The sequence below is a fragment of the Lutra lutra genome, unplaced genomic scaffold, assembly GCF_902655055.1.
Source record: "Lutra lutra unplaced genomic scaffold, mLutLut1.2, whole genome shotgun sequence".
Lineage (NCBI taxonomy): Eukaryota > Metazoa > Chordata > Mammalia > Carnivora > Mustelidae > Lutra > Lutra lutra.
This window is the reverse complement of record NW_025923840.1, coordinates 78798-367155: the sequence shown is the minus strand read 5'-3', so window position 1 is coordinate 367155 and position 288358 is coordinate 78798. Positions and strand designations below refer to the sequence as shown.

The window sequence follows — 288358 nt, the reverse complement described above, 5'->3', positions numbered from 1 at the left end:
GGGAACATCTGGGGAAGACATAATCTGCGGCACCTCTTGTACACATTCCTTCCAAATGGGGCCTGGAACCGAGAAATTAAGACTCCCGGGACAAGGTAAATACCCCTGGGGCCGCATACCTAATCCACTCAAGGTAGGGTTTTCCTCTCCAACAATTTCATAAATATTCCATTCCTCCATTCTCCTAGCAATGGCCCCCATATGAGGAATTACTTTGAGAGAGAACACTAGATGGGGAACTTGTTCAATCATCACGCAGCCATTCATTAAAATTTGCTCATGAGAGGGGGCTTGAAAACAAATAGGGACTTGGGCTGAAATTCCATACCAATTCATATAATGTTCAGCATGCTCTATTCCCTCCGTGGCAATACCTCCAAAATGTTCTGGGATATTAGTATGAATTCGGGGCGTGGGATCATCCCAAGTAATTGGGTGCACCTATGGAGGGTCAGGCAGGTAAGCCCTGTAATGAGTGGCTTGAAACTTAGGCATATTAACTAAACCCAATAAAGCATATAAGACAGCCAGAATGGCCTCATTGGGCCGGGCCTGGTTGACCAGGTTCATGGCTTGAATTATATGATTTCTCATCTGTCCCACTCAAAAGAGGGGTAGACGTCTCCTTTGTCTTCGTCTTCTCTGACTCCTTCGATCCAGAGCCATCGTTGCTCTTCTCTGGCATAGCGGCGAGAAGTTGGAACCGTCTTTCTGGGAGCCATCGCGGGGTGTCCTCATTCTGTGGGAAAATACAAACAAACCCTTGCCCTTTTCGAAGCACTGGGTCTGGACCTTTCCATACTCCAGTCAAAGGATCTTTCCACCGGGCAAATGGAAGTGGAGAAAAATCAGGATGCCAGAAGTGCTCAGCCGCTGTCTGACCAATTTCATCCACATTTAAAAAATTTAAAACATATAGGGTTAAAGTTAAAGGCATATGTGGGGAATATTTTACTTTTCCCTGTAGTATATCCCCCTTTTTAAAAAATATTTTAAGATAGGATTTAAGAGTACTATTTGTGCATTCAACAATGGCTTGACCCTGAGAATTATATGAGATGCCTGTAGAGTGTGCTATGTCGAAAATGGCACAAAAGGTTTGAAAAGCTTGAGATATATAGGCAGTCCCATTACCCGTCTTTATTGCTTTTGGGGTGCCCAGATGGCAAATGCTGAAAGCAAATGATTTTGAACATCAGTAAAGGATTCCCCAGAGTGTGCCATAGCATGTAAAAATCCAGAAAAGGTATCAATAGAAATATGGAGATACTTAAGTCTTCCAAAAGGGGGAAAATAGTTGCATCCATTTGCCACAAATGATTAGGCATTAAGCCTCGAGGATTAATGCCTAATCTTAAATCTAAACTTAACAGCATAAGTTGGTTGGGGATGATGAATAGGCAAGTGGAGCAGCTCTTAACTGTTCATCGAGCTTCTTCTCTAGTTACCCAAAATTGTTTACGTAAAGCCGCTGCATTTTGATGAAAACGAGTATGACTTTCAGTGGCTTGCTCAAACTTAGTGGTTAACACCACTTGTATGTGAGTTAATGCATCTGCAATAGCATTGCTCTCAGTTAAAGGTCCAGGTAAGCTAGTATGTGCTCGAATATGTGTGATATAAATAGGATTAGCTCTTTTTTGCAGCAAACATTGAATACTTGTAAAAAGATGAAAAAGTTCCTCATCATTAGTAAGAATATAAGCAGTTGGTAACAACAACGGAATGGCATTTGCCACGTAATGACTATCACTGTATAAATTACATGGTTCAGAAAATTTCTCCAGGGCTAAATGTAGTGCTTTTAATTCAGCTCTCTGTACAGACTTAGTGGCATAAACTGCTTGAAAAGACTCATGACCTGAATGAGAAGATTCATAAATGCCAATATATCCTCTTTTATCAGCATCTACAAAAACATTAATAGCAGAAGCAAGGAGACTTGTCTGAATAGGATCATTTATTACAATAGAAATGGTAGAAAAGAAATGCAATAACTTATCTGCCGGTAAATGATATCGAAGTTGTCCTGGATAATTAGAAACAGTTATCTTCCAATCAAGGTTAAATTTGAATAATGTCTGCACATGATCAATAGATCACGTTGGTAAAATTTAAAAAATCAGGTTCTTTACCCGTGATATGAACAATTCGCTGGCGACCTCTAGTGATCAGTTGCGTTAACAATTCTATTTGCCCGGTAATAATATGCAATTGATGTAGTGCTAAACGGATCCATTCCAAGGGGTCCTTGAATTTGCCATATCACTGCCAAGGGTAATTTTGATGGCATTAACAATATTAGGTATATCGGTGTGGTAGGATCATATTGACAAAGTTGTGCTTGTGACAATTTATCAATGACTAATTGCAATGCTGCCTTAGCGCTTTCAGTTAAAATTCGAGGAGAGGAAGGAGAACCGTCTCCCTTTAGGATATTGAATAAAGGTTTCATATCATCAGGTGATAAATGTAGAAAGGGCCTAATCCAGTTAATATCTCCTAATAATTTTTGAAAATCATTTAAAATGCGTAAAGATTGCGTTCTCAAAGTGATTTTTTTTTAATTTATTTATTTGACAGAGAGAAATCACAAGTAGGCAGAGAGGCAGGCAGAGAGAGAGAGGAGGAAGCAGGCTTCCTGCCGAGCAGAGAGCCCGATGTGGGGCTCGAACCCAGGACCTGGGATCATGACCTGAGCCGAAGGCAGCGGCTTAACCCACTGAGCCACCCAGGCGCCCCTCAAAGTGATTTTTTGAGGGTGAATTCTTTTATTCTCAATGATGTGACCCAAATATTCAAACGGTTCCATTTTTTGTACCTTTTCAGGAGCTATAATTAAATTATATTGTTGTAGTTGATTAATTGAAAAGACAAAATTACTTTGTAAAATGTCTTCTGTTTCAGCTGCCAACAAAATATCATCCAATAAAACATTAGTTTATTGCATTATCATGCAATAAACCATTGGTTCGAATTGTACTCGAAACAGGGCAATTGCACCAGATACAAACTCTTGACACAAGGTGGGGCTATTAGCCATACCTTGGGGCAAAACTTGCCACTGATATCGCTTAGCAGGCTCCTTATGATTAGTACTAGGAATAGTAAAAGCAAACCGTTCACAATCCTGAGGGGCTAGAGGAATAGTTAAAAAAGCAATCTTTTAAATCTAACATTATCAATTTATATTGAAGAGGAATAGCTGATGGTGTAGGTAAACCAGGCTGAAGGGTCCCCATAGGTTTCATGGTAGCATTTATGGCTCTCAGATCCTGTATTAACCTCCAGTTTCCTGATTTTTTCTTTATCACAAATATAGGAGTATTCCAAGGGCTACAGGACTCCTTTATGACACAAAAGCAGCTGCTCTTCTGTCAGGGTAGCTACTGCTGCCAGCTTTTCTGAAGGCAGGGGTCACTGATCCACCCATACAGGGTCATTAGATAGTCAGCGCATGGGGGGAGTTCAGTGGCCGTGAAGAAAACCTGACTCTGCTTCTGAAGCTTGTGATTGTAAATGAAGCAGATGGGGTTTTCCCTGTAAATCTTCTCTTAAGCCTTACCTGAAATATATCCCATTTTTTCCATAAGGGCCATTGCAACTGAATGCTGCTTAGATCTGGGGATAGGAGCTGTTGTCAAAGATACACCCAGATCTGTTAAGACATCACGTCCCCATAAATTAAGATCAATTTGTTGCACAAATTGTTGGAAAACTCCTTGATGACCCTCATCAGTGGACCAATTTAAAAAATTAGCACTTAACTTAGGAGCATAGGCTTGTCCTACACCTCTAATAGAAGTATCTAAATCTACAAGAGGCCAGTTTTTAGGCCAGTGCTGGGAGGTGATTACTGAAACATCTGCTCCAGTGTCCACCAATCCTGAAAAGGCTCGAACCTCAATGAATAAGGTCAAATAAGGTTTGTCTGCGGAAATTAAATGAGCCCAACAAACATCAGTAGAGCCAAAGCCTTCGGTTCCTCATTTTCCCTTTACCACTGGATTATTGGTTTCCAGCCGTGATATAATACTTAATTGTACAATAGGAATCTGAGATTGCAGTGAGAGCACTCCTTCTCTTAAAGTGGCCATAATTTTAATTTCTCCTGTATAATCCTCATCTATCACCCCAGGATGGACAGATAGTCATTTCATTGTCCAACTAGGTCTCCCTAATAATAAACCCCAAGTCCCCTTAGGTAATGATCCCCAGATTACTGTTGTAATAGCCTTGGGAGGTTCCCCAGCTTCCATGTAAACAGGTTTATCCAGGGCCAAGTCTAATCCTGGACTAGAGGGGTACCTTGATATAATTTGTCGATGCCTGGGAGGTCAGCGGTATTGGCCCTGACAGGGGTGACTGAGGAACCATTGCTGCTATTGTTTGTTGGGGTTGCAGCGAGCCCCAATACCAGTTTCCCTGAATAGGGTTCCCAAGTTTGTCCCTTTGGGAACGACAGTCTTTTGTCCAATGAAATCCTCGGTGACAATGAGGACGTAAGGAACTGGGAGCAAAATTTCTCCCAATATTAAAGGAGGAAGAAGTTTCTGAAGAAATTACTCTCAATTGTGGGCATTCAGCCTTAAAATGCCCAGGTTGTCCACATTGAAAACAAAGTCGTTTTTGTAATTGCTCCTTTGTAATCATATGTCTTTGCATTTCTGTTGGAGAAATACCCTTCAATGCAGCCACTAAAGTTACCCCTTGGATATAGGATGATCTGATCTCCACACATAAGTGAATATAATCCTCTAAAGTACATGTTTTCTTCCATGGGCGCATAGCAGCTTGACAGGCAGAATTAGCATTCTCAAAGGCCAATTGTTTGACAATAATAGTTCTAGGTTCTCCATCTACCACAATTCTACCAACAGCCTTTAAGAGCCAGGCTACAAAATCCTGATAGGGTTCATCTGGGCCCTGCCGAATTTTTGACAAATCCTCAGTTCTCACTCCTGATGAAGGAAGATGCTTCCATGCCTTTAAGGCACATTGCAAAATTTGTTGATAGGCAATTTCGGGATAATCAATTTGTGTTTGTACCTCAGCATAAGACCCATCTCCTGTTAACATTTTGTAGGATATAAGAATATTAGTTCTCCTGTTATATATAGCCATTTCATTAGCCCTTTCAAAGAACTCTGTTTTCCATAAAAATAATCTCCCCCTGACAGACATGCCTGTGCTAAGACTTTCCAATCTCCAGGGCACAAGGCTTCTAAACCTACGCTATCCAGTAGAGACAAAGTGTATGGAGCTGTAGGCCCATGTTGTGAGGTGGCCGCTTTAATTTCTTTTAGCATTTTAAAAATACAGTATTATAAGCCCTTCGGCCATCAGGCAGTTGTGTCACAGGGTAAGCAGGAAAGGCAGAAGTATCCTCTCCCGCTTGTTGCGATTGATAAAGTGACCGCTGTAGCGGCATAGTTTTTAGCGATTCAGCTCTTTCAGGAAGTTGTTTTGGATAAACAATTGAATGTGGACTCACGGGAAACATACTTTTAGGCATAGGCTCCCATTCTCTGTAGGGCACGCCAGATTGAGGATGCTGTGTTACTGGAAATCCTACACTCGAGTCCTTAGGGTTAGAAATCTTAAGGGATTCAGTCTGAGTTCGTCTATGTGTCATAAAGGTTGTTTGAACCCCAATAGCCTCAAAATTTTTTCCAAAGTGGGGATACTCTGGCTGACAAACAGAATGGCTGGGGTCTACAGGGGCAGAGGCAAGAAATACTTCTTTATCCTCATTCAGAGGCACTCCATCTCCAGGAGTAACAGAAGGATCGGAATGAGAATCAGTGAGGCCAGCAACTAACTCAGAAGAAATACCTGCACCGAGATGTTCATAATCATTCTCCAATTCATCTATGGCCAAATTACAAAGAGAATCATGAGAAGCTATAGAGGTTAATTCTATAGAATGTTGCAGATCTAAAGTCTCCCGAATATCTTCACAAACTTTCATGGTTACTTCAGGGCAAGCACATGGTCCTCTAATTTTCAACTGATTTTTAATCTCTTGCCCTACTTTCTGCCAAATTTGTAATTTACTGTTCCTCCTTTAGGGAACTAAGGACAAAGATCAGACACCACACCAAAAAATTGCTGTAAGGCCTTCTTTGAGTGCTTAGACCCCTTCTGCTTTAAAAGGGCCTCCAATGCTGTAACAAAAAGATCCTCCTGTTCCATAGAATGAGACTGCTCCATATTATTTTACTCCTGCTCTCACCTGCCAACCTGGGCTCCTACTACCGAAATCTTGATAACCACTCACCTGTACTCACGCGCTCCCTTGTAACATGCTCACGGTCCCTGTTTGGGTGCCACTTGTTGTGGCCGGCATGACAAATAGACCAGGAAATGTGAGGACAAAGGGATGGTGAAAAGAAATTAAGAGACGAAGAGATGGAGGCAGAAGGAGCACTGAGGATGATGTCCAACAGTACCAATTTTATTCCACATCTTATAATAATTTATAAGGCAGACCACAATAGGAGGAGTAATACATAAGTATCTAATCAGATGACCGCAAGTTTCTATAACAAGTTTACATTAACTACAAGCAAACCTCGTGATGCCAGGTAGTCTTGGCTAAAGCCATTAGCAAGACAATCAACCAGGGAGTGGGTTACGGGAGGTACAGGAAAGACAAGGACCAACTAAGAACTAATGACCCTGACCACATTGTTCCCTTCTGAAGGGAGAGCATGTGGGAAGTCTCATAGGCGAGCGCATGACACATAGCACAGACCCTTTATCAGGGTTACTCAATTTTCCTATCCTTAACCCCTTTTCAAGGTGTCCAGACTTTAAAGGAGACACAAGTCAGGGCCTGGTTTGATCCACGACTCCAACCATGATGTAGCCCCCAACAACTCACCTTAAATTCAGATTCCTGAAATCAATGGGTTCCCAATTCAGTCTTTTTTGAAAATTTCTATCCAAAGAACCAGCCCCAGCTGTTGGAAATAAAATGCCTATTTTGGGGGTGCTTGAGTGGCTCAGTGGGTTAAAGCCTCTGCCTTCAGCACAGGTCATGATCCCAGGGTCTTGGGATGAAGCCCCACGTTGGGCTCTCTGCTCTGCAGTGACCCTGCTTCTTCCTCTCTCTCTGCCTGCCTCTGCCTACTTGTGATTTTCGTCTGTCAAATAAATAAGTAAAATTTTTTTTAAAAAAGTCTATTTTGACAGAACATCAGAAATCCATCTAAATCCTCCATCGTAGTCTCTAAGGTACTCTAAATAGCTATACTTGTCTTCACACCACCACCACCAAGGAAACCCTCGCCAAGTAGTAAACTCCAATTAATTGTTATCTGACATTTGCCAAAATGACAGAGATTACTTGTTATTATTCAAAACTTAACTTCTTTAAAAGTACACATGTTCATAACATCATTAAGAAAGTTTTCCAAAACTGCCAGAAAAATGTTCTATCTAGATATCAATTGGATAAAAGGGTATAATGTTGTTACCTGAAGCAGCATGACGATTGTATTGTCCTGTGTAAATATATGCTGTTACTAGTTTGGTTTTGTTCCCCCTCCCGTTGTATTATGTTGCAGAACTCATAAAATATCTTCATTTACGTCTCATTTTTATTAACTTGTTTATTTTGTAACGATTTTACTCACTTCTTTGGCAGAGAGACAGAGCTCCCAAGCAGGCAGAGTGACAGGCTGGGGCAGAGGGAGAAGCAGGAGCTTCTCCCCTGAGCAGGGAGCTCCACACAGGCTGGTTCCCAGGACGTGAGTCAAAGGCAACTGCTTAAGCGACTGAGAAACCCAGGTGGCCCAGGTAGAAATTATTTTAAAGAAATCACGTTATATTTGCTGCCTGTAAATGCCTATATCCCCCGGGTTGTTTCCAAGGAGTTCTGAATTGTCACTTTCCAAGAGACCACACGGCAGTGGCCAGGCCCGCAGGGACTTACAACGGATGTGCCCCCTGCATGCCAAGCTCCAGGGAGTACAAGGATAAGGGGTGAAACCAGCAGAGAGGTTTTGGGTCCAAATGCTCCAGAGTGCACAGACTAACCTCGGCTGCCAAGAGCGTCCTATCCAGCTGTCATCTGACTCATCCTCTTTGTCCATGTAGGGACACCACATATGCATGCCATGTATGCAGGCCCCTGAGGTGTCATCCAGTGGTGGAGACGACCCTCGTCCACAAAGGGAGACCCTCCCTGCAGACCGGAAATGGAGAATGGGTGGCAGGCAAGAGGGAGGTCAGTGCAGTAAGGGCCTTTGAAATCGGACACGCAGGGAGAATCCAGTGTTTTCAAAGAGTATCTCTCTGACTCCTGCAGAAAGGGCACCTTGCGATCCAAATTAATACAACTCACTGAAAAATGACAGACATATGTTTGTATCCTTAGCTCATGGCTCAGGCAGTCTGCCCCACAGACAATATTAGTAACTGTCACCCTTGGCTCCAAGGGGTTCATGGAAAGAACAGAGGGCATTCCTGGGGAGGAGAGCCCCATATTAAGCACATTTTTTTTTTACATATTTTCCTTATTGGACACAGCAGGCATGACTTGGGTGAGGGGCAGAGGGAGAAGCACTCCCCCTGAGCAGGGACTCTGATGTTAGGTTTGATCCCAGACTCCAAGAGCAGGACCTGAGCCGATGGCTAATACTTAACCCACTGAGCCACTAGAACTCCTAGAGAGACTTTGTGAAACAATCTCATATAGATAGGAGTTTTCCAGAGTAGCAGATAGTAAAATGAACATTTAAGTCTCTTATGTGCCCTCAGGAGTATCATTTTTTTAATGTCAAAAAATGTAGTTAGTTAACTTACAGTGCATTATTGCATTCTGCAGTAGAATTCAGGGACTCATCACGTCTCTCCACCACTCAGAACTGGTCACAACAAGGGCCTTCTTCATGCCCATCATCCATCGATCCCTCTCTAACCCACTTCCCTCCATGACCCCACAGTGTGCAGGGATGCCTTCACCCTGAGAATTCTGTCATGAACCACTGCCATGGTGACCTGATGACACGCACCCATCCTTCTGTTTCAACTGTCACTCTGTTAGCCGAGACCCTTGCAGTTTGGTGAACAGGTGTAAATGTCCCCACGATGGGAAATCTCAACTGCTGTGATATGGGTATGTGCCTATCTATTTTCTCAATTCTCTTCTCTCAACCTGGCTGCCTCCATTTTACAGAGACCAGCTTCTTCTCTTTGGCTTTTCCTTTTCACCCTCTGATTTCCCCTCCTGGTTTGATGCCTGTGTTTGTTATTTTTTTCTGGGTTATTTCATTGGGATTTCTCGGGGAAGCTGCCTTCCTTAAATCACTTCTATGTTCAGAAAACCATACTCTTTCTGAATGCCAATTTTGGACACAGTCATACAGGGAACACACCAAGGTCGAACACCACACTGCTGTCCCTGGATCAGGAGAATCTTGGTGCGACCCAGGCAACACATTTGAGGGGAACGAATTGCTGGTAACCTCTTCCCGATGGAGATGACAAAATCGGAGAGGAACAGTCAACAGTCAAAATGCAGCTGTTTTTAGGAGAGACACTGGATGATATCAGGGTGTTTTCATGGGTCGAGGTGGAGGGTTTCACAGGCCATCTGCTTGATACCTGGGAGTGGACGGGAATGGGCTGTACCACCGGGTGGGTGGAAAGAACACACCGCAGCTGCGCAGTGGACTCTCTGCTGGTCTCAAAGATACTGCTGGGTTGGGTTCTCAAAGCCCGGCCTATGGAGGGAGACAGGAGACGGTCCCCTAAACCTACAGTCTCCAGAGGGTATCAAGAGATGTGAAAATAGACAGGGGATGTTGGGGAAAAATGAGAGAGTAGGGGGGAACTCACTCCAGCCAGGGTAGCCTCACTTCCATCCAGGCTCCTCAGAACAGTCCTCACATCAAGAGTAGGCCATTCAGCATCATACATCTCCTTCCTGAAACCAACCATCCCCAGCCCACATGGCCACCTCCATGTTCGTTCGTACCATGAACTGCTCCTCCGGATTGGCCAGCTCAAGGCAAGCGAGTTCTCAGCGGGGTCAAAGTGTGACCATTGGGAATGGAAGGCAAGCGAATTCTCGGTGGGGTCCTATGTGACCATTGGGAGTTTGAATCACCTTGGGAGCCAAGCAGAACACCAATAGCTGTGGTGTTCAACTGGCCTTCAGGATCGCCATGGGCAACTGTGCTGACCTTGCAGAGAGGTGAGGGAAGATGGCCAATGCTACACGTTCCTGGTCCTTCACTCGGGCTCCATTTGGAAAAACCACCATATATTTTATGCTAGGGCCACAAACACAGAGGTGAGTGAGGACTGAGTCTTGTCTCGTGGCACTCGCTCTCCCTTACAGAAACACTGGCACAAGAGGTTTTGAGATTGTGAGGATAGCTCTTGGTTCAGGGCTTCAGGACGTTTTCTCAGGGGCACTGTGTGGCTGTCAGGGGCTCAGGGATCTCCATCCACAGGGAAACGACAACATTCCTCTCCCAGATCCATCCCTCATCAGGGTGGCAACTAGGGACAGTCCCTTCACCACCCTACATTTCAGGGCCCTCCACTGTCCAATGGGGTTTCCAGCCCGTTGCCACTCCCATCGGTCCTGCTGTGTGGAGGACAGGAGGAAGGGTCACAAATTCTCTGTTGGCTGTCAAGCATCTTTCTCATGGGAAGGATAAAGAGGGGGTTTCCATCCTCCCATGTCTGGATTCACCCACAGCCAGATGTCTAGCTGAGTCCATAGGCAGTCTGTTCCTCAACACGTGCCAAGTGACTGGGAAGCATCCTGTCCCTCCCTAGGTCCGAGGCACTCCTTGGACTCAATCACTTGGGACACCATGACGGCACCCTAATGTCTAGGCTGGGGGGCAGGGAAACGGGGCCCAGAGGGTTCTGGGGAACATTCTCGGGTAGGCGTGGCTGCTCAATTGGATGTGAATCCAGGCCATCAGGAGTACTCACAGTGTTCTGCTGTGTTTCTGTCATGTCTCTGCTCAACACAAGCCATTACCCACAGAATCTGTGGGTTTGGGAGGGGGCGGAATTCAGAGCATGGCACACGGCGACCTCTTCCTAAGTCCCAACTGGAGGGAAGAATGCCTGCTGGGCAGCTGGTGAGTAGGGGCAGGTGATGGTTGGACTAGAAGTGAAGAAATCCAAATCCCCCTATGGTCTTCTGACAACAAGATGCTGACACTGCTCTCTATTTCTATGCATCTCCCAGCAATCTGTGTGGAGGTTCCCCCTGAGGATGTGCAGCCACCCACAACCACACCGGCCGCTCCACGACCACCCAAGAAAACAGTGTGGTTCTCCCTCCACGATCAGGTCTACCCCATTTGGGACACTGAGCAAGGTACCTTGGAGATTGACTCATTACGTTGATTGGAGATGCATTCTTTCGTTCAGCAGCACAGACATAACCAAAGCTTTTAAAACTGCTGAGACACATTTTCCTCTGATTTCACTGATAGCCATTTCCCTCTATGCAGTCCGTCCCCATTAAATCCACAAATCATAATGAAATTCTCATTCAAACTGGATCCAAGGGGCACAGGAAAGAAGTGTCTACTAGCTGAAAGGATGGATCTTAGGTCTTTATGGAACACACAGGTCCCTATAGGTCTCTCCAGGAAATATTTTTCTTAGATGTGTAGGAAGGAAGAGACTATGTTTTCCACCAGTAATGCTGAAAGAAAAATGGAACAGAATATGACAGGAGGTTTCATGATCTCCCCTCTCCACTTCCACCCATTAGCCACATCTTACATGAGTGTGCTTCGTACCTTCAAAGGAACAAAACGACCTCACCACATTTGGGGAACTCAAGTACCCAGTACATTCCATGTGTTTACCATTCTACAAATTGGGTCAATGCATTCAGTGACGTCTTCTCATTCTGGAAACAGTCAGAAATCTGTGCAAAAATGTCACAGCTGGGTTCCCAATAGCCACATACAGGCACAGCCCCCAAATCCATTATGGGAGGAAAAGACACATTAAATGGCATCCATACACATCATGGTGTGCAATTCAGGCATAAGAAGAAACATAGGTTTACAATATTTTAGGAAATAGATGGACCCTGGAAACCTAAAACACATTTTGTGAGCAAGCACACAAGGAAAGAGGTACATTACATGATCCCAGGCTTTGAGGACACTAGAGTAGGGGCATTCATAGACCCAGAAAGTGGAAGGGATGGTGCAGGGAGGAAAGGGGGAGGGCCGGTCATGTCATCTCAGGTACAGAGTTTCCATGAGATAGGATGGCAATGTTTCCCCCATAGATGGCAGCGCTGTCTACAAAGTATCAGGAATGTGAACAGTGTCACTGAACGCACACGTACTAAAGAATACAACCATCCACAGTACTTAGATTCCATCACGGAAAAACTCACTACTCCAAGGCAATAGAGGACTGATAGGGTCACAGCAGAGGTGCAGGGAAGACAGCTGAACATGCCCTACGACCAGGTGAAGTAGTGACAAGCTGGCTTAGCTTCACAGTGGGTAGGAGGGCTCAGGGGACTGCACCCTGAAACCCAGTGTGCCTTGAGTGTTTCCCAGGCAGACGCTGATGAGTTCCCACTGATGATATCCCCTCTGTTTGAAAGTCAAGGCCCTGTTTCCCTTCTCCATCCTGCTCCCCTCCTCTGTGTTTCTATGTACACCAAGGACATTGGCCCAGCAGCACGTCAGGCCTTGCTTGATCATTCTTCACATCCATTCATTCTGGCCCCCCATCCACACCCAGCAGACTTAACTCCCCTAGTCATTTCTGAGTAGTGCAGCCAATGTCCTGACAGCTCCTCTCCGTTCTCCTAGACCCTGTGGAGGGCCAGTCCAAGGGCCTACCCAGGGGCTGGACAGAGGAAGGCGCCCCAACTCTCTTTAAGGTAAGCTCACCTCTCTTTCAGAGATATTAATGGTGCTTTCTTGATTTTTTCCATCAATGGAGTTTGATGAAAAGTGGCACTCCCAGAGGAAGAGGGCAGCAGTCTCCCCTCGTGGAGGAATGCTGGGTCCGACCACTTATGCACAGTGGACACAAAAAGGGTGATGACACAGGACAGCCTCAGTTACAAACTCGATGGGATCAAACACCTTCTTCAGCAGAAAAGGTTTCTCCTTAAAAAAGAACATTCTGTCTTTTGATCAGAATGGACTTCGGAGATCTGCCATGAACAGCTCCAGCACCATTCAAACTGTCCTCTTCAACTCGGGTGGGGGGACATGGACTCAACCATGGGACATCATCCAATTAACTGCCTGAAGTCGTCCCCAAACCCAAGAACTGGCCCAACAGTGGACAGGATGCTGGGATCCTCACTGTGTTTCCTTTTCTCCAATCTCAGGTAGACGCTGGGAGGAATGACAGCTGTACGTATTTAACAACATCGGGCACTGGGAGGAAATCTAGATGAAAAAGCAGCCTCCCCCCTGATTCTGGGTTCCAACAAGGATTGGGGTTGAAGGATCCTGATGGAGACTGTCCAGTGAGGCACGGTGACCACGTTGAACAGGACCTGGACAAACTCGAACATAGGGAAGTGTTGATTTGTGTGAACGTGGGATGAAAGCCCTGTGTGCATGGGGGTATGGGTGCGTTTGTCTGTGTGTGTGTGTGTGTGTCTGTATGCATGCTTGTGTGTTCATGCATTATGCTTGTGAACACGAATGTGTGCCTTTCTCAGAAGATATTTCTCACACTTCCATCACAATCAAAGTGTCACCCTTCCAATACACTCTCATCACCCTGGCACATTTTACATACTCCTTCCTCTGCTCACCACAGCTATACCTGGAGGACGTTTCCGTTTGCTTTCCTGAGACGGGCATGGTGCGGAGATGAATGATCCAAACTCTTGGTCTCCTACTTGGAAAGCCAAGATTTGAGCTCAGGTTTCAATCTGAAAGTTGCTCTGGCCTATGCACCTGTGTTAGTCCCTCAGCCAGGGGGTCATGATGTACGATAGGTGCTAGCTAGCAAAGGGCCACCAGCATCTGTGCACACAGACAAAAACCTAGAATCTATGATGGTCCCCAACAGGACCCAACATGACACAGTGACTTCCAAGGTCACAGAAACCAGGGCAAGTATAGAAGCCCATGTTAAAGATTACAGTCTGGTCCCTGAACTCAAGTGCACAGAGAAAAGCCACATCCTCGTGCTCAAGCCCACATTGCTGGAAAGGGTGTGGACCCATGGAGGACAGAACAGGGCAACATCGGTCAAAGCCAGTCTCCATGTGTACACACGACCAATGGCAGAAAAGCATCATGGAGGGAATTTACTGTCCTTGATAAGATTTCCGTAAGCCCCAGGAAGGTTCAAATTCTCTAAGCACACACTCACACACCACTGGAAAATAGGAAATCAAGGTCAAGCTTGGTTGGAAGCATTGGACTAACACCCCTGAGGCAAATCTCCTGCAAAGCTGGCCTACAGCATGACAGCACAGACTCCAAGACTCCTAGGTGTAAGAAACATCCCACTGGACAGAATACCTGGGAGGGTTCAGACAGCCACTGTCTTCATGGGAAACACCCACACACACAGGGAAAATCTCAAGAATAGTGGAAGGAATCTATCAAACTCATCGACAGTGCCAGCTGTTTACGTAAACTATGATGTCAGTGTCCTCAAGCGTTGTACATGGGATTTTCTGAAGACAAATGATGAGTGAAGCAAACTGCTAGGCTTCTTTTCTGAGTGTTGAATTCAGCCTGGCAAGCAAGGCTGCTTTTTATGCCGTGCAAAATCTTACAGAGACATGACGCATATAGTCACAGCATATTGGGATCTTGTGCCCAGAACTAATTTCCAAAGAAGCATGGGACACCTTAGTGGCACATCAGTCAGGAGAGGTTATGGGACTCGGTCCTCACACAGAAGCCAGGTTAGGGTTCACATGTATTGGACTGAATATTTGGCTTTGATCAGGCTCGCTTTAGCTAGAAAGACAAAAACCCTCTTTACGTTTCCTCCCTGCTCCTCTCCCGTCCCTTCCTCTCTGCACCAAGGAGAAGGCCTAGCAGCAGTGAGGCCAGTACCTCCTATGCACCCACATGCACACACTCGCCTCCTGTCCTCATGCATCCAAACTTCCTGCCTACTTCCTGAGCAGCCGCACCTGTGTCCTCACAGTGGCTCCGTATCCTCCTAGCTCCCCCCAAGTGCCTGATGGAAGAGCTACCCATTTTGAGGGCAGAGGAAGAAACTCCGACTCTTCCTCAGGTAAACTCACTTTTCCTCAACATTTTATTTATTTGGAAGACAGAAAGAGAAAGAAGGAGAGAGATAGAGAGCACACGAGAGTGCAAGCATGGGGAGTAGCAGAGGGCAAGGAAGAAGCAGGCTCCCCTTTTGAGAGGGGTGCCCAATGTGGAGATCCATCCCAGGACCCTAAGATCAGGTCCTGAGCTGAAGGCAGAAGCTTCAATGTCTGAGCCGCTCGGTCACCTCGGTGAAGTCATTTTGTGCTTCTGAGGGACAACCAGTGTTTGATTTCTCTTTCCATGAACATCTGAGCATGGACATGCCAGAGGGGAGAGACAATGTCCTTGGTGCTGAGAGCCTGCCGTGAGTTTATACCGTTAACGGACACCGGCGGATTGAGACGGGCACTGAGAAAACGTCACCACCGTTGCTTAGGCAATGGGTGGTCGTGAGCATTTTCCACCAGGTCATTCTGTCTATGGGAAATGGCTTTGGAATGAGTTGCCGAAGAACATGGACGGGGCAGTTGTGACATTCTAAGCCGGAGCCTTTTCTGGAGGTCATTTTCTCCTTCTCCGGATCATAGTCGCAAGGACTGCATCCCATCTAGCTTGCTTACGACACCAAGGGCACAGAGATGTGTGCACACGGTGTGCACAGGGGCGCTGGGATCCTCACTGGGTTTCCCTTTCTCCAACTGCAGGAGCAGCAACCGGATATGTCCCATATACATGTGTTCCCATCACTCACTTTAGGGGGACAGATCTAGCTGAAGAACAAGGTAGGGCTTTCTCTCCTCCTCTGGTCTGAAGAGCTTCCCCAATTCTGAGTTCCTCCTGGGAACGGAGGCTGGGGTGACTGAACAAATGGCGTGTCCTGTAGAAAACCAGACCCTGTACTATAGTCCCTGCAAACCAGTAGGTCATTCAGGTGGTGTGCCTAGTGCATCTGAGGGTTGGGTCTTGTTCTTGTATGGGTCTATGTGACGGGACTGGACATGTGGGTGTGTTGACTGGGTGCCTTTCATCAGAAGACATCTCCCACTTAATGAACTTCAGTGCAGGGGTCAAAGTTTCAAAGCCAAACCTCCTTCATCACCGCTGTGCACACCCCCCTAGGACACAACATTCCATGCTAACCACAGTTCTACCTGGAGGGTTGCTTAGGATTCCCTTTCCTCAGACAGGGATGGGGAGAAAGAAAGGGGCCAACATCTGTACTAGCTGGGGATATTTCGAAGACAGGGTCAAAATACAAAAGAATCAGAAGCTATTTTAGTCTACTGAAACATCAACACCAACCTTACAAAAACACATCTTCAATGCACAGAGGGAAGGCTCACTGGCAAATGGCAACTGCCAGGAAAGCTTCATCATTAGCTTGGGGCCTGATCAAACTTCCTGACAATCTGCTACATGGCCAGATAAGAGAGTGCCCTTCTCTCGCCTGGCCCCCGCTCTCTCATGAACTTGCCGGTTCCTGTTTGGGGGGGGGGGGTCCTGGGAAACTGGGTCCCGCTAACTTGAAGGACACACCCACATGCCACAGGAAAGGAAGACTGGGAAGAATTAGCACTTTGTGGATGGGGACTCTGTTGGAATGCATAGATGTCAATATGTAGAAATCCTGTGTCTTGGTTTTTCTGACTGTGCATGACTCGGAACAAATGTAAACCTCTAGGGTACTTGTGCTTGCATTGAATGCAACCCTGTCACACAGTGTTCTTCTGAAGAAATACAGTCTCTTAGAAGAGGTGAGAGATAGGTAGGAGAAGCAAAGAAACGGTCTTAACAATGACCATGGCAGTTGCTGGTTGGAGGAACTTGCCGGTCAGTACAACGGAATGTGCATATTAGTGTTTACCCTTTTACGGGTTGAAGAGGTCACACTGGTTCAATTCCCTGTAGGTAAAGTTCAGAGTCAATGTTTCTCTCTCCATTCCTGTTCCTTGTCCTGACCTCTGTTGATGCAGCAGCAGCTTGCTCAGTCTATACCCATGTAACCCAATGTCGCCATACACTCCCATGCATGCCCACCCCAAGCTAAACTCCCTGAGCAATTCCTGCTGAGCCCCACCAGTGGACTGACCATTCTGTGTATCTCTCCCTAGCTTTGCTGATGGATAGGTTGGTGAACGTTCCACAGGAACGACTTAGGAAGACGTCCCATTTTTCACCAGGGTGGTACGTTACCCATTCTTTGTGGGAGACACAAAAGTCTTCTGGCTTTTTAAATCAAGGTCACATACAAAAATCTCAGCATGCATAATTGACAGGGTAGGGAGAAGTCTGAGTTACAATCTGTTACCAAATGATATCTAATCCCAAAGACAGTGCAGGGAGGTGGGGACAGCCACAACAGGATCACCTACCATCTGGAGGGCAGGAAGCTTTGGTACAGGCAGCAGTTATTCCTCCTTGCCACCTATTTTGTCCAGGGGGACCTGGAACATGGGACCTGTAGGAAGAATGGGCACATTTGGGCAGGATTCATTTTGCTCTCTTCATACTTTGGGGCTCACAGGCCGCTAGCACACTTCCCCATCTGTTTTTCTCCCATCCCCCAGGGAACAAATGAGCCATGCAAACAGGACAAAGCCTGATTTGATGTTCCTACTGTTTTCCTTTCTGAAATCACAGGTGTCCCTGCTGGAAGGGGAGGGCGGTAAGTATTCTGGATGCTAGAGTCACTCACTTGTTTGCAACAACCTAGAAAACGGGAATGGTGGGGCTTCCTCGCAGGCTCCATGATGAGAATCATCCTGATTCTAGGTCCTGTGGGACTGAGAATAAGGGTCGCAATAACAGAAAGGGATTTTCTGGGGGAAAGACCCGTGGCCTCATGGCCTTGTCCCTGGAAACTACTCCGCTGCTCTTAGATGGTGCAGGTTTGGGTGCAGGGAGTAGGTGTGCCTTGGAGATGGACTATTTCACAGCTACTCCAGGCCCTGTAGCTCAAACAGGAGGCAGAGTTTCTATACATGTCCCTGCTCCACTCCAGGACCTTTCATCCTCCATCCAGGAAGGGCCAACTGCAGCTCAGTCCAGACTGATTAGCTCCCCACCTCCACACACTTGTCTGCACGTACATGCCAAGTAAAGCTCCCTGAGCGATTCCCGAAGAGCTCTCCTGGGGTCCCGCCACTCTCTGTGTGTATCTACCTAGATCCCCTGGCAAGCCTGTGTGATGGCCTTGACCTGAACAGCACAGAGGAAGAGGCTCCATTTTTCACCAAGTTGGTAAGTTAACCTTTCTTCATGTGAGGTACAGTATCCCTGGTTTCACTTATTCTCGAAATCAGATCCAAACAACTCAGCATGTACAAAATTTGTGGTGAGGAGATTATTGAGGGAACGTCTGTTAGCCATGGAGATCCCATTCCAAAGACCCTGCAGGAAACAGCAGGTTCAGTTAATGTCCACAGGGTAGTGAGGTTTTTCACGGGTGCTACTGACAGCCTTGCCACCCAATGGAGCCAGGGCATGCAACCTCTAGGTGGATTCCATATCACTACCCATGACCCTGCCCATCACCAAGAGAACAAAAGTGCTGCGCACACAGGACGAGACATGACTTGATGTTCATCATGTTTTCTTTTCTGAAATTGCAGGTGGCCCTGATGGAAAGAAAGAGTGGTAAGTATGCTGTGCTTTAAAGTCAATCATTGCTTTGGAGCAACCTGGACAATGGGCAAGGTGGGGCTTCCTTGCAGGCTCCATCTTGAGAACCACCGAGAATCCTGATCCTGTTGCAACGAGGCTAAGGGTCATGTTCCGGACCGAGACCTGAGGCCTCGTGACCCTGCCCCCGGAAGCTACCGTGCTGTTCATGGGTGCTGTAGGATTGCTTGCTGGGCAGGAGGTGTGTTTACATGGGAATCCATGCTCTGTGGTTCTCAGGGTTGGTGTGTCTGTCAGGTGGGTGAATGGTATGTTCTCAAAGGTGTCTGGTCCCCTCAACATGGCGATTAATGGTGTCCACGTTCTCAGGGAAGTTTCCCATCTACGTCATGTCATGAACGTCAATTCATGTGAAAACTCTTCAACACCTACAATTGAAATAGGTGTTATTTCCTTGCAAATACACATAAATTCTCCTAGAAAACAAATCCTGTCGCTTATTAGGAAGGGCTAGACTATGCCCCAAAGACATAAGTGTGTCTTTTCCAATCCCTGTTCCTGAGTCAGTGTCCATGGGTCTCTCCCATCAAGGTAGGTCTCAGGCATGAATGGTCACAGTACCTCCCTCTTGACACTACACTCACATATATGTCTCTGCATCAGAGGCCCCACGTTACATCTTCCCACCCTCATTGGAAGCACTGAGTTCTGAGACACACTCCTCCCTTTTGTAGGTGGCTTCCAGGGCAGCTTCCTGCAACAGCCCATTCAGGGAGGACCTGACAAAGGAGCAGTGGCCAGGAACAGATGGGGCCAATTCACTCTATGTTTCTCCATGGAGATCTACCATTTCCCTGCAGATACCGTGTCTAAGAATGCAACTGGCCTTTTCCCAGGGGAAATTACCCACCCACCACTGGTCCTAGCTGGGGCTCTCAGAGTTGGGCCCAAAAGGTGTCCTATCAAAGGGGGAATGAGGTTGTCTTCAGGCACTGAGCATCACTGGGGGGACCTGGGCCCACTCCATGCAGGAACGAAGGGTGCTCTCTGCATTGCAATGTGGCAAAAGAGTATCTCAAACCTCCACAGGTGTGACAGGACAATCACCACACATTCCGCTCGCCATCTGTCCTTGCAAGTGGGGCTTGTTTTATTCGGAAGGTTTGGGCCAGTAGACAAGTCAAGGGAGTTCAGTGCCTGGGAATGGAAACAGAGCAAAACCAGGGTTTCAGGGTTCTTTGGCAGCAAACAAGACTTTCTCTCATGAGAAACACGTATTTGAACAGAATCTGATTTTCTACCATCTCTTTTCCTCACTGTCATCTGCGGGATCCATGGGAGTACGTTTCGCTGCTCTCTGAGGACACTCAAGAGACTGTTTCCAGGTAGTTGCACCATTCTGCATTCCATTAATTGCATACAAAGTCTCAAATTTTCTGCATCCTTCCGACATGGGTTTTGGGCTTGAATTTCTGGTTTGGGTCTTCGCTATCCTAGCAGACACTGCCACAGCTCAGTGTCCTTTGGATTCACATTGCCCTCATGATGCCTTATGTTGAGCATCCTTTCATATGTCTGTTTGGCCAGTCATTTGTTCGCTTTGCAGAACAGTCAAGTCAAGTCTTTTTCTCGATTCTTTCATTTGGTGAAATCCCGTTCTTCTTTCTTTGTTTTTGTTTTGTTTGTTGTTTTTCTATTTTGTCAGTGAACACACCTTTTCTGAAATAAGGATTGCAAATGGCGTCTCCAATCTGTGGGCTGCCTTTTCATTCTGTTCACTGTTTTAGAAGAGGATACTTTTTCTAGGCAGTCCTCTTGTCAAGCATCGTGATGTCAACATGAGTACATTTGGGCATTTCTATTTCATTCCCACGTGCTCCTGCCTATTTAAATGCCAGCACCATCCTGTTGGCTCAAGGGAGTGATCCAAGGTATTGGAAGTTCAGCTTCTAGGAAACCACCACCTACTTCTTCATATTCAGAAAAGTTTTGACTCCTTGTGTTCTCTGTGGTTCCATTGTCTATTCTAGCAGCTTCTCTGTTCCGAGAGCATCACATTGTGCTTTTGGTCAGTGCTGCACGGAATCTGTTCCCATTTATTCTAGGAACTGGGGCTTCCCCTTAATCCCTTCAGATCCAAAGTCCCCCAGCAGCGCCTGGTGGGCGTGCGTGAGCCCGGGAACGTCTTCCCTATCAACGTCCCTGTCAGACCAGCCACTGATGCCCGAGAAATACGCGGGAGAGCAGGCCCTGTCTCTCGCTCCTGGTTGGCTTCTAGTGCTGAGCGATCCAGGAAAGAGTCTGTCTAGTATCCATGGTACACAGTCGTTTATTATCTCAGTGCAGGATACGGAAATCATCAAGGGAACGAAAACGTCCAGTTGCTCACTCCCACTAGCCACACGTCAAGAGTCCCATAGCGACTGGCGTTTCCGATGGTTGCGCTGGGAGGGGACAGCGGTCATGGGCATGCAGAACTGACACTGAGGTGACTGCTGCAGCATCCTGGTCTCATTAGAAGGGATGAAACTCCAATCCCTGTCTCCTCCGAGGGCTCCGGCTCCACACCAGCCCCGTGAATATTTGACAGCAGATCAAAAGGGTCAGACAGATGCTGCATGGCCCATAGACATCTCAACAGAACTGGGATGAATGGGTGAGGCACTGTCTTGCATAACAACATTGCTCCTGTTTCAGTTCCTACATATTTGCATGTAGAGAGCATCGAAGACTCCAGCAGTGAGGACGAAGTCTCTTCAGGTAGGGAATGGCACAGAGGAAGGGAACAGTGGGACAGGGCTCCTGGGAACAGGGAACTGCACCTGCCGGTCTGGAGGAAGAAGGTGGATAAAAAACCACCACGGAAAGGGATGCATTAGCAACAGATATTATTTGCTCATTTCATAGTTTCTCAATGAAAAGAATAGGCATTGTGTCCACGGGCTTTTGGGGTAGGCTGGGTTTGTCATCACCACTCAACTCCTTGAGTGGTTAGTTTAAGGATCTTTCCCATCAAAACTGCTCTTGCCTCCCTTTCCCGCTGCCACATGTCAAAGCTTGGTCTCTTTGCTCAAGACCTCTCAGGAATGTTGCACAAGAGATTCTGGGTATTTCTTGGCACGGGCCCAGACCTGGTCATGGTCGTGACCAGGCAGCCCCAACCACCCTCTCCTGTGAAAAAGAACCAGGGCACTATATTCTATTGGGAGCCAGGACATGGAAGACAGGTAAGGTCGCTCCCTCCTAACGTCCACTACCAAACCTTCCTGGTTCTGTCCAAGCTGCTGTACCTTCAAGGGGACTCTCAGAGCTGGAGAAGGTAAGGCAAACTTCCTCTAGGTTCACTACACAGGCTCCCATGTCCCTTAGCTTCTGTCAGCCTTCACACCCCAGCCGAGTCTGACCTGTGGACATGTTCCCAAGGGAAGAACTTCCCATTCAGCTGCCCTGGAGATCCCCTGTCACGGGCTAGGGTCCTCCAAGCCTGTGTGAAGGGGCTTCTGGAGCTGCTTCACATACTTGCTGTCCCAGGTCCACTCTACCTCTCACCAGCTGTCGTCTAGCATAGCACAGAACTTCTTGGGAGCAGGGCCAGGGAGTCACGGCTCCTCTCAGAAACCCAACTCTCCTGAACACAGCCCTGGCCAAGATTCCCACTCCCCAGCCATGAACAAAATGCAAACGTTCCTCAGGCCTGCCCAGGGCCCTACACACACCTCTGCCCCATCCATTCCCTGCCAGCCTCAGCAGGAGCTCTGGCAGGAATCCTGTGATTCAGTGACAAAACTGGTGGACCTTTTCCAGGGCTGCCCTGAACAGCTGAGGGCACCTGCTCCCATCTCCATTCAACCTCTGTAACACTTATGGAAACAGAGGGCGCTGTATTAGCTTGAAACATGTCCCTGGGAAGGTAATCCCAGTCACTGGGCAGACATGGCTATGGGGAGGTGGTGGGCCATCTACCCCTGCAATTCCCCAGCAATCCCAGACCCAGGACAGCTGCTCCCAGCACAGAAGGATCAAGGGGTTGATTCGTGGACCCAGGATATCTCCTCTCTTTCCTTGGTTGCCCCCTCTTGGACAACATTATGACTGGTGGACCTTGGCATTAGGAAGGACATGTCACATCACTAGGGGAGGAGGAGGAGGAAGGGGAGCAGGGAGGGAGAGGAATAAGGATGGAGAAAGGGAAAATCCTGCAGAGGCAGTCTTAGGGACAGTGATGGCCTCCAGGAGGGAAAAGATCATACAGCTGTGGTTCCAGGTCTTGGAGAGAATCGGAGGTTGGAATAGCACGTGGGCAACAAGAGACCCACCTGCACTCTGTGGAGATCAAGCAACCATGGCCATGGAGGACTCAGATCTGAAGCTCCATCCAACTGAGGGCAGAGGCCATCATCCCCAGAGCAGCAGGCCAGAGGTCGTCAGATCCACTAACTCCCCTTTGTCCACTCTCACGGCCACACCAGGATCCTCGCTGCTCTCTGACCTGGAGGAGGACTCCACAGAAGAAAATGATTCTGATAGAAGGAGTCACACTGTGCCTGTAATTCATCTCCACCTCCATCTCTTGGGCTTCCTCTCTCATCTGTCTGTAAGCACCTCTTCTCAGCTCTTCTCCTTTCCCTGCTTTGACGACGCCCAGCCTGGAGGCCTTAATCTCTGGTGGGCTCTCAGGATTTGCATCTGAACTGCTCCATGATAATCCCAGGGAATCCCTCCTCAGCCCTTTCCTAGCATCACCCTGACCCCTCATCACTGAGTCTGGGAAGCAGCCCTGGATAGCAAAGCAGGCAGTAGGCCTGGGAGTCGGCAGGGCACAGATCACCCTGCTGGAGCGGCCTCAGGAAGGGAGGCTAGGCATGGGTGTCCCCACTTGGTTCTCTGCTGCCTGGGAGTCTGTCCTCATCCCCTGTTCTGCTCTTGCTCTCAGCTCTCAAGAAGCTTCCCTTCTATGGACTTTACAGAAACTACAAGGGAAGCAGAAGACGAGAAGGATGTGAGAATGGTGTGAGTTAGGCAGGAAAAGGGGCAGGCAAACATGGATACAATTCTCCCTCGTTGCCCTGACTTTGTTGTGGGCACCTCAGGAAACCACACAAAACCCGGGGTGCTGCCCTAGCCTCTGACCACAAAGAGGAGAGGAGAGTAAGGTCACAGTCCCTAGAGGCACCTGGAAGCCTGAGAACATCCCTTGGGGATCCTCCACCTGATCCGTGCAACTCCCTGTGGTGGCTGGGCACTGTCATTCAGGAGCTGCTCATCTTGGAGGGAGGGCACTGGTTGCCTGGAGGGACTGGAGGCAGCCCATACACTGTGCTCCTCTGGAAAAGGGCCCCATGCCCCATTGACCCCTCACTCTGTGTGACCCTAGCCTTTCCCTCCCACCCTGCAAAAATCAACAGAACTGCTTGTTCCTGAACAAAACTAGTCAGGAAGAGACAGTGGTGGGGTGGCCCCATCTCCCACTTCAGGCACCTGAGAAATGAGCAAATAAGACTGGCCCCCAGGCTCATAGGAACAGGACAGCTCACTCCTCCCAGTGCTGCATCTTTGTTGGCATGGAGTAGGCACCGTTCTAAGCTGAGTCATGTACGCTGGCCACTCCTGTAGGAACCAACCAAAATTTCCATTCCCCCAAGCCTCCAAGATGCCTTGAGGGAGGTAGCAGGTCCCCTCATGGCACAACTTCTCTTTGTGCGTTTGATATTCTATAGACTCTCCTCAATCCCTCAATCCGCAGGGAAGACCCATCACGGAAAGGCCACCCTGCCTGCTTCCACTTTTCCCACCACCTGGCCACAGTGTGGGGCCAATGCAAACTTACTTCTCATGGGAGTTGGGAGCACGCCTTCCCTGTCACGCCACCTGCAACACTCAGGTGGGCAAAGGCTCCCCCCACAGAGAAGGGCATGTCGAGGTCTCTGAGAGAGGATGGGGAAGGGACAGCCCATCAAGAGGAGGACCAGACAGTAATGGAGGAAGATGGTCAGGGAAGGGGCCTGAGTGGCCCTGAGAGTGTAGCCTTCATTCAGCCCCAGGGGGCCCATGGGAAACTTCCCTTTCTTCATGTCACACATGGGTCCTGCAGGGAAACATCTACCTCAACACCTCAGAAGACACATCCCACAAAACCACACAGGCCTCTGGTAAGACCTGCCCCAAGCCACATGCCACTCGCTATCTCATACCACTCCGTCTGCTCTCTCCACAGCTGCACCACAGGACAGTCTGCCCACGACCCCAAGGAACCAGAGTCCCCAGAGGTGCTCAGACAAAGGGAGCCAGGAGGGCACTGGGGCGCCTCTTGTGGCTTCAATTTGGGGACGGAAGAAGACTCAGCATGAAAACACAAGGAAACACACCTGCAAGAATGGCTCTCTTTCCCCTGAGCTCCGCAGGCAAACAAAGAGAACAGTTCTGTGCAGCCCACCAGAAGAAGGCACTGTAAGTCCAAGGACGAGACAAGAGGACCCTCTGAGTTGGCCACAACACCCAGAGTTGGCTGCCCAAGCCCTGCTGATGACTGACACTTGGATCATGAGGCAACAATCTGGGCCTACAATAGTTCATTGTCTGGTGAGACTGGGCCCCCCTGGGACTGGGGTCACAGCAGCCTTCCGGTCTTTCCCCTGTCTGCTTCAAGGGCTGCTCCTCCTCCAGATGTCCCTCCAGTCCCCAGAAACCATGGAGAGCATGACAGAGGAAGGAAGAAGCAGGACGGCCAGGGCCCCTTGACCACCCTGGAATCAACTCGAGGGACAGCAGCCACCCCAGTTCTATTCCCCCAGGGTGCCACCCCTGAACCGCCCCTGTCATTTCCACGCACCTGACCATGACCAATGCTGGGCTCAACACTGGCAGTGGTCCCACAAAACAGGCCCCGCTCAGTCCGTGTGTTTTGCAGCAGCAACAGGTATAGGGAGGAGAGACTGTCCATAATCTGAGCTTGACTTCTGGAGAACCCATACACCATGGCAGAGGAACTAGGGCCCCAATCACCACGCTGCACCTTGGGGAAAACATGGGCCACAAGGATGGCAATGCTAGACACCTAGGGCTTACAGAAATGGGATCCAACATTCCTTTCGTGGGAATGCTAGTTCGTGCAGCCAATTTGGAGAACAGTGTGGAGATTCCTTAAGAAATTAAAAATAGAGCTTCCCTATGACCATACAATTGCACTACAAGGTATTTACCCCAAAGATACAGAGGTAGTGAAAAGAACGGCCATCTGTACCCCTATGTTCATCACAGCAATGGCCAACATTCCTTAGGAAGCATGTTCAAGCATTGCACATTTTGCTCTACCTGAGTCCTCCAAGTTCAAAGGACTCAGGAAGCATTTCTTCTCCCAAGGCAACCCTAATCTATCTCCCTATGTTCAAGAAGAATCTCTTCTCCTTGTAACAGGGCATCATTGGAAACATGGGTGATTTGACCAAGGCTTGGATGGGACTGTCCTATGGAGAGAGCTAGGCAGAGACTCAGATGGGACAAAAGGGCTATAAGGAACTAAGGCTGACTTTTGAAAAACCTGCAGCCATCAAGCCCTTTGGGAATGTTGGCCTGACCCCTTGCTTCCAGACTGCCCCACTGCCTCACCAGGAGCTTAAAGAATGTCACTCTCTGGCAGGTGTAGGAACCTCAGATATATCGGGCACCTCAGGAAGAGGAATGTGCCCAAATCCACAGGTATTGCAGGCATGTCTGATGGAAAGCCCTTCCCTTGGCTTCTGGCCTAGAGAGACAACGATTAGAGATTCCTCAAAAAAGACCCAGTGATGCAGATTCTAAGCGAACACCATGATTGATCACTACACTTGCTAAGCTTAAGTTGATAATTGCACCGGGTGGGTTAAAGCGGGACTTGCTTTCCAAGGACATGAGCCCTGAGCTGGCTGTCTCTGGAAAGGAACATTCTTTGGAAGATGAAAAGTAGGCTTCAAAAACCCACCTTTGTGGACGTTCAAGTCTAACTCTAGTGGCCTTTCCATATGTGTTGCTTACCTAAGCTAGACAACTTGATATCATCTTCCTAAACATTTCCACATTAGCTCATGGACAGGCAATCCCCTTGCTTCTTATTCTGTGGGGATACCAGGACCCCATGGGCTCAGGTCTAATTCAACAACTGGAACATGCGAATGATTCCCCCACGACTGTGGAACTCAACAAACACTCTGACCAATTGGATGGGGCTGGGATGAGGAACCAATTCCCTTAAAGTCAGAGAACATACGCCACTCCACAGGGTTCTCTGGGGACTTATGGAGACAATGAGTGACCCAGCTGTCCCTGTAACTGGAGTGGAAGGTGCACTTGGGAAGGCCCTTTTCTGCCAGACAAGTTTTCTCCCACTTACCGGCAACTCCTACTAATGAGGATATTCAGGCGAGACCTCAAAATAAAAAGGGCTTCTTGGAATAATTTCTTCCCTCCCAGTCCTACAGATCCAAGAAGCCACCCCATTCTGGTACAATGGCAAACAAAGTCTTTAGCTAAGCATCCATCTGCCCTGCTGGGAAAAGGAACTTCCTGATTCATACAGGGATGGCCCCTGACTCTAAGGACTTGGCATCAGCTCCAGAGCATCACAGAGAACAAAGGCCACCAAACAATGATAAGAGACTGATTTATCAAATACCAGCTTACATTTTGAGATATGCCGGAACTAACACCAGAGAACAGCCCAACTTTAAACCCAGTGACCCTTAGGCCTGGACCCGAACACTGAATGCCCATGGCTCATATCTCTTGAAAGGTTCTTAAATCGACCAGTCTTAAGATGTCCCTAAGAAAATGCAGACAGGTGCTTTAGCAATGGCAATAGTTTCATGGAAAGGGGGTAAGAAAAACCAGGTTTGCTGTCATCAGTCGAACTCAGACTGCTAAGACCAAAGCCTGTCAGCAAACATGTCTGCCCCCAAAGCAGAGATCCTAGTGCCCACCTGATAGTTCTAATTGGCAAAAATCTTACAAGTATTTATCCTGACTCCAACAAGCGTTCCTCGTCCTCTACACCCATGAAGCAATTTATAGAAAAGGCTCATTTTCCAAGCCATAACCCGCCAACCCAACAAGGGCCTGCAATAATTGCACATTACAAGAATGGCCCTCCAAACCCGAGGAGTCCTTGAAAGCCTGACTGCAGTTCAAGGAGATTCAGGATTAGATAAGGGCCCCAATGGCCATGAAGCTCTAACCTGTGCCCATGGCTTCCCCAAGCTCCAGATGTCACCGGACACTTGGAGTGGGCCTAGATGCCTGGGTGCATTGAGAAAAGCTTCACCGACACAGCCAACCTTCCCCATTTCAAGCAAAGGTGCACGTGTGCTCCGTTTCATGGACATGGCCACCTACCATCCATCTTTGTCCCTCTTTGGGACAGGAGGATGTCGTGTGGCATGGGGAAGTCCTTACAGAGTACACAGGAAAGGCCCTACTTATCAGCCCAAACAGGATTTCTCAATGAAATAAGGTAATGATCCCAATGCATGAAGCAGTTCTACAAAACACAAAGACTTTAGATGCTATAACTGCTGCACAAGGTGGAGCTTGTGCCAATCTAAAGACAGAATGATGTGGGTACATTCCCCACTATCACAAAGAGATTTCTGGATTCCTAACAGATACCACTGCTCAAATCTGCACTTCCAAGGATCCCTCTCTTTAAGGATTGCCTCAACTCTTGGCCTGGGGGAAGGTTCTCACCCACTATCAAAGGACTCTTCATGGGGATTTTCCTTCTCTTTCTTCTAACCCTGCAGTGTTGTTCCCCACCCATCCCCTCTGTCTCTGCAGGTGGTGCCAGGAACCCTTCACTGCAGTAACTTCCAGAGGACAGATGGTCTTTTCCACTCAACAAGATCCAGTCACAACTTCCCCCCTGCACTCAGCGATCTCTTCATTTCACAACTCTGACACAAAGAGGCCCCCTAACTGACCAGGAATGACCCACAGGTAGGGACAGCACTACGCCCCTATTTAGCAGGAAGAAGTTACAGAAGGTGAGACCATCCTCCTTCAACAACCTTAAGGACAGAAGGGTCAAAACTGTTCAGGGGCACACGAGGAGGGATGAGGAAGCCAGCTGAGAACTAAGCAGGAGCTGGCACGCAACACAGCCCCCACCCCCAATATATGATATGAGTGATATGCCCTAGGTGCTCTGAGTGCCCTAAAATAAGGAAAGGAAAAAACATATTCTCCACAAATAATAAATCAAAACCCTGCAAGACCAGAGTCTCCCTCAGTTTATAAAAAGTGCTCGTGATTCTCAAGGAAGAGGTTTTCTTAACAAGAGGCTAGTAATCATCCAGAGACCTGTAACTCCATTTCTTGAAGCCCTAACATCCCCCCTCCCTTCCATCACACTGAGGGAGGCTGAGGCAGAAGGAAATGTCAATAAAATGGAATTTCTATTCAAACCTGCAGTCCCTTGAGAAGGACTTGTGAGAGGAGGAAAGTAACATTCCTGAGGAAGCTCCCAACTATCATTCTATTAATGCCTTCCTAGAAGGAAAAACCACCTTCATTTGACAAGAGCAAAGCCTTCTGTATCCTGTGTCCTCTGTCCTATTGCAAAGTTCTTGCAAAACCTCCCTTTTGCCTGACCACCCCCAACCCCATCCTAGATGGAGTCAGCCTCCCATCATGACCCCAGCATAGCACAGAAATCTGAATAGTTTTATTTCTGGGCTGAAATGCTCCTCAAGTCAAACCATTGCCTGAGTGTCTGTAAACGTCACTGGCTTGAGCACGACTCACTGATATAGTCTTTGAAATTAAAACATCTAAAATTTAATCAGCAGTTGACATGGGTGTGAGGCTACCATTTAGAAAGATCTATCTGAATTCCATAAAGTAAAACGCACCCGACTACAAGTGGCATGTAGAGGTTGATGCAGAGACAATTCCTGAAGGAAGGGGTTGGAATTCGTATGTTGAGTCAGGAAGGGAGGAACATGAGTGAGCAATCCTTCCACAGCCCCTCCTGTTTTGGCCATTAGCAGAGGGTTCACCCTGCACAGGAACCCGGCCAATGCTGGGGCCCAGGAGGGATATTTCTCATGTACCTCACCTCATTCCATGTGTGTTATGTCCAGGGAAGAGAAACCTTGTATTTACAGATGATGTGGAAGAACCTTCAGCCATGTGTCCCCAGTTCAAATGACATAAGAATTCATTCATCCTGGATTGCACCACACACATCTCCCACGTGGACGAGCCTTTGGTCAGGGCTCTAACCTCGGGTGACAAGAGAGAACTCAACATTCTGAGGAAAGTAGACATGATATGCATGGGGGAAACAATTCTAGGGTAGGGCTCACCTCTGCACACAGCAAAATCATGGGAGAGGCACCTTAGGGATGTAACAAGAGTGGGAGACCCTTCATTCAGAGAGCTCTGTTCTTATTCTTCCCCATGACCTCACATGGGTTAGAAGCCATGTGGTTGGATTGCTGTACCAGAGCTCACAGCAACATGCATCCCTTCGAGGCCATGGGCACATTGCCACAGACAGAAACTGATTTAATCCATCTTTTTGGGAAAGCATTTAGTACGGCCACACCCTTATCCAGCATCTGAGGATCCACACCGGTGGGAAACCCAACAAATGTGTTCAAAGTGGAAGAGCTGTTAGATACAGCTCTCACATTTGGAGACACCAGAAAACTCAGACCAGGGAAACCTGTGTCTGTATTACTGGGGTCCTCCTGGACCCAGAGTGGCCACCTTTCTCACCACCACAGAAATCACAAAGTTTGTACTGTGGTTTGTACAAACCCTGTGTCTTTGATCACTGAGGCAGATTCTTCTGCCAGAAGTGGTCCCTTTCGCAACACCAGAGAATTCACACGGGGAGAACCACTAGGGCTGTATCTTGGTGGAAGAAGCTTAAACTGGGGCTCTGGCCAAAGCTCCTGCTACCGTCTCAGAGACCAGGTCATCCTCATACAGGAGCGAAGGTGCAGGGACATCCTGGGACAACCTGCATCATCACTGCTGCTGAATGCTGACGAAATCCATGTGGGAATCCGATTCCTCATGGAGCCAACACGTGAAGGACCTGGGACGTTTCACACAGAAGAAAACCCTCCCAGAGTGATGAGGAAAGGAATGTTTTCAGGTATCCCTTCTTCGTTAGCCAGCAACGACACCCTTACACCGAGGAAACACTGATCCCAATGCAACAAGGGGAAATTCTTCCCTGGACACTCACATCAGAGAATCACTGGGCAAATACCTCCCAAGGAATTTCTTAGGGTGAAATTGAGATACAAACTCAGATACTGACGATTTTTCACTGCAAACACATAAAACTGTGTCACATTCTGAGGGATGCTGAATGCAGTATTTCAAAAATCAATAGCTAGAAATAAGGCAAATCTGCTCCCATCCATCAGTACTTGCATAAAGGCTAGTATCACTGAAAAGGAGGGGTCTCACAACCATGCACACTGTGCCAATTAAGATCAGGGGACTTTCAATTATCATATGGTTTCACTTATTTGTGGAGCATAACAAATAGCATGGAGGACAAGGGGAGATGGAGAGGAGAAGGGAGTTGAGGGAAATTGGAAGGGGAGGTGAACCATGAGAGACTATGGACTCTGAAAAACGATCTGAGAATTTTGAAGGGGTGGGGGGTGGGAGGTTGGGGGCACCAGGTGGTGGGTATTGTAGAGGGCACAGATTGCATGGAGCACTGGGTGTGGTGCAAAAATAATGAATACTGTTATGCTGAAAAAAATAAAAATTAAAAAAAAAAAAGATCAGGGGACTTTTCCTTTACTAGCTCTCACAACTGACACTGGTACTGTCTTTGGTAAGAAGTTTGACACATATATACACTGCCTGGGATCCATGAGAACATCAGTTGAAGAGTTAACTTAGAATTTTAGAACAAAAGGTGATTGACGTATGTTCACAAAAACATTAATCTATCGATGTATGTAGATCACAAGGATGAATGTCAACAAGACTCAACAAACACATGGTTTGTGATCTACCTCTCATGTGGCCTAAATTCTACTAATATTGTCCTCATAAATTGAAAAAGATTTATAAATTAATTACATGCTTAGAAATATTTATGTTTTCTTTACTTATTTGAGTGTGAGAGAGCTAGAGAGGGAGGAAGAACAGTCCGGGTTGGGCAGCAGAGAAGAGGGAGAGAAAGCAGGCTTCACATTGAGAAGGGTGCCCAATGCAGGGCCTGATCCCCCAGGATACAGGGATACTGACCTCAGCCAAAGGCAGATGCTTAACCAACTGTGCCACCCAGGGACTTGCAAATTAATTTCATCTTTTACAATGGTGCTATTTTTGAAGAACTGTGTGTATCAGGATAGGAATCAAACTGTACTGTTCAGATTCAGGCAGTGAGGGCTTCCTCCCCCTCTATGAGAATTTGGTAGCCAACTGCTTTTCTCCACCACCAATAATAGATCCTTATCTCTTGGCCTGAAAAGGTGTAAGACCACTGCCTATATGGAAACAGTTCCCGATTTAGAAGATTTAGAACAGGAGGGTATATGTAGGCTCCCTTCCATAAAAACAAAGAACATCCAGGAATGCCTGTATGGTTCTTTTATTTAAGGGACAAACTCTTGATTTTGGCTCAGGTCCTGATAACATGGTTGACACATCGAGCCCCTGATATGTGTCATGCTCTGCACCGCAGGTGGAGCCTGTGTAAAGGTCTCTCTCTCCCTCCATACCTCCTCTTCCAAACTTGGATACCAGAAGTTCCACCAAGTTTATGCCAACTAAAGGAGGAGCGTGTATGAAAAGAGGTGACCCAGACATCAATCACCAACAAGTGACAAGAGACTAAATAAAATTCCTGCTGCTCTCAGAACCAAAGAGAAGACTTGCAGAAACCCTATTACAACTGCATTTCACATGGCCATCTTAGCAATGCTTACTACTCCTAGAATCTTCATATTAGAAATATGCTCTCATTCATCTACCCTGAATCTTCAGGGATATGGAATTCCTACAGGAGATGTGCAAATACTCTACCTCCTCATGTCTTCTTTACTCTATGTGAGTGATCTTCTTACTGACCCTCTTGATTTTGGCTGAGATGATTATCCCAGCGTTGTGAGATCGAGTCCTATGTCATGATCTGCAATGCGTGTAGCGCCTGCCCAGTGTCTCACTCTCTCTCTTGCACCTCCCCCTCAAAAAAAAAAAAAGATGCCTGATATTCTTTTTTTTTTTTTTTTTTTTGGCTTTGTAAACATATATTTTTATCCCCAGGGGTACAGGTCTGTGAATCGCCAGGTTTACACAATTCACAGCACTCACCATAGCACATAACCTCCCCAATATCCATAACCCCAACCCCTCTCCCAACCCCCCTCACCCCATCAACCCTCAGTTTGTTTTGTGAGATTAGGGGTCACTTATGGTTTGTCTCCCTCCCAATCCCATCTTGTTTCATTTACTCTTCTCCTACCCCCTCAACCCCCCATGTTGCATCTCCTCTCCCTCATATCAGGGAGATCATATGATAGTTGTCTTTCTCCGATTGACTTATTTCGCTAAGCATGATACGCGCTAGTTCCATCCACATCATCGGAAATGGCAAGATTTCATTTCTTTTGATGGCTGCATAGTATTCTATTGTGTATATACCCCATCTTCTTTATCCATTCGTCTGTTGATGGACATCTAGGTTCTTTCCATAGTTTGGCTATTGTCGACATTGCTGCTATTATCATTCGGGTACACGTGCCCCTTCAGATCACTATATTTGTATCTTTAGGTTAAATACCCAGCAGTGTAATTGCTGGGTCATAGGGTAGTTCTATTTTCAACATTTTGAGGAACCTCCATGCTGTTTTCCAGAGTGGTTGCACCAGCTTGCATTCCCACCAAAAGTGTAGGAGGGTTCCCCTTTCTCTGCATCCTCCCCAGCACCTGCCATTTCCTGACTTGTTAATTTGAGCCATTCTGACTGGTGTGAGGTGATATCTCATGGTGGTTTTGATTTGTATTTCCCTGATGCCGAGTGATATGGACCACTTTTTCATGTGTCTGTTGGCCATCTGGATGTCTTCTTTGCAGAAATGTCTGTTCATGTCCTCTGCCCATTTCTTGATTGGATTATTTGTTCTTTGGGTGTTGAGTTTGCTAAGTTCTTTATAGATTTTGGACACTAGCCATTTATCTGATAAGTCCTTTGCAAATATCTTCTCCCATTCTGTAAGTTGTCTTTTGGTTTTGTTCACTGTTTTCTTTGCTGTGCAAAAGCTTTTGATCTTGATAAAATCCCAATAGTTCATTATTGCCCTTGCTTCCCGTGCCTTTGGTGATGTTCCTAGGAAGATGTTGCTGCAGCTGAGGTTGAAGAGGTTGATGCCTGTGTTCTCCTCAAGGATTTTGATGGATTCCTTTCTCACATTGAGATCCTTCATCCATTTTGAGTCTATTTTCGTGTGTGGTGTAAGGAAATGATCCAATTTCATTTTTCTGCATGTGGCTGTCCAATTTTCCCAACACCATTTATTGAAGAGGCTCTTTTTTCCATTGGACATTCTTTCCTGCTTTGGCGAAGATGAGTTGACCATAGAGTTGATAGTCTATTTCTGGGTTCTCTATTCTGTTCCATTGATCTATGTGTCTGTTTTTGTGCCAGAACCATGCTGTCTTGATGATGACAGCTTTGTAATAGAGCTTGAAGTCCGGAATTGTGATGCCACCAACTTTGGCTTTCTTTTTCAGTATTCCTTTGGATATTCGAGGAATTTTCTGGTTCCATATAAATTTTAGGATTATTTGTTCCATTTCTTTGAAAAAAAATGGATGGTACTTTGATCGGAATTGCATTAAATGTGTAGATTGCTTTAGGTAGCATAGACATTTTCACAATATTTATTCTTCCAATCCAGGAGCATGGAACATTTTTCCATTTCCTTGTGTCTTCCTCAATTTCTTTCATGAGTACTTTATGCTTTTTTGTGTATAGATTCTTAGTCTCTTTGGTTAGGTATATTCCCAGGTATCTTATAGTTTTGGGTGCAATTGTAAATGAGATGGACTCCTTAATTTCTCTTTCTTCTGTCTTGTTGTTGGTGTAGAGAAATGCAACTGATTTCTGTGCATTGATTTTATATCCTGACACTTTATTGGATTCCTGTACAAGTTCTAGCAGTTTTGGAGTGGAGTCTTTTGGGTTTTCCACATATAGTTTCATATCATCTGCAAAGAGTGATAGTTTGACTTCTTCTTTGCCGATTTGGATGCCTTTAATTTCCTTTTGTTGTCTGATTGCTGAGGCTAGGACTTCTAGTACTATGTTGAATAGCAGTGGTGATAACGGACATCCCTGCATGTTACTGACCTTAGCGGAAAAGCTGTCAGTTTTTCTCCATTGAGAATGATATTTGAGGTGGGATTTTCATAGATGGCTTTGATAATATTGAGGTATGTGCCTTCTATCCCTACACTTTGAAGAGTTTTGATCAGGAAGGGATGCTGTACTTTGTCAAATGCTTTTTCAGCATCTATGGAGAGGATCATATGGTTCTTGTTATTTCTTTTATTAATGTGTTGTATCACATTGATTCATTTGCGGATGTTGAACCAACCTTGCAGCCCTGGAATAAATCCCACTTGGTTGTGGTGAATAATCCTTTTTTTTTTTTAAGATTTTATTTATTTGTCAGAGAGAGAGAGGAGAGCGAGTGAGCACAGGCAAACAGAATGGCAGGTAGAGGCAGAGGGAGAAGCAGGCTCCCCGCCAAGTAAGGAGCCCGATGTGGACTTGATCCCAGGACGCTGGGATCATGACCTGAGTCGAAGGCAGCTGCTTAACCAACTGAGCCACCCAGGCGTCCCTGAATAATCCTTTTAATGTACTGTGAATACTATTGGCTAATATTTTGGCGAGAATTTTTACATCTGTATTCATCAAGGATATTGGTCTGTAGTTCTCTTTTTTGATGGGATCCTTGTCTGGTTTTGGGATCAAGGTGATGCTGGCCTCATAAAATGAGTTTGGAAGTTTTCCTTCTATTTCTATTTTTTGGAACATTTTCAGAAGAATAGGAATTAGTTCTTCTTTAAATGTTTGGTAGAATTCCCCCGGGAAGCCATCTGGCCCTGGGCTTTTGTTTGTTTGGAGATTTTTGATGACTGTTTCAATCTCCTTACTGGTTATGGGTCTGTTCAGGCTTTCTATTTCTTCCTGGTTCAGTTGTGGTAGTTTATATGTCTCCAGGAATGCATCCATTTCTTCCAGATTGTCAAATTTGTTGGCGTAGAGTTGCTCATAGTATGTTCTTATAATTGTCTGTATTTCTTTGGTGTTCGTTGTGATCTCTCCTCTTTCATTCATGATTTTATTTATTTGGGTCCTTTCTCTTTTCTTTTTGATAAGTCTGGCCAGGGGTTTATCTATCTTATTAATTCTTTCAAAGAAGCAGCTCCTAGTTTCGTTGATTTGTTCTATTGTTTTTTTTTTTTGGTTTCTATTTCATTGATTTCTGCTCTGATCTTTATGATTTCTCTTCTCCTGCTGGGTTTAGGGTTTCTTTCTTGTTCTTTCTCCAGCTCTTTTAGGTGTAGGGTTAGGTTGTGTACCTGAGACCTTTCTAGTTTCTTGAGAAAGGCTTGTACCGCCATATATTTTCTTCTCCGGACTGCCTTTGTTGTATCCCACAGATTCTGAACCGTTGTGTTTTCATTATCATTTGTTTCCATAAATTTTTTCGATTGTTCTTTAATTTCCTGGTTGACCCATTCATTCTTTAGAAGGATGCTGTTTAGTCTCCATGTATTTGGTTTCTTTCCAAATTTCCTCTTGTTATTGAGTTCTAGCTTCAGAGCATTGTGGTCTGACAATATGCAGGGAATGATCCCAATCTTTTTATACCGGTTGAGACTTGATTTAGGACCAAGAATGTGATCTATTCTGGAGAATGTTCCATGTGCACTAGAGAAGAATTTTGTATTCTGTTGCTTTGGGATGAAATGTTCTGAATATATCTGTGATGTCTATCTTGTCCAGTGTGTCATTTAAGGCCTTTATTTCCTTGTTGATCTTTTGCTTGGATTATCTGTCCATTTCAGTGCGGGGAGTGTTAAAATCCCCTACTATTATTGTATTATTGTCGATGTGTTTCTTTGATTTTGTTATTAACTGGTTTATATAGTTGGCTGCTCCCACGTTAGGGGCTAGATATTTAAAATTGTTAGAACTTCTTGTTGGACAGTTCCTTTGAGTATGTTATAGTGTCCTTCCTCATCTCTTATTGTAGTCTTTGGCTTAAAATCTAATTGATCTAATATAAGGATTGCCCCTCCTGCTTTCTTCTGATGTCCATTAGCATGGTAAATTCTTTACCACCCCCTCACTTTAAACCTGGAGGTGTCTTCGGGTTTAAGATGAGTTTCTTGTACGCAACATATAGATGGGGTTTTTTTTAAAGATTTTTTTTTATTTATTTGACAGAGAGAGAGAGAGAGAGAGAGAGAGATCACAAGTAGGCAGACAGGCAGGCAGAGAGAGAGAGGCGTGGAAGCAGGCTCCCTGCTGAGCAGAGAGCCCGATGCGGGGCTCGATCCCAGGACCTGGGATCATGACCTGAGCTGAAGGCAGAGGCCTTAACCCACTGAGCCACCCAGGCGCCCCAAGATGTTTTTGCTTTTTTTTTTTTTTATCCATTCTGATACCCTGTGGCTTTTGATTGGGGCATTTAGTCCATTAACATTCAGGGTAAGTATTGAGAGATATGAATTTAGTGCCATTGTGTTGCTTGTAAGGTGACTGTTATTGTATATTGTCTCTGTTTCTTTCTGATCTACTACTTTTAGGGTCTCTCTTTGCTTAGGGGACCCCTTTCAATATTTCCTATAGAGCTGGTTTGGTATTTGCAAATTCTTTCAATTTTTGTTTGTCCTGGAAGCTTTTAATCTCTCCTTCTGTTTTCAATGATCGCCTAGCTGGATACAGTATTCTTGGCTGCATGTTTTTCTCATTTAGTACTCTGAATATATCATGACAGCTCTTTCTGGCCTGCCAGGTCTCTGTGGATAAGTCTGCTGCCAATCTAATATTTTTACCATTGTACGTTACAGACTTCTTTTCCCGGGCTGCTTTCAGGATCTTTTCTTTGTCACTAAGACTTGTCAATTTTACTATTAGGTGACGGGGTGTGGACCTATTCTTACTGATTTTGACGGGGGTTCTCTGAACCTCCTGGATTTTGATGCTTGTTCCCTTTGCCATATTGGGGAAATTCTCTCCAATAATTCTCTCCAACATACCTTCTGCTCCCCTGTCTGTTTCCTCTTCTTCTGGAATCCCAATTATTCTAATGTTGTTTCGTCTTATGGTGTCACTTATCTCTCGAATTCTCCCCTCGTGGTCCAGTAGCTGTTTGTCCCTCTTTTGCTCAGCTTCTTTATTTGTGTCATTTGGTCTTCCTTATCGCTAATTCTTTCTTCTGCCTCATTTATCCTAGCAGTGAGAGCCTCCATTTTTGATTGCACCACATTAATAGCTTTTTTGACTTCAACTTTGTTAGATTTTAGTTCTTTTATTTCTCCAGAAAGGGCTTTTATATCTCCCGAGAGGTTTGCTTTAATATCTTCCATGCCTTTTTCAAGCCCGGCTAGAACCTTGAGAATCGTCATTCTGAACTCTAGATCTGACATATTACCAGTGTCTCTATTGATTAGGTCCCTAACCTTTGGTACTGTTTCTTGTTCTTTTTTTTTGTTGTTGTGAATTTTTCCGCCTTGTCATTTTGTCCAGATAAGAGTATATGAAGGAGCAAGTAAAATACTAATAGGGTGGCAACAACACCAGAAAAATATGCTTTAGCCAAATTAGAGGAGATCCCAAAACGTGAGTGGGGAGAAAGGGGATAAAAAGGGGTTCAGAAAGAAAAAAAAAAAGGAACTATTAAATAAAGAAAGCCGATAAAGAAAAAATATAAAAAGGAAAAAAAAAAAAAAAATATATATATATATATATATATATATATATATTAGATAAACTATTTAAAAAACGTTAAAAAAGAAAACGGTAAAAGTTAAAAAAAATTAGCAGAAGAAGAGAAAAAAATATTGAAAAAGAAAAAAAAATTAAATTAACTGCAAGGCTAGAGAATCATGGGGAGAAAGCCATGAGTTCCGTGCTTTGTTTTCTCCTCCTCTGGAATTCCGCTGCTCTCCTTGGTATTGAAACTGCACTCCTTGGTAGGTGAACTTGGTCCTGGCTGGGTTTCTCGTTGATCTTCTGGGGGAGGGGCCTGTTGTAGTGATTCTCAAGTGTCTTTGCCCCAGGCGGAGTTGCACCGCCCTTACTCGGGGCCAGGCTGAGTAATCCGCACGTGTTTGCTGGGTTTGCTTTCAGGAGCTTTTGTTCCCTGAGAGCATTCCGTAGAGTTCTGGAAGACGGGAATGAAGATGGAGGCCTCCCGGTCTCCGGCCCAGAGGAGCCGAGAGCCCAGGGCCCCACTCCTCAGTGTGTCCTCAGAGAACAGCGCCCAATTACTTCCGTCACCCTGGCCTCCAGCTGCACTCCCAGCTGACCGAGCCTGCGACCAGTTTAAGGTAACCCCGAGCTGAGAGTCACTCTTTGGCTCTGTCTCTGTAGCCGGCTTCCCTGTTCTAATACCGGTAAGCTCTGCGACACTCAGACACCCCCAATCCTTCTGTGACCCTGTGGGACCTGAAGCCGCGCTGACCCCGCCTGGGCTTCACCCCAGTTAAGCCTCTGGAGCGATGTCCCTCTGCGGAACAGACTTTTAAAAGTCCTGATTTTGTGCTCCGTTGCTCCGCCACTCGCCGGGAGCCGGCTCCTCCCTCCGCGGTCTATCTTCCCGTCCCTTTGGATTCACTTCTTCGCTAGTCGTACCTTTCAGATAGTGGTTGATTTTCTGTTTCCAGAATTGCTGTTCTTCTTAGCTTCAATTTCCCGTTGGATTTGTAGGTGTTTGCAATCTTTAGATAAGCTATTTAGCTGATCTCCCACTACCTGAAGTAGTCTCAGCCTGCTACTTCTCCACCTTCTTGACTCCTCCCCCGGTGCCTGATATTCTTTACTCTAGTTTACTAGCCCTAAAAATAATGCGTTGACAGAAAACACTATTTTGGGGCACCTGGGTGGCTCAGTGGGTTAAGCTGCTGCCTCGGCTCAGGTCATGATCTCAGGGTCCTGGCATCGAGTCCCGCATCGGGCTCTGTGCTCAGCAGGGAGCCTACTTCCCTCTCTCTCTCTGCCTGCCTCTCTGTATACTTGAAATCTCTCTCTGTCAAATAAATAAATAAAATCTTTAAAAAAAAAAAAGGAAAACACTATTCTGTAGAGAATGTCTATTTATAAGATAACCCTGCAATAACTCAGGATTCCGCTAACAGAAGCAATCAGTAGTTCAGATGTTTTGTTTGGAGTAGGGTCTTGCAGGACCTTCTCCATATGTGCCACTAAGTAATTTTCCCCAAACTCTCTAGATATTCTGGTTAAGGGTACATATTGAATATAATCGAAAAGAAGAGGGTATCTTTCCCTCCAGAAGAAAGACAGAAGCCAGCAAAAGAGGCACCCAAGTCAAGCCCTGAACCTCAACCCAGGTGGGGTTTGAGAACCAGAACAACTTACTGCTGTGATGCACATCCACCAGGGAGACGACAGGGGTCACACTCCTGCATGTGTTGCACTTGAATCTGCACTGAAGAGACAGAGGCCAGATACATTGGATGCTGCCAAGGAGGCCAGGTCACCTGAGCCTTGAAGCACCTCCTGTAAAAACAGAGAGAGCATTTAGCTGAGGTCTCAGGACCCATACTCCAGAAGACACAATGTCATACAAAACTGAAAGCATGTTCCTCCCTTCCAGCAGAGAGCACAAGCTCAAAGAGGCCAAAACCACAGTAACCCGAAATTTGTGAAAGATTTAGCATTGCTGCTGGTAGACCTTCAAATAATACATGCACATTAAACTGGCTACCAGGAGTTCCATGATATCTATGCCAGTCCCAAGCAAGAGGATGTGGGCCAGGAGATGGCCCAGAGGTCAATCACCATTTGCAACTAGTGATGAGAGTCTATGTAAAGTTCCTGCTGCTCCGAGAACCTGAACAGAAGATCTGCAGAAACCCTATTTCTTTCTTTTTTTTATGATTTTATTTATTTATTTGACAGAGAGAGATCACAAGTAGACGGAGAGGCAGGCAGAGGGAGAGGGTGGGAATCAGGCTTCTCGCCGAGCAGAGAGCCCGATGCGGGACTCGATCCCAGGACCCTGGGATCATGACCTGAGCCGAAGGCAGCGGCTTAACCAACTGAGCCACCCAGGCGTCCCCAGAAACCCTATTTCAACTGCATTTTGCATGACCGTCCTAGGGTTGCTTCCTTCTCCTTGAATCTTCTTTCACCTTTGACAAGCATTCTCATTAATCTACCACGTAACTTCAATGACGCAGAACTCCCATAGGAGATGTGCATATACTCTACCTTCTCAATGTCTATTCTACTCTACATGAGTGACTCTGTTAGTCTTTCTTTCTTTCTTTTTTCACAACTCTATTTGGCTGAAATGAGCCTCTAGTCTCCTTTCTAAGACATGCCTCTCTTGGTCCCTGGAACTCAAAAAAAGAAATTAAAAAACAACAACAACAACAACAACAACAACAACTAACCACCACCCAAAATGAATGTAAATTATACCTTGGAGATTGAAGATTGTTTCACCCCTAACCAGTGACTATGCTATTGACCCGAAGGGCAAACCCTCCACTAACCAGCTTCTAGAGGATTCTGGGTCAATTTGGGGTATAGTTCTGATAGGATTTTCCCAATCAGAAAACACTGCCAGCCTCCAAACCTGATTGCAAACTAAATAGATTCAAAGCTTCACGGGACCCACTGTGAGGCACAGAAGTGCCTGGGTGTTGTGGCAGTGGGTGCCAGTCCACATGGGTGATGGATTTCTGTTGAACGGATTTGGGATGGTTTCTTAGATGCAAGCAGGCAGCCAGAAGCATGCTTGGTTTCTTAGCATCTATTCTAACTAAGCCTGGCATGCATAGTGACAGACCGTTCCATACAGGTTTTGAAACCCTGCTGTGCTGGAACTTCTCATGAGGAATCTCTAGAGTGAACTTTCAGTAGTGTGTCCAAGCCAAAGCCAAGCACGATACTTCCATCAGACTTGACTGCAATCCCTGTTGATCTGGGTTGATTCCTCTTCTCGAGGTCCCCCAAATATCATGAGGTTCCTCTACCTGCCACCTAGTAACTTTCCCTACTCATCTGGCAAGGCTCCTGGGCACTGTGTCATCAAGGTGTGAAGCTGCTATTGCCATGGGGCTCCACAAAGCCACCCTTAATTCCTGAAAATTGTCTGGCCATAATCCGAGTCTATACATGTTACTCTCAAATTGGACATTTCACTCAATCCCTTAGTAAAATGACCAATGTTTCCAGCGGCGTCCTGTTACAATAAAAAGGCACTTGTGCTGAAATTGCACCAAAAATCCTATGTACCTTGGAAGAAAGAATTCTCCCTGAGAGTTTCTGAATGATGGAGGGTTCAGGGAGGGAGAGAAGTTAAATGTTCCCATTTGTTCACACAGAAATTTATCATCACATTTCTGTAGATCATGGATACTTTCAGATACAGTTTCCCTCAATCTGGAAGAAGAAACATTAAAGAACCAGCAATGTTTCAAACAAGAGTCACAAAGGTATACTCATCTTCTTCAACTCACTCAGCCCCCCCCTTATTAATTCTTGTTCAGCTTGAATGCAGCTTTTCCACGAGTTCTGCAAATCTGTACCCAGTTGAGTTTGAGGATTTTCACGATCAGACACGAAGACCCCATGAGACACATCACCGTGTACAGTCACAGGCATTTAGTGGTAAGGTAGGGTTGGGATGAAAGGCCTGTGGACTTATACTTAATGAGATATATTTTCAACAAACACTGAAGGCAAGACATCAGCATGGAAGCAGAGAGGCCACAAGACCTGCATCCCAGTCCCTAATGCATGACGTGTCCTTGAGTTTCCATATTTCCAAGCCAAACACACTCATGTCTTCTGAGCTAAGGGTTCTGCTTCTAGAATTTTCTCCCAAGGAGAAAACCAAAGGGGTTGCAAAGGATTTGCAACAGTGTTCTTGGAGGCTTCCTGGATGATGGTTAAACCCTGCAGCCCACTGCCTTGCCCGAGGCCCACAAAACTGTTCAGTGCCCACTTCGCATCCATCATGGTCAGGCAGGTCTAGCCCTTTCTCCCCCGGTTGCACAGCACACCCTCTCCTGGTATCCACTAGGCCACTCAGCCTCTGTGTTCCATGTCCTTGATGGATCTCTTTGGAAGATGGTAACCTGCATAGGGGTGGAAGGAGCAAATATACTCCTTCCCACCCTTTCTCCCTCCTTGCACCCATCCAAGGTTTGTGCAGGGGGAGCAGAGCTGCAGGGACATGCAGATGGGGTTCTCCTTCTGTGGCACTTCCAAGAATCCCCTTGCACAGAGCCTGAACCTTAGCGCTTAGCAGGATATTTTGGTTTCTAACCCCACCGCCCACCCCAGCCACAGGGCAGCATTCCACCTCCCAGCCTCCTCAGAAAGAACTACTTTACCCTAGCTAGCTTCCCTCCATCCAACGCCCACGTGCCTACCTAGGCATTCAAAAGGATACTGGATTAGGAGACACACACACTGTACCCAGGTGCCTGACTGCAGTCCACTCCACACCTTCTACTTCAGGGTTGTGGTGATGGCAGTCTTCCCACTGTGTGCTCTTTGCCCTGAGACATGACCACCCTCCAATGTGTAACAGAGTACAGAGCCAGGCTTCAGCCCCCCTGCGATCTGGCTGTCTGATGCGGCTGTCTGGGCCTGCTCACCTCCCTCCCTGCCTCCAGTCCTTTCCTATGAACATATGCCTGGGTTCTGGGACTCTGGCTCTGCTCCGGTGCCCCGGGCCCTGTTTGCAGGCCGTCAACAGGCAGTTGAGGAGCCACAGACTCTGGCTTGCTGGCCCTGTGCTCCCCTCAACCCAACCATCATGGTGACCAATGTGGACCCAAGTGCTAGATAGGACTGCAGCCCCTGGCTTCCTGCTCAACCTCAGAGGGTACTTCTGAAGCAAGGCACGTCAGACCCAAATACCTGCTCCCATCCCCCTCCCCACCAGCCGAATAACCCCTAGGGATAGATGTATGGGGAAGCCAACACAATCTACACTCCAGGTATTGCGTATCACTCAGCCTCTCATGGTACACAGGTGAATCAGAGAAGGATTCAGCAGAACAGCACAAACAACACTTGAGTAGTGAGCAAATGTGTTTCTCCCAGGGTTGGAAACATTTCAAGATACCCTGTAGTAGGCCTGTTTGTCAGCCTACCTGTGCTCCAGTAAGAGCCCTGGTCTGACATTGATGAGCAAGCCACAGACCAAGAGTACCTCTGCAGGTAAATGGGCCCAAATGTATCCTGGATCCTTTCATTTTGTTGTTTGATTTTGCTCCAAAGTCCAGGGAGATACCTCTGGGGCATTGATGGGGCTCTCATTTCAAGAGCACAGGAGGTAAATGAGCCATATGTTCCCCTCAACACCAGTCCTGGGATAAGCTGGCTCAAGCTACTACCCATGGGCTACCCTGTCACCTCAGCAGAGCCAAAGCACAGCCTGCTCCCTGGATGTGGAGAGAACAGGGATGCAGTCACTGAACCACACAGTCTGAAGCCAGAACTCTAAGGGAACTATGCATGTGGGCTGGTTGTAACATAGAAACTGGCAGGCACCACGCTGCCCTGAAAGCCACCCAGGCTCCTGGAAGCCTCAGAATTGGGGTTCAGTGGCTGCTCTGCATTCCAGATCATCCCTTCTCTGTCTTGACTCATACCTATGCTTGAACCCCTGTGGTCCCTCCAATGTCAGGTGGCATAAAAAGGGCCTAGAGTGGTTGGGATGGCCCTGGGAAGGGAACCCACTGAGGCATATCCCAGAATGAGGCTGGAGGACATATCAGGGGCTCACTGATAAGGAAACCCACAGCAGATTACTGTGGGAACAGGGACCCCAGGGTCTGTGGAGGGTGTTCACATCACTGCCTCAACAGCTGTGTCCCTGCTGAATGACTGAATCTGTCTGTGCCTCACATCTTTGATAGAACTGGGCCTCACAGCACTTTGTCCCCCGGGATTTGGTGAGGAGAAACCAAGACAATGAACAATAAGCACCTCACAGGTGCTTGGAACAGAAGGGGCACCCATGAAGACACATCTCCCTAGAATTGCTTCATAGAAAACGTGTTTTGGAATCTCTGGCTCAGCTGGTCATGTCGTTTTGAACATCAACGAAAAAGCACCTGGCTTCAGGGAGCCTCCCTCCAACATGGTGACTCAGAACCACCCTGATCCAGTTACACAATCTCCACTCCAGGGAGTGGAGTCTGGTAAATTCCTGCCAGTCTAGTAAATGTCGCACTGTGTAGACACAGTACCCTGCAAGCTCTGCCCCAGGAAGCTGTGGATCCAGCAAGTTTGTGGCTCCCAGTTGGGCCCAGCTGTCTTCCCTGTGTCACCAGGACAGTGGACCTGGGCCTCTGGCCTTACCTCGCTTCTCATTGGTGATGATGGTGGCCTCTAGGGGCTTCCCCAGCCCTGCCTCATTTTGGTCATCAGTCTGAAGATGTACACTGACTCTGGAGTCAGCTCAGTTGCCATGAAATGCCTCACCATGGCACCCGTCTCCACTGTGGTGAACATGCTGGAGTTGCTGTTGGCCAGGCAGTAGATAATCTGATATCCTGTGGGTGGGACAAGAGGGCCATGCATCAGTCTCATCACTCCCTCTGACCCCACATTCCCACAACCCCACCACCACCACTCTGCTGTGTTTTCGCCATGTCCTTCCTCCTCTGTCAGCATCTGAGAGGAATGGCACATCCACAGAGGCAGATGGAGCCTCTGTGTGCTGGGCCCCCATGACTCTCATTCCCCTTCATCCAACCCACCACCAAGAGGTGGAAAGAGTTTCATCTTTAGTGATTCCATACTTACATAAAACACCAGTACTCATCATATCAGTAATTTAAAACCTCCCAAAAAACCAACTTCTAGAACCAGATGCATTTTGTGGTAAATTCTACCATTCAGGGAAGGATTCATAGCAGTCATTTGCCACTTTTCCAAAACCAGAAGAGAAAGCTTCTAAACTCATTTGCTGAGGCCAATATAACCCTAAAGCAAAAATAAACGAGAACCCCCCCAAGAAAAGAGTCTAAGAGTCCAATATCCCTGATGACCATAGATGCAAAAATGTACAACAAAATACTCGCAACTCAAGTTCAACAATATGCTGAGAAAATCATATACTATGATCAAGTGGGAGATTGCAGGAATGCAAAGATGGTTTAAGGGTGCACATTGATCAAAGTGATACAGCACATTAAGAAAATAAAGAATAAAAATGATGTGATCATCTTGAGATGCAGGGAAACATTTGACATACTTTAATATCCGTTTGCAATCAAAATTCTCAACAGTGTGTGTAGACCAGGAACATACCTCAACACCGAAAAGGCCATATATGGGGTGCCTGGGTGGCTCAGTGAGTTAAAGCCTCTGCCTTAAGCTCAGGTCATTATCCCAGGGTCCTGGGGTCGAGCCCCACATCAGCCTCTCTGCTCAGCAGGGAGCCTGCTTCTTCCTCTCTCTGCCTCTCTGCCCACTTGTGATCTCCCTCTCTCTCTCTCTCTCTCTCTATCAAATAAATAAATAAAATCTTTTTATTTTATTTTATTTTTTATAAACATATATTTTTATCCCCAGGGGTACAGGTCTGCGAATCGCCAGGTTTACACACTTCACAGCACTCACCATAGCACATACCCTCCCCAATATCCATAACCCCACCCCCCTCTCCCAACCCCCCTCCCCCCATCAACCCTCAGTTTGTTTTGTGAGATTAAGAGTCACTTATGGTTTGTCTCCTTCCCAATCCCATCTTGCCATTTGCGACGACGTGGATGGAACTAGAGGGTATCATGCTTAGCGAAATAAGTCAACCGGAGAAAGACAACTATCATATGATCTCCCTGATATGAGGGAGAGGAGATGCAACATGGGGGGTTAAGGGGGTAAGAGAAGAGTAAAATCTTTTTTAAAAAAGGCCATATATGACAACCACACAGTTTACATCACATCTAATAATGAAAAGTTTTAGCTGTTTCTATTTCCTCTAAGATTGCATAAGTTAGGAACAATGCCGATCTTTCCTTGCACTTTTGCTGAACACAATATTGAAAATCCAAGGCAGAACAGTTATGCAAGAAGATAATCAAAAGGAAGGCATCAAAACTGGAAAGAAAGAAGTAAAATGGTCACTACTTGCAGATGATATAGAATATAATGAAAACCTCAAAGAAGCCAGTGAAAAATTGTTCAAACTATGACTAAATTCAGTAAAGGGACAGGATGCAATATCACTTCCCCCAAATCTGCTGTGTTTCTATATGCTAATAACAAATCATCAGAAAATAAATTAGGAAGATCATCCCACCTGAAGTTACATGAAAAATAATAAAATACCCAGGAATATACTTCACCATTATAAATCATACTTTGGAGGTTCATTTTGGCTGGGCCTTCTCTTTTTTCTCTCTCCCTCTCTTTCTCTCTCCCTTTTTTTTTTCTTTCTTTTTGGTGGTGACTTCCAATACTTTGCAATGTTACAGATTGCAACTTGCCTGGATCGTGGTGGATATATTCAGCTGTACATCCCCTCATCCACCTCTCAGCAAAATTACTAGGAGTAGGAACACCTAACAGAGAAGAAATTCAGAGACTGTGACCTCTCGTACAGAACTATTGGATATCAATATAAACAAGGTGTTGGAAATGGAAATCAGAGTAACAATTATACAGGCACTACATAGATTTTCGAGACCATTAGTGACAACATAGAATCTCTAAGGGCTGAAGTGAGAGCAAATCTGGAAGAAGTTAAAATTGCTATCAATGAGATCCAATCTAATCTAAGTACTCTAACAGCTAGGGTAAAAAAGGCAGAAGATTAACTTTCTGATCTAAATAATAATGGATAGAAAAGAAGAATAATGAGGAGGCCTGGAACAAATAGTTTAGAACCCATGACAACAGACTTAGGCTAATAAATGACACTATGAAATGTTCCAGTGTCAAAATTATTGGGAAGAATGTGGGGGGGGGGGAAGAGAGAACAGTATAAGATATAGTTGAATAAATCCTGGATGAAAAGTTTCCTAATCTGGAGAATGGAGAAAGTGTTCATGTCCTAGAAGCACAAAGGACACCACCCAAAGAACAATGAGACTAGAAAGACCTCCAGACTCTTTTTTTAAGATTTTATTTATTTACAGACAGAGATCACAAGTAGGCAGAGAGGCAGGCAGAGAGAGAGGAGGAAGCAGGCTCCCGATTGAGAAGAGAACCCCATGCGGGGCTCGATCCCAGGACCCAGGGATCATGACCTGATGCAAAGGCAGAGGCTTTAACCCACTGAGCCACCTAGGCGCCCCAAGACCTCCAGACTCTTAAATGTGAAATTCCTGATTTATAAAATTAGAATATGTCTTGAGGGCAGCTAGGGGAAAGAGACCCCTTCATACAGAGGGAGGACCATCAGAATAACATCACACCTGTCCACAGGAACCTGGCAATCCAGAAAGGCTGGCAAGACATATTCAGGGCAATAGATGAGAAGAGCATTCAGCCAAAAATATTTTATCCAGTCAGGCTGACATTCAAAATGGATGGGGAGATAAAGAGCTTCCAAGACTGGCAAGGTTTAAAAGTGTACATGATTACCAAGCTGGCACTACAAGAAATATTAAGGGGGGAGGGTCTATAAAAGAACAAAGAACCACAGAGTGACAAAGAACAGAAATTTACAGTGACAATCTATGGAAACAACAACTTCATAGGCAACATGATATCAATAAAAATATATATTTCAATAATAGCTCTGAATGTGAAAAGCCTAAATGCTCCCATAAAATGGCACAGGGTTGCAGATTGAATAAATTGACAGGACCTGTACATATGCTGTCTAAAAGAGACCCTTTTAAAACCTAAAGATAAATCCAGACTAAAAGTGAAGGGATGGAGAACCATCTTTCATGGCCACGGACCTCAAAAGAAAGCTAATGTAGCAATTCTCATATCAGATAAATTAGATTTTAAATTAAGGGCATTATTCAGAGATACAGAAGGTCACTACATCATTATTTTTTAAAAATATTTTATATATTTATTTGCCAGAGAGAGAGAGTGAGCATAGGCAGGCAGAGTGGCAGCAGAGGCAGAGGGAGAAGCAGGCTCCCCACTGAGCAAGGAGCCCAATGTGGGACTCGATCCCAGGATGCTGAGAGCATGATCTGAGCTGAAGTCAGCCACTTAACCAACTGAGCCATCCAGGCATCCCACACTAAATTATTCTAATGGGTGTATCTACCAAGATGATCTAACAATTGTAAATATTTATGCCCCCAGTATGGGAGCAGCCAACTACATAAGCCAACTGTTAATCAAAATAATCAGATTGATATAAATAATTAATAGTATGGGATCTTAACATGCCATGCCACATGTAAGAGAAAGATCAACCAAGCAGATACTCAATAAAGTAATAAGAGCTTTGAATGACACATTGGACCAGATGGACCTCATAGATATATACAGAACATTCCACTCAAGTGTACATGGAACTTTCTTCAGAATAGACCACATACTGAGTCACAAATAAGGGCTCAATCACTACCAAAAGATTGATATTATTGCCTGCCCATTCTCAGACCACAATGCTTTAAAAATGGAGCTCAACAACAGGAAAAAATTTGGAAGGAATTCAAACAATTGGAGCTAAAGACAACCATGTTTAAGAATGTTTGGATCAACTAGGAAGTCAAATAAGAACTTAAACAATTCATGGAACCAATGAGAATGAGACATATTGGTCCAAAACCTATGGGATATGGCAAAGGTGTTCCAAAGGGGGAAATAGGTAGCCATTAAAGCCACACTAATATATATATATATATATATATATATATATATATATATATATATAAATCCCAAATACACTAGCTCTTTATACCTTAAAGAACTGGAAAATCAACAACAACTAAGACAACCCCATGCACAAGAAGGGAAATAATCAAGATTAGAGCAGTGGTCAATGAGATAGAATCTAGAGATACAGTGCAACACATCAAAAAATCAAGAAGATGGGAGGGAGGAGTCAAGATGGCGGAGAAGTAGCAGGCTGAGACTACTTCGGGTAGCGGGAGATCAGCTAAATAGCTTATCTAAAGATTGCAAACACCTACAAATCCAACGGGAGATTGAAGCGAAGAAGAACAGCAATTCTGGAAACAGAAAATCCACCACTATATGAAAGGTAGGACTGGCGGAGAAGTGAATCCAAAGCGTCGGGAAGATAGACCGCGGGGGGAGGGGCCTGCTCCTGGCAAACAGCGGAGCAATGGAGCACAAAATCAGGACTTTTAAAAGTCTGTTCCGCTGAGGGACATCGCTCCAGAGGCTTAACGGGGGTGAAGCCAAGGCGGGGTCAGCGCGGCCCCAGGTCCCACAGGGTCACAGAAGGATCGGGGGTGTCTGAGTGTCGCAGAGTTTACTGGTATTAGAACGGAGAAGCCGGCTACAGAGACAAGGCCGAGGAGTGAGCTCTCAACGCGGGGTTACCTTGAACCGGTCGCAGGCTCGGTCAGCTCGGAGCGCGGTGCAGGCAGGGTGATGGGAATCATTGGGCACTGTTCTCTGAGGGCGCACTGAGGAGTGGGGCCCTGGGCTCTTGGCTCCTCCGGGTCAGAGACCAGGAGGCCGCCATCTTCATTCCCGCCCTCTGGAACTCTACGGAAAGAGCTAAGGGAACAAAAGCTCCCAAAAGCAAACCCAGCAAACCCGAGCGGATTACACAGCCCGGGCCCGGGTAAGGGCGGTGCAAATCCGCCTGGGGCAAAGATGCTTGAGAATCACTACAACAGGCCCCTCCCCAAGAAGATCAATGAGAAACCCAGCCAGGACCAAGTTCACCTACCAAGGAGTGCAGTTTCAATACCAAGGAGAGCAGCGGAATTCCAGAGGAGGAGAAAGCAAAGCACGGAACTCATGGCTTTCTCCCCATGATTCTTTAGCCTTGCAGTAAATTTAATTTTTTTTCTTTTTCAATTTTTTTTTCTCTTTTTCTGCAAATTTTTTTAACTTTTACCGTTTTATTTTTAACGTTTTTTTAAATACTTTATCATATATATATATATATATATATATATATATATATATTTCTTTTTATATTTTTTCTTTATCGGCTTTCTTTTTTAATAGTATTTTTTTTTTCTTCCTGAACCCCTTTTTATCCAATTTCACCCCTCTCACGATTTGGGATATCTTCTGATTTGGCTAAAGCATATTTTCCTGGGGTTGTTGCCACACTTTTAGTATTTTACTTGCTCGTTCATATACTCTTATCTGGACAAAATGACAGGCGGAAAAATTCACAACAACAACAACAAAAAGAACAAGAAGCAGTACCAAAGGCTAAGGACCTAATCAATAGAGACACTGGTAATATGTCAGATATAGAGTTCAGAATGACGATTCTCAAGGTTCTAGCTGGGCTTGAAAAAGGCATGGAAGATATTAAAGCAACCCTCTCGGGAGATATAAAAGCCCTTTCTGGAGAAATAAAAGAACTAAAATCTAACAAAGTTGAAATCAAAAAAGCTATTAATGAGGTGCAATCAAAAATGGAGGCTCTCACTGCTAGGATAAATGAGGCAGAAGAAAGAATTAGCGATAAGGAAGACCAAATGACACAAATAAAGAAGCTGAGCAAAAGAGGGACAAACAGCTACTGGACCACGAGGGGAGAATTCGAGAGATAAGTGACACCATAAGACGAAACGACATTAGAATAATTGGGATTCCAGAAGAAGAGGAAACAGAGAGAGGAGCAGAAGGTATGTTGGAGAGAATTATTGGAGAGAATTTCCCCAATATGGCAAAGGGAACAAGCATCAAAATCCAGGAGGTTCAGAGAACCCCCGTCAAAATCAATAGAATAGGTCCACACCCCGTCAACTAATAGTAAAATTTACAAGTCTTAGTGACAAAGAAAAGATCCTGAAAGTAGCCCCGGAAAAGAAGTCTGTAAGGTACAATGGTAAAAATATTAGATTGGCAGCAGACTTATCCACAGAGACCTGGCAGGCCAGAAAGAGCTGGCATGATATATTCAGAGTACTAAATGAGAAAACATGCAGCCAAGAATACTATATCCAGCTAGGCTATCATTGAAAATAGAAGGAGAGATTAAAAGCTTCCAAGACAGGGGCGCCTGGGTGGCTCAGTGGGTTGAACCGCTGCCTTCAGCTCAGGTCATGATCCCAGGTCCTGGGTTCGAGCCCCGCATCGGGCTTTCTGCTCGGCGGGGGGCCTGCTTCCTCCTCTCTCTCTGCCTGCTTCTCTGCCTAGTTGTGATTTCTCTCTGTCAAATAAATAAATAAAATGTTTAAAAATAAAATAAAATAAAATAAAAAATAAAAGCTTCCAGGACACACAAAAACTGAAAGAATTTGCAAATACCAAACCAGCTCTACAGGAAATATTGAAAGGGGTCCTCTAAGCAAAGAGAGACCCTAAAAGTAATAGATCAGAAAGAAACAGAGATAATAAAAAATAACAGTCATCTTACAGGCAATACAATGGCACTAAATCCATATCTCTCAATACTTACCCTGAATGTTAATGGACTAAATGCCCCAATCAAAAGACACATTGTATCAGAATGGATAAAAAAATAAATCTATATGTTGCCTACAAGAAACTCATATTAAACCCGAAGACACCTCCAGGTTTAAAGTGAGGGGGTGGAAAAAAATTTACCATGCTAATGGACATCAGAAGAAAGCAGGAGTGTCAATCCTTATATCAGATCAATTAGATTTTAAGCCAAAGACTATAATAAGAGATGAGGAAGGACACTATATCATACTCAAAGGAACTGTCCAACAAGAATATCTAACAATTTTAAATATCTATGCCCCTTACGTGGGACCAGTCAACTATATAAACCAATTAATAACAAAATCAAAGAAACACATCGACAATAATACAATAATAGTAGGGGATTAAACACTCCCCTCACTGAAATGGACAGATCATCCAAGAAAAGATCAAGAAGGAAATAAAGGCCTTAAATGACACACTGGACCAGATGGACATCACAGATATATTCAGAACATTTCATCCCAAAGCAACAGAATACACATTCTTCTCTAGTGCACATGGAACATTCTCCAGAATAGATCACATTCTTGGTCCTAAATCAAGTCTCAACCGGTATCAAAAGATTGGGATCATTCCCTGCATATTTTCAGACCACAATGCTCTAAAGCTAGAACTCAATCACAAGAGGAAATTTGGAAAGAACCCAAAAACATGGAGACTAAACAGCATCCTTCTAAAGAATGAATGGGTCAACCAGGAAATTAAAAATAATTGAAAAAAATTTATGGAAACAAATGATAATGAAAACACAATGGTTCAGAATCTGTGGGACACAACAAAGGCAGTCCGGAGAGGAACATATATAGCGGTACAAGCCTTTCTCAAGAAACAAGAAAGGTCTCAGGTACACAACCTAACCCTACACCTAAGGGAGAGGAGAAAGAACAAGAAAGAAACCCTAAACCCAGCAGGAGAAGAGAAATCATAAAGATCAGAGCAGAAATCAATGAAATAGAAACCAAAAAAACAATAGAACAAATCAACGAAACTAGGAGCTGGTTCTTTGAAAGAATTAATAAGATGGATAAACCCCTGGCCAGACTTATCAAAAAGAAAAGAGAAAGGACCCAAATAAATAAAATCATGAATGAAAGAGGAGAGAATACAACGAACACCAAAGAAATACAGACAATTATAAGAACACACTATGAGCAACTCTACGCCAACAAATTTGACAATCTGGAAGAAATGGATGCATTCCTAGAGACATATAAACTACCACAACTGAAACAGGAAGAAATAGAAAGCCTGAACAGACCCAAACCAGTAAGGAGATTGAAACAGTCATCAAAAATCTCCAAACAAACAAAAGCCCAGGGCCAGACAGCTTCCTGGGGGAATTCTACCAAACATTTAAAGAAGAACTAATTCCTATTCTCCTGAAACTGTTCCAAAAAATAGAAATAGAAGGAAAACTTCCAAACTCATTTTATGAGGCCAGCATCACCTTGATCCCAAAAACAGACAAGGATCCCAACAAAAAAGAGAACTACAGACCCATATCCTTGATGAACACAGATGCAAAAATTCTCGCCAAAATACTAGCCAATAGGATTCAACAGTACATTAAAAGGATTATTCACCACGACCAAGTGGGATTTATTCCAGGGCTGCAAGGCTGGTTCAACATCCGCAAATGAATCAATGTGATACAACACATTAATAAAAGAAAGAACAAGAACCATATGATCCTCTCCATAGATGCTGAAAAAGCATTTGACAAAGTACAGCATCCCTTCCTGATCAAAACTCTTCAAAGTGTAGGGATAGACGGCACATACCTCAATATTATCAAAGCCATCTATGAAAAACCCACCGCAAATATCATTCTCCATGGAGAAAAACTGAAAGCTTTTCCGCTAAGGTCAGGAACACGGCAGGGATGTCCGTTATCACCACTGCTATTCAACATAGTACTAGAAGTCCTAGCCTCAGCAATCAGACAACAAAAGAAATTAAAGGCATCCAAATCGGCAAAGAAGAAGTCAAACTATCACTCTTTGCAGATGATATGATACTCTATGTGGAAAACCCAAAAGACTCCACTCCCAACTGCTAGAACTTGTACAGGAATTCAGTAAAGTGTCAGGATATAAAAATCAACGCACAGAAATCAGTTGCATTTCTCTACACCAACAACAAGACAGAAGAAAGAGAAATTAAGGAGTCCATCCCATTTACAATTGCACCCAAAACTATAAGATACCTAAGAATAAACCTAACCAAAGAGACTAAGAATCTATACACAGAAAACTATAAAGTACTCATGAAAGAAATTGAGGAAGACACAAAGAAATGGAAAAGTGCTCCATGCTCCTGGATTGGAAGAATAAATATTTTGAAAATGTCTATGCTACCTAAAGTAATCTACACATTTAATGCAATTCCGATCAAAGTACCATCCATTTTTTTCAAAGAAATGGAACAAATAATCCTAAAATTTATATGGAACCAGAAAAGACCTCGAATAGCCAAAGGAATATTGAAAAAGAAAGCCAAAGTTGGTGGCATCACAATTCCGGACTTCAAGCTCTATTACAAAGCTGTCATCATCAAGACAGCATGGTTCTGGCACAAAAACAGACACATAGATCAATGGAACAGAATAGAGAGCCCAGAAATAGACCCACGACTCTATGGTCAACTCATCTTCGAAAAGGAGGAAAGAACATCCAATGCAAAAAAGACAGCCTCTTCAATAAATGGTGTTGGGAAAATTGGACAGCCACATGCAGAAAAATGAAATTGGATCATTTCCTTACACCACACACGAAAATAGACTCAAAATGGATCGAGAATCTCAATGTGAGAAAGGAATCCATCAAAATCCTTGAGGAGAACACAGGCAGCAACCTCTTCGACCTCAGACGCAGCAAATCTTCCTAGGAACATCACCAAAGGCACGGGAATCAAGGACAAAAATGAACTACTGGGATTTTATCAAGATCAAAAGCTTTTGCACAGCAAAGGAAACAGTGAACAAAACCAAAAGACAACTGACAGAATGGGAGAAGATATTTGCAAAGTACATATCAGATAAAGGGCTAGTGTCCAAAATCTATAAAGAACTTAGCAAACTCAACACCCAAAGAACAAACAATCCAATCAAGAAATGGGCAGAGGACATGAACAGACATTTCTGCAAAGAAGACATCCAGATGGCCAACAGACACATGAAAAAGTGCTCCATATCACTCAGCATCAGGGAAATACAAATCAAAACCACAATGAGATATCACCTCACACCAGTCAGAATGGCTAAAATGAACATGTCAGGAAATGGAAGGTGCTGGGGAGGATGCGGAGAAAGGGGAACCCTCCTACACTGTTGGTGGGAATGCAAGCTGGTGCAACCACTCTGGAAAACAGCATGGAGGTTCCTCAAAATGTTGAAAATAGAACTAACCTATGACCCAGCAATTGCACTGCTGGGTATTTACCCTAAAGATACAAATATAGTGATCTGAAGGGGCACGTGTACCCGAATGATAATAGCCGCAATGTCTACAATAGCCAAACTATGGAAAGAACCTAGATGTCCATCAACAGACGAATGGATAAAGAAGATGTGTTATTTATACACAATGGAATACTATGCAGCCATCAAAAAATGAAATCTTGCCATTTGCGACAACATGGATGGAACTAGATGGTATCATGCTTAGCGAAATAAGTCAATCAGAGAAAGACAACTATCATATGATCTCCCTGATATGAGGGTGAGGAGATGCAATATGGGGGTTAAGGGGGTAGGAGAAGAGTAAATGAATCAAGATGGGATTGGGAGGGAGAGAAACCATAAGTGACTCTTAATCTCACAAAACAAACTGAGGGTTGATCGGGGGAGGGGAGTTGGGAGGGGGGGTAGGGTTATGGATATTGGGGAGGGTATGTGCTATGATGAGTGCTGTGAAGTGTGTTAACATGGCGATTTGCAGACCTGTACCCCTGGGGATAAAAATATATATTTGTAAAAAATAAAATAAATAAAATCACACACACACACACACACAAATCCTGAAAAAAAAAAAAAAAAAAAAAAAAACAAGACAAAAAAATCAAGATGGTTCTTTGAAAGAATCAATAAGATCAATAAAGCAAAGGCCAAACTAATCCAAAAGAAAAGAGAAAGGATCCAAATTAATAAAATTATGAATGAACGGGGAGATATCATGACTAAAACAAAGGAAATAGAAACAATTATCAGAAATTATCAACAGGTTTACGCTAATAAGTTAAGCAATCTAGGAGTACTGGATATATTCCTGGAAACAAATAAACTTTCAAGACTGAAATAGGATGAAACTGACAACCTGAATATACTAATATCTAGAAACAAGACTGAAGCAGTGATCAAAAACCTCACAAAAAAAAATAATAATAAGAGCACAAGACCTAGTGGATTCTACCAAACATTCACAGAAGATATATTACCTATTTTCTTGAATATTATTTTTTCAGATTCTCTTGAAAATTCATTAAAGAAACAGAAGGAAAACTTCCAGACTCATTCTAGAAGCCAGCATTACCATTATCCCCCAAAACACGCAAAAACCCCATCAAAATGAGAATTTCAGACTAATATCCCTGATGAATATTGATGCCAAGGTTCTCAACAAGTTCCCAGCTATTATGATCAAACAGTACATTAAAAAGTTTATCTGCCATGACCAGGTGGGGTTTATCCCTGGGATACAGGGGAGGTTCAGCAATTGCAAATGACTGTGATACAACAAATCAATTAAGAGAAGAGAGAAAAAACACATGGTCCTCTCAATTGATGCAGAAATAGCATTTGACAAAGTACAGCATCTGTTTCTAATTAAAACCATTCAGAGTATAGGGATAGAGGGAACATTCCTCAACTTCCTCAAATCTATCTATGAAAAACCCACAGCAAATATCATTCTCAATGGGGAGAAGCTGGCAGACTTCCCTGTGAGATCAGGAACATGAAAAGGATGCTCACTCTCACCACTATTGTTCAACACAGTGTTAAAAGTCCTAGCAACATCAATCAGACTACAAAGAGAAATAAAAAAAATATTCAAATTGGCAATGAAGAAGTCGAACACTCTTTCTTCACAGACGACATGATATTTTATATATGGAAAACCCAAAAGACTCCACCTGCAAACTACTAGAACTTATACAGCAATTCAGCAATGTGCAGGATACAAAACCAATGTAAAGAAATTGGTTGGTTTCCTATACATTAACAATGAAAATATAGCAAGGGAAATTGGAGAATCAATTACATTTACCATGGCACCAAAAGCCATAAGATACCTGGGAATAAACCTAACCAAAGAGGTAAATGATGTGCACTGGAGGATCTCCCTGATGAAATCTCCCTGATGGCTAATAAAAATGAGCAGTTTTTTTCTCATGTTTGTTAGCATTTGTATGTCTGCTTTGGAGAAGCATCTATTAATGTCTTCTGCCCATTTTTTTTAAATGTGATTATCTGTTTTTTGAGTTTTGAGGTTGAAGTGATCTTTATAAATCTTTGACATCAGCCCCTTGTCTGTCGTGCCATTTGCGAATATATTTTCCCATCCTGTAGGTTGCCTCTTTGTTTTGTTGAGTGTTCCCTTTGCTGTGCAGAATCTTTTGATCTCAATGAAGTCCCAAAATTTCATTTTCGCTTTTTTTTTTTCTTTGCCTTTGGAGACATGTCTTGAAAGAAGTTGCTGTGGCCCATATCGAAGTGGTTACTATCTATGTTCTCCTCTGGGATTTTGATGAATTGCTGCCACACGTTGAGTTTTTTTTTTTTTTTTTTTTTTACCCATTTTCAGTTTATCTTTGTGTATGGTGTGAGAGCATGGTCGAGTGCCTTCTTCTACACATAGCTGTCCAATTTTCTCAGCAGCATTTATTGAAGACGCTGTCTTTTTTCCACTGGATATTTTTTCCTGTTTTGTCAAAGATTATTTGACCATATAGCTGTGGGTCCATTTCTGGACTCTCTACTCTGTTCCACTGGTCTATATGTCTGTTTTTGTGTAGTACCATGCTGTCTTGATGATCACAGTTTTGTAGTAAAGCCTGAAATCAGGTAACGTGATACCCCCAGGTTTGTTTTTCTTTTTCAACATTCCTTAGCAGTATGGTGTCTCTTATGTCTCCCTACAAATTTTAGGATTGCTTATTTCAGCACTTTGAAAAATGCTGGTGGAGTTTTGATCGGGATGGTATTGGAAGTAGAGATTGCTCTAGGCAATATAAGCATTTTACAATGTTTTTTTCTTCGGATCCGTGAGCATAGAATGCTTTTCCATCTTTTTGTGTCTTCTTCAGTTTCTTTCATGAGTGTTCTGTAGTTACTTGAGTACAGATCCTTTACCTCTTTGGCTAGGTTTATTCCAAGGTATCTTATGGTTTTTGGTGTTATAGTAAATGGAATCAATTCTCTAATTTCCCCTTCTATATTTTCAGTTAGTGTATAAGAAACCAAATGATTTCTGTACGTTTTTTAAGATATTATTCATTTATTTGACAGACAGAGATCACAAGTAGGCAGAGAAGCAGGCTGAGAAAGAGGAGGAAGCAGGCTCCCTGCTGAGCAGAGAGCCCATTGCGGGACTCGATCCCAGGACCCTGGGATGATGACATGAGCTGAAAGCAAAGGCTTTAACCCACTGAGCCACCCAGGCAAACCTGTACATTGGTTTTGTATCCTGCACATTGCAGATTTGCTGTATGAGTTCTAATAGTCTTGGTTTTTCATATAAAGTATCATGTCATCTGCAAAAAGAGAGAGTTTGACTTATTCTTTGCCAATTTGAATACATTTTATTTCTCTTTGTTGTCTGATTGCTGTTGCTAGGACATTTAATACTATGTTGAACAGTAGTGGTGAGAGTAGGCATCCTTTCATGTTCCTGATCTCAAAGGGAAGGCTGTCAACTTTTCCCCATTGAGAATGATATTTGTTGTGGGTTTTTCATAGATAGATTTGATGACGTTTAGGAATGTTCCCTCTATCTCTATACTTTGAATGGTTTTAATCAGAAACAGATGCTGGATTTTGTCAAATGCTATTTCTGCATCAATTGAGAGGACCAGGTGGTTTTCCTCTCTTCTCTTATTGATTTGTTCTATCACAATGATTTATTTGCAAATGTTGAACAACCCCTGCATCCCAGGGATAAATCCCACCTGTTTGTGGTGCATACTCCTCTCAATGTACTGTCAGATCCTATGAATTGTGATCTTGTTGCGAATCATGGCACCTATACTCATCAGGGGTATTGGTCTGAAATTCTCTTTGTTGGGGTTTTTACCTGGTTTGGGGATCAGGGTAATTCTGGCTTCATAAAAAGCAGTTTCCCTGTACAAACGTTGCTTGCTGTTTTAGTAGCACCTTGGTGCAGAGACAAGCTGGAGCTCCTAGGACCCTTGAGACAGTGACTGGGGCTGTGCTCTGCCAGTGGAAGTTGGCAGAGGGGGAGACTATGTGCTCTGGGCCACCCAGTGGGGAATAGACTGAGGCCTCTCTCTGACGTAGAAGTCTAGGTACTGTTTGCTTTCCTCCAAACTTTCAAAGAACTGTCTTTCGTCTTGATAGCCATTATATTTGGAGAAGCAATCTAGTTGTTCCCATACAGAGATCAAAACACTAAATTCAATGTGTCTGGTTTGGGTCTCACCTCAGTAATCCCCTCCAGGAAATAAACCTGAACAGAGGGAAGCCCAGCTCAGGCAGCTCCTGGTTCTGATAAATGCTGCATGACTATCCCTTCTCATAGTATAAACACTTCATCTCTGTCTTCCACAGATGAGTGTTTCCTTCTCTCGAAAACACCCGCTGAGATGTTAGAGGAAAGAACCATACATTCTGCAGGCCAATGGTTGCAAAGGAAAATGGACACTTGAAATAATTAGCAACATATTTCAAGTCCCCCCAAAAGATATTCAGGGACCAGCATGGCAGGAATACTCTCTACCATGGTTGCTGTTCTTAGATTGCATTGCTTGGAGAATTCTTGACACAACTGTGAGTGGGCAGGAAATAGACTACAATTTAATCTCTGAAGGACACCGGTTCAGGAAAATAATTAGCTTTGTGTATTTAGCATCCACTTAACACTACTGGAAGATGTTTATTCTCCTCAGTAAGATCAGGCTGTATTCGATTTCTTCATATCCCATTTGGTCCATTGGCAGCCCTACCACCATTCAGGGAGGGAGGAAGGATGGAGATCTAGGTCTCAGATGGCTTTGAAGTTACTGTAAACCAATTATCACACATCTACCCAGACATTAAAGAATGCAGTTTTAAAATGAGCATGAATTTAGGATATTTTCAGTATTTCGTGGTCATTTATTAAAAGCCAAGCATGGCATCAAATTTAACCCTAAAAGTTAGCCTGTAAATTTGCTTTGGACCAACAATGTAAATGATTCCACTAGAGTACCACTCTGTTTCCACTGATGTGTTGTTTCTAAATCCAACTAGACTGGAGAAAATGTCTCATTCACATTTCTATTCTCAGAAATTGGCACAGCCGTCCATCAATATGCAGGTTCTATGGAACGTTTAGTGGATGAATGCTGGCATAAAACTTTGCAGGCCTACTGTGCATTGCCTTCTGTGATCTTGCCAATGTCTCTTTTCTGGAGAAATCATTCTGCTTCTGAAATTTCTAAGAAAAAATTTGGAATGAGTTGTCCCCATTTTAATATTTGTGTTTTATATGCATGGTCAATGAGCTTCTTTTAAAACAAAATGGAAAATACTCTTTTTTTTTTTTTTTTAATCTAAACCTTGGTTATCCATAGAGAATGTTGCTGAGGTTATGAATGCCTCAGTAATCAGTGTTTTGTAGATGTCTGCTTTTAATTATTTTTAATAGGCCCCACAGCTCTGATGTGAGCTGTGTGAAGCTCAGCCTTTGCATAAATCTGGGAACCGACTCTTTGCCACCAACCAAGGTGTTGCATGATGGCGTCAGTGCAGAGGATAGTGTTCCACAAAGCACCTCACCAACAGACTGATAATGCACAATTAACCTCCATTACTCCATTGTTTTGTTTTTGTTTTTTGAATGTAAAATATGTAGCAAAGGGAAGGTTCACAGTTGGGAGCCATTTTCTCAAGCCATGAAGCCACCATCATGAAGAACTTGATCATATCATCACTACCACATCCTTTATTGATGCCAGGATTTGCAAGCATGAGCTGTTTTTGTTTTGAACACTTGCTCTACCAAACAACACAAGCAAAATAACCCTGCAGTAAAATAAACTCACATTATGGTGGCTTCAAACAACATAGCCACTATGATTCCCTGCATTCTTCTCATTAAGGACCTGAGCCTGCACAGTGTCCAGCCTTTGAAGAATTGCTGCTACCTGTGGCAGTAGGAGGAGAGTCTTCAAGTGCCCCTAGGAATGAACATGACACTGCCATTCACATTTTATTGGACAAAGAAAAGAACAAGGGGATTGCCATTTTCACTTGTTCCTAGAATACAAAAATTTGGGAATACTTTAACAAACAGCACTAAGGTATGTCACAATTGCAGCTGACAAATAAAAATTTATCTTTTTTTTAAGATTTTATTTATTTATTTCACAGAGAGAGATCACAAGTAGGCAGAGAGGCAGTCAGAGAGAGAGAGGAGGAGGAGGCAGGCTTCCTGCTGAGTGGAGAGCCCAATGCGGGGCTCGATCCCAGGACCCTGAGATCACGACCTGAGCCGAAGGCAGCGGCCCAATCCACTGAGCCACCCAGGCGCCCAAATAAAAATTTATCTTAAAAAGACTTCATTCCGATATAGTCTAGATGTATTAACCATCTCTCAAACACATTTCTAAATAATATTCTGTACAAAATACAAGGAAAAGATTTGAATTAGCATTTTGTTTCTATTACTTTTGCTTGTATTTGCCATAATTTGTCTTGTTCACTGTCTGACATTTAAACCACTTGCCATAGGAAATTTGACCAAAGATCCTGTATTAGGGTCCCCCATTATGGTAAGTGGTGGTTTTTCTTTACAAGAAATGTGTAAAATTTTTGATAGGCACTGCGAGTTCAATAAAAATGAATAGATAATTATTATCATAGGAAATATGATAAGATATTTCATTTTTTAAAAATATGTGAAATCTGGATGGATCCTGGCTATTGGCAGAACATAAAGCTTCCCAGTCATCCAAACTAGTTCTTATCCTGTAAACTAGTCTAACCCTTATACAGGAATCCAGTCATAAAAAATTAATTAATTAATTTAAAAAGGAGAGTTACTCATTCACAAGTTGCATTATAACGGTGGGCTGGAAAACCCTTTGGAGTTATTTTGCTGATCATCCTCGTTCTAAATTAATCTCTGTTCATGCTTGCCTTGACCTTCACACACTAAGGCTATAGCCTTGTTCTGCATAACCAAGGCAACTATAATAGATGTCCAGAGGTGAGGGTTAGCCCACGTGAACACTGGCAGAATATGCATAGTCTGGAGGAAGCTTCAGGTTTTCTCCTTCTTACTCCTGGTTGTAGCTCCGGAGTGAGAGCAATTGCAATGTTCCTCCACACTGTAGAATACCAAGAGGCACTACTTCCTCCTCAGATTATCTCCTTGCTTTTTTGTCCCCAGGGGATGCAGTGGCTTCCAAGAATAGCTCATCTCTGGGTTCTCAGACTCATGCTTGCTCCCGTTCAATAAATTCTACTCATTGGAATGATTCAAGGGAATCAAGTTCTTTACTGGACCCTGATGGATACCACTGTGCAAATCGAGGGATCATCACTTTCTCCGTGTGTATACTCATTTACTGAAAAATGGGTCAAATCAGGAATACAGTCTCCAAAAGATCAAACTGCTTCTGCTTTAAACAGAAAATATCTGAGATCTAAAAATGTAAAATCAGTTTCTGAATTCAACTCTCTTTCTCAACTTCTGGAAGCCAATCCTCAAACTTTATATCTCACAATAATTTCCCAAGATTTCCTACTCTTGTGAGGTCTATTGAGCTGTTGTTGTAGTTCTTATTTTTATAAATTTGGCATAGTGTGAGGAGATTTTATATCACATTTTGCTAGTTCCAATTAACTTGTTAATGGCCAAGTAAATCTGGACTTCCATCAATGATCTTCTACTGTGTATAGACTCCAATCTAGGCACTAAATGGTCTGTTGACTTTAATAAAACATGGGGGTTGCCTTTTTTTTCCCCATTGAAGTGATATATTCTCTGCCAAGTATTATGCTGTTGTCCTAAGCTTCAACCCATACTTCTCTTTTTGGGGTTTGTGGGTCATCTCAGACAACAGACAACCACATTCCCCATGAGTTTCCAACTCCATCCTTGGGGCAGCTCAAAGTGAGCCCCAGACGGGTATGTCTTGGTTAGAGGAGTGGTACAGGATGGCTTCTGCCCATTTCTGTACTCCCTGCAGTTACACCAAAATGACTGCATGATCTGAGGTCAAGATGGCAGCACTGTAATCCCTCTGAGCCGCAGAAGGACTTACACTAAGTGCACAGCACTTTCTATGCCAAGCTCAGCTCTAGCCACATAGGCCAGTCATCAGCCCCTCTGCAAGCATCCATGGTTTAAAAATTATAATCTTTTTCTTTTGTTCCCGACCTCTGAGGGTAGCAACTGCTTTGTACCGTTCCTATTCGATTATGTCTTTGTGCTTTCTTTTTGCTACCCCAATTCTGAAATATGTGGCTAACATTTCCATACAGCAAATGCATCTGTTTAAATAATTGGTATGTTCTCTTTTTCTCTGGACTGGTCTCTGACTAATATGTATGCCAAATACATAACATTTATGTAATTTATTTTGAAAAACTATAGCTCAATGTACCACCCAAGAACACCTCTTATTAACATTGTTACATCTTTCTCCCAGCATTTTCTATTAATTCAATTAATAATTTCAATTAATTAAATTATCTTAATAAGTGTTATTTGAGACTGACATTTGTTGCTAGTACTGCAAAAATAAGACTACATATTTTTTCTGTTATATCATAAAATCGTTGGCACATATTGACGAAATTAGAGTGGTATATATAGGGTATATATTAATATATTTGCTTATGTGCTTTACTCAAGATTTTTTTTTATTTTTTTTAAATTTTTTTTTGAAAGATTTTATTTATTCATTTTACAGACAGAGATCACAAGTAGGCAGAGAGGCAGGCAGAGAGAGAGGAGGAAGCAGGCTCCCTGGTGAGCAGAGAGCCCGATGTGGGGCTCGATCCCAGGACCCTGGGACCATGACCTGAGCCGAAGGCAGCGGCTTTAACCCACTGAGCCACCCAGGCGCCCCTTTACTCAAGATTTTAATGGAAATCCCAAGAAGGCCACCCACAGGTACAGGCAACTGTACTTCAAGGCACCCAATACTAAGGTTTCTGGAGAATCAGTGAGATTCTAGTTGGGATGCCATGCTGGGAGCTGGGGAGCAAAGAGAACCAAAAGCAAAAACTACCATGGCAAATTAATTCTCGGAGTTCTTGGCTATTTCTGTTCACCATCGAGATGCTACTCACTTGATTCCTACTAAGCAGTATTTTCTGGCTTGAGTATCAGGCAGGACTGAATCACTGATTGACGTTTCATGACGTGGGCAAGATGTGTGTCAAATGCTCAGACTTGGAAGCTATTTGTCACCAGCAATATCACTTAGGGCCTCTGGGTGCAAATGGCAGACAGGACGAGATCTGTGTGGCTACTCTCTCTAAAGGATGTATTACTAGGTAGTGGGAGGAGGTGGATACACCTTTATGCTGTGATGCTGGGTGACATGTGGGTGAAGAGAAAGGAAGGACAAAGGGCTTTGTAAGGAGCACCTTGAACTTATGCAGTTCCAAGGAAACCCCGGGCAGGCTGATGGGTGTTATGAGCAAGTAAAATGTTAAAGGTCAAGAAACACATGACAACGGGCATATGATCTACACCCAATCAGTATGGATGAAACTCTAAACAAGCCACCGGATGAGCTTAGCTCTTTTAATGAAACCAATATTTTTCCTACCTATCAGCACATGTTTGTTATGAAAGATTAGGCTATCAGACAAATGAAAAAATGTTCATCATCACTAGCCATCAGGGAGATTAAAATTAAAACTACATTGAGATATAACCTTACACCAGTTAGAATGGCCAAAATTAGCAAGACAGGAAACAACATGTGTTTGAGGGGATGTGGAGAAAGGGGAACCCTCTTCCACTGTTGGTGGGAATGCAAGTTGGTGCAGCCTCTTTGGAGAACAGTGTAGAGATTCCTCAAGAAATTAAAATTAGAACTTCCCTATGTCCCTGCCATTGCACTACTGGGTATTTACCCCCAAAGATACAGATGTAGTGAAAAGAAGGACCATCTGTATCCCAATGTTTATAGCAGCAATGGCCATGGTTGCCAAAGTGTGGAAAGAACCAAGATGCCCTTCTACAGACGAATGGATAAGGAAGATGCGGTCCATATACACGATGGAGTATTATGCCTCCATCAGAAAGGATGAATACCCAACTTTTGTAGCAACATGGACGGGACTGGAAGATATTATGCTGAGTGAAATAAGTCAAGCAGAGAGAGTCAATTATCATATGGTTTCACTTATTTGTGGAGCATAACATATAGCATGGAGGACATGGGGAGTTAGGAGAAGGGAGCTTGGGGAAATTGGAAGGGGAGGTGAACAATGAGAGACTATGGACTCTGAAAAACAATCTGAAGGGTTTGAAGAGGTGGGGGGTGGGAGGTTGGGGAACCAGGTGGTGGGTATTAGAGAGGGCACGGACTGCATGGAGCACTGGGTGTGGTACAAAAACAATGAATACTGTTATGCTGAAAATAATTTAAAAAATGATTTAAAAAGATTAGGCTACATGTAAATTGAAATGAAGGAACAGAAAGCAAAAATGGCAGTTTGTTGTGTTGTATGCACTTTGGTGCATTGTATGGAGAGCTCTGGCACTTGTCCCTTTTGACTTTTGCACAAGGTACAAACACATCACTGGTCTATGTACCTCTCACTTCAGCATCTCCGTGGCTGTGTCTGTGCTGGATACATAATTCAGCATATTCTCTCATTTATACTTTGGAAACATACACTCTTATTTATGGTGAGCTATGCAAAACTTACTGTGGATTTTACTGAAGAGATGAATGCCATTGTTTATATCACACATCCCACAATTTAAAAAAAAAAAAAAAAAAACATAAAAATCCCCATGACAATTTGTTTTCTCCCACAAGTACAGTATCAACCCTGATCACACAGCTATCTACATTTTCTTCCCCTACTTCCTACTTACTCCACCAATATCTGGCCCCTTCTTCTTCTTCTTCTTCTTTTTTTTTTTTTCAATATCTGGCCTCTTCTTAACAGATAACAGATATACTCAGATATCTATTTTGTTACACACAATGATTTGGTTGGTTCTTCCTGAGCTGACACCCCATCAACAATATATCCCAACCTGTCTTGGTGAAATAAATGCCTATGTTCATAATCTCTGCCCTCTTTTGAAGACAAGCACCTGCTACATGAGTATGGCCCTCATGGCTCCACACCACACTAAACCATTTTTTTCTCAAATATAAATGAAGCTCTGTCCCAGGGGACTATCAATAGATAAAATTTCCTCATCTTATAAAAACATCCACTTTTGCATTATAATGTTCATAATATTTTCACTCCCTTTTCCACATAAAATATACTGTGGATATTATTCCAAGTCAGTTAATGGATAATGATGGATGATCTCTTTTTGGTAGTGCTAGATAATTCCTTTAAAGTGTCTAGTAGGAAAAAGCATGATACACACACACACACACACACACACACACAATGGGATTAGAGGCACCAACACTCCCCACAGTCAGACATCCGTGTATGACGGTTGGCCTCCATAAACACTGACTACTCATAACTTCCTGTTGACTGGAAGTCTTACTGACATCATAAATAGTCAATAGCACAAATTTTTGTATGGTATATGTATTATATACTATAGTTGTACAATAAAACCTGTTTAATTTTTTCAGTAAGCCATATGGTTTGTCTGTGAGTTTTTTAAAATTTCACAAATGTGTAAAAACATTTCCAATATACTTATTGAAAAATCCATGTCATAAATGGACTCAGGTAGTTCCAAACTGTGTTGGTCAAGGGTCACCTGTAGAGACGATTACATATTTATGTCTTAAATAATTGTCTTAAATAATATGTTGGCTTAAAATATATTATTGTCTTAAAATAATATGTCATATATATAATATAAACTTTATATGTGTAATAATATATTATATTATATATATATGTATATATACGTATATATATATACATATATATACATATATATGTATATATATATATTTGCCTTGAAATCTGTATAGAACTGTTTTTATGAATTGGTATGTATATGTGTTAGTAGGATGCTCTATTTGCAAACATAGTTTTTTGTTAGGCTAAATGTTTGGATTTAGAATTTCTAGATATGTTTCCTCAATTTATACTCTCACCAACACAATGAAAGTAAACTATCCCTTTTCACTCTCAAATCAAAGTGGCTAGTCTTCATACACTAAACTCTCACGTAAATATTAAAATGTTATTTTCAAGAGCCAAAAATAATGTGCTCATATATTTGTTTATTTTTATCATCTTTTAAAATAAACATATAACGCATTATTAGCCCCAGGACTACAGGTGTGTGAATCAGTCTTACACACTTCACAGCGCTCACCATAGCACATACCCTTCCCAATGTCCTTAACCTAACCACCTTCTCCCTAGCCGCCTTCCCAGACAACCCTCAGTTTGTTTTGTGAGATTAAGAGTCTCTTATGGTTTGTCTCCCTCCCAATCCCATTTTGTTTCACTTTTTCCTTCCCTACCTCCCATACCCACCACTTTGCCTCTCAAATGCCTCATATCAGGGAGATCATATGATAACTGTCTTTCTCTGATTGACTTATTTTACTAAGCATAATACCCTCTAGTTCCATCCATGTCATTGCAAAGGGCAAGATTTCATTTCTTTTGATGGCTGCATAGTATTCCTGTGTGTGTGTGTGTGTGTGTGTGTGTGTGTGTGTGTGTGTACATATCACATCTCCTTTATTCATTCATCTGTTGATGGACATCTAGGCTCTTTCCATAGTTTGGCTATTGTGGACACTGTTGCTATAAACATTCGGGTGCATGTGCCCCTTCAGATCACTACATTTAGATTAGGGTAAATACCTAGTAGTGTGATTGATGGGTCATAGGGTAGTTCTATTTTCAACTTTTTGAGGAAAATTTATGCTGTTTTCCAGAGTGACTGCAACAGGTTGCTTTCCCACCAACAGTGTAGGAGGGTTCCCCTTTCTCTGCAACCTCGCCAGCACCTGTCATTTCCTGATTTAATAATTTTAGCTATTCTGACTGGTGTGAAGTGATTTCTCATTGTGGTTTTGATTTGTATTTCACTGATGCCAAGTGATGTGGAGCACTTTTCATGTGTTTGTTGGCCGTCTAGATGTCTTCTTTGCATAAATGTCTGTTCATGTCCTCTGCCCATTTCTTGACTGGATTATTTGTTCTTTGGGTGTTGAGTTTGATAAATTCTTTTTAGATTTTGAATACTAGCCCTTTATCTGATATGTCATTTTCAAATATCTTCTCCCATTCTGTCAATTGTCTTTGGGTTTTGTTGACTGTTTCCTTTGCTGTGCAAAAGTTTTGGATCTTGATGAAGTCCCAATAGTTCACTTTTTCATTTGCTTCCTTTGCCTTTGGAGATGTTTCTAGGAAGGAGTTGCTGCAGCTGAATTCAAAGAGGTTGCTTCCTGTGTTGTCTTCAATGATTTTGATGTATTCCTTTCTCACATTGAGTTCTTTCATCCATTTTGAGTCTATTTTTGTGTGTGGTGTAAGAAAATGGTTCAGTTTCATTTTTCTGGAAGTGGCTGTCCAATTTTCCCAAAACCATTTGTTGAAGAGACTGTCTTTTTTCCATTGGACATTCTTTCCTGCTTTGTCAAAATTAGTTGACCATAGAGTTGAAGGTCTATTTCTGGGCTCTCTATTCTGTTCCATTGATCTATATGTCTGTTTTTATGCCTGTACCATACTGACATCAAGCTGTCTTGATGATGACAGCTTTGTAATAGAGCTTGAAGTCTGGAATTGTGATGCCTCCAACTTTGGCTTGCTTTTTCAATATTCCTTTGGCTATTCAGGTATTTTCTGGTTCCATATAAATTTTTAGATTATTTGTTTCATTTCCTTGAAAAAAAATATGGTATTTTACTAGGGATCACATTAAATATTCAGATTGCTTTTGGTAGCATAGACATTTTCAAAATATTTGCTCTTCCAATCCATGAGCATGAAATATTTTTCCATTTTGTTGTGTCTTCCTCAATTTCTTTCATGAGTACTTTATACTTTTCCAAGTACAGATTCTTTGATCTTTGGTTAGGTTTATTCCTAGGTATATTATGGTTTGGTGTGCAATTATAAATGGGATTGACTCCTTATTTTCTCTTTCTTCTGTGTTGTTGGTGTATAGAAATGCAACTGATTTCTGTACATTGATTTTATATCCTGACACTTTACTGAATTCCTGTAAAAGATCTAGCAGATTTGGAATGGAATCTTTTGGGTTTTCCACATAGAGTATTACATCATCTGCAAAGAGTGATGGTTTTATTTCTTCTTTGCTGATTTGGATGATTTAATTTCTTTTTGTTTTCTCATTGCTGAGGGTAGGACTTCTAGTACTATGTTGAATAACAGTGATAACAGTGGTGATAATGGACATCCTTGCCATGTTCCTGACCTTAGCAGAAAAGCTCTCAGTTTTTCTCCATTGAGAGTGATAATCGCTGTAGGTTTTTCATAGATGGCTTTGATGATACTGAGGTATATACCCTCTACCATTCCCCACACTTTGAAGAATTTTGACCAAGAAAAGATGTTGTATGTTGTCAAATGCTTTTTCAGCATCTATTGAAAGTATCATATGGTTCATGTTCTTTCCTTTATTTATGTATTGAAACGCATTGATTGATTTGTGGATGTTGAGCCATTCTGGCAGCAATAGAATAAATCCCACTTGGTTGTGGTGACTACTCCTTTTAATGTACTCTTGGATCCTATTGGCTAGTATTTTGGTTAGAATTTTCACATCTGTGTTCATCAAGGATATTCGTCTGTAATTCTGTTTTTTGATGGGGTCTTTGCCTGGTTTTGGGATCAAGGTAATGCTGGCCTCATTAAATGGGTTTGGAAGTTTTCTTTCCATTTTTGGGGGTGGAACATTTTCAGGAGTATAGGTATTATTTCTTCTTTAAATGTTTCATAGAGGGGCGCCTGGGTGGCTCAGTGGGTTAAGCCGCTGCCTTCAGCTCGGGTCATGATCCCAGGTCCTGGGTTCGAGCCCCACATCGGGCTTTCTGCTCAGCGGGGAGCCTGCTTCCTCCTCTCTCTCTCCCTGCCTCTCTGCTTACTTGTGATTTCTCTCTGTCAAATAAATAAATAAAATCTTAAAAAAAAAAATGTTTCATAGAATTTCCCTGGGAAGCCATCTGGCCCTGGACTCTTTTTTTTTGGGAGATTTTTGAAGACTACTTCAATCTCCTTACTGGTTATGGGTCTGTTCAGGTTTTTTATTTCATCCTGGTTCAGTTGTTGTTGGTAGTCTATACGTCCCTAGGAATGCATCCATTTCTTCCAAATATGTATATTTGCTTCCAGGATGTATATTTGCTCATAATATGTTCTTATAATTGTTTGCATTTCTTTGGTGTTGCTTGTGATCTCTCCTCTTTCATTGATGATTTTATTTACTTGGGTCCTTTCTCTTTCTTTTTGATAAGTGTGTCCAGGGATTTATCAATCATATTAATTCTTTCAAAAAACTAGCTCTTAGTTTTCTTAATACCTTCTACTTTTTTTTTCTTGGATTTGTTGTTGTTGTTGTTGTTTTGTTTTGTTTTTGTTTGTTTGTTTCTATTTCATTGATTTCTGCTCCGATCTGTATTATTTCTCTTCTCTGGCTGGGTTTAGGTTTTCTTTGCTCTTCTTTCTCCAGCTCCTTTAAGTGTAGGGTTAGGTTGTGTATTTGAGACCTTTCTTGTTTCTTGAAAAAGGCTTGAATCGCTATATACTTTCCTCTCAGGATGGCCTTTTCTGTGTCTCACAGATTTTGAACCATTGTGTTTTCATTATCCTTTGTTTCCATGAATTTTTTCAATTCTTTAATTTCCTGGATGAGCCATTCATCCTTAAATAGGATGCTCTTTAGCCTGCATGTGTTTGGGTTCTTTCCAACTTTCCTCTTGTTTTTAAGTTCTAGCTTCAGAGCATTGTGGTCTTAAAATATGCAGGGAATGACCCCAAACCTTTGGTACAGGTTGAGAGCTGACTTGTGACCCAGAATGTGATCTATTCTGGAGAATGTTCCATGTGCACTAGAGAAGAATGTCTATTCTGTTACATTGGGATGGAATGTTCCAAATATATCTGTGATGTCCATCTAGTCCAGTGTGTCATTTAAGGCCTTTATTTCCTTGTTGAACTTTTGCATGGATGATCTGTTCATTTCAGCGAGGGGAGTGTTAAAGTCCCCTACTATTATTGTATTATTGTTGATATGTTTCTTTGATTGTGTTGTTAATTGGTTTATATAGTTGGCTGCTCCCATGTTAGGGGTATAGATATTTAACATTGTTAGATCTTCTTCTTTGACAGACCTGTTGAGTATGATATAGTGTCCTTCCTCATCTTATAGTCTTTGGCTTAAAAACTAAATGATCTGATATACAGATTGCCTCCCCAGCTTTCTTTTGATGTCTATTAGCATGGTAAGTTGTTTTCTACTCCCTCACTTTAAATCTGGAGGTGTTTGTGGTTCTAAAATGAGTTTCTTGTAGATCACACACTGATGGGTTTTGTTTTTGTATCCATTCTGATATCCTGTGTCTTTTGATTGGGGCGTTTAGCCCATTTACATTCAGGGTAATAATCGAAAGGGGACATTCAGCTTAAGATTGAAAGATATGAAATTAGTGCCATCGTATTGCCTTTAAGGTGACTGTTACTGTATATTGTCTCTGTTCCTTTCTGGTCTACTACTTCTAGGCTCTCTTTGCTTAGAGGACCCCTTTCAATATTTCCTGTAAACCTGGTTTAGTGTTTACAAATTCTTTTAGTGTTTGTTTGTCCTGGAAGCTTTTGTCTCTCCTTCTGTTTTCAATAATAGCCTAGCGGGATATAGTATTCTTGGCTGCATGTTTTCCTCATTTAGTGCTCTGAATATACCATGTCATTTCTCTCTTGCCTGCCATGCTTGTGGGTGAGTCTTCTGCCAAAATAATATTTATACCATTGTATGTTACAAACTTTTTGTCCCAAGCTGCTTTCAGGATTTTCTCTTTTTTGATAAGACTTGTAAGTTCTACTACTAGATGACAGGGTGTGGTCCTATTTTTATTGACTTTGACGGGGGTTCTCTGTGTCTCTTGGATTTGATGCTTGTTCTCTTTGCCATATTAAGGAAATTCTCTATAATAATTCTTTCCAATATGCTTTCTGTCCCCCCTTTCTCTTCGTCTTCTGGAATCCCAATTAATCTAAATTTTATTTCTCTTCTGGTATCACTTATCTCCTGAATTCTCCCCTCATAATCCAGCACTTGTTTGATTCTCTTTTGCTCAGCTTCTTTATTCTCCATCACTTGGTCTTATATACCACTAATTCTCTCTTCTGTCTCATTTATACCAGCAGTAAGAGCCTCCATTTTTTATTGCACCTCCTTAATACCTTTTTAAAATTTCAGTTTCATTAGATTTTAATTCTTTTATTTCTCCAGAAAGGGCTTTTATTTCTCCAGACAGTGTTTCCGTAATAGCTTCTATGCTTTTTTTGAGCCCAGCTAGCACTTTGAGAATCTTCATTCTGAACTCTAGTCTGACATATTACCTATGTCTATATTGATTAGGTTCCTAGTTCCTTAAGTAATTCTTCTTCTTCCCTTTCTTCCTCTTCTTCCTCTTCTTCCTCTTCTTCCTCTTCTTCTTCTTCTTCTTCTTCTTCTTTTTGGTGAGTTTTTCCACCTTGTCATTTTATCTAGATTAGAACATGTGAATGAGAGAATAAAATAATAAATGGGTGGCAAAGACCCCATAGAAAGCATGCTAACCAAATCAGAAGGGACCCAAAGTCTGTGGGAGAAGAAATGGGGTTAAAAAAAAAAGTTTAAAAAATGTATATATAGGGGCGCCTGGGTGGCTCAGTGGGTTAAAGCCTCGGCCTTCAGCTCAGGTCATGATCTCAGGGTCCTGGGATCGAGCCCCGCATCAGGCTCTCTGCTCAGTGAGGAGCCTGCTTCCTCCTCCTCTCTCTCTCTCTGCCTGCCTCTCTGCCTACTTGTGATCTCTCTCTCTCTGTCAAATAAATAAATAAAATCTTTAAAAAAATAAAATAAAAAATGTATATATATATTCCCAAAGTAGTCATCATACAGTTTGTGACATTTAAAACTCTTCTTGCTATGTATGTTCTACAACCATTTTATTATCATTAGTCAACATTGTTTTTAAAATTTTGCTTGATTTGATAACGAAAATGGTATTTTTTTAACAGTTTACATTTCTTAACTAGTAAGGTTGAATTTCTTTTCATGTTTGTTATTGATCTCTTGAATTTCCTTTTTCAGTTTGTAGGTCTGTGAACTTGTGTCACATATTGATTCCATCTGAACCTTGGTTTCTTTTTCTATAAAACCGAGCCAATAATAAGAACTTTGCAAATAATTTGAGACCTACATTAGACAATAAGTGTAAAGTATTTAGACAGTGTAGAGGCCACAATTCAGAATATCACATATCATGACTCTCTTTCCCTCCTTGGAGCTTGTATTACCTACTATATTGAAAATTAATGATCTTTATCTGATTACATTAACTATAATATGCTGCTTATTTTTTATATTTTTTATTTACTATATGTTTAATAACAAGCAATTGATAGGATCTGTTACTCAGGTTCTTCATTTATGAAGTGGAAATACACATAGTACTTATGGGCTTTTTGTGAAAACTAAGTGGGTTTATGTATGTAAAATTCTTGGAACAAGACTTGGCAGACAGGTAGGACTAAATAAATGTTATTTTTTTACTAGAATTTTTATCCCTATTATCATTTATTAGTAGTATATGGAAAACACCAAAATGTTAACATTACAAAAGAAAATACACTTCCTGGGCACCTGGGTGGCTCAGTGGTTTAAGCCCCTGCCTTCAGCTCAGGTCATGATCTCAGGTCATGATCTCGAGCCTCACATTGGGCTCTCTACTCTGTGTGGAGTCTGCTTCTCCCTCACCTTTTGCCTGCCTGTCTGCCTACTTGTGATCTTTCCATCAAATGAATAAATAAAATCTTAAAAAAAATACACTTCTTTAAAAGACCTATGGCTTATACCTTCCTTATACCACCTTGAAAGATTTGATTGGAGATCAAGCCGAAGAATGCAATATTCATTGCATTCAATGCAATATTCATTGCATTGCACAAGTGGATTGTGGAAAGGACACCTGGGAGGCTCAACTGGTTAAGCATCTGACTCTAGATTTTGTCTCAGGTCATGATCTCAGGATTGTGAGATGAGCCCCATACCAGCTCCACACTCAGCATGGAATCTGCTTGAGTTTCTCTCCTTCTCCCTCTGCCCTTCCCATGTTCATGTGCACTTCCCACTCTCTCCCCTTCTTTCTAAAATAAATAAGTCAATCTTATTTTTAATAGTGGACTGTGGAAAATTCAGATTTGGATACATTTTTCTTTAGGTCTTTTATTAAACAAGCATTGATTTAGCACTATTCTATGGCAAATATTGTGCTACATATCCTGGTAATATGTCTGTGACTAATAATAATAATATACAATTATAGAGTAATACATAGCATATACAATAAACTATAATATGATTATATAAGAACTGCTTTTATAGTAAGATTTATAGCCAGCTTTACAGAGTACTCACTATGAGTCAAGCTGGGAATTTTTCTAAGCATTTGATTATCAGAAACACAAAATAATGAGACAAGAATAACACCCCTGATGCATACATGAGTAAATGAGGGTCTGAGGTGGGTCACTCTCCTAAGACTGTAAGCCAGTAAAAGTAATAGGTAGCAAGATTGTACCTCCAGGCATCATGATGAAGATGCCTCTGAGATGAGCATGTGTTCTCAGAAAACTTAAAGACTGGCACAAGGAACCAAATAGTTATAATAAAGCATGACAAAAGCTACACTGGGTTGTATTTAAGGTGTTAATGAGAACGCATATGAGAACTCTCTAACCCAAGGAATGAGAACAGGAAAGACCCATCTATACTGAAGCCTGATGCATCAAGTGTGATGACTGCATGCTGAGATGAGAGTTCAAAATGTTGCATGGAGAGAAAAGAACATGAAGGACCTTAGGTGACAGAGAGTAAGGTTTGAGCAATGACATAAAGTTCACTTCACCTGAAGGGGAGGATGATGAGGATGAGCCCAAACATTTAAGATAACAAAGTCCAGATGCTAGAGCAGTAGACCCGCTTGTTCTCTTACAGGTCGGTCAAAAAATGTAATGTCCGACCCACCTTCCAAAGTCCCACTTAAAGTAAAAAGTGTCTGAGTATCTGAATGGGCCACAATCTTGCAGGCAGAACAATTCCAGGGAGAATTCATGGGAAACCTGCCTCTCTAATTCCATCCTTTCTTTTTCTTTTGATAATCCATAGCATACTATATTTCCTTTCAACAAAGCCTATAAAGGTTTTTGTAGGATAGTTTTAGAGAAAAAAAAAACACATATAATGATACACAGAGGATGAGTTGTGAGAACAGGACAGACTTCCTAGGAGTTTGGATTAAGAGAGTGAATGGTGGATGGCCCTTTTAAGATGTCAGAGAGTGAGTGAAAAAGTTAAAAGTGATATGAAGAATGGTTTTGAAAGGGGCTGAGTAGGGGCAAGTCTTTCAAGGAGAAAGTCAATATTATATAAGACTGCAGAAACTTTTGATGGAGAATGTAAGAACAGAACAGCAAAGGAGAGAAAATAAGTTAAGGCTAACAGCAAAAATCTGAGTACAGGTATGAAAATCTCTCTATACCATCAAGGTAGAAAGTATAAAGAAAAATTCAGACAAGAACAAAATGTCACAAAGGAAAAATGGAATGTACAAAGAAAAGAAAATTAGGATTGATTTTTCACATATTAAAAATAAACAGAAAGGGTACAAAAAAGAATTCTTAGAAAAAGAAAATGATATGTTACATAAAACAGAAATTATGTGTGCCAATGCCAAGGAATAAATCCAGAAGTAAAAATTTATTTTTTAATCTTTTATTTTCATTAACATACAATGTATTATTAGCGCCTGGGGTACAAGTCTGTGAATCGCCAGGTTTACACACTTCACAGCACTCACCATAGCACATACCTTCCCCAAGAGAAGTTAAAAATTATTTTATGGCAAACATATCAACTCAAAAATCGCATAGAATGATTAAGGTAAACTGTGATATTTCTCTTGGGCTTGGCATTTGATGGTTCCTCGCTGAGTCTTTCAGCTCTTTAAGCAAAAGGAATTCTAAAAATCTTTTGCATTAAAGGTATATGAATAAAAGGGCAAAAGGTCAGCACAAGGAAAACTACCAATAATAATTACAAAGGAGAGAAGAAGGGCATTAGAACGCAGAAACCAGGAGCATAACTGAGTACTGATCGGACGACTTACATAGACATGTTGCTGCAAAGGTTGGCAAGCTTAGAAGGAATGACACACAGGACAAATGATGTGTCAGACATCTAAATGGCTGATTGTGAATTTCAGAGAAGATCTGAAACAGGACAAAATAGGTGTGAAAATTATTAGTTTATTCAAAAATATGGCTTTGCTGTTGAACTACAATGATTCCTTCTGTAAATGTGGACCCAAAATAGTGTTTGGCAGATAAGCTGCAAAAATAAGTGAGGATGTTATATATCAGTTATATATATATAAATTCTAATGCTCAATGGGTGGGGGAAGAAATAAAAATTTATGTGTCAAGGAGCAGGAGGCAAGTCTACCCACACAGTCCTTTATTTTCGTGTGTGCTCTGTAAACCCTCTCAACAGAAAATAAATAACAAACCAGAGAAAAGACAAATGGAAATGATGTGAAAAAGATGCTATCAGAGGTTAGTTAAGCCTAGTTAAGCCTAGGTACCTTCTGCAGGTAACTCATTTTGACAGTAGCAGACAAACCAAAGAGGAGAATATTTAATATCTATAAAGGCTTCTCCAGGAACGCTTTGGCAAGAGGAACAGTGCCATAAAATGAGACAGACGGAGATGATATTGAAAATATCAAAGTGCAGGCCAAGCTACTGGCAATGCTTGACTTGCTTTGGAGAGGAAGAAGATGCAGAATGGCATTAGTGCAGTGAAAATAAGAGAGCAGAAGATGGAAATAACCAGAGGGGATTTGAACAATATCGGGAAGCAAGACACGTATATTTATGCATTGCCAAGTGCCAATCCATGTTTGCACATGACAGTTCCCACCACTGCATGCAGCTCCTTCATTAAGGAGACATTTGAAAGTCCTCATGGCACAACAAGGGCAAGGAAACTTAAAGGGATTGTTCGTTCTTCTTATGAGAGAGTGATCTATGTCAAGGTGTTTCGTCAGTCAGTGTTTTTGCCTTTCAAATTCCCGAAGGCAGAAGGTGGCCAAAACTGGGCCAAGTGGTGATGCACAGCAGGGTGGAAAAGCATCCACTTTGGCAGAAACAGACCCCTCTGAAATCAGGTTCAACCATCTCAGCTGCAGGTCCAAGCCACTGACCATCCCACTGGAATCTATTTTGTTATGTGTGCACCCTAAAGTGATACTGAGAATTAGACAGGGTGATAGATGCAAAGTACTCAAAGACTTCTGTAGACTTTAGGGGGGGTACAATTTCAAAATCTAAAGACTCAGAAGCGGAATGGGAAGACAACACTGAAATAGTAAAACAAAATTGAAGAATTTAAACGAAAGGTTTAGACATATTTCTAGGCATCTACTAGAAGTCACTGTGATATGGAGTGTTCCACAGAACACAAAATCACAGAAAGCACCAAGCATGAGAAATGTGAGGAGACAACAGAAAACAGACAGCTTCTGGAGAACTCCTCTACAGGTTGGGGGTTGAGAGGATGAGTCAACTGCAATCGTAGGTTGGGGGACGATTGAAATAAAAAAACACAGAGAGCAAACACAGTTGGGAAATGCTCTGCAGGGGATGGCAGAAGGGTAAAGCATTATTCATTCATTCATTCATTCACTCACTCATTCATTCCCTCACAGATTTCAAAAGTATTTACTGTGCTAGTCATAGTGAAATAGTGAAGAGAACTGATGAAAAAAGAAATTACAAAGAAAAAGAGATGAAAAGCACCACACACACATTTGATTATGATATGCCGGATGGTGATCATAGGAGAGTTAGAATCTATATCCCATAATTTAGGTTTACCCTGGCTGGTTCAGTCAGTAGAGCATGTGATTCTTTTTTTTTTATAAACATATAATATATTTGTATCCCCAGGGATATAGGCCAGTGAATCGCCAGGTTTACACACTTCACAGCACTCACCATAGCACATACCCACCCCAATGTCCATAACCCCACACCCCTCTCCCAACTCCCCTCCCACCATCAACCCTCAGTTTGTTTTGTGAGATTAGGAGTCACTTATGGATATCAAGGAGATCATATGATAGTTGTCTTTCTCTGATTGACTTATTTCGCTAAGCATGATACCCTCTAGTTCCATCCACGTCGTCGCAAATGAGAAGATTCCATTTCTTTTGATGGCTGCATAGTATTCCATTGTGTATACATACCACATCTTCTTTATCCATTCGTCTGTTGATGGACATCTAGGTTCTTTCCATAGTTTGGCTATTGTAGACATTGCTGCTATTATCATTCGGGTACATGTGCCCCTTCAGATCACTATATTTGTATATTTAGGGTAAATACCCAGCAGTGCAATTGCTGGGTCATAGGGTAGTTCTATTTTCAACATTTTGAGGAACCTCCATGCTGTTTTCCAGAGTGGTTGCACCAGCTTGCATTCCCACCAACAGTGTAGGAGGGTTCCCTTTTCTCTGCATCCTCGCCAGCATCTGTCATTTCCTGACTTGTTAATTTGAGCCATTCTGACTGGTGTGAGGTGATATCTCATTGTGGTTTTGATTTGTATTTCCCTGATACCGAGTGATATGAAGCACTTTTTCATGTGCCTGTTGGCCATCTGGGTGTCTTTTGGGCAGAAATGTCTGTTCATTTCTTCTGCCCATTTCTTGATTGGATTATTTGTGCTTTGAGTGTTGAGTTTGCTAAGTTCTTTATAGATTTTGGACACTACCCTTTATCTGATATGTCGTTTGCAAATATCTTCTCCCGTTCTGTCAGTTGTCTTTTGGTTTTGTTAACTGTTTCCTTTGCTGTGCAAAAATTTTGGATCTTGATGAAGTCCCAAAAGTTCATTTTTGCCCTTGCTTCCCTTGCCTTTGGCGATGTTCCTAAGAAGATGTTGCTGTGGCTGAAGTCGAAGAGGTTGCTGCCTGTGTTCTCCTCAAGGATTTTGATGGATTCCTTTCTCACATTGAGATCCTTCATCCATTTTGAGTCTAATTTCGTGTGTGGTGTAAGGAAATGATCCAATTTCATTTTTCTGCATGTGGCTGTCCAATTTTCTCAACACCATTTATTGAAGAGGCTGTCTTTTTTCCATTGGACATTCCTTCCTGCTTTGTAAAAGATTAGTTGACCATAGAGTTGAGGGTCTATTTCTGGGCTCTCTATTCTGTTCCATTGATCTATGTTTCTGTTTTTGTGCCAGTACCATACTGTCTTGATGATGACAGCTTTGTAATAGAGCTTGGAGTCTGCAATTGTGCTGCCACCAACTTTGGCTTTCTTTTTCAATATTCCTTTGGCTATTCGAGGTCTTTTCTGGTTCCATATAAATTTTAGGATTGTTTGTACCATTTCTTTGAAAAAATTGATGATACTTTGATAGGAATTGCATTAAATGTTTAGGTTGCGTTAGGTAGCATAGACATTTTCACAATATTTATTCTTCCAATCCAGGAGCAAGGAGCATTTTTCCATTTCTTTGTTTTTCCTCAATTTCTTTCATGAGTACTTTATAGTTTTCTGGGTACAGATTCTTAGCCTCTTTGGTTAGGTTTATTCCTTGGTATCTTAGAGTTTTGGGTGCAATTGTAAATGGGATTGACTCCTTAATTTCTCTTTCTTCTGTCTTGTTGTTGGTGTAGAGAATTGCAACTGATTTCTGTGCATTGATTTTATATCCTGACACTTTACTGAATTCCTGTACAAGTTCTAGCAGTTTTGGAGTGGAGTCTTTTGGGTTTTCCACATATAGTATCATATCATCTGCAAAGAGTGATAGTTTGACTACTTCTTTGCCGATTTGGATGCCTTTAATTTCCTTTTGTTGTCTGATTGCTGAGGCTAGGACTTCTAGTACTTTGTTGAAGAGCAGTGGTGATAATGGACATCCCTGCCGTGTTCCTGACCTTAGCAGAAAAGCTTTCAGTTTTTCTCCATTGAGAATGATAATTGCAATGGGTTTTTCATAGATGGCTTTGATAATATAGAAGTATGTGCACTCTATCCCTACACTTTGAAGAGTTTTGATCAGGAAGGGATGCTGTACTTTGTCAAATGCTTTTCAGCATCTATGGAGAGTATCATATGGTTCTTGTTCTTTCTTTTATTAATGTGTTGTATCACATTGATTGATTTGCGGATGTTGAAACAGCCTTGCAGCCCTGGAATAAATCCCACTTGGTCGTGGTGAATAATCCTTTTAATGTACTGTTGAATCCTATTGGCTAGTATTTTGGCGAGAATTTTTGCATCTGTGTTCATCAAGGATATTGGTCTGTAGTTCTCTTTTTTGATGGGATCCTTGTCTGGTTTTGGGATAAAGGTGATGCTGGCCTCATAAAATGAGTTTGGAAGTTTTCCTTCTATTGCTATTTTTTGGAACAGTTTCAGGAGAATAGGAATTATTTCTTCTTTAAATGTTTGGTAGCATTCCCCTGGGAAGCCGTCTGGCCCTGGGCTTTTGTTTGTTTGGAGATTTTTGATGACTGTTTCAATCTCCTTACTGGTTATGGGTCTGTTCAGGCTTTCTATTTCTTCCTGGTTCAGTTGTGGTAGTTTATATGTCTCTAGGAATGCATCTATTTCTTCTGGATTGTCAAATTTGTTGGCGTAGAGTTGCTCATAGTATGTTCTTATAATTGTCTATTTCTTTGGTGTTCGTTGTAATCTCTCCTCTTTCATTCATGATTTTATTACTTTGGGTCCTTTCTCTTTTCTTTTTGATAAGTCTGGCCAGGGGTTTACCAATCTTATTAATTCCTTCAAAGAACCAGCTCCTAGTTTCGTTGATTTGTTCTATTGGTTTTTTGTTTGTTTGTTTGTTTGTTTTTTGGTTTCTATTTCATTGATTTCTGCTCTGATCTTTATGATTACTCTTCTCCTGCTGGTTTTAAGGTTTCTTTCTTGTTCTTTCTCCAGCTCCTTTAGGTGTAGGGTTAGGTTGTGTACCTGAGACCTTTCTTGTTTCTTGAGAAAAGCTTGTACAGCTATATATTTTCCTCTCAGGACTGCAATTGTTGTGTCCCACAGATTTTGAACCGTTGTGTTTTCATTATCATTTGTTTCCATGAATTTTTTCAATTCTTCTTTAATTTCCTGATTGACCCAGTCATTCTTTAGAAGGATGCTGTTTAGTCTCCATGTATTTGGGTTCTTTCCAAATTTCCTCTTGTGATTGAGTTCTAGCTTCAGAGCGTTGTGGTCTGAAAATATGCAGGGAATGATCCCAATCTTTTGTTATTTGTTGAGACCTGATTTAGGACTGAGGATGTGATCTTTTCTGGAGAATGTTCCTTGTGCACTAGAGAAGAATGTGTATTCTGTTGCTTTGGGATGGAATGTTCTGAATATATCTGTGATGTCCATCTGGTCCAGTGTGTCATTTAAGGCCTTGATTTCCTTGTTGATCTTTTGCTTGGATGATCTGTCCATTTCAGTGAGAAGAGTGTTAAAGTCCCCTACTATTATTGTATTATTGTTGATGTGTTTCTTTGATTTTTTTATTAATTGGTTTATATAGTTGGCTGGTCCCACGTTAGGGGCATAGATATTTAATATTGTTAGATCTTCTTGTTGGACAGTTCCTTTGAGTATTATATAGTGTCCTTCCTCATCTCTTATTATAGTCTTTGGCTTAAAATCTAATTGATTTGATATAAGGATTGCCACTCTTTCTTCTGATGTCCATTAGCATGGTAAATTCTTTTACACTGCCTCACTTTAAATCTGCAAGTGTCTTCGGGTTTAAAATGAGTTTCTTGTAGGCAACACAAAGATGAGTTTTGTTTTTTTATCCATTCTGATACCCTGTGTTTTTTGATTGGGGCATTTAGCCCATTAACATTCAGGGTAACTATTGAGAGATATGAATTTAGTGACTTTGTATTGCCTGGAAGGTGACTGTTACCGTATATTCTCTCTGTTCCTTTCTCATCTACTACTTTTAGGCTCCCTCTTTGCTTAGAGGACCCCTTTCAATACTTCCTGTAGAGCTGGTTTGGTATTTGCAAATTCAGTTTTTGTTTGTCCTGGAAGCTTTTAATCTCTCCTTCTATTTTCAATGATAGCCTAGCTGGATATAGTATTCTTGGCTGCATGTTTTTCTCGTTTCGTGCTCTGAATATATCATGCCAGCTCTTTCTGGCCTGCCAGGTCTCTGTGGATAAGTCTGCTGCCAATCTAATATTTTTGCCATTGTATATTACAGACTTCTTTTCCGGGGCTGCTTTCAGGATTTTCTCTTTGTCACTAAGACTTGTAAATTTTACTATTAGTTGATGGGGTGTGGACTTATTCTTATTGATTTTGAGGGGGATTCTCTGAACCTCCTGGATTTTGATGCTTGTTCCCTTTGCCATATTGGGTCAAATTCTCTCCCATAATTCTCTCCAATATACCTTCTGCTCCCCTCTCTCTTTCTTCTTCTTCTGGAATCCCAATTATTCTAATGTTGTTTCGTCTTATGGTGTCACTTATCTCTCAAATTCTCCCCTCGTGGTTCAGTAGCTGTTTGTCCCTCTTTTGCTCAGCTTCTCTATTTTCTGTCATTTGGTCTTCTATATCGCTAATTCTTTCTTCTGCCTCATTTATGCTAGCAGTGAGAGCCTCCATTTTTGATTGAACCTCATTAATAACTTTTTTTAATTTCAACTTGCTTAGATTTTTGTTCTTTTATTTCTCCAGAAAGGGCTTTTATATCTCCTGAGAGCGTTTCTCCAATATCTTCCATGCCTTTTTCGAGCCCGGCTAGAGCCTTGAGAATCGTCATTCTGAACTCTAGATCTGACATATTACCAATGTCTGTATTGATTAGGTCCCTAGCCTTTGGTACTGTTTCTTGTTCTTTTTTTTTTTTGTGGTGAATTTTTCTGCCTTGTCATTTTGTCCAGATAAGAGTATATGAAGGATCAAGCAAAATACTAAAAGGGTGGTAACAACCCCAGGAAAATATGCTTTAACCAAATCAGAAGAGATCCCATATCTTGAGGGGGGAGAAAGGGGATAAAAAGAGGTTCAGAAAGAAAAAAAAAAGAAAGAAAGAAACAATTAAAAAAAGAAAACGAATAAAGAAAAAGATTTTAGCATATGAATTTTTGAGAGGCACAAATATTCAGTCCATAACAGATGACTAAAAATAGGTATCTCAAGAACTTCACTTTAGAATTATTGATCATTAAGGCATACCTCTGGAACCATAAGCTTCTAGTTGTTTGAGGAAAATCCTACTTTATACATCTGAGCTTGTAGTACTCAGTGTGTATAGGGAATATGCTATATTGAGTAGAAAATAATCCCTTTTTGCAAATGGTCTTACCATAAAGTAGAAAAAAGGTGAGGAGGAAAATAAATCAGAAATCAATCATGGAATGGTATGTACAAATTGAAAGTTTAGCTAAATGTTTTCATCACTTACAGTTTCTGAGGGGCAGAGATTCATTCATCCCAGCTTTCCTTCTAGAACTGTTGGCACTCTTGTGTCCCTCTTATTCTGCTAATAATATTCTCGCTGAGGCTCAATTCTTGCCTCTCTGAGACCCATTATTGCCTCCATCCCCTTCATACATTCTTAGATTAATACCGTACTTTCCTGAGTGCTGCCTTTACATGACATTTGAATCTTATCTAGCACATACCTTTATTCTCCTGCCTCAGTCTCTTTTTCTGCATTATTAATTTTTTTTCATTCCTTTTCCTTTTGCAGCCCTGTTGTAAAATGTAAAGTTCAATACCACATGAAACTTTAGAAACCACCTTTCTAGAACTATTACTCATGACATGACAGTTGGCTTTTAGCTGTGGATCATATGCAGAGACTAATATACATAGGAAGAAATCAATAAGCTTCAATTTATACAAAATAAATGAAATAGAACAATATTTGAAAGAAAGATACACAGTATCACAAGAATGTGCCTGGTGCCTGATATCATTTGCAAATGATTGATTCTGGTAGTAACTAGAAATGCCATAGGTTTAGACAAGAAAGACTTGTCTCTGGATTAGTATAGAACAGTCTCATGGATTATCAATGACCAATGTTAGATTATGAAGATAGATGGGATTTAGAAATTGAAAATAATTGGGAAGGTTGTTCATGAGGAAGGCAATCTGTTGTTAACGATGTGTACATAAATGTATTATAAGTGGAGCTCCACTAAAAATAGTAGTTCATATGTAGCTGAGGTCTAATTCCACCCAAATCTGGGTCTGGATCTCATTACTCCCCTCCATGTTTTTTGTATGAATGCCTAGGCAGTGTATAGAAAATATGTACGTGTGTGTGTGTGTGTGTGTGTGTGTGTGTGCACGTGTGTGTGCGCGTGTATCTATACACTAATAAGTTTCTCCACATATATAGTGAGATACTGTTTCATTGTGTGTCTCTGCCTCAACTACAGAGACTGGATTCAAGTGCAAAGTAATAAAAGTCTAGAGAATGGAATATTACTATATTAAAGGACATGCTTTCATATATACTCCAAATAAGACTGATAGGGGTTTAGAAGAAATCTCATTTATTTGTTAACTTTTCTTTTTTTTTAAGATTTTATTTATTTATTTCACAGAGAGAGATCACAAGTAGGCAGAGAGGCAGGCAGAGAGAGAGAGAGAGAGAGAGAGAGAGAGAGAGGAGGAAGCAGGTTCTCTGATGAGCAGAGAGCCCGATGCGGGACTCGATCCCAGGACCCTGAGATCATGACCTGAGCCGAAGGCAGCGGCTTAACCCACTGAGACACCCAGGCGCCCCTATTTGTTAACTTTTCTAATGCAGATCAGGTGTATAACCTTTCTCCTAAGAAGAAAATATGCTGAATAAGACTGAGTGAGAATAGCCAACACAGGGAGGAAATAATCACCCTTCTCTTCACTTTTTGTGTTTAACAATGATGTGAAGGCTAAGCGTTTAGCCTAAGTAAGGTGTTAATTGAAGTCACTGGCATGGCAATATAAACATGAAATGGTATGTTTGCCTACATTGTCATTTCTAGTTATGTGTGTGTGTGTGTGTGTGTGTGTGTATATATATATACATATATATATATATGTATATATATATAATGAGGCATGCTGGTGTTATTATTTTTCATGGGGACTTTCTGTACTTTGCATTGAACTATCTGATTTACAACTTATATGTGTACAGAGTTCCATTCTTCCAAATACCTAGGATTCCAGCTCCATTTCTAGGATAACTTTATTTCCCACTTGCTTTCTCCCTATTCCATTCTGTAGTCTCATTTATTCATTGGCTTGTTCATTATTCATTCAGTGAAGAAAGTGAGAGAAGACCTTATTGAGAGACAAAGGAGAATAGATCCAGGAGAAAGAAGGAGGGAAAGAAAGATAAATCTTCCTCTAAACCCTTTCTTCTGGGTTCTAGAAATTTTCATAGACTCATGCCTTCTGCAGAAGACTTGCAGAAAATAAGTTTAATGAAAGAAGTAACTACTAATCATAACCCAAGAAAAATGTCATTATTATACTTTTACAAAAATAAACAAAAAGTTTGTAGAGGTCAAGCTTCAAACTGGCAAGAGAAATAGTATCAATATCATCAGCGATAATAAGTCCTTTTCAAGAGGACCTTACTCTCTCACAAACGGACGTAACTTTCCTGTCTCTATTGCTACTGGTGTAGTGCTATGGGAAATACAGATTCCATATCTGGAACTTCTTCTTTTCACATGAAGAATTGAAAACCCACATCATTCTTTTATCTTGTTTTCAATGATCCTAGAGATAATGAGTGAACATTATAGTTTTCTGCAATAACCATAATGTGAGTTCCTCCTTGCCTCTGGCTTAGAGGAAGCCCATGTCATGAAGTAAGTGCTAACCTAGAAGCCATAACAGTCTAGGTTCAAGCCTTATGCTCTTTCTTAAGTCTATGACCCTGGAGAGCCACTCATCACCTTTAACTTTAGTTTCCATCCCTGAGAAAGAGAATGATAATACTTATGTTCTAGAAGGATGAGAGCTAAAGTGAATTGATGTGTATGGACACACTTTTTCAAAGTTTTATGTGTTGTTATTATAATATCAATACATTAATCATATTTTAAAAATTAAAGTTGATATATTTCACAATTTTTAGAATTGGTGACTCCTTAAAAATAATTTTTGAATAACAAATGCTGTAATTGCAGATCATTTCAATCATTTTAATAAGTTTGAGTATGTATCCTGAAACCCAGTAAAGTGATTTTAATTATCAGTCAATGAGATGAGCCAAAACACATGATAAAATAATCACATTGATAATTCTGCCTCTCAAATAAAAATATGCCAGTGGCCTCAGAGAGCTCTATTACACGAAATTATGTAATCTTAGCAAGGCTTTTCTTGAGATATAAATAGATACATTGAATTTCATACTTGAAATATAATCTCATTACCACAGTAATGACAACTAATAATTCTAGTAAGTCTACCAGACTGAGTTGTGAAGTTACAAAAATAGCATATCACTGTGAAAACAGCAGGAATCTTAGAACCAGACATCCGTGGTTTCCATATGAGTTATTTAACATCAGGGATGTTATTGACCTTTCTGTCTGGAGGGGAATGCCATTTCCCATTCCAGACTTCCAAGAGGAGGTTATCTTCCCTTTGCATATTCTGGTCTTTCTCTAATTCATCATTCATTCCACCCTAGTAAAAGGGAAGTTTACATAACCAATTGATTACTTGGGGAAGAATAACTACATACTTGAACTAATTTCACTCTTTTCTCTCTTGCTACTAATCTTGTCCTTTTTTTTTTTTTTAAAGATTTTATTTATTTATTTGACAGAGAGAAATCACAAGTAAGCAGAGAGGCAGGCAGAGAGAGAGGAGGAAGCAGGCTCCCTGCTGAGCAGAAAGCCCGATGTGGGGCTCAAACCCAGGACCTGGGATCATGACCTGAGCCGAAGGCAGTGGCTTAACCCACTGAGCCACCCAGGAGCCCCGCTACTAATCTTGTCCTTAAAAAGCACACGTTTTCCTCCAGTCCTCTGTATTGCCCATAACCAGGAGGGTAAAACTGCTTAGGTCTGATGTTCAGGATTAGCAGGAGCATTTGACTCACCTATTGAGAGCCATTCTTGTCAACTAGGTATCTATTATTATTTTGACCCCTATTTTGAGGCCTTGACTATTTTTTTTTCCCCTCAGGTCCTTCAGGTTACACCAGGGTAAGGGAGGGACAGTAGTAATTTTGTGATGGCTTTGTTAAAACCCCAACATCAAATGTATCAGCCAGAAATACTGAAAAACAAAACCAAATAATGGAATTTGGGAGAGCAAAGTATGCACATGGAAAGCCTTGGTGGTTTAAGGATAAGTAATTTGGGCCTTGGTGCTTTGACTGTGGTGATTTGTAGAGGTAGCATTAGGTTCATATGTGTTTTTAAATTCTATGATTGACTAAATTGAAATATTTTAGCCCAGCCACATGGCATTTTGGTTGTGGTAGATGATTGTAGCTTCCAGGGTTTTTGCTTGTTTGTTTGTTTTCTGTTTGTTTGTTTGCTTGTTTTGTCCATAATTAAATGGCTTTATTTTCCTGCATACAGAAATTTAGACAAAGGTCCCTGGGCCTCAGGAATGATATTCAAGAAGGGATATCAATGAGAACGGTCCATGAGAGATGAAATCAGAGATAGAAAGTGGGCATCTCAGCAAACTGGAATGGGGCCTCTCAGTTCTCAATAGAGGTGCGGAGTCTGGTAAAGACTCAAAGCTCCAGGGCTTAGAAAGGGCAGACTTACACAATCAGGAAGCTGCAGCCTCTTCCTCTTTTTTCTTATTCTGGCTGAAGCAAATGTTCCACTGCAAGGAAGAGTACAGGCATTTTAGGTGTTAGTGGAAAATACAGTGTTTGCTTCTTCTAAATTGCCAGGTAGTGAAGTTCTGCATGTGTCTGAAAGCACTACTGGGTTTTTAGCTTAACCCACTGAGCTACCCAGGTGCCATGAATACATCTACGCTGACACCTCTGAGCTCCTTAGTGTTTTTTAATTTAATTTTATTTTTATGTTTTTTTAAAATTTTATTTATCTTTTTAATTTCTTTTCAGTGTTCCATAATTTATTATTTATGCACCACACCCCATGCTCCATGTAATACCTGCCCTCCATAGTACCCACCACCCGCCTCACCCAACCTCCCACTCCCACCCCTCCAAAACTCTCAGATTGTTTCCTCAGAGTCCATAGTCTCTCATGCTTCACCTCCTCTCCAATTTCCCCCAACTCCCTTCTCTCCATCTCCCCATGTCCTCCATGTTATTTGTTATGCTCCACAAATAAGTGAAACTATATGATAATTGACTCTCTCTGCTTGACTTATTTCACTCATCACAATCCCTTCCAGTCCCGTCCATGTTAATACAAAATTTGGGTATTCATCCTTTCTAATGGAGGCATAATACTCCATAGTATATATGGACCCCATCTTCCTTATCCATTCATCTGTTGAAGGACATCTTGGTTCTTTCCACAATTTGGCAACTGTGGACATTGCTGCTATGAACACTAGGGTACAGATGGCCCTTCATTTCACTACATGTGTATCTTTTGGGTAAATACCCAGTAGTGCAATTGCATGATCATAGGAAAGCTCTATTTTTAATTTCTTATGGAATCTCCACACTGTTTTCGAAAGCAGCTGCAATGACTTGCATTCCCACCAACAGTGTAAGAGGGTTCCTCTTTCTCCACATACTCTGCAACACACGTTGTTTCCTGTCTTGCTAATTCTGACCATTCTAACTGGTGTAAGGTGGTATCTCAATGTGGTTTTGATTTAAATCTTCCTGATGACTAGTGATGATGAACAATTTTTTATGTGTCTGTTAGCCATTTGTATGTCTTCATTGGAGAACTGTCTGTTTTTGTCTTCTGCCCATTTTTTGACATGATTATCTGTTTTGTGTGTGTTGAGTTTGAGTTTTTTATAGATCCTGGATATTAGCCCTTTGTATTGTCATTTACAAATACTTTCTCCCATTCAGTGGGTTGCCTCATAGTTTTGTTGACTGTTTCTTTTGCTGTGAAGAAGGTTTTGATCTTGATGAAGACCACAAAATACATTTTTGCTTTTGTTTCCTTTGCCTGTGGAGACATATCTTGAAAGAAGTTGCTATGGCCGATGTCAAACGCGTTACTGCCTATGTTCCCCTCCTAGATTCTGATGGATTCCTGACTCATGTTGAAGTCTTTTATCCATTTCGAGTTTATCTTCATATATGGTGTAAGAGAATGGTTGACTTTAATTTTTCTACACATAGCTGTCCAACTTTCCCAGCACCATTTATTGAAGAGACTCTTTTTCCACTGGATATTTTTTCAGGATTTGTTGAAGAATTTTTGACCGTAGATTTCGGGGTCCATATCTGGGCTCTATACTCTGTTTCACTGGTCTATGTGTCTGATTTTATGCCAGTACCATGCTGTCTTGGTGATCACCACTTTGTAGTAAAGCTTGAAATCAGGCAGTGTGATGCCCCCAGTTTTGTTTTTCAACATATCCTTAGCAATTCATGGTTTCTTCTGATTCCATACAAATTTTAGGATTATTTGCTCCAGCTTTTTGAAAATTACTGGTGGAATTTTGATCGGAATGGCATTAAAAGTATAGATTGTTCTAGGCAGTATAGATATTTTAACAATGTTTATTTTTCAGATCCATGAGCATGGAATGGTCTTCCATCTTTTCACGTCTTCTTCAATTTCTTTCATGAGTGTTCTGTAGTTCCTCGAGTACAGATCCTTAACCTCTTCGGCTCAGTTTATTCCCAGGTATGTTATGGTTCTCGGTGCTATAGTGAATGGAATCGATTCTCTAATTTCCCTTTCTGTATTTTCATTGTTAGTGTATAAGAAAGCAACTATTTTCTGTACTTTGATTTTCGTATCCTGCCACATTATTGAATTGCTGAATGAGTTCTAATAGTTTGGAGGTTGGGTCTTTTGGGTTTTCCATATAAAGTATCATGCTGTCTGTGAAGAAAGAGAGTTTGACTTCTTCATTGCAATCTGAGCTCCATAGTTTTAAATCGTTCTTGACTGAGTCAGTCAGCAGCACAGCATCTGTCTCTTGATCTCAGAATCTTGAATTCAAAATTTTGTCATGGAGATTATTTTTTTAAAAAAAGGTGGGGGTGTTAATGACATTCTGTTCAATTTTCGTCTAGGTATTTTACAGGTGTAGGTGTTTTGTTGAAATCTGTCACGTGTTGACTCTGTTGTTGTGGACAGGTTGGGTATACATTCAATTGCATTGTTTTACTTGAGGTTGCCCAGTGTTTTCAAAATCACTTAATATGGGGTCTGCTGCTTCGCTATTTTTTATTCTTGGAGCTTTGGTTGGAAATTAATTGACTACATATGTGTCAGTTTCTTCCTGGGCTTTGTACTATGTTCCATTCATCTGTGTGTCTGTCTGTATATCAATATTATACTGTTCTGTTCTCTACAGATTTGTGATACACTTTGAATTCAGAAAGCATGACACCTCCAGTTTTGTTCTTTCTCCAGATGGCTTTGGCTATTCAAGGCCTTCCATGGTATTATTCACTTTGTATCATTGCTGTTCTTACTTCTGGAAATGCTATTAAATGTTGAGGGGGTTTGAATTGAATGTTTAGATTGCTTGTTGCAGTGTGTATTTTTGGATTACATATGTTCTTGGGATCCATTAGTATGAATGTCTTTGGACTTCATCTGTCTTCTCAAAATTCTCTCATTAATGATTTATGCTTTTCAGTATACAGGTCTTTCCTTCTTGATGAGAATAATTCGTAAGTGTTTTATTCTTTTTGAGTGATTATGAATTAAAATTATTTTATTAATTTCTCTCAGCAATAACTTGTTATTCATGTATAGAGATAAAACTCATTTTTTGTGTATTGAATCTGTGTCCTTAAGCTTGACTTAATCCATCTGTTGGTTCTATGAGGATTTTTGTAGAATCATTTTGGGTTCCATATATCTTGTCATGTTCTCCTAATAAATAAAAAATTAACTGGGAATATAGGTTGATGTTCTCTAACTGGGAGAAAAATGATACAAGTATGCTGAGAGACCATTTATGAATTGTCTAAAATGTTTTGTGGTTAATGTAAGCAAAGGAATCCATAAATGTGGCTTGTTTCCTGTACTGTTTTCTTTCAACCGAATATAAAGAGCTGTGACTTGGACGAGTTATCCCCCCACACTTTCCCACCCTTCAAGCTGTGCCTCTTTGGAGGCTTCCACCGTTCTCTCTGCTTTCTATCCTTGGACCCAGGGCCTGATTCAGCTGCTCATAAAATACTTCTCAAAATAGTTCGCTTGGTAAGAAGCCTATTTTTTTTCATAGATTTCCTAAAAGATATCCTCCAAAACATTGAATTTTACAGAATTGTTTTTGATCTCTCTGGGATCCTTGAAGATGTCCAAGGTTGAATGCGGTTTGTTTTGCAGACAGGTCAGGGAGCCCTATGGTAATCCTGCAATGTATTCTGTGGCCACCTGAGGGGTGGGTGTGCTCTTATCAAAGACATGGCTCCACCTCTGCAGAATGTAGAAGTTAACCTCCTTTAGGACATCCCTCACAATATTAGGCAACTGCTTCAAGGATTATTTACTGTAATGTATTATTTGGGATCTATTGACAGATCCTTACAAGTGACAACCTAAGGTATTACAGTGAAAAAACCGTGTTCCTTCTTGCACACGCAGATACATAAAATTATAAATGACTGAATGAAGGTGGACCTTCCCCTCACATGAGACACAAAATGAACCCCAAATGGGTCACAGACCTAAATTTAAGAGCTAAAACTATAAACCTCAGAGAAGAAAGCCTGAGAAGAAATATTCCTGACCTTAGATTAAGCATCTGTTTCTTAAAGATGATGCCGGAATCAACAAATGGAAGAATTGATACATGGGTAAATTTATCACCAACACAAATGCCTTTCCTATGGGCTCTGGACATAATCCCAGGCAGCAGGTAGGAACTGTACGAGTCATTTATTTCTACATACTACTTAGCTGTACTCATTACTATCTCTAATTTAGGGATGGAGTCTGTAATTTCAGAGCCCTGCCTGGGGTCACCCAGCTTCAAAGAGGCTGAGTAGGGGCTAGAACTCCTGTATATCTGCCACTAGACTCTGTTCACACAGCCCCAGCACGGAATTCAGAGTTGTGCAAAGCTCCACATACAAACATCCAGGACTGGAGACCTCACTGAACTCGGGGGGCAATGGTACCACTCTGGAGCTTGGCCTGGGTCTGTTGTCTGACAATAGCAGGTCTTGGCACTGAGAACTGTCCCAGTTCCATCCAGCCCTTGTCTGGGCAGGATAAGGTTTCTCCCTGGGTACCAGGCACAAAGGTTTGTGTAAACTCAGAGTCTAGAATTCCCTTGTGAAGCATCTGGAATGCAGCCTTCCTCTCAGGTGGGACCAACAAGGGTAGACAAGGCCTGGGTTCAAATCCTGCCTCTGCCTCACTGTGGAGTATGGAAAGGGGCAGTTTCATAAAGACTTGGTTTCCTTATTCATAAATCGAGACAGCATTTCTACCTTCCTCATAGAATTGTTATAGAGATTGACTGACATCATTTATGTTCTCAAAAGACACGCAGTCATCCCTAGCTCTACCGGCTTAGATTACCCACGGTGAGCCCACTGCTGCCATGGGCTCTGGGCCTCTACCTTACTCTGTCCCATTTGCCTGCCAAGCCTGATCCCTCCGACTCAATTGTCTTTCCAGAATGCCTTCATCCCCTCCAGTATGGGTGTCCTGTCCCTCAGCTGTGATCTCCCAACACTGGTCCCCTTCCATTAGACCCAGGAAAGTCCTGAATAAGGATCTCACCCAGAGATTGTGTCCTGGATATGGACAATACTCGGTTTGGAGACTGTCAGTCTGGAGCTTCCTAAATTGTCACCTGTTCTTGGAACAAATGCTGGGGTGCCTTGTGATGGGGATCTTTCCCTCCAAAGCAGGCAAATGAGCTGCCCTCAATTCCATCATGACTGTCTCCTAACACACCCTATCATATAATCATTGGTACATAGCATCTTAGGCCTCCTTGCTTGCCAGGATACCAGAACCTTTTGATCGTCAGAGTTGAAAGTATTTTCTGAGGTGAAATCAATTTTTGATGGACCTGTTGGTAAAATGAAGCCTGTCCAATCCCTACAAATCTATACCGAGCTTGTGCCCCTGACCAATAGTGCAGTGCCTCAGCCCATGGCAGCCCTTCCCCTAGAGCTCAGAGCTCTTCTTTCTCACTGAGTCTGCATTCACTGGTGTTTCTCTCTCTTCCTGCAGGGAGAGGCCCAGATTTCAGCTCTCTGAAGATGTACCTTCTGTGCCTAGTGAGCTCCATTGTGTGGCAGAGAAGAGAGGGATTAATACCATGGCTTCTCCAGCAGCTTCAGATTACATGGACACCCCTTACCCAACATTGTGGGAAGAGACGGATATCCTCCTTCTTATCACATGGTGTCTTAAGCTGGAAGCACAGCTTCCTCTCTCACACAAGCTGAATTGGAGGGATACCAAGGTTGAGGAAGGCAGGGGTACGGGGTCATGGCTAGGGGAGCCTTAGGGCTGTGGACAAACTATATATAGTGCCAAAACCCTTGGAAAAGCCTCTCTCCATTCTGCAGCTTCCATGAGCAGACAATGTGTTTTTAATGGCCTCTCTTTTTCACACAGGTTCAAGTGGCTTTTGCTGTTGCCACTAAAACTACATCTGGATGAACACAAGTCTGTAACACACTGACCTGCGCTGTCCTTAGAGGTTATTCCCTCAGAGGATGTGGTCCAGCCAGGAAATACAGGGAGCAATCTGATAGGAGTGGCCTGGTCTGCACTCCTCTACTGCCTTGGAGCAGGGCGTGGTTGCTCAGGTTAGAATCTGAGTCATAGAGTAAAAGGGGTTGGAGTGGCTGGAGCATATCACTGGACAGGGCCTGGATGATGTGTATTCCAGGATATGGGGCAAGGATGCTTGTGGGGGATGAAACATGAGGAGGGTGTGGGAAAGCTCTTCCCTGCTCTATTGTCACTCCCACTACCGATGGACTCACTGTTGGCTTCTCCTCCTTATGGTTTCAGATCTCATCAATAGACTCCAAATTCCTCCTTTCCCAAGGAAGGCTGCCACTGGATAAAGAGAGCGTAGATAGAGGAGCCTGCAGCATATCCTCCAAAAATGTGGTTAAAGTGTGTTCCAGAAATGGTGCTTATAGGAATCACATATAAAGAACAGAGATTTGTGACACAGATGTACTTATTACTTTAATGATGAGAGTCAAATAATTGGAAATGGCTCAGTTGTTCAACAGATGGTGTTTTGCGTGCTGTCACTGAGAATGTTCAAGGGGACAGCAGTGATCATGCTTATCCACTGTAGGGACATCAGGTACAACAAGAGCCCAACCCTAAAACTCTCTGCACCATACCCCCTATATTTGCACACACACATACGTGCAAGCAAGCACATACTAAATCCAGAGTGAGAAGCATGGAAACAGGACACCATCCATTATGAGTGATTATTTCATGAAGAAGGAATGTGTCTTCATTTATTCATATTTAAATCATTATTTTACTACATAAATATAGTCTGCCTAAACCTAAATAACTATTTACTTTATTTCCTGACTCGTTATTAAAAAATGGGAAGATTTAAGATGTAATGTTAATATTTTTACAATATGCTCATTAAAATAGTTTAAACATGGCCTCTGCAGGAAAATGAAAGAATTTAAAAGTGTCTCATGGACCCAGACATTTCACCGGTTTCTGCATTTCAAGGTATCCTTATGAAAGGGAACACAATTCCAGATAATGAAAGTAGTTCATTTTGGGGCTTCCCATGATCATTGCTGTTTCAGAAACATTCGGTGTAATAAAATGCTATTTGTATAAAAATTTTTTTAAAAAGGTTGTTTTTACTTTCTTATGTTCTATAGCCAGACAGAGAAAACCATAATGTAGGATACCAGGCACATGAAAATCCCAGATGAAATAAAGTACCAAAGACAGAGAGAAAAGGAACGGTTGCTGGGACTGGGTTGAGGGAATGAGCAGTGAGTGATACATAGCCCAGGTTTCTCTGTCATGGAAGTATTCTTCAAGTAAATGGTTTACAACACTCTTAAAGTACTTAATGGCACCTCCATATACCATTGCAAAGGATCAAAGTAAAATTTCATGTAAACTCAAATTCTACTTTATTTAATGAACAAATTCCATTAAGCCATTACACAAGTGTATACAAAACACAAGAACTGCAAAGAGAGCAATGACAGAGGAGCGGAAACGATCCTTAGTGTTCCAGCCAGAAAGAGCTGTGGCTTCAGGGCTGAGGGTGGTTGTTCCACTGAGACAGGTGCTGGCTCAAGTCTTTCTCGACCTCAGTAGTAGTGGTTAGACCCTGATGGACCTCCAGGTCAGGCGAAAGAACTGGTGGCTCCTTCTTCATCTAAGAGTGAATCAGAGCCCTGACTACCACCTGCACTGGTCCAACAGGGCAGGTGGTGTCACCACTCTTCTTAATGAGTGAGCTCCACCACCAGGGAGGGTTGGGGCCACATTTGTCTCCAAAGATACAGCAGATGCCACAGTCGGAGCTGGGCCGAGCTTCTGATGTTGTTTAGGCTGTTGCTCTGGGCCTGGGGCTGTAGCTCCATGAAGAGAAAATACCATCAGCATGATTGAATTCCCATGTCCCTTCTAAATAAAGGAAACTTTCCCTACCACTCAATGTTGCTTGCATGCAAGAGCCAATCCCTGTGAAGTCTCCATGGCTGAAGTCCAACAGGACCGGGATCTGAGACTATTAACTGCTCTCCACCCAACTGCACTCTATTGAGGCTTGCTCAGTGTGGCCCACCCTGTCCCCTCCTCAGGCCCACATCAGTCACCACCAGTCCTTCTCACCCACAGCTTCTGGCTCCGTGGGCCAAACGTGTTGCAGCTGTGTGAGCAGAAGCTAGGCACGGTGCTGCAGGTCTGAGGCTGGCATATTGAGCCTCATGTATTTCAGCAGCATATTCAGGCTGGGAAATTCTGGGGGCTGTAAAAATGGTCAGGACATTTTTCTAGCCATGTGCTCAAGATGGAGGAGATGGCCTCGGGGATAGACAGTTAGGAAGAGGAATCAGAAGACAAAGCACCCTCCAAAATGAATATCCCAGGGAACCCTGTGGGAACCTGGGCCATTGGGCATCCAGCTTCCATCAGAGAACAGTCCTTCCTTGTCCACATGTGATCTGGCAATCCTGCCTGAGACAGGCCTGGTTACAGACAACAGGCTGGCAAGTGCCTCAGTGAGTGGGAGATCTTGATGAATGGTGGGACAATTTCTGTCCTTCATGGCAGATCTGGACACACTCCTCAGTCTGTCTCCTTGTGCACTTGCCACTTGAATTCAACTGCATGTGCCCAGAGAGGGGTGGTTTCTGGCCTCTTAATTACCCTGATTGCACATGCCACTGCTCTCTGAAGATCAAACCAAGGAGGGAGCAAATGGATTCTGTCTCCAGCCAGGCCTTCCCAGGACCCTCCCTATACTTCAAAAGTTACCCCCTGTGCCCATGTGCTTCCTTATTCACTAGTTGCCATGAGTGGGTCTCCTTCCACTGACACTCATCTCCCACAGGGTTTGGAATATCTGGTCCCTATCCTCTCACTCTGTCTCCTGAGCACCCTCTGAGCATCCAGTGGCCAGGTTCCAACATATTGCTGAGTGTGCTGGTTTCCACAAATTCTCTCCTAGGTCCCAGGATTGGGACAGAGTCATGGGTGGGAGGGCACGGTGATGGGGAATGACTCTCTTAGGGGATAAAGCTGTCCTCCCTTCCCCTCTGCTCTCCCACAGTACCCACACTCACAGCTCCCCCAGTCCCCTTCCTTTCTCCAGAAGAAGCTCTCAGAACTTCACGCTTATGGAGGATCCAAGAGTCCCTCCAACTCACAGTCCCCTTGCTGCTCTGGTGCAGAGGGTAGGCCCTCCTGCATCAGTCAAAGCTCACTCATGTTTCACTGCTCCTGGGCTATGCCAACTTCATCACAGCTGGAGGTAATGCACTCGTATCTAGAGGATGCCAGGGGGCATCACATTAAATGTCCTATGGATGCTACCTCTCATTGTGTCCAATATCACTGTCTGACTCCTGACTACTCTGGAGACCAGGGCTGCTGTCTGCTCTGTGCAGGGATCACAGTCAAGTCCTAGAGAAGCAAGTGCACCTAGTGGGGCTTCTTGAATACTTGCTGAATGAAAGGGCCCCAACCAGCCCATCACAGGTATCTGAGTGGGCCTTGGTACACCTCTGCACCCCAGGGATCCCTGCTCTGTATTCACCCAGACATAGACCCCAAAGGGAGTCTCAGATCTCTCTTTCAAATGGCAAAAGAGCCCAACTCAAGATCATAGTGATAGTGAGGGATGAGGCAGAGGCTTCATCATGGCAAGCAGGACGATAATAAATGAGTACAACCACAGGCTCTCTAGCAGACCTTTGCATAGGCCCAGCCACCAAGATGACCTTTCCTTTCAAGACTTCATGAGTCCCTAACGTAACTCTGGCCCAGTCAGAGGAGCAACCTGAGGCTCAGGAAGTTTGGGGACATTTCCAGGACTCACAGCAAGTAGTGGCCAAATCCAACTGGGCCATTAGGTACATAGTGCTCACCTTGCGAAGAGGAAGTCCAACACCTCCTGGGTGGTGGCAATGGCTCAATATGTGCCCAGTAACATGTAGGCATAGCTGAGATCTCTTCCTAGGAAATTAGGCACAGATGTTGTCATTTGATTTTTAGCAGGTTAGCCTGGTTTGTCCATAGCACACAGGTCTCACTCCTCTTCATCAGTGATCCATATTTTGCCTGATGTGAAACAGAGGGGACATGAGTCAGTTCTGTAGCCACCAGGAGGGTTATGGATTGGAACACAGATTGAAACCCCAAGATGCCAGTGGCTTATGGCAAGAGGTGGGACAAGAGATCCCACAGTTATAAAAACAATCAGGTGACTGGGTTGTTCCTTGGCTTAATCATAGGAGTCATGGTTTTGGCTCAGGTCATCATCTCAATTTCTTGAGATGGAGCACCTTGTACGGCTGCATACTTAGGGCAGAGTTGGCTTGAGTTGTCTCCCCTCTGCTTCTCCCCACTCTCCCCCTGCCTCTCTCAAATAAGTCAATCAACCAATCAATTAACAAATCTTTAAGGAAAAAGAAAAAACCTTTCTTGGTAGACATACAAAGAATTGAAGTCAGTGAAGTCTGACCTTGATAGTATCTCAGGTCAGATTGGGAACTGAGTATTGATAGCAATCCCCTGCATGAATGCCATCGATCCTGTGGTTTCTGATAACAGATTCCATTCTTGAGATAAGGACACAGAGACATTTTCTTATGTGAGACATCTCAGGATATTATGGCATGTAGGATGTTTAGTGTAGCACTATGATTTAGCAACAAAAGAGAATCACATCAAAGTCCTGCATCATTGAAGGGCTCAGTGGCTGTGACAAATGACTGGCCTTCTGGAATGTTGTGCAGCAGAATGAAGTCCCTGATCCTGACCCTGGAGGGGCCTCAGGGATGTGTTTCCTCAAAACCAAAGACAGAGCAAGAGACATATTACCATTGGCAACATGACCCTTGGGTAAAAGTCTCCCAACTCACCATGATAATGTGCAAGACTTGCAGAACTTGGGGAGGACTGTCAGATCAGTGGGGACACCTGGGAGCACAAGGATTCTAGATGAATGGCATGAGACATAGTGTAAAGTCTCTTTTCTGATATTATTACAAATATGTGGACAATGACACTACATCTGGGCAAGGTAGGGGCAGGGCAATGAGGGCAAGCTTGAAAAGGAGATGGTGATGCAAATTCATGTGGGTTCAAGACTGTAGGAGGGAGTCCATGGCAGTACTAGGGTGGCTTCTGGGACATGGGTCCCTTTTTTCTCCACTGGGATCCTGGGGATGGATCTCCCCAGCACCTGCACTCACCCTGAGCCAGCGCTGGATTCCTTTGTTATTTGGGGGCTCCTTTTGTCCTTCAAAGAGGTAGAGCAGAGGATCTCAACATTCAGCTCCTGCCCGATCTCCTGTGTGGAGCTCTGTAAAGACAGTGCCCAGCAATCAGGAAGGAGGTCTTAGAGCCCTATCTAGCTGCCTTTGCTGGTCCTCATACTCAGGGCACTCCATCCCAGACACACCACACCCCAGTATGCACACACATCCACCAAGGAGAGAAATGTGACACAGCTTCAGGGCCTTGGATGAGCACTGAGAGAGGTATGATGAACCTCAGTAATCCTTTCCACCTTGCCCACCATGACATTGGTGTGAACATAAAGGGATCACCAGGGTATCCACTATCTGGAAACCCCCTCCATCACAGTGGCAGGTACTCCACATATCCCTCTTTGCCAGAAATTCCAGAGGAGAGGACGAGGCTGCCCTGGAATGGCTCAGAGGGGTAACTTCGCCTGGCATAAGCTGTTCTGTATTACCTTATCGAACCTCCTGCCAAATGCCCTGAGGCTTTGTGCATGAGGTCTGAGCCAATATCTGCAGCATATGAAAAAAAATCATTCCCCTGGGTTTTCTGGGAGCCAGAATCCTGGGAAGTAGGCAAAGAGCAGGAGAAAATCTTTCAATATTGGATGTCTCTACCCAAGTAACCGTGGTGCTAGACTACACTAGAATGTGAAAGCCTGTTTGCAGGGGTTCCCAATTCTGTTGGGGTCTGCAGTCAAGGAAGTAACTTCACTGCCTGAGATCACCTACCCAAGTCCACTCCTGGATTGACAACAAACAAACAGTGCTCAGGGTTGCCATCTGCTCATCCCCATTCTGCGTGTAGGGCACATATGTACACAGTGACACCAACACACCCCTCTCCACAGTCCCCTAAGGAAGGTCTGGGTTCAGCTGGGGCCCCAGCTTGTAAATACACGTGTCTTCAGGAACAGCTCTCCAATCTTACCCGCTTCTGTCCCTGGATAAGTCATTATCCCTGTGAGGGGTAGTCTGCATCTTGACTTTACAATACAGATGATTCTAGCATGGACTTCCTCCAGATGTCCATAGGCATTTGTGGGATAATATCTGTGATAATGGAGGAATGGTGTCACATGTAAGAAATAGCTCCAAACATATTTTGTTCCTCTTCTATCTTTTCTGGGTCTGCTATTGGTCAGATCTCACTCTACCGTCCCTACTGGTGTGTGTGTGTGTGTGTGTGTGTGTGTGTGTGTGTGTGTGTGTGTTTGTGAGTGTCTGTGTACATGTGCGTGCACACATGCACACTCTCTCATGTGTGTACACATATATTTTCATCAGGGCTCAAATTCAAGAGTCCCAGAAGTTGGCAGCCTCACCTACAGAGGGGTGGATAATAGCTTCCCAAGATCATATGCTTCCTAATTTTAATAGTAAGAAGGCATTGGAGCCTTGGCCTCTGAAGTTCAGAATTTACCCCTATGCCTAGAGACTGAATACCCTGTATTGAGAGCCATTAACATCTTTCCACTGGATGTGATGTGGATAGGGTTCCACTCAGTGTGTTGCCATGAGCTGGGCTGCCCCTCAGACAAGAATTTACTGGAATGCCTCCTCTCTCGTACATCAAGGCTCACACTCACCCTTATACCATCTTCATGTCTGTAGCCACTTCTTTCAACACAACTTTTCCCAGAGCCTTCTGGTGAATGGCTACATGCATCCAGTGTCCCTACTTTGAGGACACTCAAAGAGCTGGGTTCATGCCTGTTTCAGCCTTCTAACCATTCTGGGCAATGCCCTAACCCTGTTGAGGTCTTCACCTTCTCCTCTCAGTGGTTCCTGGAAATCCCATATCCTGTGTATACAACTTTGTGTAACCCTGTCACCTAGAGTGTGGTCTGGACTTAGTGATTCCTACCATTCCACAGAACATAGCAACATGACCCACAAACCCCTTCTGAGATTTAGTTATAAGAGCTCATTGCCCAGTCCCATGATGACTCTGACCCATATTCTCTCACAGATCTTCACCAGGAGTACAAGCCCCTATGTTGAACCATGACCCAGACATGTGCATGTTACATCCCAATGAGGGCTGACAACAGACAGAAGAACTCAGGCCTTTGAGATGGGCTGAATCCTGCCAACCACCCTAAGTGAGCTCAGGTTCTCAGTGAATCAGGTCGTGCCTTAGTGTTTTCAACAGTCCCAAAGTACTGAGAAGCTCTGGAAGGATCCTCTAGCTGGGCACTCATGGATTCCTGATCCTCTAAGACCGTGTGAAATTGTTTGTTGGTTAAGCCACTGAGTTTAGGGTAATGTGGCCACACAGAACTAGGAGAGGGGTGCTGATACTGTCCACCTGCCCCAGGCCTTGGCCCTCCTCCCCTTCCTCCCTGCTCCTCTCTTCAGCATCTGCCAATCCCCTGGGCCTTATTTCTAACTCCACTGCAGGAAGGTCATACTGTTTCCAATCCTCTGCACCATGGTGCTCTCTGCCAGGCTAAATACACTCTGATTTGTGCAGGGCTCTCTCATTCTTTTCCTGCCACAGGAATTCTCAATTTCCTTTCAGAACTGCCTTCTCACACCCTCTCACCTGGTGGAGCTCAGGACCCAGTTATAGTCCCTTCCTCTTTTCTTATGGAGCAAGTGCTCTTTTCATTCACCTTTTTGGTTCATATTTTTCCATCTTCCCCTCTAGACCCTAAGCTCCTAGAGAGAGAAACTGGTTGCCTGATAAACACTGGCACCAAATGAGTGCTCAGAACCCAGTAGCTGAATAACCAGTCAAGGGGATCCAGTCCACCATTGACCATCTCTATTGCTGAAGTCTATTTGATTCTCGCCATGTGTAAGACCTCCCCCGCCCACCAAGGAAACTCTATATTCCATGTTGGGCTCAAACTCCTGACCCTGAGATTAAGTACCATATGCCCTACTGGCTGAGGAAGCCGGGTGCTTATGTTGTCATATTTAATAAGTTCTAGGCTGTTAACGATTGAAGTTTATTTGTTGATTTCAACATGTTGTAGGTATATTATGTTATGCTAAATTACCAAATAACTCCCCAAACTTTGGTAGCATATCACCATAAATTTCCCCACATGAGAGTGCTGAGTGAATCTTCAATTTGGAGACAAAGATCTTTCATGTGGTTTTTCAGGAACCAAGAGTTCCTCCACCATGGGCCTTCTCACTCCATGGGTTGTCTTGCACCTCTGACACCATCAGCATTAGGGGAAAGATGAAAAATACACATAGGAGGTTGTTTCCATTCGGGATTTGAAGGCCTAAATATACACCTTTATGCTCAATATTTTATTTATATTTTTATAATTTTATTTATTAGAGAGAAAAGAACACAAGAAACAAGGAGTTGCAGAGGGAGGATAACCAGAGAGTTGCTTAGGTGAAGAGGACAAGGGGTGCCTTATAAGGACTGGAACAGCTTGGGCCAAACAGAGCGAGTCCCCACCAACTGTGTTAGGCCGCGAGTAATGTGTGAACTCAGATCCCTTTGCCCATGACCAGCCATCAGGAGAGATCTCCCAGGGATTCCTTCATGGGCCCAGACAACATTGAGTGATGGGAAAATTTTGCTTTATTTAGAAGGACACAAAAAGTCAGTCATGGTGTGGATACTTTCTCTTCATGATGCTACAGCACCAGCCCCAGAACAAGATCCTGATCCACTTCAAGAGCTACCTCCATCTCCTACTGAGATGCATGCTGCAGCTTCAGAGTTTAAGTGGCATGGGTGGGAATAATTTGTGTGGGTGATATAGCTGCAGATATAGCAGAGAGGAGGAACCTGAGCTAAGGAGGCCACCACAAAATTTTATCAGCAAAGAAGTACACAACTGAAACTTTTAAGAGTTTACTACTGTGGGGGATGTCCCTAGATTAAAGGTGTTCATGTGGTGAAGCAGGGTAGAATCCCAGGTATGGCAGCATGAGGATCCTGGGAGTCAAAAGGACAGTTGGGGCCTGAATGCTTCAGAGTCCTCAGATATCAGTTAGGGAAAGCTGTCTGAAAACTGTGAGGCTAGGTGCTGACTTTTTGCTCTATGTAGTCCTAAACATTTAAATCACAGCACAGTGGGGCGACTGCATTCCTGGGAGGAGTCCACTAAAAAAAAAAAAAAAAGCAGAAGCATGGCAAGACATCTAAATTCCTGGAGGTACAGCATGACTCTGTGCCACAGAAACCCATAGAAATTGGAGTTGGAACTCAGTCGCATGCCTGAGACAAAAATGCTTTGTCTCTGGCTGGGTGAACACAGAATTCTGACAGAAACCAAGGAGATAAGATTGATGGTATGCTTTCCTGTGAGAAATCATTGAAGAGTTGAGGTGCAAATTTTCAGCTTCTGGGTAGAGAGCAGGGTGAAGCCATATTCATCCCCCCCCACTAGTGCTGTAAGCCTTCAGGGAGTAATACAGGGCCACATACTGGAATCCAGGGTGGATTACCTGCAGGTCTACCTCTGCTTAGGAAAAGTGCATTTGCTCCAGCTGAAGCACACCTGAGAATCAGTGCCACAGAACCCTCTCCAGAACCATCACACACAACTTACTTCTGTCAAGTTTACTGATCATAGAGGGCTGCAAAGCTTCAACTTTTAGGGAAAACACTAGGTAACAAACATTGTATTTTTATTTTTTAGCCTTTTATTTGTTTTTTTTTTCACTTTTTTCTTTTATTTTTCATTTGTTTTTAATAATTTTTATTCCTTTTAAAATTTATTTTATTTAGACTTATTAATCTCATTATATTTTATTTTTATTTCATCTTTTCTTTTCTGGACACAATAATGAGATGGAGAAATTCACCTGAAATTAAAGAACTGGAGGTAGTACTAACTACCAGGGATTGTATCACTCTGGATATAATTCAAATATCTGAACTAGAACTCAAAACAGTGATTCAAAAGTTACTAGACAGGCTAATAAAAGCATAGAAGACAATAGAGAATCTCTCACTGTAAAATAAAAGTAACACAAATCTAGACAGACCCAAATTAAAAATGATATTACAGAGATTCACTCCCAAATGAAGATTATGGGAAGGACTGCGAATGAGGCAGAAGAGGAAGTCAGTGATATAGAAGATAAAATAATGGAAGGAAGCTGAAAAAGAGAGAATGAAAACTATTGGATCACTAAGGGAGATTTTGAGAACTCAGCACTTCCATAAAGTGAAATAATATCCAGATAATAGAGGTACCAGAAGACGACAAGAGGGACAAAAGGGGGAAAGGTTTATTTCAACAAATTGGAGCTAAGGAATTTCCCATCCAGCAGAAGGAAACATGTACTCAACTCCAGGAGGTACAGAGAACTCTTCTCAGAATCAATAAAAATATGTCAACATCTTGACATAAGAGAGTCAATATTTCAAAGTGGACTGATAAAGGGAAAATCCTGAAAGCAATCAGGACAAGAGAAACTTAACCACTAAGGGTAGATCCATAAGGGTGGCAGCACATCTGTCCAAAGACATCGGGAAGGCCAGAAAGGAATCATGATATATTCAATGTGCAAAATGGGTAAATTGTGCAGCCAAGAACACTTAGTCCAGGAAGCCTGTCATTCAGAGTAGAAGGAGAGATAAAGAGTTTTCCAGGGCAAACAAAACTTAAGGATTGTGAACACTAAACCAACCCTGAAAGAAACATTTTTGAGGGTTCTCAGAGTGCATAGAGAGCCCAAAGTTAATAAAAATCCAGAGAGGACAGAGACAATCTACAGAAACAGCAACTTTACAGGTAATACAATGGCACTGAATTCATACCTTTTGATATCACTTGAATATCATTGAGTGCAAATGGACTCAATGCCCTGATCAATAGATATAGTGTATAAACATGGATTAAAAGAAAAACAAGAGGAGGAGTCAAGATGGCGGAGAAGTAGCAGCTGAGACTACTTCGAGTAGCGGGAGATCAGCTAAATAGCTTATCTAAAGATTGCAAACACCTACAAATCCAACGGGAGATTGAAGAGAAGAAGAACAGCAATTCTAGAAACAGAAAATCAACCACTATCTGAAAGGTAGGACTGGCGGAAAAGTGAATCCAAAGCAACAGGAAGATAGACCGCGGGGGGAGGGGCCGGCTCCCGGCGAGCGGCAGAGCAACGGAGCAAAATCAGGACTTTTAAAAGTCTGTTCCGCTGAGGGACATCGCTCCAGAGGCTTAACTGGGGTGAAGCCCAGGCGGGGTCAGCGTGGCCTCAGGTCCCACAGGGTCGCAGAAGGATCGGGGGTGTCTGAGTGTCGCAGAGCCGGAGACCGGGAGGCCGCCATGTTCATTCCCGCCCTCCGGAACTCTACGGAAAGCGCTCAGGGAACAAAAGCCCCCGAAAGCAAACCCGAGCAGATTACTCAGCAACTCAGCGAGGCCTGGGTAAGGGCGGTGCAACTCCGCCTGGGGCAAAGACGCTTGAGAATCACTACAACAGGCCCCTCCCCCAGAAGATCAACGGGAAACCCAGCGAGGACCAAGTTCAACTACCCAGGAGTGCTGTTTCAATACCAAGAAGAGCGGCAGAATTCCAGAGGAGAAGAAAGCAAAGCACGGAACTCATGGCTTTCTCCCCATGATTTTTCAGCCTTGCAGTTAATTTAATTTTTTTTTCTTTTTTTCTTTTTCAATTTTTTTTTCTTTTTCTCTTCTTCTGCTAAATTTTTTTAACTTTTACCGTTTTCTTTTTAACGTTTTTTTAAATAGTTTATATAATATATATATATTTTTTCCTCTTTTTATATTTTTTCTTTATCGGCTTTCTTTTTTTAAATAGTTTCTTTTTTTTTTTCTTTTTGAACCCCTTTTTATCCCCTTTATCCTCCCTCACGATTTGGGATATCTTCTGATTTGGCTTAAGCATATTTTCCTGGGGTTGTTGCCACCCTTTTAGTATTTTACTTGCTCCTTCATAAACTCTTATCTGGACAAAATGACAAGGCGGAAAAATTCACAACAAAAAAAAGAACAAGAGGCAGTACCAAAGGCTAGGGACCTAATCAATACAGACATTGGTAATATGTCAGATATAGAGTTCAGAATGACGATTCTCAAGGTACTAGCCGGGCTTGAAAAAGGCATGGAAGATATTAAAGCAACCCTCTCGGGAGATATAAAAGCCCTTTCTGGAGAAATAAAAGAACTAAAATCGAACCAAGTTGAAATCAAAAAAGCTATTAATGATGTGCAATTAAAAATGGAGATTCTCACTGCTAGGATAAATGAGGCAGAAGAAAGAATTAGTGATATAGAAGACCAAATGACAGACAATAAAGAAGCTGAGCAAAAGAGGGACAAACAGCTACTGGACCACGAGGGGAGAATTCGAGAGATAAGTGACACCATAAGACGAAACAACATTAGAATAATTGGGATTCCAGAAGACGAGGAAACAGAGAGGGGAGCAGAAGGTATATTGGAGAGAATTATTGGAGAGAATTTCCCCAATATGGCAAAGGGAACAAGTATCAAAATTCAAGAGGTTCAGAGAAGACCCCTCAAAATCAATAAGAATAGGTCCACACCCCGTCACCTAATAGTAAAATTGACAAGTCTTAGTGACAAAGAAAAGATCCTGAAAGCAGCCCGGGAAAAGAAGTCTGTAACGTACAATGGTACAAATATTAGATTGGCAGCAGACTCATCTACAGAGACCTGGCAGACCAGAAAGAGCTGTCATGATATATTCAGAGTACTAAATGAGAAAAACATGCAGCCAAGAATACTGTATCCAGCGAGGCTATCATTGAAAATAGAAGGAGAGATTAAAAGCTTCCAGGACACACAAAAACTGAAAGAATTTGCAAATACCAAACCAGCTCTACAGGAAATATTGAAAGGGGTCCTCTAAGCAAAGAGAGACCCTAAAAGTAGTAGATGAGAAAGAAACAGAGACAATATACAATAACAGTCACCTTACAGGCAATACAATGGCACTAAATTCATATCTCTCAATACTTACCCTGAATGTTAATGGGCTAAATGCCCCAATCAAAAGACACAGGGTATCAGAATGGATAAAAAAACAAAACCCATCTATATGTTGCCTACAAGAAACTCATCTTAAACGCGAAGACACCTCCAGGTTTAAAGTGAGGGGGTGGAAAAGAATTTACCATGCTAATGGACATCAGAAGAAAGCAGGAGTGGCAATCCTTATATCAGATCAATTAGATTTTAAGCCAAATATTATAATAAGAGATGAGGAAGGACACTATATCATACTCAAAGGAACTGTCCAACAAGAAGATCTAACAATTTTAAATATCTATGCCCCTAACGTGGGAGCAGCCAACTATATAAACCAATTAATAACAAAATCAAAGAAACACATCGACAAGAATACAATAATAGTAGGGGATTTTAACACTCCCCTCACTGAAATGGACAGATCATCCAAGCAAAAGATCAACAAGGAAATCAAGGCCTTAAATGACACACTGGACCAGATGGACATCACAGATATATTCAGAACATTTCATCCCAAAGCAACAGAATACACATTCTTCTCTAGTGCACATGGAACATTCTCCAGAATAGATCACATTCTTGGTCCTAAATCAAGTCTCAACCGGTATCAAAAGATTGGGATCATTCCCTGCATATTGTCAGACCACAATGCTCTGAAGCTAGAACTCAATCACAAGAGGAAATTTGGAAAGAACCCAAATACATGGAGACTAAACAGCATCCTTCTAAAGAATGAATGGGTCAACCAGGAAATTAAAGAAGAATTGAAAAAATTTATAGAAACAAATGATAATGAAAACACAACGGTTCAGAATCTGTGGGACACAACAAAGGCAGTCCTGAGAGGAAAATATATAGCGGTACAAGCCTTTCTCAAGAAACAAGAAAGGTCTCAGGTACACAACCTAACCCTACACCTAAAGGAGCTGGAGAAAGAACAAGAAAGAAACCCTAAACCCAGCAGGAGAAGAGAAATCATAAAGATTAGAGCAGAAATCAATGAAATAGAAACCAAAAAAACAATAGAACAAATCAACGAAACTAGGAGCTGGTTCTTTGAAAGAATTAATAAGATTGATAAACCCCTGGGCAGACTTATCAAAAAGAAAAGAGAAAGGACCCAAATAAATAAAATCATGAATGAAAGAGGAGAGATCACAACGAACACCAAAGAAATACAGACAATTATAAGAACATACTATGAGCAACTCTACGCCAACAAATTTGACAATCTGGAAGAAATGGATGCATTCCTAGAGACATATAAACTACCACAACTGAACCAGGAAGAAATAGAAAGCCTGAACAGACCCATAACCAGTAAGGAGATTGAAACAGTCATCAAAAATCTCCAAATAAACAAAAGCCCAGGGCCAGATGGCTTCCCAGCGGAATTCTACCAAACATTTAAAGAACTAATTCCTATTCTCCTGAAACTGTTCCAAAAAATAGAAATGGAAGGAAAACTTCCAAACTCATTTTATGAGGCCAGCATCACCTTGATCCCAAAACCAGACAAGGATCCCAACAAAAAAGAGAACTACAGACCAATATCCTTGATGAACACAGATGCAAAAATTCTCGCCAAAATACTAGCCAATAGGATTCAACAGTACATTAAAAGGATTATTCACCACGACCAAGTGGGATTTATTCCAGGGCTGCAAGGTTGGTTCAACATCCGCAAATCAATCAATGTGATACAACACATTAATAAAAGAAAGAACAAGAACCATATGATACTCTCCATAGATGCTGAAAAAGCATTTGACAAAGTACAGCATCCCTTCCTGATCAAAACTCTTCAAAGTGTAGGGATAGACGGCACATACCTCAATATTATCAAAGCCATCTATGAAAAACCCACCACAAATATCATTCTCAATGGAGAAAAACAGAAAGCTTTTCCGCTAAGGTCAGGAACACGGCAGGGATGGCCGTTATCACCACTGCTATTCAACATAGTACTAGAAGTCCTAGCCTCAGCAATCAGACAACAAAAGGAAATTAAAGGCATCCAAATCGGCAAAGAAGAAGTCAAACTATCACTCTTTGCAGATGATATGAAACTATATGTGGAAAACCCAAAAGTCTCCACTCCAAAACTGCTAGAACTTGTACAGGAATCCAATAAAGTGTCAGGATATAAAATCAACGCACAGAAATCAGTTGCATTTCTCTACACCAACAACAAGACAGAAGAAAGAGAAATTAAGGAGTCCATCCCATTTACAATTGCACCCAAAACTATAAGGTACCTAGGAATAAACCTAACCAAAGAGACTAAGAATCTATACTCAGAAAACTATAAAGTACTCATGAAAGAAATTGAGGAAGACACAAGGAAATGGAAACATGTTCCATGCTCCTGGATTGGAAGAATAAATATTGTGAAAATGTCTATGCTACCTAAAGCAATCTACACATTTAATGCAATTCCTATCAAAGTACCATCCATTTTTTTTCAAAGAAATGGAACAAATAATCCTAAAATTCATATGGAACCAGAAAAGACCTCGAATAGCCAAAGGAATATTGAAAAAGAAAGCCAAAGTTGGTGGCATCACAATTCCGGACTTCAAGCTCTATTACAAAGCTGTCATCATCAAGACAGCATGGTACTGGCACAAAAACAGACACATAGATCAATGGAACAGAATAGAGAGCCCAGAAATGGACCCTCAACTCTATGGTCAACTCATCTTCAACAAAGCAGGAAAGAATGTCCAATGGAACAAAGACAGCCTCTTCAATAAATGGTGTTGGGAAAATTGGACAGCCACATGCAAAAAAATGAAATTGGATCATTTCCTTACACCACACATGAAAATAGACTCAAAATGGATGAAGGATCTCAATGTGAGAAAGGAATCCATCAAAATCCTCGAGGAGAACACAGGCAGCAACCTCTTCGACCTCAGCCGCAGCAACATCTTCCTAGGAACATCACAAAGGGCAAGGGAAGCAAGGGCAAAAATGAACTATTGGGATTTTATCAAGATCAAAAGCTTTTGCACAGCAAAGGAAACAGTTAACAAAACCAAAAGACAACTGACAGAATGGAAGAAGATACTTGCAAATGACATATCAGAAAAAGGACTAGTGTCCAAAATCTATAAAGAACTTAGCAAACTCAACACCCAAAGAACAAATAATCCAATCAAGAAATGGGGAGAGGACATGAACAGACATTTCTGCAAAGAAGACATCCAGATGGCCAACAGACACATGAAAAAGTGCTCCATATCACTCGGCATCAGGGAAATACAAATCAAAACCACCATGAGATATCACCTCACACCAGTCAGAATGGCTAAAATGAACATGTCAGGAAATGGAAGGTGCTGGGGAGGATGCGGAGAAAGGGGAACCCTCCTACACTGTTGGTGGGAATGCAAGCTGGTGCAACCACTCTGGAAAACAGCATGGAGGTTCCTCAAAATGTTGAAAATAGAACTACCCTATGACCCTGCAATTGCACTGCTGGGTATTTACCCTAAAGATACAAATGTAGTGATCCGAAGGGGCACGTGCACCCGAATGTTTATAGCAGCAATGTCTACGATAGCCAAACTATGGAAAGAACCTAGATGTCCATCTACAGACGAATGGATAAAGAAGATGTGGTATATATACACAATGGAATACTATGCAGCCATCAAAAGAAATGAAATCTTGCCATTTGCGACGACGTGGATGGAACTAGAGGGTATCATGCTTAGCGAAATAAGTCAATCGGAGAAAGACAACTATCATATGATCTCCCTGATATGAGGGAGAGGAGATGCAACATGGGGGGTTGAGGGGGTAGGAGAAGAGTAAATGAAACAAGATGGGATTGGGAGGGAGACAAACCATAAGTGACTCTTAATCTCACAAAACAAACTGAGGGTTGATGGGGGGAGGAGGTTGGGAGAGGGGGGTGGGGTTATGGATATTGGGGAGGGTATGTGCTATGGTGAGTGCTGTGAAATGTGTAAACCTGGCGATTCGCAGACCTGTACCCCTGGGGATAAAAATATATGTTTATAAAGCTGTAAAAAAATAAAAAAGAAAAAGAAAAAAGAAAGGATGAATACCCAAGTTTTGTAGCAACATGGTCGGGACTGGAAGAGATTATGCTGAGTGAAATAATTCAAGCAGAGAGAGTCAATTATCATATGGTTTCACTTATTTGTGGAGCATAACAAATAGCATGGAGGACAAGGGGAGATGGAGAGGAGAAGGGAGTTGAGGGAAATTGGAAGGGGAGGTGAACCATGAGAGACTATGGACTCTGAAAAACGATCTGAGAATTTTGAAGGGGTGGGGTGTGAGAGGTTGGGGGCACCAGGTGGTGGGTATTGTAGAGGGCACGGATTGCATGGAGCACTGGGTGTGGTGCAAAAATAATGAATACTGTTATGCTGAAAAAATAAAAAAATAATTAAAAAAGAAAAGAAAAACAAGAACCATCAATATCCTGCTTACAAGAGACTCACTACAGAGGCAAGGACATGTTGAGATTGAAATTGAAGGCATGGAGAATCATTTATTATGCTAATGGGTATGTAAGGAATGCTGGAGGATACAACCTCTACATTAGACGCATTAGATTTTAAACTGAAGGCTATTTTAAGTGATGAAGTAGGACACTATAACATAATAAAAAGGATGTACCCAATGAAAAGATCTAATGATTGTAAATATGTATGCCCCTAACTTGGGAGGCGCCAAATATACCCACCAATGAATTACAAAATTAAAGAAACTCCATGATAAGAATACAGTAATACAAGAGGACTTTAAGAACCCACTCAAAGCAATAGACAGATCATGTACGCAGAAGATGAACAAGGAAACATGAGCTTTGAATGACACACTTGACCATATGGACTTCATGGAGATATGCAGAGCGTTGTCTCTGAAAACATCAGAAAAAACATACTTTTGGAGGTTACATGGAACATACTCCAGAAGAGATCACATACTAGCTGAGAAATTAGATCTCAGAAGTACCAAATTATTGATATTATAACATGAATATTTTTAGACCACAGTACAATTAATCTTGAAGTTAATTACAAGAAAAAATGTGGAAGGACCACAACTATGTGGAGGATAAAGAACATCCTACTGTAGAATGAGTTGAGAATCAGGAAATTAAAGAAGAATTTAAAAATACATGGAAGCAAATGAAAATGAATGTTGGACAACTCCAAGTATTTAGGATGCAGCAAAGGCGGTCCCAAGTGGGAAGTAAGGTCAATAAAAGCCTTTCTTAAGAAACAAGTTATATTCTCAAATATACAACCTAACTTTAAACATAAACTATCTGAAGAAAGAACAGCAAATAATGCCTAAATCCAGCAGGTGAAGAAAATAATAAAGATTAGAGGGCAAATCAATAATACAGAAATTTTTTTAAAAAGTAGAAATCACTGAAACTAAGAGCTGGTCTTTTGAATATATGGAGACAACTTATAGAAACAAAGACTTCACAGGTAACACGATGTCAATAAAAACGTATCTCCCAATAATCACTCTCAACGTGAATGGCCTAAATGTGCCCATAAAATGACACAGGGTTGCAGATTGGAAAAAAAAGACAGGACCATCTATATGTTGTCTACAAGAGACCCATTTTGAACCCAAGGATACATCCAGACCGAAAGTTAAGGAATAGAGAAGCATCTTTCATACCAATGGGCCTCAAAAGAAGGCTGGGGGGCACCTGGGTGGCTCAGTGGGTTAAGCCGCTGCCTTCAGCTCAGGTCATGATCTCAGGGTCCTGGGATCGAGTCCCACATCGTGCTCTCTGCTCAGCAGGGAGCCTGCTTCCTTCTCTCTGCCTGCCTCTCCATCAATTGTGATCTCTCTCTAGAAAAAAAAAAAAGGCTGGGGTAATGATTCTCATATCAGATAAATTAGATTTTAAACTAAAGACCGTAGTCAGAGATACAGATGGACACTACATCATTCTTAAAGGGACTATCCACCAAGATGATCTAACAATTGTAAATATTTATGCCCCCAATATGGGAGCAGCCAACTACATAAAACAACTGTTAATCAAGATAAAGAGTCATACTGATATGAATACATTAATAGTAGGAGATCTTAAATTGCCACTCTCAATAATAGAAAGATTATCCAAGCAGGAAATCAGTAAAGAAACAAAAGAATTGGAAGGGGGAGGAGTCAAGATGGTGGAGAAGTAGCAGGCTGAGACTACTTCGGGTAGCGGGAGATCAGCTAAATAGCTTATCTAAAGATTGCAAACACCTACAAATCCAACGGGAGATTGAAGAGAAGAAGAACAGCAATTCCAGAAACAGAAAATCAACCACTTTCTGCAAGGTAGGACTGGCGGAGAAGTGAATCCAAAGCGACGGGAAGATAGACCGCGGGGGGAGGGGCCGGCTCCCGGCGAGCGGCGGAGCAACGGAGCAAAATAAGGACTTTTAAAAGTCTGTTCCGCTGAGGGACATCGCTCCAGAGGCTTAACTGGGGTGAAGCCCAGGCGGGGTCAGCGCGGCCTCAGGTCCCGCAGGGTCGCAGAAGGATCGGGGGTGTCTGAGTGTCGCAGAGCTTACCGGTATTAGAACGGGGAAGCCGGATACAGAGACAGAGCCGAGGAGTGACTCTCAGCTCGGGGTTGCCTTGAACCGGTCGCAGGCTTGGTCAGCTCGGGGCGCGGCCGGAGGCCAGGGTGGCGGGAGTCATTGGGCGCTGTTCTCTGAGGGCGCACTGAGGAGTGGGGCCCCGGGCTCTTGGCTCCTCCGGGCCGGGCACCGGGAGGCCGCCATCTTCATTCCCGTCCTCCGGAACTCTACGGAAAGCGCTCAGGGAACAAAAGCTCCCGAAAACAAACCGGAGCGGATTACTCAGCGCGGCCCCGGGTAAGGGCGGTGCAACTCCGCCTGGGGCAAAGACGCTGGAGAATCACTACAACAGGCCCCTCCCCCAGAAGATCAACGGGAAACCCAGCCAGGACCAAGTTCACCTACCAAGGAGAGCGGCGGAATTCCAGAGAAGAAATAAAGCACGGAACTCATGGCTTTCTCCCCATGATTGTTTAGCCTAGCAGTTAATTTTTTTTTTTCTTTTTCTCTTCTTCTGCTAAATTTTTTTTAACTTTTACCGTTTTTTTTAACGTTTTTTAAATAGTTTATCTAATATAAATATTTTTTCCTCTTTTTATATTTTTTCTTTATCGGCTTTCTTTAATAGTTTCTTTTTTTTTTTTCTTTCTTTCTGAACCCCTTTTTATCCCCTTTCTCCCCCCTCACAATTCGGGATCTCTTCTGATTTGGCTTAAGCATATTTTCCTGGGGTTGTTGCCACCCTTTTAGTATTTTACTTGCTCCTTCATAAACTCTTATCTGGACAAAATGACAAGGCGGAAAAATTCACAACAAAAAAAAGAACAAGAGGCAGTACCAAAGGCTAGGGACCGAATCAATACAGACATTGGTAATATGTCAGATATAGAGTTCAGAATGATGATTCTCAAGGTTCTAGCCGGGCTTGAAAAAGGCATGGAAGATACTAAAGCAACCCTCTCAGGAGATATAAAAGCCCTTTCTGGAGAAATAAATGAACTAAAATCTAACCAAGTTGAAATCAAAAGAACTATTAATGAGGTGCAATCAAAAATGGAGGCTCTCACTGCTAGGATAAATGAGGCAGAAGAAAGAATTAGCGATATAGAAGACCAAATGACAGACAATAAAGAAGCTGAGCAAAAGAGGGACAAACAGCTACTGGACCACGAGGGGAGAATTCGAGAGATAAGTGACACCATAAGACGAAACAACATTAGAATAATTGGGATTCCAGAAGAAGAGGAAACAGAGAGGGGAGCAGAAGGTATATTGGAGAGAATTATTGGAGAGAATTTCCCCAATATGGCAAAGGGAACAAGCATCAAAATCCAGGAGGTTCAGAGAACCCCCCTCAAAAACAATAAGAATAGGTCCACACCCCGTCACCTAATAGTAAAATTGACAAGTCTTAGTGACAAAGTAAAGATCCTGAAAGCAGCCCGGGAAAAGAAGTCTGTAACGTACAATGGTAAAATTATTAGATTGGCAGCAGACTTATCCACAGAGACCTGGCAGGCCAGAAAGAGCTGGCATGATATAATCAGAGTACTAAATGAGAAAAACATGCAGCCAAGAATACTGTATCCAGCGAGGCTATCATTGAAAATAGAAGGAGAGATTAAAAGCTTCCAGGACACACAAAAACTGAAAGAATTTGCAAATACCAAACCAGCTCTACAGGAAATATTGAAAGGGGTCCTCTAAGCAAAGAGAGACCCTAAAAGTAGTAGATGAGAAAGAAACAGAGACAATATACAATAACAGTCACCTTACAGGCAATACAATGGCACTAAATTCATATCTCTCAATACTTACCCTGAATGTTAATGGGCTAAATGCCCCAATCAAAAGACACAGGGTATCAGAATGGATAAAAAAACAAAACCCATCTATATGTTGCCTACAAGAAACTCATCTTAAACGCGAAGACACCTCCAGGTTTAAAGTGAGGGGGTGGAAAAGAATTTACCATGCTAATGGACATCAGAAGAAAGCAGGAGTGGCAATCCTTATATCAGATCAATTAGATTTTAAGCCAAATATTATAATAAGAGATGAGGAAGGACACTATATCATACTCAAAGGAACTGTCCAACAAGAAGATCTAACAATTTTAAATATCTATGCCCCTAACGTGGGAGCAGCCAACTATATAAACCAATTAATAACAAAATCAAAGAAACACATCGACAAGAATACAATAATAGTAGGGGATTTTAACACTCCCCTCACTGAAATGGACAGATCATCCAAGCAAAAGATCAACAAGGAAATCAAGGCCTTAAATGACACACTGGACCAGATGGACATCACAGATATATTCAGAACATTTCATCCCAAAGCAACAGAATACACATTCTTCTCTAGTGCACATGGAACATTCTCCAGAATAGATCACATTCTTGGTCCTAAATCAAGTCTCAACCGGTATCAAAAGATTGGGATCATTCCCTGCATATTGTCAGACCACAATGCTCTGAAGCTAGAACTCAATCACAAGAGGAAATTTGGAAAGAACCCAAATACATGGAGACTAAACAGCATCCTTCTAAAGAATGAATGGGTCAACCAGGAAATTAAAGAAGAATTGAAAAAATTTATAGAAACAAATGATAATGAAAACACAACGGTTCAGAATCTGTGGGACACAACAAAGGCAGTCCTGAGAGGAAAATATATAGCGGTACAAGCCTTTCTCAAGAAACAAGAAAGGTCTCAGGTACACAACCTAACCCTACACCTAAAGGAGCTGGAGAAAGAACAAGAAAGAAACCCTAAACCCAGCAGGAGAAGAGAAATCATAAAGATTAGAGCAGAAATCAATGAAATAGAAACCAAAAAAACAATAGAACAAATCAACGAAACTAGGAGCTGGTTCTTTGAAAGAATTAATAAGATTGATAAACCCCTGGGCAGACTTATCAAAAGAAAAGAGAAAGGACCCAAATAAATAAAATCATGAATGAAAGAGGAGAGATCACAACGAACACCAAAGAAATACAGACAATTATAAGAACATACTATGAGCAACTCTACGCCAACAAATTTGACAATCTGGAAGAAATGGATGCATTCCTAGAGACATATAAACTACCACAACTGAACCAGGAAGAAATAGAAAGCCTGAACAGACCCATAACCAGTAAGGAGATTGAAACAGTCATCAAAAATCTCCAAATAAACAAAAGCCCAGGGCCAGATGGCTTCCCAGCGGAATTCTACCAAACATTTAAAGAACTAATTCCTATTCTCCTGAAACTGTTCCAAAAATAGAAATGGAAGGAAAACTTCCAAACTCATTTTATGAGGCCAGCATCACCTTGATCCCAAAACCAGACAAGGATCCCATCAAAAAAGAGAACTACAGACCAATATCCTTGATGAACACAGATGCAAAAATTCTCGCCAAAATACTAGCCAATAGGATTCAACAGTACATTAAAAGGATTATTCACCACGACCAAGTGGGATTTATTCCAGGGCTGCAAGGTTGGTTCAACATCCGCAAATCAATCAATGTGATACAACACATTAATAAAAGAAAGAACAAGAACCATATGATACTCTCCATAGATGCTGAAAAAGCATTTGACAAAGTACAGCATCCCTTCCTGATCAAAACTCTTCAAAGTGTAGGGATAGACGGCACATACCTCAATATTATCAAAGCCATCTATGAAAAACCCACCACAAATATCATTCTCAATGGAGAAAAACAGAAAGCTTTTCCGCTAAGGTCAGGAACACGGCAGGGATGGCCGTTATCACCACTGTTATTCAACATAGTACTAGAAGTCCTAGCCTCAGCAATCAGACAACAAAAGGAAATTAAAGGCATCCAAATCGGCAAAGAAGAAGTCAAACTATCACTCTTCGCAGATGATATGATACTCTATGTGGAAAACCCAAAAGACTCCACTCCAAAACTGCTAGAACTTGTACAGGAATTCAGTAAAGTGTCAGGATATAAAATCAATGCACAGAAATCAGTTGCATTTCTCTACACCAACAACAAGACAGAAGAAAGAGAAATTAAGGAGTCCATCCCATTTACAATTGCACCCAAAACTATAAGGTACCTAGGAATAAACCTAACCAAAGAGACTAAAAATCTATACTCAGAAAACTATAAAGTACTCATGAAAGAAATTGAGGAAGACACAAAGAAATGGAAAAATGTTCCATGCTCCTGGATTGGAAGAATAAAGATTGTGAAAATGTCTATGCTACCTAAAGCAATCTACACATTTAATGCAATTCCTATCAAAGTACCATCCATTTTTTTCAAAGAAATGGAACAAATAATCCTAAAATTTATATGGAACCAGAAAAGACCTCGAATAGCCAAAGGAATATTGAAAAAGAAAGCCAAAGTTGGTGGCATCACAATTCCGGACTTCAAGCTCTATTACAAAGCTGTCATCATCAAGACAGCATGGTACTGGCACAAAAACAGACACATAGATCAATGGAACAGAATAGAGAGCCCAGAAATGGACCCTCAACTCTATGGTCAACTCATCTTCGACAAAGCAGGAAAGAATGTCCAATGGAAAAAGGACAGCCTCTTCAACAAATGGTGTGGGGAAAATTGGACAGCCACATGCAGAAAAATGAAATTGGATCATTTCCTTACACCACACACGAAAATAGACTCAAAATTGATGAAGGATCTCAACGTGAGAAAGGAATCCATCAAAATCCTCGAGGAGAACACAGGCAGCAACCTCTTCGACCTCAGCCGCAGCAACATCTTCCTAGGAACATCACAAAGGGCAAGGGAAGCAAGGGCAAAAATGAACTTTTGGGATTTTATCAAGATCAAAAGCTTTTGCACAGCAAAGGAAACAGTGAACAAAACCAAAAGACAACTGACAGAATGGGAGAAGATATTTGCAAATGACATATCAGATAAAGGGCTAGTGTCCAAAATCTATAAAGAACTTAGCAAACTCAACACCCAAAGAACAAATAATCCAATCAAGAAATGGGCAGAGGACATGAACAGACATTTCTGCAAAGAAGACATCCAGATGGCCAACAGACACATGAAAAAGTGCTCCATATCACTCGGCATCAGGGAAATACAAATCAAAACCACCATGAGATATCACCTCACACCAGTCATAATGGCTAAAATGAACATGTCAGGAAATGGAAGGTGCTGGGGAGGATGCGGAGAAAGGGGAACCCTCCTACACTGTTGGTGGGAATGCAAGCTGGTGCAACCACTCTGGAAAACAGCATGGAGGTTCCTCAAAATGTAGAAAATAGAACTATCCTATGACCCTGCAATTGCACAGCTGGGTATTTACCCTAAAGATACAAACGTAGTGATCCGAAGGGGACATGCACCGGAATGTTTATAGCAGCAATGTCTACAATAGCCAAACTATGGAAAGAACCTAGATGTCCATCAACATACGAATGGATAAAGAAGATGTGGTATATATGCACAATGGAATACTATGCAGCCATCAAAAGAAATGAAATCTTGCCATTTACGATGACGTGGATGGAACTAGAGGGTATCATGCTTAGCGAAATAAGTCAATTGGAGAAGACAACTATCATATGATCTCCCTGATATGAGGGAGAGGAAATGCAACATGGGGGGTTGAGGGGGTAGGTAGGAGAAGAGTAAATGAAATAAGATGGGATTGGGAGGGAGACAAACCATAAGTGACTCTTAATCTCACAAAACAAACTGAGGGTTGATGGGGAGGGGGTTGGGAGAGCGGGTGTGGTTATGGACATTGGGGAGGGTATGTGCTATGGTGAGTGTTGTGAAGTGTGTAAACCTGGCGATTCGCAGACCTGTACCCCTGGGGATAAAAATATATGTTTATAAAGCTGTAAAAAAAAAAAAAGAAAGAAAGAAAGAAAGGATGAATACCCAAGTTTTGTAGCAACATGGACGGGACTGGAAGAGATGATGCTGAGTGAAATAAGTCAAGCAGAGAGAGTCAACTATCATATGGTTTCACTTATTTGTGGAGCATAACAAATAGCATGGAGGTCAAGGGGAGATGAAGAGGAGAAGGGAGTTGAGGGAAATTGGAAGGGGAGGTGAACCATGAGAGACTATGGACTCTGAAAAACGATCTGAGAATTTTGAAGGGGTGGGGGGTGGGAGGTTGGGGGCACCAGGTGGTGGGTATTGTGGAGGGCACGGATTGCATGGAGCACTGGGTGTGGTGCAAAAATAATGAATACTGTTATGCTGAAAAAATAAAAAGAATAAAAATAAAAATTAAAAAAAAAAGAAACAAAAGAATTGAATGACACATTGGACCAGATGGAACTCATAGATATATACAGAACCTTCCACCTTAAAACAACAGAATATCCATTCTTCTCAAGTGCACATGGAACTTTCTCCAGAATAGACCACATACTGGGTCACAAATCAGGGCTCAACCAATACCAAAAGATTGAGATTATTCCCTGCATATTCTCAGATAATATTGCTTTGATACTGGAGCTCAACCAAAAGGAAATGTTTGGAAGGAATTCAAACACCTGGAAGCTAAAGACCACCTTGCTTAAGAATGTTTGAATCAACCAGGAAATCAAAGAAGAACTTAAACAATTCATGGAAACCAATGAGAATGAAGACACTTCGGTCCAAAACCTATGGGATACAGCAAAGGCAGTCCTAAGAGGGAAATACATAGCCATCCAAGCCTCCCTCAAAAAACTGGAAAAATCCAGAACACAACAACTATCTCTACACCGTAAAGAACTGGAGAATCAACAACAAATTAATCCAACTCCACACACAAGAAGGGAAATAATCAAGATTAGAGCAGAGATCATTGAGATAGAAACTAGAGATAAAGTAGAATTCATCAATGAAACTAGAAGCTGGTTTTTTGAAAGAATCAATAAGATTTTGAAAGATCAATAAGATAAACCATCAGCCAAACTAATCCAAAGAAAAAGAGAGGAGGCCCAAATTAATAAAATTATGAATGAAAAGGGAGAGATCACAACTTACCCCAAGGAAATAGAAACATTCATCACAAATGATTATCAACAGTTATATGTTAATAAGTTAAGCAACCTAGATGAAATGGATGCATTCCTGGAAAACTATAAACTTCCAAAATTGAACCAGGAAGAAATTGACAACCTGAATCTCCTGATATCTCATAATGAGATAAAGCAGTGATCAAAAACCTCCCAAAACACAAGAGCCTAGGACCTGAAAAATTTCCTGGGTGGTTCCAGAAATCCTTCACTGCAGTAACTTCCAGAGGACAGATGGTCCTGTCTACTCAGGAAAATACAAACTGAAGTTCTCCCCTGCACTCAGCGGTCTCTGCAATTCACAACACTAACACATAGAGGCCCCCAAATGACCAGTACTGACCCCTAAGCAGGGACATCTTTATGCTCCTATTCAGCAGGAAGGAAATACAGATGGTGAGACCGTCCTTCTTGAACAAATTTAATGATGGAAGGGTCTAAACTGTTCAGGAGGACATGAGGAGGGTGGAGAAGGCTAGCTGAGGACAAAGCAGAAGGTGGCACGCCACACCGCCCCTTCACAGCATGTGATATGGGTGACATTCCTCAGACACTCTGGCGGCCCTAAAGCCAAGAATAGGAAAAAAACAGGTTCTTCACAAATACAGATCAAAACACCTGAGTCTCCCATAGTTTACAAATGTCCTGGTGATTGCCAAGGAAGAGGCGTGCTTGTCAATAGGCTAACTAATTTCCAGAGATCCGTAATTCTGTTTATGAAGCCCTAACATCTCCCTCCCCTCCATAACACTGAGGGAGGCTGAGGCAGAAGGAAATGTCAATAAAACGGAATTTCTTCCCAAACCTGCAATTCCTTGAGAAGGACCTCTGAGAAGAAGACGCTAACATTCCTCTAGGAAGCTCCCAAATATCTTTCTATTAATGCCTTCCTAGAAGGAAAAACCACCTTCACGTGCAAGAGCAAAGCCTCCTGTATCCTGTGTGTCCTCTGTCCTACTGCAACATTATTGCAAAACCTGCCTTTTGCCTGACCTCCCCCAACGCCATCCTAGAGAGTCAGCCTCTCATCACGACCACAGCATAGCAACTCTTTCTACCCATGCGTTGTGTCCCCGTGCTTTAATAAAAATCACCTTTTGCCAGCAAAGCCATCTCAAGACTTCTTTCTTGACCATCGGTCTTGAACTCTAACATGTTTCCTACATCAGTCCTGTCTCTTGTAGGGCTCCTGTGGAAATAACCAGGCAACACGGCCCCGTTTCTGTCAACTCTTCCAACTCCATCCACCTAAACCACTGCACATTCTGTGTCCTCTGAGGACAGGACACTTCTGTGATTCTTGGGCTGAAACCATCACATGGCACCTCTTTCAGTCCTCGACTTTGCTGAGTTTGCCCATGTTAAACTCCCCAGCATCCCATCCTCACTTTCTTTTTCTCACATGTTTATCTGGTTAATAGGTTCTAATCACCTAAGTAGATGACTCCATTCCTTTCCTTTGTCACCAAGCTCAAATATTAACTCTCAGATGTTTGTCTCACAACTTTCAAAATTTTTCTTTCCCCTAATGCCTCTCTACCAGTTTCTCTTCTCCCTTTTTCAAGCCCTTCTTTCCTTCCTTCCCTTCATTATCTTTTTGTTCTTTGTATTCCTTCCTCCCTCCCCATCTCTCTTTCTTTGGTTCTGTCATGTTAGTCCCCATACAGTACTTTAGTACTTTTCATGTAGTGTTCCATGACTTATTCTTCATGTAAAAGACCTAAGAGCTCACGGCAATACCTTCTCTATTATAAGGGATGAAGTTATATCAACACAGGTACATCTCAAATGTCTGCTTCTCTGCAAGTTAGTGGGAAGTTTCATGGTCATGAACCCTGACCTTCCACACTACAGCTGGACATGGGGTATGCTAAGCATTCACCACAATCTCCCGTCTCCCAAGACACTGAGCATATGGGCTATCCCACCAGAAATCTGAACAGTTTCATTTCTCGGCTGAAATGGGTCAAATGGACTGAAATCGCCTGAGTGTCTGTAAAAGTCATGGGCTTCAACACAACTCACCAGTATAGTCTTTGAAACTTAAACATCCAAATTTTAATCAGAAGCTGACGTGGGTGTGAGGCTACTATGTAGAAAGATCTATCTGAATTCTGGAAAGTAACACTGCACCCGACTACAAGTGACTTGCAGAGGTAGATGCAGAGACTATTCCTGAAGGAAGGGGCTGGAATTCGTACATCAAGTCAGGAAGGGAGGAACAGGTGTGAGCAATCCATCCACAGCCCCTCCTGTTCTGGCCATTAGCAGACGGTTCACACTGCACAGGAACCCGGCCAATGCTGGGGCACAGGAGGGAGATTTCTCACGTCCCTCACCTCACTACCTGTGTGTTGTGTCCTGGGAAGACAAACCTTGTATTTACACACAGCGTGGAAGAGCCGTCATCCATGTGTCCATGGTGCAAGTGACATCAGAGCTCATTCATCCTGGATCACACCACACACATCTCCCCACTGTGGGAGAGCCTTTAGTCGGGGCTCTAACCTCAGGAGACATGAGAGAACTCACCCTTCCAAGGAAAGTAGACATAGTACGCATGGGGGAAATAATGCCATGGCAGTGCTCATCTCTGTACACAGCGAAACAACTGGAGAGGCACCTTAGGGATGGAAGGAAGGTGGGAGACCCTTCATTCAGAGAGCTCTGCCCTTATTCACACACAGGTCCTCACACAGGGTAGAAGCCATGTGGTGGGATTGCTGCACAAGAGGTCACAGCAACATGCATCCCTTCGAGGCCATGGCCACGTTCTCACAGACAGACACTGGTTGAATGCCATCTTCAGGGGAAAGCATTTAGTTCTGCCACACCCTTATCCAGCAACCGAGGAGCCACACTAGCGGGAAACCCGACAATTACAGTCAACGTGGAAGAGCCATTAGATACAGCTCTCACATTTGGAGACACCAGACACTTCAGAGAAGAGAAACCTGTGACTGTCATTACTGGGGTCCTGCCTGTAACCAGAGCGCCCACCTTTCTCACCACCACAGAAATCACACAGTACAAACCCTGTGTCTCTGATCACTGAGGCAGAGCTTTCTGCCAGAAGTGGGCCCTTTCCCAACACCAGAGAACTCACACTGGGAGAACCACTAGCACTGTCCTGGTGGGAGAAGCTTCAACTAGGGCTCAGGCCTTAGCTTCCACTACCATCTCAGAGTGCGCATCATCCCTCACATGGGAATGAAGGAGAAGGCATCTCTTGGACCCCCTGTATCATCACTGCTGCTGAATGCCGATGAAATCCATGTGGGAATCCCATTCACCACGGAGTCAACATGTGAAGGATCTGGGAGTATTCACACACAAGAAAATCCTGCCAGTGTGATGAGGAAAGGAATGGGCTCAGGTATCCCTTCTTCCTTAGCCACCAACGACACCCTCACATTGAGGAATCACTGATCCCAATGCAATGGGGGGAAATTCTTCCTGGGACACTCACATCAGAAAATCACTGGGCAAATACCTCCCAAGGAATTTCCTAGGGTAACATTGAGATACAAACTCAGACACTCAAACACATACAACTGGGTCCCGTTCTGAGGAATGTGGTATGCGCTCTTCCAGTAACCAATAGCTAGAAATCAAGCACATCTCTGATCCATCAGTACTTGCATAAAGGCCAGGATCACTGAACAGGCGGGGACTCTCAACCGTGCACACTGTGCCAAGTAAGAATGGGGAATTTTTCCTTTACAAACTCTCACAACTGACACAGGTACTGTCTCCTGGTAGGAAGTTGGATCACGGGAAGTAACACTACCAGCAAGAAAGACACCCAAGTCAAGGCTTGAACCTCAACCAAGGTGGGAGGTTCAGAACCAAGACGACTTACCACTGCGATGCACATCTACCAGGGAGATGACAGGGGTCACACTCCTGTATGTGCTGCACTTCCATCTGCGCTGGAGAGACAGAGGCCAGACGCTTTGGATGCTGCCCATGAGGCAACGTCCCCTGAACCTCGAAGCACCACCTGTAAAAACAAGGAGAGCATTTAGTTGAGGTCTCAGGACCCGCACCTGGGGAGACAGTGTCACCAATGATGGAAAGCAGTCCCCTCCCTCTCAGCAGGGAGTGTAGGTTCAAGGAGGCCAAAACCACAGGGCCCTGCCATGTGTGAAAGACAGCTTTGCTGCTGGAAGATGCTCCCCTAATGCATGATTGGCGGTGTGGCTGCCAGGAGTTCCATGAGGCTCAAATGGACCTCTGGTCTTTCCTTGGTAAGACATGCCTCTCATCGACCCTGGAACTCAACAGGAAAACAACAACAACAACAACAAAACCAACAACAACTACCATCCACTTCCACAACACCCTTCCACTTCAGGGTCGTGGCTATAGCAGACTTCACACTGTGTGCATTTTGCCCTGATAAACACCAACCCTTCAATAAAGCACAGAGCATAGAGCCAGGCTACAGCACCCCGCTGACCTGGCAAGCTGCTGTGGCTGCCTGGGCCTGGCTGCCTGGGCCTGCCTGCCTCGCACCCTCCCTGGCTCCAGTCCTTTCCTATGAACATCTGCCTGGGCCCTGGGACTCTGGCTCTGCCCCAGGAGCCCCAGGCCCTGGGTGCAGGTCTGCAAAAAGCAGTTGAGTGGCCACAGATCCAGCTGGTGGGCCCTGTGCTCCCCTCAACCCAAGCACCGCAGTGACCAACATGGGCCAAGGTGCCAGATCGGACTGCAGACCTCGCCTTCCTGCTCAAACAGAGAGGGCATCTCGCAAGCAAGGCACATCAGTCCCAAATAACCTGCCCTTTAGCCCTACCCCACTGGCTTGGATAACCCCTGGGGACAGAAACCCCAGAAAACAACACAACCTCCACTCCAGGCAGCGCATTTCACTTGTCCTCACGTTTTGCAAAGGTTGTCTGATGGTTCCAGAAAACTCCGGCTAAGTTATGGCCCGTGTGCTGTTGTGGTGTTTGGAACCCTTAACCTCCCCAGACTTTGAAAGGTCACCTGACCCATTTTGGAGGGCTTGCCCAGCGACCACGCCCACTTCTCCTGCCAGCCTGGGACTCTGCCTGAAGAGGGAATTCCCATCATTGCTAGCCAGAGGCATGACACTCTAACTGCCCCAGCTGACCTGAGCAGGATCCCCCACAAGTTAGGGGAGAAGGGACAGAGCTCTCGGCTCAGAAACAAGCCCACATGGCGCTTGATGAGACATGACATCCCTCTGGGAGCCGCCAAAGAAGGGGCAGCTATGACAACAAATTCAGAGGCTTCATCTTATCACAAAGGGCTATATAAACAATGAGCCACGGGGCTTTCTCAGACCTGAGAAGGGGCTGTGACCAGCAGGTCTGGCTTATGTGGATACCAGGTTGCTGCGGGCCCACCTGGCACCATGGGCCACAGAGCTCAGACTTCTCGGCAGAGGCCAAGGCCCACACATGCCTAGATTTCCCAGGATGCAGGGCCTCTCTCCAGCAGCAGGTCTTGGGAAGCAGGAGGATGCCTCCAGGTGTGAAATTATCCCTCAGTTCTGAGGGCAAGACTGAAAGCAACTCTCTGTCCATTGGGTTGGCCCAGCCCTCCACAGATCTCCTCGTTCCCACCAGTGACCTGGAACCTACAGTTTCCTCTTCCCAGGGTGCCCTGGAGCTATGCTCTTCAACAGGGGCACGCTGTTAAGCCTCTGAGAGAGGCAGGCCAGGACTCCAAAAGGGCAGGGTCACCCAGAGCATACATGTCTCACCCACAAAAACCTCCAGGGCACACCAGATGGGCTCAAGCTGATGCTCTTGGAGGCCGTCAGGATGACTCCAAGGTGCCGGTATTTCTTCACACCTACAGGTGGAAAGAGACAGGGATCAGGGTGTCCAGAACCACCTCCTGCTCTTGGAAATGCACTGATCTTCTGTGGGAAAAGCCCTGGGCATCCCCAGAGGGTCTGTGTGGATCGGCGTCCTCCTCCTTCCCTGACCAGGGACTTTCATCCACCCAGCACAACAGCAGACCCACCCAGCCCCTCTGCGCTCAGGGTCAAGGGGACAGCAGGCTCTTTTCCAGAGGAAGAGCAGAGGCACCAGAACACAACGTCATGGGTCTTGCCATTCCTCCAGAATCTCTCTGTGAGAACAGATAGGGAAAGACCCCAGCATCAGAGCAAGAAATGCACTGTTTGGACTCTTGAGTATTTTAAATTTGTCATTTTCCAGTGGCTTCTACATTGCATTTCTCCTTGCAGTACTAATGAAAATGTCAAAATAAGTGTTCCTCAAAGAATACAAGTTAACCATCAGGTCTACCCAGAAATGAGACTCTAAGTACCATCTAGATTGGATGTCCTCAAGTCTTCTTCACAGTGGGATGCAGTCTGAAGGCTCAAGTAGCTTGGATGACCCAGGAACTAGGAAACTGCCACCTTCCAGGGGGCAGAAGGGACCCAAAGCAGGTTGCTAGCCACCCAGACAGTGAAAAGGGATGGTAGGAAATCACACTTGGATCATTGCTGTTTTCCTGTTAGAAAGATGGCAGAAAAGAGATGGACGAGAATTCTCAAGGAAGATTCATAGCGATGGAAGCTTTGCTAAGAGAGCCACTCTGAAACTAGAATGTGAAGGACAATCAGGAAGGAAACCCTAGGCATATCTCTTGTTTCAAGTGTCTGAGCACCATGAACTTTTGACTTCCGGCCCATGGACCTGCTCAGTGGCAGATCCACCACCACCTGGTACACATCCATCTTCTCTGGACTGAAAGAGAGACAACACAACACCTGTTAACTGCCAGCACTCATCGTCATCCTTGCAAATCACTTTCCTGTGCTTTTCCCTCATAAACCTGTACTCACTGCTCAAAATTGGGAGCACACCTGATTTCTCTCCAGTCTGTGTCTCCCAGATGACCATCCCAATTCCCCAAACAGAAGTGTCCTTTTTTTTTTTTTTTTTTTCGTTTCTTTCCCATCACCCACTTCTTGACTGACACAAAGATGTACCAATGCAAAGGGCCATGGTAGGCTACTTATACATCATCAGTTTATGGCAAATATCAGAGGAAATGTTCAATGCCAACGTCCGCCTCACTGTCGCGGCCGGCATGACAAATCGACCAGGAAATGTGAGCATAAGAGGATGGTGAAAAGAAATTAAGAGACAAAGAGTTGGGGGCAGATGGAGCACTGAGGATGATGTCCAACAGCACCGATTTTATTCCACAGCTTATAATCATTTATAAGGCAGACCACAATAGAAGGAGTAATACATCAGTATCTAGTCAGATGATTGCAAGTTTCTATAACAAGTTTACATTAACTACAAGCAAACCTCGTGATGCCAGGTAGTTTCGGCTAAATCCATTAGCAAGACAATCAACAAGGGAGTGGGTTATGGGATGTACAGGAACGACAAGGACCAACTTAGAACTCATGACCCAGACCACATTGTTCCCTTCTGTAGGGAGAGCATGAGGGAAGTCACGTAGGCGAGCACACAACACATAGCACAGACCCTTTCTCAGTGTTACTCAACTTTCCTGTCCTTAACCCCTTGTCAAGGTGTCTGGACTTTAAAGGAGACAAAAGCCAGGGCCTGATTTTATCCACAACTCCAACCATGCTGTAGTCTCCAACATCTCCCCCTTCTTTTTTAAATAAGGCAAGTATATGAATTTGTGCCTGAGCCTGCAGTCGTTGTTGTCCTGTACGAAACAAGAAAACTCCCCATCCTACAATCAATATAGCCAAGACAATGAATATAATGATAAAAATCCAAAAGGAATATTTCATTATATTTCCGGGATTAAACCCATGCAACCCATCCAAAATCTGAGATAGTATAGTAGCAGGATTTTGTACATCTAGTTGTGAATGTCCTATATTAGTAATTTCCTTTTGCAACTCAGCAAGATCTGGACTTACATTCCTATGAAACCATATTCCCTGCAAATGATGTTTAACAGCATCCCAAGAATAATTCAAGGCTTTCAAGGGAGTGACACAAATATGTTGAAATCCTCCATGACATACTAAAGACATTATAGTTCTTAACACCGAAAATAGCTCCTCCCCCCAAAAATTATACTGCTTCTTCCAATCCTTCCAGCTGGCTTAAAATTTTTTGGTCTATATGCTCCTGAGTAGCCAAGGCATAAGAGATATTTTGGGCTAGAGAATCTACATGTGTGGCAGTTTGTACAGATTGCGAAAGAGCTATAGTAGAAACAGTAGTTGTAGCAATTAGAGAGATTAATACACTTATCCCAATGATAAGTAACCCTATGAAGCACTTAAGTCTTTTCACCTGAGCTTGCAGTTCTAATGGTAGCTGATACCCATAATTGGCATACCAGGGATCTTCCACTTCCACAGGGAGAAGTACATACGGAGGTTGCATTACTAAAAATATCATAATGGGGTGTCCTTTTAGAACAGAAAATAAATGGGTATACAATTAGTTAATACACATTCATTACACTCTATAATTATGCATGAGATATTCTCCTTTTGGCCCCTTAAACACCGAAGGTGAAATTGTACCGGGGCCCACAACTAATAAAAAGGGGCAGGGAACACAGGCTTTCACGGAAAATTCCTCCCGAGCAGTTCCATCCAGAGTGTTGTCTCCTACTCTGTGTGTGGCGGGGCCCAAGGCAGCTACCAGCTTCCACAGCTCAGGATGAATCATTTCTTCTGTAGCAAAGAGTCCCACTGGAAGTGTTGTGTTATGAAGGTAGAGATGACCTTTTTGAGAGTCTCTGGAAAGATGAACAAATGGTCTTTCAATTTGAACTCTAGACGCCTTAGACCAGTCAGTAATAGTGAATCTGGGAACAACTGGCGGAGACCTAATCTGCAGCAACTCTTGTACACATTCCTTCCAAATGGGGCCTGGAACAGAGAAATTAAGACTCTTGGGACAAGGTGAATACCCCTGTGGGCGCATACTTAATCCACTAAAGGTAGGGTTCTCCTCTCCAACAATTTCATAAATATTCCATTCCTCCATTCGCCTAGCAATGACCCCCATATGAAGAATTACTTTGAGAGAGATCACTATATGGGGAACTTGTTCAATCATCATGCAGCCATTCATTAAAATTTGCTCATGAGAGGGGGCTTGAAAACAAATAGGGACTTGTGCCAAAATTCCAGACCAATTCATGTAATGTTTGGCATGTTCTATTCCCTCCGTGGCAATACCTCAAAATGTTCTGAGATATTAGTATGAATTCGGGGCATGGGATCATCCCAAGTATTGGGTGCACCAATGGAGGGTCAGGCAAGTAAGCCCAGGACGAGTGGCTTGAACCTTAGGCATATTAACTAAAGCCAATAAAGCATATAAGACAGCTACAATGGCCTCATTGGGCCGGACCTGGTTGATCAGGTTCATGGCTTGAATTATAAGATTTCTCATCTGTCCCAGTCGAAAGAGGGGTAAACGTCTCCTTCATCTTCGTCTTCCCTGACTCCTTTGATCCAGAACAATCATTGCTATTCTCTGGCATAGCGGTGAGAAGTCGGCACCATCTTTCTGGGAGCCATCGCAGGGTATCCTGATCCTGTGGGAAAATACAAACTCTCGCCCTTTTCAAAGCACTGGGTCTGGACCTTTCCATACTCTGGTCAAAGGATCTTTCCACCGGGCATATGGAAGTGGAGAAAAATCAGGATGCCAGAAGCCCTCAGCTGCTGTCCGACCGATATCATCCACATTTAAAAAAATTAAAACATATAGGGTTAAAGTTCAATGCATATGTGGGGAATATTTTACTTTCCCTGTAGTATCTCCCCCCTTTTTAATTTTTTTTAAGATAGGATTTAAGAGTACTATTTCCACATTCAAAATGACTTGACCCTGAGAATTATATGGGATGCCTGTAGAGTGTGCTATGTCGAAAATGGCACAAAAGGTTTGAAAAGCTTGAGATGTATAGGAAGTCCCATTATCCGTCTTTATTGCTTCTGGGTTGCCCAGAGTGGCACATGCTGAAAGCAAATGATTTTGAACATCAGTAAAGGATTCCCCAGAGTGTGCCATAGCATGTAAAAATCCAGAAAAGGTATCAATAGAAACATGGAGATACTTAGTCTTCCAAAAGGGGAAAATATAGTTACATCCATTTGCCACAAATGATTAGGCATTAAGCTTTAAGGATTCACAGCATAAGTTGGTTGGGGATGGTGAATAGGGCAAGTGGAGCAGCTCTTAACTATTTGTTGAGCTTCTTCTCTAGTTTATATAAAGCCGCTGCATTTTGATGAAAAGGAGCATGACTTTGAGCGGCTTACTCAAACTTAGTGGTTAACACCAATTGTGAGTTAATGCATCTGCAATAGCATTGCCCTCAGTTAAAGGTCCAGGTAAGTTAGTATGTGCTCGAATATGAGCGATATAAATAGGATTCGCTCTTTTTTGAAGCAAACATTGAATACTTGTAAAAAGATGAAAAAGTTCCTCATCATTAGTAAGAATATAAGCAGTTAGTAACAACGGAATAGCATGTGCCATGTAATGACTATCACTGTATAAGTTACATGGTTCAGAAAATTTCTCCAGGGCTAAATGTACTGCTTTTAATTCAGCTATCTGTACAGACTTAGTGGCATAAAATGCTTGAAAAGACTCCTGACCCGAATGAGAAGATTTATAAATGCCAATATGCCCTCTTTTATCAGCATATACAAAAACATTAATAGCAGAAGCAAGAGGACTTGTCTGAATAGGATCATTACAATAAAACTGTAGAAAAGAAATGCAATAACTTATCCACCAGTAAATGATATCGAAGTTGTCCTGGGTAATTAGAAAATGCTATCTGCCAATCAAGGTTAAATTTGAATAATGTCTACACATGATCAATAGTTAACATTGGTAAAATTAAAAAATCAGGTTCTTTACCTGTGATATGAACAATTCTCTGGCGACCCCTAGTAATCAGTTACCTTTACAATTCGATTTACCCTGTAATAATATGCAATTGATGTAGTGCTAAATGGATCCATTCCAGGGGTCCTTGAATTTGCCATATCACTGCCAAGGGTAATTTTGATGGCATTAACAATATTAGGTATATCGGTGTGGTAGGATCATATTGACAAAGTTGTGCTTGTGACAATTTATCATTGACTAATTGCAATGCTGCCTTAGCGCTTTCAGTTAAAATTCGAGGAGAGGAAGGAGAACCGTCTCCCTTGAGGATATCGAATAAAGGTTTCATATCATCAGCTGTTAAATGTAGAAAGGGCCTAATCCTAATTAATATCTCCTAATAATTTTGAAAATCATTTAACGTATGTAAAGATTGCGTTTTCAAAGAGATTTTTTGAGGGTGAATTCTTTTATTCTCAATGATGTAACCCAAATATTCAAATGGTACCATTTTTTGTACCTTTTCAGGAGCTATAATTAAATTATATTGTTGTAGTTGATTAATTAAAAAGACAAAAGTACTTTGTAAAATGTCTTCTGTTTCAGCTGCCAACAAAATATCATCCATATAATGTATGCAATAATCCATTGGTTTGAACTGTACTCGAAACGGGGCAATTGCACGAGACACAAACTCTTGACACCAGGTGGGGCTATTAGGCATACCTTGGGGCAAAACTTGCCACTGATATAGCTTAGCAGGTTCCTTATGATTAGTACTAGGAATAATAAAAGCAAACCGTTCACAATCCTGAGGGGCTAGAGGAATAGTAATAAAGCAATCTTTTAAATCTAATATTATCAATTTATATTGAAGAGGAATAGCTGATGGTGTAGGTAAACCAGGCTGCAGGGCCCCCATAGGTTTCATGGTAGCACTTACGGCTCTCAGATCCTGTAATAACCTCCAGTTTCCTGATTTTTTCTTTATCAAAAATATAGGAGTATGCCAAGGTCTACAGGACTCCTTTAAATGACCCAATAGCAGTTGCTCGTCTGCCAGGGTAGCTGCTGCTGCCAGCTTTTCTGAAGGCAAGGGCCACTGATCCACCCTTATAGGGTCATTAGATTTCCACTTGATAGGCAGCACATGGGGGGAGTTCAGTGGCCCTGAAGAAAACCCGACCCTGCTTCTGAAGGTTGTGATTGTAAATGAAGCAGATGGGGTTTTCCCTGTAAATCTTCTCTTAAGCCCTTACCTGAAAGATGTCCCATTTTTTCTATAAGGGCCATTGCAACTGAATGCTGCTTAGATCTGGGGATAGGAGCTGTTGTCAAAGATACACCCAGATCTGTTAAGACATCATGTCCCCATAAATTAAGATCAATTTGTAGCACAAATGGTTGGAATACTCCTTGATGACCCTCAGCAGTGGACCAATTTAAAAAATTAGCACATAACTTAGAAGCATAGACTTGTCCTATACCTCTAATAGAAGTATCTGAATCTACAAGAGGCCAGTTTTTAGGCCAGTGCCAGGAGGCGATTACTGAAACATCTGCTCCAGTGTCCACCAATCCTGAAAAGTCTCGACCCTGAAGAAATAAGGTCAAATAAGGTTTGTCTGCAGAAATTAAATGAGCCCAACAAACATCAGTAGAGCCAAAGCCTCTGGTTCCTCGCTGGCCCTTTACCACTGGATTATTGGTTTCCAGCCATGGCATAATAATTAATTGTGCGATAGGAACCTGAGGTTGCAGTAAGAGCACTCCTTCTCTTAAAGTGGCCATAATTTTAATTTCTCCTGTATAATCCTCATCTATCACACCAGGATGGACAGATAGTCCTTTCATTGTCCAACTAGATCTCCCTAATAACAAACCCCAAATCCCCTTAGGTAATGGTCCCCAGATTCCAGTTGTAATAGCCTTGGGAGGTTCCCCAGCTTCCATGTAAACAGGTGTATCTGGGGCCAAGTCTAATCCTGCACTGGAGGGGGTACCTCGATATAATTTGTCAATTCCTGGGAGGTCAGCAGTATTGGCCCTGACAGGGGTGACTGAGGAATCATTGCTGCTATTTGTTGGGGCTGCAGCAAGCCCCGATTCCAGTTTCCCTGAATAGGGTTCCCAAATTTGTCCCTTTCGGAACGACAGTCTTTTGCCCAAAGAAATCCTCGGGGACAACGAGGACATAAGGAACTAAGAGCAGACTTTCTCCCAATATTAAAGGAGGAAGAAGTTCCTGAAGAAATTATTCTCAATTGTGAGCATTGAGCCTTAAAATGCCCAGGTTGTCCACATTTAAAACAAAGACGTTTTTGTAATTGCTCCTTTGTAATCATACGTCTTTGCATTTCTGTTGGAGAAATACCCTTCAATGCAGCTGCTAAAGTTACCCCTTGGATATAGGATGATCCAATCTCTGCACATAAGCGAATATAATCCTCTAAAGTACCTGTTTTCTTCTATGGGCGGATAGCAGCTTGACAGGGAGAATTAGCATTCTCAAAGGCCAACTGTTTGACAATAATAGTTCCAGCTTCTCCAACTACCACAATTCTACCTACAGCCTTTAAGAGCCAGGCTACAAAATCCTGATAGGTTTCATCTGGGCCCTGCCGAATTTTTGACAAATCCTCAGTTCTCACTCCTGATGAAGGAAGATGCTTCCATGCCTTTAAGGCACATTGCAAAATTTGTTGATAGGCAATTTCGGGATAATCAATTTGTGTTTGTACCTCAGCATAAGACCCATCTCCTGTTAACATTTCGTAGGATATAGGTATATTAGTTCTCATGTTACATATAACCATTTCATTAGCCCTTTCAAAGAATTCTGTTTTCCATAAAAGATAATCTCCCCCTGACAGACATGCCTGTGCTATGACTTTCCAATCTCCAGGGCACAAGTCTTCTAAACCTATACTATCTAGTAGAGACAAAGTGTATGGAGGAATAGGCCCATATTGTGAAGTGGTCACTTTAAATTTTTCTAGCATTTTAAAATTTACAGTATTATAAGCCCTTCGGCCATCAGGCAGTTGTGTCACAGGGTAAGTGGAAAGGGTGGAAGTATCCTCTTCCGCTTGTTGGGCTTGATAAAGTGACTTCTGTAGCAGCGTAGTTTTTAGCGGTTCAACTCCTTCAGGAAGTTGTTTTGGATAAACAATTGAGTGTGGACTCATGGGAAACATACTTTTAGGCATAGGCTCCCCATCTCTGTAGGGCATGCCAGATTGAGGATGCTACATTACTGGAAATCCTATACTCGAGTCCTTAGGGGTAGAAATTTTAAGGGATTCAGTCTGAGTTCGTCTATGTGTCATAAAGATTGTTTGAACCTCAATAGACTCAATTTTTTTTCCAAAGTGGGGATACTCTGGCTGACAAACAGAACAGCTGGGGTCTATAGGGGCAGTGGCAAGAAATATGTCTTTTTCATCATTCAGAGGCACTCCATCTCCAGGAGTATCAAAAGGATCGAATGAGAATTGGTGAGGTCAGCAACTAACTCAGAAGAAATACCAGCACTGAGATGTTCATACTCATTCTCCAATTCATCTATGGCCAAATTACAAAGAGAATCATGAGAAGCTATAGAGGTTAATTCTATAGAATGTTGCAGATCTAAATTCTCCTGAATATCTTCCCAAACTTTCATGGTTCCTTCAGGGCAAGCACATGACCCTCTAATTTTCAACTGATTTTTAATCTCTTACCCTACTTTCTGCCAGATTTGTAAATTTACCATTCCTCCTTTAGGGAACCAAGGACAAAGATCAGACACCACACCAAAAAATTGCTGTAAGTCCTTCTTTGAGTGCTTAGACCCCTTCTGCTTTAAAAGGGCCTGGAATGCCATAAAAAAAAGGTCCTCCTGTTTCTTAGAATGAGAATGCCCCATATTATTTTGCTCCTGCCATCGCCCATCAACCTGGGCTCCTCTTACCGAAATCTTGATAACCACTCACCTGTACTTCCACGCTCCTATGAAACGAGCTCACAGTCCCTGTTCATGACAAATCAACCAGGAAATGTGGGGGTAAGAGGATGGTGAAAAGAAATTAAGAGACAAAGAGTTGGGGGCAGGAGGAGAACTGAGGATGATGTCCAACAGTACCGATTTTATTACACAGCTTATAATCATTTATAAGGCAGACCACAATAGAAGGAGTAATACATCAGTATCTAGTCAGATGACCGCAAGTTTCTATAACAAGTTTACATTAACTACAAGCAAACCTCGTGATGCCAGGTAGTCTGGGCTAAAGCCATTAGCAAGACAAGCAATCAGGGAGTGGGTTATGGGAGGTACAGGAATGACAAGGACCAACGAAGAACTCATGACCCTGACCACATTGTTCCCTTCTGTAGGGAGAGCATGTGGGAAGTCACATAGGCGAGCACATGACACATAACACAGACCCTTTCTCAGTGTTACTCAAGTTTTTCATCCTTAACCCCTTGTCAAGGTGTCCAGACTTTAAAGGAGACACAATCCAGGGCCTGGTTTGATCCACGACTCCAACCATGCCGTAGCCTTCAACACCTCACCTTAAATTCAGATTCCTGAAATCAATGGGTTTCCAATTCAGTCTTTTTTGAAAATTTCTTTCCAAAGAACCAGCCCCGGCTGTTGGAAATAAAATGTCTATTTTGGGGGTGCTTGAGTGGCTCAGTGGGTTAAAGCCTCTGCCTTCAGCTCAGGTCATGATCCCAGGGTCTTGGGATCGAGACCCACGTTGGGCTCTCTGCTCCTCAGGGACCCTGCTTCCTCCTCTCTCTCTGCCTGCCTCTGCCTACTTGTGATTTCTGTCTGTCAAATAAACAATTAAAATCTTTAAAAAAAGGTCTATTTTGACAGAACGTCAGAAATCCATCCAATTTCCTCCATCGTAGTCTCTAAGGTACTCTAAATAGTCATACTTGTCTTCACACCACCACCACCACCAAGGAAACCCTCACCAAGTCGTAGACTCGAATTAATTCTTTTATTATAAACAAAAGCACACCAAAAAACCCACAAAAAGTGGTGGAGATGACCCGCTGTCCACAAAGGGAGACCCTCCCTGCAGACCGGAAATGGAGGATGGGTGGCAGGCAAGAGGAAGGTCAGTGCACTAAGGGCCTTTGAAATCGGACACGCAGGGAGGATCCAGTGTTTTCAAAGAGTATCTCTCTGTCTCCTGCATTTGCCAAAATGACAGGGATTACTTGATATTATTCAAAACTTAATTTCTTTAAAAGTACATATATTCATAACATCATTAAGAAAGTTTTCCAAAACTGTGCCAGAAAAATGTTCTATCTAGATATCAATTGGATAAAAGGCTATAATTGTGGTACCTGAAACAGAATGACGATTGTATTGTCATGTGTAAATATATGCTGTTACTAGTTTGGTTTTGTTCCCCTTTTCCATCGTATTATGTTGCAGAACTCATAAAATATCTTCATTTACGTTTCATTTTTATTAACTTGTTTATTTTGTAATGATTTTACTCACTTCTTTGGCAGAGAGACAGAGCTCCCAAGCAGGCAGAGTGACAGGCCAGGGCAGAGGGAGAAGCAGGCACTTCTCCCCTGAGCAGGGAGCTCGACATGGGCTGGATCCCAGGGCCTGGACCTGAGTCAAAGGCAACTGCTTAAGCGACTGAGAAACCCAGGTGCCCCACGTAGAAATTATTTTAAAGAATTCACATTATATTTGCTGCCTGTCATTGCCTATATCCCCCGGGTTGTTGCCAAGGAGTTCTGAATTGTCACTTTCCAAGAGACCACACGGCAGTGGCCAGGCCCATGGGGACTTACAATGGATGTGGCCCCCTGCATGCCAGGCTCCGGGGAGTACAATGATAAGGGGTGAAACCAGCAGAGAAGTTTTGGGTCCAAACACTCCAGAGTGCACAGACTGACCTCGGCTGCCAAGAGGGTCCTACCCAGCTATCATCTGACTCATCCTCTGTGTCCATGCAGGGACACCACATATGCATGCCATGTATGCAGGCCCCGGAGGTGCCATCCAGTGGTGGAGACAACCTGCTGTCCACAAAGGGAGACCCTCCCTGCAGACCGGAAATGGAGGATGGGAGGCAGGCAAGAGGGATGTCAGTACACTAAGGGCCTTTGAAATCTGACACGCAGTGAGGATCCAGTGTTTTCAAAGAGTATCTCTCTGTCTCCTGCAGAAAGGGCACCTTGCGATCCAAATTAATGCAACTCACTGAAAAATGACAGACATATGTTTGTAATCCTTAACTCATGGCTCAGGCAGTCTGCCCCAAAGACAATATTAATAACTGTCACCCTTGGCTCCAAGGGGCTCCTGGAAGGAACACAGGGCATTCCTGGGGAGGGGAGCCCCACATTAAGCACTTTTTAAAAAAACATATTTTCCTTATTGGACACAGCAGGCATGACTTGGGTGATGGGCACAGGGAGAAGCACGGCCCCTGAGCTGGGAGCCTGATGCTAGGTTTCATCCTGAGTCGAAGGCAACTGCTTAAGTGAATGAGAAACCCAGGTGTCCCAGGTAGAAATTATTTTAAAGAAATCACGTTATATTTGCTGCCTGTAAAAGCCTATATCCCCCGGGTTGTTGCCAAGGAGTTCTGAATTGTCTCCAAGAGCATGACCTGAGCCAATGGCCAATACTTAACCCACTGAGCCACCCAAGAACTCCTAGAGAGACTTTGTGATACAATCTCATATAAATAGGAGTTTTCCAGAGTAGCAGATAGTAAAATGAATATTTAAGTCTCCTCGTTGCCCTCAGGAGTATCATTTTTTTAATGTTAAAAAATGTAATTAGTTAACTTACAGTGAAGTATTCTATTCTGCAGTAGAATGCAGGGACTCATCACTTCTCTCCACCACTCAGAGCTGGTCACAACAAGGGCCTTCTTCAATGTCCATCATCCATCGACTCCTCTCTAACCCACTTTCCTCCATGACCCCACAGTGTGCAGGGATGCCTTCACCCTGAGAGTTCTGTCATGAACCACCACCATGGTGACCTGATGACACGCACCCATCCTTCCGTTTCAACTGTCGCTCTGTTAGCCGAGCCCCTTGCAGTTTGGTGAACAGGTGTAAAGGTCCCCACGATGGGAAATCTCAACTGCTGTTCCACGGGTATGTGCCTATTGATTTCCTCAACTCTCTTCGCTCAAGCTGGCTTCCTCCCTTTTACAGAGACCAGCTTCTTCTCTTTGGCTTTTCCTTTCCACCCTCTGATTTCTCCTCCTGGTCCGATGTCTGTGTTTGTTATTTTTTCTGGGTTATTTCATTGGGATTTCTTGGGGAAGCTGACTTGCTAAAATCGCTTCTACATTCAGAAAACCATACTCTTTCTGAATGCCAATTTTGGACACAATCATACAGGGAACAGACCCAGGTCACACACTGCACTGTTGTCCCTGGATCAGGAGAATCTTGGTGCAACCCAGGCAACAGATTTGAGGGGAATGAATTGCTGGTAACCTCTTCCTGATGGAGATGTCAAAATCGGAGAGGAATGATCAGCGGTCGAAATGCAGCTGTTTTTAGGAAAGACACCACAAGGTATCAGGGTGTTTTCATGGGTTGAGGTGGAGGGTTTCACAGGCCGTCTGCTTGATGCCTGGGAGTGGACGGGAACAGGCTGTGCCAATGGGTGGGTGAAAAGAACACATGGCAACTGCACAGTGGACTGTCTGCTGGTCTCAAAGATACTGCTGGGCTGGGTTCTCAAGGCCTGGCCTAGGGAGGGAGACAGGAGAGTGTCTACTAAACCTACAGTCTCCAGAGGGTATCAAGAGACCTGAAAGTAGACAGGGGATGTTGGGGAAGAATGAGAGAGTAGGGGGGAACTCACTCCAGCCAGGGTAGCCTCACTTACGTCCAGGCTCCTCAGAACAGTCCTCACATCAAGAGTAGGCCATTCAGCATCATACATATCCTTTCTGAAACCAACCATCCCCAGCCCACATGGCCACCTCCATGTTCGTTCATACCATGAACTGCTCCTCCAGATTGGCCAGCTCAAGGCAAGCGAGTTCTCAGCGGGGTCAAAGTGTCACCATTGGGAGTGGAAGGCAAGCAAATTCTTGGTGGGGTCCTATGTGACCATTGGGAGTTTGAATCAGCTTGGGAGCCAAGCAGAACCCCAGTAGCCGTGGGGTTCAACTGGCCTTCATGATATCCATGGGCGCCTGTGCTGACCTTGCAGAGAGGTGAGCGAAAGTGGCCAATGCTACACATTCCTGGTCTTTCACTAGGGCTCCATTTGGAAGAAACCACCACATATTTTATGCCAGGGCCACAAACACAGAGGTGAGTGAGGACTGAGTCTTGTTTTGTGGCACTTGCTCTCCCCTACAGAAATACTGGCAAAGGAGGTTTTGCGATTGTGAGGTCAGCTCTTGTTTCAGGGTTTCAGGAAGTTTTCTCAGGGGCCCTGTGTGAGTGTCAGGGGCTCGGGGATCTCCATCCACAGGGAAACGATGACATTCCTGCCCCAGATCCATCCCTCATCAGGGTGGCAACTCGGGACAGTCTCTTCACCACCCTACATTTCAGTGCCCCCCACTGTCCAATGGGGCTTCCACCCCGTTGCCACCCCCATCGGTGCTGCTGTGGGGAGGACAGGAGAAAGGGAAAGGGATTCTTTGTTGGCTGTCAAGCATCGTTCTCATGGGAAGGATAAAGAGGGGGCTTCCATCCTCCCATGTCTGGATTCAAACACAGCCACATGTCTAGCTGAGTCCATAGGCAGTCTGTTCCTCAACACGTGCCAAGTGACTGGGAAGCATCCCGTCCCTCCCTAGGTCTGAGGCACTCCTTGGACTCAATCACTTGGGACACCATGACGGCACCCTAACGTCTAGGCTGGGGGGCAGGGAAACGGGGCACAGAGGGTTCTTGGGAACACCCTCAGGTAGGTGTGGCTGCTCAATGGGATGTGAACCCAGGCCCTCAGGCATGCTCACGGAACTCTGTTGAGTTTCTGTCATGTCTCTGCTGAATACAAGCCATTGCCCACAGAACCTGTGGGTGTGGGAAGGGCGGAGTTCAGAGCACAGCCCACAGCAACCTCTTCCTAAGTCCCACCTTGAGCGAGGAATGCCTGATGGGCAGCTGGTGAGTAGGGGCATGAGACTGTTGGATTAGAAATAAAGAATGTCGAATCCCCCTATGGGCTACTGAAACAAGATGCCAACACTGCTCTCTATTTCTATGCGTCTCCCAGCAATCTGGTGGAGCTTCCCCCTGAGGATGTGGAGCTGCCCACAACCACACCAGCCCCTGCACGACCACCCAAGAAGAAAGTCTGGTTCTCCCTCCACGATCAGGTCTACCCCACTGGGGACACTGAGGAAGGTACCTTGGAGATTGACTCATTACATTGATTGGAGATGCATTCTTTTGTTCAGTTGCACAGACATAACCGAAGATTTTAAAACTGCTGAGACACATTTTCCTCTGATTTCACTGGTAGCCATTTCCCTCTATGCCGTCCGTCCCCATTAAGTCCACAAGTCACGATGAAATTCTCATTCAAACTGGATCCAATGGGCACAGGGAAAAAGTGTCTACTAGCTGAAGGGATGGATCTTAGGTCTTTCTGGAACACACAGGTCTGCATAGGTCTCTCCGGGAAACATTTTTCTTAGATGTGTAGGAAGGAAGAGACTATGTTTTCCACCAGTAATGCTGAAAGAAAAATGGAACAGAATACGGCAGGTCTTTTCACGATCTCCCCCCTCCACTTCCACCCATTAGCCACATCTTACATGGGTGTGCTATGTACCTCCAAAGGAACGAAATTATCTCACCACATTTGGGGAACCCAAGTACCCAGTACATTCCATGTGTTTACCATTCTACAAATTGGGCCAATGTATTCAGTGACGTCTTCTCATTCTGGAAACAGATAGAAATCTGTGCACTAATGTCTCACACTGCTGGCTTCCCAATAGCCACAGACAGGCACAGCCCCCAAATCCAACATGGGAGGAAAGGACACATTAAATGGCATCCATACACATCATGGTGTGCAATTCAGGCATAAGAAGAAACAAAGGTTTCCAATATTTTAGGAAATAGATGGACCTTGGAAACCTAACACACCATTTGAAAGCAAGCACACAAGGAAAGAGGTACATTACACGATCCCAGGCTTTGAGGACTAGAGTAGGGGCATTCGTAGACCCAGAAAGTGGAAGGGATGGTGCAGGGAGGAAAGGGGGAGGGCTGGTCATGTTGTCACAGGTACAGAGGTTCCATGAGATAGGATGACAATGTTTTCCCCATAGATGGCAGCACTATCTAAAAAGCATCAGGGATGTGAGCAGTGTCACTGAACGTACACGTACTAATGAATACAACCATCCACAGTACTTAGATTCAATCACCGAAAAACTCACTACTCCAAAGCAATAGATGAGTGGTAGGGTCACAGCAGAGGTGCAGGGAAGACAAATGAACAGGCCCTATGACCAGGTGAAGTAGTGACAAGCTGGCTTGGCTTCACAGTGGGCAGGAGGGCTCAGGGGACTGCGCCCTGAAACCAAGTGTGCCTTGAGTGTTTCCCAGACGGACGCTGATGAGTTCCCACTGATGACATCCCCTCTGTTTAAAAGTAAAGGCCCTGTTTCCCTTTTCCATCCTGTTCCCCTCCTCTGTGTTTCTATGTACACCAAGGATGTGGGTCACGCAGCATGTCAGTCCTTGCTTGGTCCCTCTTCACATCCATTCACTCTTCCCCCCATCCACATCCAGCAGACTTAACTCCCCTAGTTATTCTTGAGTAGTGCAGCCATTGTCCTGACAGCTCCTCTCTGTCCTCCTAGACCCTGTGGAGGGCCAGTCCAAGGGTCTTCCCAGGGGCTGGACAGAGGAAGGCTCCCCAACTCTTCTTAAGGTAAGCTCACTTCTCTTTCTCAGAGACAGTAATGGTGCTTCCTTGATTTTTTCCATCAATGGAGTTTGATGAAAACTGGCACTCGCAGGGGAAGGGGGCAGCAGTCTCCCCTCGGGGAGGAATGCTGGGTCCGACCTCTTACACACAGTGGACGCAAAAAGGGTGATGACACAGGACAGCCTCACTTACAAACTCGATTGTATCAAACACCTTCCTCAGCAGAAAGGTTTTCTCCTTGAAAAAGAACGTTCTGTCTGTTAATCAGAATGGACTTCGGAGATCTGCCATGAACAGTTCCAGCATCATTCCAACTGTCCTCTTCAACTCGTGTGGGGGGACATGGACTCAACCATGGGACCTCATCCAATTAACTGCCTGAAGTCATCCCCAAACCAAAGAGCTGGCCCAACAGCGGACAGGATGCTGGGATCCTCACAGTGTTTCCTTTTCCCCAATCGCAGGTAGACCCTGGGGGGAATGACATCTGTACGTATTTAAAAACATCGGGCACTGGGAGGAAATCTAGATGAAAATGCAGCCTGCCTCCTGATTTTGGGTTCCAACAAGGAATGGGGGTTGAGGGATACTGACTGAGACTATCCAGTGAGGCACGGTGACCACATAGAACAGGGCCTGGACAAACTCAAACATAGGGCAGAGATGATTTGTGTGCACGTGGGATGAAGGCCCTGTGTGCATGGGAGCGTAGGTGCATGTCTATGTGTGTCTGTGTGCATGTTTGTGTGTTTATGTGTTATGCTTGTGAACACGAATGTGTGCCTTTCCCCAGAGATATTTCTCACACTTCCATCACAATCAAAGTGTCACCCTTTCAATACACTCTCATCACCCTGGCACACTTTACATACTCCTTCCTCTGCTCACTACAGCTATGCCTGGAGGACGTTTCCCCTTGCTTTCCTGAGACTGGCATTGTGCGGAGATGAATGATCCAAATACTTGACCTCCTACTTGGAAAGCCAAGATTTGAGCTCAGGTTCCAATCTGAAAGTTGCTCTGGCCTATGCACCTGTGTTAGTCCCTCAGCCAGGGGTTCATGATGTACCATAGGTGCTAGCTAGTAAAGGGCCAACAGCATCTCTGCATACAGCCAAAAACCTAGATTCTATGATGGTCCCCAACAGGACCCAACATGACACAGTGACTTCCAAGGTCACAGAAACCAGGGCAAGGATAGAAGCCCATGTTAAAGATTACAGCCTGGGCCCTGGAGTCAAGTGCACAGAGAAAAGCCACATCCTTGTGCTCAAGCCCACATTGCTGGAAAGGGTGTGGACCCGTGGAGGACAGAACAGGGCAACATCAGTTATAGCCGGTCTCAGTGTGTACACACGACCTATGGCAGAAAAGCATCATGGAGGGAATTTACTGTACTTGATAAGATTCCCGTAAGCCCCAGGAAGGTTCAAATTCTCTAAGCACACACTCACACACCACTGGAAAATAGGAAATCAAGTTCAAGCTTGGTTGGAAGCTTTGGACCAACCCCCCTGGGGCAAATCTCCTGCAAAGCTGGCCTGCAGCGTGTCAGCACAGACTCCAAGACTCTGTGTAAGGAACTTCCCACTGGTCAGAACACCTGGGAGGGTTCAGTCAGACACTGTCTTCACGGGAAACACTCACACACACATGGGAAAGCTCAAGAATAGTGGAAGGAATCTATCAATCTCATCAACGTTGCCAGCAGTTTACATAAGCTACGATGTCAGTGCTCTCAAGTGTCGTACATGGGATTTTCGGAAGACAAATGATGAGTGAAGGAAACTACTAGGCTTCTTTTCTGAGGGTTGAATTCAGCCCAGCAAGCAAGACTGCTTTTTATGCCATGAAAAATCTTAGAGACGATATGCAAAATCTTACAGAGACTTGATACATGTCTCTTACAGAGACGTGACGTCACAGCATATTGGGATCTTGTGCCCAGAACTAATTTCCAAAGAAGTAGCATGGGACACCTTAGTGGCATGTCAATCAGGAGAGGATATGGGACTCGGTCCTCACACAGAAGCCAGGTTAGGGTTCACATGTATTGGACTGACTATTTGGCTTTGATCGGGCTCACTTTAGCTAGAAAGACAAAAACACTCTTTGCGTTTCCTCCCTGCTCCTCTCCAGTCCCTTCCTCTCTGCACCAAAGAGAAGGCCTGGCAGCAGTGCGGCCAGTACCTGCTATGCACCCACATGCACTCACTCGCCTCCTGTCCTCATGCATCAAAACTCCCTGCCTACTTCCTGGGTAGCTGCACCAGTGTCCTCACAGTGGCTCTGTATCCTCCTAACTCCCCTCAAGGGCCTGATGGAAGAGCTACCCATTTTGAGGGTAGATGAAGAAACTCCAACTCTCCCTCAGGTAAACTCATTTTTCCCCAACATTTTATTTATTTGAAAGACAGAAAGACAGAGGAGAGAGAGAGAGAGACAGAGCACATGAGAGTGCAAGCAGGGGGAGTAGCAGAGGGTGAGGAGGAAGCAGGCTCCCCTTTTGAGCAGGATGCCCAATGTGGAGATCCATCCCAGGACCCTATGATCAGGTCCTGATCTGAAGGCAGAAGCTTCAATGTCTGAGACGCTCGGTCACCTCGGTAAAGTCATTTTGTGCTTCTGAGGGACAACCAGTGTTTGATTTCTCTTTCCATTAACATCTGAGCATGTACATGCCAGAGGGGAGAGACAATTTCCTTGGTGCTGAGAGCCTGCAGTGAGTTTATACCATTAACGGACACCGTATTTAGACGGGCACTGAGAAAACATCACCACCATTCCTTCACAATGGATGGTCATGAGCATTTTCCAGGAGGTCATTCTGTCTATGGAAAATGGCTTTGTAATGAGTTGCTGAAGAAAATGGACTTGGGACATTTGACATTCCAAGCCAGAGCCTTCTCTGAAGCTCATTTTCTCTGTCGCTGGATCTTAAATGTAATGACTGCATCCCATCTAGCTTGCTTATGATACCCAGGGCATAGATATGTGTGCATATGGTGTGCACAGGCTGCTGGGATCCTCACTGGGTTTCCCTTTCTCCAACTGCAGGAGCAGAAACCAGATACATGTGTTTCCATCACTCACTTTAGCGGGATAGATCTAGCTGAAGAACAAGGTAGGGCTTTTTCTCCTCCTTTGGTGTGGAGAGCTTCCCCAATTCTGAGTTCCTGCTGGGAACAGATGCTGGGGTGAACTGAACAAACAGCATGTCCTGTAGAAAACCAGACCCTGTACTACAGTCCCTGCAAACCACTAGGCAACTCAGATCGTGTGCCTCCTGTGTCTGAGGGTTGGGGCTTGTTCTTGTATGGGTCGATGTGATGGGACTGGGCATGTGGGTGTGTTGACTGGGTGTCTTTCATCAGAAGACATCTCCAACTTCAATGAAGTTCAGTGCACAGGTCAAAGTTTCAAAGCCAAACCTCCTTCATCCCCGCTGTGCACACTCCCCTAGGACACCACATTCCACGCTAACCACAGTTCTACCTGGAGGGTTGCTTAGGATTCCCTTTCCTCAGACAGGGATGGGGAGAAAGGAAGGGGCCGACATCTGTCCTAGCTGGGGACATTTCACAGACATGGTCAAAACACAAAAGAATCAGAGGCTACTTTAGTCTACCAAAACATCATCACCAGCCTTACAAAAACACTCACATCTTGAATGCACAGAGGGAAGGCTCACTGGCAAATGGCAACTGCCAGGAAAGCTTCATCATTATCTTGGGGCCCGATCAAACTTCCTGACAATCTGCTACATGGCCAGATTAGAGAGTGCCCTTCTCTCGCCTGGCCTCAACTCTCTCATGAACTTGCTGGGTCCGGATGTGGGGTGGGGGTTGGGTCCTGGGAAAATGGGTCCTGATGACTCAAAAGACACACCCACATGCCACAGGAAAGGAAGACTGGGAAGAATCAGCACTTTGTGGATGGGGACTCTGTTGGAATGCACAGATGTCACTATGTAGAAATCCTGTCTTTGGTTTTCCTGACCATGCATGATTCAGGAACAAATGTAAACCTCTAGGGTACTTGTGCTTGAATTGAATGCAACCTGCCACACAGTGTTCTTCTGAAGAAATACAATCTCCTAGAAGAGGTGAGAGATAGGTAGGAGCAGCAAAGAAACGGTCTTAACAATGACCACAACACAGTCGCTGGTTGGAGGAACTTGCCTGTCAGTACAATGGAGTGTGCATATTAGTGTTTACCCTTTTTCGGGTTGAAGAGGTCACACTGTTTCAATTACCTGTAGCTAAAGTTCAGAGTCAATGTTTCTCTCTCTAATCCTGCTCCTTGCCCTGACCTCTGTTGATGCAGCAGCAGCTTTCTCAGTCCATACCCATGTAACCCAAGGTCTCCATACACTTCCATGCATGCCCACCCCAAGCTAAAATCCCTGAGCTCTTCCTGCCGAGCCCCACCAGTGGACTGACCATTTGTGTATCTCTCCCTAGCTTTGCTGGATGGGCAGGCGGGTGAACGTTCCACAGGAACGACAGAGAAAGACGCCCCATTTTTCACCAGGATGGTACGTTAGCCATTCTTTGTGGGAGACACAAAAGTCTTTTGGCTTTTCTAATCAAGGTCACATACAACAATCTCAGCATGCACAATTGACACGGTAGGGAGAAGTTTGAGTGAACATCTGTTACCAAATGCTACCTAATCCCAAAGGCAGTGCAGGGGGGTGGGGGCAACCACAGCAGGATCACCTACCATCTGGAGGGCAGGGAGCTTTGGTACAGGTAGCAGCTATTCCTCCTTGCCACCTATTTTGTCCAGTGGGACCTGGAATGTGGGACCTGTAGGAAGACTGGGCACATTTGGGCAGGATTCATTTTGCTCTCTTCATACTTTGGGGCTCACGGGCCTCTAGCACATTTCCCCATCTGGTTTTCTCCTATCCCCCAGGGAACAAAAGAAGCATGCAAACAGGACAAAGCCTGATTTGATGTTCCTACTGTTTTCCTTTCTGAAATCACAGGTGTCCCTGCTGGAAGGGGATGGCAGTAAGTGTTCTAGACTGGAAGGGGAGGGCGGTAAGTATTCTGGATGCTAGAGTCACTCACTTGTTTGCAACAACCTGGAAAAGGGGAAAGGTGGGGCTTCCTCGCAGGCTCCATGATGAGAACCATCCTGACTCCAGGTCCTGTGGGACTGAGAATAAGGGTCGGAATAACAGAAATGGATTTTCTGGGCTCATGGCCCTGTCCCCGGAAACTACTTCGCTGCTCTTAGGTGGTGCAGGTTTGGGGACAGGGAGTATGTGTGCCTTGGTGATGGACTATTTCACAGCTACTCCAGGCCCTGTAGCTCAAACAGGAGGCAGAGTTTCTATTCATGTTCCTGCTACGCTCCAGGACCTTTCATCCTCCATCCAGAAAGGGCAAACTGCAGCTCAGTCCAGACTGATTAGCTTCCTGCACGTACACACCAAGTAAAGCTCACTGAGTGATTCCTTAGAGCCCTGCAGGGGTCCTGACACTCTCTGTGTGCATCTACCTAGATCCCCTGGCAAGCCTGTGTGATGGCCTTGACGTCGACAGCACAGAGGGAGAGGCCCCATTTTTCACCAAGGTGGTAAGTTAGCCTTTCTTCATGTGAGGTACAGTAACCCTTGTTTCTCTTATTCTTGAAATCAGCATGTACAACATCCGTAGTGGGAAGATTATTGTGGGAACGTCTGTTAGCCATGGAGACCACATTCCAAAGACCCTGCAGGAAACAGCAGGTTCAGTTAATGTCCACAGAGTAGTGAGCTTTTTCACGGGTGCTACTGACACCACCTTGCCACCCAATGGACCCAGGGCATGCAACCTCTAGGTGGATTCCATATCACTGCCCATGACCCTGCCCATCACCAAGAGAACAAAAGAGCTGTGCACACAGGACGAGACATGACTTGATGTTCATCATGTTTTCTTTTCTGAAATTGCAGGTGGCCCTGATGGAAAGAGAGAGTGGTAAGTATGCTGTGCTTTAAAGTCAATCATTGCTTTGGAGCAACCTGGACAATGGGCAAGGTGGGGCTTCCTTGCAGGCTCCATCTTGAGAACCACTGAGAATCCTGATCCTGTTGCAATGAGACTAAGGGTCATGTTCCGGACCGAGACCCGAGGCCTCGTGACTCTGCCCCCGGAAGCTACTGTGCTGTTCTTCAGTGCTGTAGGATTGTGTGCTGGGCATGAGGTGTGTTGACATGGGAATCCATGTGCTATGGTTCTCAGGGTTGGTGTGTCTGTCAGGTGGGTGAATGGTATGTTCTCAAACGTGTCTGGTCCCCTCAACATGGCGATTAATGGTGTCCACATTCTCAGAGAAGTTTCCCATCTACGTCATGTCATGAACGTCAATTCATATGAAAACTCTTCATCATCTACGATTGAAATAGGTGTTCTTTCCTTGCAAATACACATAAATTCCCCTAGAAAACAAATCCCGTCGCTAACTAGGAAGGACTAGACTGTGCCCAAAGACACATGTGTGTCTTTTCCAATCCCTGTTACTGAATCAGTGTCCATGGGTCTCTCCCATCAAGGTAGGTCTCAGGCATGAATGGTCACAGTACCTCCCTCTTGACACTACACTTACACACATGTCTCTGCATCAGAGGCCCCATGATGCATCTTCCCAACCTCATCGGAAGCACTGTGTGCTGGGGCACACTCCTCCCTTCTGTAACTGGATTCCAGGACAGCTTCGTGCAACAGCCAGTTCAGGGAGGACCTGACAAAGGAGCAGTGGCCAGGAACAGATGGGGCCAGCTCACTCCATGTTTCTCCATGGAGATCTACCATTTCCCTGCAGATACGGTGTCTAAGAATGCAACTGGCCTTCTCCCAGGGGAAATTACATACCCACCACTGGTCCTAGCTTGGGCTCTCAGAGGTAGCCCCAAAAGGTGTCCTATCAAAGGGGGAATGAGGTTGTCTTCAGGGACTGAGCATCACTGGGGGGACCTGGGCCCCCTCCATGCAGGAACGAAGGGTGCTCTGTGCATTGCAAGGTGTCAAAAGAGTACCTTAAACCTCAACAGTTGTGACAGGACAATCACCACACATCTCGCTCACCATCTGTCCTTGCAAGAGAGGCTTGTTTTATTCGGAAGGTTTGGGCCAATAGACAAGTCAAGGGAGTTCAGTGCCTGTGAATGTAAACAGCGAAATCAGGGTTTTAGGGTTCTTTGGCAGCAAACAAGATTTTCTCTCATGAGAAACATGTTTTTGAACAGAATCTGATTTTCTGCCATCTCTTTTCCTTACTCACATCTGCAGGATCCACGGGAGTACCTTTCGCTGCTCTGAGGACACCCAAGAAGCTGTTCCCAGTTAGTTGCACCATTCTGCATTCCACTAATTGCATACAGAGTATTAAATGTTCTGCATCCTTCCGACATGAGTTTTGGGCTTGAATTTCTAGTTTGGGTCCTCGCTATCCTAGCAGACAATGCCACAGCTCAGTGTCCTTTGGATTCACATTGCCCTCATGATGCCTTATGTTGAGCATCTTTTCATATGTCTGTTTGGCCAGTCATTTGTTCCCTTTGCAGAACAGTCTTTTCAAATCTTTTTCTTGATTCTTTCATTTGGTGAAATCCCGTTCTTCTTTCTTTGTTTTAGTTTTGTTTGTTGTTTTTCTGTTTTGTCAGTGAACACACCTTTTCTGAAATAAGGATTGCAAATGGAGTCTCCAATCTGTGGGCTGTCTTTTCATTCTGTCCGCTGTTTTAGAAGATGATGCTTTTTCTAGGAGTCCTCTTGTCAAGCATCGTGATGCCAACATGAGTGCATTTGGTCATTTCTGTTTTGCTCCCACGTGCCCCAGCCTATTTAAATGCCAGCACCATCCTGTTGGCTCAGGGGAGTGATCCAAAGTATTGGAAGTTCCTTCTAAGGAACCACCAACTACTTCTTCATATTCAGAAAAGTTTTGAATCCTTGTGTTCTCTATGGTTCCATTGTCTATTCTAGCTGTTTCTCCATTTCAAGAATATCACATTATGCTTTTGGTCAGTGCTGCACTGAATCTCTTCCCCATTTATTCTAGGAACTGGGGGTTCACCTTAATCTCTTAGGGTACAAAGGCCTCCAACAGTGCCTGGCGGGAGTGCGTGAGCCCAGGAATGTCTTAGGTATCAATGGCCCTGTCAAGCCAGCCACAAGGCTGGAGAAATACACAGGAGAGTAGGGCTTGTCTCTCGCTCCTGGTTGGTTTCTAATGCTGAGTTGACCAGGAAAGAGTCTGTCTAGTGTCCATTTTACACAGTCATTTATTATTTCAATGAGCTATGGGGAAATCATTAAGGAAAATAAAATGTCCAGTTCCTCACTCCCACTAGCCACATGTCAAGAGTCCCATAATGACTGGAGTTTTAGTTGGTTGCATGGGGAGGGGAGAGCGGTCATGGGCATGTAGAACTGACACTGAGGTGACTGCTGCAGCATCCTGGTCTTATTAGAAGGGATGAAACTCTAACCCCTGTCTCCTCAAAAGGCTCTGGTTTCACCAGCCCCATGAACATTTGACAGCAGAGCAAAAGGGTCAGACAGATGCTGCATGGCCCATAGACATCTCAACAGAACTGGGAACAGAACTGGGATGAATGGGTGAGGCAGTCTCTCTCATAACAGCATTGCTCATGTTTCAGTTCCTACAGATTTGCATGTAGAGAGCATCAAAGACTCCAGCAGTGAGGATGAAGTCTCTTCAGGTAGGGAATGGCACAGAGGAAGGGAACAGTGGGACAGGGCTCCTGGGAATAAGGGACTGCGCCTGCCAGTCTGGAGAAAGAAGGTGGATAAAAACCACCACGGAAAGGGATGCATTAGCAACAGGTATGATTTGCTCACTTCATAGTTTCTCAGTGAAAAGAACAGACATTGTGTCCATGGGCCTTCGGGGTAGGCTGGGTTTGTCATCACCACCCGATTCCTTGTGTGGTTAGTTTAAGGATCTTTCCCATCAAATCTGCTCTTGCCTCCCTTTCCCACTGCCACATGTCAAAGCTTGGTCTCTTTGCTCAAGGCCTCTCAGGAATGATGCACAAGAGATTCTGGGTCTTTCTTGGCATGGGCCCAGACCTGGTCATGGTCATGACTTGGCAGCCCCGACCACCAGGACTCTACGTTCTATTGGGAGCCAGGACATGGAAGACAGGTAAGGTCGCTCCCTCCTAACGTCCACTACCAAACCTTCCTGGTTCTGTCCAAGCTGCTGTACCTTCAAGGGGACTCTCAGAGCTGGAGAAGGTAAGGCAAACTTCCTCTGGGTTCACTACACAGGCTCCCATGTCCCTTAGCTTCTGTTACCCTTCACACCCTATCCGAGTCTGACCTGTGGACATGTTCCCAAGGGAAAAATGTCCCCATTCAGCTGCTCTGGAGATCCCCTGTCACAGGCCAGGGTCCTGCAAGCCTGCGTGAAGGGGCTTCTGGAGCTGCTTCACACACGTGCTGTCCCAGGTCCACTCAACCTCTCACCAGCTGTCATCTAGGCATAGCACAGAGCTTCTTGGGAGCAGGGCCAGGGAGTCATGGCTCCTCTCAGAAACGGAACTCTCCGGCACACAGTCCTGGCCAAGCTCCCCACTCCCCAGCCATGCCCAAACTGCAAACTTTCCTCAGGCCTGCCCAGGGCCCTACACACACCCCTTCCCCATCCATTCCCTGCCAGCATCAGCAGGAGCTCTGGCAGGAATCCTGTGATTCAGTGACCAAACTGGTGGACATTTTCCAGGGCTGCCCTGAACAGCTGAGGGCACCTGCTCCCATCTCCATTCAACCTCTGTAACACTTATGGAAACAGAGGGCATTGTATTAGCTTGAAACATGTCCCTAGGAAGGTAATCTCAGCCACTGGGCAGACATGGCTATGGGGAGGTGGTGGGCCATCTACCCCTGCAATTCCCCAGCAATCCCAGACCCAGGACAGCTGCTCCCAGCACAGAAGGATCAGGGGGTTGATTCCGTGGAACCAGGATATCTCCTCTCTTCCCTTGGTGGCTCCCTCTTGGACAACATTATGACTGGTGGACCTTGGCAGGAGGAAGGACATGGAGCATCACTAAGGGAGGAGGAGGAGGAAGGGGAGCAGGGAGGAAAAGGAACAAGGACGGAGGAAGGGAAGTCCTGCAGAGGCAGTCTTAGGGACAGTGATGGCCTCCAGGAGGGAAAGGATCATACAGATGGGGTTCTGGGTCTTGGAGAGAATCAGAGGTTGGAAGAGCATGTGGGCAACCAGATACCCACCTGCACCCTGTGGAGATCAAGCGGACAAGGCCAGGGAGGACTCAGATATGAGGCCCCATCCAACTGAGAGCAGAGGCCATCATTCCCAGAGCAGCAGGCCAGAGGTCGTCAGCTCCACTAACACCCCTTTGTCTCTCTCACGGCCACCCCACCATCCTCACTGCATCTGACCTGGAGGAGGATTCCACGGAAGACAACGATCCCAATGGAAGGAGTCACACTCTGCCTGTAATTCATTTCCACCTCCATCTCTTGGGCTTCCTCTCTCATCTGTCCATAAACACCTCTTCCCAGATCTTCTCCTTTCCCTGCTTTGATGACACCCAGCCTGGAGGATGTAATCCCTGACGGACACTCAGGCTTTGCATCTGAACTGCTGCATGATAATCCCTGGGTATCTCTCCTCAGCCCTTTCCTAGCATCACCCTGACCCCTCACCACTGAGTCTGGAAAGCAGCCCTGTATCACAAAGCAGGCAGTAGGCCTGGGAGTCAGCAGGGCACAGCTCATCATGCTGGAGGGTCCTCAGGAAGGGAGCCTGGGCCTGGTTGTCCCCACTTGGTTCTCTGCTGCCTGGGAGTCTGTGCTCATGCCCTGTTCTGCTCTTGCTTTCAGCTCTTAAGAAGCTTCCCTTCTGTGGACTTGACAGAAACAACAAGGAAAGCAGAAGATGAGAAGGACTTGGGAACATGGTGAGTTAGGCAGGAAAGGGGTCAGGCAAACATGGATACATGTTCTTCCTCGTTGCTCTGACTTTGTTGTGGGCACCTCGGGAAACCACACAAAACCTGAGGTGCTGCCCTAGCCTCTGACCACAAAGGAGAGGAGAGGAAGGTCACAGTCCCTGCAGGCATTACAGGAAGCCTGAGAACATACCTCAGGGAACCTCCACCTGATCCGTGCAACTCCCTGTGGTGGTTGGGCACTGTCGTCCAGGAGCTGCTGATCTTGGAGGGAGGACACTGACTGCCTGGAGGGACTGGACCCCAGGCATGCCATGCATGATGCTCCTCTGGAAATGGCCCCACGCCCCATTGATCCCTCACTCTGCACAACCCAAGCCTTTCTCTCCCACCCTGTAAAAATCAGCAGAATGTCTTACTCCTGAACAACACTAGTCGGGAAGAGACAGCGTTGGGGTGGCCCCATCTCCCACTTCAGGCACCTGAGAAATGAGCAAATAAGACAGGCCCCCAGGCTCATAGGAGCAGGACAGCTCACCCTTCCCAGTGCTGCATCTTTCTTGGCACAGAGTAGGCACCATTCTCCAGCTGAGTCATGTACACTGATCACTCTTGTAGGACCTAACCAATACCTCCAGTCCCCCAAGCCTCCAAGATGCCTTGAGGGAGGTAGCATGTCCCCTCATGGCACCATGTCACTGTGTGATTTTGATATTCTAGAGACTCTCCTCAATCCCTTAATCTGCAGGGAAGACCCATCACGGAAAGGCCACCCTGCCTGTTTCCACCTTGCCCACCAACTGCACACAGCATGGGGCCCATGCAAACTCACTTCCCATGGGAGTCAGGAACATGCCTTCTCCGTCATGCCTCCTGTAACACTCGTGTGGGCAAAGGCTCCCCCCATAGAGAAGGGCATGTCGAGGGCTCTCAGAGAGGCTGGGGAAGGGAGAGCCCACCAGGAGGAGGACCTGACAGTAATGGAGGAAGACGGTCAGTGAAGGGGCCTGAGTGACCCTGGGAGTGTAGCCTTCATTCAGCCCCAGGGGGCCCATGGGAAACTTCCATTTCTTCATGACACACATGGGTCCTGCAGTGAAACCTCTACCTGAACACTCAGAAGACATATCCCACAAAACCCCACAGGCCTCTGGTAAGACCTACCCCAGGACACATGCCACTTACTATCTCATACCACTCCACCTGCTGTCTCAACAGCCCCACCACAGGGAAGTCTGCCCACGACCCCAAAGCACCAGAGTCTCCAGAGTTGCTCAGACAAAGGGAGCCAGGAAGGCCCTGGGGCCTCTCTTTTGGCTTCGATTTGGGGCCAGAGGAAGACTCGGCATGAGAACACAAGGAAACACACCTGCAGGAACGGCTCTCTTGCACCTGACCTCCGCAGGCCAAACAAAGAGAACACTTCTGTGCAACCCACCAGAAGAAGGCACTGGAACCCCAAGGATGAGACAAGAGGACCCTCTGAGTCGGCCATAACACCCAGAGTTGACTTCACAAGCCCTGCTGATGACTGACACTTGGAGCACGAGGCAAAGATCTGGGCCTACAATAGTTCATTGTCTGGTGAGACTGGGCCCCCCTGGAACTGGGGGGCACAGCAGCTTTCCGGTCTTTCCCCTGTCTGATTCAAGGGCTTCTCCTCTTCCCGATGTCCCTCTAGCCCCCAGAAACCATGGAGAGCATGACAGATGAAGGAAGAAACAGGACAGCCAGGGCCCATTGACCACCCTGGAATCGACTCGAGGGACAGCAGCCACCCCAACTGTATTCCCCCAGGGTGCCATCCCTGAACCTCCTCTGTTGCTTCCTCGCAAATGACCATGACCAATGCTGGGATCAACACTGGCAGTGGTCCCACAAAATGGGCCCCATTCAGTCCGTGTGTTTTGCAGCAGCAACAGGTGTAGGGAGGAGAGACTGTCCCTAATCGGAGCTTGACTTCTGGAGCACCCATGCACCATGGCAGAGGAAATAGGGCCCCAATCACCATGCTGCACCCTGGGGAAAACATGGGCCTTAAAGACAGTAATGCTAGACACCAAGGGCTTACAGAAATGGGATCCAACATTCCTTTGGTGGGAATACTAGTTGATGCAGTCAATTTGGAGAACAGTTTGGAGATTCCTTAAGAAATTAAAAATAGAGTTTCCGTATGACCTACAATTGCACTACAGGGTATTTACCAAAAAGATACAGATGTAATGAAAAGAACGGCCATCTGTACCCCAATGTTCATAGCAGCAATGTCCAACATTCCTTAGGAAGCATGTTAAAGCATTGCACATTTTGCTCTACCTAAGTCCTCCAAGTTCAAAGGACTCAGGAAACATCTCTTCTCCCAAGGCAACCCTAATCTCTCTCCCTATGTTCAAGAAAAATCTCTTCCCCTTGTAATGGGGCATCATTGGAAACATGGGTGATTTGACCAAGGCTTGGATGGGACTATCCTATGGAGAGAGCTAGGCAGAGACTCAGATGGGACCAAAGGGCTATAAGGAACTAAGGCTGACTTTTGGAAAACCTGCAGCCATCAAGTCCTTTGGGAATGTTGGACTGACCCCTTGCTTCCAGACTGCCCCACTGCCTTACCAGGAGCATAAATAATGTCACTCTCTGGCAGGTGTAGGAACCTCAGATATATTGGACATCTTGGGAAGGGGAATGTGCCCAAATCCACAGGTATTGCAGACATGTCTGATGGCAAGCTTTTCCCTTGGCTTCTGGCCTAGAGAGACAATGATTAGAGACTCCTCAAAAAAGTCCCAGTGATGCAGATTCTAAGCGATCACCATGATTGACCACTAGGCTGGCTAAGCTTAAATTGATAATTGCACCGGGTCAGTTAAAGCGGGACTTGCTTTCCAAGGATGTGAGCCCTGAGCTGGCTGTCTCTGGGAAGGAGCATTCTTTGGAAGAGGAAAAGTAGGCTTCAAAACCCACCTTTGTGGATGTTCAAGTATAACTCTGGTGGCCTTTTCATATGTGTTGCTTACCTAAGGTAGACAACTTGAGATCATTTTCAGAAACATTTCCACATTAGTTCAGAGACAGGCAATCCACTTGCTTCTTATTCTGTGGGGATACCAGGACCCCATGGGCTCAGGTCTAATTCAACAACTGGAACATGCGAATGATTCCCCCACGACTGTGGAACTGAACAAGCATCCTGACCAATTGGATGGGGCTGGGATGAGGAACTCATTCCCTCAAAGCCAGAGAACATACACCACTCCACAGGGTTCTCTGGGGATTATGGAGACAATAAAGGACCCAGCTGTCCCTGTAACTGGAGTGGAGGGTACTCTGAGGAAGGCCCTTATCTGCCGGACAAGTTTTCTCCCACTAACCAGCGACTCCTACTAACGAGGATATTCAGGCAAGACCTCAAAATAAAAAGGGCTTCTTGGAATGGTTTCTTCCCTCCCAGTCCTACTAATCCAAGAAGCCACCCCATTCAGGTACAGTGGCAAACAAAGGCTTTAGCTAAGCATCCAACTGCCCTCCTGGGAAAAGGAACCTCCCAATTCATACAGGGATGGCCCCTGACTCTAAGGACTTGGCATCAGCTCCAGAGCATCACAGAGAACAAAGGCTACCAAACAATGATAAAAGGCCGATTTGTCAACTACCAGCTTACATTTCGAGATATGCCTGAACTAACACCAGAAACAAGCCCAACTTTAAACCCAGCGACCCTTAGGCCTGGACCCGACCACTCTATGCCCATGACTCATAACTCTTGAAAAGTTCTTAAGTCGACCAGACTTAAGATGTCCCTACGGAAATGCAGACAGTTGCTTTAACAATGGCAATAGTTTCATGGAAAGGGGGTAAGAAGCACCAGGATTGATGTCATCAGTCCAACTCAGACTGCTGAGGCCAAAGCCTGTCAGCAAACATGCTTTGCCCCCAAAGCAGAGATCCTAGTGCCCACCTGTTGGTTGTAATTGGCAAAAACCTTACAAGCGTTTATCCTGATTCCAACAGGCCTTCCTCGTCCTCTATACCCATGAAGCAATTACAGAAAAGGCTCTTTTCCAAGCCATAACCCGTCAACCCAACATGGGCCTGAAATAATTGCACATTCCAAGAATGGCCCTCCAAACCCGAGGAGCCCTTGAAAGCCTGACTGCAGTTCAAAGAGACTCAGGATTAGATAAGGGCTCCTAGCTGGGACCCAATGGCCATGAAGCTCTAACCTGTGCCCATGGCTTCCCCAAGCTCCAGAGGCCTCCGGACACTTGGGGTGGGCCTAGATGCCTGGGCGCATTATGAAAACCATCACTGACCCAGCCAACCTGCCCCATTTCAAGCAACGGTGCACGTGTGCTCCATTTCATGGACATGGCCACCTAGCATCCATCTTTGTCCCTCTTTGGGACTGGAGGATGTCGTGTGGCATGGGGAAGTCCTTACAGAGTACACAGTCAAGGCCCTACATATCGGTCCAATCAGGATTTCTTTTTTTTTTTTTTAGTAATAAATATTTATTTTAATATAATCTTTGGTACGCACAAAGGAATGAATGGAAGTTATAAAAGCATAGTAATAAAGCAAGCACCCACGAACCTACCACACAGCTTAAGAATTAGAATTTTACCAGTATCTTTCTTTTTCCTACATGCTTCTCTTTTTAAATATTTTTTTTAATTTTTTTTTTATTTTTCAGCATAACGATATTCATTATTTTTGCACCACACCCAGTGCTCCATGCAATCCGTGCCCTCTACAATACCCACCACCTGGTGCCCCCAACCTCCCACCCCCCACCCCTTCAAAATTCTCAGATCGTTTTTCAGAGTCCATAGTCTCTCATGGTTCACCTCCCCTTCCAATTTCCCTCAACTCCCTTCTCCTCTCCATCTCCCCTTGTCCTCCATGCTATTTGTTATGCAACACAAATAAGTGAAACCATATGATAATTGACTCTCTCTGCTTGACTTATTTCACTCAGCATAATCTCTTCCAGTCCCGTCCATGTTGCTACAAAACTTGGGTATTCGTCCTTTCTTTTTTCTTTTTTCTTCTTCTTTTTTTTTTTTTTACAGCTTTATAAACATATATTTTTATCCCCAGGGGTACAGGTCTGTGGTTCCATGGTGTAATGGTGAGCACTCTGGACTCTGAATCCAGCCACCCAATCAGGATTTCTCAATGAAATAAGGGAATGATCCCAAGGCATGAAGCTGTTCTACAGAGACTTTAGATGTTGTAACTGCTTCACAAGGTGGAGCTTGTGCCAATCTAAAGACAGAATGATGTAGGTACATTCCCCACTATCACAAAGAGATTTCTGGGTTCCTAACAGATACCACTGCTCAAATCCGCACTTTCAAGGATCCCTCTCTTTAAGGATTGGCTCAACTCTTGGCCTGGGGGAGGGTTCTCACCCACTATCAAAGGACTCTTCATGGGGATTTTCCTTCTCTTTCTTCTTCTAACCATGTTGTGTTGTTCCCCACCCATCCCCTCTGTCTCTGCAGGTGGTGTCGGGAACCCTTCACTGCAGTAACTTCCAGAGGACAGGTGGTCTTTTCCACTCAACAAGATCCAGTCACAACTTCTCCCCTGCACTCAGCGGTCTCTTCATTTCACAACTCTGACACAGAGAGGCCCCCCAACTGAACAGGAATGACCCACAGGTAGGGACAGCTCTACACCCCTATTCAGCAGGAAGAAGTTACAGAAGATGAGACCATCCTCCTTCAACAACCTTAATGACAGAAGAGTCTAAACTGTTCAGGGGCACATGAGGAGGGAGGAGAAGGCCAGCTGAGCACCAAGCAGGAGCTGGCACGCAACACAGCCCCCACCCCCAACAGGTGATATGAGTGACATTCCTCAGGTGCTCTGAGTGCCCTAAAATAAGGAACGGAAAAAACAGATCCTCCATGAATAGAGATCAAAACCCTGCAAGACCAGATTCTCCCTCAGTTTATAAAAGTCCTCGTGATTCTCAAGGAAATGACTTTCTTAACAGGAGGCTAACTACCATCCAGAGACCCGTAACTCCATTTCCTGAAGCCCTAACATCCCCCTCCCTTCCATCACACTGAGGGAGGCTGAGGCAGAAGGAAATGTCAATAAAACAGAATTTCTATTCAAACCTGCAGTCCCTTGAGAAGGACTTGTGAGAGGAGGAAAGTAACATTCCTCCAGGAAGCTCCCAACAAACTTTCTATTAATGCCTTCCTAGAAGGAAAAACCACCTTCATTTGACAAGAGCAAAGCCTCCTGTATCCTGTGTGTCCTCTGTCCTACTGCAACGTTCTTGCAAAACCTCCCTTTTGCCTGACCACCCCAACCCCATCCTAGATAGAGTCAGCCTCCCATCATGACACCAGCATAGGACAGAAATCTGAATAATTTTATTTCTGGGCTGAAATGTGCCTCAAGTCAAACCATCGCCTGAGTGTCTGTAAAAGTCACTGGCTTGAACACGACTCACTGATATAGTCTTTGAAACTCAAACATCTAAAATTTAATCAGCAGTTGACATGGGTGTGAGGCTACCATGTAGAAAGATATATCTGAATTGTGGAAAGTAACACGGCACCGACTATAAGTGGCATGCAGAGGTTGATGCAGAGACAATTCCTGAAGGAAGGGGTTGGAATTTGTATGTTGAGTCAGGAAGGGAGGAAGATGAGTGAGCAATCCTTCCACAGCCCCTCCTGTTTTGGCCATTAGCAGAGGGTTCACCCTGCACAGGAACCCGGCCAATGCTGGGGCACAGGAGGGAGATTTCTCATGTACCTCACCTCATTCCATGTGTGTTATGTCCAGGGAAGAGAAACCTTGTATTTACAGACAATGTGGAAGAACCTTCAGCCATGTGTCCCCAGTTCAAATGACATCAGAACTCGTTCATCCTGGATTGCACCACACACATCTCGCCACTGAGGAAGAGCCTGTGGTCGGGGCTCTAACCTCAGGAGACACGAGAGAACTCACCCTTCTGAGGAAAGTAGACATGATATGCATGGGGGAAACAATTCTAGGGCAGGGCTCACCTCTGCACACAGCAAAACCACGGGATGTTAGGGATGTAACAAGGGTGTGAGACCCTTCATTCAGAGAGCTCTGTTCTTATTCTTCCCCATGACCTTACATGGGTTAGAAGCCATATGGTGACATTGCTGTACCAGAGCTCACAGCAACATGCATCCCTTCGAGGCCATGGACACATTGCCACAGACAGAAACTGGTTGAATCCATCTTCAAGGGAAAGAATTTAGTACAGCCACACCCTTAGCCAGCATCTGAGGATCTACACTGGTGGGAACCCCGACAGATGTGGTCAATGTGGAAGAGCTGTTAGATACAGCTCTCACATTTGGAGACACCAGAAAACTCAGACCAGGCAAACCTGTGTCTGTCATTACTGGGATCCCTCCTGTACCCAGAGTGCCCACCTTTTTCACCACCACAGAAATCACAGAATACAAATCCTGTGTCTCTGATCACTGAAGCAGAGCCTTCTGCCAGATGTGGTCCCTTTCTCAACACCAGAGAACTCACACGGGGAGAACCACTAGGGCTGTATCTTGGTGGAAGAAGCTTCAACTGGGGCTCTGGCCTATGCTCCTGCTACCGTCTCAGAGAGCAGGTCATCCCTCATACAGGAGCAAAGGTGTAGGGACATCCTGGGACACCCTGCATCATCTTTGCTGCTGAATGCTGATGAAATCCATGTGGGAATCCCATTCCTCATGGAGCCAACACGTGAAGGACTTGGGAGGATTCACACAGAAGAAAAACCTCCCGGAGTAAGGAGGAAAGGAATGTTCTCAGGTAACCCTTCTTCCTTAGCCAGCAAAGATACCCTCACACTGAGCAAACACTGATCCCAATGCAACAAGGGGAAATTCTTCCCTGGACACTCACATCAGAAAATCACTGGGCAAATACCTCCCAAGAAATTTCTTAGGGTGAAATTGAGATACAAACTCAGACACTGACAATTTTTCACTGCAAACACATACAACTGCGTCACGTTCTGAGGGATGGTGAATACAGTATTTCAGTAATCAATAACTAGAAATTAAAGCAAATCTGCTCCCATCCATCAGTACTTGCATAAAGGCCAGTATCACTGAAAAGTAGGAGTCTCACAACCATGCACATTGTGCCAATTAAGGTCGGGGGACTTTTCCTTTACTAGCTCTCACAACTGACACTGATACTGTCTCTTGGTAGGAAGTTTGACACATATATACACTGCGTGGGATCCATGAGAACATCAATTGAAGGGTTAAGTTAGAATTTTAGAACAAAGGGTGATTGATGTATGTTCACAAAAACATTAATCTATCGATGTATGTAGATCACAAGGATGAATGGCAACAAGACTCAAAAAACACATGGTTTGTGATCTACCTCTCATGTGGCCTTAATTCTACTAATATTGTCCTCATAAATTGGAAAAGATTTATAAATTAATTACAGGCTTAGAAATATTTCTATTTTCTTTACTTATTAGAGAGTGAGAGAGCTAGACAGGGAGCAAGAACAGTCCGGGTTGGGCAGCAGAGAAGAGGGAGAGAAAGCAGGCTTCACATTGAGAAGGGTGCACAATGCAGGAATTGATCCTCCGGGATCCAGGGATCCTGACCTCAGCCAAAGCTAGATGTTTAACCAACTGTGCCACGCAGGGACTTGCAAATTAATTTCATGTTTTACAATGGTGCTGTTTTTTAAGAATTGTGTGTATCAGGACAGGAATTACACTCTACTGTTCAGATTCAGGTAGTGAGGGCTTCCTCCTCCTCTATGAGAATTTGGTAGCCAACTGATTTTCTCCACCACCAAGAATAGTTCCTTATCTCTTGGCCTGAGAAGGTGTAAGAGCACTGCTGATACGGAAACAGTCCCCAATTTAGAAGATTTAGAACAGGAAGGGATATGTATGCTCCCTTCCATAAACACAAAGCACATCCAGGAATGCCTGCATGGTTCTTTTAGTTAAGGGACCAACTCTTGATTTTGGCTCAGGTCCTGATATCAGGGTTGTCAGATCGAGCCCCTGACATGTGTCATGCTCTGCACTGCAGGTGGAGCCTGCGTAAAAGTCTCTCTCTCCCTCCATACCTCCCCTTCCAAACTTGGCTACCAGAGGTTCCACAATGTCTATGCCAGACTAAAGGAGGAGCGTGTAGGCCAAGAGGTGACCCAGATGACAATCACCAACTAGTGCCAAGAGACTAAATAAACTTCCTGCTGTTCCCAGAACCAAACAGAAGACTTGCAGAAACCCTATTACAACTGCATTTCATATGACCATCTTAGTGATTCATACTTCTCCTAGAATCTTCATATTAGAAATATGTTCTCATTCATCTACCCTGAATCTTCAGTGATATGGAATTCCTACAGGAGATGTGCAAACACTCTATCTCCTCATGTCTTCTCTAATCTGTGTGACCTTCTTACTGACCCTCTTGATTTTGGCTGAGATGATGATCCCAGCGTTGTGAGATTGAGCCCTGTGTCATGCTCTGCAAAGCATGTGGCACCTGCCCAGTGTCTCCCTCTCTCTCTCTTGCACTTCCTCTTCTTAAAAAAAAAAAAAAAAAAAAAAAAAAAAAAAAAAAAAAAAAGCATCTCCCCTCAGAGATCCATTTGTAAGGATGCCCGATATTCTTTACTCTAGTTTACTGGCCCTAAAAAGAATGTGTTGACAGAAAACACTATTTTGGAGAGAATGTCTATTTATAAGATAACCCTGCAATAACTCAGGATTCTGCTAACAGAAGCAACCTGTCGTTCAGATGTTTTGTTTGGGGCAGGGACTTGCAGAACCTTCTCCATATGTGCCACTAAGTAATTTTCCCCAAGCAACAGACTCTCGATATTCTGGTTAAGTCAATCGAAAAGAAGAGGGTGTCTTTCCCTTTGGAAGAAAGACAGAAGCCAGCAAAAGAGGTACCCAAGTCAAGCCCTGAACCTCAACCCAGGGGGAAGTTTCAGAATCAGGACAACTTACTGCTGTGATGCACATGAACCAGGGAGATTACAGGGGTCACACTCCTCTACGTGTTGCACTTGAATCTGCATTGAAGAGACAGAGGCCAGATGCATTGGATGCTGCCAATGAGGCCAAGTCACCTGAGCCTTGAAGCACCACCTGTAAAAACAGGGAGAGCATTTAGTTGAGGTCTCAGGACCCATACTCCGGAAGACACAATGTCTTACAAAACTGAAAGCATGCTCCTCCCTTCCCGCAGAGAGCACAAGTTCAAAGAGGCCAAAACCACAGGAACCCGAAATTTGTGAAAGACTTAGCATTGCTGCTGGCAGACCTTCAAATAATACATGCATGGTAAATTGGCTACCGGGAGTTCCAGGATATCTATGCCAGTCCCAAGCAGGAGGATGTGGGTCAGGAGATGGCCCAGAGGTCAATCACCATTTGCAACTAGTGATGAGAGACTAAGTGAAGTTCCTGCTGCTCCAGAATCCAAAAAGAAGATCTGCAGAAACCTTATTTCAACTTCATTTTGCATGACTGTCCTAGGGTTGCTTACTTCTCCTTGAATCTTCTTTCACCTTTGACAAGCAATCTCATTAATCTACCCTGTAACTTCAATGACACAGAACTCCCATAGGAGATGTGCATATACTCTACCTGCTCAATGTCTTTTCTACTCTATGTGAGTGACTCTGTTAGTCTTTCTTTCTTTCTTTTTTCACAACTCTCTTTGGTTGAAATGAGCCTCTGGTCTTTCGTTTCTAAGACATGCCTCTCATGGACCCTAGAACTCAAAAAAAAAAAAAAAAAAAAAAAAAAAAAAAAAAAAAACATCTAATCACCACCCAAAATGAATGTAACCTATACCTTGGAGATTGAAGATTGTTTCACTCCTAACCAGCAACTATGCTACTGACCCAAAGGGCAAGCCCTCCAACAACCAGCTTCTAGAGGGTTCTGGGACAATTTGGGGTATAGTTCTGATAGGATTTTCCCAATAAGAAAATACTGCTAGCCTCCAAACCTGATTGCAAACTAAATTGATTCAGAGCTTCACGGGACCCATTGTGAGGCACAGAAATGCCTGGAGGTGGTGGCAGTGGGTGCCAGTCCACATGGCTGACGGATTTCAGTTCAATGAATTTGGGATGGTTTCTTAGATGCAAGAAAGCAGCCAGAAGCACACTTGGTTTCTTAGCATCAATTCTAACTAATCCTGGCAGGCATAGTGACAGATCATTCGATACAGATTTTGAAACCCTCCTGTGCTGGAACTTTTCATGAGGAATCTCTAGAGTGAATTTTCAGTAGTGTGTCCAAGCCAAAGCCAAGCGTGATACTCCCCTCAGACTTGACTGCAATACTTGTCGATTTGGGTTGATTCCTCTTCTCGAGGTCCCCCAAATATCCTGAGGTTCCTATAGCTGCCAACAAGTAACTTTCCCTACTCATCTGGCAAGGCTCCTGGGTACTGTGTCATCAAGGTGTGAAGCCGCTATTGCCAAGGGGCTCCACAAAGCCAACCTTAATTCCTGAAAATTATTTCGTCATTATCTGAGTCTATAAACGTTACTCTCAAATTGGACATTTCACTCAATCCTTTGGTAAAATAACCAATGTTTCCAGTGGTGTCCTGTTACAAGGAAAAGGCACTTGTGCTGAACTTACACCAATATTCCTAAGTACCTTGGAAGAAAGAATTCTCCCTGGGAGTTTCTGAATGATGGAGGGTTCAGGGAGGGAGAGAAGTTAAATGCTTCCATTTCCTCACACAGAAATTTATCATCTCATTTCTGTAGATCACAGATACTTTCAGATAGAGTTTCCCTCAATCTGGAAGAAGAAACATTAAAGAACCAGCAATGTTTCAAACAAGAGTCACAAAGGTAGACTCATCTTCCTCAACTCACTCAGTCCCCCCCTTATTAATTCTTATTAATAAAGAATGCAGCTTTTCCATGAGTTCTGCAAATCTGTACCCAGTTGAGTTTGAGGATTTTCATGATCGTACACTAAGACCCCATGTGACACATCACCGTGTAAAGTGACAGGCATTTAGTGGTAGAGTAGGGATGAAAGGCCCGTGGACAAACGCTTAATGAGATATATTTTCACCAACTATTGAAGGCAGGACATCAGCATGGAAGCAGAGAGGCCACAAGACCTGCATCCCGGTCTCTAGGGCATGGCATGTCCATGAGTTTCCATATTTCCAAGCCAAACACATTCATGTCTTCTGAGCTAAGGCTTCTGCTTCTAAAATTTTGTCCCAAGAAGAAAACCAGAGGGGTTGTAAAGGATTTGCAACAGTTTTCATGGAGGCTTCCTGGATGATGGTGAATCCCTGCAGCCCACCGCCTTGCCCGAGGCCCACAAAACTGTTCAGTGCCCACTTTGCGTCCAGCATGGTCAGGCAGGTCTAGCCCTTTCTCCCCCGGTTGCTCAGCACACCCTCTCCTGATGTCCACCAGGCCACACAGCCTCTGTGTTCTATGTCCTTGATGGATCTCTTTGGAAGATGGTAACCTGCATAGGGGTGGAAGGAGCAAATATACTCCTTCCCAACCTTTCTCCCTCCTTGCACCCATCCAAGATTTGTGCAGGGGGAGCAGAGCTGCAGGGACTTGCAGATGGGGTTCTTCTTCTGTGGCACTCCCAAGAATCCCATTGCACTGAGCCTGAGCCTTAGTGCTTAGCAGGATATTTGGTCTCTAACCCCACCGCCCACCCCAGCCAGGGGGCAGCATTCAACCTGCCAGCCTCCTCAGAAAGAACTCCTGCACCCTAGCTAGCTTCCCTCCATCCAACGCCCAGGTGCTGACCTAGGCATTCGAAAGGAGACTGGATTAGGAGACACACACATTGTATACAGGTGCCTGACTGCGCTCCACACTACACCTAATACTTCAAGGTTGTGGTGATGGCAGAATTCCTGCTGTGTGCTTTTTGCCCCGAGACATGCCCAACCCTCCAATATGTCACAGAGTACAGAGCTGGGCTTCAGCCCCCCTGTGATCTGGCTGTCTGTTGCTGCTGCCTGGCCTGCCTGCCCCCCTCCCTGGCTCCAGTCCTTTCCTATGAGTATCTGCCTGTGCCCTGTGACTCTAGCTCTGCTCAGTTGCCCCCGTCCCTGGTTGCAGGCCATCAACAGGCAGTTGAGGAGCCACAGATTCTGGCGGCTGGCCCTGTGCTCCCCTCAACCCAACCACCATGGTGACCAATGTGGGCCCAAGTGCCAGATAGGACTGCAGCCCCCGCCTTCCTGCTCAACCTCAGGGGGCACTTCAGAAGCAAGGCACGTCAGACCTAAATACCTGCTCCCAGCCCCCTCCCCACCAACTGAATAACCCCTAGGGACAGAGGTATAGGGAAGTCAACACAATCTACACTCCAGGCATTACATATCACTCAGCCTCTCATGGTATGCAGGTGAATCAGAGAAGGATTCAGCACAACTGCACAAACAACATATGAGTAGTGAGCAAATGGGTTTCTCCCAGGGCGGAAACATTTCAAGATACCCTGCATTAGGCCTGGTTGTCAGCCTACCTGTGCTCAGTAAGAGCCCTGCTCTGACATTGATGAGCAAGCCACATACCAAGAGTACCTCTGCAGGTAATTGGGCCCAAATGTATCCTGGATCCTTTCATTTGGTTGTTTTGATTTTGCTCCAAAGTCCAGGGAGATACCTCTGGGGCATGGATGGGACTCTCATTTCAAGAGCACAGGAGGTAACTGGGCCATATCTTCCCCTCAACACCACTCCTGTGTCAGGCCAGGTCAAGCTACTACCTTTGTGCTACACTGTGACCTCAGCAGGGCCAAAGCACAGCCTGCTCCCCGGATGTGGAGAGAACAGGGATGCAGTCCCTGAGCCACACATTCTGAAGCCAGAACTCTAAGAGAACTATGCATGTGGGCTGGTAGCACAGAAACTGGCAGGCATCACGCTGCCCTGTAAGCCACCCAGGCTCCTGGCAGCCTCAGAGTGGGGGTTGAGTGCCTGCTCTGCATTCCAGATTGCCTCTGACCTGTCCTGACTCAGACATAAGCTGGAACCCCTGTGGTACCTCCAAGGTCAGGTGGCATATAAAGGGCCTAGAGTGGTTGGGATGGCCCTGGGAAGGGAACCCACTGAGGCAGATCCCAGAATGAGGCTGGAGGACATATCAGGGGCTCACTGATATGGGAACCCACAGCAGATTGCTGAGGGAACAGGGAGCCCAGAGTCTGGACGGTGTTCACATCACTGCCTCAAGAGCTGTGTCCCTGGTGAATGACTGAATCTGTCTGTGCCCCACATCTTCTATAGAACTGGGCCTCACAGCATTTTGTCCCCCAGGACTTGCTGAGGAGAAACCAAGACAATGAACAATAAGCACCTCGCCAGTGCTTGGAACAGAAGCGGCATCCATGAAGACACATCTCCCTAGCATTGCTTGATAGAAAACGTGTTTTGGAACCACTGGCTCAGCTGGTCATGTCGTTTTGAACATCAGAGAAAAAGCGCCTGGCTTCAGGAAGCCTCCCTCCAACATCGTCACTCAGAACCACCCTGATCCAGTTACACAACTAATGCTCCAGGGACATTCCTGCCAGTCTGGTAAATATTGTGCTGTGTAGACACACTACCCTGCAATCTCTGCCCCAGGAAGCTGTGGACCCAGCAAGTTTGTGGCTCCCAATTGGGCCCAGCTGTCCTCCCCTTGTCCCCAGGACAGTGGACCTGGGCCTCTGGCCTTACCTCCCTTCTCATTGGTGATGATGGTGGCCTCTAGGGTCTCCCCCAGCCCTGCTTCATCTTGGTCATCAGTGTGAAGATGTATGCTGACTCTGGGGCCAGGTCAGTGGCTGTGAATCACCTCACCATGGCACCCATCTCCACTGTGGTGAACATGCTGGAGTTGCTGTTGGACAGGCAGTAGATGATCTGATATCCTGTGGGTGGGACAGGAGGGCCATGCATCAGTCTCATCACCCCCTCGGACCCCACATTTTCACCACCCCGCCACCACCACTCTGCCGTGATTCCGCCATGTCCTTCCTCCTCTGCCAGCATCTGAGAGGAATGGCAGAGCCGCAGTGGCAGATGGAGCCTCTGAGTGCTGGGCCCCCATGACTCTCATTCCCCTTCATCCAACTCACCACCAAGATGTGGAAACAGTTTCATCTTTAGTGATCCAATACTTACATAAAACACCAGTACTCATCATATCAGCAGTTTAAAAGCTCCCAAAAAACCAAGTTCCAGAACCAGATGCATTTCGTGGTAAATTCTACCATTCAGGGAAGGATACATAGCAGTCCTTTGCCCACTTTTTCAAAAACCAGAAGAGAAAGCTTCTAAACTCATTTGCTGAGGCCAACATAACCCTAATGCAAAAATAAATGAGGACACCCCAAGAAAAAAGTCTTACAGTCCAAAATCCCTGATGACCATAGATGCAAAAATGTTCAACAAAATACTAACAACTCAAGCTCACCAATATGCTGAGAAAATCATATACTATGATCAATTGGGATCTTGCAGGAATGCAATGATGGTTTACAGGTGCACATTGATCAAAGCGATACGGCACATTAAGAAAATAAAGAATAAAAATGATGTGATCATCTTGAGATGCAGGGAAGCATTTGTCATACTTTAATATCCATTTGCAATCAAAATTCTCAACAGTGTGTGTAGACCAGGAACATACCTCAACACCGAAAAGGCCATATATGGGGTGCCTGGGTGGCTCAGTGGGTTAAAGCCTCTGCCTTAAGCTCAGGTCATTATTCCAGGGTCCTGGGATCAAGCCCTGCATCAGGCTCTCTGCTCAGCAGGGTGCCTGCTTCCTCCTCTCTCTGCCTCTCTACCTACTTGTGATTTCTCTCTCTAGAGAGAGATATATAATAATATATAAATAAATAAAATAAATAAATAAATAAATAAAATCTTTTTTTTAAAAGGCCATATATGACAACCACACAGATTACGTCACATCTGATAGTGAAAAGTTTTAGCTGTTTCTACTTCCTCTAAGATCGCCTAAGTTAGGAACACTGCTGATCTTTCCTTGCCACTTTTGCTGAACACAATATTGAAAATCCAGGGCAGAACAATTATGCAAGAAGATAATCAAAAGGCATCAAAACTAGAACGAAAGAAGTAAAATGGTCACTACATACAGATGATATAGAATATAAGGAAAAACTCAAAGAAGCCAGTGAAATATTGTTCAAACTATGACTAAATTCAGTAAAGGGGCAGGATACAATATCACTACCCAAAAATCTGCTGTGTTTTTATATGCTAATAATGAATCATCAGAAAATAAATTAGGAAGATCATCCCACCTGAAGTTGCATGAAAAAGAATAAAATACCCAGGAATATACTTCATCAAGAGGTAAAATCTTGGATGATGAAAACGACAAGACGGTAAGGAAAGAAACTGAAGGCAACACACATAAACCAAGAGACACCGCATATTCATGGGTGAGAAAAATTAATAATGGTAAAATGTCCATACTTCCCTAAACCATCTACAGTTTCATTGCAATTCCTGTCAAAATTCTAAGGACATTTTCGCAGAAAGAGAAGAAAGTTTCTAAAAATTTGTATGATGCCAGAAAAGACTGAATACCAGAGCAATCTAGAGAAAGAAGAACCACACTAAAGGCATCGTGCTTGCTCATTTCAGACTAATGACAAAGCTAGAGTAATCAAAACAATCTAGCGTTATCATAACAACAGACACATACATCACCGTAAGACAGGAGAGAGCCCAGAAGTAAACACACACATCTATGGTTTGGGAACTTATGACAAAGCAGCCAAGAATAAACAAGAGGGAAAATCAGTCTCTTTCATCAATGGTGCTGGGAACACTGGAGAACCACATGCAAAAGAACAAAACTGCACCATTCTCTTACACCATACACAAAAATTAACTCAAAATGGGTCAAAAAATTGAATATAAGTCCTGGAACTATAAAACCTGTAGCAGAAAACACAGGGTTTGGAAAGGTCCTTGACGAAATGTCTTGGTAGTGGTGCTTTTAAGCGGATACCAAAGTAAAAACAAACAAAGAAGCAAAGTGTGGGCCTACATCAAACTATAAAACATCTAAACAAAGGAAACCATCCACAAAATAAAATGGTAACCTAAGGTAAAACATTTGTAAATTATTTATCCGGTAAGGGGTTAATATTCAAAATATAAAGAACTCATGCAACTCAACAACAAAACAAAACAAAACACACAAAAGCACCAAAAACCCCACAAGTTATCTAGTGTATCAGGAGAAGTTCCAAATAGACATTTTCCTAAAGAAGACATACAGATGGTCTACACGAACATGAAAAGATGCTCATCATTAATCATCAGGGAAATGCAAATCAAAGAAGAATGAGGCACTACTTCACACCTGTCAGAAGGGCCATTATGAAAAACAGAAGAAATAGCAAGTTTTGGTAAAGATATGGAGTAGAGGAAACTCTAGTGCACCTATATGGGGAGTATAAATGGGTGCGGCCACTATGGAAAACAGTACAGAAGTTCCTCAAAAAAATGATAAATAGAGCAACCAAAGGAGCCAGGAATTCTCTTTCTGAGTATTTATCTGAAGGGAATGAAAACACTAATTCACAAAGGTATATTCACCCCTGTGTACACTGCAGGATTATTTACAACAGTGAAAATAGAGAAACAACCTAAATGCCGTCAGTGGATGAATGAATAAAGAAATTGTGGTTGATAAACACAGTGGAATCATACTCAGCCATAATAAAGGATGAAATCTTTAAATTTACACATGGTGACGCTTGAAGGCATTATGCTAAGTAAAACAGGCCAGACCGAAAGACAAATACTAGAAATCACTTACATGTAGAACCTTAAAACAAATAAAACAAAAACAAAAATGTGAGCTCACAGACAGAACAGATGGGGGCTGGCAGAAATTTGGTGTTGGAGGTGGGAGAAATGGTGAAGATGTCAAAAGGAAAAAAAGAAAACAAAACCAAATATAGCATCTTTTTTTTTTTTTTTTCAATTAAGTAATCTCTACACCCAACATGACTCAAACTCATAACCTGGAGATCAAGAGTCACACACTCCACTGACCCCGCCAGCCAGGATCCTGGAATTGTCGCATCTTCTGATACTCAATGTATGGAGAAAGGGGAAACTAATTTAATCTATGGTATTTTGAGGGCTAGGTATTTTTTGGTAAAGGTACAAATGAAAGAACACATTCTTCAGGGTCACACACTCAGTTCTGTATCTAGTTCTAATATTTACCATGACACTGAGAAAGTAACTTGACTTTTTAATTTAATTATTTATTTGGGAGACAGAGAAGGGGGGCATAAGCAGGGGGATGGACAGAGGGAGATGGAGAAGAAGACTCCCCACTGAGCAGGGAGTCTGAAATGGGGTTTGATCCCAGGAACTAGGGATTATGTCCTGAGTCAAAGGCGACCTTCGACAACTGAACCACCCCGGTTCCCCTACTTAACCTCTTTTCTGCCTCTTTCCCCACCTCTGAGGATATTATGAATATTTGCTTTTAAAACAGCTTCTATTTTTAATTTAATAATAGCTTTTAGATTTGAATGATACCTTAGATCTTAGGTATTAGAATAATACCTATGAGAGTAAGCCCTCAAAAATGTTTTTAAAAACCTTATTCTGGGAGTACCTGGGTGGCATGGTCAGTTAAGCAGCTGACTCTTGATTTGGGCTCAAATCAAAATCCCAACATCTGGGAGAGAGCCCCCACACCAGGCTCCACACTCAGCGGGTACCCTGCTGGAGGATTCCCTCTCTCCCTCTGACCCTCCGTTCTCTAGCATATGCTTGTGCATGCAATCTCTTCCTGTCTCTACAATAAATAAATATGACTTTAAAAATCTAATCTTGAACATTTGGTGGTTGCATAATCATTTTCATTATTGGGTGGTATCTCCTAGTTTACAAAGCACTTTTATATATACTTTCTTTTTTTATTTATTTATTTATTTATTTTTTTATATATATATACTTTCTTATTGGAGTCAGGATATGGTCCTGGGAGAAGAATTTATTGTGTTTATTTATATAGGAAAATAAAGAAAACCAGACTTAGAGCAGGGCTGTGCCTTGCTCATGACTGAAGAGCTAACAGATGATCTTCTGATTTTTCAGTCCAATGGAGGAGGAAAATAAAAAATCCAAACACTGCAACAAGAGCCAATGAAGGGCACTAGAACCTGATAATGGAATCAATGCAGTAAAATGATGCAATATTTATAAATATTTACCCACCCAGCAGTGGAGCAACTAAATATGTAGAGCATATATGAACAGACCTAAGAGAAACAATCAGCACTAATACCATAGGGAACTCTAATACTTCACACTTCTCTCAATGATACAACATCCAGACAGAAGTTCACAAAGGAAACATCAGCCTCAGTAACCTGTTTCTTAGATGACTTGACAGATACACACAGAACCCTCCACCCAAAAGCAGCACATGGAATGCACTCCTCTCAAGTGCACCTAGGACATTCTCCACCACAGGTCATATGTGAGGCCACAAGACAAGTCAATAAACTCCAGAAGCCTAGGATTTTCCCAAACGATGAGTGAAACCAAATTGACCATCTTTTCCAAACACAGTGGTATAGAACTAGAAATCAATTACAAGAAGAAAACTGGGAATTCATAAACACAGATACTAAACAACATGCTACTGAACAACCAATTGAGTTCATTGGCAAACTGAAATAAGAACACAGAAATACTTTGAGGCAAATGAAAAAAATAATATAATCAAACAAAAGTTATGGAATGCAGTAAAATGCGTTTCAAAATGCGGCACCTGATTATTCAGTGGAGTGCTGTTACTCTTGATCTTGTGGTTTTGAGTTTCAACCCCACGCTGGGCATAGAGATCACTTTAATTTTTTGAAGATGTCATTTATTTATTTGACACAGAGGGAGAGAGAGAGAGAGCCTGAACAAAGTGGAAGGAGCAACAGGCAGTAGAAGAGGGAAAAATTGGTTCCCCATGCTGACCAGAGAGAGCTGATGCAGCACTCAATTCCAGGACCCTAAATTCATGACCTGAGCCAAAGTCCAATGTCTAACAGAATGAGCCACACAGGCACCCCTTAGAGCTAACTTTAAAAAAGAAAGTGGTTCTAAGAAGGAAGTTTATAGTGATACAGGCCTAACTCAAGAAACAAGAAACATCTCAAATAAGGAACCTAACTTGGTTCCTCAAGGAGACATAAAAAGAACAAATGAAGTCCAAAGTTAATAGAACAAAGGAACACATCAGAACTGAAATAAGTGAAATACAGACTAAAAAGATAACAGAAAGATAAAAAAAAAAATAAAACACAACAACAAGAACAACAGATCAACAAAGATCTGGTTCTTTGAAAAGAACAAAGCTGACAGAGTCTCAGCCAGACTCAAGCTAACAAAAAATAAAGAGGAAACATCATCAGAAATGAAAGAGATGTTCCCTGATACCATAGATATGCAAAGGCTCATAAGAAAGTCCTATGAACAATTACACCCCAACAAGCTGGATAATCCAAAAGAAAAGGATACATTCCCAGAAACATACAACCTGCCAAGACTGAATCCTGAAGAAACAGAAATTCTGAACAGACCAATGACCAGTAGGGAGATTAAATAAGAAATCAAAAACTTCCAACAAGCAAAATTCCAGGACCCCATGGTTTCACTGGTGAATTCTACGAATCATCCACAGGGGGAAAAAAAAATGAATACCAGGCCTTCTCAAACTGCCAGAAAAACAAGAGGAAAGAATTTTCGCCACCTCATTTTAAGAGGCCAACGAGGCCCTTATGGAAACCTCCCAAGGTGCCCCAAGAAAATGAGAGACTAGTATCTGTGATGAACATAGACATAAAAATCCTCACCCAAATATCAGCAAACCGAATCCTAGAATACAGGAAGAGATATGATCCAGTAAGATTTAATGACAGGGATGTAATGGCGGTTCAATATCCACAAATCAAACTGATGTGTCACATTCACAAAACGAAGGATCAACATCATAGGACCATCTCAACATATGCAGAAAAAGCTTTTGATAGCGCTGCTACCAAATCACTGCCCCCCCCATCTGTGCTTCTGCTTCTTGGCTGGTCCCCACATCCCGTACCATGGCCACCCCACTGTGCCATGCCCCAAATGCCACCCTGCTGTGCCCCACACACCCGCCACTGTCCCTTCCACCCCCCATTGCTGACAGATGGCTGCCACCAGCACTGGCACCCTCCACCCTGCTACTCCACAGCAGTGCCCCTCAGTCCCACAAGAGCTAACCCTCACCATAGCTGCCCTGCTGCCCTGAGTGTTGCAACTGATGCCCTACTCTGTCACCCCCAGTGCTCCTACCACTCCCTTGTGCACCCCCAGGACTCTGCTACCCTGCTGCGCCACTCTCCTGTGCTTCTACTGGCCTGGTGCCAATGTTTCCAAAAGCACCACCTCTGCTACCGTGGTCACCCTGCTGCTCCTGCCCATCTCCACTATGCCCCCCACACCCAAGCCATGCCATGCCATTGCCAGGCAGCTGCTGCCCCGCTGGTCCCTCCCAACCACATCCGGGCCAATCACTCCCTGCTTCGCCTCCACATCTGCTGCCATCCAACTGCACTTCCTTAAGTCACTGACTTCCTCAAGTCACTGCTGTCTCACTACCCCCCACTGCCATTTCTTCACTGCATACTCCCCTTGCTGCCGCAGCTGTGCAGAGCCCCTGTCCTGCCCACACAGCTATTAACCTGATGCTCTTGCCCTGCTGGTCCCACCAAACACCCCCGAAATGCTACCACCTGTCGGCCCCCCATCCCTGCTCCAGTGCCTCCAGATTCCCTCCCTGTTGACCTGCTGCTGCCGCCCCACTCATCCCACCCTTCTCCCAGTGCTCCTGGGTGCCCCTGCCTCATGACCCTGCCATCCGCAGCACATCCCTCATACTGTCCACCTTACCACTGCTACTGTAGCTAAGCTTCTGCCCTGTGCTCCAGGCCACTACTGACCTTCACTGTCCAGTCCTCAATGACATGCGTTAAGGCCCTACCCCACCCTTCATGCCCTTCCTGTGCAGTTGCCAAGTGCCGCTGCCTCCCAGTTGGTTCCATGCCCCCTTCTACCCACGCCACCACCCGCCTGCCACCCCACATGCACCTGTGCAGCCACGCTTTCCTGCCCCGCCCACCACCATGCTCATTACTGTCCTGCTGCCCCACTGCATTGCTGCTACCTTCCCTCTGTGCTCTTCCCGCACCTCTACCCTGCCGGGTACCCCACACGCCCACTACCAATCCCCTGTTCTCACTGTCCTTGCCCCCTTACCACCACCCTGCTTCTGATCTGCTGCCGCCCAGTGTCCCATTGCTGCTGGTCTTCGTAGCCCAGCCCTGTGCAGCCCTGCCCTGTTGACTTGCATGCCTGCCCACCTGCCACGCTGCCCCCCCCCCTGTTGTTCCAGCCCCCCTCCCTGCAGCTACCACCTAGTGCTACCCCTGCACCCCACTCTGGAGCCTTCCTGATTCCCTACCCTTGTTGCCACGCTGCTGTCACCCCACGAGTCCTACTACACCTTCCCCGCACTGGTACCACTAGGCTGCCCCACAACATGAGTTGCTCCTACCATGCTGCACCCCTGTCCACTGCACCCCCACTTACAACCACCATTGCCTCTCCGCTGCTATCCTGGGTCCCCACTGCTTCTGCTATCAATGGTCCTGCCCTGTAGACATGCACCAGGCCCAGCAAAGCCAGGCCCTTGCTTTACTGCCTGACCCACCATGCCATGACATTGACATCCCACTTATACCCAGCTAGTCCTGCCCAGGCCCAAACGACACTACTGCCTAGCTTCCCCCCTCCCCCCACTCTGATGCTTCCTGTCTGCCAAGCGTGTGGCTGACCAGCATGTCCACCCCACCCGTGCTGCTAACAGCTTGCTGCCCCCTAAAAATGCACCCCTGCCACCCTGCTGTGCCCCCCCAGACCCCCTTACTGCCGCACCGCCTCTGTCCTGTGCCCACGGCCTCTGCTGTGCTTTGCTGCCCCACCTTGTTGGCATGCGATATGAGCAGGTCCAGCAACCAGCTAAGCTGTTGCTGTGCTGCTACCTCAGGGCTGGTCTCACACTCCCTACACTGCCCTGCTGCCTATATTCCACCCCCCTACAGGTGCCACATGGCTGCCCCACTCGGGTGTCATGCAGCTTCCACTTACCACAAGAAGCTCCCCCTCCCTGTACCAGTGCTACCTGGTGATACCCCCACACCCTCCCCCGCTGGCCCCGCCGCCTGAGTGTTCTAACCTCTCTGCCACCTCCTCGCCTCCATGGAGCTTGGCAGCCTTGCCCGCCACACCATGACACTGACATCCTGCTGATGCCAGGCTGGTCCCTCCCCTCTCCGGCCATGGACGAGTAGCTGCTTACCCCTCCCTGTGCTCTGTTTCCTCGCCACGGTCACGCGCATTACTGCTTCACATGCCCGCCCCCCTGCCACCCTCACACTGCCACCATCTTGCTGCCCCCCACATGACCCTTACCACCCTGCTGTACCCCCCACACAACCCCATTTACCACTACTGCCCCCGCTCCTCTGTTGCCCTGTGTCCCAGCCTCTACTGTGCTTTGGTGACCCGCCCCCTTGACGTGCACAAAGGGCCCGCCCACCACGCCTGCCCCACTGATGCTGCCCATCCCCTTGGTATGGGCATCCTAACTGTTGCTGCCCCGCCCCCTTGACCTGCACGATGGGCCCTCCCACCACGTCCTCCTAATTTTGATGTCCCACCCGCTTGACATGCAGGACGGGCCCGCCCATCACGACTGCCTAACTGTTGAAGCCCCGCCCCCTTGACGTGCCTGGTGGGCTCGCCCAACACCCACGCCCCGCTGCTATTGCCCCGCCCCCTTCACGTGAACCCTGGGCCAGCCCACCACGCCATCCTAACTGTTTCTGCATTGTTGCCTGGGGCTGCTCTCACCCTCTCACCCACTCTGCTGCCGCCTAGATTCCACCAGGTGCCACACAGCTCACATTCAACCCAGTGCCACTACGGCCTGCCCCCATTCCTGCTTCTGATGACCCTTGCTCCCTCCCCTGTGATCCCATCCCCCTTCCTCAGTGTTATATCCTGGCTGCCAACTCCTCAGGCCCATGCAACCCCACCCACCATGCAATGACGTTGACACCCGCTGATGCCTGGCTGGTCCCGCCTCCCCCCACATGCAACGACTGCCTAAGGGCTTCTCCCTTCCCTGCTCCGTTGCCTCCCCGCTGCCAGGTGTATTACCACGCTACTTCCACCCTGAATATCTGCCCCGCTCCCTGCACAGCTCACACTATTACCGCCACATGCACCCCTGCCACTGTGCTGTGCCCCTCACACTGCCCGCCTTACCTCAGCTGCTGCCGCTCTGCGCCTACCCTGTGCACCTGGCCTCTGCCGTGCTTCGGCACCCCGCCCCCTTGACATGCACGTTGGGTCTGCCCACCACACTCGCCTAACTGTCGCTGCCCCGCCCCCATGACACAATGGGCCCGCCCACCACGCCCTACTAACCATTGTTGCCCAGCTCCCTTGATGTGTGCTGTGGGCCCGCCCACCATACCCGCCTAACTGCTGCTGCCCCGCCCCCATGCAGTGCACTCGGGGCCCGCCCACCACGCCCGCCCCACTGCTACTGCTGCAGAGCCGCTGCCTCCGGGCATGTCCCACCCCCACTGCCGGTTGCCTCAGCTTAGATTCCACCCACCCCCCACAGTTGCTGCAGGGCTGCCCCACTTGGCTGTCACACAGCTCCCCCACCACCACTGGCCTTCCACCGCTCCCTGTGCCACTACCGCCTGGCTGTCCCCTCACCTGCCTCTGGTGACCCCTGCTCCCTCCCCCATGGATCCCGCCCCCCTACCATAGGGTCATCACCTGGCTGCCACATCCTTCCGCCCCACGGCTGCACCTATTACCCCATGCCATGATGGCCCCAGTGCCCCAATGAGTTGTCATTGATTCCCACTGCCACACCACGCCCATCACAGCTACCGCACCCCAGGGTCTTGCTGTCCTGCTGCACAAACCCCCATTGCCACTGCAGCCCTCCCCAACTACTCTCCAAGTCACCCCTTCTTGCCACCTTGACCCTGACCCCTCCCCGCCCCACCACCCGCTGGCCTGGTGCTGCTGCCAGTGAACACAAGGCAACTGCCCCTTCTTTGGTTGCCCTGCTGCCGCTGCCATGCCCTACTATGATGAGACCGCCGCCCTGCTGGTCCTGCCCGCCCCCCACCATTAACCCCCACTCAAGTACTGTCCTGCTTCAGCCCACCACACTGCTGCTGACACACTGTGCCCTGCCAATGCCACTGCCACCCCACTGCACCTCCCCAATGCCACTGTGACTGTGGCCCAGTGACATTGCTTCCCCGCTGCTCCACCCGTTGCCCCTGCTGCCTCACTGTACGCTTCTGGTATCTGCCTCCCCTCCCTGCTGCTGCTTCATACCCCACCTTTGCGTCCCCCATGCAGGCCCACCGTACCACCCTTCTGCTGCCCAGGGGCTGCCTGGCCGCTCCGAAGTCACTGGCGTGCCCTGGAAATAATCAGTGGGAGACCGCCCCTAAGAGATTTTCTGCATAGGGACTGGCAGCAGGTGTGTTCTGGAAGTGGGTTGGAGGTATAGGCATGGGTGTAAATCCCAAGAAGGAAAATGTTAGCATAATTATGGTAAGTGTTAAAATAGCCTAAAGAGCTAAATTTAAAGTTCTTTTAATGTCTCCTTCTTTTCCATACAGTGACTTTATTCATCATATTGTGCACCTGAAAATAATATAATCTCAAGTTAAATAACTGGAATGAACATTAAAACTGTAAAAAAGATAAATAAAAAAATTTTTTAACATCATGCATCAATTGACATACAGACATTAAGAGAACAGTTTGCATAGTGAAATGTGTATATGTGTCTAGGTGCTCTTTCTCAACCAAGGCTGGTTAAAATCATGGAAAAGATGAGTTTTATTTCTCTTCAGAATCACTCACTATTCTGGGCTTTCATGTATAGTGTATATACATATGAACAAGCTTTTCTCAAAAACTAAAAGAAAAAAAAAGCTCCAAGAACCAGCACTAGATGTCCTCTGTGGAATCGCATGAACAGAAATGCCCTCATTAGCTTTGTTGTATGAGAAGACCTTGGGAGATTCTCATTAGAGAAATAAGTGTCAAGTGAAATACATCATAAACAAGAACTTCTCCTTACCATACTGCTCACTGGGGAACTTAACACTCCATTTTATTTTTCTCTGATCACCAGAAAAATCAAAACTAACAGCACACATAGCCCAGTCGTTATATTAAATTTATGCTTTGCTCTCTGTTCGCTAACAGTTCTACCGCCTAGAACTGAAACCTTGGGGCTGACTCTGTGATCATACATGTGCTACTTTTAGGATAAGATGTACATTAATTTAAGTATATGAATAAATTCACCCTCGTTATGTTTTCCGCAGCAAGCATTTTCACTGACATAATTTCATGGGATCTTCATCACAGTCCAGGTGAAACACAGGTAAATATTTATGGTATATAAAAGGTAAGCAAAGGTAAATGCACAAAATAAGAATCTGTGAAATCAAACAAATGCAACCCAGTTAGTTTTAAGACCTAAGGCAGTATTAATTGATCTACTAATGACTTGGATAGTATCCTATCCAGTAGATAGAGGGGCGCTCCAAAAGGCCACAATAAAGAAAAGACTTCCAAGATAGCCTGTGAGATGGAGTACATGGGTGGTGCAGTCAGTTAAGTGTCACACTCTTGGCTTTGGCTTAGGTCCTAATCTCAGGGTCTTGGGATTCAGCCCTTCACAGGGATCTGTGCTGAGCAGAGAGCCTGTTTGTGTTTCACTCTCCCTCTCCCTCTGACCCCCCACAAATAAATAAATCTTAAGAATAATACATCAAGAGAGAAAACAAAACATAATCAGCTAGGAACCCATTGTTTTAGACAAGATCGCCCTCCTAAGGTAAACATAGGAGGACAATCAGTAGACTTCCTAGCGCTGTCCAAGAAATTCCCACCTGGGCTGGCTAAATGTTATATAGTTCTGGATGATGAAACTGCAGTTGGGTCAGTATTAACTCTTGGCTAACCAACTCAGGGCCTTAAGCCATGTGAGGGCATTTTGAACTTGTGGTTTTCCTTTTCAACAACCCCACTTTTTTTTTTAATTTTTTTTTTATTTTTTTCAGCATAACAGTATTCATTATTTTTGCACCACACCCAGTGCTCCATGCAATCTGTGCCCTCTACAATACCCACCACCTGGTCCCCCCAACCTCCCACCCCCCACCCCTTCAAAATTCTCAGATCGTTTTTCAGAGTCCATAGTCTCTCATGGTTCACCTCCCCTTCCAATTTCCCTCAAGTCCCTTCTCCTCTCCATCTCCCCTTGTCCTCCATGCTATTTGTTATGCTCCACAAATAAGTGAAACCATATGATAATTGACTCTCTCTGCTTGACTTATTTCACTCAGCATAATCTCTTCCAGTCCCGTCCATGTTGCTACAAAACTTGGGTATTCATCCTTTCTTTCTTTCTTTCTTTCTTTCTTTCTTTCTTTCTTTCTTTTTTTTTTTTTTTTTTTTACAGCTTTATAAACATATATTTTTATCCCCAGGGGTACAGGTCTGCGAATCGCCAGGTTTACACACTTCACAACACTCACCATAGCACATACCATCCCCAATATCCATAACCCCACCCCCTCTCCCAACCCCCTCCCCCCATCAACCCTCAGTTTGTTTTGTGAGATTAAGAGTCACTTATGACAACCCCACCTTTTGATCAGACTCTCAATTGAGATATGGGCTCTAAATTTAAGGCTTTAACACAACTCTTGGCAACTGCTCTGAAGCGCTCACAGTACTATTGTTCCTCAGTGTAGTATTCAGAGTTCTTGACCTTTCTGATTAACCCTTGTGATGTTCACAGGCCACGACTGAAGGCTTACAATTTTTGAGTTGGTCATGATCTTCTTTTTGTATGTTTTTCTGATGTTCCAGTCTTAGATCATTGTGTACAGGTTAGTGTCTCTGAATTTGTATTTAGAGCTTTTGATAAAACATAAAGCACCACACAGATTATATTGATTACAATAAACAAGATAATTCCCAATGTTTGGAGTGCAATTTGAGGCTATGTACTCCAAGACTCAAAGCAATTAAAAACAAATGAGTAAGAAAGGCCCTGGTGAAGGAGCCACTCTTTTAAGCCACGTGGCTTTCTCAGTAATCTGATGTTATTGAGCTTCAAATTCCCCCAGAACTGTTTATCGGGGTTTAGCAAATGCTGTTGTCTACAGCACAGACCCAGCCTTGCTCAGCTAAGAGATAACTAAGGGCTATCTTTTCTTCAAGAACTCCTTTGCCAGAGTGTAAGGATTCTTTTGGGCAGACATTGCTTTGACAAGGGGATCTGCAAAAATTTCGAGAATGAAGGACAAGGTCTTGATCATACTCCATCTACGTTTATCCCTAACCTGGGAAGTAAGGCTAGCCAAAGGCATGAATCTTGCAACACAATTTTTCCTGGTAGTTCCCTTCTAACTCGGAACATGAATGTAGGGAAGTTAACCAATGAGATGTCTTATTCAGCTTGAGTATTTTTCATACCAGGGTTGAATTTTCTGGTAGCCTGAAATAAATGGTTGCTCTAAATTCCAGAGGATACTGCTGTAGTAATTAACTGGACAATACAGATGAGGGTGTTACCGTTCCAGGCCATTGCCAGAATGAAGGGAAAGAGAAGGGAGATAAAGGTTCACATGTTTTGTCAAAACTTGGAGTCTTGATCGATTGTCTTGGGTGAGAATGGTCTACCTAGATGTCAGCTATTTCACTTTCTTCCAAGTAGATTCAGAAATATCAAGTGTCTGTGTAGGACCAGTTGTCAGGGGTAGACTTCTGTAGCTGTGGGATGTGCACCATAGGCTCAATATCTTTGAGTTTTAGAGAAGGAGATTTAGCAAAGTCCCTCTTTTACTGGCTTTCAAGGGCTGTCTTCCTCTAATGATGTGTTTCAAATATTTAATTACCAGGCTGTAAACTGTAATGGAGAGGATGTTTTTATCTGTTACCTAGGAAGTCTTCCATAACCTCTTGATGACAGGCTTGAGCACTGGACATAGCAGACTTACAGTAGTCTAGGCTCTAAACTGTGATGGAGAGGATCTTTTTAACTGTGATATAGGAAGTCTTCCATAACCTCTTGATTGCAGGCTTGAGCACTGGACATCACAGACTTACAGTAGTTGGATAGACCAGCATGCAACACAATGGATCAGTAAAAGGTTGTACACTGAGACAATTCAATGAAGTCTGCAAGGATTTCCTAAAGGCTCCTGTGATTTGTCCAGTGAAATATGTGCCCTTGTCACTGGAGATCACAGAAAGTGTGCCCCAAGGGGAAACCCATTTTTAACAGGGTCTTTGCCATAGTGCAATCATCAGCCTATTGTCAGGGAAAGGCTTTAACTGATGCAGAAAATACAGAAACAGCAACGAGGGTATATGACAAACCCTACTAAGTGGCAGTGGAATGAAGCCAGCTGCATGTGTTCAAAGAGTCCACAGGAATGAGGCCCAAAACTTCTGGAGACAAAAAGTTGTTCAGGACTATGGACCTGACAAGTTAGACACCACTGGTAAACATTTTTTTCATTTTTTTTTCTGCTTTAGAAGGCTTCCCGCTGATGTCCATTTATCCTTTGAATCATCTTAAATGCCCAGTTGTGGGTGAAGACATGAAAAAAAAAGAAAAAAAAATGGGGTTTGGCAGGCATCTGGGAATAACCAAGTGGTTGTCTTCGTTTTCCCTTAGCTTGACTCTTTCTCTAAAACAGTCCCATTATTTACCCACCTTCTTCTCTCCAATTCAGAAGGAAACAGGTGCCATGTTACAGGGGCATCAGGATGGCCTGCATCTGGCAATGAGGAGCCATGTTTTGTCGAACTGGAATGGACCTTATTTACATGTGCCACAATCTTACAACTATAATAGAAAAAAAAACTTAGTAGGAAGTTTTATTCGATAATGTTTCCCATGTAATTTAACATATCAAATAAGCTAAATTAATTTAGCAAATCCTTTGGAATGTTCCAGGTCAAAGATTCTTAAGAGGGCTAATATTCCAAAGAAAATTAAAAAAAAAAAAAAACCCACAAAATCCTTCATTCTCTTCAGAAAGGGAAACCAAATTCTGATTTTTTAAAGATTTTATTTTATTTATTTGACAGAAAGAATTCACAAGTAAGCAGAGAGGGAGAGAGAGAGAGAGAGATGGAGGAGGAAGCAGGCTCCCTGCCCAGCAGGGGGCCCTATGTGGGACTCAATCCCAGGACCCTGAGATCACAACTGGGGCCGAAGGTAGAGGATTAACCCACTGAGCTACCATGCAGCCCAAATTCTGATGTTTTACCAGCTTACTTTTGATTGGAAATTCTTCATTCCAATCTTAGACCGTCCTGATCACTCATATCATTCCTTTCCAATATTCCCTTTTTAGAAGGCTTTACAACTTTACAACTTGTTCTTTTACATTTTGATTTTTTTTTCCTGAGTTTACCCTCTTTATGTAACCAGCTTTGCTGTAAAACAAAATTCCTTTCTTTTTTCCCTGGGCGGGGGGGGGGGATGATTTCCATTTCTCATTCCTTTAGTTATGAAAAACACACATATTACCTTCTTTGCATTCTGAGTTATTTTTTCTTATTCTTTTCAGTACCCTTCATTACATTACTTAGAATTCTTAACCCTTGGAAACTTTCATTTTTAAAGAAAGCAGTTGTGAACTGTGAACAAGTATTCTTTAGGCTGGGAAATTTATGAATGCATTTCATAATTTGCTGAAATATGTGCTTCTTCATTAAACAATCTTTCAGGAAAGCCCAGAATGCATTTAGAAACAAGCCCACTTTCTTTGCAATAAGGTAACCAAAAGGAGATGAACTCATGTTCATTTATTAATAACTTAGTATTATCTTACCTAGTAATGATCTAGATATTTAATGAAAGTAATTTCATTTAAAAATTGACCTAACTTGGGGCACCTGGGTGGCTCAGTGGGTTAAAGCCTCTGCCTTCGGCTCAGGTCATGATCCCAGGGTCCTGGGATCGAGCCCCACATTGGGCTCTCTGCACAGTGGTGAGCCTGATTCCCCTTCTCTCTCTGCCTGCCTCTCTGCCTACTTGTGATTTCTCTCTCTGTCAAATAAATAAAGAAATTTAAAAAAAATTGACCTAACTCATCAAAACATTAAAGTTTTAGTTTACCAGAAAGATTTGGAAGACTAAGACTTTATCTAAAATTTCTAATTTTATTTACATCTATTTAATGTAATTTGTTCCTAACAGTTTCACTGAGAATACCCATAAAAATTGTGTGAGACATGGGGTGAGATCAGTGAAGTAGGAGATGAGGATTGCAGGTTGTGCTTGTCCTGATGTGCACAGGTGATGGATGGAAGTGTTGAATCACTGTACAGTGCATATGGAACTAATATAACATGGTGTGTTGAGTAGCTGGAATTGAAATAAAATTTTAAAATATAAAATAAAAATTAATTAAAATAAAAATTTAAAAAAAATTAGAAAACATGAAAGCTTGTCATACTTCCAAGCAATTTTTTTAAAATTTTGAATAGAGATCAGAACTACTTGACATCTACATGACAGTTTTATTTTTAGTGCTGATGTAGATCACATCTACATGACAGTTTTATTTTTAGTGCTGATGACTAAAGCCAAGTCTATTTGCCCAGATCATATGAATTTGAAACATATTTATGTTAGTTTTTATCTTTCTGACAGTTTTAGAATGCCCAATCCTTTCAAGTACTTGTATCTAATCCAAGGACATAGGGTTCTCTACAAATTAATTTGGGCAATATCCATCCAGTGAGAAAAATATCTCACATTGACAACATATATTTGTAGACACAAAGACCACTGCATGGAGCCTAGAGTCACTAACATGTATGGAGAAAACATTAAGATCTGAGGGGGAGGAGTCAAGATGGCGGAGAAGTAGCAGGCTGAGACTACTTCGGGTAGCGGGAGATCAGCTAAATAGCTTATCTAAAGATTGCAAACACCTACAAATCCAACGGGAGATTGAAGAGAAGAAGAACAGCAATTCTAGAAACAGAAAATCAACCACTATCTGAAAGGTAGGACTGGCAGAGAAGTGAATCCAAAGCGACAGGAAGATAGATCGCGGGGGGAGGGGCCGGCTCCCGGAGAGCAGCGGAGCAAAAGAGCACAAAATCAGGACATTTAAAAGTCTGTTCCACTGAGGGATATCGCTCCAGAGGCTTAACTGGGGTGAAGCCCAGGCGGGGTCAGCGCGGCCTCAGGTCCCGCAGGGTCGCAGAAGGATCTGGAGTGTCTGAGTGTCACAGAGCTTACCGGTATTAGAACGGGGAAGCCGGCTACAGAGACAGAGCCGAGGAGTGACTCTCAGCTCAGGGTTGCCTTGAACCGGTAGCAGGCTCGGTCAGCTTGGAGCGCGGCCAGAGGCCAGGGTGACGGGAGTTATTGGGCGCTGTTCTCTGAGGGCGCACTGAGGAGTGGGGCCCCAGGCCCTCGCTCCTCCGGGCGGTAGACCAGGAGGCCGCCATCTTCATTCCCGCCCTCTGGAACTCTACGAAAAGCGCTCAGGGAACAAAAGCTCCCGAAAGAAAACCCAGCAAACCCGAGCGGATTACTCAGCCCGCCCCGGTTAAGGGCGGTGCAACTCCGCCTGGGGCAAAGACGCTTGAGAATCACTACAACAGGCCCCTCCCCCAGAAGATCAACGGGAAACTCAGCCAGGACCAAATTCACTTACCAAGGAGTGTAGTTTCAATACCAAGGAGAGCGGTGGAATTCCAGAGGAGAAGAAAGCAAAGCACGTAACTAATGGCTTCCTCCCCAAGATGTTTTAGCCTTACAGTTAATTTAATTTTATTTTCTTTTTTAATTTTATTTTCTTTTTCTCTTCTTCTGTTAATTTTTTTTAACTTTTACCGTTTTCTTTTTAACGTTTTTTAAATAGTTTATCTAATATATATATATATATATTTTTCCTCTTTTTATATTTTTTCTTTATCGACTTTCTTTTTTTAATAGTTTTTTTTTTCTTTCTGAACCCCTTTTTATCCCTTTCTCCCCCCTCACAATTTTGGATCTCTTCTGATTTGGCTAAAGCATATTTTCCTGGGGTTGTTGCCACCCTTTTAGTATTTTCTTGCTCCTTCATAGACTCTTATCTGGACAAAATCACAAGGCGGAAAAATTCACCACAAAAAAAAAGAACAAGAAGCAGTACCAAAGGCTAGGGACCTAATCAATACAGACTTTGGTAATATGTCAGATATAGAGTTCAGAATGACGATTCTCAAGGTTCTAGCTGGGCTTGAAAAAGGCATGGAAGATATTAAAGCAACCCTCTCGGGAGATATAAAAGCCCTTTCTGGAGAAATAAAAGAACTAAAATCTAACCAAGTTGAAATCAAAAAAAGCTATTAATGAGGTGCAATAAAAAATGGAGGCTCTCACTGCGAGGATAAAAGAGGCAGAAGAAAGAATTAGCGATATAGAAGAGCAAATGACAGAGAATAAAGGAGCTGAGCAAAAGAGGGACAAACAGCTACTGGACCAGAAGGGGAGAATTCGAGAAATAAGTGACACCATAAGACGAAACAACATTAGAATAATTGGGATTCCAGAAGAAGAGGAAACTGAGTGGGGAGCAGAAGGTATATTGGAGAGAATTATTGTAGAGAATTTCCCCAATATGACAAAGGGAACAAGCATCTAAATTCAGGAGGTTCAGAGAACTCCCCTCAAAATCAATAAGAATAGGTCCACACCCCGTCACCTAATAGTAAAATTGACAAGTCTTAGTGACAAAGAAAAGATCCTGCAAGCAGCCCGGGAAAAGAAGCCTGTAACGTACAATGGTAAAAATATTAGATTGGCAGCAGACTTATCCACAGAGACCTGGCAGGCCAGAAAGAGCTGGCATGATATATTCAGAGAACTAAATGAGAAAAACATGCAGCCAAGAATACTATATCCAGCTAGGCTATCATTGAAAATAGAAGGAGAGATTAAAAGCTTCCAGGACAAACAAAAACTTAAAGTATTTGCAAATACCAAGCCAGCTCTACAGGAAATATTGAAAGAGGTCCTCTAAGCAAAGAGAGACCCTAAAAGTAGTAGATCAGAAAAAAACAGAGACAATATACAATAACAGTCACCTTACAGGCAATATAATGGCACTAAATGCATATCTCTCAAACTTACCCTGAATGTTAATGGGCTAAATGCCCCAATCAAAAGACACAGGGTATCAGAATGGATAAAAAAACAAAACCCATTTATATGTTGCCTACAAGAAACTCATCTTAAACCCGAAGACACCTCCAGGTTTAAAGTGAGGGGGTGGAAAATAATTTACCATGCTAATGGACATCAGAAGAAAGCAGGAGTGGCAATCCTTATATCAGATCAATTAGATTTTAAGCCAAAGATTATAATAACAGATGAGGAAGGACACTATATCATACTCAAAGGAACTGTCCAACAAGAAGATCTAACAATTTTAAATATCTATGCCCCTAACGTGGGAGCAGCCAACTATGTAAACCAATTAATAACAAAATCAAAGAAACACATCAACAATAATACAATAATAGTAGGGGATTTTATCACTCCCCTCACTGAAATGGACAGATCATCCAAGCAAAAGATCAACAAGGAAATAAAGGCCTTAAATGACACACTGGACCAGATGGACATCACAGATATATTCAGAACATTTCATCCCAAAGCAACAGAATACACATTCTTCTCTAGTGCACATGGAACATTCTCCAGAATAGATCACATTCTTGGTCCTAAATCAAGTCTCAACCAGTATCAAAAGATTGGGATCATTCCCTGCATATTTTCAGACCACAATGCTATGAAGCTAGGACTTAATAACAAGAGGAAATTTGGAAAGAACCCAAATATATGGAGACTAAGCAGCATCCATCTAAAGAATGAATGGGTCAACCAGGAAATTAAAGAAGAATTGAAAATATTTATGGAAACAAATGATAATGAATTCACAACGGTTCAGAATCTGTGGGACACAACAAAGGCAGTCCTGAGAGGAAAATATATAGCGGTACAAGCCTTTCTCAAGAAACAAGAAAGGTCTCAGGTACACAACCTAACCCTACCCCTAAAAGAGCTGGAGAAAGAACAAGAAAGAAACCCTAAACCCCGCAGGATAAGAGAAATCATAAAGATCAGAGCAGAAATCAATGAAATAGAACCCAAAAAAACAATAGAACAAATCAATGAAACTAGGAGCTGGTTCTTTGAAAGAATTAATAAGATGGATAAACCCCTGGCCAGACTTATCAAAAAGAAAAGAGAAAGGACCCAAATAAATAAAATCATGAATGAAAGAGGAAAGATCACAACGAACACCAAAGAAATACAGACAATTATAAGAACATACTATGAGCAACTCTACGCCAACAAATTTGACAATCTGGAAGAAATGGATGCATTCCTAGAGACATATAAACTACCACAACTGAACCAGGAAGAAATGGAAAGCCTGAACAGACCCATAACCAGTAAGGAGATTGAAACAGTCATCAAAAATCTCCAAACAAACAAAAGCCCAGGGCCAGACGGCTTCCCGGGGGAATTCTACCAAACATTTAAAGAAGAACTAATTCGTATTCTCCTGAAACTGTTCCAAAAAATAGAAATAGAAGGAAAACTTCCAAACTCATTTTATGAGGCCAGCATCACCTTGATCCCAAAACCAGACAAGGATCCCAACAAAAAAGAGAACTACAGACCAATATCCTTGATGAACACAGATGCAAAAATTCTCGCCAAAATACTAGCCAATAGGATTCAACAGTACATTAAAAGGATTATTCACCACGACCAAGTGGGATTTATTCCAGGGCTGCAAGGCTGGTTCAACATCCGCAAATCAATCAATGTGATACAACACATTAATAAAGAAAGAAAAAGAATCATATGATACTCTCCATAGATGCTGAAAAAGCATTGGACAAAGTACAGCATCCCTTCCTGATCAAAACCCTTCAAAGTGTAGGGATAGACGGCACATACCTCAATATTATCAAAGCCATCTATGAAAAACCCACCGCAAATATCATTCTCAATGGAGAAAAACTGAAAGCTTTTCCGCTAAGGTCAGGAACACGGCAGGGATGTCCGTTATCACCACTGCTATTCAACATAGTACTAGAAGTCCTAGCCTCAGCAATCAGACAACAAAAGGAAATTAAAGGCATCCAAATCGGCAAAGAAGAAGTCAAACTATCACTCTTCGCAGATGATATGATACTCTATGTGGAAAACCCAAAAGACTCCACTCCAAAACTGCTAGAACTTGTACAGGAATTCAGTAAAGTGTCAGGATATAAAATCAATGCACAGAAATCAGTTGCATTTCTCTACACCAACAACAAGACAGAAGAAAGAGAAATTAAGGAGTCCATCCCATTTACAATTGCACCCAAAACTATAAGGTACCTAGGAATAAACCTAACCAAAGAGACTAAAAATCTATACTCAGAAAACTATAAAGTACTCATGAAAGAAATTGAGGAAGACACAAAGAAATGGAAAAATGTTCCATGCTCCTGGATTGGAAGAATAAAGATTGTGAAAATGTCTATGCTACCTAAAGCAATCTACACATTTAATGCAATTCCTATCAAAGTACCATCCATTTTTTTCAAAGAAATGGAACAAATAATCCTAAAATTTATATGGAACCAGAAAAGACCTCGAATAGCCAAAGGAATATTGAAAAAGAAAGCCAAAGTTGGTGGCATCACAATTCCGGACTTCAAGCTCTATTACAAAGCTGTCATCATCAAGACAGCATGGTACTGGCACAAAAACAGACACATAGATCAATGGAACAGAATAGAGAGCCCAGAAATAGACCCTCAACTCTATGGTCAACTCATCTTCGACAAAGCAGGAAAGAATGTCCAATGGAAAAAAGACAGCCTCTTCAATAAATGGTGTTGGGAAAATTGGACAGCCACATGCAGAAAAATGAAATTGGATCATTTCCTTACACCACACACGAAAATAGACTCACAATGGATCGAGGATCTTAATGTGAGAAAGGAATCCATCAAAATCCTCGAGGAGAATACAGACAGCAACCTCTTCGACCTCAGCCGCAGCATCATCTTCCTAGGAACATCACAAAGGGCAAGGGAAGCAAGGGCAAAAATGAACTTTTGGGATTTTATCAAGATCAAAAGCTTTTGCACAGCAAAGGAAACAGTGAACAAAACCAAAAGACAACTGACAGAATGGGAGAATATATTTGCAAATGACATATCAGATAAAGGGCTAGTGTCCAAAATCTATAAAGAACATAGCAAACTCAACACCCAAAGAACAAATAATCCAATCAAGAAATGGGCATAGGATATTAACAGACATTTCTGCAAAGAAGATATCCAGATGGCCAACACACACATGAAAATGTGCTCCATATCACTCGGCATCAGGGAAATACAAATCAAAACCACAATGAGATATCACCTCACACCAGTCAGAATGGCTAAAATTAACAAGTCAGGAAATGGCAGGTGCTCGGGAGGATGCAGAGAAAGGGGAACCCTCCTACACTGTTGGTGGGAATGCAAGCTGGTACAACCACTCTGGAAAACAGCATGGAGGTTCCTCAAAATGTTGAAAATAGAACTACCCTATGACCCAGCAATTGCACTGCTGGGTATTTACCCTAAAGATACAAACATAGTGATCCGAAGGGGCACGTGCACCCGAATGTTTATAGCAGCAATGTCTACAATAGCCAAACTATGGAAAGAACCTAGATGTCCATCTACAGATGAATGGATAAAGAAGATGTGGTATATATACACAATGGAATACTATGCAGCCATCAGAAGAAATGAATTCTTGCCATTTGCGATGATGTGGATGGAACTAGAGGGTATCATGCTTCCGAAATAAGTCAATCGGAGAAAGACAACAATCATATTATCTCCCTGATATGAGGGAAAGGAGATCCAACATGGGGGGTTAAGGAGGTAGGAGAAGAGTAAATGAAACAAGATGGGATTGGGTGGGAGAGAAACCATAAGTGACTCTTAATCTCACAAAACAAACTGAGGGTTGATGGGGGGAGGGGGGTTGGGAGACGGGGGTTGGGTTTATGGATATTGGGGAGGGTATGTGCTATGGTGAGTGCTGTGAAGTGTGTAAACCTGGCGATTCACAGACCTGTATGCCTGGGGATAAAAATATATGTTTATAAAATTAAAAAAAATAAATAAATACATTAAAAAAAAGAATGATGTAGTGAGTGTCCTTCTGTATCTCTGACTACAGTCTTTAGTTTAAAATCTAGTTTGTCTGTTATGAGACTCGCTACCCCAGCCTTCTCTTGAGGCCCATTGGCATGAAAGATGCTTCTCCATCCCTTCACTTTCAGTCTGGGTGTATCTTTAGGTTCAAAATGGGTCCCTTGTAGACAACGTATGGATGGTTCCTGTCATTTTATGCAATCTGCAACCCTGTGCCATTTTATGGGCACATTTAGGCCATTCACATTGAGAGTGATTATTGATAGATATGTTTTTATTGACATCGTGTTTACTTTGAAGTCTTTCTTTCTGTACATCGTCTCTATATTTCTGTTCAATGCAATTATTAGTATTTTTCCTCTTTCATAGAACCCCCCTTAATATTTACTGCTGTGTCAGCTTGGTGGTTGCGTAGTCTTTTAAGCCTTGTTGGTCTTGGAATCTCTTTATCTCTCCATACATTTTGAATGTCAGTCTTGCTGGATAAAGTATTCTTGGCTGCATGTTCTTCTCATTTAGTGCCCTGAATATATCTTGCCAGTCCTTTCTGGCTTGCCAGGTATCTGTGGACAGGTCTGATTTATTCTGATGGGCTTTCCACTGTAAGTTAGTTGCCTTTTTGTCCTAGCGCCTTCAAGAGATTATATCTACAATTATGATTCTTCAATTTGAATATTAGGTGCTTTGATGCTTTTCTGGAATCTATAATCTTGGGTTGAGACCGTTAAGCCTCTAGTACATGAACGCTGGTTCCATTCACGAGATTGGGAAAATTGTCATGATGAACTTGTTCCACTATATCTTCTAGACTCCTTTCTTTCTCCTCCCCTTCAGGGATTCCAATAATTCTGACACTGGAACGTTTCATGGCATCATTTATTTCCCTGATTCTGTTTTCGTGGCTTCTAAGCTGTTTGTTCCAGGCTTCCTCCTGATCCTTTCTCTCTATCTGTTTGTCCTCCAGATCACTAATTCTGTCTCAGTTACTCTAGCTTTGAGAGAATTTAGATTAGATTGGAACTCATTGAGAGTTTTGTGAACCTCATCCCTGGTAGCTTTCAGCTCAGCCCTAACATTGTAAACATCATCTCTGGTCGTTTTCAGTTCAGCCCTAATCAATTCTGTTTAGTCATCCATGGCTTTCTCCAACTTAGCTATTGCCTGGATAATTGTTAGCCTGAATTTTCTTTCCTACATATTGTCTATGTTGATAGTCGTTTGCTCTGTTGTGGAAGGCCCATCCTCTGTATTTTTCTTCTCTTGGGCATTCCTCCTTCTAGTCATTTTGGTGAGAGATGGCTGAACGAATGTAGCTGGATGTATCGACCGTGGTGCAGTCAAGGTGCACCCTGGAATGCTTCTGAGCAATCAGGATTCCCCACCCAAATGAGAGCAAAAAGAAAAGAAAAAGAAAAAGAGAGAGAGAGAGAGAGGAAAGAAATGGAAGATAAAAGAGAAGGTTCAACCCAAATGGGCCCCAAGGTAAGGTTTAGAAAGTATACAAACAAAAACAAAAAGAAACAAACAAAAAGACTGATAAAAGTATATGACAAGAGAAAAAAAAATATATATATATAAGAAAATAAAGGAAGAACCTCATCAAAAAGAACCCCAAATGTAAGATTTATATACTATCAGGACAAATACAAAAACACAGAAACGCTGGTGGAAGAAAAAGATGGGAGAGTGGTTATAAATTCTCAGTGTGGTTGAGGAAGGTTGTTTTGATTCTTCCTGGATATATCTTGATATCTTTGTTAAAGGACTCAACTTTCCTAAGATAAAGGGGGATTAAAAATTGGTTTACTTATAGGTGTAGCATTGATTGGGGAAAGGGGATTACCTTGAAGTTTAACTCTATATGAATATTAGAAAATAAAAGCAAAAAAGGAATAAACTAGATTAAACTAAACCCAAATTTAAAAAGAAAGAAATTAAAAAAAAAATAGAAATGCAAAAGAAAAACACAGGTGTATGTATCAAAAAGTTCAGGTTAGAAGGCTATTATGGAATTTGATGTACTGGACATCTCACTGTGATGGTAAATAGGTTAAAAAGTTATCTATAAAAAAAAATGAGCCAGAATAGTGGGAACGAATTAAAAATAAAAGTTGTCCAATGAAGTATTTGTGGTGTGGAAAACACAAGATCTGTTTTTAAGTTCAGTGCCGAGCTCATGGAAGTTCTAATGTGGAGCGGCTGTTTTGAATTCTCCAGCGCCTGAGGAACGGCAAGTGGGAGATGTCTGCACATGCTGGAGTTTATATGCATGATGGCCAACAAATGGTGGGATGGCCTCAAGAAGCCTTGGAGGCTGTTCCAAGGTGTAGCTTGGACCTGCTCGATACAGTAAGGTGTCTTACTGCAGGACAGGGTAAGTCCGGTTAGAGTGCTCCAGGGACCCCCATAAGGAAAGTTTCGATATCAAAGCTCTCCAAATGGATGCGTGGAAAGCCCAGCTCATGTTAGCATTGCAACCGAGGAACTGGGCTGCTTTGATCCGCTGGCTCTGGTTCGAAGTTCCAAGTGATCTGAGTTGACAGAGGTTCTCAGTCTGATGGGACACAATGCTGCTTGGTCTCCAGGGAGACCTTAGACTGTGGTGGTATCTCTGGGGTCATGCAGGATTCTCCTCGCCTAAGGGTTGGACCCCGTTCCCAGGAGCAAGGTTTCCTTCTTGGGACAGGAGGGGTTCTGTTGAATGGCTCAGGGACCACACATTGGACCATATGTTGTTTTTCGAGAACAGGCCTCTGGGGACAGAGGCTTGCAAACTTAGCTAGTGTTTGTATGAGGTCTTAGGGATATGTTACATTCAATCTTTGGACTCAGGCCCTTTGACTTGCTTATCTTCCTGGAAGTAGGTGCTGAGGGTGTGTCAGACTGCAAATTTTTTCCAGAGCAACCTGTGAAATTGTGGTGGGCTCAGGGGCATGCAGGTTTCTCCTAACCTAAAGGGAGTGGCAACTGAGATGGGTAGAGTTTCTTCTGGAGAGCAGGCCCAGTGATGGGGTATGGTTCTGGAGGCACCATTGTGGAGGGACTGTGGGTATAGTCATTGAGACCAAAGTCCTCAGACACAAACTCGCAGAAGAGTTAGTGGCGAGGTGAACACACACCAGATCTGCAGACCCTGGTTGCAGCTCCTCAGGATTTGAACCTCAGTTGGCTAGCAGGCAGTAGCACAGGCTTTTCCGTCTGGATTGTGTGTCTAGGATGGCCACGGCGTGGAGGGGTGTGCTCAGGGGTACGTGGGAGGTTCTTCCTATCTGGGTTTTCTGCCCAGCTCCCACGAGTTTGATGTCTTTCTTGGGGAAGGGAGGAGTGCTGTTTTCCGTCTCCTGGGTCCTGCCCAAACAGGGATTCCAGAGACAGGTCCTGGGTCAGAAAGCCAGGATATATCCACCAAGGGTTAGGATTTGGGCCTAGGGGCATGAAAGGCCTGCTCTGTGGGCTCCTAGTCCAGCTCCCGAGGTCCCTTGTTTGAAGGGGTCCTCAGGCTGAGTGTCACAATGCCTGTTGTGCCCAGCTGCCCCTCCTAGGCGGGTGTGGTCTCATGGGCCATGCAGCTGGCTCCCACTCTGATGGTTGGACAACCATCTCAACATCTAGTTTTCCTGCCATGGGAAAGGATGAGTACTCTTTTGTGCTTCAGGTTTCCCGAGAAGCAGGACTTTGAGCTACGATCTGGGGACAGATACCTGCATACCCATGTTTGCTTGAGATGAAGGCTTTGGGCGAAGGCAGGTCCCACCTGCAATAAATGGGGCCCACTATCTGGGTGGCTGATGGGAGATCCGGGTTTGGGCTATGTCAGAAAGAACAATAGTTCACGTGGCAGCCTATGATATTGGGGTGCCTTTGAGGGACCTGCAGGTGGATCCTTCTGTGTGGTTTCTGGGCAGCCCCATCGGGCCCTTCTTCTTTCTGGTGGGCAAGCAGAAGGCTGCGTTGTGGTACAGAATTCCCAATACAGAGGGCTTGCCAGCAAGGCGTGTGAGGACGGAAATCTGAAAACACAAGCTCCATTTAATTTCAGTGCCGAGCTCATGGAAGTTCCAATGAGTAGTGGCTGTTTTGAGATCTCCAGGGACTGAGGTACGGCGAGTGGGTGATGTCTGCTCATGCTGGACTTTGTTTCCATGATGGCAAATGAGAGGTGGGATGGCCTCATGAACCTTGGAAACTTGCCCAAGCTGTAGCTTGTGACCTGCTCCATACAGCAACATGTCCTTCTGCGGTATAGGGGAAGTCTGGTTACACTGCTCCTGGGACCCCCATAACGAAAGATTCCATAGCAGAGCTCTTCGAATGGATGCCTGGAAAGCCCAACTCACGTTAGCATTGCTGCTGAGGAACTGGGCTGCTTTGATCCGCTGGCTCTTGCTCGAAGTTCCAAGGGATCTGAGTTGACAGAGTTTCTCATTCTGAAGTGTCACAATGCTGCTTGGTCTCCAGGGAGACCTTAGAATGTGGTGGTGGCTCTGGGGCCATGCAGGATTCTCCTCGCCTGAGGGTTGGACCCCGTTCCCAGGATCAACGTTTCCTTTTCAAGACAGGAGGGGTTCTGTTGCATGGCTCAGGGATCACACTTTGGACCATATGTTGGTTTTCGAGAACAGGCCTCTGGGGACAGAGGCCTTCAACCTAAGCTGGTGTTTGGATGAGGTCCTAGGGACATGTCACGTTCAATCTTCAGACTCAGGCCCGTTGACCTGAGTGTCTTCCTGGAGGTAGGAGCTGAGGGTTTGTCAGACTGTGCATTTTTTTCCAGAGCAGCCTATGAAATTGGGGTTGGCTCAAGGGCTTTGCAGGTTTCTCCTAACCTAAAGGGTTTGGGGAACTGAGGCGGGTAGAGTTTCCTCTGGAGACCAGGCCCAGTGATGGTGTATGGTTCTGGAGGCCCCATCATGGAGGGAATGTGGGTAGGGTCATTGAGACTGAAGTCCTCAGACACCAACTCACGGAAGGGGTAGGGGCGGGGTGATGACACGCCCGATCTGCAGACCCTGGGTGCAGCTCCTCGGGATTTGAACCTCAGATGGCTAGCAGGCAGTAGAACAGGCTTTTCTGTCTTGATTGTGTGTCTAGGATGGCCACGAAGTGGAGGGGGGTGCTCACGGGTTTGGGAGGTTCTTCCTATCTCGGTTTTCTGCCCGGCTCCCAAGAGTTTGATGTCTTTCTGGGGGAAGGGATGAGTGCTCTATTCCGTCCCCTGTGTCCTGCCCAAATGGGGGTTCCAGAGATGGGTCCTGGGTCCGAGTGCCTGGATAAAGCCACCAAGGGTTAGGATTTGGGCCTAGGGGCATGATAGGCCTGCTCTGTTGGCTCCTGGTCCATCTCCTGAGGGCCCTTATTTGAAAGGGTTCTCAGGCTGATTGTCACAATGCCTCCTTGTGCCCAGCTGCCCCTCCTCGGCGTGTTTGGTCTCATGGGCCATGCAGCTGGCTCCCACTCCGATCATTGGACAACCATCTCAACATGCAGTTTTCCTCCCATGGGAAAGGACGAGTACTCTTTTGTGCTTCAGGTTCCCCAAGAAGCAGGTCTTTGAGCTACGATCTGGGGACAGATACCTGCATACCCAGGTTTGTTCAAGATGACCGCCTTGGGCCAAGGCAGGTCCACCTGCAGGATATGGGGCCCGCTATCTGGGAGGCTCACAGGAGATCAGGGCTCGGGCTGTGTCAGACAGAGCAATAGTTCACGTGGCGGCCTATGATATCAGGATGACGTTGAGGGACCTGTATGTGGATCCTCCTGTGCGGTCTCTTGGGAGACCCATCGGGCCCTTCTTCTTTCTGGTGGCCAGGCAGAAGGCTGTGTTGTGGCTCCAGAATTCCCAATATGGAGGGCTTACCTATGAGGCATGTGAAGACGGAAATCTGAAAACACAAGTTCCGTTTAAGTTCAGTGCCCAGCACATGGAAGTTCCAATGTACTGTGGCTGTTTCGAGATCTCCTGCGCCTTAAGAAGGGCGAGTGGGAGAATTCTGCTCACACTGGATTTTGTATCCATGATGGCCAACAAATGGTGGAATGGCCTCAAGAAGCCTTGGAGGCTTTCCCCAGCTGTAGCTTGTGACCTGCTCCATACAGCAAGGTGTCCTTCTGCGGGATAGGGGAAGTCCGGCTACAGGTCTCCAGGGACCCCCATAATGAAAGATTCGATAGCAGAGCTCTCCGAATGGATGCCTGGTAAGCCCAGCTCACGTTGCCATTGCAGCCGAGGAACATGGCAGCTTTGATCAGCTGGCTCTGGTTTGAAATTTAAAGTGATCTGAGTTGACAGATTTTCTCAGTCTGACAGGTCACAATGCTACTTGGTCTCCAGGGAGATCTTAGAATGTGGTGGTGTCTCTGGGGCCATGCAGGATTCTCCTCGCCTGAGTGTTGGATCCCGTTCCCGGAGCAATGTTCCCTTCTCAGGACAGGAGGGGTGCTGTTACATGGCTCAGGGACCACACGTTGGACCATATGTTGGTTTTTGAGAACAGGCATCTGGGGACAGAGGCCTGCAACCTAAATTAGTGTTCTGATGAGGTCGAAGGGACATGTCATGTTCAATCTTCAGATTCAGGGTATGATATTGGGGTGCCATTGTTGGCCGTGCAGATGGATCCTCAGCTCAGTTTTCTGGACAGAACCATAGGGCACTTCTTCTTTCTGCTGGCCAGGCTGAAGGCTGCCTTGTGTCTCCAGAATTCCCCATATGGAGGGCTTGCAGGCATCGAGTGTGAGGATGGAAGTCTGAAAACACAAGCTACGGTTAAGTTCAGTGCCAAGCATATGGCAGTTCCAGTGTACAGCAGCTCTTTCGAGATCTTTGGCACCTGAGTAAGGGCGAGTGTCAGACGTCTGCTCATGCTGCAGTTTGTATTCATGATGACCAACGAATGGTGGGGTGTCCTCAAGAAGCCTCGGAAGCTTTCCCAAGCTGGAGCTTGTGAGCTGCTTCAAACAGCCAGATGTCCTCCTGCGGGATGGGGCAAGTCCATTTAGAGGGCTCCAGGGTCCCCCATTTGGAAAGATTTGATAGCAGCGCTCTCTGAATGGATGCCTGGAAAGCCCACCTCGCATTACCATTGCAGCTGAGGAACAGGGCAGGCTTGATCCGTTGCCTCTCGTTCAAAGTTCCAAGTGATCTGACTTGACAGTAGTTCTCTGTCTGATGGGTCTCAATGCTGCTTGGTGTCCAGGGAGACCATAGAATGTGGAGGTGGCTCTGGGGCCATGCAGGATTTCCTTCCCTCAGGATTGGACCCAGTTCCCGAGAGCCAGCTTTCCTTCTCGGGACAGGAGGGGTACTGTTGTATGGTTCAGGGAACAGATATTGGTCCATATGTTGGTTTTCCAGAACAGGCATATGGGGACAGAGGCCTGAAAACCTAAGTTAGTGTTACGACGAGGTGTTAGGGCCATGTCAGGTTCAATCTTCGGGCTCAGGGCCAATGACCTGTGTCTTCCTGTGTCTTGCTGTAGGTGCTGAGGGTGTGTTGACAGCGCACTTTTTCCAGAGCGGCCTATGAAATTGTGGTGGGCTCAGGGGCCTTATAGTTTTCTCCTAATCTGGAGCATTTGGGCAACTGAGATGGGCAGCATTTCCTTGAGAGAGCAGGCCCGGTGATGCAGTGTGTTTCTGGAGGCCCCATCCTGGAACGAATGTGGGTCAGGTCTTTGGACTGAGTCTTCAGACACCAACTCGCATAAGGGTTAGGGGAGAGGTGATTGCAGGCCTGATCTGCAGACCGTGAGCACAGCTCCTCGGGATGGGACATTTAGGTGGATGCAAGGCAGTAGCACCAGCTTTTCCGTCTGGATTGCGTGTCTAGTATGGCCTCGGTGTGGGAGGCCATGGTAAGGCTTGAGAGGAGAACCAAACCAGGCCCTACTTGTGCCTCCTTTAAAGGCTGAATATCCGAACAAAAGGCTTTGGTTGATAAAGTCAAGTAGCACTGAGAAAGTGTCTGCGCTATGTGTTGCGCTCTCATCTACGTGGCATCCCACACATTCGCTAGTCAGATAGATACGATTTGGCCTGGGGTCAGAAATTCTTGGCTGGTCCTTGCTGTCCTTGCACGGGCTATCAACTACACCACTGTAAGACTGTGCTGTGCTTACATAAACTATGTCTTGAGTGTCCTTGAAGTCAGTACATCTGGCACTAGAAGGTCTGCTATTGATGTCTAGGAAATAGATAATGGGAAAGCTTGAAGGATTTTCTGTGGTTGTTGCAAACTCTTTAGTAATTAGCTAAAAATAGACACTTTTCTTATGATTTTTTCTGTTAGCTATAAAATGCCTCACAGCCTTAAATAAAATCGGCACTCTTGGACATCCTCCTTGGTGCTCCTCCTACCCCCATCTCTTTGTTTCTTAATTTCTTTTCAGCATCCTCTTACCCTTACGTTCCTGGTCGATTTGTCGTGCTGGACACGACAAGTGGCACCCAAACAGGGACCTGAGCACATTCAGGAGGTACGTGCTCATAGGTAAGTAGTTACCAAATCCAGGTAAGAGGAGCTTGGTTTTTCAGGGCCACAACAGGAGTAAAATAACATGGGGCAAGGTCAGTCAGTGGAACAAATTTTCTTTATGACAGCATTGCAGGCCCTAGTGAAAAAGCAGGGGTCCAAGGTTACTAAACGAACCTTGGAGCAGTTCTTTGACACTGTGTCAGTGTTATGTCCATGATTCCCAAAGGAAGGAACTGTAAGTTTAGATGCATGGCAAAAGGTAGGGCAAGAAATTAAAAATCAGCTTAAACTCCAAGGCCCCTCTGTCTGCCATAAAGGAACTATTGAGTATATGGGAAGAAATTCGAGAGGCACTAGATCCTCAACATTCTTTTGAATTAGGATCCATTGCCTCCCAAGAGCGTACTTATGATATGGTGGCAAAGGATCAAGAAGACCCCTACGGGCTTTGTGAAGATCCTATTCCCTTACCCTCTCGGGAACTTATAGAGAGTGTAAGAGGATCTCGCCCTGTCTCACAACAAATTAATAGACAGGAAGCATCTTCAGTTAGGATGCTACCATCCCCATGTCAGACTGATGAAGATGAAGATGAACCAAATGTTTTCCTTAATTTGACACCTCCTGGTCTTATGCGCTCAATGTCCCAGGGTAGCTTATATGATAGTGGACCTAAGGAGAAAAATTTAATACAAACAATCCCTACAGGTGTAGAAACCTTAGCAGCTAATCATATGCAAACACAAACCTATGAATCATTTGAACTTCAAAAAAAGAAGGAGGTTCCATAAGTGGCTTCCCTCTTATGCAACATCCTCAATCGGGGGTACCTTATAAAGATGGTGAACCTATGCCTAAGGGCATGTTTCCTCTTAATAAATATCCAGATGTATATCCTAAACAACTTCCTGAGGGAGCCAGGCCTTTGAGAATAACTCCACTCCAACAATCTTTACGACTAGCCCAGCAAGCTGGTGAAGATACTTCTGCCTTTTCAGCTTATCCAGTGAAACAACTTGCTGATGGTCGGAGGGCATATAATAGTGTGAATTTTAAGGTTTTAAAAGAGATTAAGATGGCCACCTCACAATATGGGCCTACGGCTCCATATACACTATCCCTATTGGATAGTGTAGGATTAGAGGCTCTCTGCCCAGGAGATTGGAAAGTTATAGCTCAAGCCTGTCTTTCCAGAGGAAATTATCTCATTTGGAAGACTGAATTTTTCGAAAGAGCAGAAGAGATGGCTGTATATAATCGCCATACCAATATCCCTATTTCTTATGAAATGTTATCAAGGAACAGAGAATATGCAGAAATACAAATGCAGATTGGTTACCCTAAAATGGCCTATCAACAGATTCCTCAGTGTGCTTTAAAAGCCTGGAAATGGCTGCCTTCATCAGGAGTACACACTGAGGAACTATCAAAAATCAGACAGGTTCCTGATGAACCTTATCAAGATTTTGTGGCAAGGTTACTTAAAGCAGTAGGAAGAATAGTTGTTGACGGTGAGGCAGGTAGTATAATAGCCAAACAATTAGCTTTTGAAAATGCTAATGCCACCTGCCAAGCAGCCATCCGCCCTTGGAAAAAGACAGGAACCTTAGAAGATTACATTCGTTTATGTGCTGAAATTGGCTCTTCCTATATTCAAGGAGTCACTTTAGCGGCTGCCTTCAGGGGAGTCACTCCACAAGAGATGCAAAAGCAGATGATGAAGAGAAAAATTAAGCAAAAGCGATTATGCTTTCAATGTGGCCAGCCAGGACATTTTAAGTTTAAATGCCCACAATTAACAGGAGCCACCACAACTATGGGAAAGAAATTACTTCCTTCTTCTTTATGTCCTAAATGTCAGAAAGGATTTCACTGGGCTAATGAATGCCGTTCTTGACGAGATAAATTTGGCAATATAATTCCGGGAAATTTGAAGCGGGGCTTTCTGCAGGCCCGACAAACAATAGCAGCCATGATTCCCCAGTCGCTCACATCAGGACACAAGCTCTGGGTGAAATCCTGATCCAGGTCTGTCCTGGGTCTGATGGATGAGGACCAGTGTTGTGGGATCCTGATGGACAAGTCACCCATACTGGAGGGGATGAATGATTTCTGGAGAGACAACTGAGTTAAGGGGAGCCAGGCTTGCTGGGCAGAAGGGACAGAGTAAGGCAGAGGCCCAGAGAAAATGGCAGCAGTGGGTACACAGTGAGCTAATTTAAGCAGGTAGAGTTAGGGATGACTGAGTGTGCTTTTTAAACATGAAACATGCCAGTCAATCTCTATAACAATTCCATGAGGAAGGTAGAAATGCTGTCTCTGTTTGATGAATAAGGAAACCAAACCTTTAAGGAACTGCCCCTCTCCATACTCCACAGTGAGGCAGAGGCAGGATTGGATGCCAGGCCTTGTCTACCCTTGCTGGCCCCACCTGACAAGAAGGCTGCATTGCAGATGCTTCAGAAGGGAGTTCTTAGCTCTGAGGTTACATGATCTTTGTGCCTGGTACACAGGGAGAAACCTCATCCTGCCCAGACAAAGGCTGGCTGGAACTGGGAGAGTTCTCAGTGCCAAGACCTGCGATCGTCAGACAACAGACCCAGGCGAAGCTCCAGAGGGGTACCACTGCCCCTCGAGTTCAGTGAGGTCTCCAGTCCTGGGTGTTTGTATGTGGAGCTCTGCACGACTCTGAATTCCATGTTGGGACTGTGTGAATGGAGCAGAGTCTAATGGCAGAGAGACAGCAATTCAAGCCCCTACTCAGCCTCTCTGAAGCTGGGTGACCCCAGGCAGGGCTCAGAAGCTACAGACCCCATCCCTCAATTAGAGATAGTAATGGGTACAGCTGAGTAAGATGTAGAAAGAAATGACTCCTACAGTTCCTACCTGGTGCCTGGGAGCACGTGAGGAGCCCAGAGGAAAGGCAGTTGTGTTGGTGACAAATTTACCCATGTATCAATTCTTCCACTTGTTGATTCTGGCATCATCTTTAAGAAAAAGATGCTTAATCTAAGGTCAAAAATATTTATTCTCAGGCTTTCTTCTCTGAGGTTTATAGTTTTAGCTCTTAAATTTAGGTCTGTGACCCATTTGGGGTTCATTTTGTGTCTCATGTGAGGGAAGGTCCACCTTCATTCAGTCATTTATAATTTTATGTTTCTGCATGTGCAAGAAGGAACATGGTTTAGTCACTGTAGTACCTTAGGTTGTCACTTATAGGGAACTGCCAATAGATCCCAAAGAATCTTCACAGTAAATAATCCTTGAAGCAATTATTTAAGACCGTGAAAGAAGTCCCAAAGGAAGTTAACTTCTACCTTCTGCAGAGGTGTAGCCATGTCTTTGATAAGAGAACACACACGCCTCTGGTGGCCACAGGAGACATTGCAGGAGTAGTGCAGGGCTCCCTGACCTGTCTGCAAAACAAGCCACATTCAACCTTGGACATCTTCAAGGATCCCAAAGAGATCAAAAACAATTCTGTAAAATTCAATGTTTTTGAGGATATTTTCTAGTAAATCTATGAAAAAATAGGCTTCTTCCCAAGTGCACTATTTTGAGACATATTTTCTGAGCAGCTGAGTCAGGCCCTGGGCCAAAGGACAGAAAGCAGAGAATGATTGGAAGCCTCCCAAGAAGCACAGCTTGTAGGGTTGGAGAGTGTGGGGGAATAACTGGTCTAAGCCACAGCTCTGTATATCCAGTTGAAAGAAAACAGTAAATGGAAAAAAGCCACATTTATGGATCCCTTTGCTTACATTAACCACAAAACATTTTAGACAATGTGTAAATGACCAGTCAGCATACCTGTATCCTGTTTTCCCAGTTAGATAACATCAACCTATATTCCCAGTTAGTTTTTTACTTATTAGGAGAACATGATAAGATATATGGAACCCAAAATGATTCTACAAAAATCCTCATAGAACCAACAGATGGATTAAGTCAAGCCTAAGGACACAGATTCAATATACAGAAATGAGTTTTATGTCTATGCATGAATAACAAGTTATCATGGAGAGAAATTATGAACATAATTTTAATTCATAATCAATCAAAAAGTATAAAATACTTTCAAATTATTTTCATCAAGAAGGGAAAGAACTGAGGGAGGAGTCAAGATGGCAGAGAAGGAGCAGGCTGCGACAACATCAGGTAGCAGGAGATGAGCTAGATAGCTTATGAAACTATTGCAAACACCTATAAATCCAACAGGAGATCAAAGAAGAGAAGATCGAAGAAGAAGTAGAGAAGAACAGCAATTGTAGAAACAGAAAATCGACCACTTTCTGAAAGGGCGGACCAGCGGAGAAGTGAATCAAAAGCGATGGGAAGATAGACTGTGGGGGGAGGGGCTGGCTCCGGCAAATGGCGGAGCAATGGAGCACAAAATCAGGACTTTTAAAAGTCTGTTCCACTGAGGGACATAGCTCCAGAGGCTAAACTGGGGTGAAGCCCACGCAGAGCCAGAATGGCCCCAGGTTCTGCAGGGTCACAGAAGGATCCGGGGTGTCTGAGCGTCACAGAGCTCACAGGTATTAGACTGGGGATTCCTGTTATAGAGAAAGAGCCGAGGAGTAAGCTCTCAGCTCCGGGTTACCTTGATCCGGTCACAGACTGGGTGAGCTCGGAGCACGGCTGGAGGCCAGGGTGACAGGAGTGATTGGGCTATTTTCTCTGAGGATGCACTGAGGAGTGGGGCCCTAATCTCTTGTCTTCTCTGGGCCAGAGACTGGGAGGCTGCCATTTTCATTCCCATCCTCCAGAACTCTATGGAAAGCGTTCAGGGGACAAAAGCTCCCTAAAGCTAACCCAAGCAGATTACTTAGCCCAGCCCCCGGTAAAGGCGGTGCAATTCCACCTCGGGCAAAGACACTTGACATTCACTACAACAGGCCCCTCCCCCAGAAGATCAACAAGAAATCCAGCCAACACAAAGTTCACCTACCAAGGAGAGCAGCAGAATTCCAGTGGAGGAAAAAGCAAAGCACGGAACTCATGGCTTTCTCTCCATGATTCTTTAGTCTTGCAGTTAATTTAATTATTTTTTAATTTAATTTTTTTTCTTCTGCTAATTTTTTTAACTTTTATCCTTTTCTTTTTTAATATTTTAACTAGTTTATCATATATATATATATATATATATATATATATATAATATTTTTTCTTTATTTCTTTTCTTTTTTTAATTTTTTTTTCTGAACTTCTTTTTATCCCCTTTCTTCCCCCAGTGATTTGTGGTCTCTTCTGATTTGGTTAAAGCGCATTTTCCTGGGGTATTTGCCACCCTTTCAGTATTTTATTTGCTCCTTCATATACTCTTATCTGGACAAAATGACAAGGCGGACAAACTCACAACAAATAAAAGAACAAGAGGCAGTACTGAAGGCTAGGGACCTAATCAATACAGATATTGGTAATATGTCAGATCTATGGATCAGAATGACGATTCTCAAGGTTCTAGCCGGGATCGAAAAAGGCATGGAAGATATTAGAGAAACCCACACAGGAGAGATAAAAGCCTTTTCTGAAGAAATAAAAGAACTAAAATCTAACCAAGTTGAAATCAAAAAAGCTATTAATGAGGTGCAATAAACAATGGAGGCTCTTACTGCTAGGATAAATGAGGCAGAAGAAAGAATTAGTGATATAGAAGACCAAAAGACAGAGAAAAGGAAGCTGAACAAAAGAGGGACAAACAGCTACTGGACCATGAGGGGAGAATTTGAGAGATAAGTGACACCATAAGATGAAACAACATTAGAATAATTGGGATACCAGAAGAAGAAGAAGAGATAGGGGAGCAGAAGGTATATTGGAGAGAATTATTGGAGAGAATTTCCCTAATATGGCAAAGGGAACAACAGTCACCTTACAGGCATTACAATGGCACTAAATTCATATCTCTCAATAGTTACCCTGAATGTTAATGGGCTAAATGCCCCAATCAAAAGACACCAGGTATCAGAATTGATAAAAGAAAAGCAAAACCCATCAATATGATGCCTACAAGAAACTTATTTTAGACCGGAAGACACCTCCATATTTAAAGTGAGGGGGTGAAAACAATTTACCATGCTAATGGACATCACAAGAAAGCGGGGATGGCAATCCTTGTTTCAGATCAATTAGATTTTAAGCCAAAGACTATAATAAGAGATGAGGAAGGACACAATATCACACCCAAAGGGTCTGTCCAACAAGAAGCTCTAACATTTTTAAATATATATGCCCCTAACATGGGAGCAGCCAACTATATAAACCAATTAACACCAAAATCAAAGAAACACATCGATAATAATACAATAATAGTAGGGGACTTTAACACTCCCCTCACTGAAATGGACAGATCATCCAAGCAAAAGATCAACAAGGAAATCAAGGCCTTAAATGACACACAGGACCAGATGGACATCACAGATATATTCAGAACATTTCATCCCAAAGCAACAGAATACACATTCTTCTCTAGTGCACATGGAACATTCTCCAGAATAGATCACATTCTTGGTCCTAAATCAGGTCTCAACCAGTATCAAAAGATTGGGATCATTCCCTGCATATTTTCAGACCCCAATGCTCTGAAGCTCAAACTCAATCACAAGAGGAAATTTTGAAAGAAACCAAATACATGGAGACTGAACAGCATCCTTCTAAAGAATGAATGGGTCAACTAGGAAATTAAGGAAGAATTGAAATAATTCATAGAAACAAATGACAATGAAAACACAACAGTTCAAAACCTGTGGGACACAGCAAAGGCAGTCCTGAGAGGAAAATATATAGCGGTACAAGCCTTCCTCAAGAAACAAGAAAGGACTCAAATACACAACCTAACCCTCCACCTAAAGGAGCTGGAGAAAGAACACTAAAGAAACCCTAAACCCAGCAGGAGAAGTGAAATAATAAAGACCAGAGCAGAAATCAATGAAATAGAAACAAAAAAACTATAGAACAAATCAATGAAACTAGGAGCTGGTTCTTAGAAAGAATTAAAAAGATTGATAAACCCCTGGCCAGACTTATCAAAAAGAAAAGAGAAAGGATCCAAATAAATAAAATCAAAAATGAAAGAGAAGAGATCACAACTAACAGCAAAGAAATACAAACAATTATAAGAACATACTATGAACAACTCTATGCAAACAAATTTGACAATCTGGAATAAATGGATGCATTTCTAGAGACCTATAAAGTACCACAACTGAACCAGGAAGAAATAGAAAACCTGAACAGCCCCATAACCAGTAAGGAGATTGAAGCAATCATCAAAAATCTCCAAACAAACAAAAACCCAGGGCCAGATGGCTTCCCAGGGGAATTCTACCAAACATTTAAAGAAGAACTAATTCCTATTCTCCTGAAACTGTTCCAAAAAATAGAAATAGAAGGAAAACTTCCAAACTCATTTTATGAGGCCAGCATCACCTTGATCCCAAAACCAGACAAGGATCCCATCACAAAAGAGAATTACAGACCAATATCCTTAATGAGCACAGATGCAAAAATTCTCACCAAACTACTAGCCAGTAGGATTCAACAGTATATTAAAAGGATTATTCACCATGACAAACTGGGATTTATTCCAGGGCTGCAAGTTTGGTTCAACATTCGCAAATCAATCAATGTGATACAACACATTAATAAAAGAAAGAACAAGAACCATATGATACTCTCAACAGATGCTAAGAAAGCATTTGACAAAGTACAGCATCCCTTCCTGATCAAAACTCTTCAAAGTGTAGGGATAGAGGGCACATACCTCAATATTATCAAAGCCATCTATGAAAAACAAAACACAAATATCATTCTGAATGGAGAAAAACTGAGATCTTTTCAGCTAAGGTCAGGAACACGGCAGGGATGTCCAATATCACCACTGCTATTCAACATAGTACTAGAAGTCCAAGCTTCAGCAATCAGACAACAAAAAGATATTAAAGGCATCCAAATCGGCAAAGAAGAAGTCAAACTATAACTCTTTGCAGATGATATGATACTATATGTGGGAAACCCAAAAGACTCCACTCCAAAACTGCTAGAACTTGTACAGGAATTCAGTAAAGTGTCAGGATATAAAATCAATGCTCAGAAATCAGTTGCATTTCTCTACTCAACAACAAAACAGAAGAAAGAGAAATTAAGGAGTCAATCCCATTTACAATTTCACACATAACTATAAGATACCTAGGAATAAACCTAACCAAAGAGGCTAAGAATCTATACGCAGAAAACTATAAAAGAAAGAAATTGAGGAAAACACAGAGAAATTGAAAAATGTTCCATGATCCTGGATTGGAAGAACACATATTGTGAAAATGTCTATGCTCCCTAAAGCAATTTACTCATTTTATGCAATCCCTATCAAAACCCACCCATTTTTTTCCAAGAAATGGAACAAGTAATCCTAAAATTTATATGGAAACACAAAAGACCTCAAATAGCTAAAGGAATATGGGAAAAGAAAACCAATGTTGGTGGCATCACAATTCCGGATTTCAAGCTGTATTACAAAGCTGTCATCATCAAGACAGCATGGTCCTGGCACAAAAACAGACACATAGATCAATGGAACAGAATAGAGAGCCCAGAAATAGACCCTCAAATCTATGGTCAACTAATCTTCGACAAAGCAGGAAAGAATGTCCAATGGAAAAAAGACAGCCTCTTCAATAAATGTTGTTGGGAATATTTGACAACCACATGCAGAAAAATGAAATTGGACCATTTCCTTACACAACACGAAAATAGACTCAAAATGGATGAAGGACCTCAATGTGAGAAAGGCATCCATCAAAATCCTTGAGGAGAACACAGGCAGCAACCTCTTTGACCTTAGCCACAGCAACGTCTTCCTAGGAACATCACCAAAGGCAAGGGAAGCAAGGGCAAAAATGAACTATTGGGATTTCATCAAGATCAAAAGCTTTTGCACAGCAAAGGAAACAGTTAACAAAACCAAAAGACAACTGACAGAATTGGAGAAGATATTTGCAAAAGACATTTCAGATAAAGGGCTAGTGTCCAAAATCTATAAAGAACTTAGCATACTCAACACCCAAAGAACAAACAATCCAATCAAGAAATGGGCAGAAGGCATGAACAGGCATTTCTGCAAAGAAAACGTCCAGATAGCCAACAGACACATGAAAATTTGCTCCACATCACTCGGCATCAGGGAAATACAAATCAAAACCACAATGAGATACCACCTCACACCAGTCAAAATGGCTAAAATTAACAAGTCAGGAAATGACAGATGCTGGCGAAGATGCGGAGAAAGCAGAACTCTCATACACTGTTGGTGGGAATGCAAGCTGTTGAAACCACTCTGGAAAACAGCATGGAAGTTCCTCAAAAAGTTGAAAATAGAACTACCCTGTGATCCAGCAATTGCACTACTGGGTATTTACCCTAAAGATACAAACGTAGTGATCCAAAGGGGCACGTGCACCCGAATGTTTATAGCAGCAGTATCTACAATAGCCACACTATGGAAAGAACCTAGATGTCCATCAACAGATGAATGAATACTATGCAGCCATCAAAAGAAATGAAATCTTGCCATTTGCGATGACGTGGGTGGAATTAGAGGTTATCATGCTTAGCGAAATAAGTCAATCGGAGAAAGACAACTATCATATGATCTCCCTGATATGAGGAAGTGGAGATGCAACATGGAGGGTTAGGGGGTAGGAAAAGAATAAATGAAACAAGATGGGATCAGGAGGGAGACAAACCATAAGTGACTCTTAACCTCACAAAACAAACTGAGGGTTGCTGGGGGGAGGAGGTCAGAAGAGGAGGGTGGGGTTATGGACATTGGGGAGGTTATGTGCTATGGTGAGTGCTGTGAAGTGTGTAAACCTGGCGATTCACAGACCTCTACCCCTGGGGATAAAATTACATTATATGTTAATAAAAAAATAAAAATAAAGAAGGGAAAGAAGTGTATACTGAAAACCATAAATCATTAATGAGAGAATTTTGAGAAGACAGATGAAGTCCAAAGACATTCATACTAATGGATCCCAAGAACATATGTAATCCAAGAATACACACTGCAACAAGCAATCTAAACATTCAATTCAACCCCCCTCAACATTCAATAGCATTTCCAGAAGTAAGAACAGCAATGATACAAAGTGAGTAGTACCATGGAAGGCCTTGAATAGCCAAAGCCATCTGGAGAAAGAATAAAACTGGAGGTGTCAGGCTTTCTGAATTCAAAGTGTATTACAAAGCTGTAGAGATCAAAACGGTATAGTATTGATATACAGAGAGACACACAGATGAATGGAACATAGTACAATGCCCAGGAAGAAACTTACATATAGGTAGTCAATTCATTTCCAACCAAAGCTCCAATAATAAAAAGTAGGGAAGCAACAGTCTCCACATTAAGTGGTTCTGGAAACACTTGGCAACCTAAAATAAAGCAATGCAACTGAATGTCTATCCTAACCCCATCCACAACAAGAGTCAACATGTGACAAACACTTCAACAAAACAGCTACACCGATAAAATACCTAGAGGAAAATTGGAAAGAATGTTATTAACACCCCCAAATTTGTTAAAAAAATAATCCCCATGAACAAAATTTGAACTCAAGATTCTGAGATCAAGAGATTGATACTGTGCTGACTGAGCCAGTCAAGTACCTTTTAAAACTATGGAGCACAAATTCCAATGAAGAAGTCAAACTCTCGCTCTTTGCAGATGGTATGATACTTTATACGGAAAACCCAAAACACTCCACCCCCAAACTACTAGAACTCATTCACCAATTCAGTTATATGGCACGATACAAAATCAATGTACAGAAACCAGTTGCTTTCTTATACACTAACAATGAAAATACAGAAAGGGAAATTAGAGAATCAACTCCAATTACTATAGCACCAAGAACTGTAAGATCTGGTAATAAACCAAACCAAAGAGGTTAGGATGTGTATTCAAGAAACTACAGAACACTCATGAAAGAAATTGAAGAAGACACAAAAAGATGAAAGACCACTCCATGCCCATGGATCAGAAGAATAAACATTGTTAAAATGTCTATACTGCCAAGAACAGTCTATACTTTCAAGGCCATTCTGATCAAAATTCCACTGGCACTTTTCAAAGAGCTGGAGAAAACAATCCTAAAATTTGTATGGAATCAGAAGAGACCCCAAATTGCTAAGGAAATGTTGAAAAAGAAAAACAAAACAGAGGGCATCATGCTTAAAGCTTTACTACAAAGCTGTGATCACCAAGACAGCATGGTACTGGCAGAAAAACAGACACATAAGCCAGGGGAACAGAGTAGCCAGCCCAGATATGGATGCTCAAAAAAATCTTCAACAAAGCTGGAAACAATATACAGATGTAAATGCTAGTGTCTTCAATAAATGGTGCTGGGAAAATTGGAGAGCTCTGTGTACAAAAATGAAAGTCGACCATTCTCTTACACCATACACAAAGCTAAACTCGAAATGTATAAAAGACCTCAGTGTGAGGCAGGAATCTATTAGAATCTTGGAGAACATAGGCAGTAACCTCTTTGACATCAGCCACAGCAACTTCTTTCAAGATATGTCTCCAAAGGAAAAGGAAACAAAAGTGAAAATGAATTTTGGAATCTTCATCAAGATCAAAACCTTCTGCACAGCAAAAGAAACAGTCAACAAAACAAAGAGGCAACCCACGGAATTGGAGAAGTTATCTGCAAATGACACAAAGGCCTGAGATCCAGAATCTATAAAGAATTTCTCAAACTCAACAAACACAAAACGGATAATCAAGTCAAAAAATGGGCAGAAGACATGAACAGACATGTCTCCAATGAAGACATACAAATGGCTAACAGACACATGAAAATTGTTCCTCATCACTAGCCATCAGGGAGATTTAAATCAAAACCACATTGGGATACCACCTTACACCAGTTAGAATGGCCAAAATTAGCAAGACAGGAAACAACGTGTGTTGGAGAGGATGTGGAGAAAGGGGAACCCTCTTACACTGTTGGTGTGAATGCAAGTTGTTGCAACTACTTTGGAAAAAAGTGTGGATTTCTATAAGAAATTAAAAATAGAGCTTCCCGGGGCGCCTGGGTGGCTCAGTGAGTTAAGCTGCTGCCTTCAGCTCAGGTCATGATCTCGGGGTCCTGGGATCGAGCCCTGCATCGGGCTCTCTGCTCAGCAGGGAGCCTGCTTCCCTCTCTCTCTCTCTCCCTCTGCCTGCCTCTCTGCCTGCTTGTGATCTCTCTCTGTCAAATAAATAAATAAAATCTTTTAAAAAAATAAAAAAAAATAAATAAAAATAAAAATAGAGCTTCACTATGATCCTGCAATTGCACTACTGGGTATTTACCCCAAAGATACAGATGTAGTGAAAAAGGGCCATCTGTACCCTAGTGTTCATAGCAGCAATGGCCACAGTCGCCAAACTGTGGAAAGAACCAAGATGCCCTTCAATGGACGAATGGATAAGGAAGATGTGGTCCATATACACTATGGAGTATTATGCCTCCATTGGAAAGGATGAATACTCAACTTTTGTATCAACATGGATGGGACTGGAAGAGATTATGCTGAGTGAAATAAGTCAAGTAGGGAGATTCAATTATCATATGGTTTTGCTTATTTGTGGAGCATAAAAAATAACACGGAGGATATGGGGAGATGGAGATGATAAAGTAATTGAGGGAAATTTGAAGGGAGGATGAAACATGAGAGACTGTGGACTCTGAGGAAACGATCTGAGGGTTTTGGAGGGGTGGGAGTGGGAGGTTGGGTGAGGATGGTAGTTGGTATTATGGAGGGCACGTATTGCATGGAGCATGGGGTGTGGTGCATAAACAATGAATTCTGGAACACTGAAAAGAAATTAAAAAGATAAATAAAAAACATAAAAATAAAACAAAATAAAGTAAAATAAAATGAAAACAAACTTTGGAGCACAGAGGTGTCAGAATACATGTATCCGGGGCACCTGGGTAGCCCAGTGGATTAAGCTAAAAACCCAGTAGTGCTTAGAGACACATGCAGAACTTCACTACATGGCAATTTAGAAGCAGCAAACACTGTATTTCCCACTAATACATAAAAGGCATGTACTCTTCCTTGCAGCGGAACATTTGCTTCAGCCAGAAAAAGAAAAAAGAGGAGGCTGCAGCTTCCTGATTCTGGAAGTCTGCCCTTTCTAAGCCCTGTAGTTTGAGTCTTTGCCAGACTCTGCACCTCTGTTGAGAACTGAGAGACCCCATCCCAGTTTCCTGAGATGCCCACTGTCTTTCACTGATTTCATCTCTCATGGACCCTTCTCATTAATATCCCTTCTTGAATATCTTTCCTGAGGCCCAGGGACCTTTGTCTAAATTTCTGTATGCAGGAAAATAAAGCCATTTAATTACAGACAAAGCAAGCAAACAAACAAAGAAACAAAGAAACAAAAAACCCTACAAGGTACAATCATCTGCCACAACCAAAATACCACGTGGCTGGGCTAAAATATTTCAATTTAGTCAATCATAGAATTTAAAAACACATATGAACCTAATGCTACCTCTACAAATCACGACAGTCAGAGCACCAAGGCCCAAATTACTTATCCTTAAACCAACAAGGCTTTCCATATGCATACTTTGCTCTCCCAAATTCCATTCTTTTGGTTTTATTTTTCAGTATTTATATTTTCAGTATTTCTGGCTCATACATTTGATGTTGTAGTTTTAACAAATCCATCACAAAATTACTATTGTCCCTCCCTAACCCTGGTGTAATCTGAAGAAGTTGAGGGAAAAAAATAGTCCAGGCCTCAAAATAATAATAGATACCTACTTGACAAGAATGGCTCTCAATAAGTGAGTCAAATGCTCCTGCTAATCCTCAGACCTAAGCAGATTTACCCTCCCGATGATGGGCAATACAGAGGACTGGAGGAAAACGTGTGCTTTTTAAGGACAAGATTAGTAGCAAAAGAGAAAAGAGTCAAATTAATTCAAGTATGTAGTTATTTTTCACTAAGTAATCAATTAGTTATGTAAACTTCACTTTTACTAGGGTGGAATGAATAAAGAAGTAGAGGAAGGCCAGAATATGCAAAGGGAAGATAACCTCCTCTTGGAAGCCTGGAGTGGGAAATGGCATTCCCCTCCAGACAGAAAGGTCAATAACTCATATATGGAAACAACAGATGTCTGGTTCTAAGATTCCTGCTGTTTTCACAGTGATATGCTGTCGTTGTAACTTCACAACTTAGTCTGGTAGACTTATTAGAAATATTAGTTGTCATTACTGTGGTAATGAGATTACATAGCAAGTATGAAATTCAATGTGTCAATTTATATATCAAGAAAAGCCTTGCAAATATCTTCTCCCATTCTGTCAGTTGTCTTTTGGTTTTGTTAACTGTTTCCTTTGCTGTGCAAAAGCTTTTGATCTTGATAAAATCCCAATAGTTCATTTTTGCCCTTGCTTCCCTTGCCTTTGGTGATGTTCCTAGGAAGATGTTGCTGCGGCTGACGTCGAAGAGGTTGCTGCCTGTGTTCTCCTCGAGGATTTTGATGGATTCCTTTCTCACGTTGAGATCTTTCATCCATTTTGAGTCTTTTTTCGTGTGTGGTGTAAGGAAATGATCCAGTTTCATTTTTCTGCATGTGGCTGTCCAATTTTCCCAACACCATTTATTGAAGAGGCTGTCTTTTTTCCATTGGACATTCTTTCCTGCTTTGTCGAAGATGAGTTGACCATCGAGTTGAGGGTCCATTTCTGGGCTCTCTATTCTGTTCCATTGATCTATGTGTCTGTTTTTGTGCCAGTACCATGCTGTCTTGATGATGACAGCTTTGTAATAGAGCTTGAAGTCCAGAATTGTGATGCCACCTATTTTGGCTTTCTTTTTCAATATTCCTTTGGCTATTCGAGGTCTTTTCTGGTTCCATATAAATTTTAGGATTAATTGTTCCATTTCTTTGAAAAAAATGGATGGTACTTTGATAGGAATTGCATTAAATGTGTAGATTGCTTTAGGTAGCATAGACATTTTCACAATATTTATTCTTCCAATCCAGGAGCATGGAACATTTTTCCATTTCTTTGTGTCTTCCTCAATTTCTTTCATGAGTACTTTATAGTTTTCTGAGTATAGATTCTTAGCCTCTTTGGTTAGGTTTATTCCTAGGTATCTTATAGTTTTGGGTGGAATTGTAAATGGGATGGCATATCAGATAAAGGGCTAGTGTCCAAAATCTATAAAGAACTTAGCAAACTCAACACCCAAAGAACAAATAATCCAATCAAGAAATGGGCAGAGGACATGAACAGACATTTCTGCAAAGAAGACATCCAGATGGCCAACAGACACATGAAAAAGTGCTCCATATCACTCGGCATCAGGGAAATACAAATCAAAACCACCATGAGATATCACCTTACACCAGTCAGAATGGCTAAAATTAACAAGTCAGGAAATGATAGATGCTGGCGAGGATGTGAAGAAAGGGGAACCCTCCTACACTGTTGGTGGGAATGCAAGCTGGTGCAACCACTCTGGAAAACAGCATGGAGGTTCCTCAAAATGTTGAAAATAGAACTACCCTATGACCCAGCAATTGCACTGCTGGGTATTTACCCTAAAGATACAAACGTAGTGATCCGAAGGGGCACGTGCACCCGAATGTTTATAGCAGCAATGTCTACGATAGCCAAACTATGGAAAGAACCTAGATGTCCATCAACAGACGAATGGATAAAGAAGATGTGGTATATATACACAATGGAATACTATGCAGCCATCAAAAGAAATGAAATCTTGCCATTTGCGATGACGTGGATGGAACTAGAGGGTATCATGCTTAGCGAAATAAGTCAATCAGAGTAAGACAACTATCATATGATCTCCCTGATATGAGGGAGAGGAGATGCAACATGGGGTGTTGAGGGGGTAGGAGAAGAGTAAATGAAACAAGATGGGATTGGGAGGGAGACAAACCATAAGTGACTCTTAATCTCACAAAACAAACTGAGGGTTGATGGGGGGAGGAGGTTGTGAGAGGGGGGTGGTGTTATGGATATTGGGGAGGGTATGTGCTATGGTGAGTGCTGTGAAGTGTGTAAACCTGGCGATTCGCAGACCTGTACCCCTGGGGATAAAATATATGTTTATAAAGCTGTAAAATAAAAAAAAGAAAAGAAAAGAAAAAAGAAAGGATGAATACCCAAGTTTTGTAGCAACATGGACGGGACTGGAAGAGATTATGCTGAGTGAAATAAGTCAAGCAGAGAGAGTTAATTATCATATGGTTTCACTTATTTGTGGAGCATAAGAAATAGCATGGAGGACAAGGGGAGATGGAGAGGAGAAGGGAGTTGAGGGAAATTGGAAGGGGAGGTGAACCATGAGAGACTATGGACTCTGAAAAACGATCTGAGAATTTTGAAGGGGTGGGGGGTGGGAGGTTGGGGGCACCAGGTGGTGGGTATTGTAGAGGGCACGGATTGCATGGAACACTGGGTGTGGTGCAAAAATAATGAATACTGTTATGCTGAAAAAATAAAAAAATAATAAAAAAATACTAAAATCCTAAAAAAAAAAATCAATCTTTCCTATTAGTACTTTTTTTTAAAACACAATTTATGATCAGCACAGTTTATTTGCTATTCTGATTACCTTTAAAAAAGAAATGGGAAGATGGAGATGAGAAGGGAGTTGGGGGAAATCGGAGGGGAAGACGAACCATGAGACACTGTGGACTCTGAGAAACAAACTGAGGGTTTTGGTGGGGAGTTGGGGGGGGGTTTGGTGAGCCTGATGGTGGGTATTATGGAGGGCACGTATGGCATGGAGCACTGGGTGTGGTGCAGAAACAATGAATTCCAGAACAGTGAAACGAAATTTAAAAAATAAATAAAAATTAAAAGAAATGCTGAAAAGAAAAAAAAGAAAAGAAAAGACTTGCTAAGAATATATCATTTCTGTAATAGAATGCTCTGAGGTCACTGGCATAATTTTATCGGAGAGGCAGAATTATCCATGTAATTATTTTATCATGTGTTTTGGCTCATCTCGTTGACTGATAATTAAAATCAATTTACTGGGTTTTAGGCAACATACTCAAACTTTTTAAAATGATGGAAGTGATCTACAATTACAGCATTCGTTATTCAAAAGTATTTTTAAGGAGTTACCAATTCTAAAAATTTTGAAATATATCAACTTTAATTTTTTAAAAATATGATTAATGTATTGATCTTATAATAATGACAACTAAAACTTTTTTTTAAAGATTTTATTTATTTATTTGACAGACAGAGATCACAAGTAGGCAGAGAGGCAGGCAGAAGGAGAGAGAGGGGGAAGCAGGCTCCCTGCTGAGCAGAGAGCCCGATGCGGGGCTTGATCCCAGGACCCTGGGATCATGACCTGAGCCGAAAGCAGAGGCTTAACCCACTGAGCCACCCAGGCGCCCCTGACACCTAAAACTTTTAAAAAGTGTGTTCATACACATCAATTTCAGTTAAGCTTCTCATCATTCTAGAACATAAGTATTATCGTTCTCTTTCTCAGGGATGGAAACTAAAGTTAAAGGTGATGAGTGGCTCTCCAGGGTCATAAACTTAAGAAGGAGCATAAGGCTTGAACCTAGCCTGTTATGGCTTTTAGGTTAATATTTATTTCATGACATGGGCCTCCTCTATGCCAGAGGCAAAGAGGAACTCACATTATGGTTATTACAGAAGACTATAATGTCTACTCATTTTCTCAAGGATCATTGAAAACAAAAAGAAAAGATGATGTGGGCTTTCAAATCTTCATGTGAAAAGAAGAAGTGAAAAGAAGAAGTTCCAGATATGGATTCTGTATTCCCCATAGCACTACACTAGTAGCAATAGAGACAGGAAGGTTACGTCCCTTTGTGAGAGAGGAAGGCCGTCTTGAAAAGGACTTATCATCCCTGATGATATTGATTCTGCTTCTCTTGCCATCTTTGAGGCTTGACCTCTATAAAATTTTGTTTATTTATGTAAAAGGATAATAACGCCATTTTATTTGGGTTATGATTGGTAGTTTCTTCTTTCATCAAACTTATTTTCTGCAAGTCTTCTGTGGAAAGCATGAGGCTATGAAAATTTCTAGAGCCCAGAAGAAAGGGTTTAGAGGAAGATTTATCTTTCTTTCCCTCCTTCTTTCTACCGGATCTATTTCTCTTTTGTCTCTCAATAAGGTCTTCTCTCACTTTCTTCATTGAATGAATAATGAACAAGCCAATGAAAAAATGAGACTACAGAATGGAATAGGAAAAAAGCAAGTGGGAAATAAAGTTATCCTAGAAATGAAGCTGGAACCCTAGGTATTAGGAAGAATGGAAATCTGTACACATAAAAGTTGTAAATCAGATAGATCAATGCAAAGCATTGAAAATCCCAATGAAAACTAATAACACCAGCATGCCTCATTATATAATGAGTTTATAATAGTTTTCATGGGGACTTTCAGTGCTTTGCATTTATTGCAAGTTTTAGGTGTTGTTATTATAAGATCATTGCACTTATTATTTTTTGTGGAAAATAATATTATTAGTTATTTTGTGGAAATTATATGATTTCCACAAAAATAACTAGAAATGACAATGTAGGCAAGCATACCATGCCATGTTTATATTCCCATGCCAATGACTTCAATTAATATCTTACTTAGGCTAAACACTTAGCCTTCACATCATTGTTAAACACAAAAAGTGAAGAGAAGGATGATTATTTTTTCCCTAGTGTTGGCTATTTTCACTCAGTCTTATTCAGCATACTGTTTTCTTCTCAGGAGACAGGTTATACACCTGACCTGCATTAGAAAAGTTAGCAAATGAAATAGGATTACCTCTATACCCCTATCAGTGTGATTTGGAGTATGTTTGAAATCATATCCTTTAATATAATAATATTCCATTCTTTATACTTTTATTACTTTGCACTTGAATCCAGTCCCTGTAGTCAAGAGAGAGGCACACAATGAAACAGTATCTCACTATATATGTGGAGAAACTAATTAGTGGATAGATACACACACACACACACACACACACACACACACACATGTACATATTTTATATACACTGCCAAGGCATTCATACAAAAAACATGGAGGGGAATAATGAGATACAGACCCAGACTTAGGTGGAATTAGACCTCAGCTACATATGCACTACGATTTTTAGTGGAGCTCACTTATAATACATTTATGCACCCATTCGTTAACCACAGATTGCCTTCCTCTGGAAGAATCTTCCCATTTATTTTCACTTTCTCAACCCTATCTATCTTCATAATCTAACAATAGTTATTGATAATCAATGAGACTCTTCTAGACTAATCCAGAGACATGTCTTTCTTATGGCACATAAACTTATGGCACTTCTAGTTACTATCAGAATCCATCATTTGCAAATGATACCAGGCACCAGTCACATTCTTGTGATACTGTGGATCTTTCTTTCAAATATTGTTCTATTTCATTTATTTTGTAAAAATTGAAGCTTATTGATTTCTTCCTATGTATACTAGTCTCTGCATACAATCCATGGCTAAAAGCCAACTGTCATGTCATAAGTAATAGTTCTAGAAGGGTGTTTTCTAACGTTTCATGTGGTATTGAACTTTACATTTTATGCTAGGGCTGCAAAGGGAAAAGGAAAGAAAAAAAACAATACAGAAAAAGAGACTGAGGCAAGAGAATAAAGGTATGTGGTAGATAAAATTCAAATGTCATATAACAGCAGCACTTGGGAGAGTATGGCATTGAGCTAAGAATGTATGAGGGGGTGGAGGCAATAATGGCTCCCAGAGAAGCAAGAATTGAGCCACAGTGAGAATATTCTTAGCAGAGAAAAAGGGACACAAGAGTGCCAACAGTTCTAGAAGGAAAGATGGGTTGAATGAATCTCTGCCCCTCAGAAACTGTAAGTGATGAAAACATTTAGCTACTTTCAATTTACAGATATCATTCCTGATTGATTTCTGATTTTGTTTTCCTCCTCACCTTTCTTCTACTTTAAGACCATTTGCACAAAGGGATTATTTTCTACTCAATATAGCATATTTCCTAGACATACTGAGTACTACAGGCTAAGACATATACAGTAGGATTTTCCTCAAGTAACTCGAAGCTTACAGTTCCAGAGGTATGCCTTAATGATCAATAACTCTAAAGTGAAGTTCGTGAGATTGCTATTTTTAGTCATCTGTTATGGACTGAATATTTGTGCCTCTCAAAAATTCATATGTTAAAATCCTAATTCCAGTAAGATGGTATTTGGAGTTGGGGTGTTTGGAGGTAATTTGGTCACAAGGGTGAGCCTTCATGTATAGGATTGGTGTCCTGATAGGGAGAGGTCAGAGGGCTGGCTAGCTCTCTTTACACCACATAAGGATACAATGAGCAGTTAGCAATCTGTAATGTGGAAGAGGACTCTCATCAGAACCTGACCATGCTGGCACTCTGATCTCTGACCTACAACCTCCAGTATGATACTCATTTCTTTTGTTCAGAAGCTACTCAGTTTATGGTATTTTGTTATAGCAGCCCAAGCTGACTAAGACATTTTCCTTATATTCCCATAAAACCTATCATAATAATTATCATACGGTAGAATTTCCATTAATGCCAATAAACATATTCTTTCTAATTCCACAAGCTTATCATTTATTTGTAATTAATATTCAAAGATCTTTCTCTAAAAGATGCAACCTTAAAATTGCAACCCAATTTTTTAATTAAAAAAATCATTAAACATTCAATCACATCATTAATGTATCTTGAGTGCAATGAAAATTCAGGTGGGTGGAACAGATAAAACCAAAGGATTTGTTTTTGTCATTATTTCAGTTTTGAGCTGTGATGGGATTTCCTTTGAAAACATTTGTACTTCTTGGGAGGAGTCAAGATGGTGGAGAAGTAGCAGACTGAGACTACTTCGGGTAGCGGGAGATCAGCTAAATAGCTTATCTAAAGATTGCAAACGCCTACAAATCCAACAGGAGATTTGAAGAGAAGAAGAACAGCAATTCTAGAAGCAGAAAATCAACCACTTTCTGCAAGGTAGGACTGGCGGAGAAGTGAATCCAAAGCGATGGGAAGATAGACTGCGGGGGAGGGGACGGCTCCTGGTGAGCAGTGGAGCAACGGAGCACAAAATCAGGACTTTTTAAAGTCTATTCCCCTGAGGGACATCGCTCCAGAGGCTTAACTGGGGTGAGGCCCAGGTGGGGTCAGCGCGTCCTCAGGTCCCACAGGGTCACAGAAGGATCGGGGGTATCAGAGTGTCACAGAGCTTACCGGAATTAGAACAGGGAAGCTGGCTACAGAGACAGAGCCGAGGGGTAAGCTCTAAATTTGGGGTTACCTTGAACCAGTCGCAGGCTCGGTCAGCTTGGAGCGTGGCCGGAGGCCATGGTGACGGGAGTAATTGGGTGCTGTTCTCTGAGGGCGCACTGAGGAGTGGGGCCCCGGGCTCTCGGCTCCTCTGGGCCGGAGACCGGGAGGCCGCCATCTTCACTCCCGCCCTCTGGAACTCTACAGAAAGCACTGAGGGAACAAAAGCTCCGAAAGCAAACCCAGCAAACCTGAGCGGATTACTCAGCCCGGCCCCGGGTAAGGGAGGTGCAACTTCGCCTGGGGCAAAGACGCTTCAGAATCACTACAACCGGCGCCACCCCCAGAAGATCAATGAGAAACCCAGCCAGGACCAAGTTCACCTACCAAGGAGTGCAGTTTCAATACCAAGGAGAGCGGCAGAATTCCAGAGGAGAAGAAACCAAAGCATGGAACTCATGGCTTTCTCCCCATGATTCTTTAGCCTTGTAGTTAATTTAATTTTTTTTCTTTTTCAATTTTTTTCTCTTCTTCTGCTAATTTTTTTTCTTTTACCATTTTCTTCTCTAACGTTTTTAAATAGTTTATCTAATATATATATATATATATATTTCCTTTTTATATTTTTTATCAGCTTTCTTTTTTTAATAGTTTCTTTTTTTTTCTTCTGAACCCATTTTTATCCCCTTTCTACCTCCTCACGATTTCAGATCTCTTCTGATTTGGCTAAAGCTTATTTTCCTGGGGTTGTTGCCACCCTTTTAGTATTTTACTTGCTCCTTCATAGACTCTCATCTGGACAAAATGACAAGGCGGAAAAATTCAAAACAAAAAAAAGAACAAGAAGAAGTACCAAAGGCTAGGGAACTAAACAATACAGACATTGGTAATATGTCAGATAGAGAGTTCAGAATGATGATTCTCAAGGTTCTAGCCGGGCTTGAAAAAGGCATGGAAGATATTAAAGCAACCCTCTCGGGAGATATAAAAGCCCTTTCTGGAGAAATAAAAGAACTAAAATCGAAACAAGTTGAAATAAAAAAAAAGCTATTAATGAGGTGCAATCAAAAATGGAGGCTCTCACTGCAAGGATAAATGAGGCAGAAGAAAGAATTAGCGATATAGAAGAGCAAATGACAGAGAATAAAGAAGCTGAGCAAAAGAGGGACAAACAGCTACTGGACCACGAGGGGAGAATTCGAGAGATAAGTGATACCATAAGATGAAACAACATTAGAATAATTGGGATTCCAGAAGAAGAAACAGAGAGGGGAGCAGAAGGTATGTTGGAGAGAATTATTGGAGAGAATTTCCCCAATATGGCAAAGGGAACAAGCATCCAAATCCAGGAGGTTCAGAGAACCCCCCTCAAAATCAATAAGAATAGGTCCACACCCCGTCACCTAATAGTAAAATTTAAAAGTCTTAGTGAAAAAGAAAAGATCCTGAAAGCAGCCCGGGAAAAGAAGTCTGTAACGTACAATGGTAAAAATATTAGATTGGCAGCAGCCTTATCCACAGAGACCTGGCAGGCCAGAAAGAGCAGGCATGATATATTCAGAGTACTAAATGAGAAAAACATGCAGCCAAGAATACTATATCCAGCTAGGCTATCATTGAAAATAGAAGGAGAGATTAAAAGCTTCCAGGACACACAAAAACTTAAAGAATTTGCAAATACCAAACCAGCTCTACAGGAAATATTGAAAGGGGTCCTCTAAGCAAAGAGAGACCCTAAAAGTAGTAGATCAGAAAGAAACAGAGACAATATACAATAACAGGCACCTTACAGGCAATATAATGGCACTAAATTCATATCTCTCAATATTTACCCCGAATGTTAATGGGCTAAATGCCCCAATCAAAAGACACAGGGTATCAGAATGGATAAAAAAACAAAACCCATCGATATGTTGCCTACAAGAAACTCATCTTAAACCCGAAGACACCTCCACGTTTAAAGTGAGGGGGTGGAAAAGAATTTACCATGCTAATGGACATCAGAAGAAAGCAGGAGTGGCAATCCTTATATCAGATCAATTAGATTTTAAGCCAAAGACTACAATAAGAGACGAGGAAGGACACTATATCATACTCAAAGGAACTGTCCAACAAGAAGATCTAACAATTTTAAATATCTATGCCCCTAACGTGGGAGCAGCCACCTATATAAACCAATTAATAACAAAATCAAAGAAACACATCACCAATAATACATTAATAGTAGGAAATTTTAACACTCCCCTCACTGAAATGGACAGATCATCCAAGCAAAAGATCAACAAGGAAATAAAGGCCTTAAATGACACACTGGACCAGATGGACATCACAGATATATTCAGAACATTTCATCCCAAAGCAACAGAATACACATTCTTCTCTAGTGCACATGGAACATTCTCCAGAATAGATCACATTCTTGGTCCTAAATCAGGTCTCAACCAGTATCAAAAGATTGGGATCATTCCCTGCATATTTTCAGACCACAATGCTCTGAAGCTAGAACTCAATAACAAGAGGAAATTTTGAAAGAACCCAAATACATGGAGACTAAACAGCATCCTTCTAAAGAATGAATGGGTCAACCAGGAAATTAAAGAAGAATTGAAAAAATTTATGGAAACAAATGATAATGAAAACACAACGGTTCAGAATCTGTGGGACACAACAAAGGCAGTCCTGAGAGGAAAATATAGAGCAGTACAAGCCTTTCTCAAGAAACAAGAAAGGTCTCAGGTACACAACCTAACCCTACACCTAAAGGAGCTGGAGAAAGAACAAGAAAGAAACCCTAAACCCAGCAGGAGAAGAGAAATCATAAAGAACGGAGCAGAAATCAATGAAATAGAAACAAAAAAAACAATAGAACAAATCAACGAAACTAGGAGCTGGTTCTTTGAAAGAATTAATAAGATGGATAAACCCCTGGCCAGACTTATCAAAAAGAAAAGAGAAAGGACCCAAATAAATAAAATCATGAATGAAAGAGGAGAGATCACAACGAACACCAAAGAAATACAGACAATTATAAGAACATACTATGAGCAACACTACGCCAACAAATTTGACAATCTGGAAGAAATGGATGAATTCCTAGAGACATATAAACTACCACAACTGAACCAGGACGAAATGGAAAGCCTGAACAGACCCATAACCAGTAAGGAGATTGAAACAGTCATCAAAAATATCCAAACAAACAAAAGCCCAGGGCCAGATGGCTTCCTGGGGGAATTCTACCAAACATTTAAAGAAGAACTAATTCGTATTCTCCTGAAACTGTTCCAAAAAATAGAAATAGAAGGAAAACTTCCAAACTCATTTTATGAGGCCAGCATCACCTTGATCCCAAAACCAGACAAGGATCCCAACAAAAAAGAGAACTACAGACCAATATCCTTGATGAACGCAGATGCAAAAATTCTCGCCAAAATACTAGCCAATAGGATTCAACAGTACATTAAAGGGATTATTCACCACGACCAAGTGGGATTTATTCCAGGGCTGCATGGTTGGTTCAACATTCGCAAATCAATCAATGTGATACAACACATTAATAAAAGAAAGAACAAGAACCATATGATACTCTCCATAGATGCTGAAAAAGCATTTGACAAAGTTCAGCATCCCTTCCTGATCAAAACTCTTCAACGTGTAGGGGTAGACGGCAATACCTCAATATTATCAAAGCCATCTATGAAAAACCCACTGCAAATATCATTCTCAATGGAGAAAAACTGAAAGCTTTTCCGCTAAGGTCAGGAACACGGCAGGGATGTCCAATATCACCACTGCTATTCAACATAGTACTAGAAGTCCTAGCCTCAGCAATCAGACAACAAAAAGAAATTAAAGGCATCCAAATCGGCAAAGAAGAAGTCAAACTATCACTCTTTGCAGATGATATGATACTATATGTGGAAAACCCAAAAGACTCCACTCCAAAACTGCTAGAACTCGTACAGGAATTCAGTGAAGTGTCAGGATATAAATTCAATGCACAGAAATCAGTTGCATTTCTCTATACCAACAACAAGACAGAAGAAAGAGAAATTAAGGAGTCCATCCCATTTACAATTACACCCAAATCTATAAGATACCTAGGAATAAACGTAACCAAAGAGACTAAGAATCTATACACAGAAAACCATAAATTATTCATGAAAGAAATTGAGGAAGACACAAAGAAATGGAAACATGTTCCATGCTCCTGGATTGGAAGAATAAATATTGTGAAAATGTCTATGCTACCTAAAGCAATCTACACATTTAATGCAATTCCTATCAAAGTACCATCCATTTTTTTCAAAGAAATGGAACAAGTAATCCTAAAATTTATATGGAACCAGAAAAGACCTCTAATAGTCAAAGGAATATTGAAAAAGAAAGCCAAAGTTGGTGGCATCACAATTCCAGACTTCAAGCTCTATTACAAAGCTGTCATCATCAAGACAGCATGGTACTGGCACAAAAACAGACACATAGATCAATGGAACAGAATAGAGAGCCCAGAAATGGACCCTCAACTCGATGGTCAACTCATCTTCGACAAAGCAGGAAAGAATATCCAATGTTAAAAGACAGCCTCTTCAATAAATGGTGTTGGGAAATTGGATAGCCACATGCAGAAAAATGAAATTGGATCATTTCCTTACACCACACACAAAAATAGACTCAAAATGGATGAAGGATCTCAATGTGAGAAAGGAATCCATCAAAATCCTTGAGGACAACACAGGCAGCAACCTCTTTGACCTCAGCCGCAGCAACATCTTCCTAGGAACATCACCAAAGGCAAGGGAAGCAAGGGCAAAAATGAACTATTGGGATTTTATCAAGATCAAAAGCTTTTGCACAGCAAAGGAAACAGTGAACAAAACCAAAAGACAACTGACAGAATGGGAGAAGATATTTGCAAAGGACATATCAGATAAAGGGCTAGTGTCCAAAATCTCTAAAGAACTTAACAAACTCAACACCCAAAGAACAAATAATCCAATCAAGAAATGGGCAGAGGACATGAACAGACATTTCTGCAAAGAAGACATCCAGATGGCCAACAGACACATGAAAAAGTGCTTCATATCACTCGGCATCAGGGAAATACAAATCAAAACCACAATGAGATATCTACCTCACACCAGTCAGAATGGCTAAAATGAACAAGACAGCAAATGACAGATGCTGGCGAGGATGTGGAGAAAGGGGAACCCTCCTACACTGTTGGTGGGAATGCAAGCTGGTGCAACCACTCTGGAAAACAGCATGGAGGTTGCTCAAAATGTTGAAAATAGAACTACCCCATGACTCAGCAATTGCACTGCTGCATATTTACCCTGAAGATACAAACGTAGTGATCCGAAGTGGCAGGTGCACCCGAATGTTTATAGCAGCACTGTCTACAATAGCCAAACTATGGAAAGAACCTAGATGTCCATCAACAGACGAATGGATAAAGAAGATGTGGTATATATACACAATGGAATACTATGCGGCCATCAAAAGAAATGAAATCTTGCCATTTGTGACGACGTGGATGGAACTAGAGGGTATCCTGCTTAGCGAAATAAGTCAATCGTTGAAAGACAACTATCATATGATCTCCCTGATATGAGGGAGAGGAGATGCAACATGGGGGGTTAAGGGGGTAGGAGAAGAATAAATGTAACAAGATGGGATTGGGAGGGAGACAAACCATAAGTGACTCTTAATCTCTCAAAACAAACTGAGGGTTGATGGGGGGAGGGGGGGTGGGGTGATGGATATTGGGGAGGGTATGTGCTATGGTGAGTGTTGTGAAGTGTGTAAACCTGGCGATTCGCAGACCTGTACCCCTGGGGATAAAAATATATGTTTATAAAGCTGTAAAAAAAAAAAAAAAAAAAAAAAAAAAGAAAGGATGAATCCCCAAGTTTTGTAGCAACATGGACGGGACTGGAAGAGATTATGCTGATTGAAATAAGTCAAGCAGAGAGAGTCAATTATCATATGGCTTCACTTATTTGTGGAGCATAACAAATAGCATGGAGGACAAGGGGAGATGGAGAGGAGAAGGGAGTTGAGGGAAATTGGAAGGGGAGGTGAACCATGAGAGACTATGGACTCTGAAAAACGATCTGAGAATTTTGAAGGGGTGGGGGGTGGGAGGTTGGGGGCACCAGGTGGAGGGTATTGTAGAGGGCACGGATTGCATGGAGCACTGGGTGTGGTGCAAAAATAATGAACACTGTTATGCTGAAAAAATAAAAAAAAAAAATTAAAAAAAAAAAATCAACCTATACCCTAAAGTGAGCTGATTACCTAGCAAAGAACTCCGATCACCCATGAAATCAGCCTGAGATTAGAATTATACACGTCTGGATCTCTACGGGGGCAAAATACACCAGTGGGCAGGTAAAGCAGAGTGGGAATGTCAGACTGATATTGGAAGATAAACAAAAGGGGGAGGGAGCCACCAGAAGTGATCATTGGAAAGTAATACCCCAATACGAGAGTGCCCTGAGACTGGGGACCAGCATTAACTTGGAGTCTGGTTGAAAGCACTCAAACAGAACAAAGAATCATGGGGGGAAATTGTGGGAATCGGGGCACTTAGGGGCAAGGGCTTAAGTACCCAGACCGAGGACAGCCACCCCTGATGCTTAGCCAGAGAGAGTGCGGCGAAGAAACCAGGTGTTGGTCCTTGAGCCGTGAGCACGCCCGAGAGCGCCTGGGTGGTGGCTCCCATGGGGGGCTGGGAGCCTCACCAGCCAGCAGAACCAGAGCCTTTTTGCACACTCCACGCAGTGCTATGAGTTTGAATCGCACCTCACAAACTCCTGAGAGAGGTGAGTGCAGGCCACAACCCGGGCACTCTCAGACCTGGAAAGTCTGAGTGCTCTCTGCCCGGCCAGTGGGAAAATCTCAGTGTGCTATCGTTGCTGGGGACTTCTCTGGCTGGCTGGAGTTGCCCAAACAGTTGCTGCTATCTGGTTTTGGCTACAAGCAGGAAATCCTGCATCCCCAGGGACCACGACTGGGAACGTGCTCTGGAGCACCCAGAGGGGAACAGACTGAGGCTTCTCTCTGAGAGGGAAGTCTGGGTGAAGGTTGAATTCCTCAACCTCTAAAAACCATCAAAAGCTGTCAAGGCGAGAGAAAACAAACAAACCAAAAACCTCCAGAGAACAAAAGCCTGAAAAACTGGTTTCCTCAGAGACCATCCCCTTGAGGGGGACAGGAGGACTTAACTCAGGAAACACTGCCTGAAAACACACGCGGCAGGTCCTCACCCAGAATGACAACCGGAAAAAGAAAAAAAAAAAAAAAAACAATAGAACAACCAACACTACTTCATACATAAAACTTTTATTTTTAATTTGTTCCCACTATTCTGGATCGTTTTTTATAGATAAATATTTAACCATTTACCATCACAGTGAGATGTACAGTCATCAAATTCCATAATAACCTTTTAACCTGAACTTTTTGATACATACACCCATTTTTTTCTTTTGCTTTTCTATTTTTTTAAATTTAAATTTTATTTTATTTTAGTTTATTTTTTTATTTATATATTTTTTAATATTCATATAGAGTTAAACTTCAAGGTAATCCCCTTTCCCCAATAAATACTACCCCTATAGGTAAACCAATTTTTAATCCCCCTTTATCTTAGGAAAGTTGAGTCCTTTAACAAAGATATCAAGATACATCCAGGAAGAATCAAAATAATCTTCCTCGCCCACACTGAAAATTTATAACCACTCTCCCATCTTTTTCGTTCACCAGTGTTTCTGTGTATTTGTGTTTGTCCTGAAAGTATATAAATCTTATACTTGGGCTTCTTTTTGACAAGGTTCTTTTGTTTGTTTGTTTGTTTTGCTTTTATATATATATATTTTTTTTTTTTCTCTTGACATCTACTTTTATCAGTCTTTTTGTTTTTCTGTTTTGGTTTGTATACATCATAAATCTTACCTTGGTCTCATTTGGGCTGAGCCTTCTCTTTTATTTTATCATTCTTTTTTTTTTTTTCCTGACTCTCACTCACTCTCCTTTTTTTTTTTTCTTTTTCTCTCTTCCTTTTTTCTTTCATTTGGGTGGGGACTCCTGATTGCTCAGAAACGTTCCAGGGTGCACCTGGATAGCACCATGGTCAATACAGTCAGCTACATCCATTCAGCCATCTTTCACAAAAATGACTAGGAGTAGGAATCCCCAACAGAAGAAAAATTCAGAGGCTGGGCCTTCTGCAACAGAGCTATTGGCTATCAACATAGACAATATATTAGAAATGGAATTCAGGCTATCAATTATCCAGGCAATAGCTAGGTTGGAGAAAGCCATGGATGACCAAACGGAATTACTTAGGGCCGAACTGAAAGCGACTAGATATGATGTTCACAATGTTAAGGCAGAACTGAAAGCCACCAGAGATGATGTTCACAATGTTCTCAATGAGGTCCAATATAATCTAAATTCTCTAAAACCCAGGGTAACTGAGACAGAAGATTGAATTAGCGATCTGGAGGACAACCGATATAGAGAAAGGATCAGGAGTAAGCCTGGGACAAACAGCTTAGAAGCCACGAAAACAGAATTAGGGAAATAAATGATGCCATGAAACGTTCCAATGTCAGAATTATTGGAATTCCTGAAGGGGAGGAGAAAGAAAGAAGTATAGAAGATATAGTGGAACAAATTCTCCAAGAAAAATTTCCCAGTCTCATAAATGGAACCAGCATTCATGTACTAGAGGCAGAACGGTCTCCCCCCAAGATTATAGAATCTTGAAGGTCCTCAAGACACCTGATAATAAGAATGAGGAATAATAATTGTAGACGGGCTCTCCTGAAAGCAGTTAGGACAAAGAAGCTCCTTATGTACAGAGGAAACCTCATCAGAATAATGTCAGACCTGTCCACAGAAACCTGGCAATTCAGAAAGGGATGGCAAGATATATTCAGGGCACTAAATGAGAAGAACATGCAGCCAAGAATATCTTATCCAGCAAGACTGACATTCGAAATGGACTGAGCGATAAAGATTTTTTCCAAGACCAGCAAGGCTTAAAAGACTATGTGTCCACCAAGCTAACACTTCAGGAAATATTCAGGGGGGTTCTATAAAAGAGGAAAAATCCTTAGAATAGCATTGAACAGAAATACATGGAGACAATCTGTAGAAACAATGACTTCAAAGGTAACACAATGTCAATAAAAACATATCTATCGGGGCGCCTGGGTGGCTCAGTGGGTTAAGCCGCTGCCTTCGGCTCAGGTCATGATCTCAGGGTCCTGGGATCGAGTCCCGCATCGGGCTCTCTGCTCAGCAAGAAGCCTGCTTCCCTCTCTCTCTCTGCTTGCCTCTCTGTCTACTTGTGATCTCTCTCTGTCAAATAAATAAATAAAATCTTAAAAAAAAAAAAACATATCTATCAAAAATCACTCCCATCCTGAATGGCCTAAATGCGCCCATAAAATGACACAGCGTGGCCGATTGGATAAAACGACAGGACCCCATTCATATGTTGTCTACAAGAGACTCATTTCGAACCTAAGGATACATCCAGACTGAAAGTGAAGGGATGGAGAAGCATCTTTCATGCCAGTGGGCCTCAAAAGAAGGCCAGGGTAGCGATTATCATATCAGATAAATTAGATTTTAAACTAAAGACTTTAGTCAGAGATACAGAAGGACACTACATCATTCTTAAAGGGACAATCCACCAAGATGATCTAACAATTGTAAATATCTATGCCCCTAATATGGGAGCAGCCAATTACATAAGAAAACTAGTAATCAAGGTAAAGAGTCATATTGATATGAATACATTAATAATAGGAGATCTTAACACAGCTCTCTCAATAATAGGCAGATCATCGAAGCAGAAAATCAATAAAGAAACAAGAGCATTGAATGACACATTGCACCAGATGGACCTCATAGATATATACAGAACATTCCACACTCAAACAACAGAATAATCCTTCTTCTCAAGTGCACATGGAACTTTCTCCAGAATAGACCACATACTCAGTCACAAGCCATGGCTCAACTGATAATAAAAGATTGAGATTATTCCCTGCATATTCTCAGATCACAATGCTTTGAAACTGGAGCTCAATCACAAGGAAAAGTTTGGAAGGAACTCAAACACCTGGAATCTAAAGACCACCTTGCTTAAGAATGCTTGGATCAACCAGGAGATCAAAAAAGAACTGAAACAAGTCATGGATAACGATGAGAATAAAGACACATCTGTCCAAAACCGATGGGATACAACAAAGGCGGTCCTAAGGGGGAAATACATAGCCATCCAAGCCTCCCTCAAAAAAATTGCAAAACCCAGAATACAACAGCTGTCTCTACACCTTACAGAACTGGTGAATCAACAACAAATCAAAACAACTCCACACACAAGAAGGGAAATAATGAAGATTCGAGCAGAGATCAATGAGATAGAAACTAGTGATACAATAGAAAGTATCAATGAAACTAGAAGCTGGTTTTGTGAAAGAATCAGTAAGAAAGATAAACCATTGGCCACACTAATCTAAAATAAAAGAGAGAAAGCTCAAATTAATAAAAGTATGAATGAAAAGGGAGAAATCACTAACTAACACCAAGGAAATGGAAACAATCATCAGAAAGTATTAACAGTTATATGCCAATAAGTTAAGCTACATAGATGAAATGGATGCATTCCTGGAAAACTATAAACTCCCAAAATTGAACCAGGAAGAAATTGACAACCTGAATAGACCGATATCTAGTAGCGAGATTGAGGCAGTGATCAAAAATCTCCAAAAAAACAAGAGCCCAGGAACTGATGTATTCCTTGGGGAATTCTAAACTTTCAAATAAGAAATAACACCTGTTCTCCTGAAGCTGTTTCAAAAAATTGAAGCAGAAGGAAGACTTCCAGACTCTTTTTATGAATCCAGCATTACCCTGATCCCCAAACCAGGCAAAGTTCACACTAAAAAGGAGAATTTCAGACCAATATCCCTGATGAATATGGATGCTAAGATTGTCAAGAAGATCCTAGCAAATAGAATCCAACAGTACATTAAAAAGATTACCCACCATGACCAGATGGGATTTATCCCGGGGTTTCAATGGTAGTTCAACATTCCTAATCAATAAATGTAATAGAACAAATCAATAAGAGAAGAGAGAAGAGCCACATGGTCCTCTCAATTGATGCAGAAATAGCATTTGACAAAATCCAGCATTCGTTCCTGATTAAAATGCTTCAAAGTATAGGGAGAGGGGGACATTCCTCAACTTCATAAAATCTGTCTATGAAAGACCCACAGCAAATATCATCCTCAATGGGAAAAAGCTTGCAGCCTTCCCGTTGAGATTGGAACATGACAAGAATGCCCATTCTCACCACTCTTGTTCAACATAGTATTAGAAGTCCTAGCATCAACAATCAGACAACAAAGAGAAACAAAATGTATCCAAATTGGTGATGAAGAAGTCAAACTCTCTCTCTTCGCAGATGACATGATACTTTATATGGAAAACCCAAAAGACTCCACCCCCAAACTACTAGAACTCATACAGCAATTCAGAAATGTGACAGGATACAAAGATAATGTACAGAAATTAGATGCTTTCTTATACACTAACAATGAAAATACAGAAATGGAAATTAGAGAATTGATTCCATTTACTATATCACCAAGAACCGTAAGATACCTGGGAATAAACCTAACCAAAGTGGTAAAGGATCTGTGTTTGAGGAACTACAGAACACTCATGAAAGAAATTGAAGAAGACAAAAAAAAAAAAAAGATGGAAGACCATTCCATGCTCTTGGATCAGAAGAATAAACATTGTTAATATGTCTATACTGCCTAGAGCAATCTATACTTTTAATGCCATTCTGATCAAAATTCCACCGGTATTTTTCAAAGAGCTGGAGCAAATAATCCTAAAATTTGTAAGGAATCAGAAGAGACCCCGAATTGCTAAGCAAATGTTGAAAAAGAAAAACAAAACTGGGGCCATCATGTTGCCTGATTTCAAGCTTTACTACAAAGCTGTGATCACCAAGACAGCATGGTACTGGAATAAAAACAGACACATAGACCAGTGGAACAGAGCAGAGAGTCCAGATATGGACCCCCAACTCTATGGTCAAAAAATCTTCAACAAAGCAGGAAAAAATATGCAGTGGAAAAAAGACAGTCTCTTCAATAAATGGTGCTGGGAAAATTGGATAGCTATATGTAGAAGAATGGAACTCAAACATTCTCTTACACCGTACACAAGGATAAACTCAAACAGGATAAAAGACCTCAATGTGAGACAGAAATCCGTTAGAATCATAGAGGAAAACATAGGCAATAACCTTTTTTATATCAGTCACAACAACTTCTTTCAAGATATGTCTCCAAAGGCAAAGTGAAAATGAACATTTGGGACTTCAACAAGATCAAAAATTTCTGCGCAGCAAGGGAAACAGCCAACAAAACAAAGAGGCAACCCACGGAATGGGAGAAGATATTTGCAAAAAACAGTACAGACAAAAGGCTGATATCCAGAATCTATAAAGAACTTCTCAAAATCAATGCACACAAAACCGATAATCATGTCAGAAAATGGGCAGAAGAAATGAACAGACATTTCTCCAATGAAGACATACAAATGGCTATCAGACACATTAAAAAATGTTCCTCATCACTAGCCATCAAGGAGATTCAAATTAAAACCACATTTAGATACCACCTTACACCAGTTAGAATGGCCAAAATTAGCAAGACACAAAACATCGTGTGTTGGAGAGGATGTGGAGAAAGAGGAACCCTCTTCCACTGTTGGTGGGAATGCAAGTTGGTGCAACTACTTTGGAGAACAGTGTGGAGATTCCTTAAGAATTTAAAAATAGAGCTTCCCTTTGACCCTGCCATTGCACTACTGGGTATTTACCCCAAAGATACAGATGTAATAAAATGAATGGCCATCTGTACCACAATGTTTATAGCCATGGTCTATAGCCACGGTGATATGGCCACGGTCGTCAAACTGTGGAAAGAACCAAGATGCCCTTCAATGGACGAATGGATAAGGAAGATGTGGTCCATATACACTATGGAGTATTATGCCTCCATCAGAAAGGATGAATAACCAACTGTTGTATCAACATGGACAGGACTGGAAGAGATTATACTGAGTGAAATAAGTCAAGCAGAGAGAGTCAATTATCATATAGTTTCACTTATTTGTGGAGCATAACAACATGGAGGACAAGGGGGGATGGAGAGGAGAAGGCATTTGAGGGAAATTGGAAGGGGAGGTGAATCATGAGAGACTGTGGACTCTGAAAAACAATCTGAGGGTTTTGAAGGGGCGGGGGCTGGGAGTTTGGGTGAGCCAGGTGGTGGGTATTATGGAGGACACGTATTGCATGGAGCACTGGGTGTGGTACAAAAGCAATGAATTCTTTTACGCTGAAAGGAAATAAATTAAAAAAAAAAAGGAAATCACAGGATTCATGCCATTTATGCAGGGTGGTCCTATCAGTACTCAGCTCACAAAGTGGCCTGTGATACTATCAGGTCAGATATCATTTATTTCAACTCTTTATATGGATGCCAAGAAACTTTTTTCTTTTTCCTAAAGGTCTATTAAATGATTGGTTGATGGATTTGAGAGAGAGGCAGGGAGAGAGTGGGGAGAAGCAGAGGTGGAGACAGAATCCTAAGCAGACACTGTTCTATGTGCTCAGCCCTATGAGGAGCTCAGTCTCAGGACATTGAGAAGATGACCTGAACCAAAACCAAGAGCCTTATGAGTAGCCAATGAAACACTGAGTCACCTTATTCTTTTTAGGGCTGTGGACTCTCTTGTCCCACCTCTTGCCATAAGTTACTGAGATCTGGGGGGTCAGTCTGCCCTCCAACACCCAATTCTTCTGGTGGCTAAAGCACTGACTCATGTCTCCTCTGATTCACCTCAGGGTAAAAATAGCTCAATCAGAAATAGAAATGAGACCTCTGTGCTATTTAGCAACCAGGCCAACACGCTGCAGACAGAAATAGAACGCCTGGCACCTGCCTTCCTAAGAAGAGATCTAAACTCTGTCTACAGGTTACTGAGTACATACCTAGCCTTTGTCACCACCCAAGAGGTGCTGGATATCCTATTTGCAAGGTGAGCACCCTGCCCCTAACTGCCAAGTGTGATTTGGCCAATGCCTGTTTGTGAGACTTAGGCATGTCTCCAAACTTCCCCAAGCCTCAGTTTGTCCTAACTGGGGCAGAGTTATTATAGGTAATCAGTGGGGACTTGTAGGGAAAATATACCTGGGTGGCTGCTCCTGTGGAATAGTCTGCTAGAGGGCCTGTGGTCACACTATTTGAGCATTCTCCTGCTCCTCATGACTAAGCCTCTGCCTCATCCCGCAGTATCACTATGGTCTTGAGCTGGGCTGTTTTGCCATTGAACGGGAGATCTGCGACTCCATCTCAGATCTTTGTCTGGGTGAATCCAGAGCAGGGATACCTGGATGTGAGCAGGGGACCAGGCTCACTCAGATATCTGTGATGGGCTGGTTGGGACCCTTTCATTCATCAAGTATTCAGGAATCCCAACTCAGTGAAGACATTTATATAGGAGTTGAATATGATCTCTACACAGATCAGACAGCACCCCAGGGCTGCAGACTAGCTGGGGTTCAGGCGATGATAGATAGCATCCACAGGACATTTCATGTGATGCCCCCTGGCTTCCTTTAGATTTGGGTGCATTTTCTTCAAGTATAATGAGGTCAGCAGAGCTCAGAAGAAGTGGAATGTGTGAGTGAGCTTCAGCTGATAAAGGAGGTCCTTCCCTCTCCACCAGGGTAGTGAGGTACTGTGAATTAGAGGGCCTGCTGGACACTCATCCACACATCTGTTATTCCTACTTTAGGGCAAATGTCTGAGAGCTTTTTCTGGAAAATGGGAAGGAGTGCTGGGGAGATGTGGTTGGTGTGTGACCACTGTGGAAAATCATAGTGGGATGGAGGACAGCTTCAACCCCTAAGAGGGTCATTCTGCATCCCTGCCCCCTCCAAGCCCTATCTCTACCCCAATTCCAGGACTCTGAACTGTCACACAGATGTCTGTTAGAACCTGGACACTGGGTATTCAGAGGGTGCTCAGGAGACCCAGTGAGAGGTCAGGGACCACACAACCCACAACCTGTGGGAGATTAGTGTCAGTGGAAGGAGACCCACTCATGGCACTTAGTGAATAAGGCAGCACATGGGCAAAGGATGCAAAGTTTGAGGTATTGGGAGGGTGCTGGGAAGGCCTGGATAGAGGCAGAGTACTTTTTTTCCCTCCTTACTTGATCTTTACAGAGCAGTGGTGTGTGCAGTGAGGGTAAATGGTGTGTGCAGAATAAGCGGTGAATGCAGTGAGGCCAGACACCATCCTTCCCTGGGCATATGCAGTTGAATTCAAGTGGCATGTGAGCAAGGAGACAGACTGAGGAGTGTGTCCATCTTCCCTCAGAAGGACAGAAATGCTCACACCATTGATCAAGGACTCCCACTATTAATGCCTTTTTGCCAGCCTGCCATCTGTGACCAGGCCTGTCCTGGGAAGGACTGACAGATAACAGGTGGAGAAGGATTAGGACTGGTCTCTGACAGGAGCTGGAAATCCAGGGGCCCAGGTTCCCACAGGGGTTCCCTGGGATATTGATTTGGGTGGGTGCCCTGTGCTCTGACTTCTCTGGCTACCTGCCTGTCCCCAGGGCCATCTATTCCATCTTGGGCACATGGCTGGAACAATATTCTGGGGATTTTTTCCAGCCCCCAGAATTTCTCAGCCTGAATATGCTGCTGGCATAGATGGGGTTCAATATACCAGGCTCAGCTCTAGAGCATCGTGTCAAGCTTCTGCTCTCACAGCTACAACACCTTGAGCTTACGAAGCCAGAGGCTGGGAGTGAGGAGGACTGGGGGTGACTGATGTGGGCCTGAGGAGGCAACAGGATGGGCCACACTGAGTAAGCCTGCATTGATTATTATTGGTCTGAGAGGAGTGAGTAGCCTCAGATCCCTGTCCCCACAGGCTTCAGTTGGGGAGACATTCCAAGGATTGGGTCTTAAATGCAGACCATACTGAATGGTGGGAAAAGGGCAAAAGGGATGTCAATCATGCTGACAATGCTTTCTCTTCTTGGAGCTAGAGCACCAGCCCCAGAGCAAGATCCTGATCAACCTCAGGAACCTCTCCGAACACCCATTCTGGCACCCGCTACATCGTTGGAGCCTGAGTTGGTCCACCCCATCCCTGCTGCCATTGCTCGCCAGTCAAGAAGAGCAGTGACTTTACCTGCACTCTTGGGGCCAGTACAGGTGGTAGTCAGAGCTCTAATTCATGTTTCTGAGATGGAAGATCCAGCAGCCCCTTTGCCTGAAGTGGAGGTCCAGCAGTGTCCTGCCCCTGCTCCTGGTGTTCCTGAACGGTCTGAATCAACTGCCTCAGCAGAGCAACAGCAGCCTCATCCCCTGAGCAGCAGCTGGTGCAGGCTGCAGCCCGAAACAATGCCTTCCCCTCCCCTGTCATTGCCTTATTTGTAATACTTTTGTTTTATATACACCTGTATAATGACTTAATAGATTGTGTTCATTAAATAAAGTAGAATTTGGGGTGCCTGGGTGGCTCAGTGCATTAAAGCCTCTGCCTTCAGCTCAGGTCATGTCCTCAGGGTCTTGGTATTGGGCCCCACATCAGGCTCGCTGCTCAGTGGGGAGCCTGTTTTCCCTTCTCTCTCTGCCTGCCTCTCTGCCTACTTGTGATCTCCCTCTGTCAAAATAAATAAATAAAATTTAAAAATAAGTAAATAAATAAATAAAGTAGAATTTGCGTTTACATAAAATTTTACTCAGAGCCTTTTCAACATTATATTGATGTCTCATTCGGTATATTCCGAGTTTGGCACAACCATTTACTTCTACATCATTTCCTCCACAGCGACACCTGTGCTACTAATCACTCATTGCTCATTTCCTCACCCCAGTCCCTGCAACCACTGCTCTTCTCTCTTTCTCTGGTACATACTTTACCGTGTCATGTATTTTCATGTGCCTGGAATCCTACAATATGTCCTTCTCTCACTGTCTGCAGATCATAAGATTGATTCACATTTTTAAAAAAATTATACAAAGGAGGAGTCAAGATGGCGGAGAAGTAGCAGGCTGAGACTACTTTGGGTAGCGGGAGATCAGCTAAATAGCTTATCTAAAGATTGCAAACACCTACAAATCCAACGGGAGATTGAAAAGAAGAAGAACAGCAATTCTAGAAACAGAAAATCAACCACTTTCTGCAAGGTAGGACTGGCGGAGAAGTGAATCCAAAGCAACGGGAAGATAGACCGCGGGGGGAGGGGCAGGCTCCTGGCGAGCGGCAGAGCAACAGAGCAAAATCAGGACATTTAAAAGTCGATTCCGCTGAGGGACATCGCTCCAGAGGCTTAACTGGGGTGAAGCCCAGGCGGGGTCAGCGCGGCCTCAGGTCCCGCAGGGTCGCAGAAGGATCGGGGGTGTCTGAGTGTCGCAGAGCTTACTGGTATTAGAACGGGGAAGCCGGCTACAGAGACAGAGCCGAGGAGTGACTCTCAGCTCGGGATTCCCTTGAACCGGTCTCAGGCTCGGTCAGCTCGGAGCGCGGCCAGAGGCCAGGGTGACGGGAGTCATTGGGCGCTATTCTCTGAGGGCGCACTGAGGAATGGGGCCCCGGGTTCTCGGGTCCTCTGGGCTGGAGACCGGGAGGCCACCATCTTCATTCCCATCCTCCGTAACTCTATGGAAAGCGCTCAGGGAACAAAAGCTCCCGAAAGCAAACCCGAGCGGATTACTCAGCTACTCAGCGCGGCCCCGGGTAAGGGCGGTGCAACTCCGCCTGGGGCAAAGACGCTTGAGAATCACTACAACAGGCCCCTCCCCCAGAAGATCAATGGGAAACCGAGCCAGGACCAAGTTCACCTAACAAGGAGTGCTGTTTCAATACCAAGGAGAGCGACGGAATTCCAAGGAGAAGAAAGCAAAGCACGGAACTCATGGCTTTCTCCCCATGACTTTTTAGCCTTGCAGTTAATTTAATTTTTTTTTTTCTTTTTCAATTTTTTTTCTTTTTCTCTTCTTCTGCTAATTTTTTTTAACTTTTACCGTTTTCTTTTTTAATGTTTTTTAAATAGTTTATCTAATATATATATATATTTTTTCCTCTTTTTATATATTTTCTTTATCGGCTTTCTTTTTAAAATAGTTTTTTTTTTCTTTTTGAACCCCTTTTTATCCCCTTTCTCCCCCCTCACGATTTGGGATCTCTTCTGATTTGGCTAAAACATATTTTCCTGGGGTTGTTGCCACCCTTTTAGTATTTTACTTGCTCCTTCATAAACTCTTATCTGGACAAAATGACAAGGCGGAAAAATTCACAACAAAAAAAAAAAGAACAAGAGCAGTACCAAAGGCTAGGGACCTAATCAATACAGATTTTGGTAATATGTCAGATAGAGAGTTCAGAATGACGATTCTCAAGGTTCTAGCCGGGCTTGAAAAAGGCATGGAAGATATTAAAGCAACCCTCTCAGGAGATATACAAGCCCTTTCTGGAGAAATAAAAGAACTAAAATCTAACCAAGTTGAAATCCAAAAAGCTATTAATGAGGTGCAATCAAAAATGGAGGCTCTCACTGCTAGGATAAATGAGGCAGAAGAAAGAATTAGCGATATAGAAGACCAAATGACAGAGAATAAAGAAGCTGAGCAAAAGAGGGACAAACAGCTACTGGACCACGAGGGGAGAATTCGAGAGATAAGTGATACCATAAGACGAAACAACATTAGAATAATTGGGATTCCAGAAGAAGAGGAAACAGAGAGGGGAGCAGAAGGTATATTGGAGAGAATTATTGGAGAGAATTTCCCCAATATGGCAAAGGGAACAAGCATCAAAATTCAAGAGGTTCAGAGAACCCCCCTCAAAATCAATAAGAATAGGTCCACACCCCGTCACCTAATAGTAAAATTGACAAGTCTTAGTGACAAAGAAAAGATCCTGAAAGCAGCCCGGGAAAAGAAGTCTGTAACATACAATGGTAAAATTATTAGATTGGCAGCAGACTTATCCACAGAGACCTGGCAGGCCAGAAAGAGCTGGCATGATATATTCAGAGTACTAAATGAGAAAAACATGCAGCCAAGAATACTATATCCAGCGAGGCTATCATTGAAAATAGACGGAGAGATTAAAAGCTTCCAGGACACACAAAAACTGAAAGAATTTGCAAATACCAAACCAGCTCTACAGGAAATATTGAAAGGGGTCCTCTAAGCAAAGAGAGATCCTAAAAGTAGTAGATAAGAAAGAAACAGAGACAATATACAATAACAGTCACCTTACAGGCAATACAATGGCACTAAATTCATATCTCTCAATACTTACCCTGAATGTTAATGGGCTAAATGCCCCAATCAAAAGACATAGGGTATCAGAATGGATAAAAAAACAAAACCCAGGGGCGCCTGGGTGGCTCAGTGGGTTAAGCCGCTGCCTTCGGCTCAGGTCATGATCTCAGAGTCCTGGAATTGAGCCCCGCATTGGGCTCTCTGCTCGGCAGGGAGCCTGCTTCCTACTGTCTCTCTGCCTGCCTCTCTGCCTACTTGTGATCTCTCTGTCAAATAAATAAATAAATAAATCTTAAAAAAAAAAACAAAAAAAAAAAAAACAAAACCCATCTATATGTTGCCTACAAGAAACTCATCTTAAACCCGAAGACACCTCCAGGTTTAAAGTGAGGGGGTGGAAAATAATTTACCATGCTAATGGACATCACAAGAAAGCAGGAGTGTCAATCCTTATAGCAGATCAATTAGATTTTAAGCCAAAGACTATAATAAGAGATGAGGAAGGACACTATATCATACTCAAAGGAACTGTCCAACAAGAAGTTCTAACAATTTTAAATATCTATGCCCCTAACGTGGGAGCAGCCAACTATGTAAACCAATTAATAACAAAATCAAAGAAACACATCGACAAGAATACAATAATAGTAGGGGATTTTAACACTCCCCTCACTGAAATGGACAGATCATCCAAGCAAAAGATCAACAAGGAAATCAAGGCCTTAAATGACACACTGGACCAGATGGACATCACAGATATATTCAGAACATTTCATCCCAAAGCAACAGAATACACATTCTTCTCTAGTGCACATGGAACATTCTCCAGAATAGATCACATTCTTGGTCCTAAATCAGGTCTCAACCAGTATCAAAAGATTGGGATCATTCCCTGCATATTTTCAGACCACAATGCTCTAAAGCTAGAACTCAATCACAAGAGGAAATTTGGAAAGAACCCAAATACATGGAGACTAAACAGCATCCTTCTAAAGAATGAATGGGTCAACCACGAAATTAAAGAAGAATTGAAAAAATTTATGGAAACAAATGATAATGAAAACACAACTGTTCAGAATCTGTGGGACACAACAAAGGCAGTCCTGAGAGGAAAATATATAGCGGTACAAGCCTTTCTCAAGAAACAAGAAAGGTCTCAGGTACACAACCTAACCCTACACCTAAAGGAGCTGGAGAAAGAACAAGAAAGAAACCCTAAACCCAGCGGGAGAAGAGAAATCATAAAGATCAGAGCAGAAATCAATGAAATAGAAACCAAAAAAACAATAGAACAAATCAACGAAACTAGGAGCTGGTTCTTTGAAAGAATTAATAAGATGGATAAACCCCTGGCCAGACTTATCAAAAAGAAAAGAGAGAGGACCCAAATAAATAAAATCATGAATGAAAGAGGAGAGAACACAACGAACACCAAAGAAATACAGACAATTATAAGAATATACTATGAGCAACTCTACGCCAACAAATTTGACAATCTGGAAGAAATGGATGCATTCCTAGAGACATATAAACTACCACAACTGAACCAGGACGAAATGGAAAGCCTGAACAGACCCATAACCAGTAAGGAGATTGAAATGTTTTTCCATCACTTTCCATCTTCCTCAATGTTCTTCCTCAGTGTTCTGTAGTTTATATGGTAGAAATAATTTACCTCTTTGGTTGGGTTTATTCCTAGGCATCTTATGGGTTTGGGTGCTATGATTGGTGGAACTGACATCTTCATTTCTCTTTCTGCATTCACTTTGTTAGTGTGTAGGAAAGCAAGAGATTTTTGTGTTTTCCTTTTGGAATCCTTCATGTTTCTGAATTGATGTATAAATTCAAGTCATTTTGGAGTGAATTATTTTGGCTTTTTCACATAAAGTATATTGTCTTATGCAAAGAGAGACAATTTGACTTCTTCTCTGACAACTTTCATCCCTTTTATTTGCTATTGTTGTCCAATTGCTGAGGCTGGGACTTCTAATGCTGTGTTCAACAGAGGTAGTGAGAGTGGGCATCCCTGCCATAATCCTGACATGAATGGAAGAGCTGTCAGTTTCTCCCCATTGAGAATGATATTTGCTGTGGGCTCTTCATAGATGGCTTTTATAATATGAGATATGTTCCCTCTATCCCTGTATCTTGAGGAGTTTTAATCATGAGAAAGTGTTGTATTTTGCCAAATGCTTTGTTTTTTTTTTCTGCATAAGATGATAGGTTGATACGGTCCTTGTCTTTCATTTCTTTGTATGACCAATCACATCAATTGATTTGTGGATGTTGAACCTCCCTTGCATCCCAGGAATAAACCTCACTGGATGGTGGTGAATAACCCTTTTAATGTACCATGGAATCCTACTGGCTTGTATCTTGTTGACTAACTTGGTATTAGTGCTTACCAAGCTTATTCATCTGTAATTCTCCTTTTATATGGGGTCTTTGTCTACTTGTGGGTCAAGGTAATGCTCAGCCTCAGAAAATCTTTTGGAAGCTTTCCTTCCACTTCTATTTTTTTGGAAGCAGCTTCAGTAGAATAGGCATGATGTATTCCTAAAATATTTGGTAGAATTCCACTGAAAAGTTATGTGGCCCTGGACTCTTGTGTTTTGGGGGAGGATTTTGATTCCTGATTCAATGTCTGTGCTGTGTATTGGTCTGTTCATATTGTTTACTTCTTCCTGTTTCAGACTTGGTAGATTACAAGTTTCCAGGAATGCATTTATTTCTTCCAGATGACCTACTTTTTTGGTATATAGTTGATGATAATGTGTCCTAACAATTCCCTGTTTCTTTTGCATTGGTCATGATCTCTCCCCTTTCCTTCCCGATTTTATTATCTTAGGTCCTTTATCTTTTCTTTTGGCTACCTCTGGCCAGAGATTTATCGATGTGATTAATTCGTTCTGAGAACCAGCTTCTAGTTTTGTTGGTGGGCTCTGCTGATATACTACTTTCTATTTCATTGATTTCTGCTCTGATCTTTATTCTTTTTCTATTGCTTGGTTTCAGCTCGATTTGCTGTTCTTTTTCCAGGTGTAAGGTTAGCTTGTGTATTTGGGATTTTTCTAATTTTTTGGATGGCTATGTAATTCCCTCTAAAGACCAACTTTTCAGTATCCCATAGGTTCTAAACCAATGTGTTTTCATTTTCATTAGTTGCAATGAATTGGTTAAGTTCTTTAACTTCCTGAATGATGCAATCATTCCCTGGAAGGATACTCTTGATCTCCAATTGTATTAATTCCATCCAAAATTCCTCTTCTGATCGGGTTCCAGTTTCAAAACAGTACTGTCTGAAAAATGCAGGGGAAAATCTCAGAACTTCAGAATTGGTTGAGATCTGATTTGTGATGCAGTATGTGATCCTTTTTTTTAAATTTTTGATTATGTAATGTTAGTCACCATACAGTACATCATCAGTTTTTGACACAGAGTTCTTAGAGGCATGGTTTACATATAACAGCATTATATACGTTATATATGTGTCCATTAAGTAAATGCCCTTCTTAATAGCCACCACCAGCTTCATCAATCTCCCCAACCTCTTTTCCTCTAAAATTATCTGTTTCTTCAAGTTTCCATTCTCTTTTGGTTCATCTCTCCCTCCAATTCCCACACCTTCCTTTTTCCCTTTCTTCTCCTAATGTGCTTCATGCTATTCCTTATTTTCCCCAACTATATGAAACCATATGATAATTGACTTTCTCTGCTTGACACCTAATAATCAGCATAATTTCCTCCAGTCCCTTCCATGTTGATTCAAAAGTGGTAGATTCCTCCTTTCTGATGGCTAAGTAATATTCCATTGTATATATGGACAAAATCTTCTTTATCCTTTCGTATGTTGAAGGGCACCTTGACCCTTCCTACAGTTTGGCTATTGTGGCCATTACTGCTATGAACACTGGGGTACATATGACCCTTCTTTTCAATACATCTGTATCTTTAGGGTAAATACCCAGTAGTGCAATTGCTGTGTCATAGTGTAGTTCTATGTTTAACTTTTTGAGAACTCTTCTGAAATACCTGTGGCTTCTGTGAATCTATAAATCTACGTCTCTACCTCCCTTCCCATCTGTAGTAGTGCTCTACCTGTCAGCACTCCCCTAAGTAAAGCAATCCAACCCCAGGTCATGGGAGTTCCAAATATCTCCTAAAGACCCCAGAACCCTATGTTGTGGGTGTCAAGCAACAGTGAAGGAGGCAGGATGGGTCTGGTGCTTGTCTGTGAGTTGGAAGATGTTGTCCTGTGATGCCCGATAGCCCAAAGGGGCAACAAAGGCTGGATATGGGAGAGTCATCTCACACACTACCTTCCCAAATCTGATATTTTGCTTTGGGGAGAAAAGGCTGTGGCAAGGAACTTTGTCTACCATCCCTTCTTCCCTTCTGTCTCTAGACTGCATCTGTCCCTACCCTTGAAGATCCCCTCCACAAACCTGCCTTCTCCTGCCTCCTGTTCACACAATCACCTCCTACAAAAGTTGCCCTCATTTTCGGTATGAAGGAATGGGGACTGAAGGCATGAGCAACTCTGGGGTGCCAGTCAATGCAGGGGCTTGATGTTTGTGAAACAATTGGTACAGTGAGGAGCATGGTCTGAGCAGCTAATCGCAGGAGTTCCTGAGTGCTAGGAACACATAAGCAACCCATGTCCCCCTTACACTTAAGTGACCTGGACTCTACCAGCCTCCACATTGGCTCCTGGAAGAATCACCCTCATAGCAGCTCAGAAATCATCCATCTCATGGCTGCATGTCTCCCAATTTGCAGCTTCCCTTGAAGTTCATTTCAACCCCCAGAAGAAACTTCCTCATGGTTCCCATCTGTGTATGCCCAGGTGCTATGAGCACACTGTCATTATTGAGCTCAGCCCAGGAGCCAAAGCTCTAGGCACTTCCCATAGAACCTCAGTTGGTGTCAAATGTAGACGCCAGATCACTGGCATTTGCACCACACCTACACTCCCACTCCACATCCTTGCAGCTAAAATGGACCATAGCCCAGGAGGGGCTGTCCAGGAATCTCACCTCTCAACTCCATTCTGACCCCAAGTGTCCAATTTATCAGATGGTCAGTATTGAGTCCTGGAAGTGGTCCCATTCTTCATATGCAAGCAGACCCTACAGTCTCCAAGGCGCACCTCTTCCCATCTCTCTCCCATTGAGCCTTACTCTGTGCAGACACCCATGCACCTAAAGCACCCAATGTGAATCCATCATTTCCCCCCAATTCCTGCAGTCCTTATTTGGTCAGAATGGAGCCCGCAGCCTGGCCACTCATACCATTCTGCCTCCTGTTCTGACCCCAAATATACTCACCCAGATACAGGGAATCATACCCTGCCTTTGGAGATGCTCTACCCTTCTTGCATGGTCTTGTCACATTTGTTCTTTAAAGGACTGCATCACAGACGAATCTGTTCTGGATCAACAGCTGTTTTCCTGGCAACAGTCTGAAGACATAGCATCAGGGGCCAACCTCAAATGTATCAAAAATCTTAAAAATTGGTATCTGCCAATGCTTTATGCAGAAATACCTGTAAACAGATACACTTATTGTCTCTTCCTTCCCATCAGAATGCTACTGAACTTTGGTCCTCCGCTTTGGTTCTAGAGATTAGTATGTCTGAACAAGTTGATGAGGACAGGCAGGTTATGCTCAATGTCAACTCTCCATGAATAACCAACATATTCTTAGAGCCATGGAGACCCCAACCTCAGGAGAATGCGATAGATAGTAAGGGATAGAAGTAACTCTAATACAGGCTGCCCTTTACAATCACCCAGGGGTTGTCTTTTGTAAATCAGTTATTTAGAAGTAATAATATTTGTTTATTTTAATTTTTTTAAATTTTAAATGCTTTATATGCTCATTTTTCGAATTCATACCATACCACCAATTGGGGAGATGAACACATATTTCCCATCTTCCCTTCTATGCCATAGTATGTGGGTGCACAAACATTAACACTTGGGCACTGTGTGTAAGGCAGAAACGTCCAGGAAGACCTTCATTTGAATGAAGAAACTCTCCAATTCATGGAGCTGAGCCTGCATCTCAGTGCACTGCTTGGTTTCTTGCTTTAAGGCCTCCACCTCTCCTTTGAGGATGTAACACTTCTCCTTCAGCTGGAGGATCTCAGTCAATGGGTCCACAGTGTTCATGGCATTGGTCTCCTCCGCATTTTCCTCCAATTGTCCCTCTTCATTTCGTGCCATAAGTTTAAATAAAAGTTTCAAACCACTGGCCTGTTTCACCTCCTGGGGCATGGTGTAGTTTTCTTATCAGGAGGAGAACTCTCCCCAAAATGAACATTGTACAGAGAGCAGGCCAAAAAGATCTCAGGCTGAGGGAGATCAAAAGTAAGAAGACTTGAATACTCACTTTTATGCAAAAGGTGAAAAGCATACTACCACAGGTTTTGGGGGCAAGTTGGTGTCCCAGTGGCTTCTTAGTCCCATGCTGTCCTGGGATGTAGGGCTCATAGTTCAGAGGCTCACAGGTATCCATGGCTGCATTGTAAAAATCGGTTCAATACTGAGCAGATTTGGAGGTTGCATAATCTGTTGCCAGCTGGAAAGCCGAGTGTATGAGTGTGCTCTACTCTGGGGAGAAGGAGGGATCTGTGTCCAAGGAAACATGCTGAACTTGCTGTCTAGTTGCCTTCTTGGCCTGGTGCAGAGCTGCATTCTTAGTCTCCAGGTCCTTGGGCACACAGTGAAATTGCTGTCCAGGTGACTAGTAGGCCTATCAGACAGCTCAATTATTAGTCTCCAGATCCAAGGGCATATGGTGAATCCACATTCATCATGCCCGCTTGGCCTAACACAGCTGATTTTTTGGTCAACTGGACCAAGTGCTCATGGATAGCCTGCTATCAACATTCCTATTTGCTTGAGCACAGAGCTGAGTCGTTGGTTTTGAGGTCCAAGAGCCCATGGTGCACTTTCTTACCAGGTCCCTACGTGGCATATCAGACAGCTGAGTTTGTCTCCGGGTCCAAGGGTACATGGTGATCCTGTTGCCCAGGTGTCTGCTTGGCCTATCAGACGGCTCAATTTTTGGTCTCCTAGTCAAAGGGCACATGGTGAGCCCACTGTCTATTTGTCTGGTTGGCCTGGGGCAGAACTGTGTGTTTCTTATTGCCATTAAAGAACACATGGTGAACCTGCTACCCAGATGCTCCCTTGGGCTAGCAAAGTGTTGTGTTGTTAGTTTCAGGTCCAAGGGTACATGGTGATCCCACTCTGAAGGTATGTGCTTGACCTAGCTGAGGGTTCCTTTACTGGTCGCCATGTCCAAAGTCTTATGGTAAGGCTGCTATCCAAGTGGCTGCTTGACGTAATAGAGAGCTGTGTTTTTGGTCTCGAGGCCCAAGGGCACATGGTGAGCCAGCTGTCCAGGTGCCTGCTTGGCCTAGTAGAGACCTCATTCTTTGGTTTCCAGGTCCATGCACACATGTTGAGCCAACTGTGAAGTTTCCTGCTTGGCTTGTCACAGAGCTGTATTGTTGGTCTACAGGTCCAAGGGTGACATCCTTATCCCACTGCCAAGGAGACTATTTAACCTAGCAGGCAGCTCAGTTTCTGGTCTCCAGGTCCAAGGGCTCACGGTGAGCCTGTTGTCAATGTGTGTCCTTGGCCAAACTACAAAGTGAATTGTTTGTCTTGAGGCATAAGGGCACATGTTGAGCCTCCTATCTGGGTGTCTGCTTGGCCTAGTACAGACCTGGTATCGTGGCTTCCATGTCCATGGGCCCATGGTGAGCCAGCTGTGAAACTGTCTCCTTGGCTTGTCATAGAGGTGCATTCTTGGTCTCCAGGTCCAAGGGCACATGATTAACCTACTGTAAACATGTTGGCTTATCCAACGAGACAGCTCAGTTGTTGGTCTCCAGGTCCAAGGGCACATGATAAGCCCACTTTCATAGTGCCTGCTTGGACAAGCAAAAAGCTGAGCTGTTGGATTCCAGGTCTAAGGGCACATGTTGAGGCTCAAGTCCAGTTGTTTGCTTGGTCTAGCCCAGAGCTCCTTTCTTGGGCTTAATATCCAAGGGACCATGGTGAGCCCACTGTCAATGTCCCTGCTTAGCTTACCAGACAGCTCACTTGTCAGTCTCCAGTTCCAAGAGCACATGGTTGACCTGCTGTCCAGGTGCCTGCTTGGTGTAATAGAGAGCAGATTTGTTAGTCTCCATGTCCATGGGAGCATGGTGAGTTGGCTCTTCAAGGTGTCTGCTTGACCTAACAGACATCTGAATTGTTGGTCTCCTGGTCCAAGGGCACATAGTGAGTCTAGTGTCCAGGTTCCTGCTTGGCCTAGTGGAGAGTTGAGTATTTGTCCGCTGGGTACAAAGACCCACAGTAATGCTTCTGCTGAGTTGAATCATTTTACTGATACAAGCTGGGACGCAGAACCCATGGTTTCTTGGCACTTGGCAAGCCTGTTCTCTGGAATTCCTTGCCTTATGCTGCACTGGGCTGGCCAGCTTGATGTTTGGAGGCTCATTGTCCACCCAATGTCTGGGTGACTCATCTGCCCAGTGTCAAATGGAATCAGAAACCTCCCAATCTTTGGGTTCCTGGGAGGTGCTGTGTCCTGAGGTCTGTAGGTCTCCTTGTTAGGCTGTGTTTGAGGATTGATGGTCTGTGGGCTCTGGGTTAGCCAGGTTTCTTGGGAAGTATTTTGTCCACTGCTGAGTTGTTTCAGACAGATCATAGATTGAGTGTCAGTATTCCAAGGACTAACATTGCATAGAGAGACGTGGTGATTCCTTTTCCTAGTATTTACTTCTTGTGTAAAATTCCCCCTCTTCCTGATGTCTCCAGATATTCCAAATATTGTGCACATCTAGTTTGGCTGGATTTTGAGACCACCCATGTGTCCTGTGATGAGCCAGGTTGGAGGGCTTCAGAGTAGTAGTGTGCCCAATGTTCCCTCAGGACATGAACTCAGCTTTCCTCTACTGAAGTCACATATAACCCCAGGGGTGTGGGACCCAGCTGACAAAGAATCCATGGTGTTCTGATAGCCAGTGTCCCACTCCCAAATGCCAAATGAGAATGTCTCTCTGAGGACCTGGCCCAGCCTCATAGTGTGGAATTGGTCTAGGTTTTGCCATGTATGGGTACAAGGACTCTCTGGACCACAGAGGGGCAAAAATGTAGGTGCTAACATGATGGTGGTGTGTAGAGTATTGGAGAGAGGACTAGGGCAGAAGGAGTGGGCAGGGGGCTTGCCATGGGCAGGGGCAGGGAACAGGGAAGAGAAGTTGAGTAAGAGAAGGAAGAGCTGTGACTGAACTGCCATCTTTATCTTCACTGGAGCCTGGGCTGTTGCCAAGTTTTTATAACCACGCTGGGACACCAGAATACATTCATGTGATGTCACCACCATGGGATCTCACCACTATGCCCTGGCCAATCACCAGGGATTTCTCAGATTGGCATCATTCTGAGGACCAACCACAAGACAGGTCAGCTGGCCAATTACTGATGGATTTTTCAGTGACACCCCTGACTGATATCATCACCTGGAAACCATGTTTTAAAGGAAAAGACGTAAACTGTGCTTCAAGAGGAAAAATTAATATTTGGGTTGTATTTACAGTGATGGTCATAAATACTGCAAAGTACATGTGCCACACAGAGCACCATTAATTAAAACACTGACATGGATATTAATGAAGACATGGGCCATTAGACCCCATGAAAGATCACAGGTGTACGTAAGTCAGACAACATGGCAATAGAGAAATAGTTACTCTCAGCTCATCCATCAAAGATTAACTATAAGTGGAGACTATGGTAGACAGTATGTTTAGGACATCTTCCCACAGTAAACCTAAGCCTGGAAGGGATGAATCTGTGTCACCAGTACAGATCTGCTTGCCAATATCATAGTGGCATTCAGCTCTCTTAGAAGGGGAACAACAAAATCCGTCCTGTCACCAGGTTCACAGTCTACATGTTCAGCATCCAATGAGAGAATCCTCCCTCAAATACAATTACATACTTATTAAATCATTCTGAACACTCAATAAATCAATCAAATGTGTGATAATATAAATGTTGCAAGGCTACAAGTAGAAAAGTGACCACCATTTCAAAGGCAGGAGGATGGAGACTTGAATTTGGTGTGGGATAGCTGAGGATATGGTGGAAGGGAGGGATTCTTCTTCAGAAAGATGTCACAAAGTATTATAAACAGCTGGGTGCAAAAGCAGAACATTTTAGTCTGGATAAAGAAGACGTGGTTTATAGACATGATGGAATATTACTCAGCCACCAAAACACTGAAATATTGTCTTTGGTAAGGATGAGGATGGAACCAGAGGTTTAATGCTAAGGGAATAAGTCAGTCCCAGAAAGCCAAATGCCATATGATTTCTATCATAAGTGTAATATGAGAAACAAGACCAATGAACATAGGGGAAGGGGAGAAAAAATAAAACAGGATGCATATAGGGATGGAGGCAAACCATAGGAGACTCAACACTAGGGAACAAATTGAGGGTTGCTGGAGAAATGGGGAAACTGGGTGATGGGCATTACAGAGGGAATTTGATGGAATGAGCTCTAGGTATTGTATGGAACTGATGTATCACTAAATTTTATCCCTGAAACTTAAACAAAATAATAATAATAATAATAATAATAATAATCGTTTTCAAGAGAATTCCATAGCTCTTTCCCCCCAGCACATAGGAAGGTCCCATAAATTACTTGTTGAAAAAGCGAGCTGTCAGATGGAGCTGTTTCATCCTTGTGCCCATCCACAGGCTCTAGAGCTCAGGGGAGAGATAAATAAGAGCAGAGAGGTATCCTCGGAAAATGAGAGTAAATAGGCATCCCTGTGTGGGCCATGAAGAGAAGAAGAGCATGTGGCCTGGGACGGACCACCAATCAAAGGGGCACACAGGAAAAGCTGGTAACAGAAGCTGAAACAGAAATCTACAAAGAAGTGAACTAGAAGTAAATCACCACAGAAGTGAAGAGTGGGTCTCCCCTAGGAGACCAGTTACCTTTCGCACCTAGACTGGTAGAGTGAGGATAATTCCAGCTGGATTGCCCTTGGGTTTCTGTCACTCTCAGACAAACCCATTCCTGTTATATTTGTATACTTTATGAATCATTATTATTTTTTGTAGCATAGTTGACACACAATAATTTGTTAATGTCATGTGAGCATTATGATTGGACAAGTTTTTACCTTATATTAAAATGTTGAGAAGTGTAGCTACCATCAGTCACCAGAGACACTTTTCCAATACAATTGTCATATTCCCTATGCTGTGCGTTTCATTCCCGTGACTTACTCAACGCCCAATGGGAAGACTGTGTCTACTACAACCATTCACCTATTTCTTCCATGTCCCCCTCAACTCCCTTCTGAGAACCATCTCTTTCTTATCTATAGTGACATTCTGATTCTGCTTTGTGTTTGTTTATTCATTTGTTTTGCTTTTCATGATCTAGACAGGAGTGAAATCCTATAGTGTTTATCCTTCCTGTCTTAGATATTTCACTTTAGTGTGTGCCTTCTGGGTCCATGATCCAAAGGACATAAATCCCATCCTATTGTAAGGCTGAGTAATTTTTCATTTTCTCTAGGTTGCTTGCCTTATTGGCATATAGTTGTTGGTCATAATTTCTGATGGTTGTTCTTATTTCCTTGTTGTTAGTCATGATCTCGCCCCGTACATTTATAATTTTATTAATTTGGGAACACTCTCTTCTTTTGGAATAGTTTGGCCAGTGGTTTATCAATCTTCTTGATTCTTTTAAAGAACCAGCTGCTAGTTTCATTATGTGTTCTGTATCTCTAGTTCCTAACTCATTGATCTCTGATTTGATCTTGATTCTTTCCCTGCCTTTGCATGGCAACAAGGGCATGCTGCTAGGCCCCTGATAAAGGTATGGCAGGAATCCCAGAGGGAAAGGACACCTGGAGTATACCGGTCTCATCCACAAACACCTCCACAGCGCACTAGATAGGCTCAGGCCAATGCTCATGTAGGTCTTCAGGATGACCACAAAGTGCAGGTATTTCTTCACACCTACAGGTGGAAGGAGAAAGGGGTCAGGGGGACTGATACCAGCGTCCTGCCTTGGAACCACACTGAGGTCCTTTGGGGAAACCCTGGGCATCCCCAGAGAGTCTGTGTAGTGGCGTCCTCCTCCTCCCCTCACCGGGTACTATCACTGACCCAGCATAACAGCAGACCCCCCCATCCACTCTGTCCTCAGGGTCAATGGGACAGAAGGCTCTCTTCCAAATGAAGAACAGAGGTGCCAAAACACAACGTCATGGGTCTTGCCATTCCTCCAGAATGTCTCTGTGAGAACAGATGGGGAAAGTCCCCAGCATCTGAGGAAGAAATGCACTGTTTAGACTCTTGAGTATTTTAATTTTGTCATTTTCCAGTGGCTTCTACCTTGCTTTTCCCCTTGCAGTACTACTGAAAATGTCAAAATAATTGTTCCTCCAAGAATACAAGTCAGCCATCAGATCTACCCAGAAATGAGACCCTAAGTACCATCTATATGGGACGTCTTCTTTGTGGGATGCAGTCTGAAGGCTCAACTAGCTTGGATGACCCAGGAACTAGGAAACTTCCACCTTCCAGGGGCAGTAGGGACCCGAAGCAGGTTGTCAGCCACCCAGACAATGAAAAGGGATGGTAGGAAAACATACTCGGATCATTGTTTTCCTCTTAGAATGATGGCAGAAAAGAGATGGAGGAGAATTCTCAAGGAAGTTTTGTAACAAAGGAAGCTTTGCTAAGAGAGCCGCTCTGAAATAGAGTGTGAAGGACAATCAAGAAGGAAACCATAGGCCCATCTCCTGTTTCAAGTATCCAAGCACCATGAACTTTTGACTTCTGGCACAAGGATCTGCTCATTGGGAATCCACCACCACCTGGTACACATCCTTCTACTCTGGACTGAAAGAGAGACAATGTCACGCCTGTTAGCTGCCAGCACTCATCATCATTCTTTCAAAACAAGTGCCTGTGCTTTTCCCTCATGAACCTGTACTCCCTGCTCAAAATCGAGAGCACACCCGATTTCTCTCCACTCTGTGTCTCCCAGATGACGGTACCTAATTCCCCAAACAGAAGTGTCCTATTTTGCTTCTTTTTTTCCCAGCACCCTCTTCTTGACTGACATGATAATGTACCAATGCAAAGGGCCATGTGAGGCTATTTGTACATCATCAGGTTATGGCAAACATCAGAGGAAACATTAAAATGCTGAAGTCCACCTCACCTTAAATTCAGATTCCTGAAATTGATGTGTTCCCAGTTTGGTCTTTTCGGAAAATTTCTTTCCAAAGAACCAGCCCCGGGTGTCGGAAATGAAATGTCTATTTTGACAGAATATCAGAAATTCATCCAATTTCCTCCATCGTAGTCTATAAGGTACTCTAAATAGCTATACCTTTTTTTTTTTCACAACACCACGACCAAGAAAACCCTCGCCAAGTCGTAAACTTCAATTAACTGTTATCTGACATTTGCAAAGTGACAGAGATTACTTGATATTATTCAAAACTTAATTCCTTAAAAGTACATATTTTCATAAGATCATTAAGAAATTTTTCCAAAACTGTGCCAGAAAAATGATCTATTTAGATATCAATTGGATAAAATGGTATAATTGTGTTACCTGAAGCAGCATGACAATTGTATTGTCATGTATAAATATATGCTGTTCTTCGGGGTTTTGTTTTCCTCCCATAGTATTATTTTGCAGAAATCATAAAATATTTTTATTTATGTTTCATTTTTATTAATGTGTTTATTTATCATGTAATAATTGTACTCACTTCTTTGCCAGAGACATAGAGCTCGCAAGTAGGCAGAGCGGCAGGCTGAGGCAGCAGTAGAAGCAGGCACTCCTCCCCTGAGCAGGGAGCTCGATTTGGGCTTGATCCCAGGGTCTGGACCTGAGACGAAAGCAACTGCTTAAGCGACTGAAAAACCCAGGTACCCCAGCTAGAAACTATTTTAAAGAAATCGCGTTATATTTGCTGCCTGCAAATGCCTATATCCCCTGGGATTTTGCCAAGGAGTTCTGAACTGTCACTTTCCAAGAGACCACACAGCAGTGGCCAGTCCCACAGGGACTTAAAATAGATTTGGCCCCCTGCTTGCCAAGCTCCAGGGAGTGCAAGGACAAGGGGTGAATCCAGCAGAGAGATTTTGGGACCAAACACCCCAGAGTGAACAGACTGACCTCAGTAGCCAAGACAGGCCTGCCCAGCTGTCACCTGCCTCATCCTCTGTGTCCATGTAAGGACACCACGCATGCATGCCATGTATGCAGGCCCCGGAGGTGCCATCCAGTTGTGGAGACGACCCACTGTCCACAAAGGGCGACCCTCCCTGCAGACCGGAAATTGAGGATGGGTGGGAGGCAAGATATATGTCAGTGCACTAAGGGCCTTCAAATCAGACACTCTTGGGAATCCAGTGTTTTCAAAGAGTATCTCTGTCCCCAGAAGAAAGGGCACCTTGGGATCCAAATTAATGCAACATACTGGAAAATGACGGACATATGTTTGCATCCTTAGCTCGTAGCTCAGGCAATCCGACCCACAGACAATATTAGTAACTCTCACCCTTGGCTCCAAGGGGCTGCTGGAAGGAACACAAGCCCTTCCTGGGGAGGAGAGCCCCGCAGGAAGTACTTATTTTTTTTTACACATATTTTACTTATTCGACACAGCGGGCATGACTTGGGTGAGGGGCAGAGGGAAAAACACTCCCCCCTGAGCAGGGAGCCTGATGATAGGTTTGATCCCTGGACTCCAAGAGAGGACCTGAGCTTATGGCCTATACTTAACCCACTGAGCCACCCAAGAACACCTAAAGAGATTTTGTGAAACAATCTTGTATAAATAGGAGTTTTACAGAGTAGCAGATGTAAAATGAAAATTTAAGTCTCTTATGTGCCCTCAGGAGTACCTTTTTTTTTAATTAAAGAAAAATGTAGTTACTTAACTTACAGTGCAGTATTGGGTTCTGCAGTAGACTTCAGGGATTCATCACTAATATCCACCACTCAGAGCTGATCAAAACAAGTGCCTTCTGCAATGCCCATCATCCATCAACGCCTCCCCAACCTACTTCCCTCCATGGCCCCACAGTGGGCAGGGATGACTTCACTCTGAGAGTTCTGTCATGACCCATCGCCATGGTGACCTGTCGACAGGCACCCATCCTTCCGTTTCTACTGCCACTCTGTGAGCCACGCCCCTTGCAGTTTGGTGAACAGGAGTAAAGGTCCCCATGATGGGAAATCTCAACTGCTCTTCTAAGGGTATGTGCCTATCAATTTTCTGAAATCTCTTCTCTCAAATTGGCTACCTCTCTTTTACAGGGACTGGGCTCTTCTCTTCCGCTTTTCCTTTCCACCCTCTGATTTCTCCTCCTGGTTTGATGCTTGTATTTGTTATTTTTTCTGTGTTATTTCATTGTGATTTCTTGGTGAAGCTGTCTTCCTTAAATAACTTCTATGTACAGAAAACCATACTATTTCTGAATGCCAATTTCAGACACATTCATACAGTGAACACACACAGGTCACACATCACTCTGTTGTCCCTGGATCAAGAGAATATTGGTGCGACCCAGGCAACACATTTGAGGGGGAGGAATTGCCATTCACTTCTTCTCAATGGAGATGACAAAATCAGAGAGGAAAAGTCAGCAGTCAAAATGCAGCTGTTTTTAGAAGGAGAGACACTGGAAGATATTGGGGTGTTTTCATGGGTTGATGTGGAGGGTTTCGCAGGCCATCTGCATGATGCTTGGGAGTTGATGGGAATGGACTGTGACACTGGGTGGATGGAAAGAACATTTGGCAGCTGAACAGTGGACTGTCTGTTGGTCTCAAAGATACTGCTGGGCTGGGTTCTCAAGGTCCAGCCTATGGAGGGAGACAGGAGACTGTCTCCTAAATCTACAGTCTCCAGAGGGGATCAAGAGACCTGAGAGTAGACACGGGATGTTGGGGAGGAATGACAGAGAGGGGAGGAAATCACTCCAGTCAGGGTAGCCTCACTCCCATCCAGGCTCCTCAGAATAGTCCTCACATCAAGAGTAGTCCATGCAGCATCATACATCTCCTTCCTTAATCCAACCATTCGCAGCCCAGATGGCCACCTCCATGTTAATTCTTACCATGAACAGCTCCTCAGGATTGGCCAGCTGAAGGCAAGTGAATTCTTGACAGGGTCATAGTGTGACAGTTGGGAATGGAATGACCTGGAGTTTGAATCACCTTGGGAGCCAAGGAGAACACCAGTAGCAGTGGGGAACAACTGGCCTTCAGGAAGGCCATGGGTGACAGTGCTGACCTTGCAAACAGGTGGGGGAACATGGCCAATGTTACACATTCCTGGTCCTTTACTAGGGATCCATTTGGAAGAAACTGTCTCATATTTTACGTCAGGGCCTCAAACACAGAGGTGATTGAGGACTGAGTCTGGTCTTGTGGCACTCACTCTCCCCTAAAAAAACACTGGCAGATCTTTTAAAAAAGGGGGAGACAAGATGGCGGGAAAGTAGGAGGAGGTGCCTTTTCAACCTGTACCCTAAAGTGAGCTGATTACCTACCAAAGAACTCCGATCACCCATGAAATCAGCCTGAGATCAGAATTATACACGTCTGGATCTCTACAGGGGCAGAAGATGCCAGTGGGCAGGTAAAATGCTGGCAGGGAAAGCAGAGTGGGAACGTCGGACAGATATCAGAAGATAAACAAAAGGGGGGGAGCCACCAGAGGCAACTGGTTGGAAAGTCATGCAACTAATACGAGAGTGCCCTGCATCTGGAGACCAGCATTAACTTGGAGACTGGTTGAAAGCACTCCAAAAGAGCAAATGATTGCGGGGGGGGGGGGGGGATTGTGGGAATCAGGGTGGCTAGGGACAAGGGCATAATTCCCCGGACCCAGGACAACCTCCCCTGATGCTGAGTCAGAGAAAGTGCGGCGGAAAAACCAGGTCTTGGTCCCTGAGCTGCCAGCGTGCCCAAGATTGCGTGGGGCCTGGCTCCTGTGAGGGGCTGGGAGCCACGCCAGATGGCAGAACACACAAGCCCTGCTACAGAGCCTGAGACACGCGTGACCCTCACCCTTCCCTGAGAGAGGTGCACAAGGCCCACCCGGTGATCTTAGACCTGCGCCATTGTTTCAGAGCCTGAGACTCGTGCCCCACACTCTCCCCTGAGAGAGGTGCGCAAAGGCCCAGCCTGATGCTTTCGGACATGCACCTGGCTCTCAGAGCCTGAGACATGCACGCGACCCCCAACCTCCTCTGAGAGAGGTGCACGCAAGCCGGGTGCTCTTAGACTCAGAAAGACCAGGCATTCCCAGCCCAGGCCAACGGGAAAAATCTCAGTATGTGCTTGCTGCTTGGAACCTCTCTGGTGGTCTGTAGCTGCCCAGACAGTTGCTGCTTCCATGGTTTTAGGTACAAGCAGAAGATCCTGCATCCCCAGGGACAGTAACTTGGAACCTGCACTGCCAGCGGCCAAGGGGGAATTTATTTGAGCTCTGCAACACCCACAGAAGAGCAGACTGAGGCTTCTCTCTAAGAGGGAGGTCAGGGTGCAGTTTGCTTTCCTCTAAACCTACAAAAACCATCAAAAGCGGTCAAGGCGAGAGAAAAAAAAAAAAAAAAGAACACACATAAAAACCTCCAGAGAACAAAAGCCTGAAAAAACCGGTTTCCACAGAGCCCACCCCCTTGAGAGGGGCAGGAAGACTTAACTCAAGGAACATCATTAACTGAAAACCCATGTGGCAGGCCCCTTCCCCAGAAAACCAACCAGGAAAGAAAAAAAAAAAAAGACTCCAAGAGAACAACCACCACTACTACATAGGACAACTTTTATTTTTAATTTGTTCCCACTATTCTGGCTCATTTTTTAAAATATAGATAATTTTTAACCTATTTACAATCACAGTGAACTGTTCAGTACATCACATTCCATAATAACCTTCTAACCTGAACTTTTTGGTACATACACCTGTGTTTTTCTTTTGCATTTCTATTTTTTTAAATGTCTTTTTTTATTTTAGTTTAGTTTAGTCCACTTTATTCCTTTTTTATTTTTATTTTCTAATATTCATATAGAGTTAAACTTCAAAGTAATCCCCTTTCCCCAATGAATACTACCCCTATAGGTAAACCAAATTTTAATCCCCCTTTATGTTAGGAAAGTTGAGTCCTTTAACAGAGATATCAATATACATCCAGGAGGAATCAAAACAACGTTCCTCGCCCACACTGAGAATTTATAACCACTCTCCCATCTTTTTATTCAACCAGTGTTTCTGTTTTTCTGTGTTTGTCCTAATAGTATATAAATCTTACACTTGGGGTTCTTTTTGACGAGGTTCTTCCTTTATTTGCATATATATATATATATATATATATATATATATATATATATATATTTTCCTCTTGTCATATACTTTCATCAGTCTATTTTTGTGTCTGTTCTTGTATATATACTTCATAAATTTTACCTTGGGGTCCAGTTGGGCTGAACCTTCTCTTTTATCTTCGCTTTTTTTCCCTGTCTCTCTCTCTCTTTCTTTTTTTTTTTTCATTTATTTTTTCTCTCCTTAAGGTGAGGAATCCTGATTGCTCAGAAGTGTTCCAGGGTGCACCTTGACTGCACCACAGTCAATACATCCAGCTACATCTGTTTAGTCATCTCTCACCAAAATTACTAGGAGGAGGAATGCCCAACAGGAGAAAAATACAGAAGATGGGGCTCCTAGGTGGCTCAGTGGGTTAAAGCCTCTGCCTTCGGGTCAGGTCATGGTCTCAGGGTCCTGGGATCGAGCCCTGCATCAGGTTCTCTCTGCTCAGCAGAGAGCCTGCTTCCCCCTCTCTCTCTGCCTGCCTCTCTACTTGTGATCTCTCTCTGTCAAATAAATAAAATCTTAAAAAAAAAAGAAAGAAAAATACAGAGGATGGACCTTTGGCAACAGAGCTAATGGCTATCAACATAGACAATATGTCGGAAAAAAAATTCAGGCTAACAATTATCCAGGCAATAGCTAGGTTGGAGAAAGCCATGGATGACAAAACGGAATTGATTAGGGCCAAACTGAAAGCGACCAGAGATGATGTTCACAATTTTAGGGCAGAGCTGAAAGCTACCCGGGATGAGGTTCACAATGCTCTCAATGATTTCCAATCTAATCTAAATTCTCTAAAACTAGGGTAACTGAGACAGAAGATAGAATTAATGATCTGGAGGACAAACAGATAGAGATAAAGGATCAGGAGGAAGCCTGGAACAAACAGCTTAGAAGCCACGAAAACAGAATCAGGGAAATAAATGATGCCATGAACCGTTCCAATGTCAGAATTATTAGAATCCCTGAAGGGGATGAGAAGAAAGAAGCCTAGAAGATATAGTGGAACAAGTTCCTCATGAAAATTTTCCCTATCTCGCGAATGGAAACAGCGTTCATGTACTAGAGGTCGAACGGTCCCCACCCAGATTATAGATTACAAAAAAAAAAAAAAAAAAAAAACAAACAAACAAAAAAAAACAAAACATCAAGGTGCCTGATAGTCAAATTAAGTTATCATAATTGTAGATATAATTTCTTGAAAGCCGCTAAGACAAAGGGACTCCTTACTTACAGAGGAAAGCCCATCAGAATAACATCAGACCTGTCCACAGAGATCAGGCAAGCCAGAAAGGGGTGGCAAGATATATTCAGGGCAATAAATGAGAAGAACATGCAGCCAAGAATACTTTATCCAGCAAGACTAGCATTCAAAATGGATGGAGAGATAAAGAGTTTCCAAGACCAGCAAGGCTTAAAAGACTACGCAACCACCAAGCCAACACTGCAGGAAATATTAAGGGGGTTATATAAAAGAGGAAAAATAGTAAGGATAGCATTGAACAGAAATATAGAGACAATCTACAGAAAGAAAGACTTCAAAGGTAACACGATGTCAATAAAAACGTATCTATCAATAATCACTCTCAATGTGAATGGCCTAAATGCACCCATAAAACGGCACAGGGTTGCAGATTGGATAAAACGACAGGACCCATCCATATGTTGTCTACAAGAGACCCATTTTGAACCTAAAGATACACCCAGACTGAAAGTGAAGGGGATGGAGAAGCATCTTCATGCCAATGGGTCCTCAAAATAAGGTCAGGGTAGTGATTCTCATATCAGATAAATTAGATTTTAAACTAAAGACTGTAGTCAGAGATACAGAGGGACACTAAATCATTCTTAAAGGGACTATCCACCAAGATGATCTAACAATTGTAAATATCTATGCCCCCCAATATGGGAGCAGCCAATTACATAAGAAAACCATTAATCAAGTTAAAGAGTCATACTGATATGATTACATTAATAGTAGGAGATCTTAACACACCTCTCTCAGAAATAGACAGATCACCGAAGCAGAAAATCAATAAAGAAACAAGAGCATTGGATGACAGATTGGACCAGATGGACCTCATAGATATATACAGAACATTCCACCCTAAAACAACAGAATACTCATTCTTCTCAAGTGCACATGGAACCTTCTCAAGATTAGACCACATAATGGGTCACAAATCAGGACTTAACCGACATGAAAAGACTGAGATTATTCCCTGCATATTCTCAGATCACAATGCTTTGAAACTGGAGCTCAATCATAAGGAAAAGTTCGGAAGGAACTCAAACACCTGGAAGCTAAAGAACACGTTGCTTAAGAATGCTTGGATCAACCAGGAGATCAAAGAAGAACTGAAACAATTCATGGAAACCAATAAGAATGAAGACACTTTGGTCCAAAACCTATGGGATACAGCGAAGGCAGTCCTAAGGGGGAAATACATAGCCATCCAAGCCTCCCTCAAAAAAAATTGAAAAATCCAGAACACACCAACTGTCTCTACACCTTAAAGTACTGGAGAATCAACAACAAATCAAACCAACTCCACACATAAGAAGGGAAATAATCAAGATTAGAGCTGAGATCAATGAGGTAGAAACCAGAGATACAGTAGAACATATCAATGAAACTAGAATCTGGTTTTTTTGAAAGAATCAATAAGATCGATAAACCATTGGCCACACTAATCCAAAAGAAAAGAGAGAAAGGCCAAATTAATAAAATTATGAATGAAAAGGGAGAGATCACAACTAACACCAATGAAGTAGAAACAGTCATCAGAAGTTATTATCAACAGTTATATGCCAATAAGCTAAGCAACCTAGATGAAATGGATGCATTCCTGGAAAACTATAAACTCCCAAAATTGAACCAGGAAGAAATTGACAACCTGAATAGACCGATATCTAGTAACGAGATTGAAGCAGTGATCAAAAACCTCCCAGAAAACAAGAGCCCAGGACATGACAGATTATCTGGGGAATTCTACCAATCTTTCAAAGAAGAAATAACACCTATTCTCCTGAAGTTGTTTCAAAAAATTGAAGCAGAAGGAAAACTTCCAGACTCTTTCTATGAAGCCAGCATTACCCTGATCCCCAAACCAGGCAAAGATCCTACCAAAAAGAATTTCAGACCAATATCACTGATGAATATGGATGCTAAGATTCTCAACAAGGTCCTAGCAAACAGGATCCAAGAGCACATTAAAAAGATTATCCACCATGACCAGGTGGGTTTCATTCCTGGGCTGCAAGGATGGTTCAACATTTGCAAATCAATCAATGTGATAGAACAAATTAATAAGAGAAGAGAGAAGAAACACATGGTCCTCTCAATTGATGCAGAAAATCATTTGACAAAATCCAGCATCCATTCCTGATGAAAGTGCTTCAAAGTATAGGGATAGAGGGAACATTCCTGAACTACATAAAATCTATCTATGAAAGACCTACAGCAAATATCTTGCTCAATGGGAAAAAGCTTGCAGCCTTCCCGTTTAGATCAGGAAACAACAAGGATGCCCACTCTCACAACTCTTGTTCAACATAGTATTTGAAGTCCTAGCAACAGCAATCAGACAACAAAGAGAAATAAAAGGTATCCACATTGGCAAGGAAGAAGTCAACTCTTTCTCTTTGCAGATGACATGATTCTTTATATGGAAAACCCAAAAGACTCCGCCCCCAAACTACTAGAACTCATACAGCAATTCAGCAACGTGGCAGGATACAAAGTCAATGTACAGATCAGCGGCTTTCTTATACACTAAAAATGAAAATACAGAAAGGGAAATTAGAGAATCTATTCCATTCACTATAGCACCAAGAACCTTAAGATACCTGGGAATAAACGTAACCAAAGATGTAAAGTATCTGTACTCGAGGAACTACAGAACACTCATGGAAGAAATTGAAGAAGACACAAAATGATGGAAGACCATTCCATACTCTTGGATCGGAAGAATAAACATTGTTATAATGTCTATACTGCCTAGAGCAATCTATTCTTTTAATGCCATTCTGATCAAAATTCCACTGGTATTTTCCAAAGAGCTGGAGCAAATAATCCAAAAGCTTGTATGGAATCAGAAGAGACCCCGGATCACTAAGGAAATGTTGAAAATCAAAAATAAAACTAGGGGCATCACGTTACCTGATTTCAAGCTTTACTACAAAGCTGTGATCACCAGGACAGCATGGTACTGGCATAGAAACAGACAGATAGATCTGTGGAACAGAGCAGAGAACCCAGATATGGACCCTCAACTCTATGGGCAAATAATCTTAGACAATACAGGAAAAAATATACAGTGGAAAAAAGGCAGTCTCTTCAATAAATGGTGCTCAGCAAAAAGCTGTACATACAGCTATATGTAGAAGAATGAAACTCGACCATTCTCTTACACTGTACACAAAGATAAACTCAAAATGGATTAAAAAACTCAACGTGAGACAGGAATCCATCAGAATCCTAAAGGAGAACATAGGCAGTAATCTCTTCGATATCAGCCACAGCAACTTCTTTCACCATATCTCTCCAAAGGCAAAGGAAACAAAAGCGAAAATGAACTTTTGGAACTTCCTCAAGATCAAAAGCTTCTTCACAGCAAATGAAACAATCAAGAAAACAAAGAGGCAAGACACGGAATGGGAGAAGATAATTACAAATTATAGTACAGACAAAAGGTTGATATCCAGGATCTATAAAGAACTCCTCAAACTCAACACACACAAAACAGATAATCATATCAAAAATGGGCAGAAGATATGAACAGACACTTCTCCAATGAAGACATACAAATGGCTATCAGACACATGAAAAAATGTTCATCATCACTAGCCATCAGGGAGATTCAAATTAAAACCACATTGAGATACCACATTACACCAGTTAGAATGGCCAAAATTAGCAAGACAGGAAACAACATGTTTTGGAGGGCATGTGGAAAAAGGGGAACCCTCATCCACTGTTGGTGGGAATGCAAGTTGGTGCATCCACATTGGAGAACAGTGTGGATATTCGTCAAGAATTTAAAAATAGGGACGCCTGGGTGGCTCAGTTGGTTGGACGACTGCCTTCGGCTCAGGTCATGATCCCCGGGTCCCGGGATCGAGTCCCGCATCGGGCTCCCGGCTCCGTGGGGAGTCTGCTTCTCCCTCTGACCTTCTCCTCGCTCATGCTCTCTCTCACTGTCTCTCTCTCAAATAAATAAATAAAATCTTTAGAAAAAAAAAGAATTTAAAAATAGAGCTTCCCTATGATCCTGCAATTGCACTACTGGGTATTTACCCCAAAGGTACAGATGGAGTGAAAAGAAGGGCCTTCTATACCCCAATGTTTATAGCAGCAATGGCCACGGTCGCCAAACTGTGGAAAGAACCAAGATGCCCTTCAACGGACAAATGGATAAGGAAGATGTGGTCCATATACACTATGGAGAATTGTACCTCCATCAGAAAGGATGAATTCCCAACTTTCGTAGCAACATGGATGGGACTGGAAGAAATTATGCTGAGTGAAATAAGTCAAGCAGAGAGAGTCAATTATGATATGGTTTCACCTATTTGTGGAGCATAACAAATAGCATGGAGGATGATGGGAGTTAGAGAGGAGAAGGGAGTTGGGGGAATTTGGAAGGGGAGGTGAACCATGAGAGACTATGGACCCTGAAAAACAATATGAGGGGTTTGAAGCAGCGGTGGGTGGGAAGTTGGGGGAACCAGGTGGTGGGTATTAGAGAGGGCACAGAATGCATGGAGCACTGGGTGTGGTGCAAAAACAATGAATACTTTTATGCTGAAAATAAATAAAAAAAATAAAAATTATAAAAAATAAATAATTTAAAAAAAAAAGAAAAAGAAACACTGGCAAAGGGGAATTTGAGATTGTGAGGGGAGCTCTTGGTTCAGGGGTTCAGGACGTTTTCTCAGGGGTCTGGGTGGGTTCAGGGGCTCGGGTTTCTCCATCCACAGGGAAACAATGACATTCCTGTCCCTGATCCATCCCTCATCACGGTGGCAACTCTGGAGAGTACCTTTACCACAAATACATTTCAGTGCCTTCCACGGTGAAATGGGGCTTCCAGTCTGTTTCCACTCCCATCGGTGCTGCTGTGGAGAGGACAGGAGAAAGAGACATGGATTCTCTGTTGGCTGTTAAGCATCGTTCTCATGTGAAGGATAAAGAGGGGGCTTCCATCCTCCCGTGCAGTGGAGCCATCCCAAGTCCCATGTCTGGATTCACCCACAAACAGCCGTCTAGCTGATTAAGTAGGCAGTGTTCCTCAACACAGAGCAACTGGGAAGTATCCCGTTTTTCCTTTGTCCCATGGGCTCCTTGTGGTCAATCACTTGGGACACCATGATGGCACACTAACGTCTAGGCCAGAGGGAAGGGAAACCAGGCACAGAGGGCTCTCAGGGATGCTCTTGGGTACGTGTGCCTGCTCAATGGAATGTGAACCCAGGCCATCAGGCATGCTCACTGTGCTCTGCTGCATTTCTGTAATATCTCTGCTAAATACAAGCAGTTGCCAACAGAAACTGTGGGTATGGGGTGGGGGCAGAATTCAGAGCACAGCACATGGTGACATCTTCCTAAGTTCCACCCGGAGTGAGGAATGCCTGCTGGGTAGCTGGTGAGTAGGGGGAGCAGATGGTTGGAATAGAAGTAAAGAATGTTGAATCCCCCTATGGTCTTCTGACAACAAGATGCCAACACTGTTCTCTATTTCTAAGTGTCTCCCAGCAATCTCTGTGGAGCAACCCTCTGAGAATGTGGAGCCACGCTCTGAGAATGTGGAGCCACCCACAACCACGCCAGCCCCTCCACAACCACCCAAGAAGAAAGTCCAGTTCTTCCTCCAGGATCAGGTCTACCCCATCAAGGACACCAAGGAAGGTACCTTGGATATTGCCTCATTATGTTGATTGGAGACACATTCTCCTACTCAGTAACACAGACATAACTGAAGCTTCCAAAACTGCTGAGACACAATTACCTATGATTTAACTGGTAGCAGTTTCCCTCTATGCCGTCCGTCACCATTAAGTCCAGAAATCAAGATGGAATTCTCATTCAAACTGGATCCAAGGGGCACAGGAAAAAAGTGTCTATATCTGAAGGGATGGATCTTAAGTCTTTTTGGAACACAGGTCCATATAGCTCTCTCCAGGAAACATGGTTCTTAGATATGTGGGAAGGAAGAGACTATGTTTTCCACCAGTAACACTGAACATAAAAATGGAACAGAATATGAAAAGAGGTTTCACAATCTCCCCCCTCCACTTCCGTCCATTAGCCACATCTTAAATGGATGTGCTAGGTACCTTCAAAGGAACAAAACAACTTCACAACATTTGGGGAACTAAAGTACCCAGTACATTCCATGTGTTTACCATTCTACAAATTGGGCAAATGCATTCTGTGATGTCTTCTCATTCTGGAAACAGAAATCTGTGCACGAATGTCTAAGAAAGCTGGTTTCCCAATAGCCATAGACAGGCACAGACCCCAAATCCATCATGGGAGGAAAGGACACATTAAATGGCATACATAGGCATCATGGAGTGCTATACAGGCATAAGAAGAAACAAATGTTTTCAATATTTTAGGAAATGGGCCTTGGAAACCTAACACACATTTTGAGAGCAATCACACAAGGAAAGAGTAACATTACACGATCCCAGGATTTGAGGACACTAGGGTAGGGGCATCCGTAGACACAGAAAGTGGAAAGTATGGTGCAGGGAGGAAAGGGGGAGGACCATTCATGTTGTCATGGGTACACAGGTTCCATGAGAAAGGATGGCAATGCTTTCCACGTACATGGCAGTGCTGTCTACAAATCATCAGGGATGTGAGCACTGTCACTGAACATACACGTACTAAGAAATACAACCGTCAATATTACTTAGATTCCATCACCGAAAAACCTACTACTCCAAGCCAAGAGGACCGATAGGGTCACAGCCGAGATGCAGGAAAGACAGCTAAACTGGCCCCATGACCAGGTGAAGATGTGGCTTGGCTTCACAGCGGGCAGGAGGGCTCAGGGGACTGTGCCCTAAAACCAATGTGCCTTGAGTGTTTCTCAGATTGACCCTGATGCTCAGGTAAAAACCCAACTGATCACCCCCTCCGCCATGTAAAGCCAAGGACCTGTTTCCCTTTTCCATCCTGCTCCCCTCCTCTGTGTTTCTTTTTTTTTTTAATTTTTAATTTTTTCAGCATAACAGTATTCATTATTTTTGCACCACACACAGTGCTCCATGCAATCCGTGCCCTCTACAATACCCACCACCTGGTGCCCCCAAACTCCCACCCCCACCCCTTCAAAATTCTCAGATCATTTTTCAGAGTCCATAGTCTCTCATGGTTCACCTCCCCTACCAATTTCCCTCAACTCCTTCTCCTCTCCATCTCCCCTTGTCCTCCATGCTATTTGTTATGCTCCACAAATAAGTGAAACCATATGATAATTGACTCTCTCTGCTTGACTTATTTCACTCAGCATAATCTCTTCCAGTCCCGTCCATGTTGCTACAAAACTTGGGTATTCATCCTTTCTTTTTTCTTTTTCCTTTTTTTTTTTTTTTACAGCTTTATAAACGTATATTTTTATACGTTTTATACGTTTAGGGGTACAGGTCTGCGAATCGCTAGGTTTACACACTTCAGAGCCCTCACCATAGCACATACCCTCCCCAATATCCATAACCCCACCCCCCTCTCCCAATCCCCTCCCCCCATCAACCCTCAGTTTTTTTTTTTGTGAGATTAAGAGTCACTTATGGTTTGTCTCCCTCCCAATCCCATCTTGTTTCATTTACTCTTCTCCTACCCCCTCAACCCCCCATGTTGCATCTCCTCTCCCTCATATCAGGGAGATCATATGATAGTTGTCTTTCTCCGATTGACTTATTTCGCTAAGCATGATCCTCTCTAGTTCCATCCACATCGTCGCGAATGGCAAGATTTCATTTCTTTTGATGGCTGCATAGTATTCCATTGTGTATATATACCACATCTTCTTTATCCATTCGTCTGTAGATGGACATCTAGGTTCTTTCCATAGTTTGGCTATTGTAGACATTGCTGCTATAAACATTCGGGTGCACGTGCCCCTTCGGATCACTACGTTTGTATCTTTAGGGTAAATACCCAGCAGTGCAATTGCAGGGTCATAGGGTAGTTCTATTTTCAACATTTTAAGGAACCTCCATGCTGTTTTCCAGAGTGGTTGCACCAGCTTGCATTCCCACCAACAGTGTAGGAGGGTTCCCCTTTCTCCACATCCTCGCCAGCATCTGTCATTTCCTGACTTGTTAATTTTAGCCATTCTGACTGGTGTGAGGTGATATCTCATGGTGGTTTTGATTTGTATTTCCCTGATGCCGAGTGATATGGAGCACTTTTTCATGTGTCTGTTGGCCATCTGGATGTCTTCTTTGCAGAAATGTCTGTTCATGTCCTCTGCCCATTTCTTGATTGGATTATTTGTTCTTTGGGTGTTGAGTTTGCTAAGTTCTTTATAGATTTTGGACACTAGCCCTTTATCTGATATGTCATTTGCAAATATCTTCTCCCATTCTGTCAGTTGTCTTTTGGCTTTGTTCACTGTTTCCTTTGCTGTGCAAAAGCTTTTGATCTTGATAAAATCCCAAGAGTTCATTTTTGCCCTTGCTTCCCTTGCCTTTGGTGATGTTCCTAGGAAGATGTTGCTGCGGCTGAGGTCGAAGAGGTTGCTGCCTGTGTTCTCCTCGAGGATTTTGATGGATTCCTTTCTCACATTGAGATCCTTCATCCATTTTGAGTCTATTTTCGTGTGTGGTGTAAGGAAATGATCCAATTTCATTCTTCTGCATGTGGCTGTCCAATTTTCCCAACACCATTTATTGAAGAGGCTGTCTTTTTTCCAGTGGTACATTCTTTCCTGCTTTAGTCGAAGATGAGTTGACCATAGAGTTGAGGGTCTATTTCTGGGCTCTCTATTCTGTTCCATTGATCTATGTGTTTTTGTGCCAGTACCATGCTGTCTTGATGATGACAGCTTTGTAATAGAGCTTGAAGTCCGGAATTGTGATGCCACCAACTTTGGCTTTCTTTTTCAATATTCCTTTGGCTATTCGAGGTCTTTTCTGGTTCCATATAAATTTTAGGATTATTTGTTCCATTTCTTTGAAAAAAATGGATGGTACTTTGATAGGAATTGCATTAAATGTGTAGATTGCTTAGGTAGCATAGACATTTTCACAATATTTATTCTTCCAATCCAGGAGCATGGAACATTTTTCCATTTCTTTGTGTCTTCCTCAATTACCTTCATGAGTACTTTATAGTTTTCTGAGTATAGATCCTTAGTCCCTTTGGTTAGGTTTATTCCTAGGTAAATTATAGTTTTGGGTGCAATTGTAAATGGGATGGACTCCTTAATTTCTCTTTCTTCTGTCTTGTTGTTGGTGTAGAGAAGTGTAACTGATTTCTGTGCATTGATTTTATATCCTGACATTTACTGAATTCCTGTACAAGTTCTAGAAGTTTTGGAGTGGAGTCTTTTGGGTTTATCCACATAGAGTATCATATCATCTGCGAAGAGTGATAGTTTGACTTCTTCTTTGCCGATTTGGATGCCTTTAATTTCCTTTTGTTGTCTGATTGCTGAGGCTAGGACTTCTAGTACTATGTTGAATAGCAGTGGTGATAACGGACATCCCTGCCGTGTTCCTGACCTTAGCGGAAAAGCTTTCAGTTTTTCTCCATTGAGAATGATATTTGTGGTGGGTTTTTCATAGATGGCTTTGATAATATTGAGGTATGTGCCGTCTATCCCTACACTTTGAAGAGTTTTGATCAGGAAGGGATGCTGTACTTTGTCAAATGCTTTTTCAGCATCTATGGAGAGTATCATATGGTTCTTGTTCTTTCTTTTATTAATGTGTTGTATCACATTGATTGATTTGCGGATGTTGAACCAACCTTGCAGCCCTGGAATAAATCCCACTTGGTCGTGGTGAATAATCCTTTTAATGTACTGTTGAATCCTATTGGCTAGTATTTTGGCGAGAATTTTTGCATCTGTGTTCATCAAGGATATTGGTCTGTAGTTCTCTTTTTTGTTGGGATCCTTGTCTGGTTTTGGGATCAAGGTGATGCTGGCCTCATAAAATGAGTTTGGAAGTTTTCCTTCTATTTCTATTTTTTGGAACAGTTTCAGGAGAATAGGAATTAGTTCTTCTTTAAATGTTTGGTAGAATTCCCCCGGGAAGCCGTCTGGCCCTGGGCTTTTGTTTGTTTGGAGATTTTTGATGACTGTTTCAACCTCCTTACTGGTTATGGGTCTGTTCAGGCTTTCTATTTCTTCCTGGTTCAGTTGTGGTAGTTTATATATCTCTAGGAATGCATCCATTTCTTCCAGATTGTCAAATTTGTTGGCGTAGAGTTGCTCATAGTATGTTCTTATAATTGTCTGTATTTCTTTGGTGTTCGTTGTGATCTCTCCTATTTCATTCCTGATTTTATTTATTTGGGTCCTTTCTCTTTTCTTTTTGAGAAGTCTGGCCAGGGGTTTATCAATCTTATTAATTCTTTCAAAGAACCAGCTCCTAGTTTTTTTTTATTTGTTCTATTGTTTTTTTGGTTTCTATTTCATTGATTTCTGCTCTGATCTTTATGATTTCTCTTCTCCTGCTGAGTTTAGGGTTTCTTTCTTGTTCTTTCTCCAGCTCCTTTAGGTGTAGGGTTAGGTTGTGTACCTGAGACCTTTCTTGTTTCTTGAGAAACGCTTGTACCACTACATATTTTCCTCTCAGGACTCCCTTTGTTGTGTCCCACAAATTCTGAACCTTTGTGTTTTCATTATCATTTGTTTCCATAATTTTTTCAATTCTTCTTTAATTTCCTGGTGACCCATTCATTCTTTAGAAGGATGCTATTTAGTCTCCATGTATTTGGGTTCTTTCCAAATTTCCTCTTGTGATTGAGTTCTAGCTTTAGAGCATTGTGGTCTGAATATATGCAGGGAATGATCCCAATCTTTTCATACCAGTTGAGACTTGATTTAGGACCAAGAATGTGATCTATTCTGGAGAATGTTCCATGTGCACTAGAGAAGAATGTGTATTCTGTTGCTTTGGGATGAAATGTTCTGAATATATCTGTGATGTCCATCTGGTCCAGTGTGTCATTTAAGGCCTTGATTTCCTTGTTGATCTTTTGCTTGGATGATCTGTCCATTTCAGTGAGGGGAGTGTTAAAATCCCCTACTATTATTGTATTCTTGTCGATGTGTTTCTTTGATTTTGTTATTAAATGGTTTATATAGTTGGCTGCTCCCACGTTAGGGGCATAGATATTTAAAATTGTTAGATCTTCTTGTTGGACAGTTCCTTTGAGTATGATATAGTGTCCTTCCTCATCTCTTATTATAGTCTTTGGCTTAAAATCCAATTGATCTGATATAAGGATTGCCACTCCTGCTTTCTTCTGATGTCCATTAGCATGGTAAATTCTTTTCCACCCCCTCACTTTAAACCTGGAGGTGTCTTCGGGTTTAAGATGAGTTTCTTGTAGGCAACATATAGATGGGTTTTGTTTTTTTATCCATTCTGATACCCTGTGTCTTTTGATTGGGGCTTTTAGCCCATTAACATTCAGGGTAAATATTGAGAGATATGAATTTAGTGCCATTGTATTGCGTGTAAGGTGACTGTTATTGTAAATTGTCTCTGTTTCTTTCTGATCTACTACTTTGAGGGTCTCTCTTTGCTTAGAGGACCCCTTTCAATATTTCCTGTAGAGCTGGTTTGGTATTTGCAAATTCTTTCAGTTTTTGTTTGTCCTGGAAGCTTTTAATCTCTCCTTCTATTTTCAATGATAGCCTAGCTGGATATAGTATTCTTGGCTGCATGTTTTTCTCATTTAGTGCTCTGAATATATCATGCCAGCTCTTTCTGACCTGCCAGGTCTCTGTAGATAAGTCTGCTGCCAATCTAATATTTTTACCATTGTACGTTACAGACTTCTTTTCCCGGGCTGCTTTCAGGATCTTTTCTTTGTCACTAAGACTTGTCAATTTTACTATTAGGTGACGGGGTGTGGACCTATTCTTATTGATTTTGAGGGGGGTTCTCTGAACCTTTTGAATTTTGATGCTTGTTCCCTTTGCCATATTGGGGAAATTCTCTCCAATAATTCTCTCCAATATACCTTCTGCTCCCCTCTCTGTTTCCTCTTCTTCTGGAATCCCAATTATTCTAATGTTGTTTCGTCTTATGGTGTCACTTATCTCTCGAATTCTCCCCTCGTGGTCCAGTAGCTGTTTGTCCCTCTTTTGCTCAGCTTCTTTATTCTCTGTCATTTGGTCTTCTATATCGCTAATTCTTTCTTCTGCCTCGTTTATCCTAGCAGTGAGAGCCTCCATTTTTTATTGCACCTCATTAATAGCTCTTTTGATTTCAACTTGGTTAGATTTTAGTTCTTTTATTTCTCCAGAAAGGGTTTTTATATCTCCTGAGAGGGTTGCTTTAATATCTTCCATGCCTTTTTCAAGCCCGGCTAGAACCTTGAGAATCGTCATTCTGAACTCTATATCTGACATATTACCAATGTCTGTATTGATTGGGTCCCTAGCCTTTGGTACTGCCTCTTGTTCTTTTTTTTTGTTGTGAATTTTTCCGCCTTGTCATTTTGTCCAGATAAGAGTTTATGAAGGAGCAAGTAAAATATTAAAAGGGTGGCAACAACCCCAGGAAAATATGCTTTAGCCAAATCAGAAGAGATCCCAAATCGTGAGGTGGGAGAAAGGGGAAAAAAAGGGGTTCAAAAAGAAAAAAAATAAAAGAAACTATTTAAAAAAAGAAAGCCAATAAAGAAAAAATATAAAAAGAGGAAAAAAAAAAAATATATATATATATATATATATATTAGATTAACTATTTAAAAAACGTTAAAAAAGAAAACGGTAAAAGTTAAAAAATATTTTAGCAGAAGAAGAGAAAAAGAAAAAAAAATTGAAAAAGAAAAAAAAATTAAATTAACTGCAAGGCTAAAAAATCATGGGGAGAAAGCCATGAGTTCCGTGCTTTGCTTTCTTCTCCTCTGGAATTCTGCCGCTCTCCTTGGTATTAAAACTGCTCTCCTTGGTATGTGAACCTGGTCCTGGCTGGGTTTCCCATTGATCTTCTGGGGGAGGGGCCTGTTGTATTGATTCTCAAGCGTCTTTGCCCCAGGCGGAGTTGCACCGCCCTTACCCGGGGCCGCGCTGAGTCATCCGCTCGGGTTTGCTTTCGGGAGCTTTTGTTCCCTGAGCGCTTTCCGTAGAGTTCCAGAGGACGGGAATGAAGATGGCAGCCTCCCGGTCTCCAGTACGGAGGAGCGGAGAGCCCAGGGCCCCACTCCCCAGTGCGCCCTCAGAGAACAGCGCCCAATGACTCCCGTCACCCTGGCCTCCGGCCGCGCTCCGAGCTGACCGAGCCTGTGACCGGTTCAAGGTAACCCCGAGCTGAGAGTCACTCCTCGGCTCTGTCTCTGCAGCCGGCTTCCCCGTTCTAATACCGGTAAGGTCTGCGACACTCAGACACCCCCGATCCTTCTGCGACCCTGCGGGACCTGCGGCCGCGCTGACCCCGCCTGGGCTTCCAGTTAAGCCTCTGGAGCGATGTCCCTCAGCGGAACAGACTTTTAAAAGTCTTGATTTTGCTCCGTTGCTCCGCCGCTCGCCGGGAGCCGGCCCCTCCCCCCGCGGTCTATCTTCCCGTCGCTTTGGATTCATTTCTCCGCCAGTCCTACCTTTCAGATAGTGGTTGATTTTCTGTTTCTAGAATTGCTGTTTTTCTTCTCTTCAATCTCCCGTTGGATTTGTAGGTGTTTGCAATCTTTAGATAAGCTATTTAGCTGATCTCCCGCTACCCGAAGTAGTCTCAGCCTGCTACTTCTCCGCCATCTTGTCAAGTTCCTCCTCTGTGTTTCTGTGTACACGAAGGACATTGGCCCAGCAGCAGCTCAGGCCTTGCTTGGTCACTCTCACATCCATTCACTCTGACCCCCCATCCACATCAAGCTGAGTTAACTCCCCGAGTCATTCCTGAGTAGTGCAGCCAATGTCCTGACAGATCCTCTGTGTTCTCCTAGATCCTGTGGAGGGCCAGTCCAGTGATCTTCCTAGGGACAGGACAAAGGAAGGAGCCCCAACTCTCTCTGAGGTAAGCTCACCTCTCTTTCTCAGAGATTGAAATGTTCCTTCCTTTATTTCTTCCATCAATGGAGGATGAAAATCTGGCACTTTACCTCCCAGGGGAAGGGGGCAGCAGTCTCCCCTCGTGGAGGAATGCTGGGTCCAACCTCTTACGGACAGTGGACCCAAAAAAGGTAATGACCCAGGACAGCCTCAGTTACAAACTCAATGGGATCAACCAAATTCTTCAGCAGAAAAGTTTTCTCCTTGAAAAAGAATTTTCTATCTGTTGATCAGAATGGACTTCAGAGATCTTCCATTAAAAGCTCCAGCATCTTTCAAAGTGTCCTCTTTAACTCGGGTGGGCGGACATTGACTCAACCATGGGACCTCATCCAATTAACTGCCTGAAGTCCTCCCCAAACCAAAGAGCTGGGCCAACAGCGTACAGGACGCTGGGATCCTCACTATGTTTTCTTTTCCCCAATCACAGGTAGATGCTGGGAGGAATGACAGCTGTACCTATTTAAGAACATCAGGCTCTGGGAGGAAATCTAGATTACAAAGAAGCCTGTCCCCGATTCTGGGTTCCAACAAGGAATGGGGGTTGGGGGATACTGACTGAGACTATCCAGTGAGGCACGGTCACCACGCTGTACAGAGCCTGGAAGAACTAGTACATATAGAAGGGGTGATTTGTGTGCATGTGGGATGAAGGCCCCGTGTGTGTGGCTGCATGGTTGTGTGTCTGTCTGTGTCTATGTGTTATGCTTGTGAACACAAATGTGTGCCTTTCTCAGGATATCTTACACTTTCATCACAATCAAAGTGTCACCCTTCCAAAACACTCTCATCACCCTGGCACACTTTACATACTCCTTCCCCTGTTCACCACAGATGTACCTGGAGGATGTTTCTGTTTGCTTTCCTGAGACGGTCATGGTTCGGAGATGAATGATCCAAACTCTTGACCTCCTACTTGGAAAGCCAAGATTTGAGCTCAGGTTTCAATCTGAAAGTTGCTCTGGCCTACACACCTTTGTTAATCCCTCAGCCAGGGGCTCATGATGTACCATAGGTGCTAGCTAGCAAGGGGACACCAACATTTGTGCATACAGCCAAAAACCTAGATTCTATGAAGGTCCCCAAAGAGACCCATCATGACACGATGGCCCCCAAGGTCACAGAAGCTGGGGCAAGGATAGAAGCCCATGTTAAAGATTACAACCTGGTCCCTGGACTCAAGTGCACAGAGAAAAGCCACATCCTTGTGCTCAAGCCCATAATGCTGGAAAGAGTGTGGACCCATAGAGGACATAACAGGGCAATGTGTACACATGACCCATCTCAATGTGTACACACAACCAACAGCAGAAAAACATCACAGAGGGAATTTAGTGTACTTGATAAGATTTCTGTAAGGCTCAGGAAGGTTCAAATTCTCTAAGCACACACTCACACACCACTGGCAAATAGGAAATCGAGGTCAAGCTTGGGTGGAAGCTTTGGATCCAACACTTCTGGGGCAAATCTCCTGCAAAGCCAGCCTACAGAGTGTCATCACACACTCCAAGAGTCCTTTGTGTAAGGATCTTCCCACTGGTCAGAACACCTCTTAGGGTTTGGACAGCCACTGTCTTCATTGGAAACACACACACGGAACAGCTCAAGAATAGTGGAAGGAATATATCAAACTCATTGACGGTGCCAGCTGTTTAAGTAAGCTACGATGTCAGTGTTCTCCAGCATTGTACATGGGATTTTCTGAAGACAAATAATGAGTGAAGCAAACCACTAGGCTTCTTTACTGAGGGTTGAATTCAGCCCGTCAAGCAAAGCTGCTTTTTATGCCATGCAAAATCTTAGAGACGTGATGCATATAGTCACAGTATATGGGGATCTGGGGCCCAGAACTGATGTCCAAAGAAACAGCATGTGACACCTCAGTGGCACGTAAGTCAGGAGACTATGGGACTTGGTCCTCACACAGAAGCCAGGTTAGGGTTCACATGTACCGGACTGACTATTTGACTTTGGTCGGGCTAGTTTTAGCTAGGAAGACAAAAACCTTCTCATTTCCTTCCTGCTCCTCTTGCATCCCTTCCTCTCTGCACCAAGGAGAAGACCCAGCAGCAGTGTGGCCCATACCATCTATGCACGCACACACACACACTCGCCTCCTGTCCTCATCCATCCAAACTCCCTGCCTACTTCCTGAGCAGCCACACCAGTGTCCTCACAGTGGCTCTGTATCCTCCTAGCTCCCCCCGAGGACCTGATGGAAGAGCTAACCATTTTGAGGGCAGAGGAATTAACACCAAATCTCTCTCAGGTAAACCCATTTTTCTTCAAGATTTTATTTATTTGAAAGATAAAAATACAGAGTCAGAGAGAGACAGAGAGAGACACAGAGAGAGAGAGACAGAGAGAGAGAGAGAGAGCTCATGAGAGTGCAAGCAGGTGGAGTAGCAGAGGAGAGGAAGAAGAAGGCTCCTCTTTTGAGCAGAGTTCCCAATGTGGGGCTCCATCCCAGGACCCTAAGATTAGGTCCAGAGCTAAAGGCAGAAGCTTTAATGTCTGAGCTGCTCGGTCCCCTCACTAAAGTCATTTTGTGCTTCTGAGGGACAACCAGTGTTTGATTTCTCTTTCCATGAACATCTGAGCATGTACATGCCAGAGGAGAGAGACAATTTCCTTGGTGCCTAGAGCCTGCATTGAGTTTATACCATTAACAGACACCGTATTTAGATGGGCACTGAGAAAACACCACCTTAGGCAATGGATGGTCGTGAGCATTTTCCAGGAGATCGTTCTGTCTATGGAAAATGGCTTTGTAATGAATTGCTGAAGAAATGGACTTGGGAGATTTGACATTGCAAGCTGGAGCCTTTTCTGGAGGTCATTTTCTCCATCTTTCGATCATAAACTCAATGACTGCATCCCATCTGGCTTGCTTATGACACCAAGAGCACAGAGATGAGTGCACCTGGTGTGCACAGGATGCTGGGATCCTCACTGGGTTTCCCTTTCTCCAACTGCAGGAATGGACCAGAAATGGACCATGTATATATTCTCCCATCAGTCACTTTTGGCGTAAAGATCTAGCGGAAGAACAAGGTAGGTCTTTGTCTCCTCCTTTGGTCTGGAGGGCTTCCCCCATTCTGAGTTCCTGCTCAGAATGGATGCTGGGGCGGAATGAACAAATGGAGTGTCCTGCAGAAAACCAGGACCCTGTGCTACAGTCCCTGCAAACCAGTAGATCATCCAGGTGGTGTGCTTGGTACGTCTGAGGGTTGGGCCTTGTTTTTGTGTGGGTTGATTCAATGGGATTGGGCATGTGGGTGTGATGAGTGAGTGTGTTTCATCAGAAGACATCTCCCACTTAAGAGAGTTCAGGACATGGGTCAAAGTTTCAAAGCCAAACCTCCTTCATCCCCACTGCACACACCCCCCTAGGGCACCACATTCCTGGCTGACCACAGATACACCTGGAGGGTTGTTTAGGATTCCCTTTCCTCAAACAGGGATGGGGAGAGGAAGGGGCCCACATCTGTCCTAGCTGGGGACATTTCTGAGACAGGGTCAAAACACAAAAGAAACAGAAGCTACTTTAGTCTACCAAAACATCATCACCAGCCTTAAAAAATGCTCACATCTTGAATGCACAGAGGGAAGGCTCACTGGCAAATGCCAACTGCCAGAAAAGCCTCATCATTATCTTGGCGCCTGATCAAACTTCCTGACAATCTGCTACATGGCCAGGGTAGAGAGTACCCTTCTCTTGTCTGGTCTCTGCTATCTCATGAACTTGCTGGTTCCTGATTGAGGATGAGGGGGCTCCTGGGAAACTGGGTCCCGCTGACTCGAAGGACACACCCACATGCCAGAGGAAAGGAAGAATGGTATGAATCAGCACTTTGTGGATGGGGACTCTTTTGGAATGCACAGATGTCAGTACATAGAAATCCTGTGTCTTTGGTTTTCCTGACCATGCATGTCTCAGGAACAAATAGAAACCTCTAAGGTACTTGTGCTTCCATTGAATGCAACCCTGCCACATAGTGTTCTTCTGAAGTAATACAATCTCCTAGAAGAGGTGAGAGATAGGGAGGAACCTCACAAATCCTGGCAAAAAAACAGTCTTGACAATGACCACGACACAGTCGCTGGTTGGAGGAACTTGCCTGTCAGTACAACAAAGCATGCACGTCAGTGTTTACCCTCTTTTGGATTGAAGAGGTCATCCTGATTCAATTCCCTGTAGCTAAAGTTCAGAGTCAATTCAGAGTCTCCATTCCTGCTCCTTGCCCAGACCTTTCCTAATGCAGCAACAGCTTGCTCAGTCCATACCCATGTAACCCAACGTCTCCATACACTCCTATGTATGCCAGCCCCAAGCTAAACTCCCTGAGCTCTTCCTGCCGAGCCCCACCGTTGGACTGAACATTCTGTGTATCTCTCCCTAGCTTCACTGGATGGACAGGCATATGAAAGTTCCACAGGAATGACAGAGGAAGACGCCCCATTTTTTACCAGGGTGGTACATGGGCCATTCTTTGTGGGAGACACAAAATTCTTCTGGCATTTTTAATCAAGGTCACACACAAAAAATCTCAGCATGCACAATTTACAGGGTAGGGAGAAGTCTGAGTGAGAATCTGTTACCAAATGCTACCTAATCCCAAAGACATTGCAGGGGGGGCGGGACAACCACAGGAGGATCATCTACCATCTGTATGGCAGTGAGCTTTGGTACGGGTAGCAGCAATTCCTCCTTGCCCCCTATCTTGTCCAGTGGGACCCAGAACTTGGAACCTGTAAAAAGACTGGGCCCTTTTGTTTCTGACTCATTTTGCTCTCTTCATACTTTGGGGCTCACGGGCCTCTAGCACACTTCCCCATCTGATTTTCTCCCATCCCCCAGGGAAAAAAAGAGTCATGCAAACAGGACAAAGCATGATTTGAGGATCATACTGTTTTCTTTTCTGAAATCACAGGTGTCCCAGCTGGAAGGGGAGGGAGGTCACTATTCTGTACTCTAGAGTCATTAACTTGTTTGCAACAACCTGGAAAAGGGGAAAGGTGGGACTTCCTTGCAGGCTCCCTGATGAGAACCACCCTGATTCCAGGTCCTGTGGGATTGAGAATAAGGGTCGTTGTAACAGAAGAGTATTTTCTGGGGAAAGACCCATGGCCTCATGGCCCTGTCCTCGGAAACTACACCGCTGCCTTTAGGTGGTGCATGTTTGGGTGCAGGGAGTAGGTGTGCTTTTGAGAAGGACTTATTTCACAGCTACTCCATGCCCTCTACTTCCAATAAGAGGCAGAGTTTCTATTCACATCCCTGATCCTCTCCAGGACCTTTCTTCCTCCATCCAGGAAGGGCCAACTGCAACTTAGTCCATACTGATTAGATCCCCACCTCCACACACTTGTCCACACGTACACACCAAGCAAAGATCCCTGAGGGATTCCCAAAGAGCCCCGTCGGTGTCCAGACACTCTCTGTGTGTATCTACCTAGATCCCCTGGCTAGCCAGTGCAATGGCCTTGATGTGGACAGCACAGAAGGAGAGTCCCCACTTTTCACCAAGGTGGTAAATTAGCCTTTCTTCATGTGAGGTACAGCATCCTTTGTTTCTCTTATACTCAAAATCAGATCCAAACACCTCAGCATGTACAATGTCCTTGGTGGGGAGATTATTGATGGAGAGTCTGTTACCCATGGATACCCGATTCCAAAGACCCTGCAGGAAAGAGCATCTTCTGTTACAGTCCACAGGGTAGTGAGCTTCTTCATGGGTACTAGTTACACTGCCTTGGCACCTGTTTTGTCCAATGGATCCAGGGCATGCAACATCTAGGTACATTCCATATCACTGCCCATGTCCTTGCCCATCACCAAGAGAACAAAAGAGCTGTGCACACAGGACAAGGCATGATTTGATGTCCATAATATTTTCTTTTCTGAAATCGCAGGTGGCCCTGCTGGAAAGGGAGAGTGGTAAGTATGCTATACTCAAGAATCACTCATTGGTTTGGAGCAACCTGGACAATGGGCAAGGTGGGGCTTCATTGCAGGCTCCATCTTGAGAGCCACGCAGAATCCAGATCCAGCGACAAGGAGACTAAAGGTCATGTTCCAGACCATGACCTGAGGCCTCATGACCCTGCCCCCAGAAGCTACTGTGCTGGTCTTAGGTGCTGGGCAGGAGGTGTGTTTACATGGGAACCCAAGTGCTGTGATTCTCAGGGTTGGTGTTTGTGTCAGTTGGGTGAATGGTATGTTCTCGTATGTGTCTGTTCCCTTCCACATGGCGATTAATGGTGTCCACTTTCTCAGGGAATTTTCCCATCACCATGACATCATGAACGTCCATGCATATGAAAACTCTTCAACACCTACAATTTAAATAGGTGTCCTTTTTCTTTTAATATTTTATCTATTTTACAGACAGAGATCACAATTAGGCAGAGAGGCAGGCAGAGAGAGAGGAAAGGAAGCAGACTCCCTGGTGAGCAGAGAGCCTGATGTGAGGCTCAATCCCAGGACCCTGGGACCATGGCCTGAGCTGAAAGCGGAGGCTCAACCCACTGAGCCACCCAGGTGCCCCTTAAATAAGAATTCTTTCCTTGCAAATACACATCAATTCCCCTAGAAAACAGATCCCGTCGCTAACTAGGAAGGGGGAAACTGTGCCCCAAAGACACAAGTGTGTCTTTTCCAATCCCTTTTACTAGGTCAGTGTACATGGGTCTCATGTCATGGTACGTCACGGGCATGAGTGGTCACAGTACCTCTCTTTTGCCACTTCACTCACACACACGTCTCTGCATCAGAGGCCTGCAATGCATCTTTCCAACCTCATTGGAAGCACTGAGTGCTGGGACAGACTCCTTCCTTCTGCAGGCGGCTTCTGGGACAGCCTCATGTAACAGCCCATTAAGGGAGGACCCTGACAAAGGAGCAGTGGCCAGGAATAGATGGGGCCAATTCACTCCATGTTTCTCGATGGATATCTACCATCTTCCTGCAGATACTGTGTCTAAGAATTAAACTGACCTTGTCCCATGGGAAATCACACACCCACCACTGGTCCTAGCTGGGGGTCTCTGAGGTAGGCCCAAAAGGTGTCCTATCAAAGGAGAAATGAGGTCGTCTTCAGGAACTAAGCATCACTGTGGGGACCTGGGCACCCTCCATGCAGGAACGAGAGGTGCTCTGTGCGTTGCATAGTGGTGAAAGAGAACCTCACACCTCAACACGTGTGACAGGACAATCACCACACATTTCGCTGGCCATCTGTCCATGCAAGAGGGGCTTGTTTTATTCAGAAGGTTTGGGCCAATAGACAAGTCAAAGGAGTTCAGTGCCTGGGAATAGAAACAGCCAAATCAGGGTTTCAGGGTTGTTTGGCAGCAAACAAGACTTTCTCTTGTGAGAAACACGTATTTGAACAGAATCTGATTTTCCAACATCTCTTTTCCTCACTCACATGTGCAGGATCCACGGGAATACCTTTCACTACTCTCTGAGGACACTCTACAAGTTCTTCCAGGGTTGCTGCACCACTCTGTATTCTACTAGCTGCATACAAAGTTTCAAATTTTCTGCATCCTTCCAACATGGGTTTTAGGCTTGAATTCCTGGTTTGGGTCCTCGCTATCCTAACAGACAATGCCACAGCTCAGCGTCCTTTGGATTTGCATTGTCCTAACGATGCCTTATATTGAGCATCTTTTCATAAGTTTCTCCAATCTGTGGGCTGCCTTTTCATTCTGTTAGCTATTTTAGAAGAGGATGCTTCTTCTAGGCTGTCCTCTTGACAAGCATTGTGATTCCAACAAGAGTGAATTTATTTGGGCATTTCTATTTCAATCCCATGAAGTACCTGCCTATTTGTATGTCAGCACCATCCTGTTGGCTCAGGGGAGTGATCCAAGGTATTGGAAGTTCAGCTTCTAGGGATCCACCACCTACTTGTTCATATTCAGAAACATTTTAACTCCTTGTGTTCTTTGTGGTTCCATATGTACTCTAGCAGTTTCTCTGTTTTGAGAACATCACATTGTGCTTTTGGTCAGTGCTGCACTGAATCTGTTCCCCATTTATTCTAGGAACGGGGGGTTCACCTTAATTGCTTAGGGTCCAACAGCCTCCAACATTGCCTGGTGGGTGTGCGTGAGCCCGGGAACATCTTACATATCAACGGCCCTGTCAGGCCAGCCACTAAGGCTGGAGAAATACGCTAGAAAGCAGGGCTTGTCTCTCACTCCTGGTTGGTTTCTAATGCTGAGCTAACCAGGAAAGAGTTGGTATACAATCCATTTTACAAAGTCATTTATTATCTCAATGAACTATAGGGAAATCATCAAGGAAAAGAAAACATCAATTTGCTCACTCCCACTAGCCACATGTCAAGAGTCTCATAATGACTGGAGTTTTAGATGGTTGCATTGGGAGGGGACAGCGTTCAGGAGCATGTACAACTGACACTGAGGTGACTGCTGCATCATCCTGGTCTCATTAGAAAGGATGAAACTCCAATCCCTGTCTCCTCAAAGCACTCTGGCTCCACCAGCCCCGTGAACATCTGACAGCAGAGCAAAAGGCTCAGACAAATGCTGCATGGCCCATAGACATCTCAATAGAACTGAGATGAATGGGTGAGGCACTCTCTCATAACAGCATTGCTCCTGTTTCAGTTCCTACAGATTTGGGTGTTGACAGTATCAACAACTCCAGCAGTGAGGACGAATTCTCTTCAGGTAGGGAATGGCACAGAGGAAGGGAACAGTAGGACAGGGCTCCTGGGAACAGGGTGTTGCCGCTGGTGCTCTGGAGAAAGAAGAAGGTGGATAAAAAACCACCAAGGAAAGGGATGCATTGACAACAGGCATGATTTGCTCATGTCATAGTTTCTGAATGAAAAGAACAGACATTCTGACCACAGGCCTTTAGGTTAGGCTGGGTTTGTCATCACCACTGGAATCCTTGGAAGGCTATTTTAAGGACCTTTCCCATCAAACCTGCTCTTGCCTCACTTTGCTGCTGCCACATGTCAAAGCTTGTTCTCTTTACTCATGGCCTCTCAGGAATGGTGCACAATAGATTCTGGGTCTTTCTTGGCATGGGCCCAGACCTGGTCATGGTCATTACTTTGTGGACCAACCACCCTCTACTGTGCAAGAGAACCAGGACACTACGTTCTATTGAGAGACAGGATGTGGAAGACAGGTAAACTTTCTCCCTCATAACGCCCACTACCAAATCTTCCTAGTTCTGTCAAAGCTGATGTACCTTCAAGGGGACTCCCAGAGCTGGAGAAGGTAAAGCAAACTTCCCCTGCATTCACTACACAGGCTCCCATGTTCCTTATCTTCTGCCAGCCTTCACACCCCAGCTGAGTCTGACCTGTGGAGGTGTTCCCAAGGGAAGGATGCCCCCATGAAGCTGCCCTAGAGACCCCCGTCATGGGCCAGAGTCCTCCAAGTCTGTGTTAAGGGGCTTCTGGACCTTCTTCACACACTTACTTTTCCACCTGCACCCTGTGGAGATCAAGCGACCATGGCCAGGGAGGACTCAGAGCTGGGGCCCCACCTAACTGAGGGCAGAGCTATCATACCCAGAACAACAGGCCATAGGTCATCATCTCCACTAACTTCCCTTTCTCCTCTCTCACGGCCACCCCAGCATCTTCACTGCTCTCTGACCCGAAGGAGGATTCCACGGAAGATGACGATTCTGACGGAAGGAGCCACATTGCATCTGTAATTCATTTCCACCTCCATCTCTTGGGCTTCCTGTCTCATCTATCCATAAGCACCTCCTCCCTGCTTTGACAATGCCCACCCTGGAGGCCCTAAACTTTGGCAGACACTCAGGCTTTGCATCTGAACTGCTGCATGATATCCGTGGGCAGCCCTCCTCACCCCATTCCTAACATCACCCTGACCCATCACCACTGAGTCTGGGAAACAGTCCTGGACAGCAGAGCAGGGAGTACGGCTGGGAGTTGGCAGGGCACAGGTCAGCCTGCTGGAGGGGCCTCAGGAAAGGAGGCTGGCCTGGGTGTCCCCCCTTGGCTCTCCGCTGCCTGGGAGACTGTGCTCATGCCCTATTCTGCTCTTGCTTTCAGATCTCAAGAAGCTTCCCTTCTGTGGACTTGACAGAAAAAACAAGGGAAGCAGAAGAAGAGAAGGACTTGGGAATGGGGTGAGTTGGGCAGGAAGAGGGGCAGACAAACATGGACACATGCTCTCCCTCATTGCCCTGACTTTGTTGTGGGCACCTCGGGAAACAACACAAAACCCAGGGTGCTGCCCTGGCCTCTGACAACAAAGAGGAGATTAGAGGAAGGTCACAGTCCCCACAGGCACTAGGTAGCCTGAGAACATCCCATGGGGAACCTCCACCTGATCCGTACAACTCCCTGTGATGGTTGGGTGCTGTAGTCCAGGAGCTGCTGATCTTGGAGGGAGGGCACTGGCTGCCTGGAGGTATTGGACCCCAGGCAGCCCATGCACTGTGCTCCTCTGGAAAAGGGCCCCACGCCCCATTGACCCCTCACTCTTCACGACCCAAGCCTTGCCCTCCTACCCTGCAAAACTCAGCAGACAGCTTGCTCCCGAACAACACTAGTCGAGAAGAGACAGTGGTGGGTTGGCCCCATCTCCCATTTCAGACTCCTGAGAAATGAGCAAAAAGACAGGCCCCCAGGCTCATAGGAGCAGCAGAGTTCATCCCTCCCAGCGCTGCATCCTTGTAGGTACAGAGTTTCGGTCCTAGTCTCCGGCTGAGTCATGCATGCTGGCCACTCCTGTAGGACCTGACCAACACCTCCAGTTCTCCAAGCCTCCAAAACGCCTCAGGGGAGGGAGCAGGTCCTCTCATGGCACCATTTCACTATGTGAGTTTGATATTCTAGAGACCCTTCTCAATCTCTAGATATACAGGGAAGACCCATCAGGGAAAGGTCACCCTGCCTGCTTCCACCTCACCCACCACCTGCCCACAGTGTGGGTCCCATGCAAACTCATTTCCCATGGGAGTCGGGAGCACACCTTCTCTGTCATGCCACCTGCAACACTCGTGTGGGCAAAGGCTCCCCCCTACAGAGAAGGGCATGTCAAGGTCTCTTAGAGAGGCTGAAGAAGCGACAGCTCAGCAGGAAGAGGACCTGGCAGTAATGGAAGAAGATGGTCAGGGTAGGGGCCCGAGTGACCCTGGGATGGTAGCCTTCATTCAGCCCCAGGGGGCCCATGGGAAACTTCCCTTTCTTCATGTCACACATGGATCCTACATGAAAACCTTTACCTCAACACCTCGGAAGACACGCCCCACAAAACCCCACAGGCCTCTGGTAAGATCTGCCCCAGGGCACATGCCACTCGCTATCTCATACCACTCCACCTTCTGTCCCCACAGCTGCACCACAGGACAGTCTGCCCACGACCCAAGGCACCAGAGTCTCCAGAGGTGCTCAGACAAAGGGAGCCAGGAGGACCTTGGGGCCCCACTTGTGGCTTTGTTTTGGGTCTGAAGGAAAATTTAGCATGAAATCACAAGGAAACATGCCTGCAGTAAAGGCTCTCTTGCACCTGACCTCCCCAGGCCAAACAAAGAGAACACTTCTTTGCAGCCCACCAGAAGACGGCAATGGATCCCTGAGGATGAGACAAGAGGACCCTCTGAGTCAGCCACCACACCCACAGTTGGCTGCCCGAGCCCTGTTGATGTGTGACACTTGGAGCAGGAGGCAATTATCTGGGCCTACAACAGTCCATTGTCTGGTGAGACAGGGACCCCTGGGACTGGGCGGGACAGCAGTCTTCCGGTCATTTCCCCTGACTGCTGCAGGGGCTGCTCCTCCTCCTGCTGTCCCCTCCAGTCCCCATCAACCATGCAGAGCATGACAGATGCAGGAAAAATCGGGATTTCCAGGGCCCCTTCACCACCATGGAATCAACGCCCCTATTCAGCAGTAAGAAGTTACAGAAGATGAGACCATCCTCCCTCAACAAACTTAATGACAGAAAGGTCTAAACTGTTCAGGGGCACACAAGGAGGGAGGAGAAAGCCAGCTGAGCACCAAGCAGGAGCTGGCATACAACACAGCCCCCACCCCCAACATGTGATATGAGTGACATTCCTCAGGTGCTCTCACTGCCCTAAAATAAGGAAAGGAAAAAACAGATTCTCCACAAATAGAGATCAAAACCCTGCAAGACCAGAGTCTCCCTCAGTTTATAAAAGTCTTTGTGATTCTCAAGGAAGAGGCTTTCTTAACAAGAGGCTAGCTACCATCCAGAGACCCGTAACTCC

The 288358-nt window shown here is 43.6% G+C and overlaps 1 protein-coding gene, 2 long non-coding RNA genes and 3 pseudogenes across 4 annotated transcripts; 3 read left to right on the top strand and 3 right to left on the bottom strand.

Annotated features, from left to right (window-relative positions):
- Window positions 1-23701: 23701 nt before the first annotated feature.
- On the top strand, window positions 23702-25577 carry LOC125092675 (uncharacterized; annotated as a pseudogene).
- A 4490-nt stretch (window positions 25578-30067) lies between these two features.
- LOC125092677 (uncharacterized) lies at window positions 30068-45523 on the bottom strand. 2 transcript variants are annotated; one of them, XR_007125037.1, is made up of 3 exons: window positions 45436-45523; window positions 40465-40605; window positions 30068-30089 (listed from the first exon to the last, which is right to left on the bottom strand). It is a non-coding gene; the product is annotated as an uncharacterized LOC125092677 (long non-coding RNA). The 2 variants fall into 2 exon arrangements; XR_007125035.1 differs by lacking the exon at window positions 30068-30089 and adding an exon at window positions 30167-30204.
- Window positions 45524-101397: 55874 nt separating this feature from the next.
- LOC125092676 (uncharacterized) lies at window positions 101398-169820 on the bottom strand (annotated as a pseudogene).
- LOC125092678 (uncharacterized) lies at window positions 148232-149722 on the top strand. Its single transcript, XR_007125038.1, has 4 exons — window positions 148232-148291; window positions 148748-148772; window positions 149270-149343; window positions 149702-149722. It is a non-coding gene; the product is annotated as an uncharacterized LOC125092678 (long non-coding RNA).
- An 8438-nt stretch (window positions 169821-178258) lies between the features above and the next one.
- Window positions 178259-239677, top strand: LOC125092673 (ral guanine nucleotide dissociation stimulator-like). Its single transcript, XM_047717038.1, has 5 exons — window positions 178259-178430; window positions 179011-179174; window positions 179372-179434; window positions 236948-237141; window positions 239170-239677. Exons 1-5 carry the CDS (start codon window positions 178259-178261, stop codon window positions 239561-239563), a joined length of 987 nt encoding a protein of 328 aa, XP_047572994.1. The 3' UTR covers window positions 239564-239677.
- A 42711-nt stretch (window positions 239678-282388) lies between these two features.
- LOC125092672 (uncharacterized) overlaps window positions 282389-288358 on the bottom strand; it is a 14910-nt pseudogene continuing 8940 nt past the window's right edge.

Bases quoted from the DNA above. Each gene is read 5' to 3' on its own strand.
- LOC125092673 (XM_047717038.1), top strand. From the start codon at position 178,259: ATGACCCTTACCACCCTGCTGTACCCCCCACACAACCCCATTTACCAC. The intron at 178,431-179,010 runs GTATGGGCATCC...CCCCGCTGCCAG, and splicing joins TGATGCTGCCCATCCCCTTG to GTGTATTACCACGCTACTTC. The intron at 237,142-239,169 runs GTGAGCACCCTG...TCTTGGAGCTAG, and splicing joins CTGGATATCCTATTTGCAAG to AGCACCAGCCCCAGAGCAAG.